The sequence below is a fragment of the Dipodomys merriami genome, unplaced genomic scaffold, assembly GCF_024711535.1.
Source record: "Dipodomys merriami isolate MVZ:Mamm:240054 unplaced genomic scaffold, mDipMer1.0.p SCAF_8, whole genome shotgun sequence".
NCBI lineage: Eukaryota > Metazoa > Chordata > Mammalia > Rodentia > Heteromyidae > Dipodomys > Dipodomys merriami.
In genome coordinates this window covers 40,812,222-41,100,579 of record NW_027206401.1, presented here as the reverse complement: position 1 = coordinate 41,100,579, position 288,358 = coordinate 40,812,222, and the positions used below count along the sequence as shown (strand labels likewise).

Sequence of the window (288,358 nt, the reverse complement as noted above, 5' to 3'; positions counted from 1 at the left end):
GACGGATGATTAAAAACAAGATCTTTTTTTTTTTCCAGTGGCAAAGAGCATAGATTTGGCCTGTGGAAGTGGTTATGAGTCTTGCCAAGCACCAGTTTATACGATGATGAAACTGTGCTTCAAGTCCAAATCTTAGTTTAATTCAGTCTCTTTCCCTTAAGAGAAAGCATCTCACTTTATGTTGAGCTCTAGAGTTGGAAGAGGGGTAATGGGCAACTCTTACCATTCTAACTTTAATATATTTTTTCTTCTTTCAATGCTAAAAGTGTGATTTCTTTGTTTTTTGAAAATAGTTCTGTGTAAAAATAGACTCTTATTTTGGTGTGATGGTTGGAAGACCATATCTAGAGATTTCACCCAGCCTCTGCCTTATCATCCTTTTAAGATTTTGTGTTTTCATTTTTCTTCTCAGAGTTTGGACTGGACATGTCAAAGAATTGCTTCCTTCATATTTATGCTGTTTTTTTTGTCCTTAAATAATTGAGGTTGAGCATTTATGTGCTTCATAATACTTAGGAAGCTTTGGCCATTGATTTTAAAATATTATATATGTTTTATTCTATCTTTGTCTGGGACTCTACATAACCATACTAGATCCTTTGATATTATCTCTCACAGGTCCCTATGTACTTATTCCGTTCTGCTTCCATTTTTTCCCTCTCTCTTCTTCATTTGGATAATTTATATTGTTTTATTTGTACTCTTTCCTTGAACATCTCCATTCTACATGTGAGTTCATTAGGGCTTAAAAATAAATTGTGCACTTTCAAATTCTAAAATTTAAAATTTAAAAAATCAATTTCTTGAACAATGACACCAACTTGGTGAAGATACCAACCTTCACTAACCACTATAAAAACATAAAGAATAGAGATAATAATTCACAAACTGTGCTATCTCAAAGAGAATCAAGAGCTCCTTAAATAGTTTAAAGAACTTGTCGCAACACAGTGGAGCAAACAAATCAACAAACTAGTACATAGAACTTGAAAATATCCACATAGAAAGGATTGCTGTTGAGCATATATACCTAAGATGCCAGGAGAAAACTAGTAGCTATGGCTATCAGCCTCACAGTATCAATCAACTGTGGAGCCTATAAGGTATATGCCATATCTTATCATGTAGATAAGCAACAGCTGTTTCCACCAGGGATCCCCAGAGAGTTATACCTTACATTCCTCTTCTATCCAAAATATGTCTTCTGGTGAGCAGCTTTGGGAAAGGAATTGTTACTCCTTTCCCACAATGCTTAAACTCAGACATTTGGCTGTTCCATGAGTGCCCATAGACAGGACTAAGTTTGTTCATCTATACTGGGCACACCCATTGCTCAGACAATGAAGCTATGGTCCTGACACTAGCATTGACTACATGCTGCCACGCTCTAGGCACTAGCTCGGTTGCCATAGATAGCTGCTCCATGATAGAGCTACTCTGACTTTGCGCAGGCCCAGGCCCCCTCAGTCTTCACTTCATCAGCTGCTCCACAAACAGCGTCACATCACCTGTCACTAACAGAGATCTGCTTGAGTTTTGAACAATGGCTGGACCACCAGTATTACCACCACCAGAGAGCTGGACACCACTATTACCCTAAAGTCACTCTTAGTTTTGTGCATGCTGCGTCCTTAATTTCAGACGGCTTCATAAGCAAGATTATCATATTCTCTTACCAATGTGGCAGTAGCATGCCTGGGGCCTGGGCACCAGTGTCTATACCACCCCAAATCCAGTCCTTCCGGTGTCTCCATGCTTAGTTCTAGTTGCATAGCCACCCTTCACAAGCTGTTGCCACAACTACAGCAAAGCAAGCTCACCAGCCAAATTGCCCGGAGAGTTCCTCAATCCTCATGGCCTTTTGTGTTTTTAATCCATGATTATGAAATCTTTAGTTAGGCAAAAATGTTTTAGATTTTTCCTCCTCTCCTTTCCTTTCCTTTTCTTTCCCTCCCTCCCTCCCTCCCTCCCTCCCTCCCTCCCTCCCTCCTTCCCTCCCTCCCTCCCTCCCTGTCTTCCTTCCTTCCTTCCTTCCTTCCTTCCTTCCTTCCTTCCTTCCTTCCTTCCTTCCTTCCTTCCTTCCTTCCTTCCTTCCCTCTTTCCTTCCCTCTTCCCTTCCCCTTCCCTTCCCCTTCTCCTTCCCTCCCCCTTCCCTTCCCCTTCCCCTTCCCTTCCCTTCCCTTTGTTGTTGTTGTTGGAAACCAGAACACCAATGTGGTATCTGATGCTTTCATTCATTGACTAAGGATCTACCACTTGAGCTATGCTTCCAACTACTTTCCTTCAATTTTATAAAAAATAAAGTTTGTTTCAGTGCTAAATCTAAACCATATATGATAAAAGTAAAATACATATAAAAAAGTAAAATACTTGATTTCAACAAAATTGAAATCTTTGTTCTTCAAGGGTCAAGACAAGAGAAAATACTTTTAAATTATATAAATATAAATGTATATGGCATTTGTATGAAATATATGAAGAGCATTTATAATACTAAGACACAAGATAGGTAAAAGATTTAAGTTATAAACTGACAAATTATAGCTGCACATTTATGGTATACAAGTTAAAATACTTATACCATGTGGTTTTGGAATTTTGTTTCTATCTTCACAAAAGGAAAGAAAACTTGTTTACATGAACACTTGTTTATGAATGTTCATAGCAGTGTTATTCATAAAGATTATAGGGTGGGTTTGGGAGGGTGGCTTAGTGGTAGAGTGCTTGCCTAGCATCTATGAAGCCCGGAGTTTGATTCCTCAGTACCATCTACACAGAAAAATCCTGAAGTGGTGCTGTGGCTCAAGTGGTAGAGTGCTAGCCTTGAGCACAGAGAGGCTCAGGGACAGTGTCCAGGCCTTGAGTTCAAGCCCCAGGACTGGAAAAAAATATATGCTGAAGTAATTCAAATGTCTATCATTTGTTGAATATGTAAATGAAATGTTGTACATTTATATGCTAGAATACAATTGAAGAATGAAAAGGAAGAATGAAAGGAAATCCAACCACAACAAATCTCAGACACATTGTGCTAAAGTAGGCAGACATAAAAGAGAGGTGACTTTTTCATGAAATTCTAGAAATTTAAAATATTAATAAAAGTAGGTAGATCAGAATGGCCTGGGGCTAGTGCTGGGAATGGGAACTGATGGCAAATAGAAAGAAAAAAATTAGTGTGATGAAAATCTTGTTAAGTTTTTAAATCATCGGTGATGATTGCACCGCATATACATTAAAATGATCAGTGTACATTTCAATGCAAATTTCTAGTGTGTAAATGACATCTCAATAAAACAAAATAAGATACCATGCATGCTCGTTACAATTGTGAAATTAAAAAGACTGGCCCAGCAGAGCTTGATGGCACATGACTGTAACCACACCACTTGGTAGGTACAGGCAAGAGAATCACAAGTTTGACTCTACTAAGTGTTGGTGGAGCTCTGTGGGAAAACAGCATAGATGAAGCAGTGTGGAAATAATTTTGAATTTTCTTATAAAACTGAACATATATGACATTCAGAAACTCCACTGGCCTTTATCCAGTGAATTGAATTGCGACAGATCTACATACACATGCTCATAAGAGTTTTATTTGTAATAATCAAAAGCTGTAAACAATTCACGTGTGAATAGACACAAAACAAACTATGCCCTATCCATATAAAGGAATATTTCACAGCAATGAAAAGGAGTGAACTGCTGATCGTGGCAACACTTGAATCAATCTTAATAGCAAATTATTTAATTAAAGAACACACACAAAGGACTACATACTATATGATCCCAGTTACACACATTTCTAGACAGTATTTTACCTCCTATCAGTGTTTGTCATGAACCGATTTTGGGGAATATTTATAGTAGTCATGAGATAGAACTTTGGGATAGATGAAATATTCAAATTAATGATGCTGATGCAGATGTATTATACATTATATTATGATATACATATTATTGATATAATGTATACATATTATATATGATATATGCACACCACATATGACACACATTATAGACCATACATGACATGTATTATACATGTATGCCACTCATGATATACATATGTATGCTGTAGATATGTGTGTATGTATATATGTATGTATATATCATATCTGTATATCTATGTATGTATACATATGTCTATCTATATATATTAAAGACTATCATAGTATCCATTTTTTTCATAGTATCCATTTTTTTCATAGTACCCATTTTACATCAAGGTATTTGCTTGTATATAAATCATAAAAATGAGAAGGTTACAATTATCTTTTCAAAAGTATAATCTATAAGAGCAAATGTTTAATGATTATTAATCATATCTGATTTACAATTTGATGTTCTTTTAGAAGATTTGCAACTTTTATTGTTTGTGATTTATTTGTTTTCCAAAACCTTTAATACTATTGTAGTTTTGACATACACAAACATATACATACAAATATATATATGTAAACATGGATAAGAACATATATGTTTTTAATGTTATACTTACAAACAGAACACAGATATGTGGATATGTGTATTTTTTACATTCTGCTCTTCAATTTCTAATTTAAAAAATAGATGCAAGATCAATTTTGAAAATTCTTAATACTATTGAAAGAAAAAATGTGGACACAAAGAAGGATTAAAATTGAATACTATAAATATTGGCAATAACATTTGATAAGTATATTTTAATAATTGTGATAAGAATAAGTTCTCAAAATAGTGGAAAACTTAAGTAAACTTTTGCACACTTAATTCTATAGTGAAAATGATATAACTAACTAGCACTTGTGACTAATTGATAAGTTGAGAAGATGGAATAGGATGAAAGAAATGTGTTTTGTATGTGTGTGTGTAGTACTGGGGTTTGAACCCAGGGCCTCATGTTTTGCTTGCCAAGTGCTCTAACACCTGACCCATTTCTGCAAGGAATGTGTTCAGGGGATGTGAAGATAATTCCATAGACTGAAACTGGGAGGTTAGACAGCCAGCCATAAAATTATTTGGCCAGTAAGCTTCTCACTTTTTAGTCAGACAGAAGAACAAGCAAGTCAGTCTTTTGGGGTCTTTGAGACTGATGATGGTGGATCTATGACCAGGTCACTTAGCAGCAGTAACATTGTGTGGTGGTCCTTCAGTTACGTAGGTAGGTAAGGAAACAGCAGTGCATTCAGACACTGCATTCCACTCATCTTGTGAAGTCAGAAGTTGACTGGCCTTGTGTGGAGAAATCAATAAAGCACTTATAACCCTTCAAGAAAGAAAAGATTTTTGAAAGGGGAATATGTCGGTTACATGGAGAGATGACCCTGTGTGAAGGTGGGAAGGGTTAGAGTAAGCGGATTAAGCAGTAGTGACTACAGGGAACACATGCCAGTATTTTTGATTTATGTTAGCGTTCATGTAGTGAGCGCTGTCTGGAGAATAGTAGTGCCTTTTCAAACCCTATTGATGAAGCTCTGCACACATAGTAGCTTTGCAAAGTTGCTGGGTTATACTGTGTTGAAAGATTCTGTGTGTGTGAAAGCTGATGGTCCTTTTATTTAAAGGTGCCAGATCTGGTCTGTGGGGACTAAGTGATATTTTGGCTCCGACTTCTTGTTCACACCCAGGTGATTTTTAAAATTCCTGTAAAAGGACGTATACGGTGGTCTAAGTTGCAGAATTGAATGCTTAGGCCTTTTCTCTTCCTCCTCATTATTTTCACTTCTGCACAATTATTTTTGGAGGATTCAATTATCAGGAACATTTTAGGTCATCAGATCTGTGAAATGACTTATTTATTGTAAGCCTGTAATATTTTAACTGGCCTGCATTTGTACTTTGTATTGCACTTTAAGTGCTGAAGTGAAAGCAATTTATAAACAATACAGTAAAAAGGAAGATAGATATACAGATGTTTTATGAAGGTGTACTGTTCTATTAATGGATGATTATATTGTTAGGAATTGAGTATATTATCTCTAGGTATAGATTATCTATAGATAATATACTATTCCTAACAATCTCATTTTTTTCTTCCCAAAGTGAAAACCAGTAGATATGGGACATTGTGAAACTTTATGTATAGGCCTTTAGGCTAAATATGCCTGGATGACCCTCAAAGCTTTATTGTTATATCCTACATGATTTCTATTTCCAAATCTGATTTTTAATTTGTGAATGTGAAATGGGCTGGATCAATGTCTTAAAAGATTCACAGGAATCTAATCCAATTTGATGTCAAGCAAAATATAATTTAAAATAATTCCCAAATTCAAGGAACCACTTTCTTATCTACTTTCTTTTTCAGTTGTCAGGAATCAAAACTACTGGAATGGAACTCTCTATTCCCAAGATAGGGTTCTCTTTTAGGGATATTTTTTGGCAACCTCCACAAACTTATCTTTCGATGTCGTGGTCTGGAAATGTGAAAATGAGGTTATCTGTTAAAGGTGACCCCCTGCAGTGGCTCTGGCTGCTTGGGGGACTTGGGAGTCAGCAACAATGGCAGGAAACCTGCAAGCAAGCACAGTGGTGCTGAAGTGCTTGGGGCGGAGTCGCAAGCACTGATTCCTTCCAGCCAAAGCTCTCCTTCCCCAGGCATCTTCCTCTGATTGTCACCCTATTAATGCACAGCATCACCAGACAGACTCCAAGTCATCACCTTCTGAAACACAGCAGATGGGTTAATGGGCTTGAGGCCACTCCGTGAGTCAGCACAGAGCAGAGGTTAAGTCCCTTGTCTCCTTTCCCCATCCCTAGTATATGACTAAATATATCAGCTGTGGTAACCATCAGCACTTCTAATGTTTTGAGGCCAAGTTCATGAAGGGAGCTGTAAATTGACTAAACCAGGTTTATAATCAGTTTCACTTTCTTTCATTCTGGGAAGAATTCTTTCTTTCTTTCTTTCTTTCTTTCTTTCTTTCTTTCTTTCTTTCTTTCTTTCTTTCTTTCTTTCTTTTTTTCTTTCTTTCTTTCTTTCTTTCTTTCTTCCTATATCTTTCACTGATAATGAACAACATACTCCACAAGTCTAGAAGAAATGCTTCCTGATTTTACTTCTATGTTGCCTCCACGTATAAAATGATAATTTTACCATGTTATATCACATTCTATCATTATAAATGTAAAATCTGGGATTAAAAGATGCAAGCCTTATCCTAATAGTTTGGAGAGAAGAATTATTTTCTTAAGTAATTTTCTTAATTCCACATGTGAGTTGCCTCATTTGAGAAACAGCTATTCTTATTATATGTGGGGAAGGCTGGAAATCACACTGAGTTGATATCTGCAAATGAAAACAACATTGAGATTTTACCTCACCCCAGTTAGAATGGCTATAATCAAGAAATGTAATAACCACAGATGCTGGAGGGGATGTGGACAAAGGGAACCCTGCTTACTGTTGGTGGGAGTGTAAACTTGTTCAACCACTTTGGAAAGCAGTGGAGGTTCCTCGAAAGACTCCACATAGAGCTCCCCTATGACCCAGCAATGCCACTTTTGGGCATTTACCTAAATGACCACAAACAAGGCTATATACTAAAGCTACCAGCACAACTATATTTATTGCAGCATTATTTACCATAGCTAAGATATAGAACTAACCCAGATGCCCCTCAGTAGATGAATGGATCAAGAAAATGTGGTACACACACACACAATGGAATTCTCTGCTTCCATAAGAAAGAATGACACTGCCCCATTTGTTAGGAAATGGAAAGACTTGGAAAAAATCATATTAAGTGAAGTAAGCCAGACTCAAAGAAATATAGGTCCCATGGTTTTCCTTATTTACAAAATTTAGTATACTCCTAGGATAATCTTAGCAGATGAGCAGAAAAGCTCAAAAACGATGTATGATTTGTTTCTTTTGTATGTTCTTCCTCCTATGGTATATTCCTGTTGTCACTATATTTGATTTTGGTACCTTGCATCGTGTGCATACATTTATCTAATTTGGGGAGGAGAAGGGGAATAACAAAATGCTGAAACAAGGACTCAGGATGACCCATTGCAACAATGATACTCACAAGACACTATGTTGGAAATGAACTTTACAACTTCGGGTGGGGGAAGGAGTGGGAGAAGTGGGGAGTTTAGGGATAGTAGGAGAAAAAAAAGGGAGAGGGTAACAATGCTCGACAAGAAATGTACTCATCACCTTACTGATGTAACTGTAACCCCTCTGTACAGTATCTTTATAAGAAAATAAAAAAATGTTGACTACCTTCAACTGATTGAATTTATAACCAAGCTTTAATTTAGAGGCCTTGGAAAGAGCAAAATTGACCACTGTAGTCATTGAATTTAAAGTTTCTTCTTGCCAATTGCTAAAATGAATCAGAGTCATAGGGGCTGAGTTTGGGAGATATTTTGTTAACTAAAAATTGACAAGGAGTCTGTGTTGGTGGCTTAGCCTGTACATTTCAATATTAATATGCAGAGGTTGAGATCTAAAGATTGAGGTTCAAATCTAGCCTGGGCAGACAAATCCAAGAGACCCTTATCCTCAGTTAACCAGCAAGAGGCCAGAAAGTTGATCTTTGGCTGTTGTGGTAGAGAAGAAATTGTTGAGTAAAGAATTCAAGTGAGAGTATGAGGTTCTGAGTTGAAGTCCCAATACTTGATACTCTCCACAAAGTAGGAAAATAATATGACAAGGAAAATAATGATTGTTAATGGCAGTTTATTTCAGCTGAGTGTCTTATAATTTTAAAAATTACTGTCAACATGCATTGGGAGAAAGGTTTAAAAATTATTTATTTATTTATTTATTTTTTTTTTTTTTTTTGGGGTCCGGTTGTGGGGCCTGAACTCTGGGCCTGGGCGCTCTCCCTCAGCTCTTCAGCTCAAGGCTAGCGCTCTACCACTTGAGCCACAGCACCACTTCCGGCTTTTTTCTTTTTGCTTATATGGTGCTGAGGAATCGAACCCAGGGCCTCAGGCTTGCAAGGCAAGCGCTCTACCACTGAGCCACCTTCCCAGCCCCTAAAAATTATTTATTCATTTATTTATTTTTGTGATTTGAGTTAAGGAGCCTCCTTAATTAACAATGTAAGCTCTCTACTATTTTGAGCCATACCTTTACCTTTTTTGGCCTTATTTTCCTTATAGGGCCTTCATTTTTGCCGTTGGCAGTCTCAGACCATGACTGTTTTATTAGCCTCTAGTATAACTGGGATCAAGGTTCATGACCCCTTGCTTGGTGTATTAGTATAGTTGGAATGTCACTATCTTTATTCTTAGAATGATTTCAAACTACAGTCTTCCCAATGTCTGTCTGTGAAGCAGCTAGGATTGCAGGAATGAGCTCCTTACTCCTGTATCAAAAATCTTGATAATTGTATGAATGCTCCATTCATCATATACTATATTGTAGATGATAAGCTTTTTAAAGTACAATTTCAGGTCACTTCTTAACTCCCACAAAGGTCATCTAATGGCTTTTGGTTAAAAAATTATAATTAAGGCACTTAGAATTAAAATGTAGAAAAAGTATATAAAATGAAATATTACTAGACACAGGCACCAAGTGGCCCACGCCTGTAATCCTAGCTATTCAAATGGCTGAAATCTGAGGGTCTTGGTTTAAAGCCAGCTCAGGGAGGATAGTCTGAAATTCTCATCTCCAGTTATCTACCCAAAAAGCTAGAAATGGAGCTGTGGCTTAAGTGGTAAAGCACTGGCCTCCTTGAGCACAAAAGCTCGGGGAGAGTGCCCAGGTTTTGAGTTCAAGCTCCAGCTCCAGACTCTCCGGCCCCCGCCTTCCTGTCCTGAAATATTTCTATGTAATGCAAGCCCCAATCTGAGAAGTTTTCATGAAATGATGTATCCCTGATGCATTTTCTTGAGAAATAGACCATCTAGTCCAAAATCTTGGAACTTTAAAAGCTACATTTGTCTGTGATGACTCTATAAACAGACCTCTCAATTAATGAGTATCATCACAAAATTAAGCAAAATAATTGTGAGAAATTATTTGAAATTCAAATGCAACTCTTGGACACTAGATCAGGAGAAATCAATACTGTTCTAAAAATAAAGCCATGGTTACAAATTTCCATATCCTTCTATTCCTACTATTTAATATAAATATTTAATACTTTCCAGTTAGAAGAAATTTTTCTTTATGTTTGACCTAAATATTTCAGATGTTATTTTTTCTTTTCAGTCATCACTGGGGATGATATGCAGCTGGTCAACAAATTTTGTGTAATAGTGCTAGGAGAGGTACCCTTTTTAATCAACTAAAATATGTAGATAATAGGTTGTTTTGATTGTATATTTAGTCTTGATCAGCTTGTAGAAGATTTTGCTGTGATTTAAACTCCTTGAATTTCAGCTTACGAACCAGAGTTTCTTTGGAACAAGCAAAACATGTTAAAATAGCAATTACTTTCGTAATTGCAAATAGCTGAAAGTTCCTGGATTTTTGATGCTCTTATTCTAGGTTTGATTTTCAATATGTTTTTGATTGCCTCCCTTAAATGTCTTTGCATTTTCTTGTAGTTACATATATATTTTTAAACCATGTTTATAGTTTTAAGCTCATCAGAAAAAAAATAAAAAAAGGAAATCATTATGATGAGTGAGAAAGACACGAGTGAAAACTTCTACAAAATCTTAAGGTGCAATATCCCCTTTTAAAGAGCTTCATTAAAATAAGAACATTTCCGTGATCATTTTGTGTTAGTTTTACATTAATATGTTGATTAAAGTTCCTTTCAGATACTTTGCAGATGCCTCCTGAATCACAATTAAAAGGGCTACAACTTTCTTCCTAAACCACAGCTTTCCTCTCTAAAACTGGTGACAAGAAGATATCCCTATTTCTTTGTGCTATGGTGGTTGTTAAGGTGTTGATTGTCTCGAGTATAATTGAGGATGTCCCACAGTGGCGACCATTTCCTCAGAATCTTGGTAGGTTACTCAGGGTGGTGCATATTCCCTCTCCCATGTTTCCCTTTCAGTCTTCTGTTTCCTAATCAGGACCTTATCTATTGGCTTTGTGAAATAAGATACACTTCCCTTTCCATGATACAGTATTTTCTTTAATTCTAGGAGATCCTTGAATTGACTTTATTCAAGGTAGTAATTAAAAAAATAAATCCTCAGAACTATTTTTGTGCATTTTCTCTCATAAATTATTATAATATTTCCTCCTCAGTTGTTACAGATGATGCAAGATCATTACAGGTTTACAAACTCATGATAAATGCAGCACAACAATATTAGAAATCAATAGTGTGTATTTTTTGGTATACTGTACCTAAAATATACAATAGGAGGACTCACATAAATCATTTATTCCCAGTCATGATTGATGACCTCATAACTCACGAGTGACGGGGCAAAGCAGAGCTCCAAACGAGTTATGAAATGTCATCAATAACAAGTGGAAACAAATGATTTATCCAGTGTCACAGCCCATTGTATGTTCAGTTTATGCAACAGCAGTTAATGATAAAAACACCTCAAATGGTGTAGCTTGTATTTTATCTGTCATATATGCACAATACTCTTCCTACACTATTTTACACTAGGTTAGTGCTTATTGGCCATGAAGAAAATGATCAAAGTTGAAATAGGATTGTGGGTTGATGGAGAAAATATGGTCTTTATATATATATATATCCTTTAGACATCTCCACTTGACTAGTTTTTCCCCTTTTTCTTTTAAAATATCTGCTTTCTAACAACAAAAACAAAATAATGTCTGGGGCTATGGAATATATGCTTTTTTATTTTTAGCTGCCATTCTCAGAGAGAGAGGGTTAGCATGATTGTTAAAATTAAAAGATATGTGATGAGTTTATCATGGTTTTCCCCATATATATTATTTTCTGAGTGTTTGACTATCTAGTCCTTGATATTTTATATTTTCCATGATCAAAGGCAGTAAGTATCCATTAAATTATTTGTATTCTCCAATCTCATGCATGTTATATATTATATATTTTTTGAATTTCCAGGAAGTTTCATACAGAATTCTTATTTAAAACATGAAGGGACATTCCTATTCTCAATGCATATTTAGTCATATACTTTGTTGAGGTTAGGGATATTCATATTTACATTTACTTTTGTGGTCTATTTGTTGAGATTTACATTCCAGATTTAAAATTGATAATTTACTTTTGGGTAAAAGAGGCCATTTCAAGAGAACTCCAGGTTTGTTTATTTTACTTGAGTTAAACGTTTGTCCTTTATAATACTTACTCACAATGAAGCCCAGAAAGTTGTGGGACAGAGATTGATCAAGTGAATTTAAGAGACTGTATTGTATATCATACTGTACTTTACTGTTTGTTATGCAAAGTAAAACATCTTTTGTATACTCCAAAGAAGAATTAGACTAAAGGTAAAGAAGTGATCAGTTGTAAAAAGATCTTTGTGAGTTTTAGCATTTAAACAAAATGCAGATAGTTTATTGGCATTACAGGAAAGCCAAATGTGTCAAGTTCTACTATTCTTTATGAATTCTTAGCTTCACAATGTACTCTCATTAGGTTCCTTTCTTCTACTATGTATTATCATCATTGTAATCCAATATCTTTTTCCCCTTGAGTTATCATCTACTGTGAAAACTTCCAAATTTGCCAACCATTTCCCCCATATCTCTCATCAATGTGAGCAGCATGTGGTAGTCTTGATTGATTTTTGTTTTTGAAAATAGAGAATTCCCTGCTACAGCTCTTTAGTCTATGCAATACATTTCAAAGAAATCTAAAACTCTGGAGCTGGGAAGGTGGCTCAGTGGTAGAATGCTTGCCTTGCATGCATGAGGCCCTGGGTTCGATTCCTCAGCACCACATAAGCAAAAAGAAAAAAAGTCGGAAGTGGCGCTGTGGCTCAAGTGGTAGAGCGCTAGCCTTGAGCTGAAGAGCTGAGGGACAGTGCCCAGGCCCAGAGTCCAGGCCCCATGACCGGACCCCTCCCCCCCAAAAAAAAAGAAAAAGAAAAAGAAAGAAATCTAAAACGCTTTGTGTTTATATTGTATGTTTGTGTATATGCATGCAAGTATTTTTGGCGGTACTGGTGTTTTAACTCAGAGCCTCGTGCTTGGAAGGCAATCACTCTATCACTTAAATCCTTCTTGCATTTGTTTGTTTTTTCAGACAGGGTCTGGCTAGCCTGGAATCGTGATCTTCCTACATTCATCTACCAAGTATTTGGTGATAAAAGCACATGTCACTATGCCTGGCTTGTTTTTGAGAGATCATTTTACTAGCTTGTACTTGGGCTGTCTTAGAATCTTGTACCTTATTCCTCCTATATCCTAGCTGGGATTATAGGCTATACCTACACGTTTGGCTTTAAAAGCCCTTCCTCCTTCACCGCCCTCTATTTCTCTCTCTCTCTCTCTCTCTTTCTCTCTTTCCCCCTCTCCCCCTCCTTCCTTCCCACCTTCCCTCCCTCCCCCCTTCTCTCTCTCTGTGTACTGGGGCTATAAATCAGGACCTGTGCTCTTGGTTAGCTTTTCTACTGAAGGCTGGTACTCTACCACTTGAGCTACACTTGTACTTCTGGCTTTTGTTGGTTAGTTGGAGATAAGAACATCTCAGATTTGTCTGACTGGACTGGCTTTGAACTTGGATCCTCAGATCTCAGCTTCCTGAGTAGCCAGGATTACAGGTGTGAGCCAAGGGTGCTTGACATATCTTGATCTATAATTGACACTTGTATGACCAGATTCCTGCATTTTCCTCCAGTCTCATTGTGGTCCATTTTATCCTTCACTGTAGCTATATATGTGCCTATAGTCATAAGGACACAAAATACTAGAAGGCTTCCATATCTTACTTGAAGATCAATTTTTTCCTAAGTGAGACAATTCTTGCAATAGAATTCAGATTTATCCTAGGCTGAAAGCCTTAAAAGAGCAATACTAATGATTATTTACCAGCAATGCACCATGATATAATTGTCTATGAACTGGAATATGAAGAAATTTAAATGTTTATATACTGAAATGGTTAATGTTAATAATTATGATGTAGAGAGTTTATCAGTAGAAATATAATATTTAAAAACAGGAAGATGATTATTTTAGATTTCTTTCACTTAAGAGTGAAAGGTACTAGAGGCTCACATATGTAATCCTAGCTACAGAAGAGGCTGAGATCCTAGAATTCTGGTAGAAAGTTCTGGAAGGAAACTCCATGAGACTCTTTTGTTTTTTGACTGAATTTAATTTGTAGATCAGTGTGGGGAGAATTGCCGTCTCAATGACATTGAATTTTCTAATTCACTAATATAGTATGATTCTCTATTTTTAAAAATTAATTGTTATTACAAAGGTGATGTACAGAGGAATTACAATTACATGAGTCAGGTAATGAGTATGTTTCCTTTTGTACAGTGTCTTCCATTCCCAGTCCCTCCCTCCTGTCTCTACCCAAAAGTTGTAATTCACTTTCATCAGTTTCCAGTGGGTTCCACTAAAACTGTAATCTGCAATTAACCACCAGAAAACTGGAAGTGGTACTGCGGCTAAGAGTGGTAGTTCACTAACCTTGAGCAAAAGATCTCAGGGACAGCACCCAGGCCCTGAGTTCGAGCCTCAGGACCAACAAAACAACAATACCAGCAACAACAAATGAACAAATAGTTTTGAGTTAGTGCTCCTAAAGAATTACTGGATCAAAATATGTGTTTTTTTTTTTAATAAAACAACTGTTAGATAAACATTTTGGCAAGACTATATCAAAACAGATTCCAGAACAAGTGGGTCAGTCAGAAAGGCTTCATTTCTTCTTCAGGAGGCTAAAATCAGAGGATCACAGTTTAAAGCCAGCCAGCCAGGAAGTTGTGAAATTCTTATCTCCAAGGGGAGCTATGACTCAATTGGCAGATCACCAGTCTTAATAAAAAAAAAAAAAAACAACCAGAGGACCATGGCGAGGCCTTAAAGAATTTGAGCCCCATTGCTGGTTCATATGCATGTGGCGTGCATTCCCACACCCACACACAAATAAATGAGATGCTAATACTAATAAGCAGAACATAACATTACAGTTTAACAGGAAGAGTTGAATGAGTTAGGAATATTTAATCTGGAAAATATAATTGTCTTTGAATTTTTGAAATCTTGGTAGACGCAATGACATGATCTCTAGCATGGACTATACGACATGATCTCTGTCAGTCCGAAGGCAAAACATGGATTGAAAGGCCAGAAATTCTGGTGTGATAATTTGGCATCAGAAGAAAACTATATTATTTTAACTACTATTCTTGAAATGGGTCTCTTTAGTGATTGCTGAGATCTCTTATTACTGGAGGTTGAGTGAAGGCTGGCTGAGTGAGGGAAGGATTTGGGTCAAGCTTTTGCAAAAGGAGAGTGGTAGAGAAGTTATCAGTGTTTTCAGTCATGACAGAAAATATATTTGTAAAAAGAATGTCTTGTTTCTAACATGTACAAAACAGAGACATGCATATTCTACCCTTCTCAATCCAGAACTTTCTAACAGGAACTACTCACTTATCTCAAAGGTTAAGACTGTTGATCAAACAAAGATAACTTGTAGGAAGGTGATATTATCAGCCATTCTGATGGTCAATTTCAGTTGCAATTGCCAAAAGAATCTCAGGTGGAAGTGGTCATTTGTGAAGGCAGTGAATGGCAATGGGTGTATTGTGAATATGCACTCTGTGAAGTACCCACCACAGAGGGATGCTGTGTTTGGGGGTGGTGGTGGTGGTGACTTATATTAGGCATTCACATTGCAACTCAGAAAGTAATACCATATTGGAAATAAGAAAGCACTCAAACCTAAACTCCAAGTCTTCATTATCTTTCTTAGAATCAGCCCTCTTCATCCTTAGTTTGCTTATACTTAGTTATTAAGGAACCCCTTTTATTTCCTATGCCTCTTGCTCAAACCTCTAATTATAGTTTGTCTAATTCACTTGAAGTGGTTCCTAAACTTTATAGTAGGCTTCAATGAAATTAAGCTGTCTATCCTTAAATGGGATGCTTAGATCAGAACCAAATTAACTTTAATTTTTTTTTAACTGAGCCTAGCAACATATTTGCGAGTTTATGATTGGCCATCTATCTCTAGGGCATGGTAGTTTGTAAATACTGGCTCCTTCTTGGTTTCTATATGATGACAGCATTACAAAAAAAAGAGAATTCTTTCTTGCTAAGTACAGAGCTAGTGTATACAGAGTTATTAGAGCAGGGAGCTGCTGTTCTCTGTTTTTACCTCTTTATTGTATACTGAACCTTTTTATGTCTAATATTTGTCCTTTAAAATCATACTTTAGCTTTAATTTTGCTGTGATTTCACTCAAATAAGAGTTTTGAGGCTGGAAGATTGGGAACACACAGTGATATTTCCTGCACCCTCTTAGATATAGCTCTGAGGACTTGCTCTTCTACATTAACATGATTTAGTAGCTACAGGTCATATGAAGGAGACCAGCAGGTTTTCTCATTTATCATAGGTCCTTGAGCCTAGCTTTCAATGTGAAAACAAGTCTGTAATTTTCTACTAGGTTGACCCAAAGCAAGCTTCTCTTCATTGTCTGTAAGAGTTTTTATTCTAGAAAATGTAATATAAATCAAGTTAGGCTGTCCATTTATTTTAGATTTAAGGACCATAGGTAAATTCGTTATTGTCAGGTTCAATTTGGTAATTATTTCAGATGTAATACCTTTTATATATTCTTCTTGCTTCTTGGAGGCAAGCCTCTACCACCTGCAGATCTTACCCCATTGAAGTGAAGGAATCCATTTTCAGTGTGGCATGTATGTTCTCATTCCCTGTCTTTGGAGGAAGCTATGATCATGTCCTGTGTCCTATGATCCTATGTGAATAGGACACAGTAGCTCATTGGACTATTCATTTGTCAATGACTTTGTGAAAGGAATGTGCTTTGGGACTGGGAAAAATAAGATATGGTTTCATGTGATATATTCACTTCAGCCTATTTCCTTAATTCTTATATTCCCCCCTCTGTTTAGTACCCAGATATTTTCAGCATGCCAACAAAATTATTGTGGGACATCAATCAATAAGTTCAGATAATTTTAGATAGTTAACTGATAACAGAAAATAGAGTGCAATATGAGAACTGACATCTCCTTATAAGTTGAAAGCCTTAAGGAAGTCGTTATTCCGTCTTTATATAAGATAGAACTACCCTCATCAGCTAGGGGAAGGTCTCTGCTGATTTGAAAGGATTTGGTGGATATTGTATATTCAATCATATTTGAGTAATATTAGTTGATACCTTAAGTTCTGAAAATTGAACTCTTTCCTAAACAAGTTTCTGACTTTCACATTAGAAATATACTTTGTTTATATGTCAGCAAATGAAAGATGATGATCTTCTTGTGGTTTTTAAGTAGCCAACTCTGACAATAGGGCTAGATATTTCAAGAAGAAAAGCTCCTTGTTCTCTGCTAGTGAGAGCATGCTATTTTCCTTCTTGCAATTTTCTTTTTTAATTTTTTTAATATTCAAGGTGATGTACAGAGAGGTTACAATTACATAAGTAAGGTAATAAGTACATTTCTTGTCAAACTTGTTACCCCTTCCCTCATTTTTTCTCCTACTTTCCATCCGCCTGACCCACCTACCCCCAAGTTGTGCAGGTCATTTCCAACATATTGTTTTGTATATACTGGTGTTGCATTGGTTCCCTCCTTGTCCTTTGTCTCACCATTCTGTTGTTCCCCTTCCCTTTCCTAATTCAAATAAAGGTATGTACAATACCAGGTACCAAAACCAAAAGCCATTCATCTACTGACCACACTTAAATTCGGATGCACATTATACTGTGTTTTGAACACCACCCACTCATTTTACAAAAGAGTTATCTCCGTGGTGACTTCATTCTAGATCACCACAAATAGTAATTGAAATGGCTGTTTCGGTGATGATTTTTACTGATAATTACCTTTTCTGGAAATTAAGCCAATTAGGTTCTCATCTGTGGGGGAAGGGGTTTTTAGAACTTTGTGTCTGCTTAGGATGTAAGCTATGCCTCAGTCTAGCTTCTTACTTCTTTTTTTCTTTAAGGAAAACTCATATTTTATTTATGACTATCCCTGATAACTAATTTTCTAATAGCCAAGGGTTCATTTGCTGATAACAAACTATGTCAGATATTTTACGAAAAAAATACAAGGAATTAAGTTCTTTCAGTGCTTCCATTTTAGGAGGATTAAGAGTTAGATAGCTGTGTAACAATTGTTCATGTCTGTAATCCTAGCTACTCTAGATGTTGAGACCTGAGAATTAGGGTTCAAAGATAGCTCAGGGTGAAAATTCTGCAAGACTCTGTGTCCAAACTAACAAGAATACACCACACTGGAGGTGTGGCTCAAGTGGTAGAGTACCAGCTGTGAGGAAGCTTATGAGGCCCTGAGTTCAAGGCCCAGTACTAGCACCCACACACACACAAACTAGATTTGACCTCCAGGGAGTTTTCAATAATGCTGAAGAACAATTCTGCCAAGGAAATTACAAACACTGTTATAACCAAAAAACTGTTAATTTAAAAAATCTATAAACTGAGATTCATACCACATCTATGAGATCAGATCCAAGAAAATACAAAGCTGTCACAACTTGTCTCTCACTTAATCAAGACTGCATTCAAGAACCATGCAGGTGCGTTTAACTGGCATCACCTAAACTACATCTGGTATTTTAAGATACAAGGAAAATTTGAAAAATGTAATTTTAGCTCTTCTAGTTTTCTATAACAAAAACTTTAAATATGTATCATGGTGATTATAAAATATAGTAAGATGTTTTTGTTGTTTTGTTTACAATGAAAGTCTACTATACCATGTGAGCAGACTTTACTCTTTGGAGACCATTTCTTAGAGTTCACTTAGCATCATCTTATATGGTCATATGTACATAGATATTGAGCTATTCTGCTAAACTGCTAAGATTATCCTAGACATATACTAATTTTTGCAAAAAATGGAAACCATGGGACATATGTTTCTTTGGGTCTGGCATACTTCACTTAAGACTTTTTTCCAAGTCTCCATTTCCTTACAAATGGGTAGTGTCATTTTTTCTGATGGAAGCATAGAATTCCATTGTGTGTGTATAGATATAGCTATAGATATAGATATATGTATATACAAGATGCAGGGCACCAACATCAAATACAGTGAAAACAGGAGTTTTACCATAGGGGAAGAACATACAAAAGAAACAAAAAAAATCACATAGTACATTAAAAACAACAGCAACAAAGATAAAACCTCTTGTATCCCTATCTTGGGGTTCATTTTGCTTAGCATCATCTTATATGGTCATATGTAAATAGCTTTTGGCCTAGCTTGTCCTAGACATATACTAGTTACTTGAAAATAAGGGAAACCATGGGATCTATGTTTCTTTGTGCCTGGCTTACATCACTTACTATAATTTTTTCCAAGTCTTTCCTTTCCTAACAAATGGGGCGATGTCATTCTTTCTGATGGAAGCATAGAATTCCATAGTATATCTTCTTCATCCATTCATCTACTAAGGGGCATCTGGATTGGTTCAATATCTTAGCTATGGTAAGTAACGCTGCGATAAACATAATTGCGTTGGCTGCTTTAGTATGGCCTTGTTTGCGATTGTTTGTGTAAATGCTCAAAAGTAGGATTGCTGGGTCATATGTGTAGTCTTTTGAGGAACCTCCATACTGCTTTCCAAAGTGCAAACCGTCATTCTTACATAGTGACCAAAACAGTAAGAAAATCAACAGATCAAATTACTATACTGAGAAATTTTTCTAGTGTTAAAAAAATGGAGATTTTTGAAAAAACTTATAGAAATTGTGTTGTAGAAGAGTTTACCTGATAGTTGCAGGGTATCAATATTCTATTTTTTAATTTTTTATTACCTATTAATTGGCAAGGAGTAGAGGTAGCACTTGTAATTAATTAATTTAAAAATATTATTTCCCAAAGTTTAGTCTGTTTGATACTTTCTAGATCAGTTAAAAAAAAAAAAAAAACCAAAAAGAAATCTATTGCCTTACATTTGCAGGTGGTGGTACACTGACATTAGATTAGTGTTGAGGCACACCATTTTTTCTCCATCTGCAAATCTTTTTCCTAGCAATACTTCAGGTTTACACCTTAAAACAGATGCATCCAGGGGCTGCAGGCTCATGCCTGTGATCCTAGCTATTTAGAAGGTTGAGACATTTGAAGTCCAATCCAGCAGATAAATCCAAATGACCCTATCTCCAGTTAGCCAGTAAGAAGCTAGAAATGGCAGTGTGGCCCAGTGGTAGAGTGACAGTCTTGAGTTAAAAAACCAATTAAGAGCCTGAGATGCTGAATTTGGATTTGGTACTGGCACAAAAACGAGAACAAAATAACTCACATGTAAGCACTTGGTTCTGATTCTATATTGTTAGTCACTCTTTACATTAACAAATATTCTTTTGATAACTTGAATCACTGGTCTAAAAATATTTTGGTTTAAAGTTCCTAGAGCATTTATTTTTTTTTCTGGATACAAAAATACTTTGTTAAGTTGATTAGGTGAATTGTGTAAATTATTGATACTAGTGTTCTATATGACTATGGATACCCTCCTATTAAAGACATTCATTCAGCTTTGTCTTTGAGGTTTCTTCCAAAATGTTAACATTAACTTATGTAATAAAGATATTAGTATGCTATTTTCCATCTGTAAAAATTACTTTGGGATTCTTGTCAGAAACCTTAATGGAAAGATGGAAAGCACTTTATGTGAATGGATTGGGAGCTCTAGGTAAGGATCTCAGTAGCTCTCTTTTATAACAGATTTGGTCTTTTTAGAGTTTAAAGCAATGAAAGCTAGAGGCATAATTTTACTTGTCTCAGTATACCAGTAGCAAGTATTTATCTACTTATTAAAATAGACTATTGTGGATGTTAAGAGCACTACCTTGTAGGCTCCAATAGTCAGGACAACATATTTGTCTTAAGTGCCAGTCATATGTCTAATGTGAGAGATGCCCCAAGAGCTGCGCAGACAGGCCAGGCCATGGAAGCCTGCTAGTGGAAGTCAAAAACTATTCATTATTTCCTCCATTGGAGGGAAGACTAAATTTTTAGAACCTGACTGCAAGATACACCTCAGACAATTACGAAGGCTCCTATTCTGATTCTCAAAGGCCTCTAGATACTGCTATCAGTGAGAACAAAATCAGGCCTTTATCTCCGTTTCCTTTTTGTTACTACTTAAGAGAAATCTCTTGGGTAGAATGTCACTTTTAATCCTTTCTTTTGTCTGTTATACAGTTAGTGAGTCTTTTACATTACAAATTTGAAAGTGTCAAATAAATAGGTTAAAGACTGCCAATACTAATATATTAATTTTTAAGTGTATCATTATTTCTATCCTGTGAAGAGTTTATCTTTCCTCTTTCTTCCTTGGAAATCAAAAGTGAATGTGTCAATGTTTTAACTTGGTTTATGTTTTCATTTTAACTTGATTCATCACTGTAAATAAGATACAAACTAATTTGATAAGATTCCACTCTATCTGTGGAAAATCAACAGAAATCAGTTGACACTGTTCTTTTCACTTATTTTTAATGTAGATATGTGGTCATCATAGTTAAAGTTCGGAGTTCTAGGTTAAGAAAGTTTCAAAAACTTATCCAAAAAATGCAATTTTCTTTCTCATTACTCACAGTCATAATCACTACCAAAGGCTATTTGAAAAATCATCAATCTGCATTCAGCTTGGTATTGTGAACTAACATTGCTTACTTACTGCCTTTTATATTAATACTATATTTTCTCCTTAGAAGAAAATGGTCTCAAGCCATAGAAACATAAAGAAGTAACAACTCTATCAACCCCTTATGAGGTAGATTATTTCTAATACTTTTAATATCTTTAAGTATTTGTACAGAGGAGTTGCTATTCACAAAAGCAGTTTATGCATATGGTGCATCTAGATCATCACTTCAATCTTCTCACTCACCCTTCCCAACCCACCTTTTCCCTAACTTATTTTAGCTTATATATTACATTTTTCACCATTTAACAAAGAAGTTTATGTGTACAATGCATCTTTTTTTTTCAGGAAAGAAAACATTTTTTATTGTGAAAATACTGTATAGAGGGGTTACAATTACATGGGCAAGATAATGAGTACATTTCTTATCAAGCATTGTTGCCTCCTTTGTTTTCCCTTCCCACCCTTTCCATCTACCTCCCCCGAAAAGTTGTAGTTCTTTTTTTGACATAATGACTTGTACATCTCATTGTTGCAATGGGTTCACCTGTATCCCTAGTTAAACAATTTGTTTTTTTTCCCCTTCCCCTCCACAAATTATACCAACATCAAATATAGTGAAAATGGGTTATACTGTAGGGGAGGGACATACAAAGCAACAAAGAAATCATCTTATAAATCTGTTAGAAACAATCGCATGAAAGAAAAAATATTTGAATACTTATCTTGGGGTTCATTTCTTCTAACATCAACTTATCTGACTTTTTCTGTTTGTCTCAGACATATACTAGTTATTACAACTAAGGGAAACCATGGGACCTATGTTTCTTTGGGCCTGGCTTACTTCACTTAATATAATTTTTTCCAAGTCTTTCCATTTCCTAACAAATGGGGCAATGTCATTCTTTCTGATGGAGGCATAGAATTCCATTGTGTATATATACCACATTTTCTTGATACATTCATCTACTGAGGGGCATCTGGGTTGGTTCCATCTCTTAGCTATGGTAAATAATGCTGCAATAAACATAGTTGTGCTGGTAGCTTTAATATGGTCTTATTTGTGATCATTTGGGTAAATGCCCAAAAGTGGGATTGCTGGGTCATAGGGGAGTTCTATGTGGAGTCTTTTGAGGAACCTCCATACTACTTTCCAAAGTGGTTGAACAAGTTTACACTCCCACCAACAATGCAGTAAGGTTCCCTTCTGTCCACAAGGATGGCCAATAGACACATGAAGAAATTCTCAACCTCTCTAGCCATAAAAAAAAAAATGCAAATCAAAACAACACTGAGATTCCACCTCACCCCAGTTAGGATGGCTATAATCAAGAACTCTAAAAATAACAGATGCTGGAGGGGATATGTACAATGCATCTTGATCTGTATCATCACACTGTATTCTTGCCTGCATTCTCCATCCTTCCCCTCTTGATTCTTCTCCCCTTCGCCCACCCTCTTTTTTTATTTTTTATTTTTTTTGCCAGTCATGGGGCCTGAACTCTGGGTGTGGGCGCTGTCCCTCAGCTCTTCAGCTGGAGTCTAGCACTTTACCACTGGAGCCACAGCGCCACTTCCAGCTTTTTCTGTTTATGTGGTGCTGAGGAATCGAACCCAGGGCCTCATGCATGCAAGGCAAGCACTCTACCGCTGAGCCACCTTCCCAGCCCCAGCCCCACCCTCTTGTAAGTACCTATTTCCTGTTACTTACTTTGTTGGGCTTTTCCTTAGTCTTTTTAAAGAATTATATTGCACCCTCCATAGAGTCTATTACACTTCAGTTAATTCATTTATAACCTCTTTCTTATCACCCAGTGTGTTTACTTACAGATTGATAGGCTTATTCTACCAACCACAAATGAGGGAAGCCAAGAAACCTGTGTTTCTTTGGGTCTGGTTTACTTCACGTAATATTTTTTTCTAAGTCTTTCCAATGGTACAATATCATTCTTTCTAATGGATGAGTATAATTTCATTGTTTATATACCACATTTTCTTGATCTATTCATCCATTGAGGGGTATCTCTACTGATTCCATATCTTGGCTATAGCAAATAATATTACAATGAACATGGTTGTGCTGGTAGCTTTTAGTGTGGTATTATCTATTGGATAAATGTCCAGGGAATTCCTGGGTCATAGGGTAGCTCTATGTTTGTTTCTTTTAGATACTATACTCCTTGAGGTAGGATATTTTAACTGACTCCTTCCTTGTTTATCTTCTCTCTTTCTTGTTTAAAGTATGAAGTTTTCTCTACATAGCTGAACAAATTTCTCCACTAATTGGCTGAAAGTCAGTCCTCAAGTTTAGATTTTTTTACTGTCTTTAAACCTGTTCCACTCACAGAACTACAATTGGAAGCACTCAGATTTACTAAGACCATTGAGTCAGAGGAAATATTTATTTGTTCTTGGAATAGCCAAAAATGAACACACAAACGGAAGACAATTGTAGCACATCAGAGTTTATACTGTCACCTAATTAGTCAGGGCATTATGATGAATAATCTACTTATGGCTAAGGTTTTGCTCTTAAATTGACAACTTGTGCCAGTTAAATGTCACATAAGTTCCTCATGAGTGCAGGGAGTGCTGCTCTTCATGGAAGTGCTCCTGTGTCTGCTAATAACAGTGTCTTCTAAGCCACTATGAAAGGGGTCCAGACATCTTAGTCACTGAGTCTCTAACTCATTCTTTCGAAGGGTATTATTTCTCTCAGGAACTAATTGATAAGGGTGATAAATCTGGTGAATTGGAAAATAGATCTTCGTATGAATTGCCCCCAGAAATAAATTGATAGTGAGACATATTGATGTAGAGGTAGTCTAAGCCACCACACTCACTGACTTCTTGCCTGACTACTCCAATAACCTTGTCACACTACTTCCATTCATCACTCTCTCCTCGCAAATTCACTCTATCTCTTATAGCCAGTATGAGATTCTTAAAAGCACCAAGCAGAGGTGCATTCTCTGCCCAAATCCCTGCAATCACTTTTCATTGCTCTTGGAATGGTTCTACCTGCTCTAGCCTCTGCTGACCCACTAGCTCACTAGGAACCCATTCTACCTTCCATTTTATCTCACAGTCACTCTGTTCCTCTCAAATACTGCCTTTCATAGTACTTGTGCCGGGAAATTTCCCCTCATTTTTCCCCTGGTGACCCCTTTTTTGTTCTCCTAATCTCAAATGAATGTCACATATCTGAAGAAGACATATCTAGCTTTTTCTCCTCTTTTCTCCCCCCCCATTACCTTTTAAGTATATATTCTTTTTTTTCATGTACTAAATGAGATAACAAACATGAATTTTTCACCATTCTTAACATAAAAAGAATGTTCAATGCATATTGTTTAGAATTGTTAGAATAGAGATAATTGTTTCTTCTGTATTGTACTGGCAACACTTTTGAGACTTCAATATACATGCATTTTATGACTGTTTATTTACTTTCCTTCTCATTAATCATGTATATCATGGTATCAGGTATATTGTTTTTCTGTTCCTAGTTTTGTTCCCTTATATACAATTCCTGGCTCACAGAAGACTCTGAAAAGTAAAGTTTCTGACATATATGAAGCACTGCAAATTAGGTCCACTATTCTAAATTTTCTGACTTGTAGCAATGCTCTTTTCACTTTATGTTCCTGTATATTAGTCTATAGGGTAGAAACATGGAAAATTGATTTCTTAAAGATGTATTTTTAAATCAGTTTGTTTGAGCAGGCAGAAAAATGCTCTGTTTTCACTGTATTTGATATTGGTACAATTTGTGGAGGGGAAGGGAAAAAACAAGTTGTTTAAATAGGGATACAGGTGGACCCATTGCAACAATGAGATATACACGATGTTATGTCAAAAAAATGAACTTTACAACTTTGGTGCAGGGCAGGGGGGGCGGGGAGGAGAGAGATGGGAAGGGTTGGGAAGGGGAAACAAAGGAGGAGGCAGGAGGCAAGAATGCTTGATAAGAAATGTACTCATTACCTTGCTCATGTAATTGTAACCCCTCTGTACAGTATTTTCACAATAAGAAAAGAAAAACTGTCAATAAAAAAAGAAAAAAAGATTTATTTTTCTGATGTATGAGTTCATGAAGATAATATGTGATAATACTTAGATATTATGTAGTGTTAACATATTTTGTGTTTTGCTTATAAACTTTACTTCATAAATATTGAAGCAGTTTCTAATTTTTTGTAATTAGAGAAACTGAAGAGAAGAGGTAATTTTTCTTTGAACGATAAACTATTGTTTTACAAGAGTAACTAACACATGTGAAGGCATGTAGATATGGTATAAACTTGTGGTTTTTTTTTTGTTGTTGTTGTTGATGATGTATAGGCTTGAACTCAGGGCTTAAGCATCATCCCTGAGCTTTTTTGCTCAAATTAGTGCTCCATAACTTTGAACCACAGAGCCACTTCCCGTTTTGTGGTGGTTAATTGTAGATAAGTCTCATGGACTTTCTTGCCCAGGCTGGCTTCAAACCATCATTCCAGATCTCAGCCCTCTGAGTAGCTAGAATTACAAGCTTAAGTCCCGGTGCCCAGCTGGTGTGAAATTTAAGCTGGAATTCAAGTTTGTTTTTTCATTTGATCTGGAACCAGATTATATAATAAGGAAAAAACTTTGGTAGATACTTAGTATTTTACAGTATATAAATCATAAAATCTAATATAACATGGTAAAAAAATGAAAATGAAAATCTAATGAGTTAAAAATGTTAGTAGATGGCCAGGGTGTTGTTACATGTGCAATTTGCAAGTTTTACTTGTTTATGTTATGAGTACATAAACTGATTTCATGCTCTCAATTACTTTGGGATTAAGAGGGCAAATTCCTTCAGGCCAGTCAAGTAGTCATTTTCTGTCATGCTGGTCAGTGTGAAAGAATCAGAGTCTAGGTACTCAAGTCATTTGCCAACAGGTTTATTTAAATTTCTCTTCCATATTTAATAGGTTGCTCAAGAAAAGTAATCAGAGAAAATAAGTATTTTTTTTTTCTCCTTACCATTCAAGATGCAAGTAAAAGAGAAGTTCTGTACAAAAGCTTGCTTGTGGAACTTTTCTTACATTGTGGAGTGTTTCTAGCAAATTTGAAATACACAGTCCAAATGTCCTAAGTAAGACTGTAAACAATGTACTAGTAGTAAATTATAAGTCAATAATTAAGAGTAAACATTTTGGGCTAGGAATGTGGCTTAGTGGTAGAGTGCTTGCCTAACATTCATGAAGCCCTGGATTTGATTCCTCAGTACCACATACCCAAAAAGTAAGTGAGGAAATAAAATTAAAAGAGAAAAAATATAAAACAGAGTAAACACTTTATTTTTTTTTACTTTTTTATTATCTCATAATAATTTACAAAGGAGTTTCATTGTGATAATTCCATACATGCATACAATGTACTTTGTGTGTGTGTGTGTGTGTGTGTGTGTGTGTGTGTGTGTGTGTGTGTGTTGGTTCAACAGCTTGAGTTTAGAGTCTAAGTATCGTGCCTGACTTCTTTTGCTCAAGGTTAGTGCTCTACCACTTGAGCTACAACTCTACTTTTAGATTTTAGTGATTAATTGGAGATGAGATTGTCTCATGGGCTTTCCTGCCCAGGCTGACTTTGAGCTGCTATTCTCTCAGATCTCAGCTTCCAGAGTAACTACTATTACAGGAGTGAGCCACAAGGGACCACCTTCCAGTATACTTTGATCAAATTCACTCCTCTAATTTTTTTAAATAGAGAAAGCTTTTTGGGATCTGATTTTACATTTAAACAACAGAAATTTAAAAATATAACTGATACCAGTTCACAAATAAGTCTATTTGTGAGTCTTTAAAAAATGATTAGTGTAATGGACACTGTTACACAGTCCTATTCACTTCAATGCCCTGTTCAGAATATCTTAGCTTTTTTTGTGTGTATTATGTATTTGTCAAGTGTTGATGCATTTGTATAACAGAAATTTTAAGCAGTTCGATGAAGTTAGCATTGTTTAAGATAAATAAGAATATTTAGCTTATATGTTACAATGCCTTGTTATAAAGATAGTACCTTATAGCTACAATTATGTTCAAGAACTGAAAGATATTCTTAAACTTGGATTATATTAGGAGATAGTTTTTTTCTAAATATACTAAAAACTATTTTTGCCAGTACTGGGGTTTGAATTTAGGGTTTTATTGTTGCTTTGCAGATGATATACTACTGAGTCAGATCTCCAGCCCTAAGTATACTTGTATTTTAACAACTACATATAAGACAAGAGACCATAGCATGGAAAAGAACTATTGCTTGAAAGTCATGAAATTCAGGTTTCAGTTGGAGCCAATGAGCTGGGTAATCTATGAGCATTCATTGTACTCTCTGGGGTTTTCCTTTCTCATATGCCAAATGAGAAATTCTGAATGGTTGAACTTTAAGTCTTTATTTAAGTCTTTACTATTTTTATGATTAAAGAAAACATTAAATCTTAAAATTCTTGAAGAACAGATTATAATCATAAAAGTCATATATATTAGATTTTATGTGGCATTTACATATTGTTTCATTAATGAGAAAGCTCGTATCCGTATCCTATTATCCTTTTTATTTACATTTCAATTGGGTTTTAGTAGGATGTGTCTAGCTTCTTATTTTTCTTTCATAGGATATGCTTTGGGTCCTTGTTTGGGCTATATTGATTGGGCTATATTGAAGTAGAAGGTATAAACCCTCCCATTTCTACCTAATTAGGATAACAACTAGATAAATGTCTAGGGGATACTTTTTTGGACATAATGCCAAACTTGACATAGGGTAAATGTACAATTTATTATACAAACTCGCCCACTTCCATTAGTGAAATGAAGGGGTATTAACTGTTATGACATAACAACTGTTAATCAGAATGGGGGAGGGAACTGGGCTGGAAAGGGAATAATTTCCCTGTATTCTATATAGATTTGCATAATGACAGCTTTAATCTTTATTCTTCTTGAAGTAGGGAGAGAAAAGATTCTGGTTAAATAAAGGTAAAAGTCTGATTCAAATCACAAGTTTTCTTTTAAATGGAACACAGAATCAATTATTAAATAGGAAGCCTCAAATCTGGCAAGAAATTCATAGAGGACAGCTATATACAGTCCAACAGTTCCACTGAAATGTGGAGTTCAACACCTCACCTTGCTTACCTCTCCATGAAAGGTCATAGTACCTCCTACTGTGATCTGTCTGGAATCCCTGAAAGATTGATTAAATTTCTATCTAATGTGGAATTGCTGATTCTAGTGAACCATAACATACATAATTTGTATTATACTTTATCAGTCACCTTTTAAAAGTGTTTAAGAATGAAACTTTCCCTTATAGGCCATGGAAATCTGAAAAAAAAACAAAACAAAAAACACTTAGTATAAGTGTTGTCTAACTTAAGTCAAATCTGGCATGGATTTCTTAAAAAAGATTCAAACACTAAAGAAGACCTAAAGGAGAGGCAAGATGGTAGAATAGAAGTTTCCTCCATTGAAAGTAAATATAAGAATGGGGAAACAAAGGAGGAGGCAACAATGCTTGATAAGAAATGTACTTACTATCTTGCCCACGTAATTGTAACCACTCTGTATGGTATTTTCACAATAATAATAATAATAATAGTAATAATAATAATAGAAAATAATTGCAACAAACTGAAAAAAATACTATAACAACCTTTGCTAAATTCACGAATTTTTAGGAGATTCATTCATTCATTCATTCATAGTTATTTTGCTATGCTACTCATGGCCTCATACTCAGTCTCAAAGGATCTTCCTAGCACAGTGTCTTTAGTAGCTTGGGACTACAGGCTATCACCGTGGCCCCTCGCTTTAGATTTACTAATTATTAACATTTTATCATGTTTATTATCATTGATTTATCTGAGCACACATACACACTGAGTGAGAGAGAAAGAGAAATACATTTACTGAAAAAGGTGTGCAGATTTTTCATTCCAAAATGTTTTAGTGTCTATCTATAAATACATAGAAATTTTCCTTCTTAACTATGATACTATTGTCATGCTCAGGAAATTTTATATTGATACAAAAATGTTAGCTAGCACATAGCTTTCAGTTAAATTTTTCAATTGCCTTAGTAATGTCCTTTAGAGATCTTTTATATTAACTTATTAAATATCTGATTTTGAGGAGCATTTAGAAATGAAACTAGGAACATAAGATTTCTAGGATAGCTTAGAAAAAGTACATGGGATGGGTATATGGTTTTGTCAGTTTTCTCAAGAAAATAATTGTTTTCATTTTTCCAGTGAGGGAGAAAATGCAACTATCTCTCAAGGACCTGTCTGAAAGTTTAGATGCATAGAGATGATATTTACTTAATGGCGCTGGAATGAATGCTCACCTGTAAAGTGGGTCTTCATTTACTAGATGCTTACTTTTATATTTAAATTGCATTCATACTTGATCACTTGACCAATGCAACAGGAGACCAGTTTCAAAAATAATCTATTCCTCTTAATTTAAAGGCAGTGATTAAATGAGAGTCATAGCTTTGAAATTGTTGTGAATATTGTACTTAAGAAAATAAACACTAATCGAAAGGGCTAGTCAAAATCCTATCATCTTGAAGGGCACTTGGATGGCTCAGAAATGTCCATCTTAGGTAGACAAGGTGCTCTTATGAAGACCTCCTCATTTTAAGTAGAAGGACCTTAAGTTATGCATTAGATGAATACAAGTCATAACAGACTAACTATCATGACACTATATCTATCATTAAGTTTTTATAACTTTACAGATAGTCTATTAGTAAAAATGACTTAAATATCATGGTTTTTCCTTTAAGAAAATTTTGCTTTTGCTTATCAGTAGTCTATGTGTATTTAGTTGTATCATAAAATGTCTTCAAATATGTGGTGAAATAAACATTTATGAAAACAGTACTCGTCAAAAATGTGTAAAATTTAAGTTCTGTCTTTCTTGTTACAGTTGTACAAGAATTTTACCTGCTTTAATAGAGCTACCTTAAACCATTACCTCAGGATTTAATCAAAATTCAGAGATGAAAAAGCCATTTGAAATAATTTTTTTCTTTTCTTCAGATAATTCTAGATGATCCAGAACATTTCCTAAGGAGTAAGACTTTCTGTAAATATCATGTTCACCAAACCAGACTTTATATGATACCTTTTGGATGTTAAGAAAAAATTCAGGTCATCATAGCCTCCCATTCTGCCCACATTCCTCTCTCCCAAGATACTTCATGGGGAAGAGAGTCTGGGGCATAGGAGTCTGGGTTGCAGACCACCCTAGTCCCAGGGATGGTGAAGTCCTGCCCCTAGGATGCTGAGTTGGGGGAGGGAGTGTTCAGATCCATGTTGATCCCTATGAAGGGTTTAGAGGCCACTAACTCCCCTTGCCCTGATGCGGAGGGATGATCATTATTTGTCTCAGCCTGGGGCTCCCAATTTGGTTTCCTATTTGCAGTTCTTGAATAAAAATATCCCTTTCTGGAATGGAAAGAAAAAGAGGAATGAATTGGTTATTCTAATAACTATTATCTGATTAGAAGACCAGTGAGCTTGGTAGTAAGAGGGTTTATTGAATGTTTCCAACACTTTTTTTTTTTTTTTTTTTTGGTGGGGCTTGAACTCTGGGCCTGGTTGCTGTTCCTGAGCTCTTCAGCTCAAAGTGAGCACTCTACTATTTGAGCCACAGCACCACTTCCAGTTTTCTGGTGGTTAATTGGAGATGAGTCTCATGGACTTTCCTGCCGGGGCTGGCTTTGAGATCCTCAGATCTCAGCCTCCTGAGTAGCTCGGATTACAGGTGTGAACCACCTAGGGGCCGGATCTGACACTTGTTTTTTTAAATTGTTGCAGCCAATAAAATTTTTTTGGTTATTACAAGAGCACATGTTAAAAATAAATAATGTAGGAGAGTTGGTCTTTGTTTATACATCCTGAAGATATGTATCCAAGGGTTTCTCTTTCATATTTTCAGAGAGGTGTGTACATTAGAGTGGTTATATCTTGTAAGATAATTTTACAAGGTATTAGAGCGGTGCATACTTTGTTAGTCTAACAGATACATAATTGTATTAGTAAATTTGTACTACTATATCAAAATACTACTAACTATGAATCTAACAGACAAAGGGGATTTATTTCTCACAGATCTGGAAGCTGGAAAATTCGAGATCAAGGTGTTGATAGATTTGTTATTTAATCAGGACTGATTTCATGGCTCATAGACAGTATACTAGTTATGTCCTCACTTGGTAGAAAATATGAAGGTGTCTTTCTTGAATATCTTAAGAACCTACTTGTGAGGGCTATCTCTGCATGGCATAATTACATGCCAAAGGCCCCCGTTTCTAATCCCTTTTGACCCATGTGCTCTCACATTCCTAGTTGGAGTTGTCTCCAGAATGCTCATTTTTAGAAATTAGAATGGAAACCAGGCTTACTTGAACAGAGTAAATCTATTCTAAAAGTAAAGCTATTCTAAAACTTCTGTGAGAGTATTGTAAAATCGACTTGAGATTATTTTTTTCCTAGTCTATTTTAAATATCTTTTATTGTAACGATACTGTACAAAGGGATTACAGTTACACAAGCAAGGTAATGAGTCCATTTCCTCTAGAGCATTGTTACCTCCTCCTTTGTTTTCTCACCTCCCCAACTCCTCCCTCCCACCTCCAAGTTATAAAGTTCATTTTCAACATAGTGTCTTGTACATCTCATTGTTACAATGGGTCAACCTATATCCTTGTTTCAGCATTGTTATTTCCCTTCCCCTCCCCAAATTAGAAAAAATGTATATATAAGATGCAGGGCGCTGGAATCAAGTACACTGACAACAGGAGTTATAACATGGGGGAAGAACATACAAAAGAAACAAAAAAAATTCACATAGTACATTAAGAACAACAACAACAAAGAAAAACAACAGCAACAAAGAAAAACTTTAAGAGATGATTTTAACTTTTTTTTAAAGAAAACACCTATTTTGTCAACTTGCCACATAATTGAGAGAGAATAAAAGAAGGAAGTATTGGCCATTACAAGAGCAAGTGCAAATTGGAACTGTCTGGTTAAAGCACCATATATATAGCCAACCTGTTATACCAAAGACTAGTTTACAGGATTCTTGAGAAAAGTCAGTGAAAAAATATATGTGTGTTGTTTTTTTTTGGGGGGTCTGGTCATGGGGCCTGAACTCTGGGCCTGGGCGCTGTCCCTCAGCTCTTCAGCGCAAGGCTAGCACTCTACTACTTGAGCCACAGCACCACTTCAGGCTTTTTTCTTTTTGCTTATGTGGTGTTGAGGAATCGAACCTAGGGCCTCATGCATGCAAGGCAAGCGCTCTACCACTGAGCCACCTTCCCAGCCACTGACAAAATATATGTAAAATGTCCTGCTGTCACATGGGAATGTTCTCTGTGTGATAACTGCTTGTGTTGTTCCTTTTCATGCCTCCTACTTTGGCCAACAAACAGTAAAATTGCAGTGAGTTGTTTATTTTCTGAATCATTCAATAGTCTATGCTCGATCTAGTAATGGAAGTTTATAATTATGCTTACTACAATAATTATCTACAATAATTATATAGAAGGAAAAAAATAAAACCAACTAGAGCTGCCTAGCCCAAATCTTTTATGAACCCAGATGTTTTAGCTTGATGATTATTTCCATGGGAAGTAACTTTTACTGAGTATATTTTGTCAAAGCTCTTAGGCTTCTTGTGGAAGGAAAAAAAACTGGAGAGTTACCAATTTATTTGATTAAAAGCAATGTTCAGTTAATGATTCCATATGCTTATTACAATACCTACAACATAGCAAGTACTTAATAAATATTTGTTGAATTAAATAAAAATTCATACTTTTATTAAAAATTGCTAGAAGTTAAAAATTACTATTGAAGTAGCAACTTCTAGTATTAACCTAGAATCAAGTTCTTCTATTTCAGAGGACTTTTCTAACCTCCAACTAGAATTTTTGAGGTTAGAGGACCAAAGGACTCAGATTTTATTGCTCCTGTAAGTGCCTACGTGCCAACTTGCCAAATCTAGAATTATTGGCTATTCAGATTATTTCTCTGTGTTAACTGATTAAAAAATTTCAACAAATATAACTTTCCAATGATTTCCATAGATTTCCTCCTGTATACTCTATCAATTTGAAACATTTGTGTACACTTGTATTGTATTAGATATCCACATTGTCTGTATTGAATGTCTTTGTTTAAACATGTTGATAGTTGTATACAAATATATTTGTTTTATGGATTAAAAAAAGCAAAAAAGCAATTGTATGTATCCCTGCTGCCATACTAAAAAGACCTCATATTAGTTGTTTTAGAACTTGGCTGGCTGATACCTTAGCACTTACTGTTACTTCATATTTGTGCTTGTGAGAATGTGCAGATATCCTTCACTATCATTTCTCTTGTCTCTTGACGTTGACACAAGTTAGTTAAAATGAACTCTGTATATAGGTTTGTGAGACCAGTACTTTAAATATGTATTGTATTACTTGCAAATCATTTTTCCCATTAAGAGATTATATTTAGACTATATTCAGAAGTCAGTTCTATAACTTATAATTTTCTCCCCTTAATCTTAACGTCAGCAGGCTCTATACATGAGGAGAAGAGTCAGTGGAGGGAACCATGCAAAATTATACTATAGGCCTCCCAGAGTCCCTTCTCACCCTTCCAGATTTGGCCTCATGCCAATGGACCAGCTTGTCTGTCATGTAGGAAGGGTATGACCTGCTGCCATTCAAAGGTGGAGGCTGTTAACAGGACTATGCCTGAGGGTGTGGGGGTATAAGGTGGAGCTGGAAGTTCAAATGATATATGAGTGAGGATTTGTGGCACTTGTGTCTTGGCAGGTGTGGCAGTATGGAGTTTTGGTATTCCTTACTAACACTGGTCTACACAAGAGGTTTGTAAGATCTTGGTAATTGCCTCCCTGAATCAAAGACACATAAAGCGTCTTTGTGATTAGTCTTTTCTTTCTATCATTTCCTTACTCTTATGTATAAAAGCACTGTGGCTCAGTGATAGAGTGCTTGCCTTGCATGCCTGAGGCCCTGGGTTCGATTCCTCAGCACCACATAAGCAAAAAGAAAAAAGCGGAAGTGGCGCTGTGGCTCAAGTGGTAGAGTGCTAGCCTTGAGCTGAAGAACTGAGGGACAGCGCCCAGGCCCAGAGTTCAGGCCCCCCCCCCAAAAAAAAAATAAATAAAAGCACTCTCTTTCCAAGACCTTGGAGGGAAGTACTAGAAATCTCCATTAAGTATTTGTAACATAGATGATACAAGTTATTAACACAAAATGTTATTCAGCAACTCAAGTCACAGGGACTTGATAAAATGTTTTAACTAATTTAAAATAATTTTCTTGTACATGCTGTGAAAATGTATTACAAATATGGCATGATATATATTTATGATAAGAATGACATTTATAACCAAAAATCACAGGTGTCTACCCAGAGAATGGGTTACAAGGGAGGTTGAGCATCAATTACACTATAGAGTCAACTAAGCTGATCTTGACTTTAGGTCAGTTAGCAAACCTGTGCATAGTTCAAGCAACCTGCTTCTCAGCAGTTGGATGGGCATTGTAGGAGACTGATCAGGTTTTACATAATCTTTTCCCCATGAGAGAAGGTCTCAGGGCTATCCCATTGGGTTGGCGTGATACACTGTGTTTATTTCACAGTATAAAAACTTTTGCTTAGGCAGAAACAGGAATAGTATTACATATCACAGAATTAATCATCCACAATAGTTTGTATTGTTAAAGATAGTTTATTGCACAAGCCATGAGAACTGCAGAGAAGCAAATACAGTGTACTGAACACTGTTATTAATCCCTCTGTTTGACTTAGGAACCACACAATGAAACAACTTTAAGGGTATGTGTATTCTGGTTTCTTCTTGAGTTGCTCCCTGAATGCTTTGACATGAGGCATGTTACAAATCTCCCCATCTAATTTCTCACATATAATAGCAAAGCAAATGTAAACAATTACATTGAGGCTCTATCATCTTATAGAATTATCTGAGCAGCATTAAAAGCAATGTAAACATTTTATCAATAAAAAAAGATGAGTGCCATTTCATCTTGTTCTGTGCATTCTGACAAAGGGCAACTGCATGCCAAAAACAGGAAAAAAAATGGCATGCATTAGGTATATTCCTAGTGTCAGCCGTGAGATTTCTTAATAAGGATAGATATTAGCCAGCTTTAGGTGGTTTATGAACTTGTAATTTGCTCTTGTAATTAGATGAGACTTTGTCAGATTCAGCCTTGGACAATTTCATAATTGAGAGGCATTTGCTTACAACTGAGCGTTGAGTTACATATACGTGGGCTTAATGGACTAACTATTTTAAAGATTGCCCATGGCTTATGCAAAATATGAACAATCCATAGAAAGTTTGAAAGGCTTCCTGCCATAAATTGCTTTTACAATTTTCATTTCTTTTTTGTAACTACAAAGTTAAGGCATCTTTAGTTATTTTTATTTTAAATTGCTCCTGCTGTTTTTCTTCTCCTAGGAAGTGGCTACTATTCTTTTTTCCTTTCTTCTGGCCATTGTAATCCTTCTTACATGAATAAAAACAAAATGGCTTTTTTTTTAAAGAGTCTTTTAAAATCTTCCCTTGCAGTTGCAAGGAAAATGTCTTACCATTATCAAATTGGAAAAAAAAATAGTATAATGTAGTGCAGTTACAAGTGAGTTTTCCTTGTTTTTCTCACTTCCCAGAAACTCTTTTCCCCTGCTTTTTAAAAAAAATTATTTTAATCTGTGGCTGAAAAGTTAATTCTGGAAACAAAGTGTATGCAAAAAGGCAGGTGATTGATCAAAGCAAAAATTAAAATTGGGTACCAGTGGCACAACTCTTACTTTTTTGACCCATAGGAGCTCTGATACAAATTAATTGTTTCTGTGAGTCTTAGACCTCCATCAATCAGATGTAAATTGCACCATGCATGATTGGCTGCCTTTCTATTCTCAAGTTCCCCATGGAGAGCTGTTGGCCGCCAACTGTTAGAGACACAGCAAAACAGCAGTCTGTCCCTGGCTGCTCTGGGACCACAAAGGGAGAGATGGTTCCGAGTTTCATCACGATAGTGTGCCTGCCTGCATGTGCAGCCAGCGCCCTTTCAGAATGGGCACCAGGGACATTTTTCAAACCAGATACCATGTTAGTTAAATCTTGTCTGACCAAGTCTTGATTTTTAAACATGGTTTTAAACCAATCTAAGGATTCTGACAACAGAGCACCTGGCAGATATCAGGTATGGACTTAAAATTAATCTCAAGATTGATTTGGGAAAAAAGAAAATACATGCTCTGAAAACAGGTTTCCTGAGATAATATATGCTGCCTTCAGAGGCATAGTAATAATAGCTGCAACTATAATTAAAGTAATGTAAAGGACCCCAGGGAGACCTGGTGACTAAATTTGTAGCTGAATACCAAATTTAACCCCAAGAAATATGAGTTCTGCTTTTTACCTCACAACAATTTACCATTTCAAAAAACTTGGATTAAGGAAGTTATTAGATGCTAAGTCTTGCATTACTTGATATGTAAAGGAAGAAAGGTTTCAAAATGCAGAAGGGCACCCTGTCAAAGAAACTTCATAACTAAAAGTTAAATGTACATTGAGAAATTAGGAAACTGAAATGTTAGAGAGGGCTTTTTTTTCTAATCCTTATAAATTTGCCTTTGTGAATGTTTTTTTTTTTTTTTAAACAAACAAACTGGTAATTACTATTTGAAAAACTAGCATTCTTAGAAGAAAACTCTAATGACTTTTACTGTTAGGGCCAAACCTTAGATTGACTGGGTTTAAATTTTGACTAATCTCCTGTGTGACTTTGACAAATTATGTAATCTCTCTATTATTTGATTTCCTTATTTATAAAATAACAAACTGAATCTCTTGACAGTGTGTGGAATGAATGAGGCAATGCATTTCAACAAGACATAGGAAATGTTAAAAATATGTTCATTATTATCACATTATATATTATCTAAGTGAAACATTCATGGCTGCTTAGATAAAAATTCCCAGTATCTATGGTAGGCTTGTGCTTTACCATTGAGCTACAGCTCTACTCTGGCTTTCTTTCTTCTTTTTCTCCTCCTCCTCTTTCCTTCTGCTTCTTCCTCCTCCTGCTCCTTCCTCCTCCAACTCCTCCTTCCCCCTTCTCCTCCTCCTTCTTTTTGGTAGTTAATTTCTGGGCTGGAAGATCCTCAGATCTCAGCCTCTTGAGAAGCTAGGTTACAGGTACAACCACTGATGCCTCATCTTTTTTTTTTTTTTTTTATTAATTACATCATTGAAGCACTCTTAAGTACTACACAAGAATTGATGTTTTTAATTTTTAAATATATTTTTATTGTAAAAATACTGTACAAAGGGGTTACAGTTACATGAATAAGGTAATGAGTATATTTCCTATCCAGTATTACCACCTCTTCCTTTGTTTTTCCCCTACTATCCCTTCCTTCCCCACCTCCCCAATGCCTCCCCTGCCTCAAGTTGTAAAGTTCATTTTCAACATAGTGTCTTGTACATCTCATTGTTACAATGGGTCAACCTGTATCCTTATTTCAACATTTTGGTTTTTTTCCTTCCCTTCCCCAAATTAGAAAAATGTATATACAAGATGAAGGGCACCAACATCAAATACAATAATTTTTTCATTTCTTCACTTTTCTTTTTTCTCCATGGTAATCGACTCTCCTAGCATTATTTGAAAGGCATCTCAATGGTGCTATCTGCTCTAGTTTAAAGACAGTGGAACCTTACAATGTGTCACTGAAGATAACTGGCCTAAAGGAAAATTGTAATTTATATAAAGTGCCTTCTAGGCACTTGAGAAATTTTGCTATTATTGAAAAACTGCGCTTGCCAAAGAACTGTATGTCACCTCCTAAAGAAGAAACTAGCCTTTACTTGACAGCTGGTAAAAGACAAAAGACCTTAGTTCTACACCTGCAGAAAACTGAGTTGTATCAAAAGGTACATGATCAGTGAAGAGAATTTTCCCACAGTCTAGCTTGCAGATGACAACCCAGGAATGCGTGAGACATCTTCTGAGACTACAAAGCAGAACATGAAGTTAAGCCATTTCTAGACTTTAAACCTACCAAAATTATGACTCAGGAAATATACCTCACGTTAAGCAATCCTTTTATGAAAGAACTTTATACAATATTAGATAATTAAAATAGAATCCCCCCCCTTGTTTAATATTAAGGTAGAATCCTTGCTTTCTAGCAAAGGTGTTTTTAAATGCCATACTAATGACTGGTCAGATTATAATGTACTAAGGCAAACATGAGGTCTATTCAACTTCAAAAAGAATGCTTTCTGTTTTGATATCAGTACCTAAAAAAGTAAGTTTGATGTATTGTACTGCCTACTAATTTTGTATTTTTTTCCTACCCCAAGTTATTATAGTTGGAAACAATGCCACCCATTTTATGGTAATTTTAAGGATGGCCTGAAATAGCAAAAGGTAGTTAGCAAAATGCCAGTGGAATAACATGCTCAACACATTATTTTTTTTATTAATGATATCTGAACTACTCTGTATTTTAAGGATTGGCACAATGCTCCTATAGCTAGGGTATCAATAAGTAGAAGTAAAGCCCAGGTATCCATAGCTGACATCTATAAATATTAGCTATTCAGGAAGAAGCTCTGATCAGAGAATCATGGCTCAGATCCAGCTCAGCAAAGTCCGAGAAACTTATCTCCAATTGGCCAACAATAAGCTGGAACTGGAGGTATAGTTCAACTGGTGGAGCACAAGTCATGAATGGAAAAATTGGAATGAGGGCTGGGAAAGTGGCTTAGTGGTAGAGTGCTTGCTTAACATGCACAAAACCCTGGGCCGATTTCTTAGCACCACATAAACAGAAAAAGTTGGACTGGAGCTGTGGCTCAAGTGGTAGAATGAGAGCCTTGAGGAAAAGAAGCTCAGGGACAGTGTCCAGCCCCTGAATTCAAGCTCCAGGACTGGCAAAAAAAATATGTATATATATATATATATATATATATATATATATATATATATATATATATATAATATATATATAGCCCCTGTTTTCACTGTATTTGATGTTGGTATAATTTGTGGAGTGGAAGGGAAAAAACAAATTGTTTAAATAGGGATGCAGGTGGACCCATTGAAGCAATGAGACGTACAAGACACTATGTTGAAAAAAAAAAACTTTATAATTTAGGGGGGTGTGGTGGAATGTAGTTATAGAGATGGGAGGGAAGGGATAGTAGAGGAAAAACAAAGGAGGAGGCAAAAATGCTTAATAAGAAATGTACTCATTACCTTGTTCATGTGATTGTAAACCCTCTGTACAGTATTTTCACAATAAAAATGTCCAGATCTACTGGTTCCTCTGTGTTAGAGAGGAACATTAAGAGGCATCATTTAGTTCTACATTTTCTCTGACTTGGTACTACATTTTTTCTTAATATATATAATTTTATTGTAAAGACACTGTACAGAGGGGTTAGAGTTACATGAGCAAGGTAATGAGTCCATTTCCTATCGAGCATTGTTATACCCTCCTTTGTTTTCCCCCCACAGCACTACCTTTCTGTAGTACCATTTACTTATCTTGGACATGTCAATGCTGAGGATGTTATTAGTGTTGCAATCAACTCACAAACAAGTAATGAGAATAAAAATGAAATAGTTGTTTCAGGCTATTGGGTTCTATCTATCTATCTATCTATCTATCTATCTATCTATCTATCTATCTATCTATCTATCTATCTATCTATCTATCTAGACCTACATAATGTTAGCTAAATTAACTAACAAATATAACAACTAGGTTTTAATGATTTGTATAGGAAAAGAATTAAACTTTTTTTTTTTTTGGTCGGTTGTGGGGCTTGAACTCTGGGCCTGGGCACTATCTCTCAGCTCTTCAGCTCAAAGCTAGCAATCTATCACATGAGCTACAGGGCCACTTCAGGTTTTCTGGTGGTTTATTGGAGATAAAGGTTTCATGGACTGTGAACTGTGGTCCTCAGATCTTAGCCTCCTGAGTAGTTGGGATAACAGGCATTAGCCACTGGCACCCAGCTTAAATTTAGTCTTGTTTTACGTGATCTTTATAATCATTTTAGGGGTAAGTAATGATGTTTTTGTTTCATAACTGAGAAAAATTCAGCTCATTAAATATGCTTAGGTTTTTCTAGCTAACAAGATATATGCAACATGACTAGGAATATGTCTAGCTAATTACCAAGTCTTACCTACAGAAGCTTGATTCATGGTGACTTAGATAAGATACTCTATAGTATTATAATGTTCTTTATATCAGAGAATAAACTTGGTACTCAATTCTTGACACACAAAATTATTATGTAGATAAATCTGAAACTTAAGCCATTAAAAAATAGAACTCAACATATATACGTATGGTCTAGCATTCATGTGTGTGTTCTTGTATCTATCTCTCTATATAAAGTTACACCTTTGCAAATTTGGAATATATAAGGCTATCTTGTATCTTCAATTTGAGTATAAAAATACTGAGAATTAACATTATATCATGTATTTTTACTAATATACGAATCTAGTACCTAGATACTTTTTTTTTTTTTTTTTTTTTTAACTTTTGTTGGTACTAGGGCTAGAACTTGGGGCCTAACACTCTTGCTTGACTATTTCCAGTCAAGGTTCGTATTCTAGTACTTGAGCCATACTTCTACTTCTCAATTCTTGCTGGTTAATTGGAGGTTGGAGTCAGGATTTTCTGAGGATTGACCCACAGTCCTCAGATCCCAGTCTCCTGAGTAGTTAGGATTATAGGTTGAGTGACTAGTGCTCAACCCTAAATAAGAATTTTTTTAAAGTATTTATTATTATTTTACATATTATAGAGAGCCATTTTAGTTATAAAACTTGATTATTATTTTATCATTTTTGAGGTATAAAACGTGAATTTCATTTTCTAAGAAGACTTGAAAAATAATTTTAATTGTATATATTGCCATTAAAAATTAGATATTTTCTTTATTTTCATCCAAGCAAAATTATCATGATACCATGCTTACAGAAATAATTTTTCTATAATAAATGAAATATACATGCATGGTTTTTCTTGTTGCAATCAAAGGTACTCCTTTTATAAAATCATGCATCAGAAAACCTTGTAAATATATAAACGTGCCATAAAACCCATTAATAGGCACTTTGTTTACATATTTTTATCTCAATTATCTATGCCCATAGGACTCATTCAATCAATTTTTCACTAAGTAGTTTTCAAAATATAATTACTCTTATGGGTAGGTCTATGAACAGCAGTGTCATTTACACTATAGTTCACTAATTGCACTTTGAAGCTATTATAATGAATTATACCAGTACATTCTTCAAGAAGATCAGCTAATGCTAATCATTTGTATCACATATATCACTTAGAAGAGATCCATCCATAAAGACTTTCATTTACAGCCTCATTTCTTTTTAATTCTCTTGTAATGCAAGTTATAGCTGTAAATATATACAACATGCACCTCTATTAGCTATTAGCCTGGTGAACTGTTTCTGAATTAAGTATTGCAGCTTAGAGACATATAATATAATAGGAATAACTTTTTATTTAAAATTTTGTTATAATTATTTTAAAAAATTGATATACAAATAGATAAAAGTTAAGAGCTTAAATAAAACATTGTTTCTTATGGAATTTTTTAGCTTTCCACTTAGCATTTCGATGTGTAAGAGAGATGATCATTAATGTGTGTATCAGTTAGAAATAAATGAAAAGAAATGTTTATATATATATTTAAATTAATTTTATTTTATTTTTGTCAATTGTGGGGCTTGAATTGAAGATCTGGACACTGTCCCTGCATTTTGTGTTCAAGGCTTGGACTCTACCACTTTGAGCCACATTGTCACTTTTGGTTTTCTGGTGGTTACTTGAAGATAAGAGTCTCTCAGATTTTCCTGCCCAGGCTGACTTGAACCACAATCTCACCCTCCTACATTTTACAGGTGTGAGCCACTGGTTTCCAGCTAGAAAGGTTATATTTATAAGCCTACCCTGGGAAGATTTTACAGATAAATATAATAACTAGATATGAGAATATTTAAAATAAAATAATGTTGCAATAATTTTGTAGATCTCTGTCATGGCAGTAGATGCTATAAATGTAGTGACAATGATGTAGGCAGACCTCCTTTAGAGTCAGACTGTTTTGGAAAATTTACCTACCAAATATTATTGTTATAATTGATATAGAAATTGAGAAATAGTTCTATGAGATCAATTATGATGATATAATTATACTATAAAACAAGTATAAGTTGAATATTGAAGAAGCTCATTATTATAAGCTATTCATTTTCTTTTGTATATGTGCTGGTTCAAACTCAGAGCCTTATACTATTATTCAGCTTTGTTATAGTTGGTGTTCTACCACCACTTGGGCCATTCCTCTAGACTTGTTTTTTTCTGGCTAATTAGAGATGGAGTTTCAAAGATTTGTTGCACAGGTTGGCTGTGAACCAAGATGTTCCAGGTCAGGCTACTAAGTAGATAGGATTACAGCTATGAGCTACCAGTACCTGACTAAGCTCTTTGTTTTCCACTCAAAATAATACCTTTTAGAAATAATATCATTTATTGTATTTTTTTCATTTCTTTATTTTTTTGGCAGTACTATGATGTAAACTCTGGGCTCTGGGCTTGCTAGGTAAGTGTCTTACTACTTGACCCATATTATAGTCCTTTATGTTGTATTATTTTCAGATATAGCCTCACAATATTTTGCTCAGGACCAGTCTCTAATGAAGATCCTTCCACATCTACTTTCTATAAAACTAGGATAATAGGTGTGTACCACACATCTTGCCCTCATTTATTGTAAGAATACACTCAGGATACCTGTTTTAATTGTGATTTGAATTTCTATTTCACCTCATAAATCAAGACTAGAAGAGAAGGGGGATGTCTTTGGTGAGGAACCATTTTTTTAATCATAAGATAAATGGCATAGACAACATAATTTCAGGAATTTCTAGTACAAGATAGGCTAGTTTCATTGCTTTGAGTCTGATGCTGGACCAGGCAAGGTTGGCACTCCACGTGGCTGGGAAAGGCCTGGGAATGAGAGAGAACTGGGAAAGAGATGAAAGAGAGAGGAAAGAGCTAGAAAAGAGCAGAGAGAGCAGAGAGATAGCTAGAAAAGAGCAGCGAGAGAGCTAGAAAAGAGCTAGAAAAGAGCAGAGAGCGAGAAAAGAGAAGGGAGCTGGGAAAGAGAAGGAAAAAGCTGAGAGCTAGAAAAGGAGAGAGAGCGTCTAGGCCTTATCTAGGGTATGGGTGGAGAGGGGTGTGGCCACATCAAATTCTGATGTGACCTCAGAGGATGCACATGTGACCTCTTCCAGGTGTCCCAGTTGCCTAGGTAATGCAGGTACTGGGTGGAGACTTTGCTGCAAGGAGGGTGGAGTCTGCTAGCCATCCAGGAGCGGACCTTGCAACCACTAAAACAGCAGCAATAAAAATAGAAGTTATATTTCTATGTATCTCATCTCAATCACTATAAAGAAACAAAAGCTTTGTAAATCAACACTTTGTAAAAATAAACACTTTGTCCAATTGATATGTTTAGTCAAAGAGTAACAGAAACATTTTAAAGAATTTTGCATATGGAGGCAAACAAGGTTAAACACCTTTATAAACAAGCAAACCAAAAAACCCTAAGCTCTGGCTGATAGAAGAAAGATATCAGAATGAGAACAGGGAACAACCTAAGTTCTCTCTGACCAGAGTTTTAGAAACTCAGGCACTCCACATTTGGAGAATCACACAAGAAAGCTATAATTATACAGAGATATTCACTAAAAAAATATAAGATTATAAACTGCTTGCAAAAGAATACAGAAACCAGTGAGAAAATGCCCAGTGAGATAGATGGTGCAGTGTGGTAGCTTTGCATGTACTTTCAGAGCAGAATTTAAAGAACCCATATGGGAACAAGTAGGAACAGACTCCTACAGCTGGCCACAATCAGATTTGGAGACAGTTTTCCACAATGTGGATGGTTGGAAGCAACACCAGGAAATGTGAGTACCTTACGAAGAACATCTCCTCCCTGGAGAACAGCATCTGACTGGGAACCCCTTCCCCTACCCAAGAAGAATGCCATTTTTGAAAGTGGCAAAGAGGCTACCCGAGCACCTGGCTAGAAACATTTGCAGGAGAAATGGTGCCATTTTTTTTTTTTTTTAGAAAGGACAGAGGATCTAATACCCTTGAATCAACCTACCCTGAAGGCAAACAAAAGATAGCCCAGTGGGAGGCAGCTTGAGAAAGGACAAGGTCCACATTCTAGCCAAATTCCAGTCTGAACACCCTAGGATTACAGTGAAAAGTCTCCAAAATCTCACTAAAAACAAAACAAAACAACTAGTTAGGCCTTCAAAACTGAGGGTCTTTCTAGGCTGTTTTAAGAGTGGGAACCCAGGTGGTAGTCACCCCTCCATATTAGAAGAAGCTACAGATTCCAAATGTGTTGCAGTGCTGCCCATATCCAAGCACTCTGCAGAATCTAGGCTGCAAGTAGGAGCCATTTCCTACCTGTGAACTAAGAAGTCCCACCACCCACAGCTTCCTAATCTAGCCTGGGAAGAGAGCAGCTGTGATTCCAATTTTGTAAGGCAGAGCACTTTTCTGGTCACTCAAAGAAATTAGAGAAATCATCTTTGATTTATAAACTACAGAAACACCTTAAAATCCTAGCGATTTCCCAATTGTACTGAGAGTGGAAATCTAGGAAGGCTTCAGAATTTAGTTATGTTCCAGCCTCCTATGCTTAAGCACTGTGGAACTCAACCTACAGCCATCAGATAAGCTTCCTACCTGTGAATTAAGGAAATCCACTCCCTTGTGCTGCTCATATCTTGGCTACAAGGACAGCTATAGATCTTGGCAACTAAAGCAGACACTCCACTAAGATACTGCATACTGAAGATTGGGAGACATAAATTCCCCCAACAAATTGGAGAACTAATTTTTTTTGTCTTAGATATATAGTCTATGGTGATTACTGAGCCTGTTTCTTAGTTATGTGCCTGCTTAATTCTGGGTATGTATTTGATTATTATTTACTTTTTTTTCATTTACCTTTTTAAAATGTTTCCTTTTTTCTCCCTTTATTTTTCTTTATTTTAATTTTTTTCTTTATTTCTTTATTTCTGGTCTTTCTTTCCTTTTCTTTATTTTTGTTCCCTTTTTGTTTATTCCTCTTTGTTTCCGTTTTGGTTCTGTATAGTTGGCTCCTCCTATTATGTTTTTGTTTTGTTTTGGTTTATCCTGACCCTTACAACAGATTTGCTCACTGGCTACAAATATGTATAATCTTTTCTGCACCAAAACACCCACCCTGAACAAAAGTCTTCGAAGGTGTATTTAGATATGGGAATACCTACAACTGACAGGCTTTTTACAGTAGGCAATATTAGTGTTTAGGGAGTCTGAAGCATGGACACTCAATGTGATTTTCTTCTGTGGTGTAGACTACAACTTCTCTGTACCTTATTTATTTCTTCCATTGGAGCCATTAATTTTCATGGTTATTTGGCTATATCTTCTATAACATTCAACTTCTCTCATCCATAGTTCTCTCTGAAAAAACTTTTCTCTAAACCTCCCCTGCCTAACAACCTCAATTTCTTTTGTCAACTGATAGACAAGTGTTAAGATCAGAGTCTCAACACAACTAAACTCCAATCCAACACTTAAAGCTCTCAACAAAATCTGACCCCAGATAAACAAATCCCAACAGAATATCAACCCTTCAATTGGCAAATCGACCATTTTGGCTAATCAACCAAAACACAGAGAATAACTTATGCTCCTACTCACGTATTAAAATCAAAGGGTTTTCAAATGGGCAGAATAAACCATAGCTGCACACGAAAAATGGCAAGTGAAGGAACCTTAATTTCCACAGAAAATAACCAGGCAATAGAGCAGAAAATAAAAGACCTATGAGATAGTTCTAAAAATGCTTTAAAAAACATGGCTGATAAATATGTTTAATGACAAGGCCTATACTAGGCAATTCATTAGCATGATGAGACCTACCAAAGATTACTAGAGGAATTCATGGAGTCCACAAACAGAAAGCTAAGTGAATTCCAAGAGAAGGAAAAGGAGTTCAGTGAAAAAATAATCACTCAGCTAAAGGATACGTAAGAAGACACAGATAAATCAAGGAGTAAAGAAGTCTGCTCAAGAAATAAAATTTATATAAAAGATAGAACCCTTCAGCAATGATCAATCAGAAGGCATAGAAATATAAAACAAAGTAGAAAGTCTTGACAGCAGAATTGAGATGTAGAAGAATCAATGATAGATTAGATATTATAGAGAAAGAGAAGACAATTGTCCAGAACAAAATCAGAAAACAAAAAGTGAGCTTGCAGGAACCTCAGGATTCAATCACAAGACATAATTTCTGAATACTAGATATTGAGGAAGGAGAAGAAAAGGCAACTAAGTGATAGGAAACATTTAACAAAACTCTTGCAGAGAACTTCCTGACCATCCAAAATGATAGGCTCATTCTGAAGCATTTAGAACTCCATAAAACCAGATCAGAAAAGAACATTCCATTGACACATTGTAATCAGCACAGGATCAATAGAAACCAAGGAAAGGGACCTTAAAGCTATCAAAAGTAAAAGATTGATCACTTATAAAGGAAAACCAGATAGAATAACTACAGAGTTCTCAACCAAGAAGATGAAAGCAAGGAATGTGTATGCTATGCCTTAAAGGCAAACAACTACTAACTAAAAATACTGTACCCAGCAAAGCTCTCCTTCATATCTGAAGGACAAATGAAAACTTTCCATAAAAAAGAAAAATGGAAATAACTTTTCTCCATGAAACCAGCAACACAGAAGATAAAGGTGTCCTACATATAGGAAACCAACAAGAACATGATATTGGCAGAGAAAAGTCCCCTTACCAGTGAACCACATAAATATAGTAAGAAAAGATGAGGTAGCCCTTAAGAAGGTGGATAACATGGCAGGAATTACCAAGTACTTCTCAGTCCTAACTCTCAATATTAATGAATTTAATTCTCCAATTAAAAGACATAGATTGACTAGTTGGATCAAAAAACAAGACCTATCCATCTGCTGTCTTTTAAGAGACACACTGTGTCAACAAAAACAAAAATATTCTCAAACTGAAAGGCTGGAATAAAATCTTTCCAGCAATGTCCTTCATAAACAGGTCAGAGTAGCAATAATAATATCAGATAAAATAGGCTTCATTAAAATTTGTGAAAAGAGACAAAAAAGAACATTGCATACTAATAAAGGAGCATATAGCATTTCTAAATATCTATATACCAAATGCCAGAGCATCCAATTGTATCAAACAAATACTAATTACCCCCAAAACACACATAGATACAAATACATTGATTGCTAGTGACTTCAACACATCACTGTTGCCTTTTGATAGATCATCTCAGCAAAAACTCAACTGAGAAACCTCAGACCAAAATAACTGCATTGTCCAATTAGACAACATGACTACAGAATATTTCATCTAGTAGCATCAGAATATACATTCTTCTCGGCAGTCAAGGAACATTCTTGAAAATAGATCATATTTTACATCACAATGCAAATCTGTGCAAATGCAAAATAATTAAAACCATTCCCTGCATTCTGTCAGTCTACAACAAATAAATTAAAGTTCAGCACCAAAAAACATTACAGAAAATTCTCTAACTCCTGAGACTGAACAATAAATTTTTGAATGACCAGTGGATCATTGAAGAGATTAGAATGGAAATTCAAACACTTATAGAATTTTATAAAGCAAACACAAAAAATGCCAGATCCTTTGAAACACAGCAAAGGCAGTACTCAGAGAAAAATTTATAGCTCTGAGAATTGGAAAAATTGCAAATCAACACTTTAATGATGTACCATAAGCTTCATGAAAAAGAAGAACAAGACAAACTCCAAACTAGTAGATAGAAACAATAAAAATTAAATCAGAAACAAATAAAGCATAGAATAAACTAAACATAGAATCAACAAAACAAAGAGTTGGTTCTTTGAAAAAAAATAGCAGACCTTTACCAAACCTGACCCCCAAAAGAAGAGAATACATCCAAATAAAATTAGAGATGAAAATGGGAACATCATGACAGAAACAAGGAAGATTCAGAACAATATAAGGGAATATTTTGCAAGCTTTATGCTAACAAATTGGAGAACCTAGAAGAAATAGAAGAATGCCTAGAGAATATTGATATATCCAAACTAAATCAAGAAGAACTAAATCCAAACTAAATCAAATATATCAAACTAAAACTAAATTTAAACTACCTAAATAGCCCCATAACAACTAATGAAGTAGGAATGGCAATTAAAGACCTTCCTCCCAAGAAAAACCAAGGACCTCATGGATTCACAATCAAATTGTATAAGGCCTTCAAAGGAAAACTCACTCGAATACTTCTCAAAGTGTTTACTAAGGGGAAATAGCTCTACCTTACTCATTTTATGAAGGCACATAACTCTTAAAAACCAGATAGAGACTCATCAAAGAAACACAACTATAGACTCATTTCTTTGGTGAATATTGATGCAAAACTTCTCAATAAAATTCTGGCCAACAAAATTCAACAACTAACAAAAAAAAAAAATCATGTACTGCCATCAAACAGGATTCATTCCAGGGATGCAAAGCTGGTTCAATATATACAAGTCAATAAATGTAATTGACAGAAGCAAGGATAAGAACCACAGGATCCTCTCAGTAGATGCAGAAAAAACGTTTAACAAGATCCAATACCCTTTTATGATAAAAGCTCTCAAGAAGCTAGGAATCCATGCACCATTTCTTAATATAATAAAGGCTATGCATGACAAACCTATTATACTTAATTGTTAAAGTTAAAATCATTTCCTTTAAAATCAGAAATGAGAGAAGGAGGTCTACTCTTTCCACCCCTCTTCAATATAAATTGGAATTCCTAGCAAGAGCAATAAGGCAAGAGACAAAGACAAAAGGGATCCAAATAGGGAAAGAACTAAAACTCTCCCTCTTTACAGATGACATGATTTTGTATTTAAAGAACCCTATAGATTCCTCCCCAAGTTACTTGAGCTGATCTTAAAGTTTGGCAAAGTAGAAGGGTATAAAATTAACCCACAAAAACCATTAGCTTTTCTGTATGCCAACAATGAGAAGAGCAACACTGGAATCAGGAAAGCAGCTCCATTCATAATAGCCAACAACAACAACAACAACAACAACAACAACAACAAAAACCAACAACAAAAAAACCTCTAGGAATTAATCTAGCTAAAGATGCAAAGGACCTCTATAATGAAAACTTTAAAAATCTGACAAAAGAAAAGAAAGCAGATTTTAGCAAATTGAAAAACTTCCCACACTCCTGGATTAGATGGATTAACATTGTGAAAATGGCAATACTATCCAAAGCTATCTACAGATTCAGGGCAATACTAATCAAAATCCCAACAAAACATTCTTCAATGATATAGAGGAAGCAAGCCAAAAATTCATATGGAATGATAGAAGACCAAAATAGCAAAAACAGTCCTTAGCTGGAAGAATAGTCCTGGAGAAATATCAATACCAAACTTCAAATTCTATTACAAAGCTGTACTAATATAAACAGTTTGGTAGTGACACAAGAACAGGTCCAAGGACCAATGGAATAGAATAGAAGACTTAGAAATGAACCCACAAACCTATAGGCACCTAACATGGATAAGGGAGCCAAAAACACAGAATGGAAAAAGCCAGCCACTTCAACAAATGGTGGTGGTAGGATCTGTTATTTACAACATGCAGAAAACTGAAACTAGAACCTTACACCCTACATCCGAATCAATTCCAAATGGATCAAAGACCTTAATGTAAGGCCAGACACCATGAAGATACTGCAGGAAGGGATAAGGGAAAATAGTAGGTCTCCTAGGCATGGGTTAAAACTTCCTAAGTAAAGATCTAGAATTACAACAAATCAAAGAAAGACTGGATAAATGGGATTGTATCAAACTGGAGAGTTTCTGCATGGCAAAGGACATAGCTAGCAAGATAAATGGAAAGCCCACAGAATTGGAGAAGATCTTTACTAGCTATGCCTCAGACCAGGACCTTATATCTAAAATATGCTTAGAGCTCAAAACAAATCTTCAAAGAAAGAACAACCTAAATAAATGGGCCAAAGACTTCAAAGAAGAAGTAAGAATGGCCAATAGACATATGAAAATATGTTCAACATGTAAGACTATAAAAAGACTATAAAAGACTATAAAAGAAATGCAAATCAAAACAATAGAGAGTTTCTACCTCACTTCAATCAGAATGGCCACTATCAACAAAATCAACAAATGCTGACAGGGATGTTGCCAAAAGGGAATGCTACTCCACTGTTGGTGGGAATGTAAGTTTGTTCAACCACTCTGGAAGCAGAACATAGACTAAACATAGATATCCCCTATGACCCAGCAATTCCACTCCTGGGTATGTATCCAGTTAAACAGAAACTAGCCCATCAGCACAACCATATTCATTGCAGTATTGTTTATCATGGCCAAGATATGAAATTAACCCAGATGCAAGCAAATGTGGTATATATACACAATGGAATTCTATGCTTCCATCAAAAAGAATGATATTGTCCTATTCATAAGTAAATGGAAAGACTTGGATAAATTATGTTAAATGAAGTAAACCAGACCCAAAGAAACATAGGTTTTATGGTTTCCCTTATTAGAATGTGTCTATAAATCTACAAGTAAACATGCTGGATGGTAAAAGGCAAAAACATTATGCTTGGACATAATAAATTAAACAGGGCTCTAAACATTCTCACAGTGATACCAAAGGAAGATATTCTTAGGAGAATATCACACAGGCTCAATAGCCATTTGCATATGATCATATGAAATGATGTTTGTCAAAATGAACTCCAAAAAATGGAAACTAGTGTTTTGTTGCTGTTATGTTAGCTGACGCCCCCCCCCCCTTTGTCACTATTTTGATTTCTGTACTTTCTCTCTTGTATGTATGTTTATCTGTTTTTTGGGAAGGGTAAGTGGGAGCACTGAAACAGTGGGACAAAGGGTGAAAAAAATGCAGCAGTAACACTCACTAGCCACTATGTTGCGAATGAGCTACACAACTTGTGGGAGAGGGGTGTTTGGAGGGAAAAAACCTGGGAGAAAATGAGGGAAGAGGTGATACTGCTCAAAAAGAAATGTACTTATCACTTATGTACTTATGACTTATGTAATGGTAACTCCTCTGTACATAATCTTTACAATAAAAAAACTAAAAAAAACCCCTCAGGTCTGTCTTCTAACTCAGTGTATTTAATTCCATTTATGTAAATTTTTATTCTATTTTATTCTACTTATATTCTTGTTGCTGCAACCTTACTTAAAATGTTATTAGTGTTCAGCATATATGTTGCTTTTGTTTATTAGGTAGTAATTTTTCCTATGTTTGTTATGTTGAAGACTCCCTTCCATTACTGGCCTCAGCTGGTTAGACACAGCTGTCTTTCAGTATGGTACATATGAATCAGAGCTTTACAAGGTATAATTCTATACTGTGTAAAGAATGCTATATGCATTGTAGCATTTAGGGCACAATGAGCTCATATTGTGTACCCAAGATGCTGAGTTCAATGAAGAAGTAGAAATTTGGAAATGAAGAAAAATCACTTGCAAGAAATATTAGACATTAGAGGGTTTTTTAAAACTAATAGGTAATATCATAAAATTAGTAGAGGATAACAAAATTTTGAAATGTAAGAATTCTTGAAGAGTAAATCAATTCAGTAGTAAGATTGAAAGCAACAAAAGCAAAAATAAGAATACACATAAATAAATGGATGAAGCTAAATCTTTATAACCAGAATCCAAAAAATGAAGGAATGGTTAACTTAGGCAGCTGTTCCTATAGAGATTTTTTTCCTTACTCTTTATATTTCTAACATCTCTGTCTAAAAAGTGCATAACATTATCACTTCCAAATTCTAATCTCTCTTTTCTCCTTAAAATTATCGCTCCTTTATTTCAAAATGTGGCTTAAGTCTTATTCTTTGAGCTACTAATTGGCTTCATTACCTTAAAACTCTCCTTGTCTACGCTGCGTGGTGCCTGATGATTAAAAAAAATCACTGCATTCCCAATATTTCACAGTCCTCTTTCTCCAACTCACTTCTTCCTTTTCTCTGGATAGTTAGAAAAGTAGCACAGGAAAATTCTACCTCTAAGGGAAATTGCATTGTTGAATTTTGTAATGCATTCATTACATATCGAATATAGAAAGTAGTAACTCGGGGACATATAACATACCAGGTAGCCAAGAAGTGATCCTCCAATAATTCTAGGCCTTAATAGTATTTGCAGGTGGTGAAGTAGACAAAGTGAACAACGGGGGCAACCAACCCTGAAGCTTTGACAATTATGGCAGCAGCATGGGGTTTGGGTCTTGGAGTCTAGGCCCAAGATACCATTAGGTATTAGCCTTTGGTGCACACATAGAGTTCAGGGCTGTAAGTGTTAGAAGTCTGGCGGTGGGAGAGGACAGATGATCAAGTATCTTAAGTGACCTGTGGCTCTGTTACCACTCTTTGCTGCCCATAATATTCTCTTTCAGGATCTGTGGCTTCCTTTTACTGTTATATTTTTGCCCAATTCCTTCAGCTTGTTGGCCTTGATGCTGCCTTGATGTCAGAGTCACTCTCTCTACCAAGTCTTCTGCAAGTCTTCTCTTTTTTTCTTGTTACCAGTTCAGCAAAAGTGAGCAAAACTACTGAAGAGAAAAATCTTTATTGGAACCCAATGTTAATACAAAGGAACATCAAGCAATGTATCTCCCAGGTGCTTACAAAGAGAGTTGAACAACCTGCTTATGTAGTCCAAAAAGAGAGGGAACAAGGGTATGTGCACTAATCAAAACAGTCCACTCATATTTGCACCAATCATAGTACAATCTATTATATGAATAGAACTTTTTATTCCCACCAATCACAGTTCTTCTGTTGAAACTAAATGCTGACCCCTCAGTCCTGAGTGGAAGTGGCTCTATCTGGTACATGTTGTTTTCTGGAGCTGTGGTCATTGTTTGGTTACTGGCATGAGGGTAGTCTTTGGTCCAAAGCCTCTGGGGTTGGCCCCAAAATCTAGCAGCTACCCGTAAAGGAGTTAAGTTTCCTCAGCCCCTTCCCCCAAATCACAGGGGATAAAAATTAAACTTTCAAAAGATGCTTACAACAAAGGCTTATCATTATGAATATTTAAACAATATTTAATAGTGCACTAGCAATGCTTCTGTGTCCCCAAACCATTTGTTTCACAACGATACTATGTCAGGGATCTATGAGATTTCAGGGTTTTTTTTTTGTTTGTTTGTTGGTTCTTCGTTTTGGAATTTAGAATTTCTATATAATCTTCTAGCAGCTGAAATAAATTTTCTAGAACTTCTTTGTTCTCCTAGTTACCTTATTATTTTTTTCTGGGAATCAGAATCCCTGATTTTGAGATTCATAAGTACATGTACAGAACTCATGGTGAGAGCAAAAGTCAATATTTATTCTCACTAATTTGTAATGAAATTTAGCCTTTCTTTTTCATTGTGATAGTAGGCAACAAACCACATTGATATCACCAGTACTTGTGACTGTTATTAATATAAATCATTGATATTTTTGCATTGAACAATTGGAACAGAAAACATTTACTATGGTTACTGCTTCAATGTTAATATTATTAGACTTACTACTATATATTGTTATTAAAGTAATGAAGAATCATAGACTAATTTTCAAATTGCATGACAATGAAATGTGTTTTATTCAGTTTTTTATGCAATCTTCTGCATGTTTTTTCATGTACCTAAAAATATTCTCCGAGAAGGGGATCATGGGATGGCAGGTAGGAATTTTGTGCTATGGGATGGTTCTTGTTGGTTTATCTGAATCACAAATGACTGAATTTATTGAAGTCAATTGATTTTTTTTTTTTATCAATGTTGCAGGGTGATTCCACAGAATGCCTCCTGCAAAATAATTTTCTCAATTTTAATTTTATTCCATTTTGATAGAAGATTGAGAGACTAGGGCTGGGAAGGTGGCTCAGTGGTAGAGCGCTTGCCTTGCATGCTTGAGGCCCTGGGTTCGATTCCTCAGCACCACATAAGCAAAAAGAAAAAAGCTGGATGTGGCGCTGTGGCTTAAGTGGTAGAGTACTAGCCTTGAGCTGAAGAGCTGAGGGACAGCGCCCAGGCCCAGAGTTCAGGCCCACGACTGGACCCCCCCCCCCAAAAAAAAAAAAAAAAAGAAGAAGATTAAGAGACTAGCATTCTGTCTATTATGATGTGATTAACATAGAATGAATTCAAGCAACCACAGGAACTTTCCATTGAGAAATACCATACCATAAAGGGCGGAGATCCAAACTGGGTCTGAGTTTGAGCTCAGAGTTTGAAGAGCTCTGAAGAGCCTTTCTTTGATAAGAATTCTTCCACCCTTCTTAGTCTCTTCTACCAGCTGAACATTTATGCACTGACTGACTGGGAATAGAAAGCTGTAGCATAGTCACTGAGTGCCTATATAGGTTATATAGACCGGTTGTTTTTTTCTCTCTGGACATTATTTTTCTTATAATGATAATTACTCTGAAAGTAATAAATATTGAATGAAGTATCACATCAAACACCTAGAATAGAATCCGATATACAAACAGATGTTTATTTAATTTTAGTCATGGTTTCATCCAGAATATTCCCAAACAAATTCCCTCACTGAAGCTTATACCCCATCACTTTGAAAAATCAGAGCCATGCTCTTGGAAATGGAACTAACAGGCCTTAATAGAGTGGAAATGTGTGAGATCCATATACTGTAGTAGCCAGAGTGGTACCTAATTAGTCTGTGCCTAGTCTATCTCTTAGTATTTATTGAACATATTAAAGGCTAGATGTGGCTCTGTTGCAGAGTATGTGCGAGGCCCTGGATTCAGTCCCTGTTTTAAAAATGTAAATAAATAAATAGATAAACACAAAAGGCATTACCTTCTCCTCTTCTTCCCACTTGTCTCTTTTTGGTTATTTTCCTTGCTCTTTTTCCTGTATTAAAATGCTACTACTAGTTTTTTGCATGCATGTGTTAAAAATTTTGAAAATGCTAGCCATTAAAGAATTTTATTACTTACGGTGAATGACCATGGTATGGTTTTACCTACCAACAAATGTTTTTCATTTATAACAATGTTAGATTGTATTTGCCCATGTGTAATACATGCATATGTAAATATAAATGGAATATAGACACATATCCATCTATGTGCCTCTATATTATTCTAACAAAACTTTTTTTCTGCTCCAAATCAATAATAAAAAGTTTATTTTGTCAGAACATATACTGAAAGAATTCATGACAGTCATCTAAAAATGTAAAAAAATGCCCACAGTGGATATGAGTATATTGAATTTCCTAACGTTACTTTTTCTCAAATGATGTACTAACCAGCTGGTATAATCTAATTGTAGCGGCCTATAAACATATAGAATTTTATTTTAATGTTAAAAAGGTCAGTAGCTTTTGAACTTAAAATCCTCCCTGTCTTCTTTGTTTGGCTGGAAGCCCCTCATCAAATGATTATATGATATCCTTAATAAAAAATGGAATTTTATAAACTTAAGTTTGCATACTTATTCATCTTTCATATACAGCTGAGGGCTTTTGGTGGGTACTCTGCAAGCATAAAGCAAAGCAATATATACTTTATTGAACGATAAGTGAAATTTATAGTAATATACTTCATGTGGATATGATTTCTTTTGAGGAAGTTTTTTCAACTTTTACTATTATTGAATATCATATCCTTTTATCAATTCCTACATTATTTCAGTTTTTTTATTGCTGTATTTCAAATAGAAAATGCTTTAGTTAGTTCCTTGAACGGAATTCTACTTGCTTCAGAATGAAGCAGTCATTTTTTTGATTCTCTTGGATTTTTAAAATTTCATTATCAGATGTATTTTTGTTAAAATTTAAACTTACCTATTGTATTCCAGGCTCATTTAAGGGATATGTCTTTTTATAAAAAAAGAGTCCTTCATTCAGCTTTTGAGAATATAAATTTATTCCAGTAATAGAAATGCAATCATTAAAAAATAGCACATCAATGAGATCAAAATAAGAAGTAAAAAGTAAATTAACTTATTCCATTTGAATTTGGAACCAAATGAGAATTTTAGTTAAGGGAAGATACTCACTGGGAGTTACAGAGAATCTTTACTCTTTTTCCTTGTCTTTTTCCTTTGTCTTTTAAAAGTTCCTACCTCCCTTCTTTCCTATTTCCTTCCCTTCTCCTTTTCTTCTTTCTTTTCTCCATCCTTCCTTCCTTTTTAATACCTCCTCATTTTTCACCACCTTCCTCTTTCTTCCCTTCCCCAATATCTCTTTGTATCTTTCCTTTCAACTTTCCTCTCTGTCCCTTCTGTCCTGCCTTTCTTTTCTTCTGGATAAGGAAGTGAGAGAAACAAATGTCACAGGAATGTTAACACACACTCTTGGTCTTTAAGTTGCTAATATTAGAGTGGAGAATACAACTTGAATCTTTCAGCTCCTAGTTCAGTTCAGTGTCAGATTTTTTTAAGGTGCCTTTGTGTGGCTTTGAGCACATGTCTTTCAATGTTGAGTCAACACATATGAGATTACTTGTGATGTGATTGTATGAAAATATTTGGCCAAAACACTTGTAGTTCTGAGAAGGAAAGTACTTTGAAAAAATATTAAATATAAAGAGACATGTTTAGTGTTTCTCTTATAGGAAAGATTCAGCAATAACTATACCTATTATAATGTCATTTCTATAATAATAGCACTTCTGTTATGAAACATCATTATAAAGATGCTCTTGTAAGTAAATCTCTGTTATTTAGAATTGCTTCAGTAATAAAATTGCTAAAAAGTCTTCTTATAGAAAGTTATTGTAAATTTTTTTTGCTTTGCAATGAAATTTTTATTCCAAAGCTTATTTGATTCCCTTCAAAATAGCTCCCATATTTTATTGTGATGATTCTGAGGTCTGGGCCAGATTACTGTTTAGACAAGAAATTGCTCAACAAAGTCAGCTTGTTCGAATAGGTTGACTTGCTAGCTTCTAGCTTCTATAAAGTTATGTGAACTTTTTTATTTGTGCATTCTCACATATTGTATTTTTTGTCTTTAAAATTTATGTACTACTTTATTTAGATCATTCACAATTTTTGTTTTATTCATTAGTCACAGTCTTGCTTTCATGCTATAGTTACTAAGCTAAAAATGCACATAGTTTTATTGTGGTCTTGTTTGTGAACATTTGGGTAAATGCCCAAAAGTAGGATTGCTGGGTCATAGGGGAGCTCTATGTGAAGTCTTTTGAGGAACCTCCGTACTACTTTCCAAAGTGGTTGTACAAGTTTACACTCCACCAACAATGAAGTAAGGTTCCCTTCTGTCCACATCCCCTCCAACATCTGTTGTTATTAGAGTTCTTGATTATAGCCATTCTAACTGCATGAGGTGGTATCTCAATGTTGTTTTGATTTGCATTTCTTTTATGGCTAGAGAGGTTGACCATTTCTTCATGTGTCTATTGGCCATCCTTCTTTCCTCTTCAGAGAAGTTTCTCTTTAAGTCCTTAGCTCACTTATTTATTGGGCAGTTGTTTCTTTGAAGATTTGTTGTTGAGGGGTTTAATTTTTTGAGTTCCAGGTATATTTTAGATATGAGACCCTTGTCTGTTGTATGGCTAGTGAAAATCTTTTCCCAATCCGTGGGCTTTCTATTGATCTTTCTAGCTATGTCCTTTGCCATGCAGAAGCTCTGCAATTTCATGCAATCCCATTTGTCCAACCTTTCTTTGATTTGTTGTGTTTCAGCCTGTGCCAAGGAGACCTAGGGTTTCTCCTATTCTATCCTGTAATGTTTTCAGAGTGTCTGCTTTGACTCCGAGGTCTTTGATTCATTTTGAGTTGATTCTGGTGCAGGGTGATATAAAAGGATCTAGCTTTAGTTTTCTACAAGTAGTTAACCAATTTTGCCAGCACCATTTACTGAAGAGGCTATCTTTCTCCATAGCTAAGATATTGAACCAACCCAGATGCCCCTCAGTAGATGAATGGATCAAGAAAATGTGGTATATATACACAATAGAATTCTATGCCTAAATCAGAAAGAATGACATTGCCCCATTTTTAAGGAAATGGAAAGACTTGGAAAAAATTATAATAAGTGAAGTAAGCCAGGCCCAAAGAAACATAGGTCCCATGGTTTCCCTTAGTTGCAATAACTAGTATATGTCTGAGTCAAGCAGAAAAGGTCAGATAAGTTGATGTTAGGGAAATGAACTCTAAGATATGTATTCAAATGTTTTTCTTTCATGCGATTGTTTCTAACACAATATAAGATTATTTCTTTGTTGCTTTGTATGTCCCTCCCCCATGGTATAACCCCTGCTTTCACTGTATTTGATGATGTTATAATTTGTGGAGGGGAAAGGCAAAAACAAATCGTTTAAATAGGGATACAGGTGGACCCATTACAACAATGAGATGTACAAGTCATTATATCCAAAGCGAACTTTACAACTTTGGTGGTGGGGGGGAAGGTTGGGGGGGCAAGGGGAGGATGGGACAGGAAGGGGAAACAAAGGAGGAGGCTACAATGCTTGATGAGAAATGTACTCATTGTCTTGTAACCCCTCTGAACAGTATTTTCACAATAAAAAATGCACATAGTGAGATTGATTAGAACAAAACTTAATTTATACCCTTTATAGTTTACATATTGAACAGGGTAAAATTTAAAAACCTATATGTTAGAACAATGAAGTATAAACTGTGGAAAAAAAAGTAGAGAGGTGAATTTAAAATATATTTTTTGGGAGCTGGGGGTTTAGCTCAGTGGAAGAGCGCTGCCTGGCGAGCGGAAGGCCCTGAGTTCGGCCCTCAGCTCTGGAAAAGAAATATAAATATAAATATATATTTATATATATAAATACAGAAGTAAACACTATGTTCAAATTGAGAATACTTTTTACTTTTAGAAAATCATTTATATAATAACTATTAAATATAAGCAAGAATTTCTTACAATCAATTTTATATTACACAAAGTCATAGGCTCACATATTTTCAGGGAACAATAAATGCAACAGGTCTGTCTATATATTTAAATATAATGAAATATATTTTAGAAAATTTTTTCCCCAGTATTGGTGTTTCATTCCTATAATCCTAGCTACTCGGGAGGCAGAGGTCTGGAGATACTGGTTTGAAATCAGCCTGGGCAAGAAAGTCTGTGAGACTCTTATCTCCAATTAATTATCAAAAAGCTGGAAGTGGAGCTTTGTCTCAAGTGGTAGAATGCCAGCCTTGAGCAAAAAGCTAAGGGGCAGTGCCCAGACCCTGAGTTCAAGCCCTAGTACCTGCACCCCCCCACCCAAAAAAATTGTGAAGAATCCTCAACTTTTCAACAAATAAAAATGAGATTTAATTTTCCTAAACTATCACAAGTGTTTATGTTTACAATGTTTTATTTTTTTAAATTTTATTTTATTGTAAAGATGCTGTACAGAAGGGTTACAATTACATGAGGAAGGCAATGACTACATTTCTTGTGGAGCATTGTACCCCCTCCTTTGTTTTGCTCCTACTATCCCTTCCTTCCCCCACATCCTCCCCTCCCCTGCTGAAGTTGTAAAGTTCATTTCCAACATAGTGTCTTGTGAGTCTCATTGTTGCAATGGGTCATCTTGTATGTTTGTTTTAAAATGAGTCATTTCAAATGAGTTGAATAGGACCTGCAATTGGAGTAGAACATACAGATTTGTTGGTTGCTATCTTTGCTATCTTCTATCTTACTTTCATGTATAATTTCATTTCGTGTTATGACCTGACTGAATGACTACCATGTCAAAGTATGTTTCAAGGCCTTCAAGATATTCATTTTTTAGTGAACAGATACAGAAGCTTGTTATACCAGATAGAAGTTGGTTATAAGATAGAATTAGTTACTCTAACTTAAAGCAGATCACATTATTTATGCAAAGCATCAAGAGCTCAAAATAAGCACTACAATGTTCTCTCATCCTCTGTTTTCAAGACATGCTTTATTATGTGTTTGTTATCACACCACGGAGCATGTGGCTGTCAGAAAACATGTGCTGTGCTGATGCCCCATGCAGTGTCTCACAATCAGCTGAATATGTGGTACCATGTGCTGGGGAAAACATCTGCCAGAATGGTTCTCAAATAGGACAACCGGTGACTCATGGAAATACTGGTATGTGCATTTGTATCAGTGATGAATGATGACATATTCATATTTAATGCCTTTAAGTGTATTTTAAGATCATCTGCAAATAGTTTTCACTATTAGAATCATATGTATGAGGAAATCCCTAAACCTCCAAGTTCTTTAAAATTTTTTTTTATTGTAAAGGGGTACAGGGGTTACAGTTGCATGAGTAAGGGAATGAGTACATTTCCTATCGAGCATTGTTACCCCCTCCTTTGTTTTCCTCTGCCATCCTTTCCCTCCCACCTCCCTAACACCCTTTTCCCCACCCAAAGTTGTAAAGTTTGTTTTCAACATAATGTCTTGTACATCTCATTGTTACAATGGGTTATCCTGTATCCTTAGTTCAGCATTTTGTTATTTCCCTTCCCCTCCTCAAATTAGGAAAATATATATACAAGATGCAGGACATCAGAAGCAAATACAATGAAAACGGGGGGTTATACCATGGGGGAAGAACATACAAAAGAAACAAGAAAAATCACGTAGTACATTATAAGTAACATTAAAAAACCTCCAAGTTCTGTAGAAAAAAAAACTAAACGATTATGTAAATCTAATGGGCTGTTCAGTATTGGAAACTCTTCTGGTTGGCATCGATCAAGAGGAATTGTTCTCATAAACTGACATGTTGAATTGAAACTCCTTTGCCCAACTACTAAATTTTAAAAAACAAAAAAGAAAATAAGAAGCACTTTTTTCACCATGGTACAGAGTCATCCTCACTTAAATACCTTTAAGGATGAGGAACAACTGCATCTCCGGCAGCTGTTCTGTCCTTTGTCAAACTGGGGAAAAGCCTTTCTTACTGTGAACTAAAATATGTTTTTCTGAATTTTTTTTATTATCTTGCAATTGCAATCTCTGAGATGAATAGTGAAGACATTTTTATTTTGTTCTTATGGTAATTTCAGGTATTAGATAATTTTCATACATTTTCCCCCATCTGAAGATTCAGTATCTTCAGTACCTTCAATTACTCCTCATTGATTTTGGTTTTGTTCCTCTACCCCCCACCCCCGCAAATAAGTCTCATAAACTTATGTATCCCTTAAGGCATGGTACTTGGGCCAAAATGCAGACCTGGATGTGGCTTGCCTTTTCCTCTATTGAAACATTTTAAAATTTCTTTGAACTAGGATTCTATTAAGTATGCTCTTTATTCCTCCCTACACTGTAAAGTCATTCCCCCTCAAATACATGCACGTTGTGGTAAGTCATGCTATTTCAGACCTTTGGATTTTAGTAACTGCAAAGAAGAATTTTTTTTCTCCAAATATTTCTTTATTGAGATTAAGTGACTAAATTTATGTAGTCACAATACTATGGCATAGTTATACTTAGCCAAAGTCACAAACACATTTTAACTTTCCCAATGATAATTGTCATTATCTTAATCTACAAAGCTTATGAACTCTAGAAACTTTAACAATAAAACTGGTTTTTTTTTTTTTTACAAATGTACATTTCTTTCCTTCTGCTTGGTATCAGCTGTTCCCTGGTTTTTAACTTAAAGATAAATTTTAAACTTTAATGTGAATATACATACCTGAGTTTTATCCCAGTCTAGCTTATCATTTCTATATCTGGTTCTTTTTCTTTTTCTGATTCTATTTCTTTTTTTTTTGCCCAGTATTTAGGCTTTATCTCAAGGTCTGAGTGTTGACCCTGAGGGTTTTTTTTCCCCCTAAAGGCTAGTGTTCTACCACTTGAGTCACAGCTCTATTTCTGGCTTTTTGGTGGAGTCCCATGGTCTTTCCTGCCCAAACTGGCTTTGAACCATGATCCTCAGATCTCAGCTTCCTGAGTAGCTAGGATTAGAGGTGTAAGCCAGCATTGCCTAGCAACCTTTATACTTCTATAGATAGATTTGTGAAATGAAAATATGATAAAAATTCTCTGCATTTACTTAAGTAAAGGGATATTGTTAATATCATGACTGAGGTCTCTTTGGTTGTCAATAGTTTTCAGATTTAGGTACATTGTGTCTACCACATTACTAAAGTATTTCAGCTTAGTAACTAAATTTTTATTGTTAAAATGGTATGTATGGAATTTATGTTATTTCTCTATTCACAAACTATTATTTCTTGCATTGTATCTTTTGGTTGGAATAATACAACATTAATTTTAGTTTTTTTCTTATTATTGAAAAAAAAGATGGTAAGTTTTGTCAGTTCTAAAAAGAGGCTTTCTAGTGTCATTGATGACAATTAGGAAGTAGAACTTTGGAAAAAGCTGAGTTCTATCTTTTGGCTTTGTGTGTGTTGTGAATAGATCTGGTTCTTAGGCATTTATGCCCATGAACCAGTCTTATTGAAGATAAATGTACAGACCAAGCTATCATCTTACCAAGAACCTTACCTCTCATAGGAACTGTCATATTCTGTAACATAGGGTGTGAGACTGGGGCTTACGTGAAACTGCCATGTTTAGGGAGATAAAAAAGTCTGGTGTGGCCCTAACACACATGATATGTATGCCTTGAAGGTAGCAGCAAGTGTGATCGTGAAGCAGAGATAAGATATGAAAGGGGTTTTTTGTGTGTATATAGAGATTATTATTTCCTGCCCGTCCTCCTTAATACCTAAAGATTTTATTGGTTGTACAATACAAATATTATTAGTGTGTTCCTTTTCTGGTCTCTTTTTTCCTCCATAGATAATCCCTGTGGTGTCGTTCTCCATCATGTATACACATTCGAAGCACGAAGCTTCAGCTTACTCAGAGAGTCTGATTAAATGATGGGGGTCTGAGTAGGAGTTTTGGCATCCTCAACTGATTGGTACCACAGGCAGTTTCATTTTTCTGTTTAGATGGTTGAGTCTTGTTCTTTTCAGGGTGTTCTTCCTTCATTCTCTCCTTTCATAACTTATGTGAGAGATCTAACAAAATCCTATTATATATAACAAAATTCAGGCCCATAGCAATGTAAATTAGATGAGTACATCACGAATCGCAGGGGATTCTGAAGTGCAAAATTTGAAAGTGAGATAGGGCCAGTTAGATAATTGTTAATATATAAGTTCCTGAGGAAAGAGCATTACTTACGATTCAGCCCCAACAGATATTTGTGATTTGGGGACTACTTTTGAAGATGTCTAAATGGCCATCTATATTCATAAGTCTTTTCATGTTTTTTTTTGGGCTGTATTTCCAGAGGAATTGCTATGTGTAAAGCCTGTGACTGTTTCTAAAAGGGTGTATTGATGCACAACACTACCAAAAATGAAAGAACACCCACTACAACACTAACAAGGGTGAAATCTGCTGAATTCTGACTGAAAGTGATACAGTACACAACAGACAACTTACGCAGGATGGCTGGTTTGAGGGTAGAAATTGGAGAGCAGTAGCTTCTATGGAGAAGGAATTGGTTTGAATTTTATGTCACTTCCTCTCTTACTTTCCAAAGAGGTCAAAAGATTGTATTTTTCTTCCTCAAAGGAAGTTGGAGGAGGCTCAAGATAATTGGCTTTATAGAATGAACCATGTCCCCTTAAATTTAAGGGATACACCATCTGGTATACAACTCATACCTGAAAATACTGAAAGTAACAATTTGGTTGTCTGGGCTCTAGATGGCAAAACAGCTTGGGTTTTCTAATAGGCCAAATAAACTGGGGGAAAGAACTCCAACTGTGATAACTTAAAAGTGATTCTAATTTGGAAGACTCTCTAGGAGAAACAACTCTATTGGAGTTAGGAGAGACCTTCCTAAATGTACACAGTAGTTGTTGCGGCTCAGGACTCTATATGGGTATTTTTTTTCACTCAGTAATGACACTTGAACCTGAGGGCGTATTATACTTTCTTGTCTTTTTTTCTCTCACGGCTGGTACTTTACCACTTGAGTCACACCTTCAATCTAGCTTTTTTTCCCCCATGGTTAATTGGTAATAGAGTCTTGTGGGCTTTCCTGCCCAGGTAGGAACTATGTACAGTTCTTAGATTTCAGCATCCTCAATAGCTAGGATTATAGTCATGATCCACAGTGTTTGGCTAAACTTTAAACATTATTTATTGCTAGTTATAGGTCTTCGATTCTGGGGCTGTGCTGAGGCTCAGCTTTTTTATGGCTGGTGCTCTGCCCTTCACATCACACTTTCAATTTTGAGTGAAAGTGTAAGTGCTTATTGATTTTGGTACCCTATATCTTGTATATATATTTATCTAATTTGGGGAGGGGAAGGGGAATAAGAGAATGCTAAAACAAGGACACAGGAATGACCCATTGCAATGATGATACTCACAAGACACCATGTGGGAAATGAACTTTACAACTTCAGAGGAGAGGAGTCCGGGAGGGAAGGGATAGTAGGAAGAAAAAAACAAAGGAGGGGGTAACAATGTTCGACAAGAAATGTACACATTACCTTACTCATATAACTTACTCATATAACCCCTCTGTACAGCATCTTTACAAAAATAAAATTAAAAAAAAATCCCCTACTTTGTGCAAACCCCAAACTTTCTTGAAATGTTTCAGAAGAAAACAAGGAATCCTTTATGTTAGACACAGTACCCTTGCCTCTGTCTGTCCTTTTCTCATAATGTATCTCCCCAGAACCAATGATAGGGGAACCAAAACTGTGGTGTGAGAATGGTTACAAGGAGGGAGAGCAAAGAGAATGTGAAGATAGGGCTCTTTTCTGTTGGTTTCTAAGTATAAAGCAATATATAACCAGAGGAGGGACCAATCTCATTACTTTATATTCTAGAATTTGCAATAAGATTCAAGTAAATTTCTCCTTTTTTTCAGATCTTGTCAGTGAAGGACAGTGGTAAAGAGAAAACAATATTGATTGTTAACCATGTCTGATCCAGTAAACTTCAACACTGTAGCCATTAAAACCAGTGAATGTTTTTGTTTTTTCACTTATGGGCTTTTTAAGTGACATACCCGGTTTTCATTGATAAGAAGTCCTTGGTGAATGTGTATAACAATGGATTATCATTTCATTTGTCTTTGTTTCACAGCTGAGAAAGTTCTGTCATAGACCTGACAGATATTCTATTCCCTTTTCATTTTTCACAATTTTGTGTGCATTTAATTGTTTAGTATCTTTCTGAAATTCTCTTTGGAATTTAGTGATATTTATACATGCTACATGTATAATGAATTTTCCTAAGTCGTAACTTTTTTGGTGAGTTTTATACTATCTATGTTTTCTCTTTACTCATTAACATTTTTTTGTTTTCTTTTCTTTCACTATTCTTTTTAATGTAATTTTGTTGTCCAGGTAATGTTCAGAGTGGTTACAGTTTCATACATAAGGCAATGAGTACATTTTTTGTTGAACATTGTTACCCCCTCCCTTGTTTTCCTCCCACCTTCTCTCCTTCCCAATCCCTGACCCACCCCTGCCCAAGTTAGGTACAACGTATATACAAATATATGTTTATCTGAATTAGGGAGGGGAAGGGGAATAACAAAATGGTGAGACAAAGGACAAGGGTGAACCAATGCAAAAGCAATACGAGACAATATGTTGAAATGATCTTTCTTTTAAAGAACTCTCTTTAACACTTAGTTTTTAAATTTATTTATTTATTTATTTTATCAGTTGTGAGGCTTGAACTCAGGGCCTAGGTGCTGTCTCTGAGCTTTTTCACTCAAAGCTAGTGTTCTTCCACCTTGAGCCAAGGTACCACTTTGCTTTCTGGTGCTTAATTGGAGAAAAAGAGTCTCATGGATTTTCCTGCCCAGACTGGCATCAAACTGTGATCCTCAGATCCTCAGCCTTCTGAGTATTGAGGATTTCAGTTGGGAACTACACTGCTGGGCTTCATTATCCCTCCCTCCCTCCCTTCCTTCCTTTCTTTGCTTGTGGGGCCTGAACTGTGGGCCTGAGTGCTGTCCCTCAGCTCTTCAGCTGAAGGCTGGCACTCTACCATTTGAGCCATAGCACCACTTCCAGCTTTTTCTGCTTATGTGGTGCTGAGGAATCGAACCCAGGGCCTCATGCATGCAAGTCAAGCACTCTACCACTGAACCACCTTCCCAGCCCCTTGTTGTATTTTCTTACTGTTGTAAAAATATTTTTTATGTTGATCAAGATCGATGTTAGCACTTCTTATAGCACAGACCTGGTTTGTATATATTCTCTCTATTTTTGTTCATCTTTGTGACTTAAATATCTTCCAAGAGCTCTTAATGTTGAATGCTTTGTCCTCCCTGCAGCAGTGTTCAGAGTTGGGGCCTTTGGCAAGTAATTGTACTATGGGGACTCTGTCCTCTTGATTGGATTACTCCATTTATAGATTCATAGCATAGTGGGTTTGGAAGGAGGAACTTGATCGTAAAAGTTGTCTCTCACTTAGATAAAAGTTATCTCTCACTGAGTCAACTCAGTTGACTCAGCTTTCCTTTACCCCATTCTTTCACCATGTTGTACTGACTTGCCACAGGACTATACATAACCGGGCCAAGTGACTATGAACTGAAACCATAAGCCAAGTACCTCAAGTACTTCTTCACTGTACCGGAAATCTGAACAACAGAGCTAGAAATGTCATTACTTCTCCATTTCTAAAGGTTACTATATCACTCTTGGTTGGCAGGGTTTTTCCAGACTAGTACCTTGAAAGTTTCAGTCCTTTTCTTTTGGCCGGTCATATTTCTGCTTAAACATCAAGAGAACTGAGAATTTTATGTTGCTTGTTTTCTCATATTGCCTTGAGAATCTTCTCTTTATCTTTCATCTTTGAGGGCTTGATTAAAGGAAGTCTTGGGTAGACTTCAGCATGGGAGAAAAGTCTTTGCCAACTATCCATCTGACAAGAGACTATTAACCCAAGTATATTTAAAACTTAAATGACAATAATTGGTGACCCAGACAATAGACAAAGGAACTAAATGGATGTTTCTCAGAAGTACAAATGGCCAATAAATACATGAAGAAATGTTCAACATCCCTGGCCATATAAATGGAGGTGCAAATAAAAACAACATTGAAATTTAATCTCACTGTACTCAGAATGACCATCACCAGGATTATGAACAACAAATATTGGTGTTTAGGAATTGGTTGTATAGGAAGATGGCTAAATTGCTTTCAATGCTGATCTGATGTTGAAAATGTCATAGAAGTCTGGTATGATATTTTATTTTTATTTATTTATTTATTTTGGGTCCGTTCGTGGGGCCTGAACTCTAGGCCTGGACGCTGTCCCTCAGCTCTTCAGCTCAAGGCTAGCACTCTACCACTTGAGCCACAGCACCACTTCCAGCTTTTTTTTCCTTATGTGGTGCTGAAGAATCGAACCCAGGGCCTCAAGCATGCAAGGCAAACAAACACTCTACCACTGAGCCACCTTCCCAGTCCTGATATGATAGTTTATAGAAAGAAAGCTACATGAATCTTCCCAAGGGTTAAACTAGCTCCTGAGAAGAGGTTCTTAACTTTTAGCAGCATTTATTAATAAATATTAGAACATTTGATGAATAATTAAGAGATATATCATTTTAAAAACGATAACTTGATTGGGCTTTTGGACATCAAAGACTCACAAATGTTTATTCAATTTGATGATTAAAGGGTGATTTATGTGTTCTGTATCTGCATTCCAGTTGCAAGAAGATATCATCTCCCAGGATAGATTGACCAAAGTAATGCAGCTAGATTTAAAAATATTCAAAAGTAGTAAGGTTCATCCCAGGTTGGAAAGAGAGACAGTAATCTAAGAATCTTTTTCTATTCAATAGTGGAAGTGAAATTAAGATTTTACTGCTTCTTTGATAAAGAAATATTACTATTAAAAAGATTCCTGTATAATAATATTTAAAATTATATTTCCCAAGGATAGCAGGTAACTGAATTTAGTTACTTCCAAGAAGTGAACAAGAAAAAATAATTTAAACTTGACAGCTTCTGAGAAACATTGCCATTCTTTGCTGGAGTGCTGTGATTTAAATTTAGGCCATATTAATACTGGTTATCAAAAACTCCAGAAAATAAAAAGGCTCTTAAGTAGGAACTGATATTTAGTGGGGGAATTGAGATTTGATTTGTAGTCTTCTTCTAAACTATTATAGTATAAACTTTCTGTGTTCTACTTTGGTTCCTGTTACTCTAAATGGCTTTTGTATTGTGAAAAATAGTGTGAAGTAATTGATAAAATTGACCTGTGAGACCAGGACCAACTTTCTTACTCTCTTTATCTCACAATTTCATTTCCTGTACAATGATTAGAGTATGATCCATTCATCTGTTGTAATGATTAGATACACACACACACACACACACACACATGCATGCATGCACGTGCATATACACACACTCAAATCTACAATAAATCAAATCTATAGTATGCTTCAATAGCTCATTTACTTAGTCACATACTAAGATTGTCATCACTGGAACAACTGTTTCACTTAGTTCCTGAACACTTAAAACAGATAAGATGTTGTTAAGCAAAATGAACCTCAAGATAAGGAGACAAGTGTTTTTTTCTTTCTTGCTATTGTTTCTAGCATATTTATAAGGCACTACTTGATTTTTTGTTGCTTTGTATGCCCCCCACCCCCACGGCATTACCCCTGTTTTCACTGTATTTGATGTTGGTATAATTTGGTGAGGGGAAGGGAGAAAACAAATTGTTTAAATAGGGATATAGGTTGACCCATTGCAACAATGAGATGTTCAAGACACTATGTTGAAAAACAAGCTTTACAATTTAGGTGGCGGGGCGGGGGGGGGGGGGAGTAGAGAGGGGGCAGCGTGGCTGTAGTTGTGGAGGTGGGAGGGAAGGGATGGTAGGGGAAAAACAAAGGAGGAGGTAATAATGCTTGATAAGAAATGTACTCATTACCCTTGCTCATGTAGCTGAAACCCCTCTGTACAGTATTTTCACAATAAAAAAACTTATTAAAATATCTATTCTGATTTCAAACATCTCATTTTTAAATTCTTTTATTTTCTCATACCAAGATTTCCCCTTTTGCTAATTCCTTGACCTATTCTCATATCCCAGTTTCAGTGTTTTCTTTGTGTTTATACTTAATGGACTAGAAAGATATTAAGACATCATTATGAAATTATTAATTTATTACCAGATCAGAATGTTAAATCAAAATTATCATGGTTTCAGAGTTAGAATGGAAATTGATTGAAAAATATGAAACAGTTTAAGGCAATACAATTGCCATACAGTAAATTATAAGACTGAGTTGATAGTGGTATGTATCATGCTAGGGGGGATGGTAGGGAATAGAATAGAATATTATGGTCTTAGAACAGTTAAGAAATGGAGCCAGCCTTCAAATTTGGTTTCCATTGAAAATTCAGTCATGACTTTCTAACCTTAATTCTTCTGTATCTTAGTTCTTTATAGACAAACATGATATTGCTTATTAGACAATTAAGTATTTGATTGCTAGGCAATCTAAAGTGACCCAAGTCTAGAGGAAACTCTGTTTCTCATTCATGTTAAAACACGTGCAGAAAGTTTTACATCATAGAGTCATTCAGAGATTCACATGCTTCCCCCGTTGTATGTAACTCTATCTTCTTCAACATTTAGCTATCAGTTCATCTTTGTGACTTACAGGCAGTGAATAGTCAAAGACAAGATGGTGTCTGGTGTAACAGACTTTATGTGTTAGGACTGGGAATGTGTTCGGATTTTTGTCTTAGGGTTTGGCATATATCTCAGTTGGAATTACGTGACCCCCTGTAACCACAGTGTAAGTGACTCATATTTATCTACAGGACTTCTAAGAAATAAGAACAATTCAGATCCTAAATGAGACTTTGGGACAGAGTCAAAAGCAGTGGATCAAAGTTAGTTTACTCTTTGACATCTTCCAACCCCGCTTCATAGCTAGGGAAAATTTGGATGGCATTAATATAGTAAGTGTCTGGGAGCAAAGATCTAGGATACTCAATCAAGACCAAGGATATGATAAATTGTATAACTCAGTAAAATGTTATGAAAATAGAATAATTAATTACTACTATCATTATCTTAGCAACTAAAATTATATACTGGAAATTAGTGTGTCACCAGTAAATCCTCATCATCTTTTCTCCTTATCTTTGTTTTGTGAATTTAGATACCCTTTAAGAGATTCATGTAAAAAGGTTCATTAGGGATACCTGCACTAAAAATTCTTCCTTTTTCCTCTATTTTTTTCAGACATACTCCTGATTCCATATGTGACGAAGTCTAATGAAATAGGTTTTTTTAATGTGAGGTGTCAAATATGCTTGCCCGTGAAGCTATTCATCTATTTCAATCCTCTAGTTTTATTTTCCCTTTTAGCTCCGAGGTCTATTAAAAGATGGCAACTTTTTTTGATGGCAATTTTTTTCTTTTCTTTTTTCCTCCCGAGACTTCCAGTTACAATATATTCTTAGTAAGTGGATATTTACCCAATAATGGTGATTCTTCAGTTGTACATAATATATTGTCAAGAAAGAAATTTTAGATGTGATCAGTCTTTTTAGTGTAGTACTTAGCTGCTGCAGAGTCAAATGTACAATTTATTTTCTTTACACTTGGCTTTATTGCAAGTGTAAAATTTGATTTGCTCTTCTGATGTATTGTATTTTCAGACTATTTACTATTAGCTTTCTTTTAGAAAGTCATTATTGAATGAAATGAAGATATTATTGATAATACTGGTGTATGTGTTATTTGTCTGTGAAGTGATGTTTAATATAGTTCTTTAGAATCTCTTAATCTAAAAGAAAATATTCTTTGGTATACTGTCTATGTTTTCTAAGCAGCATCTTAATTTGTCTTTATGCAGGTGAATGCTTGATAGCAAAAGGTGATTACTATGGTTTTATAGCTCAATAAATTACCTCTAGTGTGTAGTAGATTTACTGTGCCTCAATCAATGAATAATTATTTTCTCTGATCTCAGTACATCTCAAAAAACATGTTACATACATAGTTTTCTTATTTTCGAGGCTGGAAATGAAACTGAAATAATTCAACATAGTATATTAAACAATTTAGTTGCTTTTTGTGTCTATATTGAGAAAAGTATTTAGTACATTTATGTGTTCCCTCAGAGACTAAACACACTTCCATTTTAATGTGAATAGTGTTAAACATATTAGAAGGAGGAATGTCTATTTTTGGAAAATGAGTTCATAGTAAATGTTCCTTGATTAGCAGGTTATCAAAGTTTATTCAGAAGTAATAAGCAATTGATTTATTTCACAGATTCAAATTATGCATAGAAATCTGTACCTTAGCTTTTTACTTAAATATACTACCTGTTTTTAATTTATTTGTCTTATGTTGACTTTTTATAGATTTTTACAGCAGTGTTGACCTTGTTGAAGCATGAAACAAATGTAAGATTTGTGATCATATAGTGTGGCTTCAAATATGGATCTATTACCTTATGTACTTTGTGACATTGGTAGGTTATTTTAAACCTATAAATTCCCATTCCACAAAGCAGATATCATATTATCCCAAGCAGTGTTTTTGAGGAAATGATTAATTCCCGATATCATCTCTTCACATATAGTGAAGCCCCTAGACCAGTTATTCCATGACATAACCCTCCTCCCATGTACACGTGGATAAACTCCTCTCATTTCTGCAGTTCAAAGGCATAGACAAGAATGGGATTCTCTCTTGCAATAATCATCTTGGGACTCCTCCATTAGGGATCCTAGCTGGGTAGCACCACATGATTTGCGAGAAGATTGCTAAAAACAAACTGGTGGTTTCAGTAGAATTGTGATAGTTGATAGTCCTCATTTCACCCCCTTGGAAAGGTAATACTTCATCCTTAGCAAGTCTTACTTTTGTTAAATGCACAATGACAAGGGAGTGGAAACGTGTCAGAGATAGAGATCAGTCAAGTGTAATTTTCCTTCTCATCAAAAATAATGTCATTCAAAGTTCAAATGTGAACTTCATAACAGTCTCTGCAGAAGGTTGGTTGCTGACATAGGTCCAAAAGAGTTTCGCTTTACCTCACACCTGATTGGGTTACACTGGGAGCACTTCATCAAAGGGAAGGTGTGGGCCTTGAGAGGAATCCAAAACCAGAATAACAGTCAAATCAGTCCCAGGATTCTCAATTCATTTAAGACACAAATAGTTTCTTTTATTAAATTCCTAAGGTTGCCAAAATGAATTTACAGAAACTTGTGGCAGAAAACAATGGGAATTTATCCTCCCAGTTCTAGAAGGCAGAAGTCCAAACTCAGGATGTTGCTGGCAAGACCACCTTCTCTCCAAAGGCTATTGGACAAAGTCCTTTCTTTTAACTTTTAACTTTTGGTGATTTCAGGATTTTCTTGGCTTTTTGACACATTATTTTAATTGATGCCTTGATTTGGCATTTGCCATATGCCTTCTAAATTTAATTTAGGGCCCACTGTGATAATCCAGGACAATCTTATTTTAAGACCTTTATTTTTAACCCCAACTTTATTGGAATATAGTTGACTAACAAAATTTATATGTATCTAAGCTCTACAATTTTTAAAAATTTAATTGTCAAGGTGATATATAGCGGGGTTACAGTTAACATATGTAAGGGAGTGAGTACATTTCTTTTAAAAATTAATATATTTTTTATTGTAAAGATTCTGTACAGATGTGTTACAGTTACACGAGTAAGGTAATGAGTATAATTCCTATTGAGCATTGTTACTCTCTCCCCTACCACCATTCTGCCGCTCTCTATCTCCCCAACTCCTCCCTGCCCCCTCCACCCGAAGTTGTAAAGTTCTTACACATCTCATTGTTACAATGAGTCATCCTGTATCCTTGTTTCTGCAGTTTGTTATTTCCCTTCCCCTCCCCAAATAGAAAAATATATATACAAGATGCAGGGCACCGGAATCAAATACAGTGACAACAGGGGTTATACCATGGGGGAAGAACATACAAAAGAACCAAAAATTCTCATAGTAAATTATAAGTATATTGAAAACAAAAGCAACAAAGATAAAATGTCTTGTGTCCCTATCTTGGGGTTCATTTCACTGAGCATCATATTATATACATAGCTTTTGAGCTTTTCTGCTTGTCCTAGATTTATACTAGTTATTTATTGCAAATAAGAGAAACCATGGGACCTATGTTTCTTTGGGCTCAGCTTACTTCACTTAATAGAATTTTTTCCAAGTGTTTCCATTTCCTAACAAATGGGGTGGTGTCATTCTTTCTGGTGGAGGCTTAGAATTCTATTATATCTATATCTATAGATATAGATATATATATATGCCACATTTTCTTTTTTGGTGTATTTTTATTGTAAAAATACTGTCAGAGGGGTTACAGTTACATGAGTGAGGTAATGAGTACATTTTATACCACATTTTCTTGATCCATTCATCTACCTGGGTTGGTTCCATATGCTTAAGCTCTACAATTTGATGATAATTTGCTATATTGTGCAATGTTCACAACAATCAAGCTAATTGAAATATTAATATAAAATTGTTAACATAATGGGAATGTAACTAATTACTGTCTGTTGATCTTTATTTTTCTTAGCTTGAGTAGATATTTTGTAGATTAGTATTTTCTGCATATAAGATTATGCTATCTATGAATAAAAATAATTTTGTTTCCTCCTTTCCTATCTTGCCTAACTATTATGACTAAAAATTCCAGTAAAATGTTGGGTAGATATGGTTAGAATGAGAATCTTTTTTTTTTCTCAGAGACTGGGACATGAACTAGCTATCTGACACTTTTGCTTATTAGTTAAAGCTCTGCAACCTAAATCATACCTCCAACACCAAGAGTGAAAATCTTATTATTGATCTTATAGAGAAAGACCTCATCATTAATTATAGTATATACATGTTCTTTTTTTCTTTTTCTTTTTGTCAGTCATGGGGCTTGAACTCAGTGCTTGGGTGCTGTTCCCTCAGCTCTTCAGCTCAAGGCTAGCGCTCTACCACTTGAGCCACAGCACTACTTCTAGTTTTCTGGTGGTTTATTGGAGATAGGCTTTTCTTGCCCATGCTGGCTTTGAACTACAATCCTCAGACCTCAGCCTCTTGAGTAGTTAGGATTATAGGCATGAGGCCAGCTATACATGTTCTTTATCATGCTGAAGAAAATCTTTTTCCCTCATCAGATGAAATTTAGCTTTCTTTGGACTTGCTAGACAGGTGCTTTATTTCTTGATCAGTACTGCTCTGGTTATTTTTCAGGTAGAGTCTCTGTCTCTGTCTCTTTCTCTCTCTCTTCCTCCCCTGGACCATGATCTACCATTTTAAACTTCTTACCACAATTGTGGTGACAGGTGTGGGTCACCACATCCATATATATATTTTTTTCATTTGAGATGGAAGCCTTGTCATTTTTTTTGTTTTCTCAGGTTGATCTGGAACCATAACCCTATTAGTTTCAGTGTCTTGAGTAGCTGGACAGACATATATCACTGTGCCCAGTGAATGGTTAAGATAGGGTTTTGTGAACTTACTGCATCAGAGGCAAAACTCAACCTGCCTCCCATGTAGCTAGGACTTAGAGGTATAGGCCTCCAACTCCTGATTCCCTTTCTTTTATTAATATTGTATTGGTTGCATTTCATAGGTTGAACTGGGGTATAGCTTAAATAGATTAATTTCAACTTTGGCTATTGCTGTCAGTTGCATAATAACTTTGATTTTATGCAGATGTTAGCTGTGTTTTACCAACACATGTCATCCAACTACCTGTAGGAAAGTGTTTTATACATATTCATGAGAAACTTGGAATAATAAAGGAGGTAGGATTACCATCATGATCCTTGTCCACTGAGCAATGAGAACTTTTCAATCAGTGGTCTATTTTCTTCCCCACAATATCTCATTAAGTTTCATAAAGTTTCTCAGAGATATTGGTAGAGTTGGCAACCAGTTGCTCATAATCACATTGACTTGAAAATATACCTTACCTAATATAATACTTGCTTACTTTTTCATGATTTCATTTCCTTTTTCTTTATTTCCTCCTATCTCTTCATCCTACTTACTAGGGTGGTGCTTTTAAATATGTTTGTCACTCATAGACAGTGCCTTTGCCTCTAATGTTGGGACAAACCTGGACAAGCAGAAACAAGGCATCTGCTATATGTTGGCATAGCATAAGATACAGCTACTAAGGTTTGGCCTTGCCATCCTTACAAGATGTTACAGGGTATTGCAGATCTCTTCCTTCACCCTGTCTACTTTTTGGACCATCACACTGACTTTTGCTGTTAATTTTTGTTTTTATCTAGTCCCTGAGTTCATTGAAAGTTCTTTCCCTTACAATTAAAATTTCCTACCTTCTTATTTTTGACTGCATAGCAATTTTCAACTGTCTTAATTACCACTTGGAATGGGAGTAAATATTGTGGTTATTAGGAGTACCTGTAGGCTTTGAAGGATGAGAGTATTAACTAAAACAACCAATTTCACCTTTCAGAAATTCTGTGCATCAGGCCCTGTGCTAAATTTAGTTTTAGTATTCCCACGAAGCAGATGTCCTTTTCCCTTTACAAGATTCAAATGCATCCCAGTGTATACTGGCCCTAAGGATTGTAATAGATTACCTTAAGGTGTCCTGTCAGATAATCAGTTGAATTTCTTGGTATAAAAGTCATGAAATATTTGAATGAAAGCTCTCTAAGCTGTCAACACCTTGTCTGGGTTTCTGTCTTTTTGGAAATGGAAACTGAGGCTAACACAAAATTCAGAGGGATTAGTTTTTGATGTAGAAAACTTGGCATGGTGTAGTATTCTATTTTTGATAAAAATCGCGAAACAGAACACACCTGCATTTAATGGATTTGAGTCTCCTGGTGATACACTCAGAGTTTATAAATCTCAGAGTTACTTCTCTGTCTGCACAGAATCTGAAGATGTTAATTTTTTGTCATTTGCTTCTAGATGTCCTTGGCGTATGCCCCACTGTGGCATTCGATTCATCTCCAATCTGTCAGGAGACATCAGAGGTGGTTTTGACTCCTTATGTCCTGGGCCTGTGAAAAAAATGTGTGAGTACACTGAAATAATGAGAATGATTTTACTGTTGTCAAGGGTCCTCTAAAATAATTGTATAATGGTGAATGTAATGCAATGAGCTCATTCGGTAGTTCCAGGCTGAGGAGAGAAAACTTTGATTACAATTGGAGAATACCTATCTTGAAAAGTTTTTTTTATGTGTAGAGATTAATTTCTTGTCTCAGAAAAGGCTTTGATGGACCTGACTTTATGTTATGCCCAAGAAAAATGACTCAAGGAAAAAAAAGATTCTACATTAGTATAGCTATTAGTCAGCTTGACTATTACCAAGTGATAGATCATGTATTTAGTCAGAGGCTAAGCTTTCACAATGCAGAATAACATCAAGCACTTTTACCCATTCTTTTAAAGAAGTATGTTACCTTTTTCAAAGGAGATACTACTATTAATGATCTCTCTTTTCTACTTCTGAGGTAAGTTTCTATTCTATCAAAAGAAGCTTGATCTATTCATCTATTGAGGTGGTATATATACACAATGGAATTCTATGCCTCCATCAGAAAGAATGACATTGCTTCATTTGTTATCAAATAGAAAGACTTGGAAAAAATTATATTAAGTGAAGTAAGTCAAGCCCAAAGAAACATAGGTCCCATGGTTTCCCTTAGTTGCAATAACTAGTATATGTCTGAGACAAACAGAAAAGGTCAGGTAAGTTGTTGTTAGGTGAAATGAACCCCAAGATAAGTATTCAAATGTTTTTTTCTTTCTTGTGATTGTTTCTAACATATTGATGAGTTCTTTGTTGCTTTGTATGTCCCTCCCCCACGGTATAACCCCTGCTTTCACTGTATTTGATGTTGGTATAATTTGTGGAGGGGAAGGGAAAAAAACAAATCGTTTAACTAGGGATACAGGTGGACCCATTGCAACAATGAGATGTAGAAGTCATTATGTCAAAAAAAAAAAAACGAACTTTCCAACTTTGGCCGGGTGTTGGTGGGCTGGGTAGAAGTCATTATGTCAAAAAAAAAACAAACGAACTTTCCAACTTTGGCCGGGTGTTGGTGGGCTGGGGGTAGGGTGGGGCTGGGATGGGTGGGAGATGGGAAGGGATGGGAAGGGGAAACAAAGGAGGAGGCAACATGCTTGATAAGAAATGTACTCATTATCTTGCCCATGTAATTGTAACCCTTCTGCACGGTAGTTTCACAATAATAAAAAAAGATAACTAAAAAAAAAAAGATGCTCTGAAGTTTGGAAAGCTTACTAAGTTAGCTAGTGATGACATCTACAATTGTGTAAGAAAAATTAATTTTGGAATTGTCGAGTATATTTGTATCATGCATTTGTAAACAATAATAAGATAGTTAATTATTCTTGTTTTGAGGGTAGGTTAATTTTGGGGAGAAAATGCTTATTCCCATTGTAGAAATAAGATTAAACACACATACATATTTACCATATATAAGTTAGTAGATTTTGATCCAATTTTGAGTTTTCATTGCTCTCTGGTTGACATTTTCTTGGTTTATTAAAAATTGGAAGAGGTATACATGAAAAATTAAATTGGAGAGAATAGTAGAGTTTGACTTAGTCATAATTGTCTTAGTCAAAAGTTGACTAAGATAATTGCATTGACTAATATAAACTTAACAATGCTTTTGCTCGAAAATAAGGTAATGATTGTTTTGTTTTCACACAATATATCTATTTCATCTCTTAGCTAGACATCAAGTCTATTAAGCATCCCAGGCCCATAGTTTCACTTTCTACCTTTATCCACATTTAATGGACTCAAAGTGAAGGCCAGTTTCCTGAACCAGAGAAGCTTCTTGAAGTTTCAGTCCATGGATCTAGCAAGTGTGAAGTGCTTTGCACAGGATGAGGATAAAGAGTTTTGTTTTATAGTTATAGACTTTCATCCTGGAGGAATGAAAATACAATCAGGTATTGTTAAAGAATAGTCATTACTTCTCATCCTATCTTGTTCTATTTCTATAGCTTATGTTTTATTCCACATACCAGCTGAAGACTGTTTCAGAGAATACATAGAGGTTCACATTGAAATTTTATGGAAAGATTTCTAGGGAGTCTCTTGGGACCTAATAGCTTTGGCAAGGATTTTACTTTTTAGCCAGCCTAGAAAGGAGGAGAATTTTAGGAGGCGAATTAAACATGACAGTTACTTCAACTTTATTGCATGGTTTTTAAGGAAGGGGCACATCTATGATATTTATAACAGTAATTAGAATATGGTAAAAGTGACACCTGCAACAAGTAACAATCCTTTCTACATAATCTAGCTGTCAATGAGAAAGCATGTATATGTATTTTAAGAACTTTTCAATGAGATGTTCAAGACACTATGTTGAAAATGAACTTTACAACTCCAGGATGGGAGGAGTTGGGGAGGTGGGGGGAGGGTAGGTATAGTAGGGGAAAAACAAAGGAGAGGGTAGGAAATGTACTGGATAGGAAAGGTACTCATTATCTTACTCATGTAACTGTGACTCCTCTGTACAGTAACTTTACAATAAAAAAATAAAAAAGAACTTCTCAAATAAATAAACTAATGAAACTTGTCAATGAGATTAACTTCACATATTTCTTTTCCAAAGGTTTCTCAAAATTGTTTTATTTAAAAATCATTTGCATATATTAATTGTACAGAGGCTTTATTGTGATATTTACATACATGCACACATTGTGATCAAAATCACCATAACCATACCACATTTCATTATCCCTCTGACTTCCCTCTTTTTAAGATTTATTGTTATTTTCATATATGTATAACTATATAGCTATATAAATATTTAACTAACTATATAAGTATATAACTATACATAATATATATAACTATATATATATATTATTTTTATTTTTTGTCAGTTGTGGGGCTTAAACTTTGGGCTTGGGTGCTGTGGAACTTAAACTTCTGGTTTTCTAGTGGTTTATTGGAGATAAGAGTTTCATGGACTTTCCTGCCTGGGCTGGCTTTGAATTGTGATCCTCAAATCTCAGCCTCCTGAGTAGCTAGATTATAGGCATGAGCCACTTGAACCCAGAATAACTATATATATTTATTTATATCTCTACTTTTACTTTGACAGCACTCAGTCCTGGTAACCCTTTAAATCTTCCAACCTCAAATTTTCCTCCATTTGTACTCCTTCTATAATCTTACAGTATTTTCTTTTATGTTTAGGTTCTACATATATGTGAAAACGTGATATTTGTCTTTCTGTGCTTGTCTTACTTTGCTTAAAATGTTCTCCGGGTCCATGCATTCTCCTGCAAATAACATAATTTTATTCTTTTTAATTGTTGAATAATACTCCATTGTGTGTATGCTTCACATTTTATTTATCCAAAGGCTAATTTTCTGGCTAGGCTATTATGAATAATACTGATATAAATATGGATGTTCAGGAATCTCTATTGTATATTCACTTACATTCCTTTAGACATATGCTCAAGTATATTGTAGCAGAATCATAATTTTCTTTTTTTTCTTTTTTTGGCAGACCTCCTTGCTGATTTCTATAGTAGCTTCCATAATTGACATTTCCATCAACAATAGTTAAGGGTCCTTTTTCCACACAACTTCACTAGCATTTATTTTCTTTCTTTTCTTGAGGCTTGTCATTCTGACTGGGGTGAGATGGAAACACACTGATATTTTAATTTGCCTTTTACTTATGGCCAGGGATTTGGACCGTTTCTGCATTTATTAACTAGTTGAACTTATTTTATTGAGAACTGTCTATTCAATTTCTTCCCCCATTATATTTTAAGCATTAAAAAGTGGAATATTTCTTTTAGATCATTGAAAATACCTGAGTTACTTTTGTCAATTTACGTATCACCCTTGGAAAAATCTAGATTTCTGTTATTCAGTGGTCTGCATAGAAGCTCATTTAGACATTCCTTGTTTTAATAGATGTATCTGTGTTAAGTGAAACAATTTCATATTCTGTATTTTTAGGTTTTTTTTTTTTTTGTGTACATGTCCATCCTAGAAAAATCATCCTAGGGAAATCTCCTCCCCCTTCCCCCCCTCACCGCCTTGGGCTGGTTTCCTCTTTCCTAAATCTTATTCTGTTTTACTGATAACTGTTCAATTGAGTTTGTTTTCTAGAACATTCATAGGAAAAATAGATAGGAGGTAAATTTTTGTCTCCCGTATCTCAGAATAATCTTTTTTTTTTAATTTAGTTTTATTTTATTTGTGAACATACTGTACAGAGGAGTTACAATTACATGGGCAGGATAATGCGTACATTTCTTACCAAGCATTGCAGCCTCCTCCTTTGTTTACCCTTCACATCCCTTCCCAGCCTCCCCCCTCCCCCCCAATCCCAATCCTTCTCCTTCCCCCCCTTCCCCCCCCCCCCCCCCCCCCCCCGCCCCGCACCGACGTTGTAAAGCTCGTTTTGGACATGACAACTTGTACTTCTCATTGTTGCAACAGGTCCACCTGTATCCTTAAACAACTGGTTTTTCCCCATCTCCTCCACAAGTTATACTGACATCAAATATAGTGAAAGCAGGGGTTATACTGTGGGGGAGGGACATACAAAGCAACAAAGAGATAATCTTATAAATGCGTTAGAAACACATGCATGAAAGAAAAAAAATACACATCTAAGGATAATCTTATGCTATAATTTCACTTAATTTATCTTCTGGCTAAATACCAAATAATAGAGATTGAAAATATTTTTTCCTCAAAACTTGGACAGTTTCTTCTAGTAGTTTTATTGTATTTTGGTTTTTATTTTTCATGTTAAAAGATTAATTTACATGTTGAATTGTTCTTGGGTATTTCTATACATTTAAGAGCAAAGGGAAAACAATTAGTAGGAAGGTATTCATAATACAATAGATTAATAGTTGAGATTTATTAAATGTGAGGAAGTAGTAACATGGCTTTTTAATTTGAGATAATTGACATAATTGAGACTTCTCTAGAGAGGCCTCAAATTTTATATGTAGAGGGTAAACGCCTGTTGGTGTGTGTTCTGGGAATTAAAAAAGAAAGCACCCTATAGTTTTCACTATTCAGTATAGGGATTCACATTTCCTCCTACGTCACTCACATCTTACCTTGTCTTTTGCTGTATAAACCTATGTAAAAAGTGTCCTCTGAACTTATATTGAGGGATCAAGGAAGGTAGCTAACGGTTCAAATAAGTTTTGTCTATTCTTGTTTTATATACATACCTGTTTCAGCTATATTAACATTCCATCCTCAGAGAAATCTAGTATTTTCATATACGTAGACTTTTTTTTTGTTTTGGTCAGTCGTGGGGCCTGAACTCTGGGCCTAGGCACTGTCCCTGAGCTCTTCAGCTCAAGGCTAGTGCTCTACCGCTTGAGCCACAGCGCCACTTCCAGTTTTCTAGTGGTTTATTGGAGATAAGAGTCTCATGGATGTTCCTGGCCAGGCTGGCTTTGAACCGCGATCCTCAGATCTCAGCCTCCTGAGTAGCTAGGATTACAGGCATGAGCCACCAGCACCCAGCATATACGTAGACTTTTAAATTATATGTTTTACTATCTTTAAGTCATTGTACAAAGTGATAACTATTCAACTTGTCAATTTAGAAGTACAAGCATCTTTATTGATATTATTCCTTTCTTCATTCTCCCACATCCCTCTGAGTCCTAGCCCTCCCCTCAATTTTCCTAGTTTCATAGGATACTCATTGATTATTAAGACTGTATTCCCCCATTTTCCTCTTCTCATTGTTTATCCTGGTCTCCTTGATCTTCCCCACATACATCCCAAGAACGAGTGTCCTGGTATTCATTTTGTTAGACTCTGAGATACTAGTTCTAAGGAGTTATTCCATTTAAATATTTGTTTTTGTTTGTGTACACTTGCATACAACCCTGTATGTGTTTAATTGTATATTTATAAATTAGATGTAACTTCCACATATGAAAGATGACATGTATCCTTTGAATCTTTGGGCTTAGATTTTTTGATGTAAAACTGTAACTTCCCCATCGATTTTCTTCAAAGCATGTTGAAGTTTTAGCTTTATCTGGTTTGCTAAATAGTTTGTATTCATCCATCCTCATTTTGATATTTTAGAAATGTTTTTGATAGCATTTATGTAGTTGCTTTTCCATTCCTATTCCTTTCATCTTTTGGGGTTTATAAACTTTAAAATTCTTTCTCAGTCAGTTTATGGTGGGTGTTAAAGCTGAAAAATGCAAAAATGCATGAATTCATGGTTAGTAAGAAGTTTATGAAATATTTTGAAGCCATCTATGCAGAAGATAATGATAGTTTCATGGTGTGACATTAATAGAATTTTAAATATTGTCAGTTTGCCACTACAGTATCTGCAAGTACAAGAGAGCTTAACTGCTCTGAAAGCATGGAAGTCTGCCTCTCCTAGCTCTCATGCTGTTTTCTCAGTTGCAGAACAAATTCACCTGGAACCTTTACAGAGCCTCCTGCCTGAGTAACCCGGTTGCACTTCACAGAGCCTTCTGTCCTAATACTTACATTTTCTTCTTGCTATCTATCTATTTATCTTTTTCCCCCACTAAGCTCCAGCTTCTTGAAAGTGAATAATCAGTCTTTTTCACCTAGGCACTTTCTGTACAGTGCGTGGTATATAATCAGTGCTCCATGCATTAATGAACTATTAGCATTCTTTATCTAATATAGTTATTTTCTAGTTTTTTGCCCTCTTCTCTATTCTGTGATTTCTATTTCCAATCACCCCAAATCCCAGAAAGCAAGGTGGACTTTTACTCATCACTTGAACAAAGTGGTACCCATATATTTTAGTGTACTTCTGTCGCCTACTTATTTTTTTAAAGACTTAATAGTGTCTGCTTAATGATTTCAAGTGCTTTCAAAGTATTTTTTTCCAAGAATAAAGCAATATGCTTTTATGTGCTTGCCATTTATTGGTACTTTCAAATGTTTTTGTCTGTTAGGATCAAGATAGGGGGTCGGGCTGAGATTTGAAAATCATTTACTGTTTGTTTGTGTGCTATCTATAGCACATTGGCATTGCTTGGAAATCAAAATAAGTGGGGAAATTCTGGCATTAATGTTCTTACGCTAATAATTACTAAGTTATGAATTACCTAAGTGAGAAAATCTTTAATGGTATCTTCCTAAAAGTTATAAAACTTAATGACCACTATAAAAAGTCAAAATAAGATTGGTTCACACTTATATGGAATCTGTAAATGTGTTTTAGGAGGAAGTTGCATTTGAAATATGTGTTGAAGGATGGAGAAAAGAAGAAAGAAGCCAAAGTAAAGGGTTTAGTAAGTAGAGTCAGGGTGAAAATGTGTTGGTAATAGTAAGTAACTAGTTCATTTAGCTAGAATAAGAGCTATAAGAACATATACAGAAAAAAGATCTCGAGAAGGCAGGTCGAGTCCTGTAGAGGACAGTGAGTGTCAGCAAGGATGGATGGGAAGGGGAGACGGAGGAACAAAAGTTTCTGATGGGTAAAAACAAAAACATGAACAAAAAATTTAAAAAATATATATGTGTTCAGTCCTAGCTACAGTTTAATCCAGTATTCAATATCTGTCTCCCACTACAATGTAATGTTCCTGAGAACAAGTGTCTCATCAATTCTTCAACTTTAGCACCTACTATCTAAGATACTATTTGTTATATTGGGGTTGCTCCAGGAAAGCTTTTTGGAGAAATTAAAGATTCAAAAAGTAAGAAAGAGACAAAGAAAAACCGTATAGTCTCCATGTCAGAAATAAATGATGTCAACTAATTTAAAAAAATGGTACTCTCCCACTAAAAGACAAAAGTAATCAACTGGATATTTAAAAATCTAGTTGTATGCTACCTAAAATTCATGCTTAAAACATAAAGACACCAGAAATGTGAAGGCAAAAATGGGAAATCAGTATTCTGGATAAATACTAAGCACAATAGGGTGGTGTCATTGTGTGATATCCTACAGAGTTTGTTTGAAGCCAGTACAAATGTTGAGTGGAAGCTAGAAGCCAGTGGTTCATACTTGTAATCTTAGCTACTAAGGAGGCTGACATCTGAGCCTCATTGTTTGTAGTGAGCCAGGGCAGGAAATCCTTATATCCAATTAACCAGCAAGAAATAGTAGAAATAGAGCTGTAGCTCAAGTGGTACAGCTCAGGGACAGTACCCAGAACTTGAATTCAAGTCTCAGGATTGACAGCAAAAAGTAAACAAACAAACAAACAGTTGAATCGAAAATATAGATGTGGATGTAGATGTATATTCAAGGAATTAATATGTCCACTCATACAATTAAATTACAAAAGCCTCACAGAAGCAACTATACAAAATACTGACAAATCGAAGCTTGAACATATTTTAACACATTTCACTCAGTAACTGACAGAGGCTACATTTGTTGAGACCCTTCAGAAATACATAGAAATTTATTTTCAAGTACTCATGCAATATTGTAGCTGAGTGGGAAACATTGGACATTACAGAGAAGAGACATATAATGAGCTAAAAAAAGAGAAAAAGAAGAACATGACTGATATACAGAGGGACAGGGAATCAAGGTGTTAGGGCCCAAGTTGAGAAGAGTGTTGGGTATGAGAATGGGGCTTTCATTGTGGGAATCACAGAATCAATCTCTTAGGAAGTTCATCTGGATAAGAATTTGGATACTGCAGGGAGTGCAAGAAACTAAGATAAAGAACACCATTTGGGAGGCCATTTTAGTAGTTGAGACATTTAGTGAGGTCCTAAATTAAGATAATTAAGATAGATTATTTGGTGTGGTCAACATTATGGATATAGAATTGTTAAAACAGAATGATGCATTGAATGGGAATCATGGCTCCCTACTGTCTGAGATAGATGGATGATAAAATGGAGGACAGCTTCAAGGAGATACCTGTGACACTTGAATAATATAATACATTTTGATTAAAAATTACTATAATGGGTCTAGAGGATTTCAAGCTGAGGCCAGCCCCAGAAAAAACAAGTTAAGATCCTATCTGAAAAACAAATTAAAGATGAAAAACTGCCAGCAGAAAGAATGACATTGCCCCATTTGTTAGGAAATGGAAAGACTTGGAAAAAATTATATTAAGTGAAGTAAGCCAGGCCCAAAGAAACATAGGTCCCATGATTTCCCTTATTTGCAATAACTAGTATATGTCTGAGTCAAGCAGAAAAGGTCAGATAAGTTGATGTTAGGGAAATGAACCCCAAGATAAGTATTCAAATGTTTTTTCTTTCTTGTGTTTGTTTCTAACATATTTATAAGATGATTTCTTTGTTGCTTTGTATGTTCCTCCCCCACGGTACAATCCCTGCTTTCACTGTATTTGATGTTGGTATAATTGGTGGAGGGGAAAGGCAAAAACAAATCGTTTAACTAGGGATACAGGTGGACCCATTGCAACAATGAGATGTACACGTCATTATGTCAAAAAATAAACCTTACAACCTTGGGGGGGGGGGAAGAGGGGAAGGGATGGGAAGGGGAAACAAAGGAGGAGGCAACAATGCTTGATAAGTAATGCACTTATTACCTTGCCCATGTAATTGTAACCCCTCTGTATGGTATTTTCACACACACACACACAAAAGATGAAAAACTGCAGAGTGGCCCAAATGACCCAGCACTTGCTTAGCAAGTGTGAGGCCCTGAGTTCAAATCCAGTACCACCACAAAACCCTTAACATTAACATTTAAAATAAATTTGGGTTTTTGTCTCATATAACCATGGTAACTCTGATTATGTGTGTAAATATCAGCTGCAAGGTCCCTTTACCTGGGATTCACAGATCTGAAGTCTTGGATTTAGTGTGTACATTATATGCTAGTTTATATGATGCAATCTTTTTGTTAAACAATGTCTAATATGTAGCAAAATCCTTTCCTCTCTTCCCCTCTTCACTCCCCTCCTCTTTCCTCTCATTCTTTTCCTTCCTCTGTTCTCCTTTTCTTACTTGCCTGCTAGACAGGTGCTCTACTGATTATACTACATTTCCAATCCTATAGTAAATTTCTTTCTCTGCTCCTTAAAGAATATTTTCTATAAACCATCTCATTTTAATTGTATTCTAATATATGTGATTTGAATCAGATCAGCAAGTATGTGTTGTTTGTCCTGGTTGCTTATACTATGTTTAATACAGCTCTAATAATATTTGAGGTGTGTCAAACTTTCCTGTGTTATATTTCATATTCTTTTAATACGAATTAATCTTTATAAAGTAAAACAATTTGACCACATTGTAGATGATTATAGAGATGATGTGGATGATAATAGTAGAGAGCTTTCTTATGGCTTGTTAAGTATTTTAAATGCAATCCTTACAACAATATTCTATTATAGATGTGATTAGCTATGTCTCATTGTGAGGACAATGAATGTCTGATAAGTTAAAAAACTTTTTTTTAGAAATCACCTAGCAAGCAAACGATGAGAATAAAATGCAATTTTTATTCTCAGTATGTAATATTTGCATTTTTGCAAATTGTGCTAAATACTGTGAGAGATCTGATCTGGATTTAATCAAAGGGTATTTATAAAGCATCTTTCACATTTTTCAAAGTATGTTTTTTTCCTTGTATTTTTCAGACGATGTATTATATTCTTAAAAATCAAACCGTAATTGTGTAGCTCATGTTCAGAAAGATATCCTTTCTGCTATAGGAGATAAAATAGGACAAAATTACTCATAATACTGATCTTTCATAAATATAAAACATTGCCTTATAATAAACTTATAAATAAATAGTAATTTTGGCTTTTGTGCATTTTTTTAAAAAGTGGTGATGTTTGGCTTACAACATGGAAATTTCTTGATAGAAAAAAAAAACCTTATGTTTATTATCAGAGCTAAAACAAATAGACACTGGAAATGCTTTCTGTAGTCAGTTTAATATTGTTCTTACACAAATAAGCCATGGTGGTATATTTCCTAGGGTGCTAGAAGAATATAATGATTTATAATTATCATTAAGTCATAAGTTTTCTAATATTGACCTTCCTGAATATCGTAGCTATGTTGGGGTTTATGTCAAACAAAGGTCAACTTCTGAAAATCTATTTACACATTTTTAATGTTATAAAATTAAAAACCATTTGCAAATTGTCCTTAGCTCTTGCCATATTCTGGGAAAGGGTCCAAAGTTCTGTCAGATTATATGGTACATTTTTGCTTAGTATTAGTAATATTAGCCATAATAAGAAGAGTTTATGGTAGCTAACTATGTACCATGAACCTGGAATTTTGGTGAGTGGTATACATGCCTTAACTACTAAATCCCAATGACAGCATTTCATGCTAGATAAAGTGGACTTTAAATTACAAAACAAACAACGAAGAAAGTAACTTGTCCAAGGTCATACCATTGCATGGGGCTGGACTGGGATTTGGTCACATACTTTTCTTAAGTATGTTCAGAGGCCCTGTAAATGGCATTTGAGCAGCGTCAAAAAGCAGTGGAGGCACACAGAGGAACCATTGTTTTCTATGGGCTGCCAACGGGGTCATCATTCAGGACAGCTTGATGGACACCTACCTGATTCCAATCCGTTGAGAACGGCCGCGGTGATAGTCTCCTAGCACTCATATTTGTTGGATGATCCTACTTTGGTCTTATTCAAAAAAACAGAAAAAGGAACATCACAGTTGCTTAAGCTTCCGAGGTTGGCTTTTCGGTCATGATGCATAATTTTGTGAGTTGGGAATTTGGCATGCCTGAGGTGTGAAGATGATGATGTACTTCCTGTAGGCATGAAGGCACTCAAAACTAAAGCAAGGCCTTCAAGCCGTCATTTGTTGTTCTTCCGATTCGGGCTTTTAAAAAAGCAATTAAGGTCAATTAACTGGAAAGCTTAACCTTTCTTAGCATGTCTTCCCCCAACCCCCCCATAGGCTTTTAGCTTATTACATACATCAGTATTCTCTTCTTTCTCTTCTTCCCAACCCCCTATCCGATTTGAACACGTTCTTGGATTTCTCATGCTGGGCCTAAGGAGCAGACTGCTTATATTCAAGAATGATTTGGAGGGGATAAAGTGTGCAAGATTTTGAATTCTTGCCATAAGTCCCTGGCAGACAGCCAGGCAGCCTCAGAGGAATAAGGCTAATGAAGGGAGAGTAAGGAAGATCCGGAGTGAGGCTGGTAATGCAGTATTCATTTAATTGGGAGCAGGTACCGGTGCAAACTTCTCCATTTTAATTGGAAAAAAGGGAAGGGGATTGTTAAGGAAGAAGGGAAAAAGAATGCATAAAGTTTTCAAGCCGAGGAGCCAAAGGCAGCCCTGTCTGTGCCAGAGAAAGAACTCAATTTAGGGCAATTTGCTCTGCAAGCTGGGCTGCAGCCTCCCCTGGGAATAGGGATGAGGAAGAAAATGAAACCAAAAGAGAACTTGATAAAATCACCTAGCACAGACAATCTCAGTAGAATAGGTTTTACTGAGTTAAATCTGCCCCAATCAATATGATTCTTTTCATATAAGTTACAAATAAAAAGCCACAAGATTACAATAAAAATCGAGACTGGAGCTCTGCTGATGTTGCACCTGGGAGTCTTAAGAACTTGTTATGGAATATACTTTTTTTTTTTTTTTTTGCAACGATAATGTTTGTTTTTCTCTTCACCCTGGTCATGACAATCAAAGTCTTTGCCACCTCCCTCCCCCCCAATCCTCTCAATCTCAGATATTGTTTTTAAAAACCCACAGAAGCAACCCTTTGTGCTTAATTTCTCTTGAACTAGCTAGCGATTGGGAATCGGTAGTTTTTGTTTGCCTTGACATGTGTTGGATCTGACATAGGGCTGATTTCGATACTCAGGGTAAACAAAGAGATTTCTTCCTATTGTGTATTTTGTGAATGAGGACTTACAAATTTTAATATTTGAAGCATATTTTAACCATGGCCACATGTAACTAATTTATATAATACAATAATTAATATAACTTAAATATATCTTATATAATATATTAACTAAGACAGTGAAAGAGGTAGAATTTCATGTGAGAAAACTGCTTTTGTGTGCACACAAGAATATATTAAAAATAAAACATTTTGCCTAATAACTGTCACTTTTAATAATATTTAGTTGTGTTGTAGAAATAGCAGTTTTGAGCAGCTAATGATTTTCATGTGATAACTTTTATTCTGACCTTTAATAAGGAAACAGAAGTCCAGACAGAAGTCCTTCCACTACTATTGACTAATTTATTGAGATCTCATAGAAGCAGTCTTATTATTATTTCAGTTCATATAAGCACATTGAATGATAAATATATAGGACTTACTTAGGTTTATGTTTTCTGGTAAACTATTAAATTGAATTTCTTTAAAATGTTGCACAAATTAGAATAAAAAATTATGGGCTCTGATGAGATAGTGCCCATTTTAATTCCGGTTAGTAATATATTTATTATTGATAAACCAGAAAGAAAAGTTGAATATGAACATTTTTGTCTCATTGACACTTATGACACTTATGCTTGTGGGATAGGGATTTTTTCTATTAAATGAAAGTAGATTGTGTCATGAGTCTTAACTTTTTGCCTCAATCATTAGAAATGTAGAAGGTAGAAATATAGAAGTATCAAGAAGCTCCTTTAGACACAGGTAAAAGGACAACATCTCAAAATGTGGTGCCATTGTCACCCCAAGTAGTCCATCTATTTTTTTATTACACATGCTGGAAAGATGAATCAACTGATTTTACAAAAATTATTTATATATAAAGGAACTCCCTATGTTAACCATTGTGGAAGCTATGAAAAGAACACATAATCAAGAACAAAAACAAAACAAAACAAAACAAAAAATACCAAGTTCAGTAAGCCAGACCCAAAGAAACATAGGTCCCATGGTTTCCCTTATCTGCAATAACTAGTATATGTCTAAGACAAGCAGAAAAGGTCAAAAGCTATGAACATATGATCATTTAAGATGATGCTAAGCAAAATGAATCCCAAGATAGGGACACAAGAGATTTTATCTTTCTTGCTGTTCTTTTTTAACGTACTTATAATGTACTATGTGATTTCTTTTTGTTTCTTTGTATGTTCTTCCCCCATGGTTTAACCACTATTTTCACTGTATTTGATTCCAGTGTCCTGCATCTTGTATATCCATTTTTCTAATTTGAGGAGGGGAAGGGAAATAACAAAATGCTGAAATAAGGATACAGGATGACCCATTGTAATAATGAGATGTACAAGACAGTATGTTGAGATCGAACTTTACAAGTTTTCATGGGGTGGGTGGGGGGAGGGGAGAGAGGAGTTGGGGAGGTGGGGAAGAAAGGGATGGTAGGAGAAAAACAAAGTAGGGGATAACAATGCTCAATAGGAAATGTACTCATTACTTTGCTGATGTAACTGTAACCCCTCTGTACAGTATCTTTACAATAAAAATATATATTAAAAATATCAAGTTCAAATACAAAGATGATCCCCAACAATATATAATAATAATTTCAAGCTTTAGCTTTACGGTTTGCAATTCTTATACCTGTATATATGGCAAATCTGTGCCACATATATATATATATATATATATATATATATATACACATGTGTGTGTGTGTTTTGTGTGTGTATGTGTGTATGCAGAAACACTTATTGAGTCTCCCACAAGTCTTCATTTACTTGCTTGTGGGTATTCTTTTTATTTCAATCATATTTATTCTTTTTGTGTGTTTCTTTTTGTTTTATTTTATTTACTTATTTTTATTGTACAGAGGGGTTATAGTTACATAAGTCAGGTTTTGATTATGACCCATATAGTCTTTGAAAGCTTAGCGTCATTTATGGAAGCATTGACATTTCACTTTCCTTATATTAGAAAAGGCAGGAGAGGATATAGAAGTTATACCAAACTCAGGAAATGGTATGCACAAATCAAAATAAGAGACAAGAAGGAGGAGGGGAGGGAAGAAGGAAGGGAGGAATGGCATACTGACTATATCATGAGTTCTTATAGAGAACTAATGGCAATTAGTTTAGGCTATTTTGGTAGGTTGTGGTCAGAATATTTTCTAGTACAAAAATATATAAAGAGTTTTGCGTAAATTAAAAAAAAAGGTCTTTGGAAAAGGAAGGTTGATTTAGTGGCAGCACGTTTATTAAATATGAGAGCTTTGAACTTCTTATTACAATCTCATTTTTTCCCATATGATCAAACACACTTTTTTTTTCTCTCACATCACTTTGCATTGACATCTGCTTCCCAGAGTTCATCATCTGCTTGTGTTGACAGTGGCCTTGCTCTTTTTCCTCCCTCCTCTCCTTCTTACTCTCTCCTCCTCTTCCTTTTCCATCTCTTTCATCTTTGGCTAATATTGTCCACAGATGCCAGTCCTCATCCGGCAGGAGAACATAGTGTGGCAGGACAGTAAGGAAGAACAGCTCTTTCTCCAGTTGTACTTTTGTTGAGTTATCCTAACATGTTCATGGAAACATCCCATCTGCTTTTGTTTCTCTGACTGCTAAAATCACAGTAAATCTGTCACCTCTTCCCCTTTACCTCTGGAAATCTGAATGGACCAAGCTAAAACTGTGGGTGTCTCCTCTATTATGCCTGTCTCCGTGAACTTGTTGGTTTCAGGCCACACCAAAAATGTATCTTCTTCCTCAATTATAAAACAAAATATTGGGGCTGGGAAGATGGCTCAGTGGTAGAGTGCTTGCCTAGCATGCATGAGGCCCTGGGTTTGAATCCTCAGCACCACAAAAGCAGAAAAAGCCAAAAGTGGTGCTGTGGCTCAAGTGGTAGAGTGTTAGCCTTGAGCTGAAGAGCTGAGGGACAGCGTCCAGGCCTAGAGTTCAGGCCCCGCAACTGACAAACAAATCAAAACAAAAAACCCAAGACCCAAATCAAAACAAAAACAAAATATCCACACAAATCAGAGGTGAACATCAGGGCTAGTATATGCTTAGCATATAAATGGGGAAAGAGACCTTCTTTTTGGTTCAGCCGCCCCACTGGCAGCTTGACTTTTAGTTTTATAAACTACTAGCTATGTCATTAGGTTTAGAATTTGGAAAAATGGTTTATTAGTGGGATTTTCTTTTTTACCCTTTCCTTTATGTACATTTACCCTTGAATCTTACTTAAGAGAGATGCAAACAAAATAACCTTGCAGCTGGGAGGAGGCCTCTAAATTGCTGTTCTTTTGTAGCTTATTTGAGTGCTTCCCACTTTCTTTTATCTTTATGTAGTAGAATGGGACTAAGAGTCTTTAAGCCATGGCATTTCTTAATGACAGATTGCCACCTGCTTTGATCATGTGTAAGATGATTCTGTTTGGATAACTTGCCCATTTCTGTAACAAAGGGGTGCTATCCATTTCCAGTAGCTTTGAAGGGATCTAATAATTACTGCATTGAACTGTAGTAGAACTGAACATGCTACTTGGTTAATTAAGAAAAGGTAAAATTATTTTAGATGTATTTATGCATTTGGAATGATGCTATTTTATGTCTTATCCCAATAGTACCAATGTTACCAGTGGCCACCTCTTACAGCAGTGTTCTAATTTAAAAGCTATTTGCATATCCATTGTAAGGAATTTCTTGTTAGTTTACATGTGGCCTCATGTCTTATTAAGAACTGTCATTTTGTACAAATTTTAATTGAAGGGGAATCACTGTTGGGGATAACACACACATGAAATTCCACTTCTTGTTATAGGCAGTGTTGATGATATATTTATATAGAAAAATAAGAAACATCATTGCCTTTAAGTAGACTAGACTAGATCCACATTCAACTAACTTTTATGGTGTTCCGATTCTGGCCAGAGATTGAGCTGTTATATGGGATGTATTACTTAACTTATAGTTCCTCAGAGTGAGGACTGAAATAATTGTTCATATTCACATTTCACAGATGAGAAATGCAAAGTCAGTATGACCATGACTCCAGGTCCTCTAGTGAGTCCTAGAGGTGACACTTGAGGCCAGGGTTTCCTAATTCTAATGTGGAAATTAACTGTAATTTTGCAATAATTGAATTTATGACTCAGCCAGTGCTTCTTTTTTTTTTAAAGCATGTATTTTAATTGTCTTTAAGTAGTTATTCTTAAAGGAGTTATTCTTGAGTAGTTATACTTACAGGGTTACCACTCATCAAATCAGTCAATAAATACAATGCATCATGATCAGTATCACCCCTATAATCATTCTCTCCATCCTCTCAACCCTATCCCTTCCCTTAATTTTCATAGTTTTATAGGAAATGCATCAAATATTATGACTGCATTCTTCCTCATGTCTCTACATCCATAAACCCCACTTCTCTTAATATCTCACCCACACTTTTCAAGTGCTGGTTTCTTAATATTCATTTTGTTGGACTGTAAGTTCATTTTTCTAAGGGATTATAATCTTTGAATTCTCCCCTGCAAATACCATCCTTTATTTCTGGATCCCTAATACTTGTCTGGAGCTTCAAAAGCTAGAGTTCTTGTGATTTTTCTAATTTATACTGAATGAGGGCTAAAAAGAGGAATGCAATGTATTCCTACTTATATTTTCCTGAATATACAAATAACAAAGTGAGAAGCAAATAGCATTTGCTTCTTGTTAAGAATAGACTTCAATAACTTGATTATAATAGGTGATAATGAACTTTGATAACTTGATAATAATTTTATTATGATGCATTATATTGTAGAGTTTTGTGATGGTTAAAATAATTTCTAAAACTTTTCTAAATGAGAACCTGTTAAATTTATTAATGATAAATGATTGTTTCATTTTTCTCCTATTTTTACGTTGACTGAAATCAAACCTATGTATGAACTAAAAAAAGTATCTGGTGGCCACTTATGCATCCTGCATCTCTCAGTTATAACCAACTTACCACATTTTGGCTACCTTATCTCATTTTCTATTTCTTTCATCAACAAACATACTTGTTGAATTATTTGAAAAATAATTACAGACTTAGTAGTATTTCACCCCTAAATAGCATCTGTCTTCTAATGACAAGTTAATTTTTCTTTATGACCTCAACACTATTTCAAATATCAAACAGAAACCATTGATGTAAGAACATTATCTTACATCATCCCATATTAAACTTTTATAATTTTTAATTAAAATTCTTTAATACTGTTTTTTCTTTTATATTCCACATCCAATTTAATTTTTAAATTCAAATTAAGTGTACTTATTTTTATTTGAATTTTTGTTTTTTATTTTTGCCAAGACTGAGGGTCTCATACATGCTTGGCTGGTTTCTGAATGGACTGGTGCTATACCACTTGAGGCATGTTTCCTGCCTGGCTTGTTGCTAGTTATTATGGTTATTTTGCAGTCTGTGATCTCAGTTTCCAAGTCTAGGATTATAGACATGAGCTACCGGTGCCCAGCTAAATTTATTTTTCAAGATACACATCAAAACATAAAAGTTGCACATATCATTGGGCTTCATGAAGTATTTAAATCACAAAAAATGGTGGGACAAACAGTGAACTAATTCAGCACTGGTACTCACTGGATACTATGTTGGGAATGAATGTGGTGGGGGAGGGAGTTAGGAGGGAGAAATTGGGAGGAAATGAGGGAGGGAGTGACACTGATCAAAAAGAAATGTATTCAATACTGTACTGTAACCCCTCTGTATATCACTTTTACAATAAAATTTAAAAATTTAAAAAAGATAATCTGAAGAAAAAATAAATCAGGTTGAGCATGAATTTTCTCAAACATGTATATATCTCTGATTATTTCTATATTATTGGAATTGTTAAAAACTTTCACCAATAACACAAATAGGTGATTTTTTTGTCTTTCTCAGCGTATCACACCAGGAAGTACATTGCTCCTCTATTAGCTTTTTGGGGATGCTTAGCTTAGTAAATTGAGATGATGGTACCTCTTAATCCAATCTTTAGAGAAACTTCTTATTTTGTTATTGCAATTGATTGATTGCCAGTGATACTTTAAGACTATGAAAATTCTATTCTCAACAAAATTATATTCAGTGTTTCTAGCATTTATTATGATTTTACCTTTGAGTCAGTTATTACACTGGTGCTTTACTGAGATACTTTCTTGGAGGAAGAACTTTCTCCTCCTCAATGTAAGAATTTCTTTTTAATATTTGATTCATCATCATAATTTCTGGTTATTTTTATATGATCACAAAGTGTGCCTAGAATCCCTTCAAGGTGGTTTCTGTGTTCTAAGCTATTTCCTTAGCAATATTTGAGTACTTCTTCATTTCCTGGTGAAGTAAGATGGTTCCCACTTTTTCTGCCTGAGATCTGGAATCAAGCCCTTTGTCTTTTTTGTGGGGAATTGCATTTAGAAATCAAGATTTGGATTGATTGTACAAAGCATATGTTTAGGAAAAATGTATGCATTTATATATAAATATATACATGAATATATATAACCATACAATGTAAGGATATATACATTTCTTATATTTTAACTTTCAGAATAATTTTTTTCTGTTAAATTTGATTTAATCTGTGTGTGTGTGTGTGTGTGTGTGTGTGTGTGTGTGTGTGTGTGTGTGTGTGTGTGTGTGTGTGTGTGTGTGTGTGTGTGTGTGTGTGTGCGTGCTGGTACTGGTCCTAGAACTTGAACTCAGGGTCTGGGTATTGTTCCCGAGCTTTCATGTTCAAGGCTAGAACTCTACTACTTTGAGCCACAGCTCCATTTCAAACATTTTTGGTAGTTACTTGTAAATAACAGTCTCATGGACTTTCCTGCCCAGGCCAGCTTTGAACAACCATCCTCAGATCTTAGTCTCCTGAATAGCTAGGATCACAGGCTTGAGCCACTGGTGCTTTGCTTGCATAGATTATTCTGGGATGGGTACTGCTGTTTACCTGTACACTCTCCTGGATGGCAATCTGCCTATTTTACATTTCCTCTGGTAGCTGAGATGAAAAGGATATGTCCAGCCACTGGACATATTCAAGAAGCCTTGAATGTGTGCTGTAGATGACCTGTAACTTACATTGTCTCAATCTCAGCCTCCCAAGTCTTGATGTGAGCCACTGGCATTTAGTGACAACACATATCTTACTTGTAAATTTTGTTCTTCAATATTATAAAAATCTAATTTAATGCTTTCTGCTCTGGATTATGCCCTCTCTGTTAGGACTTTCTGTTGGGAAATTTGCTGATATACTTTTGCCCATATCTGCTTTTAGCATCTTCTGAGCCAACCTGGAAATCTTTTTTAAAAATATGCTAAGAACACTCACACTTATTGATCAGCTGTCATATTATTTTATATCATACAAATGGTAAATAACATATTTTGTTATATATTTATTTAGATTATTTCCATCACTTCAGCATGAAATGGCACATCCTTTGACTTCCTGCAATTTTTTATTTAGGATTAATTAGCTTATTTAATTCCCTTTTCTGTGTCCATTCCCTTATTTATCAGTTACTTGCTTTATATGTCTGACAACACAATATTTGCATTCCTATACATTTGTCTACAGGTTTGTGGATCACCAATTAAATATAATAAATGCTGATCAGTTATTCTGAGTTATTTTTTTCAGATATTTTAAGTTGAATGAAGCTTCTGGACATAATGTCCTCTGATATCTCACACATTTAGAATGGTTTTTCTTCCCTGAAGTTTTTGAATATATTACTTCTTTTTATTGTTTGGTTTTATATTGTGCTGTGAATTTTTTCTTCTAATCATGTCATTTCCTTTGTTTCTCGATATTTTTGTCCAGAGATCTTAAAAAGTTTTTCTTCCTTTGTCTTACGATCTAAGAGTTCTATAAGAATGTGTTGTCCAATCTTGATCAGCCTTTCTAACTACATGTTGAGCTCTTTCAAAGAAGCACAGATCCTGTAGCTTTAAATAATTAGTCTTATCCTTTTTATGTGTTCTTCCTCATGAACTCCAGTTTGATATGTGTAGGATATTCTCCTCCTGATGTATATATTACTCACTTACTTTCCTAACCTATTTATCTCTCCATTTTATTGTCATTTTCTTTGTTGTATTCCTCTCTGAAATCTAACATTACATTTTTTAAATTCAATATCTCCTACTATAGTCATGTTTAGGTTAGCTTTTATTTCTGACTTGACTCTTATTTTCTGGACCCTTAACCCTTGTTCTGTGTATAGATTTTTGGGGTGTTGGGGGTACAATTGGGAACTCACACATGCTAAGTAAATTGTTATACCACTACTTACATCCCCAGATCTTTTGTTCTGTTTTGCACCTTTATTTATTTGTTTATTGCCTTTCTGTGTTTTAAGATTTTCAACTTCAAAGTTATTGTAATTATTATTTTGATACTTGAGAACATTCTGAAGGTTGTTTCTGAGGTCATTTTTAATTTATAGGATTTCTAATGTTTAAGATTGTTTGGGTAGAAATTAGAAAAATATTATTCTCATGTACTATTTTGTTCATTGCAATTGATATTTCTGACATTTACTATTGTGTCTTTGCACAGAATGGGGAATGTGAGTATTTTACTTGATTTATTAACTCATAGGTGCTGTCTTGAAGATATTTTTGCAAAGTACCAGTTACTTAAGGGATTATAGTTATGAGTAGGGGCATTGCATGCCTTTGATTTTGTGAGTTTTGTATGATACTTTTGGCTTTTAGTTTCTGTCCCTTGTCTTTGTATTTACTGTTTTCATTTTCATTCTCCATCACTACCATTCTGTAGTTATGTAAACCTTCAAGTCCTTTTCTTCCAACTTCTCAACAACCAGTTACTAATCTACCTGGCAGTAGGCTTGGTCTCAATATTTACTTATTCTGTGCGTGATTCTTTCTCTGGGTGGTAATTGGCCTAGATGAATCCAGATAGTTCCCTGATTTCCTCTCTTCATTTTACTTCTGGATTTCTATGTTTTCCTTTTGATATATAATTTGAAAATTTCATGTGAATTTTAGCTATACTGTAACTTGGATTTTGAATGGATATTTAATCTCTTATGATCTTTCTCTTACACACACACACACACACACACACACACACATTAATATTTTCTTGTCCATGGTTTCAGATAGAAATTCAGAAATCTCTCTTCCAATATCTTCAATAGTGTTTACATTTAATTTTATTTATTTAATTTTTTAGTGGCATTGGGGTTTGAATTCATGGTCTTGTGTCTGCTAGACAAATACTCTGCCACTTGAGCTATACCTTCAGCCCCTTTTGATTTTACCTTACTTTTTAGATGGGGATTTTTGTGCTTTAACCTGGGGCTAGCTTTAGACCATGATCCTCTCATCTCTACCTCCTTCCATAGCTTGGATTATAGGAATATACTACCACACCTAACCTCAAATTAGCCAACATTTTTATATTACAAAACCCATAACTGTCTGTTTTGAAAATGCTCTAAACGCTGACTAAACATTTCTTCAAAGTCATGTAGATTTTAAAAATGCTCTAATTATTATCAGTTCTTTGCTCCCAGTTGTTTGTTGCTCCCAGCCATGAAAATCAGTATTTTATTATAGTTACAAAACTGTGATCTGCAGGGGATCCACCCGAGGCTTTAACCTGGTTTGACTACTTTCAGGCTACAGGTGTGCAGTTTGGTCAATACGTCTATGATTCTGCATACTCTCTAATAAATTGAGGTAATAGTGATAACCAGGCATATAGCTATTAACAATTATAAAACAGAAAGTTGGCATAGTACTCAGTGTTTTCTCACTTTTATGAAACCAATAGTTTTCGTTAATATGATAAAAGTTATAAGAACTAAATTTGCAAGCAATATGGCTAGAATTCTCCTGAACTAATAAAATATTTTTTGAAAATCTTGGGAGAAATAATAAAAATGGCTGATTTTCATCAGCAGTTTTGCAATTAGCTTTCTTCAGAGTAGATGAACTCTGCCCTAATAAAACGGTGGTGAAAGTTACTGTTCTAGAATTACTAATACAGGATGTAGAGTCTCATTCACAATTCACATCCTTTTTCTCAAAAATCTTATTAAATACTTAGCTTTTATAGTTGATGGGAAAATTGAATACTTATGTTTCTTAATTGTTATGACCAAATTCTTACACATATAAGTAATATTATTTTAATTTTTAAATTGTACTTATTTTAACTGGTAGTTGGGGATATAAAAATTGTACATATAAATGAGGTGATATGTTTCAGTACACATATACATTATATAATGCTTAAATTACTTTAAATATATCTATCTCCTTGAAAACAAATATTCTATTTTTGGTGCCAGTCCTAGGGCTTGAACTTAGGATCTAGGTGGTGTCCTTAAACTTTTGTGCTCAAAGCTAGCACTCTACCACTTTGAACCATAGCTCCTTTTCCAGCTTTTTGGTACTTAATTACAGATAAGAATCTGAAGAACTTTCCTGCCTGAGCAGGCTTTGAACTGTGATCATCAGATCTCAGACACCTGAGTAGCTAGGATTACAAGCACGAGTCACTAGTGCCTGCCTAGTATACCATTTTTATCTAGCGTCACCATAGTCTACAATAGCACTCATAGTCCTATTGAACTATAATTTAAACTAACTGATTAACTTTTCCCCAACTCTCCATCCCCTTGCTTTTTACCAATTTTTGGTAATAACTGTTCTACCATAAAATACTATGACACCACCCTTTTTGGTACCACATGATTCTCATATGGTATGTTGTCTTTCCGGCCTACCTCAATTCATTTAACATAATTATATATAGTTCTACCAATATATAACAAAATAAAAATATTTCATACTTTTCATGACTGAGTGGTATTAATGTTGTGTCTTGGTGTAAACTTCTTTTTCTTTATCAATTGACGAACATTGTTTATTTCCAAACCTTGGCTATTGTATATAATGCAATCAACATGTTAGTACATATGATTTCATTTCTTTTCTATAGACATTTGTTAGTGGGGTTTCTGAATTAACTATTTCTTTGATTTAATATCTTTGAAGATTAGGCCTATTTTTTTCATATACTCATCGCTGAAAATAATTAGAGTGCTGTACATAGTCTTACTGCATTTTGTATGAAGTGAGAGTTTTATAAGTGATTTCCCTGTGATTTTTCTAACAACTTCAACTAGGGTATTATTTCAAATTCAATACTTTATTAAAGGTATAATCATATGAACACACACAGTTATTTGGAATTGGATATTTATCTGACTCTATATAAAAGAAATTGCTGTCCTTTAAAGCCTTGCAGATAACAGTGAATTACTATTGATGGCCCTCACAGTAACACTTGGATCTCGTGAACCACATCTGTGCCCAGTTTGCCTCTGCTCAGGTCAGAAGGCATTGCCAACCCAGACCTAGTGTAATTGAATCTTGCAGCCTGGCAATTTCATAACCAAGAAGGAGTATGAATTTGAACAGCAGACCTGTATGTTAACAGGCTTAACACTACATTTTCAAAGGATATTATTTTTCTATTCTAAAGCTCTGATTCTGTGTATCAGGTATGATTTAGAGCCAGTACTTCTGTTGGATGTAAATTTACCTTGTAATGATTTCAGTTTGCTCTTCATCTTCCCCCATATCTTAAGTATTTTCTCTAATTGTGAACTTACAAAGCTTTGTAGAATGTATTGAGTGTCAGGTCCAGCAAGGGGCTGGTTTTACGAATAGAACTTTGCTGAATATAATTGAAATATAATTCTGACTTACTATAGGCCTTTAATTCTTTGGAGGAACTTTTTAATATTTAAAAAATTATAAATGTTTATATTAGCCACATATAATCTATACTCTTAAAATTCATTTTCAATATCTGAGTTTCTGTTTGGTATAATTTTCATTTCAACCACTGTGCTTCTTTAATTTGTCCTTTACTTATTTTAAATTATTTTATATTTTTATTTTATTTATTGTTAAATTTCTTTTAGTTGTACAAAGTGGTTTCAATGCAATGTGTACAACTCATCATCATCAATGTTACTGCTTCTATTGTTCTCTGTTATCTCTCCCAACCCCATCCTAATTCATTCTTTACAAAAGCTGTTAGTGATGATTTTTCTCCAGTTTTACTTTATTTAATAAATGATGTCTGTATTGTTCCTCTAATTGAAAGGTCTCTTCACTGGCTTTTGATAATTTCATTTTTTTATTGGCATATATTCATTAAATAAAGTAAAGGGCTTTATTTTGCCATTTGAAAACATTCATTCAATGTACTTTCATAATGTTTACTCCTTCTAATTCTACTTTTATTTTCTAATCTTGGTGCTTTGAATGCATGTCTTCAAATATTTGTTGCTGTTTTTCAGTGGTAGATGTTTGAGGTTTTTCTTTTTTTATACTCACAGAATAGTTTTGCTTGCTTGTGCTTATAAAATATTTCAGTGCAATACTGAATTGTTGAAATATCATTTTTATGTAAAAATGCATGTATTACTTCAGTTCTTTTGATCTTTAATGCTACAAAGAACTTGATGATTCAAACAATTTAAAATTTCCATTACTAGTAGTATTATAATTCAAAGTTATTACTAAGTTGTATATATATTATCATGCCTTTAAAACTCTTTTCTAAGAAGTATACATTTCTAATATGTTTGTGATATCATGAGGAATAAATTTCGTTATTGGGAAATTCTTTCTAACTCAAAGATATGTGCATCGGAACTAGAATATGATATCGACTGTGTAGATATATAATTTCTATGTCATAGCTTCAGGAAAGACAGAGAATATGAATTTCAAATTTTTGTTCCTTGATATGATTTGGATTTCATTTTCAGTCTGACTTGGTTTTATTTTGTATCTTACACAGTCACGTGTGTATTTTAATCATACATTTCTTAAAGAGGCTGATTTGGGGTGTGGCAAGTAAGATTTAAAATAATAATATGTTTACATTTTAATCACATGCAATTTGTTATTCAGATGATGCGTAGGTATTCATTTGCTTAAAGCTGTTTTCTACATACATTGTACACAGTAGCTTCAAATATGTTAAGGTCCTGTGTCCTTCCTTGTTACATCTGGCCCTGCTGTTTTGATCACTGACTTTTCTAAATTACTTATTGTGTCATTTTCATGGAAAAAATTTGATGTTTTATCACAACGTCAGAATCCTAATTACATAAAGTATTTTTCATCAAAACATACGGAATACAATCCAAATGACTAAAATGAGCAATCGTCAAGTTTTAACGTTCTGTATTATGTTTCCATTTTTGATGGACTATTTGGTGGAGATTGTTACTTTCCAAATTGTAATTAGTGTCATACAATAAAAGGTGAAATGGTATCGAGGGGAAACTGTTTAAGATGTTATTCTCCCCTTTAAAAATAAAGGTGAGAGCTGGGATGTAGTTCAATGGCAACACACTTGCCTAGCCAAGTGTAGTCCTGGGTTCAATACCCTAATTCCAGAAAAGAAAAAAAGACAACAAATGGAAAGTATGTTTTAATTTTGAATTAAAAAATTAATCAAAATAAAAAAATCAACTCAAGCAATAATTGTTAGTTCCAAGAACTACTAACAAAATATGTTGTTGACTCAAGTAATAGTATGGATTATATGAACCTTTAAGTAGAAATTAACAATTAAAACTGCTAACACTAACTTCAGTGTAGTTCCCTGAAATATCTCAATCTTAGAGTTGTTAAATATCTTTCACGTGTCATTCTAAATAATACAGTAACCTCTCTAGCAAAGATCTAATTCTGGATGTCAGGCACTGATTTCCTAATACGATGCATTCAAGAAAAGCAATCGGGAAGTGAAATGGGTTATTTCCCTAAACTCCACTGCAGTCCATTTGGTTTCCTGTAATTGAGACTAAATTTTCCATCTGCCTTGCTGCTCTGTTAATGAGTTCAGCTAAAACCATCACGTTTCCTCTTTTGTATTTCTGCTACAATAACCCTTGATTAAATGTCAGGTTTTTGTTTTCATTGTTTTACTCCCCCCCACCTTATTTACATTTTTGACAGCCTTCTCTCTCAACTGAATACTGTTATCACTTCTTCATTTTAATCCTCTCCCAAGCTGCCTATATTATCACCCTTGAGTTTCAGAACTCAGATTCTTACCCTTTAATACACTAATTGGCTTTTTACCCCAGCTTGTCTTGCCTATTCTTTGTGCATCTGACCCTTCTTTTTCTTCTAAAACCTGTCCACCAGGCTGGAGGTCCTGCCGAGATCATCCTATCCTGTGTCTGCTTTCTTCACCCAGAGGACTTTATTATTTTTTCCTTCCGCTCTCTCAAAAGTTTCAGTAAATATGGTATCCACTACAATATATTCCTAGAATACATAGCACATTTTTCTATTTTTAAATAAGTTTTTAAAAGAAGATACATACTATGTGAAGCCAGTATGTTTTGGTTAAGTATAGGAATTGGTTTTACTTGCTGGGAAAATGTATAGTATAGAATTAGCAATTTATTTCATCCTATTCATTTCCATTTATATCTTCCCTTTGGTGAGGAAAGAGTAGATGTTTATTACTCATTTAATAAGTATTTTTCTCTTTAATTATAAATGTACTCTAAATAACATTTGAGAAATTAAAATATCTACACTTACTTTTTATTGATCTTGAACAAGTGGGAAAATAAAAAAATATATAAAATGAGCTAAGACAATAATCCTCATAAAGTTTCTGTAGTTACAATGATTGGTAAATTGGTGTTTAAGTTTTACTATTTGAAAAGTCTACTTCACTCTTCTTATAGTCTACTCAATAGGACTGTGTGAGTACAGGACAAATTATAGTGGATTATATTAGTATAAATGCAACTATTATGTTCAGGCACTATCTGAAAAAACTCAAAATGAATTTAAAAAGTTTGAAATGTGTATTATTTTCTGTGGATCTTAAAAAGGACACATTGTTTTCTTTCACCATGATCTTATATTTTTATCACATGCATAGGCTGAAATATAGTTTCCATTATAAACCTACAATTTAGGCTAATTTTAATAACTGAGGACAATTTTCAAATATTTGTTTGGAAAGGAACATATCCAACATTATCTCCACCAGGAAAGAGCGCAGTAGGGATTCAAACTAACAAGGATTTCCAAAAACTATGAACTTTGTCTAGTAAGGTGCTGGCCAATGACAATTAATGTACAGTCTAAAGTAAAGAAAATGTTAGGATGATTCCACAGATGAAGTAGTCAACATATAAATCCTCATAGAAAAAGACAAAATGAGACCATACCAAATACACTTTGTTTCTCTTCTATGAATTAAGCATTAGGGTAGCTATGCCCAAAAGGTATGAAGAAGACAAATTAACACTGATTTATATGGAAAGGAACAAGTAACAGGAAGTCTTACATTATAATCAGTAGATTAAACATGTAATTGATTAGATTTAAGGAGAAATATATGGAACTAGATCAGATTCAGCACAAGGTATTTTCCCACAGGTATTCAGAAGTTCAAGTCTGACTAAAAATTCTAAATTGGGAATGGGTACACAAAGCACACCTATTTTTTCCAATAATTTCTCAATAAAACTTCCCTGAAGTAGGATATGTTGTAACTAGCCTCTAAATACTACCCTAGGAACTTGCTTTTTAAATATATTTCAGATTTTTTGACTCACAGTTGGAACATTTTCTCCCTTGTTTTATCTATATTTTTTGATAGGAAACTATATCAGGACAGGGAAAACTTCTTTGGTTACAGAAGGAGCTAATTAAGAGTTTATCTGCCAGTTTTTTTCTGTATGAAATCTTGTTATACCTACCAATAAATGAAGACAAGTAGGTCTGGAACCTTCTGAGTCTCTGAATTTCTGGCTGTTCTAAATCTGTTCTGTTGTTCCATTAATGGGCACTAGCCCCATACCACTACTGAACACTAAAAGTGGTTTGTCTGAAATAATTTTACCTTGAAGTAATATTTGAGATATAGTGTGTTAAATATATAGCTAAATTAGTTTAACCCTCTTCTTTTTCTTTTTCTTTTTCTGCATGTGGCTAGTGGAGTGTTTTAAAATTACTTATCTGGCTCAAATACTTTCCAACATATGTGTGTATATATATATATATATATATATATATACACACAAAAGGTTCAAGATTTCTTTAGCACGTATGTTTAATATATGTGTTTATTTAACATAATTTTAAACTTTATTGTATTCTCTTCAACCATATTTGACTACATGCTCTGGATCATGTGAATAAAAATCTTGGTTCTATAAAATATTTTCACTGTGCTTAAAAATACATAGTAAGAGATCTAAATGAAAACCATTTAGCATATTGGTGCCAAAGTTTGATATTCCAAAATATGTTCTTGCTATTTCCTTTAAATCATTCACTGTTCACATATCAATTCTTTTTAGAGTTATGAACAATAAGGAGATAGTAATTTATAGGTAGTATCTTCTCTCTCTTTCTTTCTGAGCACAAATCACAAATGTGATATTCAAAAGGAATGACTCAAAGGGAAATTGAGAGGATCACCAAGAGTCTTGAACTGAATTTCCAGATAAGAATTATGAGTGAAGTAAGCCAGACCCAAAGAAACATAGGTCCTATGGATTCCCGTATTTGCAATAACTAGTATATGTCTGAGACAAGCAGAAAAGGCCAGATAAGTTGATATTAGGTGAAATGAACCCAAGATAAGTATTCAAATGATTTTTTCTTTCATGTGATTGTTTCTCACATATTTATAAGATATTTCTTTGCTGCTTTGTATGTCCCTGTATTTGATATTGGTATAATTTGTGGAGGGGAAGGGAAAAAACAAATCGTTTCACTAGGGATACAGGTGGACCCATTGCAACAATGAGATGTACAAGTCGTTAAGTGGAAAAACGAACTTTACAACTTTGGGGGGGCAGAGGGGGATAGATGGGAAGAGATGGTAAGGGGAAACAAAAGAGGAGGCAACAATGCTTGATAAGAAATGTACTCATTACCTTGCCCATGTAATTGTAACCCCTCTATATGGTATTTTCACAATAAATTTTAAAAAAGAATTATGAGACCAAGTGTGACTAAAAATTGTAAATTGGGAATGGATACACAAATGGGTATGAGCAAACTTAGAAAACATTTATTTGAAATAGAGTTGATCTTCCTAAGTTAAAGAAGAGGAATTTATGATCTGGTGTTTCTGTTCTCAGAAACATTCATTGATTTTCTTCTTATTGAAAGCATACTTTGGTTTTCATTTTCATTACAAACTATCCTCCTTGATTTCCCTTGATTTCCTTTTAAATCCAAGAGTTAGTCAGAAATGAGCCTTTAGTTTTTAAGTCTGCAAGATCTTGTTAGTCTGCAGTATGTAAATATGTTTTGCTTTTAAGCCTGATCAAGTATTTTGTTTATAGTAAGAAACTTTACTATTTAGTGGAATGATTAATATGTTTTATTTGTATCTTTCCTACTTGTATGCTTTTCCCTTTTTGATATCCATGTCAATTAATATTGTGCTTTGAACTCATGTTAGTTTCTAAACTCTACCATAATTTAAATTTCTATTTCTACAATAATCCTATATCTTTGCCACTTATTTGAAAAATAATACATTAATTGTTTTTTCACACTAATATGCATTGTATCTTTTGTTGGTATACATTATGGTACATATGTTAAAAGTGGTATTTAGGACATCGTCTGCTAGGTTCTTTATTCTAGTTCTGAGAGAAGTTTTCCAAATATATTTGGTCAAAAGAGGGTTAAGAAACAGTAGTTACTGTAATATATCTATAATTCTTTTGGTCTTTTCAATCTTCACATTTCTTTTACAAGCAGATACTTTCTTCTATGTGATATGCAAATCACACAGCTCCTAAGAGCAACTGGATAGGGATATGAATTTCATCTTAAAACAAAGACTAAAGAAAAATAATAATATGATGAAGTTATTCAAAGGATTTCAGAAACAGGTGTTCTAAGTCTATACTAATTGGATTTCAGTTAATTATCCCTTTTACTTTAGGGAATATAAGTAAGAAATATAAAAAGTACCCAAAAACTTCACTGACATGCTAATTGTTCTAATATTATTTAATCTAGGCCAAAAAAATCTGCCTTCACATGACAGAAATCTTAATTACCTTAATTGTATTCCTTGAGTTTAAGATACAAATTGTAAGCGTTCCCATGCACTAAGCATCTCAGCATATGGCATACACCAGCTTTTCATCTATATGTAATTTCCTATTGATAATTCATGGAAAATATTTTTATGATTTAATCATTAAATTTTTTACTTAACCTCAAGAATATCAGAGTATATCTCTGTCAGGTTTTAGGGTCAAGAAATCTGTGACTATTTGAGTTTCATTTTTTTTTAGTTTCTTTTTCCTTACAGAAGACTAATTTTTATGTATTACTGTGGCCAGTACCATCACTTATAAGTGTGGGCTGAAGGAACGAGAGTCTTGTTTGAAAACTACGATACGAATTCAGTTGTAAGCTTTGTGAAGATTCAAATTCTGTTCTTCATTCATCTTTCTTCTCTTTCTTCTCTTTCTTCTCTTTCTTTCTTCCTTCCTTCCTTCCTTCCTTCCTTCTTTTCTTTCTTTCTTTACTTTCTTTCTTTCTTTCTTTCTTTCTTTCTTTCTTTCTTTCTTTCTTTCTTTCTTTCTTTCTTTCTTTCCTTCCTTCCTTCCTTCCTTCCTTCCTTCCTTCCTTCCTTCCTTCCTTCCTTCCTTCCTTCTTTCTTTCTTTCTTTCTTTCTTTCTTTCTTTCTTTCTTTCTTTCTTTCCTTCCTTCCTTCCTTCCTTCCTTCCTTTCTTTCTTTCTTTCTTTCTTTCTTTCTTTCTTTCTTTCTTTCTTTCTTTCTTTCTTTCTTTCTTTCTTTCTTTCTCTTTCATCTTTCTTTCATTCTTTCTTCCATTCTTTCTTCTCCAATGGATAGAACCCTGTCCAGCATGTAGTTATCCTGCAAGAAAAATTTTCTAAAAAATGTGTAAACAAATGAGACATATTGAAGGATGGCAAAAATGGCTACTATTAGGATACTATTAGGATACAAGGATATCTGAAAATCAGTGGTTGATCGTATTGCTATTAGTAGAAACGGAATGATGAATCTTTTACTGATGGAATTCTTTATTTGCTTTTATTTCTAAAAAAAAGTTACACTCTGACCTCATGCTAATCATCAATTTGATTTATGAAGGTGAAGGATTTGATGGTTAGGTGAAATAATATGTGTTCATAGAACATCGTACATGCTTAGTAGGTCCTTATGAAATAAATGTGTACTTATAGTATTGCATAATCAATCATACTGTTCTACAAAAGTGAGATCAGTGTATCAGGTAACTTTTCATCTGACAAGTTCAGGGTTCTTCCTTAGCCTCACACATTGGCAAAGGTGGCATTTTTACCTCTATTCTCATTTTTATATTTTAATTATCTTGGCATTAGTTTAACTTACTGATTCAATTCTGGTCCTCATTCTAATATTTGCTATATTTCCAAAGCCTTGCATTTTTCTGCTACTACCTGAGTATGTTCTAGTAAGGCATTAGTGATAAGATAAGCACAGAACTCAAGCATGCTCTTATTCTTAAGGAATAGAAAAAAATGATTTCTCCTTTATGCCTCCAGCAAAATGATTATTGTAAATTATTACAAATACATGGAAAAATAATTTAAATGGAATCTGAAAAATACATAATGGACACTTTCCTCAAGTGTCAGATTTCACTTTCAAAGATAATTGTTATTGTTTCCATTTAAAAATATATTTAATTATTACTGTTTACATTTAAAAAATATCTTGAGGTTGCCAATATATTTAAAAAATATAATGATTTACTATTTACGGGTATTTTTATGTAATAATACTAGAAATCTGGAGAATCTGCCATATCAATTCCTTCTGTCCTTTGTGCTTTTAATTACTACTTTTTTATAGATAAAATTTTCACATTGCCAAAGTTTGATGTGTGGCCTGATTAAAAATTCTAAACCTGTCCAGGCATTGGACATTCACGCCTGCAATTATAGCTACTGAGCAGGCTGAGATCTGAGGATCACTGTTCAAAGCCAGCGTGGGTAGAAAAGTCTGTGAACTTTTATCTCCAATTAACCACCAGAAAATCAGAAGTAGTCCTGTGGCTACTAAGTGTTAGAGAGCTAGGTTTGAGCAAAGGAAGCTCAGGGACAGCGTCTAGGCCCTGAATTCAAGCCCTAATTCTGGAAAAGAAAAAAATTCTAAACTTGGTTTAGAAAAAAATCTAAACCTTGGGTTTTTATGTTGGTTTGTTAGGCTTCATTTTTTTCCAAACAGAAAATTGTGTATAATAAATTATTACTTCAAATTATTGTGGCTCCAAAATTATTACTCTGGAAATTACTACAAATTTTTCTGTGTAAAAATCAAATGCTCAGTATAAAATATTATATGTAATGTGTTGCAATTCAGGTCTTTTAAGAAAAAGGACTAGGTCTAATATTTGTTTTCAACTTATCTATTTAAAATTGGCCAGTACATATTTTTGTCAATTCAGAAATAATAGTTTATGGATATATATGAAATTATATAATAATGAATCATGTTTAAAGTATGAAGAAAAACTATGAACAATCTATTTCAGAAGTTTCTAGTTAACTGCAAATAAGATTTAAATGGAACCTGTAAAATTTCAGCTAAAATGGAAAATATAAATTTATAAGAAGTAATAGTACTAGTTTCAATGGTAATTACAAGTGTCTTGTAGGGCTTGGAAGCGTAATTTAATAATTATTAGGCCTAAATGTTAGTTTTTTACATATTTATAGTCAAAGGTAATAATAGGTCCTCCTATATTCTAATGGAACATTTTGGAACAAAATAAAATATCTTTTTTTTTTTTGGGGGGGGGGTCCGGTTGTAGGACCTGAACTGGGCCTGGGCGCTATCCCTCAGCTCTTCAGCTCAAGGCTAGCACTCTACCACTTGAGCCACAGCCCACTTCCGGCTTTTTCTTTTTGCTTATGTGGTGCTGAAGAATCGAACTCAGGGCCTCAGGCATGCAAGGCAAGCACTCTACCACTGAGCCACCTTCTCAGCCCACAAAATAAAATATCTTAAATTCAATTGAAATTTGAAGTTAAACATTGATTTTTTTGAAGACATACTATTATTTTTGCTCTGATTTTTTTCATAGACTGTCATAAATTTATAGTTGTATTTCCACAATAGTTGTCTACTCTTCTTTCTTCCTCTATCCCTCTATCCTCCTCCATAAGTTTTAGTCATATTCTTCCTTGGAGTAGTTTTTAGTCATGTTAAATACAGTGCAATTCAGATGCTGTGGGGAGAATGATGGAGTATAATGTATTTTGATTCATTGTATTTCTAAATTGATTGGTGGAATGCTAACCCCTTTGAACAACTCAGTAAAAATATCATGAACATGTGAATTTCCTTTCTAATCTCTTCCATGATCCACTGGTGATTCAGCAGTGTGTTGTTCAGCCTCCATGTATTACAGGACTTTCTTTGTTGGCTTTTGGTGTTGAGTTCTCATTTTATTCCCTTGTGGTCTGAGAGAATGCAGGGCATAACTTCAATGTTTCTGAATTTGTACAGGTTTGCTTTGTGACCTAAAATGTGGTCTATTTTGGAGAATGTTCCATGTGCTGCTGAAAAAAATGTGTATTCTGATGCTGCTGGGTGAAATATTCGGTAAATGTCTGTTAAATCTAGTTGATCTATGCAGTTGTTTAGATCTGCGGTTTCTCTGTTGAGTTTTTGCCAAGTTTATCTATCTAGTGGGGATAGTGGTGTGTTAAAGTCGCCAACAATTAATGTCTTTGGATCTTTCTGAGATTTGAGGATAAGTAGTGTTTCTTGGATAAATTTGGGTGCTCTGTTTTTTGGTGAATAGATATTTAGAATTGTAATATCTTCCTGAAGGAGAGATCCCTTACTTAGTATGTAGTGACCTTCTTTATCTTTCACTAATTTTAATTTGAAGTCTATTTTATCTGATATTAGGATTGCAACTCCCCTCTGTTTATGGGGGCTGTTACTTGGTAGATTTTATCCCAGCCTTTCACTTTCAAAATATGATTGTTTTTATGGGCAAGGTATGACTCTTGAAGGCAACTGGACAGTCTAAAGAAAGACAGTCTCAGTCTGGGAAGATGGCTCAGTGGTAGAGCACTTGCCTTGCATGCATGAGGCCCCAGGTTCGATTCCTCAGCACCACATAAGCAGAAAAAAGAAAAAGCCGGCGCTGTGGCTCAAGCGGTAGAGCGCTAGCCTTGAGCTGAAGAGCTGAGGGACAGCTCCCAGGCCCAGAGTTCAGGCCCCACAATGGGATCCCCCCCCACAAAAAAAAGAAAGACAGCCTCTTCAGTAAATGTTGCTGGCAAAATTGGTTAATCAGGTGTAGAAAACTAAAGCTAGATCCTTATATATCACCCTGCACCAGAATCAACTCCAAATGGATCAAAGACCTTGGAGTCAAAGCAGACACCCTGAAAACATTACAGGATGGAATAGGAGAAACCCTAGGTCTCTTTGGCAGAGGCTGAAATTTTCTTAATAGAGACCCAGAAACACAACAAATCAAAGAAAGGTTGGATAAATGGGATCTATGTTGCTTAATTGGAGAGTTAAGTCCATTAATTTTGAGAGTTAGGATTGAGAGGTGTTTGGTGTCTGGGACAAGCAAAAAAAGTCAAAAGCTATGTACATATGACCAGATAAATGAAATGAACTCCAAGATAGGGACACAAGTGGTTTTTTCTTTCTTGCTATTGTTTCTAATGTATTTATAAGGTACCATGTGATTTTTTTTTGTTGTTGTTGCTTTGTATATTCCTCCCCATTGTATAACCCCTGTTTTCACTGTATTTTATGTTGGGGAGGGGAAGGGAAAAAACCAAAATATTTAAATAGGGATACGGGTTGAACCATTGTGACAATGAGATGTACAAGACGCTATGTTGAAAAACGAACTTTACAATTTGGTGGGTGGAGAAAGTGTAATTGTGGAAGTGGGAGGGAAAGGATGGGAGGGGAAAAACAAAGGAGGAGGCAACAATGCTTGTTGATAAGAAATGTACTTATTACCTTGCTCATGTAACTGTAAGCCCTCTGTACAGTATTTTCACAATAAACACTTATTTAAAAAAAGATAGTAAAGTAAAAATTAAGAAAAAATGAAGATATTCCCAGTCTCTTAAGAGTAGAGGCTACAAAGGAATAACAATAAACAAGCTATTGTGCTACCTTATAATAGTAAAGAATGAACAGGTTGGCTAAGGATGCTTCAGGAGCATTGTAAAGAGAAATAGTAATGATGAGGTGAGACTAGAGACAAAGAATGTGATGAAGGTGCTAGTTGGATATAGGAGGTATGGTGTGATGAACAGATGAAAACAAAGTGGAATATGCTAGAATACCACACACTTGAGGATTTGCCTAGATGGGTAGTTGGAACTTTGTTGTAACACTCCTACAGATTTGGAGATATATTGTTTAAAGCAGATGATTTAGTGAAAACAATCTGTGTTTGGAAGAAGGTAGATATAATTTAGAACATGGCTTTAATTTGGGTTTGTGTCTTGGACAGTTTAATTTGCTTGATTCTAATTTCCTCATATTACAGAGTTGATATCAAAATGTCTTACAATATTACAGTAATATTGTAAGAATTAAATGAGATAGCCACACAAAAAATTGCCTGCCATGGAATCTGTGTTTAATAAAAGTTGCTTGTATTTCCTTCCCTGGTAGAAAAGAAAAGTGAAATAACGTGAAAAATAAAATTGTTCAGACTATAAGTAGAGTGCCTAGAGATTTGTTATGAAGAGAATTTTACAACTATCCTCTTTCTTTCCCTCATAAGGCATGTTCTTCCCTCCTTTCCTCCCTTCCTCCCTTTCTCCCTCCCTCCCTCCCTTCCTTCCTTCCTTTCTTCCTCCCTCCCTCCCTCCCTCCCTCCCTCCCTCCCTCCCTCCCTCCTTCCTTCCTTCCTTCCTTCCTTCCTTCCTTCCTTCCTTCCTTCCTTCCTTCCTTCCTTCCTTCCTTCCTTCCTTCCTTCCTTCCTTCCCTTACAGTTACAATTTAGGTCTGAGCAGTTTCTTCATTCCCAATTTTATCTAAAATATACAGAAGGGTACTTTCAGGTTGTGCTGCTATAGATCCCAAAGGTCAATATACATACCATAATTCTTTCTTTTAATAATCAAAACAGGAGTATGTTTAGGCAGTGCATGTAGTTGCAAACTCAGTGATCTAGTGAAGTACACTTCATGTGGGTTTGGAACATGTGTTTGTTGGGATACTGCAAGTAATATCCTCCAAGGTCCTCTGCAAAGCAGCCATGTCCCTGTAGGGGACACTGCCTCAGGACGTGGAAGCCATGGTTGTTTAGATTGTTAAAAGACACAGGGATTTTCTCTGGCACAGCATTTTACTAGAAGTAAGTAGTATTTGCTGCAGCTGTATGTTCTGCATGCATCTAGCTACTCATTGCTACTCAGCATCTAACCCACCTTCTTTTCGATTTTGTCTTTATGGATCGTTATACATAACCTACAAATGACATATGGAAAAATTTATTATCTGATTTTTAACAAGTGAGAATTTTAATGTCAGCTTTATTAAAGTTTTGAGTTTCTTTTTTTTCTCCAGTAGTGGGCTTTGGAATTAGACTTCCTACGTGCTAGGGAGGCTGTCACTTGAGCTCTTTTTGTTTTGCGTTGTTTCATTTTAGCTATGTTTTTGGATAGTGTCTGACCATATTCTTTGGGGTCAGATTAAGTCTTTGATCTTCCTAAACTATTGACTTAGATGATGGCAGTAGGGGAAGATCCTTGTGTTTTTTCCTGGTCTGGCTTTAAACTATGATTTTCCCAATCTCCACCTCTGGCGTATTTGGGACTATAAACATGTGTTACTATGCCTAGCCTTTTTGTTGATTTTTTTTTGCAGGCTTTTCAGGTTTTTATTTGCACTTTTATGTACTCTTTTTTACAATTCATCTTGCTTTACATCTCTTAGATATTTTTAACTATGAATCTTTTATGTTATAACATTTAACAAGGCATACTTTTTAATTTAAGGACAAATCTACAAGCTATGAATTGGGATTCATTATTTCTGGATTATTTCTTGATTTCTATGGCTAAGAAAATAGTGATAGTGACTAATGAAAGATATCTCTTGATGTCTGCGATACTAGATAACACTTCATTTTGTTGAGAAAGTAAGTTAAGATAGTTTTAGTGGTCCATGACAATATGAGATATATAATTTCTTGGATGTATTTCCAGGATTATTTTAACCCTTTTTTCAAAAAGTCATATTTATTATTTCCATAAAAGAAAATGATCACAGAAGTATGAGAGCTCTTGCTTAAAAATTTGTATATTTCATGCATTATACTTGTGAAATATAGTAGGAGAAATATTTATGAGCACCATGAGATAGGGAACTGAAACTGCAATCATTTCTAAATGAAAATTATGTGACAGTTCATCAGTATTTAATGTTAACAATGGTTAATGTGAGCATGAAGAATTTAGCAGCTATTTATCATAAAACCATGTATGGTTCATTTTCTAATATCTTTGCTTAGAGTAGAATAATATTATAATGATAACGTGAGTCACAGCTTCAGTTTGAGATATTAAAACAATGGAAATGCCAAAGGAGAGTTTGCTTTGTTACTTAGAGAGGGAGGAGAGAGAGAAAGAGAGAGAGAGAGAGAGAGAGAGAGAGAGAGAGAGAGAGAGAGAGAGAGAGAGAGAGAGAGAGAGAGAGAGAGACTCTGTATGTGTGTGTGTGTGTGTGTGTGTGTGTGTGTGTGTGTGCATGAGTGTGTGTTATGCACATTCTTGTTAAAAGTAGCCTCCCACACCTTGCATGGTTTGGTTGTTAATCCATACTCCCATAAGCTATGTCTGAGCTCCTGTACCAGATGCAGGTGTCCCCTTGTGCTGTCAGCCAGGAATGATTAATGAGGATTTGCCCCTCCTGAAAGCAGTCTTTGGAGCATTGTTCGGGGCATCTGTGGAACTGTCGGGGGAGACAAGGACACAAGTGAACAACCAATTATTTGGCCATCACTGAGGCAGCATAAAAAAGACATCAAAATGGAAATAAGAAATACCCACTGCTTTTGTAATGGTCTTAAATATTATTTTTGTAGGTGCTAATGGCAATATAAGTCATTTACATTGTTTTAAAAGAATTTTGGTTAGGCCTGGACATTTTTTTATCAGCACTAGTTTTTTTTCTTTTAAGTTAAATTAATTCTTTGAAAGTAATAAAAGAGGAATAAAACATCACAAAACTGATTCCTAAGCGACAGACTATTTGTGTAGAGACATATTGTCTTACTCTGTTATCATTATTAAACAAGGACTAACACTGCAGCAGGAAAGAGGATCCTTCTTACAGAGTACCAGCTTTCTGGTCGGAGTCCAGAGGGATGATGGGATTTATAAGTGATCAGAGTCACACACATTGCTCTGGAATGCTGAAGTGGGAAATGGGAAAAAGAAAGGAGGAAGAGAAGAAGGGAGGAAGGGAGGGAAGAAAGAAGGAAACATTTCAATAAGCTTTTTGTTTTTTTGGTTTTTGTTTTGTCAGTTGTGAGGCCTGAACTCTGGGCCTGGGCACTGTCCTTCAGCTCTTCAGCTCAAGGTTAGTGCTCTACCACTTGAGCCACAGCACCACTTCGGGCTTTTTCTGCTTATGTGAGGAATCGAACCCAGGGCCTCATGCATGAAAGGCAAGCATTCTTCCACTGAGCCACCTTTTCAGCCCTCAATAAGCTTATTTCATCACTTGTTTATTTCCTTGTTTCTGTTATGTATTTGTAAGTATTTGTAAGTAGAAGGTGATGGTTCAGATTGCTTCATGAAGTCTGATTTAAGCCAAAATTTTAGGCTAAAAGGGCAATATATTTTAAGCACAATTCAAATACAGAGTAAGACGTCTTTTCTACCAGGATAGTACTTTCTTTTATGATCTCTGAGGCCTATTGTCTTTAGGACATTAAGAAATAAAAGAAAAACCCTGAAGTTACTAAATCTTCCATGACCAGGTAATACTATTTTCATCTGTAAAAAATAATGATCAGTAAAGACTTTATCAAAGGTACCCTCTCTAACAAAAGCCAAAAGTAAAACAAATATTTTTTTGGTAAGTTAATTCTCGTGTCTTTTAAAAATAAATTAATGAAAATGAATTGTCACAAAGTATTATAACTTGCCTTTAGATTAAAATAGGGTCAAAAGAATATATGTAACAACTATCTGAAAATAAACTGGTTTTACAAGGGATTTTTAGGAGAATGCTTCCATTTTTTTTTGAAGTAATTTTCACTTGTACTTGCAGTGACCTAGTTGATTAGTGTTTTCTGTTTGCTTGTCAGTTCTAGAATTACATAATTTTCTGCACTTCTCAAGCCAGTCTGAATTTCTCTTAACTGTTCAACTATAAGACTAAAAATTCAAGCCATTGCTCATATTCAAAAACTGGCCCACATGGATAAATTCTTTTCTATATGAAACAGGCAAATGGACTCTATCCAAATCATGAGACCCATTTAAGGTTACTTTGAGTAGTAGCTTTGACATAAAATAGACTGAAGAGATAAATCCCAACTTAAGTACACACTCCTAAGTAGACACAGCAGTTTCTATTTTCCATTTATTGTTCACATAGAAGGGTTTAAAATGATAGAACATGTCAATGATTTTTATTAGACACCTTATTTTAAAAAATATGTTCACAGATTCCCTGAACTTTAATTGCTCGAAAACATTGAATTTGGGCTTGATCTGTTGGCATGTTAGTTTACTCATATGGAATCCCATTATGTAATTATTCTTATGCAAATCCTACTCTGGATTTTGAACCTTTTAAATTATGTTTTTCTTTTTCTTTTTCTTTTTTTGCTAGCAACAACTGTTTTTCAATATGTAGAGTCTTTAAAAGTTTGACTTGCTCTTTTTTTTTTTTTTTTTTTTTTTTTTTTAAAGTACTCTCTTCTTGATTCCGTTATGGTCATTTTAAGTGGCGTTGAGTCAAGATACTCTCAGGGAAGCTTGCATTGATTTGTACTGAGGATGATGATGGTCATGATGATCTTGCAGTTTGTTGCCACAAGCACTTGGTCATCAGAATGATATATTTTCCACTTGGAAAAAATTATATTAAGTGAAGTAAGCCAGGCCCAAAGAAACATAGGTCCATGGTTTCCCTTATTTGCCATATCTAGTATATGCATGAGTCAAGCGGAAAAGGTCAGATAATGTGATGTCAGGAAAATGAACCCTTAGATATGTATTTTAATGTTTTTTTTCTTTCATGCATGTGTTTCTAACGCATTTATAAGATTATCTCTTTGTTGCTTTGTATGTCCCTCCCCCACAGTATAACCCCTGCTTTCACTATATTTGATGTCAGTATAACTTTTGGAGGAGATGGGGAAAAACCAGTTGTTTAAGGATACAGGTGGACCTGTTTCAACAATGAGAAGTACAAGTTGTCATGTCCAAAACGAGCTTTACAACGTCGGTGCGGGGCGGGGGGGGGGGGGGGATGCGGGGGAAGGAGAAGGATTGGGATTGGGGGGAGGGGGGAGGCTGGGAAGGGACGTGAAGGGTAAACAAAAGGAGGAGGCTGCAATGCTTGGTAAGAAATGTACGCATTATCCTGCCCATGTAATTGTAACCCCTCTGTACAGTATGTTCACACACACAAAAAAAGAATGATATATTTTCCTAGAATGTTTAAACTAAGCACAGTAAGCAAAGCAAGTGCCAAAAATTGTATCATATCTCTTGCTTCTTTTCATTTACAATATCTACAATAAGTTTAAATGAGTGTGCCATTTTTTTCATTTCATACTCAATGTTTCTAATAGCCTTAAATTTTCTGAGATTGACAATTTTTTTTTTCTTAGCTTGACACAGTAGCTCATGCCTTAAGATATCTAGGAAGTAGAGACTTCCTTTTCAAAACCAGGACAAATGCAAAGTAAGCAAGTTTTAGTTTCAACAGATAAGTGGGGTAAGTGTGGTATATGTAAGCCTATCACTGTGAGAGTCTGTAGATAAGAGGATCACAGTGTGAGACCAGCCTTGAGCAAAAGTGCAAGACAATATCTAAAGATTAAAAAAACTCAGAACAGGGGCTGGGAAGGTGGCTCAGTGGTAGAGCACTTGCCTTGCATTCATGAGGCCCTGGGTTCGATTCCTCAGCACCACATAAGCAAAAAGAAAAAAGCCGGAAGTGGTGCTGTGGCTCAAGTGGTAGAGCGCTAGCCTTGAGCTGAAGAGCTGAGGGACAGCGCCCAGGCTCAGAGTTCGGGCCCCACGACCAGACCCCAAAAACAAACAAACAAAAAAACTCAGAACATTCCAGGAGAGCTAACTGGTGCTAAATGTAACTTGAGAGTAGGGATGTGAGGGGAGAAAATGGAGAATGATGGAAGGGGTGACATTGATCAAGAAGAACTGTACTTATTACCTGCTTCATGGACTTGACATGTCTTAATTGCTACTTAATAATAAAGTAAAATAAAATAACTCAGATGAAGAACTTTTGTTTTAAATATATTTCTAATTTTCACTCTCAATAGAAGTAGAATTATTCAAGGAAACAATTTTATCTATATTTCTTATTAAAGGAGGGATAGATCTCAAGTTTCCACAAAAGATACCTAGAAGTTAAATTTGGATTTCTAATAAAGAAGGACTTCATTATTAGCATACATTATTGTTCCATGCAATGTCGGAATACACTAAAAATTGATTCATTCATCTTGATCATTGTCATAAGTTGAACTCAGGGCCTAGGTGCTGTCTCTGAGCTTTTTTGCTCAAGACTAGTGATCTACCACTTTGAGCCACAACTCCACTTCTGGTTTAGGAGTAATTAATTGGATATAGGAATCTCACTGGCACTTTTCTGCCTGGGCTGACCTTGAACCAGGACCCTCAAATCTCAGCCTCCTGAGTAACTGGGATTACAGTTGTAAGCCACTGGTGTTCCACTTCTTGAAGTTTTATTTATTTATTTTTCTGCATATGGCAGACATAAAAGAATATCTTGAAATAACTTTTAGCTCCTCTCTCTCCCTCTTTCTCTCTCTGTCTCTCTGTCTCTCTGTCTCTCTCTGTCTCTCTGTCTCTCTCTGTCTCTCTCTGTCTCTCTCTGTCTCTGTCTCTGTCTCTGTCTCTGTCTCTGTCTGTCTGTCTCTCTCTCTCTCTCTCTTTCTCTCTCTCTCTCACACACACACACACACACACACACTGGCTGGAAGAAAGAGAAAATTGAAGTGTATATCACAGGGAAGCTTTAGTTGGCAAAACTGTGATCGTAGCATGGTTTGACCTTCACGGCTACATGGCATACTGTTCAGGGCCCATCATACTTAGAAAGTCTTGCTTCACACACAGGACCTCTGTGTTTCTTAGTTTCTCATGACCATACTGTCTAGTTGCTTGTCGGTAGCAGCTTTCTGCTTTGGGTTTGCCCTCTGGTCTTTTCCAATACCTTTCTATGTCTCAGGTTTTCAGACCATGACCATTTGCTATCTGAGATGACAACCCTTTCCAGGAATTGCATTTGGGGTAAATCTTTAAAAAGGAGGCTTATGATAATTAGTTTAAGCTTTTTGGTACCTTTTATTGTTTATATTATTTAGGATAAAGTTAATTGCTGGAAATCACTGGCAAAGTGTCCAGAATGCTCTAATCAGCCTTCCTTGAAGCTTTCATGTGACATGAAGGCAGATGAGCTTGATATATAACTATTGATGTGTAAATACCTGAGAAAAATAGAGATAAAATTAAGAATTACATTATGTATTTGAAAAAAATTAGAGTTGGAAAATAACAGTGAAAAGTACTTTTTAATCTATTTTTGTTGTTTATCAAGTACTTTCATACACTTTATCTCTGATAATATTCAAAATAATTTTACAAGGTAAATCAGGCATTCAGTGTTGCAAAGGTATTTTAAAACTCATCTGTATCAGCTCATCTAACAGAACACATGAGATTCACCTTGTCAGATTGGAGGCAAAAGGAAATTAATTCTAACAGGAACCTAAATTTTAATAATTTGATTTTTATAAATTTTGTAATTTGATTTTTTAAAATCTGCATAAATGTCTAAAATACAGAAACAATTTGTGTTCAGGAATCCCAAAGAAACATATGATTAAAGGAAACAATACTCAAGTTTATGATAATACTTATGTTTAAAGGAGTGATACTGGCTCTGTCTTGTCTAGTTACGAGTCAAGGTTAATGAGGGATATGAACACAGAAGTAATGCTCCAAGTCAGACTTTAAAAAGATGCTTTGTCTTCTTGTGGACAGATGTTATTATTTGAGGCACCTTATTTTACTAATATATAAGGTATGTCTTTCTGTTTTGAAATAGACCTTAGCACCTCATAACAGATTAGGCATTGTTTTAAAAAGTAATTACAGCTGAACTTTTTGTTTTCATTGTTTCTTTCTGAGAATATTTCTCAGGGATGCCTCCATCAATACCAAAAATTAGCAATCATTCTCAACCCGGAAGCTATTTATATAAATTGTAAGGTCAAATTACACTAGAACAATTCATCAGGCTTAAAGATTTAGGTATTCAATAGAAAATGTAAATCAGAACTCTCTGTAATGAAGTTAAACGTCAATATTTCTTTTAAATTATTGGTTATAAGTTGGAAATAATTGTTTATTGCTTCTATTTTGCTTTTGTTTTGTAAAAAAAGGTGAAAGTAGTAATGAAGTAATTAATGAATGCCATGAGTATCTTCAGAAAGTATATTCTTGATTTGCATTATGATAAAATCCTAAAGGTTTCTATAGCATAATCACAACCCCAATTGCATTTTTGCTGTAAATAGTGATTCCAAGTTTAGTATTTTAAAATTCTGGATGTTGTGAAAAGTGCTCTGACTGTTTTCTCAACTTTCATATTTCAATATAAATGCTAAAAAAATTCTTTGGGAGTTGGTTGAGATTTTCCAGAGTACAAGATGACAACCATACAATTCTGAAAATCTTTGAATTTTTTTGCATAATTACTAACATTCATATACCTCTCCATAAGTTCTTTGATCTAGAAGAATACAATTTATGGAGAGGAAAGAATAAATTAAAGACAAATTTAAATGAGGGTTGTGTTATTTTCATAGGGCTATATTTATACTAACTTTTCCCTTAGATCTTTTACCTTTGTGCTAATCATTTATTGAGAGAATCTTCTGGGTACTCTCAAAAGTTTGACTAGGTAATATTGTCTATAGCCACAAAAAATCAGAGCTTAATTCCAAGATGGCTAATAGTATCTCAGAGTCAGAGGCCCAGACTGAAAGGTGACGGCTTTGAAATAGAGGCCAGGCATTTTCTTCTTCCCCTTGCTGCCTCTTAACCTTGCATCCTCCAGGAGGAGTTCTGAGACTGTCGATAATCATCATAGCTCATGGGTCCAGGCCTTCCTCTTCTCATTATTTCAAGGGCTTTTTAATCAGCAAACAGTAGAAGACAATTAGTGTATAGATCGGTTTAATTCATTTATTTGATGTCCAATGCATGTAAATTTGCAGCTAAGTTGTTTCTGCTAGCTAAAGAATCATAAATTAATGGCTATGTTCATGGGGTCTTATATTATGAAGAGGGACACCCATGTCTTGACAGATTTGGCCATCACCAACCATAATTCCTTTCCACCATCATTTATAACTGAGTTTCTAGGTTCCACTAATGTAACTGAGAATACACACACACACACACACACACACACACACACACACACACACACACACACACACACATAGTGCCTGTAAACTTATATATTTAATTTGTTGAGTAAAAATTATTTATTCTCCATGCAATTTCTACTACTTTTAGGATTATCTATAACAAATTGTGTGTGAAATTACGTATATAATAATTTCTGTACATTGGGGGACTGTAAATTAAAAATGATGCTTCCTTATTTTGTAGTAGTCATACTTAGTGACTTTAAATTATGTTTCTAACTTATTAACCCACTTTACTTTTCTCATTATGGCCCATTTTTATATTCACTCTCCAGATCATGAAGTAAAGAAAACTCATATTTTCTGTTTCAGAAAAATGCTGTTCTTGCACAAATGCAAATTAGTTTGAGAGAAACTGAACAAAAAAGAATTAGAAAGAAAAAAGAGAGCATCATTAAAGCCTTTAGAAGCTTGAACATTGGTCAATGAGTAGAAATGGTCACATTATGATTTTTAGAAATTGTGACAAGGGCTATAATTCTTTTGTCCTGGCCAGTGGCACATTAGTGAGGTAAGTGGTTGGGCTGTGTCTAGGAGCAGATTTGTGTGTGTGTGTGTGTGTGTGTGTGTGTGTGTGTGTGTGTGTGTGTGTGTGTGTGTGTGTGTGTGAAGTTTATGGGCACATATGAGGAATGAACAAGCTTCTTCACCATTACAAGTTTTTCCTTCCTTGGCTATGAATTTGAAAAATAGCCATTGAGACTGAAATCAGAGATCTTCTTGACTTTCCTCATTTATATAATACATTCCTTTCTTTTGTATAATTCATTGCCATTAATAGAAGATACTAGGCATGTAGAAGGTGACATTATACAATTAGTCTTTTGATACTATTTAAATTATTTCTCTTTGCACTTCCCCACATCAAATCCAATGTCTTCCCAATTCTGACCCTTACTGGCTTGATTGATGTTGGCCAATGTGGTGTGAGACTGAATAGAACAGAAACAAAATGAATTTATTTCTATAGCTTCTGAAACTGAGATTAAAGCCATACTCGTTTATGTTAAACTCACCTGAAAATCCTGCATCTACATGATCTGCTGCCTTCCTGACCCTGTTTCCATGGAACAGAATGAGCTTATACTGAATTGTGTAGTCTTAAAAATCCAGAACAATTAACAATCATATGTAACCAATTGACAACCTTTCCAGAACAATTAATAATCATATGGAACCATTTGATAAACGATCTTTCCACAGTTAAATTCTTCCAAGTTTTTTAGTTCAAATTTGAACAATGCATATTTTTTTTAATGACAATATAACAGTGAAGTCCCTGCCTGGAGCCTGTGACTCACACTTGCAATCCTTGCTAGTGAGAAAGGTAAGACTTGAGGACTGAGGTTCCAAGCCAGCCCAAGCAAGAAAGTGTTGGACATTTCTCTCCAAGTAACCAGCAAATATCTGGAAGTGGGGCTGTTGTTCAATTGGTAGAGCACTAGCCTTGACCAAAAAAGCTCTGGGATAGTAGCCCAGGCTCAGAATTCAAGCTCCAGTCCCAGAAAACAAACAAAAAATGAAGTCCTTTATTCAGAAAATGTTAATGCAAAGAAATGCCCAAAAATAAACTAAAAAAATATTAATACTCAGCAGGGAACTTTGGCTCAATGCCTATAACCCTAGCTACTCAGGAGACTGAGATCTGAGGATGGTGGTTTGAAGTCAGCCTGAGCAAGAAAGTCTGTGAGCCCGTTTTTCTTCAATTAATCACAGAACAAGTTGGAAGTAACCTTAAGCAAGAGGACCTCAGGGACAGCACCCAGGTCCACAGTTCAAGCTACAGGACCAGGTGGGAAAAATACTCAAACACAAAAGTACTGTTTCCAAGGTGTAGTCTAATTTAAGGAAATCAAAGTAGACTTTATGATGACATCTGTGCACAATATAATGCCTTTCCTGGATTAACTTTTACTTCTTTGGCTGTGGAAGTGATATTTACACCTTAGTATAAAATGAAAATGAAATAAAACCTGATATTACTATTTGAAACAGATGAATGAAGTAAAAGTCACCTTATACTGGAAACAAACTATGTCCTAAATTTATTGTGATAGCACATCTTTGTTTTGTTTGAGTGGGTTTACAAATTATCTGAGTTGCCAATATCAGTAGACCTGCTACCTACTAATGCGTTTAAAAAATTTTCAAATCATTTTTCTGTGAAACTGTGTAACAGTAATTAGAAATACATAACAAATTGTTAGGGAATTATAATACATACATTTTCCCATAAGCTTCATGCTTTATCTATTTTGCCCATAACAGTGTTGCAAGGTAGATATTTTTTCCTGCTCAAGAATTAAGGCTAAGTTTAGAATAACTAATGTTAAAGTTAAGTTTCTTAAGGCCATACAGATAGAAATTATAAGACCCTGTATTTTATTCTTAAGATTCCTTTACCTATCTGCTCTGTCAAGACTTGACTTTGTGGCTTCTTAATATTAAAAATTTATTTTTAAAAATTATCATAATATTGTGGACTTGTTAAGACTATATTAGACAACTCCACAAGCAGAACTTTTGCTTATAAATTTATTTAAATACACAGTGAGAGAGTTGAGTTTTATTATCCGCATACATTTTTTAGATAATTGTTAAGCAAGGGAGGATTTTATCCTAGCAGGGGTATCTCTGAGAAGAGCTTTATAGTATTGGTGTAATCTGAAAGGGGGTTCAGATAGCACAAGAATGAAATCAGGCTGACATCATCCAAAAGGAAATGTACTCTTTGCCTGACTTATGTAACTGTAACCCTTCAGTTTAGTGAAGATTTTTTTTTTTAATAACAAACCAAAAAGATCTCATGTTGACAGACAATGACAGGACTGAGAAAGGGTAGCAATTCTATCTAAAAGCCAAAGAACCAGAAAACTTTTTGCTTCAATACCTTAGTAATATGTCAATGCAATACATTTATTTTCTCATTATTTCCATTAAAGCAACAACAACAAAATAAGATCTAGCCTCCCTTTGTGGACTTTCAGGATGCAGGGCTTCCTGATGCTGAGTTCATAGCTGGGAAATTGGCTCTCTGCAGCATGGTGTGGATTGGGGAATCCATTGCAGGTTTGGTTACACACTATCTAAACTAAATCTGCCTGTCCTGGGGAGGACAAAGTAGGTTATCACTAGTAATTCATTATTACACCATTCAAGGGAAATTCCTAGAATGCCTTGGAATTATTATTGTTAAAATAAATAACAAAAAATAATATCACTAGGTAACAAAGGAGAAAGCTCTGTGCCTCTCCTCTGTATAGTTGGTCCTTTATGGTTATAGGAATGTATTGAGAGAATCTATTGGCATGCTGAAAGAACACCACTTTAATGATAATCCATGCATAAAAAGAACCAAGAGAGAAGAACCTAGAGACAACTAATGAATTCTGGGTAGTCTCCATACTTACTTTTTCTATGGGGGCGGGTGAGGGGGGGGAAGAATGCAATGGCAAATATTCAATTAATAACGTTTACAGGTAAAAACTAAAAGCTGTAATATTTAAAAGGTACTGGAATCTTGTAAATGTTAACTTTTTAATTTAAATGTGTTTTTGTATTATTCCTATTCCAAGCGGGTGCCTGATTGTAAATACAGGGAGGTTGTAATATTCTAAGCACATATTTTAGGGACTTCCTCCCTTTTCCAAATCTCACTCATGTGGAACATACACTCATTTCTGTAACAAAAATTCTTTCTACTCTATTGGCAAAATGAATAGCATCAACTCAAAATATTTAAAAATTTAGTCACATCCACATCCTGCAGCCTATAAGGAGCTTTCACGCTTTTGGGCTCGCTTTAGATCTTTAATACCCTTTTCTTTTGTGTCAAGGAGCTCACGAGGCGTAAAGAAGCACTGATAAACCCACTTAGATCCCTTCCTGGGCCGTCACCTCTCGCTGCCAAGCGGCTTTAGGTGGTAACTGATCTGTGACAGGCTGCCAGTCAAACAGAGCATTTCTGAAAGCTGACACAAAAGAATGGAGAGGGGGAAAAAAATAAGAAAAGGACCTAAACTGTATCAGTGCCCCCCACTCCATCTCGGTCTGTTCCTCTTCACTACAACCCCCACCCTCTGGCCCACCCCTTACACTCCCTATCCTTTTTGGGGGTGGGTTTTCCCCTCTTTTCTTTTTCTTCCTTCTTTGCCCTCCCAGTGCCCGCCTCCTTCCTCCCCCAGCGCCCTTCCTTAAGAGCAGTGTACCCCCCCCCTCCTCCTGCTGTCTGTTGGTCAGGTTCGTGGCAGGGGCAGGGTAGAGCGGAGAGATAGAGATCAGCTGCCCTTCCAAGCAGGGACTGCCCCAGTGCACTGCTGATAATAGAGGCAGAAGTGAGAGTGACAGTCAGATGGAAACTGACACAGGCCTTCTGTCAATGCCACAGCTGCCCATGGGATGGAGGGGGAAGAGACAGGAGACGGAGAGGGAGGGAGCAGAGCTGAAATGTCAGGCCCATAACTGCACCAGATTCCTTCCTCCCTCCCTCCCTCCCTCCCTCCCTCCCTCCCTCCCTCCCTTCCTTCCTTCCTTCCTTCCTTCCTTCCTTCCTTCCTTCCTTCCTTTCTTTCTTTCTTTCTTTCTTTCTTTCTTTCTTTCTTTCTTTCTTTCTTTCTTTCTTTCTTTCTTTCTTTCCTTTCTTTCTTTCTCTCTCTCTCTCTTTCTCTCTTTTTCTTTCTTTCCCTCTTTCCCTCTTCCTTCCTTCCTTTCTTTCTTCCTTCCTTCCTTCCTTCCATCCTTCCTTCCTTCCTACTTTCCTTCCTTCCTTCCTTCCTTCCTTCCTTCCTTCCTTCCTTCCTTCCTTCCTTCCTTCCTTCCTTCCTTCCTTCCTTTCTTTCCTTCTTTCCTTCTTTCCCCCCCTCTTTTGCAGAGTTGTCACACTATTCTAACACTGAGGCCAGGTTTTTTGTTTGCCTGTTATGTTCAACGGCAAAGCACTTTCTGTTTCCTCTACTGGCTGGAGTGAATGGAAGAGCAAAGAGAGTTCTTCAGTGACACCCTCACTTAATTTCTTCTGGTGCCGTGGAGCCCTGCTGCTGTGATTGTGTTTGACAGTTTTTGTTCTCACAGTCTTGTGAGCATTTTAAAGATTGATAAATCTTGTCATACGAGAAACCTGAGTGATGTGTGCACATTTCACATTCTTATAGCTGTAACTCACTTCTGTATTTTCCTACATTAAAATAAGGCTAGAAGATATTAGCTGAGGAATATAGGTGGTGACTCATTTTTCTGTTGAGCAGTAGGATGCACTGGAAGCATCTCTCACAAGCGAATGCTGCTGATGACTTTGTGGGTTTTCTGGAGAAGAAGTCAATGTTAAACTCTTTGGGGATAATTGTTAGGCTAGTCAGACAATATCGTCATTTATCAATAGGTCCTGCATTGGTCTTTCAGAAGGTAAACTGTTCAGATAATTTGACCAAAATGCTTGGTATTCTCTCTTCTGTTTCTCCCTGTGTATCTGTTTCTCTCTTTCCCTGTATTTCTCTCTCTTTTCTCTTTCCTTCTTACATATACACTCTTCTCTTTTTGTGTGTGTCTCTCTCTTTTCCTGGGCTTCTCTCTCTTTCTTCTCTCGATCTCTGTCTGACACACACACTCTCCCTTCTTGTCTCTCATGATATTTCTGTCTTAGTCTATCTCTGTCTCTCTCTTACACACATATACACACATACAACACAGGCAATAAAATAGTAGTGACTAATGGTCACTACTGTCTCATTCATATAACCAAGTACTAAGTAACGCATGAAGACACCTCATTCCTGATGAATCTCTACCTAGGTGCTCAGAATCTCCTGAAGACTTTAGTGTTTAAAGTTTGGAAGTTCTCTGTATGCTACAAGGACGTAGCACCTAATGTTTCCCTTGGAGCTCATTTCACTATAAATCATTTCTGCTTTTCCTTCTGAGAAAGTCATCAGCTAGGATAATCTCTTGGTTATAATAAATTAAAAATCTATACTAAAAGAGATGGCAAGAAAGAACTAATTTCTCTCACCGTATGTATGTAAATTAAAAAAATGATAGTGAATAAGTCGTTGGTATAAAATTATCAATCTGACAATCACATTTTTCTAAGACATTGTATTACATTATTAATTCATAGATATGCATGTACACCACATACAAACATACACACAGACACACAGACACACACAGACACACACAGACACACACAGACACACACAGACACACACACACACACACACACACACACACACACACACACACACACACACACAAACCAAGGAAGAGGAAAGAAGCAAGAGAGAAAAATATCCCATCGGAGAATGCTGTTTGTTTGAATGGCCTGATTTAGTATCTCAGTTTAGTTTTTATGTCTCCCCCAACCCTTTAACTAGATCTTTTAGGTATATGTATTGAGGTATATGTATTGAGTAGCTTGAGAAAGAGTGGAACTTTCTGAATTTAGAAAAATCTTAACAAAATTAGGGTTAGAAGAACTATATAATTTGGACTTAGTAGTGGCTTATTTGTAATCAAATGTCAGAACCATTTTTCCAGTCTCTGTATTTACGTGATACTCTAAGACTAGTAAGCAAATACAGAGATAAGAAATGCAAGGCCTGGGGGCTGGGAAGGTGGCTCAGTGGTAGAGCGCTTGCCTTGCATGCCTGAGGCCCTGGGTTCGATTCCTCAGCACCACATAAGCAAAAAGAAAAAAAGCCGGAAGTGGCGCTGTGGCTCAGGTGGTAGAGCGCTAGACTTGAGCTGAAGAGCTGAGGGATAGTGCCCAGGCCCAGAGTTCAGGCCCCACGACCAGACCCCCCCCCAAAAAAAAAAAAAAAAAGAAATGCAAGGCCTGGCTACTGAACTTTCTTTCCTGAAACATACAGGGTTAATGAAGTGTTATATATGACACTAGACAATGGGCACATGTAGAAAATAAGCAAGGATATGCATGAAAATAGATGTTGTATAGCTTCCCATTGGTTCAGTGAAGAAAGCAGATAGAATCATGATGTAAGTGGCTTGCTTAGAAAACCACCTATGGGGTGGGTTTAGGGACAGAAAAAATATTTCAGGAGTTGCCTAAAAGAAGCAAGAAGCAATCATGAACCAGTTCTTCCTATTCTCAATAGATTCACCAAAATTACAAGGATTATTTTTTTCATCTTTGATACCTTGACATCATACTCACCTTGCCCAAATAGAGAGGATACCCATTAGAGATATCAGATGGAATTTTAGCTATAAAATGACATTTATTGATGTATCCTACATACGAAGTATTGCTATAGATGTCATTAAAGTCATAATATTTCCAGTAACCAAACAAGCTAAGTGTTGTTATCCTTATTTCACTGGACAGGAAGGGAAGATTCAAGGCTGTGAAATATTTTGTTGGAGAATATGTAGAGAATAAAGCAGCACTGTCTTTCTACTCAGGCTATCAATTTCTCTCTTGCTACATGTTAGCCATGACACACTCATAGTCACCTACCTTCCGTGGGCTTCCTGCAAGGTTCAATAAGATTCGTGAGTGTTTTCTCAATAAACCACAAAGGATTCAGACTTTTAATGATTCCTTGGTCCAAGGCTCTTTAAGTTTCCAACAAGACTGCTGCATTTTTTTTACATTATTCTTTTCTAAATTTAAACAATGAACAAGAAGTCTTACTTAAGTTTTGTCCAAAGTTTCTGATTTGGTAGGCATGTGCTAGAAAATTTACAAGTTTTAAGATGATGCTGATGCTACTAATAGAGGGAAAGAAAAATTGAAAAATAAATAGAGAAGACAAATGTCATTCCAGGTTTTCAAATTGAGGATCATTAGAAGAATGGAATCTTTACATATCATTAGAGGGGTGAGTAATTTTAGTTTCAGAGAATAAATTTGAGATATTGATATAGCTTTGGAAGAAAACTAGACAGGCATTTAGATGCATATGAACAAAGTAGAAACACAAACTTGAGTGTTATTAGAATACAGGTACTCTTGAAGGCATTTATAATGAATAGGATCACTAACTATGTAAGTGTAATGAGAGCAGAAAAAGATTGAAATAACTGAGCTCTGGGCCACTCTAACTTTAAGTATTTGGGAGAAGGCAAGTATGAGAGCCTTACCTGTAATCCCAGCTATATGAAAGATACAGGTAGCAGTATTGGAAGATCACAGTCAGCCTGGGTAAAAATGCGAAATTTGTTTGTTTTTTAATAAGCCAGAAACTGTCCTTTGAGCATGTCTCAAGTGGTAGAATGTCTGCCTTGAAAGGACATGACTTTAAATTCCTGAAAACTTTTGGGAGAAAAAGCAGGATAAGAAAGGAATTTTGAAAAAGAACAACTATCAAATTGGGAGACACTGAAAATCATTATCTCAGAAGCCATGTGATGGGATTTCCAGTTTAGAAGAATCATTTTGAAAACTGTGTTGAGGGCCATGTTAGAGGCAGCAAGATCAGTTAGGTGAATACTCCAGGAATCTAGATAGCATCAAGTGTAACACTTGTTATTAAATGGAATAACACATTACTGTGCTAATAGGGATGAATTAGCTGGAAGAACAACCCCATCCATGGTTCTTGAATTGTTCTTGAAAAGGTGAGAGGGAAGGAATCTAATTCACAATGGAAGGTGTTAGGCTTCAGCAGTCCCACCTTAGTAGAGGAGGGAAGGAAGTGGTTGCATTAGGAGCAAGGTGTTGTGGTGTGAACCTTTGGAAGGTTTATTTCCTTTTCTTAGAGAAATAACATGCTTCCTCAGAGTTAAAGACAAGGTATGTGGTAAAGGTAAACCAATGGAAGCCAAAAACTTCTTCTGTAAAAATTTACTGTCTCCTTATATAAAATGGATTAGTTAAGCTAATAACATTTAAGGCAAAATTAAGAAGAAAGAAGTGCACTGTTTGCCATCTCCACTGTAATCAATATCCATATGACCCACTCCACTCTTTCTCTAAGGACCAAGTTATCTGAAAGTGGAGAGGGTAAAGAATGGCAATAGAAATCACCTTGTTCCAACCACTACTCTTTTTTATAAAAAAATGTGTTATTGAGATTAAGTGATCACATAAATTTCACAGTATTGTGTGATAATGATACTTAAAGTCACAAACACATTTTAATCTTCACAAGGCAAATTGTCATCGCCATGATTTATAAAGTTGGCGAATTGTATAAGCTTTGACAACACAACTATTTCTTCCACATCGGGTAATATGTACATTTCTTTCCTTTTGCTTAGGGTAAGCTGTTCCCTCTTTTCCTCTCATTCCTTTCCTCCCATTGCTGCCCTTGAGTTGCTTAGTTCCTTTTCGTCAATGTCCAGTGCAGCTGATGAGCCCCTCTGTTGTATATCTTCCCCTGTTTCCCTCTGATTCTGTGCCCTCTTTTTTAGAAACATATTTTATTTTATTGTAAAGGTAATGTACAGAGGGGTTACAATCATGTAAGTAAGGTCATGTGTACATTTCTTGTGGAATGGTGTTACCCCTCCTTCATTTTTTCCCACTTTCACTCCTTTCTACTCCCCCCACCTCAAGTTGTAAAGTTCATTTCCAATATACTGTCTTGTGAGTATCACTGTTGCATTGGTTCACCCTTTGTCTTTTGTCTCACTATTTTGTTCCCCAAATCAGAAAAAATTTTACATAGAAGACACAGGGTACCAAAATAAAAAAAAAACAGTGATAACAGGGGATAAATCAAAGGGAAAAAAATGAAAGAAGAAAGAATAGCAAGTGAATCCTAAAGATGTCCTTAACTGGCCTTTTGCTCTCTCCCTCTCCTCTGGCTTTCTCTGGACAATGGCAGGAGGTTCCATGAAGTTGAGCTATACCCAATGAGTGGCTATTTATATGAATTATAATTCAATTAATGATAAGATATTATTACCCCTTTGTAATTTAAGGGGCTAAATATTGTTGAGTATATTCTGCTATAGGGACAAGTATACAAAATTAAGTGGATCACAGTTCTTATAATTTTTATTTTGGAATTTATAAACTGCAATTAAACAGGGATCCTTTTCTTTTTTTAGTACTTGATGAATGACAGGACTAATAGAATCAACTCACATGAGTGATCATATGAGAATTGGTATAGATTGTCTATAAATTAATCATGGTAAGCAAATTGCTGCTCTTCAGGAAATAAAATGTTTTAACCCTGTGAGGAATCAAGGAAATATATAATAAAAATCATGATTCATAGAGACCTGGAATGACTGAATAATTGAGAGAGGCCAAAAACTGTTGGTTTATATTGTTTTTGAAAGATCAGAGCACCTGTAAACTTTCTTGTGACATGTCAGAAGTCTTGCTATGATAAAATACCTGAGACTGGGAAATCTTTTCTGAAGAAGAGGAGTTTATTTGGCTCACGTTGCTGGAGGCTCAGAAGTTGAAGAGCACAGGACAGGCTCAGCATCTAATGAAGGCCTTCTAGCTTTACTGTGGCAGAGGGCATCATGTGGCAAAATAGCAAGAGAACATGTGTGGGAGGGAACTAACTCTTATAAGAAACTGGCCCCAAGATATTGGCTTAATTCATTATGAATGTGAAATCTTCATGATCTAACCAATGCTCATTACGTTTCACCTCCTGATACTGCCCCAGTAGAACTTAAGATTCTAATACATAAGTTTGAGAGAGGGAGGTGATATATTAAATCATTCACGTAATGAAGGGAATGTTGTCTACTCAATAACCATATTCAATAACTCTTTGAGATACAAGTCTCATTGTGATTTTAGACTTAATGGATTTATTGTATACTCATGATGCCAGGGGCTTAGTTAATGGTATCAATGGATATAGTTGAATTATTGATTTGGTTAAGGTTCTCTTAGGTTTCAGTTATGGAATAGTGATTCACTCATAAAAGTTGTTAAATAAACATAAACAGTTATATGATGACTTAAATTATCTTTACTTCTTGTTTATTAAGTGTTTTCTAAGCTGTTCAACTTTTCTTTTTGATTAGCTTTTTACATCAAATTGTTTCCTTTCTTTCTACTTTCCTTTCTCCCTCTCACCTTCATTCATTTCTTCCCTTGCTGCCTTTTTTGCTCCCATCCTTCTTTGAAATAATCTAAAGTTGATTCCAAAAATTATTATAGAAGAAAATATGATATTCTTATATTTCATGCTGACAGCATTTATTTACAGCATGTATTTGTATCATATCATTATTTTAGAAATATGCATAGTTTTGATTTCTGTGGCTATGTATGTGTATATTGAAGAAAAATATATAAAATCTTAAAGACAATCATTAAAAATATTTGATTTTTTTTATTCTGGGATTTTGGAAGAAACTGTGCTCTATCATGTAGCTATTCCACATTCCAAAAAAAAATCACAGGTATTCTTTCCTGTATCTTGGTACTCAGTATTTAAGACATGTCTGTTTTTTTTCCATCAGAAACATACTCATGCCTTCTCCAGTGAGCATAAAAATGATTTGAAAGAACTGAAATAGTAATAAATGAATATGAGAGTATAACATTTTTATACTTATTCAAAATGATGTTGAATCCTGCTGTTAAGCAGTTGAGACTATTACAAATTTTAGAGGTTTGGGATCTTGCATGAAGTAATGATCTTTCTGTAATATAACTTTGTATATAATAATTATACAAAATAGAAATATACACTCTTAATTTGATAATTCAATAAAAGCTGAGAGAAAATTTTGATGTGGGATTATGGTTTTTGTCTCTGGAGTAGGCCTGGAGTCTAGTTATATAAAGGCAGACTCTCTGGGTTATAGGATCACTCTAGTACTGGACAAGCTTTCAATCTATATCCTTAAAGGTCAGCACAGACAGGGAATGAACTGAGGTATCTCTTGACCTTGCTTTAATGTCATAGGCTTAATTCTTGTGGAATAAAGCATGGGTTCCTGAGCATCAGCTTGGAGTCCAGGACCAGGCCCTGGCTTCCAAATCTTGGCCTGGAGTTATGGTCAGTTGAGCCCAACTTGTTGGTGGAGTAGTGATGAAGGCTAAGATTGGATGGATGGATATTAACCCCGAGTGTGGGATTATAGCAGCTAGGCTAATGTTAGTTTCATCTAGAGCCTACAGTCTGAGGGATCTTCCTGTTATATCAGAAACCATCCGTGAGGAATCACATTATTTTTTCAAATTTTACTTCTTGCCATAAATACTGAAATTTGAATTTTATCACTGACTACTAAAAAATTCAATTTTTAAATTCAGTTAATTTAGTCTAACAGCTTTATTTTTAAAACTCAAGTAAATTTACTTTCATGAGAAAAACTATGCTGTTAAATTTTTAAGCCTCTGTATTAAGCAGTATTCTTGGGGAAGATGATATTTTCAATTCTTGTTTAGAATAAGAATAAAATAATTCACAAATTAACATATCCAGACCCTTTCAAAAAATAGGGAAAAGGAGCTTTCTTATGATATATTGAAGCATACCAGCAGTTTAACATAATTTTGGCCCTGACCAAATAAATAACTGGGATTCACATCAGCTAAATCAATCAAGAACACTGTTTATTCACTGAAGTTGTCTAACTTTATCCATGATTGCATTCACTGGAAGTGGTTTCTAGCATGGCAATGTATGCCAAGATACATTTTAAATTTCATAAAAGGAATCAAAGAATGCACAGAAAAGTTAGACTAAGTCATTGTTACCTATGTCATCAAGTGAACCGGTAACATTATGTTGGACGAGCTTCATTGTGAGACCCCTTCATATCCTATCTCTATTTTTAGTGGTTTGTCCTGATAATCATGGTTAGGTTGCTACCTGTAAATAGAATCCATTGTAGTCCTGACTCCAGAATTTCTAACTTTATCTCTACATTACTGTTGGTTTGCTGCCCAGTGAACTTAGAGAAGCTATATGATTTACTCCTTTATCTGTAAGTCACTTTTACATCCTTTTGCTTTTAGTTTGCTTTCCAAATGGGATCTTGTACTCATTTTTTCCCTGGGTTGCCTTGAACCACAATCCTATCTCTACCTACTAAGTATCAGGAACTACAGGGGTATGTCAATGCATTCAGTTTGATTTTGATTACAGTCTCACTGACTTTTGACAGGGATAGACTTGGTCTGTACTCTGTTATTTCTGCCTCCCAAGTAGCTGAATTTCCTGTTTTGTTTTGTTTTTTTTTTTTTTAAATAAAACAGTCTGCAAACTGCTACACTTCTTTTCAACTTTATCTCTTTTCTGATTAGCTCAGCAGCTGTCCATGTAAGTCTTACTGGTCTTTATTTCTTTTTTTAATATGAATTTTTTATTGTAAAGATACTGTGCAGAGGGGTTACAGTTACATGAGCCAAGGTAATGAGTCCATTTTCTATCAAGCATTTTTACCCCCTCCTTTGTTTTTCCCCTACCATCCCTTTCTTCCCCACCTCCCCAACGCCTCCCTCCCCCCCCCAAAGTTGTAAAGTTCATTTTCAACATAGTGTCGTGTACATCTCGTTGTTACAATGGGTCATCCTGTATCTTTATATGACCATATAAGCTGATGCTAAGCGAAATGAACCCCAAGATAGGGACACAAGCGATTTTATCTTCCTTGCTGTTCTTTTTAAATGTACTTATAATGTACTATGAGACATTTTTTTGTTTCTTTTGTATGTTCTTCCCCCATGGTGTTGTCACTGTATTTGATTCCTGTGTCCTGCATCTTGTATATATATTTTTCTCATTTGGGGAGGAAGGGAAATAACAATATGGTCTTATTTCTTATCCCTCATTACCCTATAAATTGTTCTTTAGCATTCTGGAATTGCTTATAATTTTTCCTATTTTGTGTGATGTATGATGTTTCTCTGTCTGTGACTTTATTCCTGACACTTTGGTGTGGAAAGTATTTCCCATTCTCTTTACATGTTTATTCCCTCTTAACCTTTAAGTCTGTCTTGACCTGCTAAAGGATTCTCTCCAAATGCGTCTTATACCCCTGACCCTGGCTCCTGTCTTCGGTGATTTCCTAACACCTGTTTCTTGAAGGCACATCACAGACTGTCTCTTGCCTCTGGGCTTTCTTAAGCCATTCTCTTAAGAAAAAATAATGCAGCAGGAACAAATGAACGACTTATTAATTCTTGCTTATTTGCATGTCAAACCCTACTGTATAGGAAATTGGATTAGAAAATATGACTTCGATCAAGAGGTTTAGATTAAATTTCTGGATTCTATGTCCTTGTGTGAACTCTTTTACCTTTGTTGAATGTGTGAGCCAGAAATGACCACCTTTTTCTCTTTCAGTTTAATCTACTTGTCCATATGGCTGCTAGAAATAATTAGACTGCTTACATTTAGCAAAAAAGAGAATTAGGATTGAAAAGCCTGGCCTATAAATCTTGACCCAAGTCTTGTTCTTGAGTCCAGCTGACTCAAGACACTCCATAGCTGTCTTACTTGCTGACTTGGAATGCCAGCACTCATCGAGGGCATCCATTCAACAAATGTGTCTGAACATTATTTATATCATTGTGTGTTATTCTTCTGGATACAGGAGATTCAACAGTGGTAAACTTAGAAACTAAGGTCCTTTTTTCTAATTTGCTTTGGTTTGGAGATTTTAAAGGATCTGTAATTCTTATTATCTCTCATTTTCTGTGTTCTCCATCTGCATCCTATGTAACTTCCGAATCTGTCTGGATGTTGGCTTCTGTGTTTAATACCATACAATTTTCTCTCCATGACCTGTCAGTAGATACAACACAGCCAAATATGCTTGGCAATACAGTGCATAGGATTTGTTTTGCTTTGTTAAAGTAATGTGTAATGAATATAGAAGATGACAGATTATATCATTATAAGAAAGAAAAATATTGAAAGAAAAAATCCATAATCCAGATGTCCTAATGTATGAATAATCTGTTGAAGATAATAGCTTGTGTTATATTTACAAATGTAATCAAATGGTTTTAATGTACCACCAAACGTAAAGTTGAAAATGCTTGTTATAATAATAATAATGGTTTCATGAAATAACAAGTGTTTTGTATAATTCAATGTATATCTGGCTGTTCTGTCAGCTGCCTACTCATCTAAATTTCATACCACATTGTTATAGTATACTATCTCGATTAAATATGTGTAGAGACAGATTCAATGGAAACACACACACACACACACACACACACACACACATCCATACACACATACACACAGAGGTTTGTTTGCAAATGTAACTTTTAAGAAGCTGTAGTTTGTATGTTTATAAGGAAGTACACATAATTCATCTAAATACAGAATAGCTTTATAAAGGTCACAGGGTATGTGGGAAGGAATCCTGAGATAATTTTAGAGGAATTTAAAATAAATAAGTAATCTTCTTTGATAGCGGGAGCAATTCCTCATGTCAGAAATCCTAGGTTGGGAGAAATAATAGTTTGAATGATTTGACATAGGAATTGGAAGGAATAGATTGTTGTTCCATTGTGGGCAGGCTTTTTATATTTAAAAAGTTGTAATGTTTTTATTTGCAGAGGATGAATTGGATTTCTGGTCAAATGTATGGCATATGCTGCAATTTTAAATTATTGGGGATTTCTTCTTATTTTAAATGTTTGTCAGCTTGGAAAAAAATAGGTCTTTCCTTCTAGTGCCAGACAAATTACCCCATGGGCTGTGCCAGTTCATCACCTCTGAATGGAAATACTTACGGAAGTGCTGAAATGCTTTGCAATTTTTCAGCCTCTCTGGATGTATTCCTGAGTCCCACTTTCAAATGGAAACATACTTATAATTGTGAAGTTTCTTGAGTTCATGAAAGATCTTCAATATTTAATAAGCTTTTTATATAAGCTTAAAAGAAAATAACATATGCAAACTTTCTTATCGTGATATGTGGTTAGAATATTATCATTTGTACAAATCAAATCAAATTAATTATAGAGTAAAAGGCATGGAGTAATTATTTGTGGTAAATATCCCCAAAATACAAAATAAAGGTCAAAAGATCATTGTGATTTTTGTGAATTAAAACAGGCAGAATAAGAAATTAACAGATAATTTTACAAATGATTCCTATAAAATATTATAACTGAGTGCTACATATAACAATATGACAAAAGAGAGACACAGCTCTTTTAACATGAGTCCAAAGTTATTGAAAGGGACAAAATCAAGTATAGCTACAATTCCTGCAGCTGCTCTTTTTGCTACAGAATTATTCAGAAAAACAATGTGAGCTCATTTATATCCAGTGACCTTACTGTATGTCCTAGAGATATCATAGTTATCTTGTGCTATTAAGCTTTCTTTAGAAAATGTAAGAATAATATTAGTTTAATTGAAAGATTGAATGGAAACACTGACATCCATTCAACCAAATCATTAAATTCACCACTCCATATGGACACAAAGAACATCTAATTTATCCAATTAAAATAATTTCTGTGCCCTTCAAAGGTGTATTGCCATAACAAGGGATGGACTACTTTTTAATAATACTACAGCGTGTCTTCTTATGATGACTTTAACAGAAAAGGCATGTTTTATTTGATGGACTAGGTAACTTGCAACTTAAGCCTAAACATCATATAACAAAAAAAGAAAGAAAATAGATTTCCCTTTAATAATGTTTCTGCAAAAAATTTGGCAAATAAATGTATTTGCTTTGTTTTTTTGTCCCACATGAATTATTTTATTGGCAGGTTTATTTATTAATTATCCAGAGCAATGGTTTTGAGAATCTCAAGCAACCCTGCTGAATAATAGATAATGTAGTCTTCCCTGTGAATCCACCAGGAATATTCAAATTATTCCTAATAATAATACAAACCATTCTGAAACAGAGCAACTTAGGAAAAAAATCTCTGAAACTTGAATTCAAGACTGTACTAATAGAAAATTATTTTTATCATTTTTCTAAGTGAATTGTAGAAATCTACAAGAAAGCAAAACAATAAATAGAATATGTGCTTCTAGAAAACTGTAATATAAAAATACCACAGAAGAGAGACTATGGCTCATTCCTCTTATTTTGGAAATAAACTGACAGATAGTTTAGTTGTACAAAAGTAAATCCTAAGGAACTAAACATATTTTTTCTGAGCAAATATTCTAAATACATTTATGCTTAACTTGGATGAGTTAAATTCCCATTTTTACAATTTATAGGTGATATTATTGTAAATAGCAGAAATGATGGAAGACTTAGTTTCCTTCCTTCCTTCCTTCCTTCCTTCCTTCCTTCCTTCCTTCCTTCCTTCCTTCTTTCCTTCCTTTCCTCCCTCCCTCCCTCCCTCCCTTCCTCCCTCCCTCTCTCCCTTTCCTTCCCTTCTTTCTTTCTTTCTCTTTCTTTCTTTCTTTCTTTCTTTCTTTCTTTCTTTCTTTCTTTCTTTCTTTCTTTCTTTCTTTCTTTCCTTTCTTTCTTTCTTTCTTTCTTTCTTTCTTTCTTTCTTTCTTTCTTTCTTTCTTTCTTTCTTTCTTTCTTTCTTTCTTTCTTTCTTTCTTTCTTTCTTTCTTTCTTTCTTTTCTTTCTTTCTTTTCTATCATGGGGTCTGAACTCAGGGCCTAGGATCTGTCCCTGAACTCTTTTGCTCAAGGCTAGCATTCTATCTATCACTTAGACTTTTCTACCAGGGCTGGCTTTGAACTGTGCTCCTCAGATCTCAGCCTCCTAAGTAGCTAAGATTACAGGCACTAGCCACTGGCACCCAGCTAAGGTTTTTTTTGTTTTTGTTTTTGTTTTTGTTTTTGTTTTTGTTTTTGTTTTTGTTTTTTTTAAATGAGAAAGACAACTCTACCAACGATAGAGAATAACCCACATCTTCACATAAAGACATTCTATTCTATATTATTTAACTATGAATAGGTAAAAAATAAAGTGCTAACTACTACAAATGAGGTGGGCTCAAGGTACAGTATATAGTATTATTATTATTACTTTTGTATTTTCATGTAGACATGAAATATAGTAGTGTTAATGTAAGTAAATACTAAGATATAGTTTATGGATAGCTCTGGTAAGCAGTTAAGTAACTTATTGTCTGATTACACCCTAAACATTATTCCTAATAGATAGATTTCTATAACTTGAGATCTCCTTGGTGAGCTCTGGGCTCCATCCTTGGCCATCTCTTGGTCTTCATTAATGATTTAGATGAAGACAATGAATAGCATACACACTTCCAGAGGTAATGCAAAGATAGAATATAAAGTAGGGTCTATGAAAAATTAATCATTGCTTAACACAGTAAAAATAAACCCAGAATGGTGTGTATTTGTTGTGCATTTGCTAAATGAGTGATTGATTTTTATGATGACATCGTAGCTTAAGCAAGTGGTTAAACCTCCAGTAAAACAAATAACCCAACAAATTATCAATTTAAAAGTGAAAGGTCATAGAAAAAGAGAATGAACTTACAAGAGACTTAAGATTTGACCTCTTTTTATAGATCATTTTTAATTTTAAATTATTTTCTTTTTTAACTTTTAAATGTCTCCATTTTTTAATACTTTAATTTTTTTGAGTAGTTGTACAAAAGAGTTGCCATTCAACAGAGCATTTATGAATACAGTGCTTCTTGGTCAATATCACCCCTTTTAACGTTCTCATTCACCCTTCCCAACCCAACCCTTTCCTCCGTTTTCTTTATTTTTAGGTACACATTAACATTTTTGCCATTTGACAAAACAATTTATGTATATATTGCATCTTCATCTGTGTTATCCCTTCAACATCTTCACCCTCCTTCCACCATTTCCTTCCCTTATTTTTCTCAATTCTGTGGTATGGACAATACATTCTTGCCTTCATTCTACTCATTTTCCCCATTCATTCTTTTACCTCTTTCCTCATGCCCTCCAACACCCCCACCCCCATTGCAAGTGCTCACTTCATGGTACTTATTTTACTGGGCATTGACTTAGTCATTCTTAGTCTGATGAAGTCTTTCTTAGTTGTTGTTTTTAATGTACTATGTGATTTTTTTGTTTCCTTTGTATGTTCTTCCTCCTATGGTAAATCCCCTGTTGTCATTGTACTTTCTTTTGGTACCGTGCATCTTGTATATACATTTTGTCTATTCTGGGGAGTGGAAGGGGAATAACAAAATGCTGAAACAAGGATGCAACAATGATACCCACAAGATAGTGTATGGAAATGAACTTTACAACTTTGGGGGTGGGAGAAGAGTGAGGGAGGCGGGGAGGGAAGGAATAGTGGGAGAACAACAAGGGAAGGGGTAACAATGCTCGACAAGAAATGTACTCATTGTCTTATTTATGAAACTGTAATCCCTCTGTACAGCATCTACACAATAAAATAAAAAAATCATCTCTTCTTGAGACAAACTCAAAAAAGAAAAAGAATTATACTATCTATACTCTCCATAGAGTCTATTGTACTTCAGTTATTTCTTCTATGTCCACTTGGATAACCCTGTGTGTTTACTTATAGATTTATAGAAAGATTTAGCTCCCACAAACGAGGGAAGTGATGGGTCTGGCTTAATTGACAATATATTTTTCCAAATATTTCCATTTCCTTGTGGAAGATACAATATTATTCTTTCTGATGGAGGAGTAGAGTTCCATTGTGCATTTATATACCAGATTTTCTTGATCCATTTGTCCACTGAGTATCATCTGGGCTGATTCCAAACCTTGGAATGAATGCTACAATGAAAATGGTTGTGATGGTGGCTTTAGTGAGGACTTGTTTGTGCTCTATTGGGTAACTGTCCAGTTTTTCAAATATATTGCCTTGGTTTCTTTTTTTAAAAATTTTTTATTGTGAAAATACTGTACAGAGAGGTTACAATTACATGGGCAAGATAATGAATACATTTGTTATCAAACATTGTAGCCTCCTCCTTTGTTTCCCCTTCCCATCCCTTCCCATATACCTCCCCCCGCTCCGCCAAAGTTGTAAAGTTCGTTTTTTGACATAACGACTTGTACATCTCATTGTTGCAATGGGTCCACCTGTATCCCTTTTTAAACAATTTGTTTTTTTTTCCTTCCCCTCCACAAATTATACCAACATCAAATACAGTGAAAACAGGGGTTATACTGTGGGGGAGGGACATATAAAGCAACAAAGAAATCATCTTATAAATATGTTAGAAACAATCGCATGAAGGAAAAAATATTTGAATACTTATCTTGGTGTTCATTTCTCCTAACATCAACTTATCTGACCTTTTCTGTTTGTCTCAGACATATACTAGTTATTGCAAATAAGGGAAACCATGGGACCTATGTTTCTTTGGGCCTGGCTTACTTCACTTAATATAATTTTCCCAAGTCTTTCCATTTCCTAACAAATGGGGCAATGTCATTCTTTCTGATGGAAGCATAAAATTCCATTGTGTATATAGACCACATTTTCTTGATCCATTCATCTACTGAGGGGCATCTGGATTGGTTCTATCTCTTAGCTATGGTAAATAATGCTGCAATAAACATAGTTGTGCTGGTAGCTTTAGTATGGTCTTGTTTGTGATCATTTGAGTAAATCCCCAAAAATGGGATTGCTGAGTCATAGGTGAGCGCTATGTGGAGTCTTTTGAGGAACCTCCATATTACTTTCCAAAGTAGCCACACACTCCCACCAACAATGCAGTAGCTTCCCTTCTCCTGGCCATGATTTCTTATCATTCCTTAAAAGGCAGTTTTCTCATTCTCCCTTTGTTACTGACATTTCTTAATCCTTGGGGCTACTTCCTCATTGTGTCATATTTTCTGTTTTTTTAGAATCATCTTTAATTGCTATCTATGTACAGAAAACTCTAGTTTGTCAGTTATAGATTTATCTCCTGAATTACAAGCCCACTTATCCAGTAATAAGCTAAATGAATGACTGAACATATCTGTGAGGGCATCACCAGGACCAAACATTTCCCCACTGTATGTTTTTTACTGCAGTACCATTGGTCAAAGCCACCATAGTTAATCACTTGAGACTCAGAAAGTGAATCTTAGCTGAATCTTCCTATAAACTGTCTTGCTTTTAGAAAGTATTTACAAGCCAATTTATATGGGAAAAAAGCAACCAAAAGTTAGCCTCTTAAAGCAGAAATCCTAATAGGCCATACTTAATACATTTCAATGGATTTCTGCTGTTCACAAGGAGAAAAAAATCACATTATTAAGCTTTGTCCATAAGAATATAGGACCTACTTTTGGCTTTCCTATTTATTTCAGCATTCCTTCTACCTATACCAAAGCCCTAGTTCTTCTACTTTTTTATTGGACCATACTTTTGCTCATAATGGCTATTCCTCTTGTCTAATTGTCTTCAGTGTTGGCCTAAAATTGCTTCCTCCAGAGACCTTCTGAGTTTTTTAGAATGCTATGCTTTCCTTTGCTATTCAAAGATACTCTGTATATTTTTGTAATACCTTATTTAACCTTAAGTCCTTTTCACTAGCTTGGCCTTTTTGTAAGGTAGGGTCAGGGCAATTATATTATGGTTAGAGTCCTGCTTCTGAGAACTTAGTATTTCATAGATAGTGCAATATTTAGATTTCTACTACTGTAGTGTGCGCATAGGTTGCCCTTCTAGTTTCTATTAGGTTGTAGTATTCATCTAGATTTGATATAATTTAATGCATGACAAAGAAAATCAAACATCACTTAAATCATTCTGTACAGTACAGTAATATGTTTGCTGACCAGAGATTTAATAAAAGTGAATGACTTTTGTAAAGAAATTTAACAATTGGATTTACAGAACTGCAGTCTATAGTTTAAATCTGGTGTTTGTTATGTAGTGTGGCAAACACTATGTCTAAAAAGAGTTAGAGACAATATTTAAATAGCATTAACCTTGTGTCAAAACAGTTTGAGAATCAATTAAATGTGAATGTTAAAAGAAAACAACAAGAACAAAAAATCAGTATGACATGAGTAAAATATTCCCAATTTAGTATCTATCACGAAAATTTTAGTTTATATGTTTTTAAACCTCAATATATTATTTAATTACTTAGGAGCCTAATGAGATTTGTGATTAATTAAACAAATGAAATTTATGAAATCCTTAGATTACTAAATAAGCTATTAAGTGTCAGGGTTGTACCTCAAAAAAGTCTTCTAAACTCCTCACCCCATATTTTATGCATAAGTCTAAATAGAGCATCTTGTAACTCTCTTTACATCATTTTCTGGTCCATTTACTCACTTGCTTCAGTAAATGTGCTCCTCCATTAGTTCTCTTACTACTATATTTTGCCTTCTTTGTATCTCCATTTTAGCCCAGAGCAAATAGTTCATTTGAAAACACATGTGAAGTGGAGAAGGAGATCTTGTAAAGACCCAACAACCATCTTTCTGCAGAAATGGTAGGCAAAGACTTATGTGGGAAAGTTAGTTCTTTTCAAATATATGAAAAATTAAGAACTACATTAAAAAATAAATCAATATATACCATATACTTGTCAAATTCTAAATATTCTACATGCATTATTTTATGTAATCCTCAAGATAATCCTGTGATGTGAGTAACATTACTACCCTTGTTTTACAAACGAAGAAACGGAGACACAGGTAAGTTCAGTAACTTGCCCCTAAGTGTTGAACAGATAAAAGTCTAACCAAAGCCCTGAAGATCTAGAGTCTATTTTTAATCACAAAACATTTCTTTTTCTTTTCTTTTTTTCTTTTTTTTTTTTTGTCTGTCGTGGGCTCTGAACTCTGGGCCTGGGCACTGTCCCTCAGCTCTTCAGCTCAAGGTTAACATTCTACCACTTGAGCCACAGCACCCCTTGTTTATTATAATTAATTTATTATAAAAGAATAAAGTACATTTATAAAGCCATTGCACACATTTGGTCAACTCTTGTAATAATGAGCTCATTTTGGAGAGCCTCTTTTTCTTTAAATTGTGTTCGGCTTTGGGTAGTACACCAAGTCTTTTAACATGAAGTTTCTTTTTACTTTTAACTCTTCAGCCATCTGGATTTGTTTTAGTTTACGTTGTAAAGTGAGAAGATTATGTTCTAAGCCTACTTTTTGTGTAACTCACACTAGTGTTTGATGGATCTCTTTTTAAAATTGGCATCTTATATCATTTTCTAGATTCTTAAATGCCCCGGGCCCTTTTCTGACATTATTTATTTCATTCATTGATTGGCTATTACCTATAGGCAATTTTAATCACTGACTTTTTTATAAAGCATTTTAATATCTGATAATCTAAGTGCTCTGGATTATTCAGAATCTTCAACCCCTGAAATTGATTGTCTTTCAAACCTGTATACTTTTTTTTAATTATGAAAATATGGTACAGAGGGGTTACAATTACATGGGCAAGATAACAAGTACTTTTCTTATCAAGCATTGTTGCCTCCTTCCCATCCCTTCCCATTACCACCCCACCTGATCCAACCCCCCACATACAAAGTTGTAAAGTTCGTTTTTTGACATAATGACTTGTACACTTGTTTAGATACAATATAAGTTTTTTGGCAATACGAAATTTAGTATCTGAAATTCAGTATTTTAATTATGAAGTTTCTTTTCAACTTCCAAGTATTAGAAAGAGTTGCAGTACTGGTGACATTAAGTTCTCCATAATCCAAAATTTATGTATAATTATCATAGAGGTTTTATTTATTTGTAAAGAGAATTTAAATTTCCTTAGTGTTTTATCCTAGGGAACCGATGTGTTTATCACTTTGAAGAGATTTTACCTTTCTTTGTTTTTTAACCCATAAAGATGCAGTAGAAGAATGTAACAGGATTTTATTTGTGTTACTATTCTATTCAATAACAAAATTATCTGTTCATACTACAGTTTGTTTACTTTATCATACATTTAATTTGACATGAACAATAGTTTGTTCTAACCCCTTCCCCAACACACACTCGATAGCACTGCATGATTACGTTAAATAATATCCATGTCAACATGAATAAAATGATGACTGGTGTGACGGATTTTTAGTACAAATCTTACTTGTGAGGGATTCACTTTGGTGAGAAATTAAGATCAGTAAATACTGATTCTTATTGCCTAAAGTTGTATTTGGTTGTTCTATTTACTAGTAGATAGTAGAGCAATGTTGAGTGCATAGATTACCTTTATATTACCTTTATAAGGTTACTTCATCTGTAAAATAGATTAACAATAACACCTACCATTTAATAACTATAAAGGTAATAAATGCTATATGATAATGCTTGTAGAACAAGAACTTTTGCATTTGTACATTAGTTATTATTAAATAATGTTACTTTTGCGCTTGTACATTAGTTATTATTAAATAATGTCACCATTGTAACCATGGAAGACATTTTCTATGCAAAGCAGAGTTAATAAATCCATTTGATTATGCTAGCAATACAAGCAACTCCTCAGCCCAGATGTTGTGAAAGCACAAAGGAATGTGCTTAGCTGTGTTCCAATAAACTTTACCTATCAAAGAAGACTACAAATCAGATTTGGTCCCTGGCTATACTTTGCTGATTTTCACTTTGAATGATCAAATCTGTCCCATTGTTGCAGTTTTTGATCTTATGTTCATAGTTCATTTGTAGAGTATTTACTCTGTTTGGAAAATATTATTTTTGTTAATACATATTAAGTATCCAAAGTAAAGCTTTTCATTGTGATATTTCCTTTTTTCCCTCTCCATTTATTTCTGCAGAGGGAAGCCTGGCCTTTTTTATTGTCAAGATGATGTATAGAGGGGTTACAGTTATATAAACAAGTGCCAAACTTGTTACCACTTCCCTCATTTTTCTCCTACTTTTCCTCCCCCACCCCCCAAATTGTGATTTTTCTATACATGCATATAATGACTATATTAACCTTCTGTATAATTTTTTGATACATTCTCACTCTAACTCCCTTTAATTTTCTTGCTATTTTTAAACTTTCTTGCAAAAATGGGTTTGATTATGCCCTTTTCAAACATATAGTACATTTCAATTATATGATGGCTTGTTTATTTTTCCTCTCTTCCTCCCACTAGTCCTCCCATCCAAAAAATAGAGTCCCTGTTTGGCATCCATATTCTTTTTAAAAAATGTTTTAAAATTTATTGTAAAGGCAATGTACAAAAGGGATTACAGTTATATAAGCCAGGTAATGAGTACATTTCTTTTTGAACAGTGTCACCCATTTCCGCCAAGTATTTTCCCTCTGAATCTCCCTCCCCAACAAGTTGTGTACTTAGTGTCACTGCTGAATTAGTTCACCCTTTGTCCTACAGTTTCTGTGTTTCCCCTTTCCCTCCTCAAATCAGATAAACTTATAGACAAGACTAAAAGAATGGATATCACAAACAGTGCCAAAAGGGAAAAACAAAACAAAAGCAAATCACCCACAAAAGTAAACCCCACAAAAGTAAAATAAAAAACCATTTATTTCCATTTCTTGGAGCTCGTTTTGGTAAGCATCACTTTATATGATCATATGCACATAGCTATTGTGCCTTTGCGAACCTGTCCTAAGAATATCCTCCTCTGGTTTCACTCTGTAAATGTTTAGAGTCCTGTTTAATTTATCATGTCCCAGTATATATTTTTTGGTCTTTGACTGTTCATGATGTTTACCTGTAGATTTATAGATAGACTCTAATTACTACAAATGAGGGAAACCATGCAACCTATATTTCTTTTGGTCTGGCAGACTTTGCTTAATAAAAGTTTTTCCAAGCCCTTCTAGTTCCTTACAAATGAGGCAATATCATTCTTTCTGATGGAAGTAATAGAATTCCATTGTGTACATATGTCATATTTGCTTGATCCACTCTCCACTGAGGGGTATCTGGGTTGATTCCATATCTTCGCTATGGTAAACAATGTTGCTATGAACATATTTGTGCTGATGGCTTTAGTGTGGCCTGGTTTGTGGTCATTTGGGTAAATGCCAAGGAGAAAGATTACTGGGTCATAGAGAGCTCTATGTTTCATCTTTTCAGGAACCTCCATACTGCTTTCTAGTTTGCTCTTTTGGCACATCCCATCCAGCATCTGTTATTGTTAGTTTTCTTGATGATGGCCATTCTAACTGGAGTGAGGTGGAATCTCACTGTTCTTTTGATTTGCCTTTCTTTTGTGGGCATTTTTGCTGCTGCTTCTGAGAAGTCTCTCTTTAAGTTGTTAGCCCGTTTATTAATTGGGTTGTTGTTTCTTTGAGGATTTATTTTGAGGGGGTTTAATTTTTTGAGCTCTAAGTATATTTTAGATATGAGGCCCTGATACATAGCTAGTAAAGATTTTCTCCCATTCTATGAGCTTTCTATATATCTTACTAGCTATGTCCCTTGCTATGCCGAAACTCTTCAGTTTGATGCAATCCCATCTTTCTTTGATTTGTTATGGTTCTTTACTTAGGAAATCTCAATCTGTGCCTAGAAGCCCTCGTGTTTCCCCTACTCCTTCTTGCAATATTTTCATGGTATTGGACTTTATACTGAAGTCTTTTATCCATTTGGAATTGATTCTGTTGTTGGGTGATATAAAACAATCTAGCTTCAGTTTTCTGCATGTCACTTTTTAAAAATCTAGATTACACAGAGGAGAATCATATAGTGTTTTTTTTCTGTCTGACTTATTTTCCTTAACATGATAATCTCTTGTTCCATCCATTTTTGCACATGATATACTTTCATTTTTCTTTATGGGAGAATAATAGCCTCTAGTGTTTATACCTTATTTCCTTATCAATCTATCTAAATACCTTTTCTTGTGCCTATTTTGGAGCTTGAACTTGGCCTAGGTGCTGTCCCTTCACTTTTGCTGAAGGCTTGTGATCTACCACTTGAACCACAGCTCCACTTCTGGCTTTTATTTTTGGTAGTTTGCTGGGGAAATGTCTCATGGAGTTTCCTTCCAGGACCGGCTTAGAACCTCCATCTTCAAATCTCAATCTCCTGAGTAGTGACAATAATAGACATGAGACATGAATGCCCAGCTTTACTTGGATTTTAACTTTTTTTTTTTTTTTTTTTGGTCCGGTTGTGGGGCCTGAACTCTGGGCCTGAGCACTGTCCCTCAGCTCTTCAGCTCAAGGCTAGTGCCCTACCACTTGAGCCACAGCGCCACTTCCGGCTTTTTTCTTTTTGCTTATCTGGTGTTGAGGAAGCAAACCCAGGGCCTCAGGCATACAAGGCAAGCGCTCTACCAATGAGCCAACTTCCCAGCCTCTGGATTTTAACTTTTTATATACTACAAGTATATTTTTCTTCTTTAATAACACAAGCATGAATAAATTATCTATTGACTAATCATTCCAATTAAGAACATTAGATAGTTCTTGCATTTTTGGTATGAAATCATTAAAATCATGGTGTTTAATCTTTGTAATGTGCTGTTGGGTTCATTTTGCAAATATTTTATTGAGAAATTTACATCTGTGTTCATCTTTCTCTTTTTATTGTTGATGCATCTTTACCTGATTTTAGTATTATACTAATGCTGTCTTCATAGAATGACATTTGTAGTGTTCTTTCCATTTATATTTTTAGGAATAGTTTAAAGAGCATTGGCATCAATGAAGGATGTGTTATAATTCAGTTGTAAATCCATCCAATGTGGGCTTTTCTTTCTTGAGAGAGTATAACTTTCAGCCTTACTATTCATGATAGATCTGTTTAAATTGTTTATGGCTTCTTGGTTTAAGTTTGGTACATCATATATTTTAAAAATTCACATATTTCTTCTTGATTTTTTAGTTTGCTGGGTGCAAAGTCAGAGAGATGCGAGGATAAGTGAACACAGGCAAATCAACCTGTGCAAATCAATAAATAAATGCAACACAATCAGAATCAAGAAAGAAAAACGACTTGATCATTTCAGTGCAGAAGAAAAAGATTCTGACAGAATTCCACATCCTTTCATAGTAAAACTTCAAAAGAACTAGAAATAGATAGATCATATCTCAACTTTATAGACTATGTATTGCAAAATTGTAGCCAATATCAGACATATCAGAGAAATTCAAACTCATGTTTATTAAAGTCAGGAATGAACCACTTCACTATTATTTAATATGGTACTAGAATTCTAGCCTTCAGAATAAGAGAAAGTAATAAGTATTCAAAAAAGGGAAGGAAGCAGTCAAATCATTCCTATTTACAGGTGATGTGCTCTTATATCTTAAAACCCTAAAAACACTACTCCCAAACCATCTTAGATCTCATAAACACTTTCAGCAAAGTAGCAGACTTCAAAATAAATATGGAAAAATCAGTAGCTTTTACATTCACCAATAATTAATAAATCATGTTTATAATTGTAAGGCTGTTTGAGGGGGTTAAGGAGAAGGAAGATCAAAAGAGAATGATAGGGATTAATTAACTGTATGAAAATATGAAGGTGGCATAACAAAATCCACTGCAGGCTGTTGAATACTAAATGTAGGGGTTTGAGAGAGTAATCGAGATGAATAATATCATTAAAATACAATAGGTTTTTGTGAAATATCATGGTCGAAGACACTGAACAATTTATGTACACTTAATAGTGAAATATAGGAATGTAAAATAGTTCTCTTCTGGGATGATTATATAACTTAGATGTATTAAAAATGATTGTCTGTTCTTTTACTTTTTATACATTATTTTGCTCCTTAGCTTTCTATTTATGTTTCAAATTATTGTATACTTCTAAAATTCATTTTATCTTTTTTCCTTTTCCTTCCTTCCTTCAATCCTTCCTTCTCTTTTTTGTGCTATTATTAGGGCTTGAACTCAGGGCCTTATCATGGCTGGCTTCTGAATCTTAATCCTCAGATCTTAACCTCCTTAATAGATTACAGGCATGAGCATGTAATCAGCACTTGGCTTTATTGATATACATTAATTTGTACTTTCTTTTTTTTTTTACAAAATTTATATGGTCTATTAAATTTTAGATGAAATTTTATTGAAGTTATCTCCCTGCATTTTCAGAATATATTCTTGGAGTATTTTGATGTTTACATGTCTTAGCTATCTATATACTATCTAAGTAATCCCTTAAATTAGATTTTATTTTGCTGAGACAGTAGGAGAAGCTAGAGAAAGTAAACAATTGAAGGAGATGAGTTCAATAAAACTATATAGACAAATAGATGTTTCAGATATCACATAAAATTATGCTTATCAATATAACTCCAAGAAATGGTAGCAAGAAGTTTTTTTTTATTTAAAAAAATTTTTTTTGGGTCTGCTCATGGGGCCTGAACTCTGGGCCTGGGCGCTTTCCCTAAGCTCTTCAGCTCAAGGCTAGTGCTCTACCACTTGAGCCACAGTGCCACTTCCAGCTTTTTTCTTTTTGCTTATGTGGTGCTGAGGAATCGAACCCAGGGCCTCAGGCATGCAAAGCAAGCGCTCTACCACTGAGGAGCCACCTTTCCAGCCCCTATTTAATTTTTTAAATAAGTTTTTTATTGTGAAACTGTACAGAGGGGTTACAATCACACCAGCAAGGTAATGATTACATTTCTTATCAAGCATTGTTGCCTCCTCCTTTGCTTTTCCTCTACCATCCCTCCCCTCCCATCTCCACAACTACATTCCTCCCCCCACCTCCCATCCCACCCCACCCCACCCCGGCCTAAATTGTAAAGTTCGTTTTCCACATAGCATCTTGTACATCTCATTGTTGCAATGGGTAAACCTGTCTCCCTGTTTAAACAATTTGTTTTTTTGCTTCTGCTCCCCAAATTATATCAACATGACATAAAGTGAAAACAGGGGTTATACCGTGGGAGAGGTACATACAAATCACATTGAACCTTATAAATGTGTTAGAAACAATAGCAAGCAAGAAAAAAATCACTTGTGTCCTTATCTTGGGGTTCATTTTGCTTAACATCATCTTATCTGACCTTTTCTGCTTGTTTCAGATATGTACTAGTTATTGCAAATAAGGGAAACCATGGGACCTATGTTTCTTTGGGCCTGGCTTACTTCACTTAATAGAATTTTTTCCAAGTCTTTCCATTTCCTAACAAATGGGGCAATGTCATTCTTTCTGATGGAGGCATAGAATTCCATTGTGTATATATACCACATTTTCTTGATCCATTCATCTACTGAGGGGCATCTGGGTTGGTTCCATCTCTTAGCTATGGTGACTAATGCTGCAATAAACATAGTTGTGCTGGTAGCTTTAGTGTGGTCTTGTTTGTGATAATTTGGGTAAATGCCCAAAAGTGGGATTGCTGGGTCATAGGGCAGCTCTATGTGGAGTCTTTTGAGGAACCTCCATACTGCTTTCCAAAGTGGTTGAACAAGTTTACACTCTCATCAACAATGCAGTAGGGTTCCTTTCTGTCCACATCCCCTCCAGTATCTGTTGTTATTAGAGTTCTTGATTATAGCCATTCTAACTGGGGTGAGGTGATATCTCAATGTTGTTTTGATTTGCATTTCTTTTATGGCTAGAGAGGTTGAGTATTTCTTCATGTGTCTATTGGCCATTAGGAAGAAGTTTTTATTGTACTGTTTGCAGGTTTTTTTCTTCTGTCTTTCCTTTTTTCTTTGGTTTATTCCCTTTTGTTTATTCCCTTGTGTCTGTTTTTGATTCCTGTATCCTTTGTCTTATATATAAGTATATTTGATTTGGGGAGGGGAAGAAAAGGACAGAAAGGGTGGGAGAAAGGGTGCACCAATTCAGCAGTGAAATCCACTAGACGCTATGTTGGAAATGAACTATACAACATGGGAGAGAATGAGGAAGGATTGACACCATTCAAAAAGAAATGTATTCATTGCCTGGCTTATGTAACTGTAACCCTTCTGTACATTACTAATCCTAGACTGGGGATGCTTGAGGAAGGAAGATTTGGAGTTTGGTATCAACCTGGGATATATAGAAATATGCTAGTTCAAACAAAACCAAAATAAGGATTGGGGATATAATGCTGCTCAATGGTACATTACTTTCCTAGAATGTTAAAGGTCTTATTTGAGGTTTGAGCCCTCACATCACAAAGCAGAGAGGGAGAGAGACAGAGAGACAGGGGGAGGAGAGGGAGAGATAACTTGGTACTGTGCAAAATGATAAATTTTAACACACAATTTTTATGTGAAATAAATGTTTTGTATATATACATTTACACACATTATAAAAGCAATATATATAGCTGTATACATATGGCCTACTAATTCATCCCCTGTTTATATGCACAAGAACAGGAAAATTGGCAAACTGTGACAGCTGATGGATTATTTATCCTTTATGAATCTTCTATTTTCACATTTATACTTGTATTGGTTGAGTTTTTATAATATATGAATAATTTTATCAAAAAATTAATGGTTCTAAATTTTTCCTATAAGCAGTGATTATGGCCAGATTGCCAATGATTAAACCTCAGGAAACATGCTAACACAATATTAACTTAGTTTTTTAAACTATGTTTGAAATTATCATGTGATAACACAGTATTTTGAATATTACTCAGTAAATTGTAATTTCTATTTATATACATACATAGAAATTTGAAACCAATTTTAAATGTTACATTAAACTATGAATGGAAAAGTTTATCCTAATTTATTGTTCGTATTTTAGAAATATTTCCAAACTTAAAGATTCCCAAGTGATACAAAAATCATGCTTTTAACAAGTCACATCTTCAAATACAATTAAGTAACTTCTCCACATTAAAATAATAAAGCTTTGCCATTTGTTCATACTGAACACATTTACTTTGTAGTTCCTAAAACAAAAGGCATGGAGTTCCCTGCAGAAGCTGGGTATTAAATGTTTAGGCTCAGTTTACCAGAATCTTCATTACACTACAAGACACTTCTGTAATGAAGAGCTACTTGTAACACCAAAGCACAAGAGATATTATCTCTTCCTCCACATAGACTATGACCTAAAAGCCTTTCTTTTTATCTTTATATGAAAGGAAAATATATTTTTCCATGCCATGGAGACTCCTGAAATATATTTTATCAGACTTAAGAGAAAGATTTGGGAATGCATACTTTGCATAGATATTTCTTAAAATGAGTATTGAAAACAGATTTTACACTTGTAATGGACCTAGAGTCGCCTGAAGGGGATGGAATGCCAGTGTGCCATCCTCTGTCTCAAGCTCTATCAGATACGGAATTTGGGACACTACAAACAAAGATCAGTAGTTTTCAGAACTGGAACACAAGTTAATAGAACGTTTTACTGACACTACCACAAAGTTTGTCTTCCATCTGATCTTAATTGTACCTCATAATAGTATACAAGTAGGCCTGTGTTAAATCAATAACATCTATTTTCATGGAGACACACATGGGTAAGTAGTTTATCAATTTTTTAATAAAAATTTCAAAGTTGCAAGAAAATGTATTACATGGACTTTATATAAATACATTTGACCTCTTATATAAAATATTTATACTCCATTACTTATTCTGCTACTATAGAATCACTATTAAAATGAAGGGGAAAATGAAGCAAAGAAATTTTTTTGGTGGAAATTAAATAAATTTGATTCTTGGAGTTATTAAGTAAATACTGAGCATCCGTTAGAAGGATAATTAGTTTGATTTGGACAGTTGCACAGTAGTCCAGAGTTGTTCTGGCATGAGATCATCACCAGAACCTGGTGTTGTTGAATGACCTACCACTCAATGGACTTTAAAATGTATTTGACCACATGGGAAAGAATAAGCCTGGAGAAGTTTGAGAACTGAAGTTATTTGTGTGATCCCAAGTGTATTAAGGAAGTCTTTGATGAAGGACTGTGGAGGAACATTGAGTGTCTTCAATTGTTGTTGGTGAGTTGGTCACCAAAGATTACAGATCACTTTATATAGACAACATAGAACCTTAAAAAAAGTATATTGCATATATGAACAGGATGATAAATAGACAAAATACAAACACAAGGACTAGGGTATGGCTCAAATTGTAGAGAGCTTACCTAGTATGTGCAAAGATGTGAGTTCAATCCTTAGTGCTAAGAGAAAACAAAAAAGTCAACTATTTAATGAAGAATGTTTGCCTCACAAAAGATACATTTGTCCTGGTATAAGTTACAAAGGACTAAACTATTTTGTGTGTCTGCAATAACAACGATGTATTTCTTTCTGTACAGATTTTTTTTTTTTAGTATGTCAGATCTCTGTGACCAAAAATTTTGGGAAAATACTGCCTTGGATAAATTGTAATTTATGTTGAAAAGTTTTACATGTGTGTTATTTTGCATCAAAATCAGAAATGTGAGTAAATCATGTATGCTGACTACTTGCTGGTTAAAACTTCTTGCAAAAGAATAATATTTTTATTTGCAGCTTGCTAATATGCCAGCCTTTAGTCTTGTTTGCCACGAGTAAAATAGATGGAAGATAAGACAGCTCATTATAGAGACAAGAAAACTCCTTTCCCAAAGTTAAATGACAGAACGAGTTATGGTGCATATTGTAATTTTAGTGCTCCTCTACATCTTCAAGCTGTCTGGGGTAAAACGCTTACTAAGCATTACAATGAGCTGTCAGAATGCTATGTGGGATGGTAATTAAATAAAGGCGGTGCTACAGTGTTGAGGAGACAAGCCACTCTCTGAAGCATTCTAGAAATCAAGAGAGCTTTCACTTTGGACCTTAAGTTGGGAAAAAGTGTCTTTCACACTTATTGATGAATTTTTCATTAAAAACACACTTTCTTTTAGTAGCACTGTGGTTTGACTGTTGAGTATTGCACTTGCTAGGCAGATACTCTACCACTTGAACTGTTCTCTTAGCATCCTTACCTCCTGATTTAATTTAGCTTTAATTTTCTTTTTCCATTTTAGACTAGGGCCTTCTTTGTGCTCTGACTGGTATGGACCATAGTTTTTCTGCTTTTACTTTTTGCATAGCTAGGGTGACAGGTACATATCACTGTGCTCAATTTTTTTCTTGGTTGAGATATGAGGTATCTTGTAATTTGTCGTAATCACTGCCTCCCAAGTGACTGGTATTATAAGTATATGCCTCTGAGCCCAGCTTCAAAAGCACATTTTCTAAGTGTGCTGAATTTATCTGTTTCCGATTTGCTGTGACCCATGTCTGGTTCACCACTCTTCACAAGGTGAATTTTCTCTCTCAAGTCAAATGGCCAGTTACTACTTCTAAAATACTTAACAAAAATATTTTATGGTAAATGAAAATGTTAGAAAGAACTATAATTATTTAACTAAGATATATTTTTAACTTTTTTTCTAAGAATTTAGTCTATTTTAAGAGTTAATGTGGGCTGGGAATGTGGCTTAGTGGTACAGTGCTTGCCTAACATGCATGAAGCTCTGGGTTTGATTCCTCAGTACTAAATAAACAGAAAAGGCCACAAGTGGTGCTGTAGCTAAAGTTGTAGAGTGCTAGCCTTGAACACAAAGAAGCCCAAGGACAGTGCTGAGACCCTGAGTTCAAGCCCCAGGACTGGCCAAAAAAAAAAAAAGAGTTAAATGCACATGTGCTTTAGTAGACAATGAAAATTCTTATACTTAAATATAGATGTTGTTTCTGATAGTTGTGAGTTATATCATTGATAGTTTTAAGTGTATCTAGGGTTGAGAGATTAAAGTCTAAAAGTCAAAGGCACTGGTGGTTTAGGCCTGGAATCTAGCTGCTCAGGAAACTGAGATCTGAGGGTGGTGGTTTGAAGCCAGCCCTGGCAGAAACGTCCATGAGATTCTTATCTTCAATTAACCACTCGAGAACTGGACGTATCTTTGTTGCTGTTCTTTTTAATGTAATTACAATGTACTGTGTGATTTTTTTTGTATGTCCTTTCCCCATGGTACAACCCCTGTTGTCACTATATTTGATTCCGATATCCTGAATTTTGTATATACATTTTTCTAATTTGGGGAGGGGAAGGGAAATAACAAAATGCTGAAATAAGGATACAGGATGACCTATTGTAACACGAGATGTACAAGACAGCATGTTGAAAATGAACTTTACAACTTTGGATGGGGAGGGGAAAGACGAGGGAAGAGTTGGGGAAGTGGGGAGGAAAAGGATGGTAAGGGAAAAATAAAAGAGAGTGTAACAATGCTCCATAGGAAATGGGCTCATTACTTAGCTCATGTAACTGTAACCCCTCTGTACAGCATCTTTACAATAAAAATATATATCAAGAAAAAAAACTGGAAGTGAAGCTGTGGCTCAGAGTAGTGGAGCACTGACCTTGAGCAGAAAGGGTCAGGGACAACACCAGTCCCTGAATTCAAGCCCTATGACCATCACCACCAAGTCAAAAACCAAGTCCTGTCTGCACCAGTTTTTGTTAAAAAAAAAGTTTTACTGGTATATAGCTCATTTGTTTATATATTGTGTGTTGCTTCTTTTCTGCTACAGTACCAAAGTGGTCAAAATTATTTACTATTTGGCCCCTTACAGAAAAGAAATGCGTGTTTATTACCAGAATGATACACAGATTTGCAAATTTATGAAGGAGCACATCTGCTATTGCTTGTTTGTGCCTTGTTATATGAAAGATTGGATAGATATTTTTGTCACAAAGGATATTTGTATTGTTTCTTTAAATTTTTGAAAAGTCTTCACAATATCCTATAACAGGAACTTGGGCTTGGGATGCAAATAGGTAGACATGTAGGTTCATAGCCAGTTGCGTCTCTTCAAGGTAAACTGTTTTCTAATGAATGAATGAGATTGGCATAGGAGGGAAATTGAGAACAGGGCTCAGGTGAGTCAGGAAGTAGCTTCGAGTTATACAGTTATTCCATGCCTTAAAGCTGCCTGCCTATCCAGCCAGACTTTCAGAGAAAGTCAGAGGACTGTATTATAGCTGTGGGTTCATTCTCTATCGCAGAGTATTCCTCATAGTGGCCTCAAAGATAGTCCCTGGGCCAACACACACACACACACACACACACACACACACACACACATTTTATCTTTCACATTTACTTTCCTTTAAAAAAAAAAGTAAGAGAATCTTGCTAGGAAATAAAAAGTGTATGTGTGCCGTTATTTATCAGCTCTTTTCAGTTCCTTCATTTACTTGTAAAATTGCTCTCCTATCACCTTCTTTGTGGTGTGTGTGTGTGTGTGTGTGTGTGTGTGTGTGTGTGTGTGTGTGTGTGTGTGTGTACATGCATGATTGGAGAAAGCTGGTGGGATCCTGAAAAAATGTCCTAATTTCCAAAATACAGCTTTTCGGTGTGACATCTAGCAGAAGGCTAATGGACAATGATACCATGGTTAACATTAGTACTTTAAAAAATTGAAAAGAAATAATCTCTCATAGCTAGTTTGGAATTCTCCTACAAGACATCCTATTTAGGGCTTTGCAGCTCAGCTCTGCAGTTCTGCGAATTTGAATCCAACAGAGAAGATGTAGCTTTCATACAATTTTCTCCCCTTATAAGAACCATAATCATTTCAATGAGATGCTGCAAGCCTGGGTCACTTAACTCATTTCTGAAGACAGCAGGTGCACTTCGGGGACAGATGAGATGCACAGGGCAAGTGTTATTCGTAGCCTCTTAGCATTACCATGGAGGCAGCGTGGGCCGGAGTCTCCGGGAATTGGTCATGTAGAGGGATGTGAAAATGGTGCAATTAGCAAATGAGCTAAAACATAAGGAAGAAAAAAAGTGGGAAGACCAAGTATGTATCTGATCATTAAAGCATTTAGGTTTTCTAAATAATGGAAAAATGAAGATATAAGATATTGAAATCCAATGGGAAAAAATCATTCCCTTTCTTGTAAGTTAAACAAAGCTGGGGACGTTTTAGGTTCTGGACATTTTAATTTTCACATACATAAAATCATGAGAGGAATTAATCCACCTTATTATTTACTGACTCAGAAGATTCCCACACTATGAGTTCTAAGAGGAACATGAGGAAGGAATTTGAGGCTACACAGTATGGGCCAAAATGTGTGACACTGAGACAAATAGAGCTGGTTGACTATTCTACTGAATGTAATTAGCTTTGTTGTTTAAACAAAGTGGTAGTTCTATTAAAAAAAAAACCAGATTCCCAAATTACATTGAAAAAGCGAGGGGGGAGCTCAGTAATTCTTTCAGCTTTTGAACAGTTGTCCATGCTGTTGGCAAAAAATAATTGAATATTACAGAGGGCCATTAGGAAATATTCCTGGTTCCCATCCTGCTTTTTGATTTGCTTTAATATTCTCCTATAAATGTTTATACTTAGATGAACAGACAAGTGCAACCAAGACTGCAATCATAGCAAGCACATTGCCTATGCAGGTAACTTTTTCATTCCTTACATTAATAATAACTTTTATTAATTATCAATACTTCTGTGTTTATGGTTTTCCACTTTTATTCCTACTTCTTTATTATTTTAAAATCAAATTCTTACCTTTGAACAAAGTTTATTTTTTCTCTTCTACTTAAACTCTTCTTATGTCCATTTCAAACACTATTCCTCTGTTACTGGCAAGAACTATGGTGATGCAGTGGTGTAGGTGAGGCCTTCACCATGGAAGGAGAGAAGCAGAATGCCCTGGGCCATCCAGCAGAACTCATGATACAATCTTCCTAGACAATGTGCCAGTCCTTTATGTGATCATCTAAAAGTATCATTCTGGTAGATTTCTAGAAACTTACACCTGAAAAAGTTTCAGATCTGATAAAAATGATCTTTTTCTTGACAAAAACTTGAGATATTTCATTTGAGTAACTTCATTGCAATCCTTCTGACCACTTCAAAACCTAAAGTACATAGGCAAATCTAGAATTCAGGTTTTCTGAAACTTGGATTTTCCTATTTTTTTCATTTATTTATATATAAACATATATAAATATTTTAATATATTTATTTATATATGTTTATATAAATATAAGTGTATATATATATATATATATATATATATATATATATATATATTTGTTTTTTTCCAGTCTCTGGGCCTGGGCACTGTCCCTCGCCTCTTTAGTCAAGGCGTACACTCTACCACTTGAGCTACAGCACCACTTCCTCACTGGTATATTGAGATTGGGAGTTCTGGGGAGCATGAGATAGCAATAGCATGTAAGATTTCCTGGGTGGCTTGCATGTGGAGGAAAATCCCTCCTATTAGGACACTCTCTAAGGGAAATGTGCTGTGGGTTCACAACCCATAAGAGGAGGAGAAAGAGGACATTTGAAGAAGAAAAGGATCAGAAAAAAGAGGCTTGTGTGGATAGATGAACAGAGTGAGAATCTCCCAGTCAGAAAGCTTAGGAAGACCATAGCAGTGTGGGTTTTTTCATAACCCTAGCATTTATCTCATCTATGATTAGGAGATTACAGATACAGATTTTCAGGGTATGTAAGTCAGGTGGGCCTTGGAGACTACACGTCCACTTATCTGAACTGCACTGAAAACAATTGGATGTGTGGAAATAGGGCTTTGTTACAGTAGGCTTTGGAGCTAGTGTTTCCAGCCACTAGCTGTGAAGAAATAAACAATATGGGAACAACCCATGCATGGCTTATTTAGAAAATTAGCCCAAATTGATTTTGCTCATGTGTGTTTTGTCATTATAACATACTGCAAGTACACATACAATGCATATACATTGGCACATAGTTGAACTTACCTGAACCCTTCTGTAAAATGGTTCCCTTTTCAAGTATGTTTCCATAAAACACTAAATAGATATCAGTAAAACAATTTATGAAATTGTTTGGGACAATCTAAAACTTTCTGTAAGTGACATTGTAATGTACTTAGACTATAAATGCAGCTACTTGTTTATGGCTCTTAGATATTCTGGAATTAAAGTGGCATATAAATTCCCTAACTCCCATGTGCAGAGGTCAGGGTTATACTGAAATTAGATATAATTCCTACTCTTCATATAGTTATCATTTTAGTTTATAACTTTTCTTTGTGCCTGTAACTGGGCTTGAACTCAGGGTCTGGCCACTAACCCTATGTTTTTTTCCTTCAAGGTTGCAGATTTACCTCTTGAGCTGTACCTCACTTTGGATTTTTGGAAATAAGTGTGTCATGGACTTTCTTGCCTGGGCTAAAATTCAAATAGCAATCTTCAAATCACAATCTCCTAAGCAGCTAGCATTAAGATATGAGCCCATTGGTACCTGGCAGTTTGTAAATTTTGTGTAGCCTTATAGATAAAAATTACATTAATAAATTTGATAGCATTAATCTCATTTGTTGTATTATTAAGTTTATGTCTATTTCTAAAAATAATGACTTTAATGTCATTGCTTGTTTATTTCCCCCAAATGTACAGGCAGTTGAGAATGTTTGAGTTATAACGTTGTCTTTAGGAAAGCACTGTGTTTAATAGCCATCTGGAATTCCTAGTATTGTCTATTGCTCAGTTAATGACTTATTAAATACATCAGGACAATTATAAAAAGTGTGATTTTAAAATAAAAGGTTTTCCAGTTTAGGTAATTTAAGTCATTCTCCTGAGAGATGTCTGTGGGAATGTCCTCAGTCACCGGCACACAGAATATTAAGGAGGATGATTAGTGTGAGCTGAACCTTTCTAATGGTGCCACACACACAGTGTGGCATTTCATTCCAAATTCAAGTCAACTGCTTTTCCAACATGTCTATTGTATCCAACACACAGAAGAAGTTTAGCTAAAACAGGTACTTTGAAAATATTTCAATGTTTTTATCTAAATGAATGTCAGATTTTTTTGAAAATGAAAAATGCTAAGTATAATAAAAGTGTGTATTTATGCTCTCGGCAGCCAAATGTGCTTTTTAATGGAATTTAAATAAATGGAATTTTTATGACAAAAAAGCAACAGTAAAAGCAGTGATTATGTTTTTCATAGTTCATTTGCCTCCTTTGCCCTGAAGACCTTGTGTGGAGGGAAATGAGATCTTGAGTGAAGTCTACAATGTCATTGACTCTGAAGAAGGACTCAGAGACCCATTGGTGTTTAATGACCCTTACTGGCCTATGCAATGGGAACTGGTATGATCTACAGAAATAGATGGTTTTTTGGCAATGTTAAGAAATAATATTTTTGTCATGTTTTAATGCAGTAGACACTTTTATGCACTGCATGTTTTTAATCTATTGGTATTGCAGAGAGAGAGAGAGCAAGAGATAGACTTGGCAAACTTGTGATAAAATATGACTTTCAGCTTATTAATGAGTTCTAATCCTTTTAATTTGATTATATCCTAAGGGTTTGGTTTATAAAAGACATCAGTTAAAAAAAAAAGACTAAACACTCTTTACATAGAAATGTTCTGCCATTCAGGCTTGAAGTTTGGGTTCTTGAGTAACTCAGACTATAGTTTATATAAGTTCTGTCTGTCTTTATGGGTTGTGTGGACTGTATTGCGTGCATACCTTTCATATCCTGTAATGTGTCATGTATTTTAGAGCTATAAGACTATGACAATGAAACAAAAAGGTCTCTGGAAAGTACACATGGAAATCTATGTGTGAGTGTGTATGTGTGCACACACAAGTGTGTGCCATGTGCTAGTAGGGGGACTTGAACTTCCTCAAGGATGGCATTTTTACCATGTGAGCCACACCTCCCCTTCTGGCTTTTTGCTAGTTAACTGGAGAAAAGAATCTCCCAGATTTGTCTGTCCCAGCAGCCTTTGACCCAATCCTTAACATCTCAGCCTTCTAATTAGCTAGTATTACAGGCATGAGCCACCAGCACCTGTCTGCCCACATAGTTTTTGAGTGCAAATGTCTGAAAAAAGTTGATATAAATGACAGTGAGGGTTTTAAAAGGAAAATGTGTACATGACTTGGAAACCTTGTTACATTCATATTTAGCTTTTCATAGGTCTGTAAGGGATCCCATGCTGTGGATGGTCCATTGTTGTAAAATGAGCAAAAGGTTAAGTGAGTTTCATCATTTTAATGGGCATAATAAGGTAAAAAGTAGGACACTGGTGGCAGTTCTTTCTTTATAGTGGTCTTGGGCATTTACAAAACCTCCTTTCTAAATGAGCTAAACTCCTGTGTGGAAAGATCTCAAGTCTAATTTTCTGTCTTTCAACGTATTTTTTAAAACTTAAACATGATTTAGAAAACTTGAAGAGATGGATATAACTAAATTTGACACTTCAAACAATCTCATGTAGAAAAAGAAAAAAGGATGCTTCAATTACTGAGATGCGATATAATCAGTAACAAGTGAGTGGACAAGTGAGTTAATTGGGATCATGAAAGTTAAAAGAGAAAAAAATGAAAAGGAAAGGAAAGAGTGATGGAATGTAGCTAAATAGAGAAGAAAGGCCTGAAAAATTGTTTTGTGAGTTTTCTGAGCTGAAGAAACAGTCAAAATAGATATGAGCCGGCGCTGGCAGCTCATACCTGTAGTTACTCAGGAAGCTGAGATCTGAGGATTGTAGTTCAAAGCCAGCCTGGGCAGGAAAGGCCATGAGACTCTTATCTCCAATTAACCAACAGAAAACCGTGTTGTGGCTCAAGTAGTAGAGCACTAGCCTTGAGCTGAAAAGCTGAGGGACAGCTCCTAGGCCCAGAGTTCAAGCCCCACAACTGACAAAATAAATAAATAAATAAATAAATATAGATAAAGATATGAACTTCAAGATTTTCATGTAAGGTAGATCATACTTAGTCACCTCACTAGGAATAATTTTTTATATTTACAATAAAATGTTAAGAGTTAAGAATCACAGGAGATAAAAGGGAGCAATATTGAAGGCAATGATACAGAAAAGACAAGAAGAATTGAGGAGGAGGCAGTCAATAAAGTGACAGGGATTAAACATGGAAATAAGTCTTAAAGACTATTAAGCAATAGATTCTCTCAAAATTGGAGGACAGAAAAGCAATTCTGAAAGGAAAATGTAGAGAGAAGTAATAGGATCACTGAATACCAGGGCAGGACATAATAATCTTTCTGTAAAACAACAATAATCAAAATAGCACATAGTATTTCAGAAGTTCTGGAATGACAAAAATGTGACATGTTCCTTTTGCTTGCTTCAGTTCTTTAAAAATGTAAAAACTAGGACCAAACCAAAACAGGTTGCAGGACAATTTTACTTGCTGGTCATAGTTTTTTTGACAGCAGTAGGGGTCAGAGGTAAGAAGAGCAAAAAGGAAGGAACCAATCATATTTCACCATTTTTAATGCATTTGGGTGTTGTGTTGAGAAACATTCCCATCTGACTAAGACCAATCAGATATGAAAAGTCACACCAGACTGCATTAATGTTACTCTTCGCCTGTATCATTACTGTTCTTGACCCCATGCTAGACATGCCTACCAGTATAAAAGAGGTTCCTTTCTGTATCAAGGCAAACCATAAGACAAAACTGTAAAGAAAGATTTGTAAAAAGACATTCTTTCAAAGACATATTTATAATGCGTACCTAAGCTGTGTTGAAGTGTATCTTGTGGTTTTAATACCATATTTACTGCAGTAAAAAACTGAGTAAAGTCTGTGGGCTTTGTTAGCCTAAACTGGAAATATGAGAAGTTATACCAACTGCCACTTTCCATTGGTTTATCTCTGCTTTGTTCACAATTAGGTTTCCTGACGTTATAATCTATTTTCATCTTCATTCTGTGTACACTCTACTCGTCAACCAACAAACAGAAGTGGTAAGATTTTTGCAGTGCTCTCCCACCTATCTACCTCTCCTCCAGTCTGTCACTCTGTTGATGCAATAGAGACTTTTCACTGGTTTTGTTACTTGATTCATCAGTTATAGGCTTCTAAGTGTACAGATACAACCTTCAGTGTTTAAATCAGAAACACTAACAGAGTATATTGATAGCGTATTCTTCTTCCCTTGACTGTAGTTGTTTCTATTCTACTTGTTTTTGGTTCTAGACACAGTTTATAGTTCAAACAGAACCCTACAGGAATGTAAATAGCCTTGATTCCTTCCTTGAATGTTCTTTGCTTATACCTCCCAGTCAGTCTTTGCTGATTAATTCTTTCTCATGGTCCAAAATTTCCTTAGGTACTATATATAAAACAATACATTTTTCACTAGACTTATTCTATGTTTTAATAACATAGTGTATCTGTTCTGCCTTTGGATGGCTTAAGCAGGGAACAATTTAACAAGTTAAAGCTTGACAATTTGCTTATTCTTTTTTTAACATTTTATTTTATTATTATCTTTAAGTAATTGTACAAAGAAGTTCCCCTTCTACAAATCAGTATATGTTTACAAGGTGTCTGACAACATTGTCACCCATCATTCCAAACCCATCCCTTCTCTCACTTTTCTATTTTTTTAAAATTGAGATTAGGTGATTACATAAATTTCACATATTTCACAGTATTGTGGAATAGTGATACTTAAGTTAAAGTCATTTTCTTTCAACTGGAGAAAAATATAGTTAATAGTTAAGGCTAGAACTGTGCCTTGCTCATCGGGGATGCAAATCATGATAATTTTTATATATCTGGCAGTTTTTATTCCAAAGTAAGTATTGATTTTTATGAGGAGTGTGTGTGTGTGTGTGTGTGTGTGTGTGTGTGTGTGTGTGTGTGTGTGTGTGTGTGTGTTTTCTGGCTCTGGGGCTTGAACTCAGGGCCTTATGCATTTGCTTGGCTTTATTGATTTAGGCTGGTACTTGACCACTTGAGCCACACCATGATTTCGAGCTTGTTGTTAATTAATTGTTTAATTCATAGACTTTTCTGCTGGGGTTGGATCTGAGCCATAATCCTCAGATTTCAGCTGCCTGAATAGTTAGGATTACAGGTGTGAACCACCAGTACTCAAAATTTCAGACTAGGAAAATTTTCCTAGTCTAAAGTCAAAATATATGTTTACCAATCAATAGCTACAAACATGTCTTCTTATAATTTCTTTCACTTAAAAATGTTTTTTCTCTCTTTCTCCCTCTCCTTTTTCCTCTCTCTCCTCTACTCCCCCCTTCTGCCCCAAACAGGATCTTATGTAACTTACCTTGAACTCTTTATATAACCTAGGCTGGTTAAAACTTGTCGTATTCCAGTTTCTGTTCCCTTCATTCTGGCTCTTGAGGTATGTCTACCACCACATCTGGCTTCTTTATCAACACTTTGAAAGACAAATAGAGTACGGTAGTATTATAAGAAGAAACTTCCAGCACAGCAGCTTGAATAAGATAACTTTTCTTCTTTCACCTGAGAAGAGTTTCTCTAGGGCAGCATGAAGTTTCACAATGTTAATAAATGACCCCAGGCTTCTTACACTTGCCACCTCTTCCAAGGGGCTCACTCACTACCTCCCTTCTGCTCGCCACCTTGTGGGAGGAAAAAGAAAAGTGTATTGTGATGGGCTTGCTCCGTTCTTTATAGACACTACTACAACACAGAACACATGCTTGCTTTCATTTGGAGGATCTCTTCCTAGAAGAAGAAGGAAAAATAAATATGAGAAGATAACAAAGAACTAATTAAGAAAAGCAAAACACTCAAACAGCAAAACACTTTAAGCAAAATGTAAATAACTAAAGTCTCTGAATTTTCTAAGATGTATTGCAGATATGGCATCAACAACAACAACAACAACAAACACCAGTATAAAATATGGGGAATTATGAAGCTGCCAATGTTTATTGAAATTTCTGAGAATTTTTTATGAAGAAAATTAAAACGGTTGTTCAATAGACTTAAAACTCACTTTGTTTGCCATAATTTACTACATCTTTTACAGCAAATAGCGGAGAATCAAAAGTTCTTAAGTATGAGCATAATATTGTTTATGTGTGCTAATGTCACTGTTTCAATAATGTAGCTGAAATTATAAGTTAGTTTTTATTTTCTGATTCTAGGGTTTGAACCCGAGGCTTGTCACTTGTTTGCTTGGCTCGCATGCTACCACTCAAGCCATACCTCCAGCCTTGCTTTTTCTGGTTATCTTGGAGATGGAGTCTGACAGATTTTCTGCATGGGTTGTCTTTGAGCATGGATCCTCTGATTAGCTAGGATTTTAGGCAGAAACCAATGGCACTCAATTTTAAAATCAAATTTTAATATCTGATTATATTATTTTTGTGATTCCTAGTTGGCTAGGGGATCACTTTCTTACCATAAAATGGCCTGTGAAACCATGGGATTCTTTTGAATCCCAGTCCTGGCTCTGTTAGTACAGATTGTGCCATCTTTAATGTCTGAATGATGAGAAGCTTCCTGAAAAATCTCAGAAAACAATATATGAGAGCCTGTGAAGAAGGTATAATGATGACTATCTCCCTTAGGTCTTTTAAGGATTAAGTATGACAACAGAGAAAAATCATCTGTCACCATGCTGGATATATACAGGACAGTCATGGAATATTTCCACAGCCTGGACAGGTATTGTTACTGCCTCGAGTGGTCTTAATTACCTTTACATGGGAAGTAAACCATACTGAATGCTTATTTCTCAACAACACTAGATTACTAAAGCAGTACCAGCACAGGCTATGAATAATTCTTTTGATATAACAAGAACAATATATGGTAGATGATTTCCACAGAAGGACTGACCACACAGAAGTTACTAAAGATCCATTGACAGGCAAGAAAAAAAAATTAAGCTCCATTTATGTTTATTTTTTTCTGTTAGAATTTACAATTTTTTCTGAATCTTTTATAATTTAAATAACCTATGTTAGTATACATGATCATTTATGAGTAATTATAGATACATATACTGTGTGTATTTGCATAAAGTGTTCTATGACGCTCATGAATAAAATGTGTGGGGCAAATGATACACTGAACAAATAATTTTATAAAGTAGATCTACCAATGTTTGGTAGAATCTATGCTATAGGAACAGGAGTAGATATTAAATACTTTTTAAAATGTTTGTATTTTGTCATTATAGAGTTGATATAAATATGGGTTACAGTTACATTAATCAGATAATGAGTACAGTTCTTTTTGAATCAAGTCGTCCCCTCCCTTGCTCTCTCCCAACTTTTCCCTCCCGTCCCACCCACAGGATATACAATTCATTTTCCATATATTATTTACTATGTACAACTGTTGTATTTGTTTACCTTTGTTCTACCTTTTTTGTGGCCCCCTGACCCCCCTCCCAAATACAATCAAACTAACAAAACAGAAGGAAAAGAAGGGCTGGGAAGATGGCTCAGTGGTAGAATGCTGGCCTTGCATGCCTGAGGCCCTGGGTTCGATTCCTCAGCACCACATAAGCAAAAAGAAAAAAAAAGCCGAAAGTGGTGTTGTGGCTCAAGTGGTAGTGTGCTAGCCTTGAGCTGAAGAGCTGAGGGACAGCGCCCAGGCCCAGAGTTCAGGCCCCACGACCGGACCTTCCCCCCCCGCCCAAAAAAAAAAAAGGAAAAGAAAACAAGAACAGCAAAAATGGCAACTGAAAAATATCTCTCATTTCCTTTTCTTGGAGTTCATTTCATAAAATATTATTTTATATGATCATATGGAAACCTTTAAAAATGAATCACATATAGATTTTTATTTAAAAGATCTTAAAGTGTAAAGGAGGTAATTGGAGTATGCTAACAAATAACTGTATTAAAGGACAATAAGCCAATCTATTAAAAAGGCAGAATTAGCTGGCTCCCCCGTAACCCCTAGCTACTCAGGAAGAGTAGCTAGCTCTTTCAAGAGAAAGAGTGGCTTACAGAAACCAGAAATAACATTACTTCCTAGTCTTTGAATCATTAACAAATGTCTTAATGAACAAATTGTTCTTAATGAGAACAATTCTAAAAATGTAGGGATAAAAGTCACACTGAAGTAGAGAAATGATTGAGTATTGAAGAAAAAGACTAGAGATTGATGATTGGTAATAATTTATTATTCACTTATTGAGACTATTAGGTAGAATCAAGATTTTAGGATACTTACAAATTTGAACACTGGTGATGTGTAAACAATATAAAACAGAAGGTGATGGAATTATAGCCTCAAGATTCTGAAAGCAATATACTAACAGCCTATAATTTTATTATAGAAGGTGAAAATGAATTTATTTTCAATTGAGGAAAAATTGAAAGCCTTCATCATTAGCAGATTCATGGTCTAGTAAAATCGAAAGAAGTTATCCCAGATGAAAAGCTTGGAAGTTCTCTGAAGCAAAGGACAGAACTCTCTTTCTGTGGAGATTATTTAGTTTTGCTTCTGTCAGACAGCCAGAAAAATTAGAGATCTGGGATCACCTTAGCCCAGATTCAATGATCAAGATGATTCAAAGCTGGGCATCAGTCCCTGAGAGTGAGAACTACTTGTAATTCACCCTGACTCCTATCAAAAGAGCTACTCATCTCCTTAGACTGGGTGCCAACTTTTCAGGAACTACAGATGTCCCTAGGGAAAAAGTAAGCTCCCTTGCCAGGATTACTTGTCTAGGTTTCAGTTTCTTTCAGATCTTGGCCTTCAGAGCTCTCCAATGCATGCAAGCGTTTGAATATTTATCTTGTTTCTCTAGTGTCTTTAGCAGGAGTGTTGGTAGGAATTATTTAATCTACCATTACCAGAAATAGAAGTTTGAAGTTTTATGCTATGTAAATAAGTGAGTAACCAAACTTCAAAAATGTAAATTGCTTTAAGACAGTCACATAAAGCAAGTAGGACTATCACACTGAAGTTGTCCTGGTTTTCACTTCTGCCAATATATATACCAACATATAGTCCACATAGGGAACCATTTTTTTTAAGGGTGAAGCAATATTCTGCCTCACCTAATGGCCATTGTGTCTATCAACTGGATTATCAAATGCTATGTAAAGTACTGTCCTAAGCTGACAGAAAAAGAACACATTGAAGAGAGAGTCCACATGCATGGCCAGGGAACAGCAACGATTTTTATCATTTCCATATGGTAAGCTGCCACCAGAAATGGAAACATTTATATTGATTTTTTGGATTAAAGAAGTAAATATTTAAACTGAGAGTGGGTATCTCAAGCTTGTCATCCTAGCTACTCAGGAGGCTGAGATCTGAGAATTGCAGTTCAAAGCCAGCATGGGCAGTAAATTACTGTCTGTGAGACCCCAGGGATAAAAAAAGTCTGAAGCTTGAGCTGTGGCTCAAGTGGTAGAGCCCTAAGCTTGAATAGAAAAGATCAGGGAGAGTAACCAGGCCTGGAGTTTAAGCCCTAGGAATGCTTCCTCCCATCCCCTGCCCACCATGTAAATATTTATACAATAGAAAATATGAAGGACAAAAACACTGCCTATAACCTCACTACTTATATATGACCATTGTATTATATATATTTTTAGATGCTATTCAATCCTGAGTTATATGTTTGTGGGGATTATTATATTATATATACATTATACTTACTTAACTACATTTAAAGTTTCCCCATAAAAAATGTAACCTTTTAGTAAATAATTTTACCCTTTATACATTTTCTTCCTCTAGTATGTCTTGATTTTTCCATTTTAGATAATTTGGATTAATTCATCTCATTTGAACAATTACTTATTGATCGTTATGTAGTCTTTATTTTATTATGTTGTAGTCCAAGTGAACTCTTGCCTGGTGGAATAAGGGAATTCTGAGGGAGAGTTTATAAAGGTAAATGTCTTGATTTATCAATAGCCAGCTCAAGAATCCCTTGATGAAGTTTTTACTTCCGAATCTCAGGAAAAGATGGCCCATGTAAAAGCTGAGGGGTAAGACTGGAACTTCTTGACATAGGAGGCCTGGCAGGATTCCCAGTAATCTGTGAGTTGATCCTCTCAGAAAAACCCTCAGTACCTTCTTTTCCCCATCCTTACTGGTGGGAACTTCCTGACACCTGAAACAGTTCAAAGGTTCAGTTGCTCATAGGAAGGGAGAAGATGATTATTAATGTGTGAAAGGAATTCATAGTTTTACCTGCTGTTATAGACATAGTCTATAACTAGATAAGGCTTAAAAGCCCCTCCCTTTTTTTTTTTACTCACCTAAAATCCCTGTTGAAGAACACTATGAGAAAAATACAAACTTTACAGAGTACAGCCTGTGTGCCAGATGAAGTCAGATAAACAAAATTCAGCCCTTCTGGGAGACAGACTTGTGCAGGAGCAGTCTTGCTGTGTGGACCTTAGGGAATTTCCACAGTTCTTTGGGGAAAACTTAACCATTCAGCTGAGTTCTCTTTTCCCAGTACTCCATTAATAGGCTAATAGGCACCAATGAACATTTCCTTTGATTCTAATCTCCTTCAGAGCTTCCTGGGGTTGGGGGGGAGGGGATGCTTTTGACCATTGATGGCTTCCAAGATTTAGGATGCTAAGTTGTTTTGATTTTTTCCAAATTTTCAACCCTTTTCCCCCCATTTTATGTATTTGGATTAGATAGGCACACATTATTACTGAAATAGAGTATCAGCCCTTTAGGGTTTAATGGAGAAGAAGGATTAAGTACCTCTCTTTGGTAGGGATGGGCTGGCCTGTTGGAAAGCTGTTGCCAAAGGTAAGACTTTTTGATGGGGCCTAAGGAATAGTAGAGGCTTGTGTTGTGTCAGGAATCGAATACCACACAAAGAGAATAAAATGGCATATTTAGGCATATTTAATTAAAAATTTTTTTTTGAATAGAACAGACTCAGTAATGAATTAGTCTGTGCAGAATATTATGATGTTATGTAATAAGGTCTTTTATGGTTTTAGATACTAGAGGTTTAGTGTTGGCTTTCAGAGAATATTGTTTTTAAATATCTTCCACAATGAAACAAATATTATAATTTATTTAAGACTTTAACTATCTGACTTGTTTACCTTGTGAGTTCTCACCTACCTGTATTTTGACTGAGTTTGACTAGCCAGCCATGAAGGGAGGCAGAGGAGTACAATGCTGGAAACAAAATGAATGGTTTTGGCATGTCCTCTCCAGTTTCTGATCCCCAGTTGATATCATTCTGTGAATTTGTTTTGATTTGTTCATGTGATCTTATGCACATTTCAAGGGATATTGATCATTGTATGCATAATATTTTTCCTGTATGTCCAAATAAATTAAAAAACATACATGATATTATAAAATGTTCTCCTGATGCCAAGGTCAATAAACTAATCTAGTTTAGTAGAAACTGCCAAGTAGGAAGGAGTCTGGCCTCAGTCCCTGCTTCTTAGACATTATACTCATTTCTCATCTGCTAGCAATGTTATCTGAACAAATACCATCCGCCTTCTAGTTCCCCAGCACCCTAACAACTGACCTTGACTATGTAGGAGGGGGGTTGACTTTCAGCAATTCCATATAGACAATGTTTTGGAGATGAATCAAAACAGAAGTCTAGCTTCCTTGACTTAAGACTGGACAACACTCTTGAGTTTTATATTTCAGATTCCCCGAGATTCAAATGCATCCAGTCAAGGCTAGAGATTACATTCTTCATAAATTTATTTTCCATTCTATCCTTCTTTATTCTTATCCTTACAGCTATTCATAAAGGATCTTAATCAGTAGAGCATTAAAAAACCCTGTATCGAGCTCTGTTTCTAGTGAAACTGACCTAAAAGGGCATTAAAAGTAATCTTAGGAAGTTTTCATAGTTGCTGGCATGTAGCCACAGTGTGAATACTAAGGTTGTGACTGAGGTACTCAAATGCAACGTGGGCAAAAGGAGATGTAGGATATTGTTCTTTGTCTCTTGCATTTCAGAGGCATTACAGAAATGTAATTTACATGGTTTGTGAGATTGAGAGATGTTTTCTCCATGAAATTAATAATCCAAAGACACAAAATAACTGGCTCAGGGCAATCACCAATTTAAAGCCAAGAGGGTTTTTCCTTCAGTAACCTATGGTAGTTGAGGCAGATAAACCAGGCAGAGGTCTTAATTATAAAAATCACAGTCTCAAGAGAGAGCCCAGTCCTCAAGCTTGACAAGCCACAGTTAAGTCAAAACTGTGAAAGGTAAAGAAAGAGACACTGGAACACATTATAAGGGAATATGTACGTTATATGGGTATGCATAGATTATATGTCTGGGTATGTGTACCTTGGATTTCCAGATTTCCCTGAAACTTCTAGATGGTATAGTACAAGAATCTTTGTTGAAAGATACTGACTCTTTATATCTTTCTTGAAGAGGAGAGCAGAACCCTGAATGACACAGACAGGTGTGTTGTAAAACAACACTAAAGCCATTAAACTCTGTCTCCCTCTTCCTGGTGGCTGCATAAACACCAACTAGAATTGTCTCTAAGCATAGTGCAGTTGGAAAAATGTTGTATCTACCAAAAGAGGGAAGGGTGACTACAGAGTGACATGAAGAGACAGTAAGTATGGGAGTGACTAGGAAACACATCCCTGGCAAGTGGAGTGAAACATAAAGCTATTGCCTGCAAACAGGAAGATGGGTGAGTACACTATTGTTATAATTGTATAGCTGTACTCTGCATGTATATGTATGTGTGTGTATCTATCTATGTATGTATATATACATACACAGAAATCCCAATTCCACATATTGAGTATTCTTTGTACTATGTATATGCATGTTAGAAACTTGGCAAGGAATTATAATCTACTACCAACACCAAGAGACAGCCAGAGCTCCAAAAGAGTAACTGAGTCAATATGGGAAATCTCCTTATGATACAGAACTAGCACATTAGAAATGGTTCTGGTAAACTGTTGGAAGCTTATTGGAGGCTCTTGAATGGATGCCCTTAAATACCATTGCATTTTAAAGTCATATTGAATGCAGTAGAGATGCTGGACTGCAGTTGTAGACTGGTAAAGCGATCAAAAAGGATCAAAACATGAGCATTTTAGCAAGAATTTACGATGTAAATCCTGAAAATTCACTTTCTGACTTTGCTTCTTAGAAGAGTCTAGAGACAAACCATTTATGAAGAGAGCATCAGCATTTAGAAGCTCAGTGATTATATTCTTGTCTCAGACCAGGTGTAAGAAGAAAATTGACTCCTTTGTTAGCAATAGGAATAGAAATCATACTGTTATGGTATTTAACTGCTAGAAATTTGTTAGAAATATTTACTATAATGAGCAACTGGGTGGAAATAGCAATTGGGAGAGTGGACCCATGGGAGATTCCTAGACATGGCTAGGTCAGTATCCTGTTACCAGCAGTTAAGGAGGTGGGTGGGTGAACTATTGTTCTATTATATAGCTATAATCTCTTTCTGTGTATATGTTTGTGTGCATATATATATACATAGATAGCTCTATTCCACCTATTGAGTATTCTTTATATTATGTATATACATGTTAGAATCTTGGCAAGGAATTATAATCCACCACCATCTAGGGAAAACCAAAGCTCTAAAAGAGTAACCAAGTAATAGAATTAAAATAGCTTGATCGTCATGCTTCTAGGAGGGGCATTTTTGTAGCTCAGTCTATGCTTTAGATTTCACCCACATTGAAGATAAGGCAAAGGTAAGATTTTACTTAAGAGCTTGTCTCTGTGTAAAGTTGTTTTCTATCCTGATTTATTCCCATTTCACAGGTCCCAATATCTATGTGTCCAACTTGTTTCTTCAGACTGCTTCTGTAGAACTGAATCTAAGACAATAATTGGTGGAAAAAAAATCAAGAGAATGTATCCATAAGCATAGGCTGATCCAGCAGCATTTCTGAGCTCTGCTCTCCACCCTCATTGAATAGGTATATATTGACAGAGAAAAGCCTTTGCTACCATCAAACTCACCATGTAGGTCAAAAGGAAACACAGAGGTGTATGTACAACTTAAACTCATGTCTCAGTGCTAGATGGTACCAAATTGATCATAAGTAACATTGTAGATGGGGGAAAATAAAGTGCTTTCTTTATAAATATCCATACTTAAATCTATCAAAATACTGATTATTTAAAGGCATGTTCACTACTATAATTTGAGAATTTGTAAAAGCTGGTAATATATACTAAAATGAGGAAATTGGTAGGTGATATATTGGTAACTTAAGAAATGAAAGGCAGTATGTACATTTCCCAAACTGAGAATTTGAACTGATGATGTCATGTTGAATAATGTTGATTCAGAACTGAGCTGAGACGGAAAAGCATAATACCCAGGAGCCATTGCACACCCAAAAGAAGCATGCTGCTGCTTCTTTTCACTGGGAACTGTCAGAGAGCAACCGTAGGGGGCAACGCAAGCTCAGCAGTAGGCTCTCAGCTCTGCCAGCACCAGCTGAAGCAGTCCTTTTAAAGTATTGCTGTTTCCTTATTCTTCTTTAAAATAGTCTGAATCTTTACAGTTTTGCAATGTTTGAAAGTGCATAATTATTTTATTTTAGGTTTGAGGGCAATCCATATGTAGAAATGTAAAAGAGCTGGATTTAAAGGAAAATATTTTATAAATATACAATGAGTAAATGAGGATGCCGCGTAATTGAGTTTGCAATGAACAAAAAAGTAGAACCAAAGTTTGTGGTTATTTCACTAGCTATCCAATCAGGTCCTCTAACTTTTGCTTGTCAAATTCCCATTGCAAGAAATAAGAAAGTCAATGGAAAGACAAACTGATTTTTATGTAAATTTGACTGTTTCTTAATGAATTTGGTATTTGAATGAAGAGACAATTCAGTTGTTGAGCAAATATTATCCTTCTTATGTTATGGGACATAAACATTTCACATATTTATGTTCTCTTAAAGACCCAGAGTCAGTGTCCAAACATAGGCATATGGAAACATATTGATGAGTACAATTTTCCTGACCATCAATATAACACAAATACCTTTCCTAGTTGAACTATTAATGAAAGGCTGAGAAAAATCTGAGGTGAACATTTAATAGTCTACTTTTATTTTTATTACATCAAAAGAATCTATTTACAATTACTATTTACTTGCAATAACCTGCAGCAAAAAATGATTTAATGTTCAATCTGTGCATTAAAATGCACTTGCTTTTTTATATGTAAAAGCTGATGGAAATTTCATTTAAACACAATTCCTGTATCACAGATTTTAAGAAAAATGAAAGGAAGTTAGGGTACCACTTAACATAGCTATAAAAATAATTTCTTTCAGTGGCTGGAGGGAAGGAAGGATTGGTCAAAGTAATTTTTATCTTCGATGGCATTCTCCACTAGCCTGCTTTCTTATTTGGCTTTATACAGACCCCAATAATCATTCTATTACTTGCTAGCATTTTTCTAGCTCACAGTATTAAGAATAATTGCATAGTGTTCATATTCTAAACTGCCTTTTCTCACTAAGCTCTGAAATCTTTTCTGAGTATTAATTCTCATGAGATTCCTGGGTAGCACACAAGAGTGTATGTATTAATATATTGTTATTTCCACTCTAATGAGGACTATGAGACACAAATGCAATCAATGATACACAAGACAGAATCAGAGTTCCAGAATTAGTTAGGATCCTGACTTCCATGCCAAAGCTACGCTGTGCTTTCTAGAAACCATTAAGGTTCTTGGTGGTTGAAACCTAGCAGTTAGTAGTTGTCTTTCGAGTTCTACATCTTACCCTTAAAACATTAGAAAGAAGAATCAACTTGGAGTAAGTTATTTGTGTTTCATTATGAGTAACACAGGGCAAGTTACACATACATACACACCCACCCACATCCCTCCCCCCACATATATAAACATGTGGATCATTCTTTTAAAGGAATTTTACCTGTTATTTTTATCTTATTTTTAAGTTGCAATAATTCTATGATAATAATTTGAGGGGGGATATGGGAAATGGAATTGCTCATGCTTTGATCATTGTTGAAGTTATTGAATGGCTATATAGTTGAATATTTTTCTTTACATTTTTGCTTATTTACATTTTTATAACATATTGTCAATTTCACAAAAGTCACATCAATATGATCTTGTTAGGAGGTTCTTACAAAAAATATATCTCACCTTTCTAGAAACTTAGGTAATTGGGAACCTCCTTTGTCAAGTACTTAGTTAAGAAATAAAATGCACTCTATATAAAGTAGAAGGGCTCTTGGGGGTCAGTATGAACATTATAAGGGAATATACCTTCATTTACTATTTTGAACCCTACTAATAAAAGCTACTATTTAATGATACTTAAGAGAATTAATAGCGTAAACATTCACAGACAGTGTCAAATCTTATGCTAGCATTTACTAATTTGGAAATGTATACCAGTTCTCTAAATCTTCATCTCATCGGATGTAAAGTAGATAAGGTAATATTTAACTAAAAGGGTTTTAATGAATTTTACATGTAATTAAAAGTGAGAGTTAATTGTTATAAGTAGAAGTTAATATTTTTAAGCTTAAGGAATTGTTGCTTGTATTTGAAAAATCAGAAACTTTTTTTTTTTTGGTCAGTCATGGGGCTTGAATTCTGTGCCTGGGCGCTGTCTCTTAGCCTTCAGTTCAAGGTGAGCACTCTACCACTCGAGCCACAGCTCCACTTCTAGTTTTCTGGTGGTTTATTGGAGATAAGAGTCTCAGGGACTTTTCTGCCCAGGTTGTCTTTGAACCGCAATCATCAAGATCTCAGCCTCCTGAGTAGCGAGGATTACAGGCTTGATCAGGAGGTATTTATTTGTTTGTTTGTTTATTTATTTATTTATTTATTTATTTATTTATTTATTTATTTATTTGCCAATCCTGGAGCTTGAACTTAGGGCCTGGGCACTGTCCCTTGAGCTTCTCTGTGCTCAAGGCTAGCACTCTACCACTTAAGCCACAGCACCACTTCCAGCTCTTTCTGTTTATGTGGCACTGAGGAATTGAACCCAGGGCTTTATGCATGCTAGACAAGCACTCTACCACTACAACACATTCCTAGCCCAATGATCAGCAATTTTTATGAAAATAATAAAACTATCCAGGCACTGATGGCTCATACCTGTAATTCTAGCTACTAGGAAAGCTGAAATATTAGGTTCAAACCATTCCAAGGAAGAAAGTTTATAGAGACTCTCAGCTTCAGTTAACCACCAAAAAAGCCACAAGTGAAGCTGTGGCTCATGTGGTAAAGTGCTACTCCAAGCTGAGTTCAAGCCCCAGGACTGGCACAAAAAAATAAAAATATAATAAAATATAATAAAACCAATTGGTACAGTCTGAAATGTTGAAAACACGATATAAGATTTGTCTGCTTGGGCTGGCTTTCACACCACAGTCCTTGGATCTCAACCTCCTGAGTAGCTCAGTTAGAAGCATGAGCCACCAGCATCTATGTCAAATTTGTATTCTTATAACTTAACTTTACACAGACTTTTTTTTGGGGGGGTCCGGTCATGGGGCCTGAACTCTGGGCCTGAGCACTGTCCCTCAGCTCTTCAGTTCAAGGCTAGCGCTCTACCACCTGAGCCACAGAACCACTTCCAGCTTTTTTTTTCTGCTTATGTAGTGCTGAGGAATCGAACCCAGGGCCTCATGCATGCAAGGCAAGCGCTCTACCACTGAGCCACCTTCCCAGCCTTTTACACAGATTTTTTAAAGGATAAAACTGATGCATAGCATATCAGCCAAAATCATTGAAAATAAGTGTTTTTTTTCCTGGTCCCAGGAGAATTTAGAAACTGATGAATGAACATTTATACCCAACTAGAGATGTTAGAGGTCTGGATAAAAATAGAGTGATTTTTAGAGTCAATTTTAGTTTCAATAATATTTTAATAGAAATTTTAAAATGACATTTGTCAGAGTCCAAAAGTACCAGAGAAAATTGCTTCCAAAAGATTCTTACCTATCTTAAGACAAAAAAGGAAAACACTGGATTTACTAATGCGCATTGTGTTGGATATGACACATATGTTATGTCTTGGGAATACAAGCAGAAATCATCCAAAAATTTAAATTTATGAAATAAAGTTTATTAGGGACTTTGCTATATCCAAGTTGAAATTATTACATGGCTTTAATGGTGATTGGCTTCTTTAACATAAACAACAAGCACAAGTGAAAGTCTCTTTTAAATTATTTTTCCAACCTAAAACTCGTCTTTGTGTAATGTTTGGCTGGGCATGGAAATACATGCATGTGATGCTAGTTACTTGTGAGGCAGAAATAGAAGGGTCTTGGTCTAAGGCCCACATGCACAAAGAGAACAAGATTGTATCTGAAGAACAAACTAAAGAAACAAAAGACTGGGTCATGGCACAAGTGATAGAGTGCTTACCTACTAAAGATGAAGCCCTAAATTCAATCCCAAATATTACCAAATAAATAGACAAATAAATGATAGATAAGGTACATGTCCTTTATCTTGTTTTAAAGGTTGACTTTAGGAAAGAATTCAGACACAATTTCTAGTGTTCACCCAACATATACACAGATATACCCACTTTAAACATATGTCAGTACTATGTGCAAGGGTTATATTCTTCATGTTGGTATATCCTAGGATCTAAGATTTGTTTAAAATTTTATTGAAAGCACCAGTATCTTAAAGGTGTTGGTAGCCAGCTGATGCATGCAACCTGAAATTTCCAGCATAGGTAGAGTTAAGTGTAAACCCTTCTACTTTGCCTTATGAATAGAATTTAGTTATAGTAAGGTAATAGTGCAACTTTACAGTATCCATAAAACTGCTGCTATTGTATTGCTTTTCTTAATGCATTTGGAAGAGAAGACCACTTGGCAGACACCACATATCTACAAACGAACAAAATGCACTCAAATCAAAATCACATTACTCTTTGGTCAATAATTTGTGTTATAATTTTTATGGCAAATATTAATGGAAAGAATCCCTTAAACAAAAATGAGCCTGATGTTTTTCTTTTGTTGTTGCAGTCCTGATTGTATTTACATCCAGTCATTTATTGCCCATTAAAGGAGTAATGCTATGTTAATGTAAGGGAGAAAAATCAATGCTACTGAGATCAGGAGCTGTGGGGAAACAGTGCCGCAGCTGGTTTGCAAACAGTGAGCCCAGATAGATCAATGAAATTACAAACTAAATCTGCTGATGCTCACAAACTGCTCCAGCGGTGTGCTGCCTAACCTTTTTCAAGTTCAAGAGCTGTAGAAATCCAGTGATAAACTAAATGGAAGCAGGCCAAAGGCAGCCAGGAGACAGGGCCATTGCACCTGCAGCATTTCACTGTGATAGGCAATACTGTACTTTTACAGCTTCAAGGGTGACTACCATGTTTAACCTACAGAAAAACCCTATACTCTGTCAGTAAGCCATATGAAGAGCCTTCATACCCTAAAAAAATCCTGCTTTAAGAGATTTAAACCTCTGCATTGGGTGGAACATCAGAAGATCATATGATACTTCACAAATTGCCTTGTTAAGACAGATTTTAGAAATTACTAATCAGTGAGCCAAAAGTAGGACCCTAGAATATTCTAGAATATAAGGTATGGTGGGTTTGGCAAGTTATTGTTGACTAAAATTATATATCATATATCTCAAGGTATATATAATATATCGACATTGAACCTCTGTCAATAATAAATTATTGATCAGATATTTGCATTTCCTATTTAAAAAATACACAAGCTTTTCATTCCTATAAAGTGATGCTAGCATCAATTTAAATGCTATCAGTAAGTGTTTTCCTCTATAAGTATTGACTACAAAATCTTTCTTTCAGATAAATCTTCTTGGGTACTCAGTTTTGCTTTAACCACATTTTTCTGAGCCACACAAAAAACTGTGATAGGGACTGTCAGAGAAAAGTTGGCATTTGCAGAAGAGAATCCTCACAACTTGTTGATGAATTTAAAACAAAATAGAACTGTAGAGAACTAGAAGGGATCTGTGACACTGGTCCATGTTACATCATCTTTCCATTACCTGAAAAGGACAAATGACTTTCCTAAAATCAAGCACATATTAAATGGCACCCTTGAAACTCAGATGTCCATAGGCCGATGGCAATATCAACCTCATTGCAGGATACTGCCACCAAAATTGCAAAAGAAGATAGTATAAGGCCAAAAAAAACCCATAGTATAATAGTTTAAGTGTGGTATTTTATTTAAAAAATTAAACTTTATTGTAAAGGTTATGTACAGAGGGGTTACAGGTACATAAGTAAGGTAATGAGTATATCTTTTGTCAAACAGTATTACCTCCTCCCTAATTTTCTCCCTCTTTCCCTCTGCTGACTTTCCTCCCCGACAAGTTGTAAAGTTCATTTCCAACGTAGTGTCTTGTGATTATTGCTGTTGCATTGGTTCACCCTTTGCTCTTTGTCTCACCATTTTGTTATTCCCCTTCTCTTCCCCAAATCATATAAACATATGTACAAGATACAGGGTACAAAATCAACTACATGACAACAGGGGATAAAATAAAGGAAAATAACATGAAAGAAAAAGAAATAATTTCACACAGTACATTACAACAATAAAAACAACAACACCCTCTTCTTTCCATATCTTTGAGTTCATTTTGATTAGCATCATTTTATATGGTCATATGTACATAACTATTGAGGCATTGCGATCATCTGTTAGACATAGTCTATTTAGACATGGTCTAATGATTACAAATGAGGAAAGCCATGGAGCCTATGTGTCTTTGACTTACTTCACTTAATATATTTTTTTTCAAGTTTTTCCATTTCTTTGTGCATGGGACAAGGTCATTCTTTCTGATGGAAGTATAGAATTCCATTGTGTACATTACACAACATTTTCTTGATCCATTCATCTGCTGAGGGGCATCTGTGTTGGATCCATATCTTAGCTATGGTAACTAATGATTCAATGAACATAGTTGTGCTGATAGCTTTAGTGTGGCCTTGTTTGTGATCATTTGGGTAAATACCCAAGAGTGGGATTGCTGTATCATAGAGGAGCTCTGTTTAGTCTTTTGAGGAACCTCTATACTTTCCAGAGTGGTTGAACCAGTTTACACTCCACCAACAGTGTAGTAGTATTCCATTTTGTCACATTCCTGCCAGCATCTGTTGTTAGTTTTCTTGATAATTGCCATACCAATAGGAGTGAGTTTGAATCTCAATGTGCTTTTAATTGGCATTTCTTTTATGGCTAGAGATATTGACCAGTTCTTCATGTGTTTATTCTTCATGTGCTATTCTTACTTCCTCTTGAGCGACGTTTCTTTTTAATTTTTTTTTCCAGTTGTGGGTCTTGAACTCTGGGCCTGGGCTCTGTTCCTCAGCTCTTCAGCCCAAGGCTAGGGCTCTACCACGTGAGCCACAGTTCTACTTCTGGTTTTCTGGTGGTTAGTTGGAGATAAGAGTCTCATGGACTTTGTTGCTCGGGCTGGCTTTGAATCACTGCCCTCAGATCTCAGCCTCCTGAGTAGCTAGGATTACAGGTGTGAATCACTGGAGCCTAGCTACTTTTTAATTCTTTAGACCACTTATTAATGGGGTTGTTGTTTCTTTGAGGATTTGTTATTGGGGCTTTAGTTTTGAGCTCTAGGTGTATTTTGAAAATGAAGCCCTTTTGTCTGTTGTATAGCTAGTGAAGATCTTCTCCCAATCTGTGGGCTTTCTATTTATCTTGCTAGCTATGTCCTTTGCCATGCAGAAACTCTGCAGTTTAATGCAATCTCATTTATCCAGCCTTTCTTTGATTTGTTGTGTTTCTGGATCTTTAGTTAGGAAGTTTCGATCTGTGCCAAGGAGTAAGTGGGCTGTTTTTAATTCAAAGTTTCACAGTAACAATAAGAAAGCTAGTCATATGTGGAATAAAATTGATCACATAGTATTATTACCACTAAATTTATCTTAAGCTGTTCATAAGAACGAAAGTGTCCTTTCCCTTGCCTTTTCTTTAAATCAATCAAAGAAAATACAAATAAAACAGAGTTGCTATAGGGTCATTCAAAGTCTAGCCAGAATGCAAGGCTGACCACAATTGTCTGCTTCTCATAAATGCTCAGAGAGGCACCAGGCATAATTACTCAATCCTCCTTCAGTAATTATATTGATTTAAATCTTTCCCTCTGTCACAATCCTGTAAGATGATGATGAAAATGGCCTCATCTTTTATGCACCGGCTAGGACAAAATGTTAGTGTGACCCCCGCTATCCAACAAATAAGAGCCATTAATGTCTGTGACCCAAGCTATGCAGGACAAAGAGGTAGGAGCATTGTGGTTCACTTTGGGCAAAAAGTGTGAGTCCCTATCTAAAAATATAACTGAAACAAAAATAAAGAGATGGACTATGACTTTAGGTAGTAAAGCCCTCATCTAGCAAAGAGGAAATCCTGTTTTTAAACCCTAGTACTACAAACTAAAGCAAACTAAAATAGACAATATGATTTTTTTATAGCACTGGCTCATTACATGACAGAAACATTAGAAAAATAGCATCAACTGTAACTCTCGTAATTCAAACTCTGTTTTAAAATCTATCTTGAGGTTTTTATATCTTATACTATGATTTTTGATAGTTAACTAAGAATTTGTATTTAGAAGGCAAGCTAAGTGTTTATTATTTTCATCTTCATGTAAAGAATAGCCACACTTGGGACAAATGGTTATGTATTATTGAGTGAAGCCAACAATAATTAGAAGTAAGCTGCTCTGTCTTAAGTAATTGTAGAATAATCTAAATCTAAGCATATTCATATTTTATCTACTATGTTTTAAATAGGATGAACCTGTTAAGTGTTTATAGTTAGTGTTTACCAGGTGTTTGTAGTTTTTAATTTTATTTTGTAATACATACTTTAAATTTTTTGAAATATATTGACTTCCACATTAATTATTTTGGATGTTATTACCTCCTGTTCATGTCTTGTCTGTTAACCAATCAGAGATGAGACGTTAGCTCCTTTTGTCAAACTAGTATTTCACCATTGCTTCTCTTTGTTTTGAACTAGAATACATGCAATAATTTTTTTTCAACTGAAGAATAAAAAGACATATCGTACTAGGCTTTGCTCCTCATATTGCAAGAGTATACTAACAGCTTTAACTTCAATAAAGAAAAATCCATGGTCTTTAAACTTGAGTAAGGAAGTAAATTTGTATTTTGAAAATAATTTTCTAGGACTTTTAAAGGAGCAATGACAGACATTATGATGATGTTAACACTGACAAAGCTTTAGCTATACAGGTTGTTTGATATGGCAGCACAGAGTTATGAAGATAATCGGCGCCTGTACCATGGGAGATGCATTTACAGGTAATTCAGGACATGGAGATTGTTCTTTTTGAGCAGAAAGAGGGATAATCTCTATTCCTCTCATCTCCTGCACCAAAAGCACAAAGCAGTGATGTCCAAGGCAGGTATATAAAGGGCAAAGAGAAAGCAGTTATATCTCGCAGTGAGCAGTACATTATCAGTTAGCATGGAAAGAGATTTCTGTAATTTTCAACAGAGTAGCAATTTCTGATGCCTGCCTTTTCCTTGTCCTTAATATACCTTATCACACTGTAAAGAAGATGACAGGTCCAGTTTTACATACTAATCTAGGACTGTGCGCAAAAGAAACACTGCCCAATCTCCCACATTCCAGCCAATGGCTCCTTTATGCCAATGGGTTTTCATGTTGTTATGACCCAATTGAGCTTTTTTTTTCTGGCTTTTGGACAACCTTCTTCACTCCACTCTTGATTTCTTGAGAATACCCCTGACTATGGACACATGCACAGTTTTCAGGAGCAGTTCTTCCCTTTAAGTCTGCTAAATTCAGATTTATGGAAACTGATAAAACTGAACTGGCTCTCCTGGTCTGTCTACTAAAGTGGCAAACTGAGTAGATTCATGAGGGAGTAAAAACACAACAACAGCAGGGAATGGAACTTTAGCCAATTAGATGCTCGGTTTTTTTTTTTTTTTTACTGCTGTACAATTTATGCAAATACGGCTAGATGAAGTCATTCATTTAGGATACTCCTAGTAGGAGTAGGGGAAATAGTCTCCCGAGTCTTGTAGTATATTTCTCTTCAGCTTTGAAGGCCATAGCATGAGAAGTTGGGTCTTTGTATGCAAAAGAAACCTGAATAATTGTTCTTTGAAGGGTAGATGTAGATTGTGTTCTCCCATTTCTCACTCAATATACAGACCCCACTGTTAGAATATATCCTCCTCCTTTCACTGTGGGCTTCTTATCCAGCTGACTAGCACTCAAAGATTTTCTGCCCTCCCTATGTTTGTCTTGGGTAAAAATAATGTTTTTGTGTCCTTGAGATTCCCTTTGGTGAGTTGTTCATCTACTGGGCAAGACAATACAAAAGATGAAAGGGGCACTAACTTTTTTAAAAAATGAATTAACCATTAAAGTTATAGCCAATCTAGTTGGGTACCAGTGGCTCTCAGCTGTAATCCTAGCTATTTAGGAGATTGAGACCTGAGGATCGAGGTTCAAAGCCAAAGTCCATGAGACTCTTATCTCCAATAAACCACCAGAAAACTGGAAGTGGTTGGGAAGGGATGGGAAGGGGAAACAAAGGAGGAGGCTACAATGTTTGATAAGAAATGTACTCATTATCTTGCCCATGTAATTGTAACCCTTCTGTACAGTATTTTCACAATAAAAACAAACAAACTGGAAGTGGCTCTGTGGCTCAAGTGTTAGCCTTGAGCTGAAGAGCTGAGGGACAGTGTCTAGGCCCAGAGTCCAAGCCCCAAAGCAATATATATATATATATATATATATATATATATATATCGATAGATAGATAGATAGATAGATAGATAGATAGATAGATAAATAGGTAGATAGATAGATATAGATATAGATAGATAGCAAATCTTTATTTTCATGGTAATTGGTTCATCTTAGAGGTATGTAGTATATGTCATAATTTTGCCTAAGTGTGGGTAGCAAATTATGCTACCCACAGAGACATTTTTACTGAAGATCAACTAATCCATTTTCCACATTATTTTGTTTTGAATTAGTATAATCTGTTAAGGATAGCTAATTTCTTCCTTTTTTTTTTTTTTTTTTTAAAGATAGAGGTCTGATGTCTGACCTGGGTATAGAATGGTACATAGTTGTCATCACACTTCTGATGGTGGGCAGGAAATGAACAGATAAGCTGCCCTCTCTCAGCATGCTACTTCAATAAGGTCTCATCCTTTCTGGTTGTATCATTCTTCACAGTTGCAGGTTATAAATAGCGAAGATATTATTTTTCTTTTAATATGTTCCACCAAATAAATCTAATTTCTTGAGTGAGCATATTCAGCTATGACATGGAAATGTAGCTCCTACTGGTGTATTGTGCAAATAAACATTTGGATGAAAATTTACATAGATGTCACATTTACAGACTATCTTCTTTATTTTTGTGTTGTGCTGGGATTGAACTGAGGACATTGTGTATGCTAGACAAGAAAACTATCAATGAGCTATGTCTGAATCCCATTGCTATTAACTTCTTGTTTTCACATGTGTCCATATCACATGCACTATACTATATCCAATGTAATCCATTTGATAGTGATTCATGAAATCACCTCCACAGACAAGTAGAGAACATTACCATCATATTGAAGAGAATTTTTGCATCTCATTGCTCAAATGATGCCTATTCTTTCTACTACCACTACAAGCAGGATTCAATGTTTTAATACTATAAAGTAGCATTTTAAACCACTGTGTGTGAGTGGGTTTATGGAATATACTCTTTTGATTCTTTCTAACAAATACATGACTTGTGTTGATTAATACTGTTGTGTTTATCAGTAGTTCTTTTCTTATTTCTCAATAATATTCTTTAGTATGAAAGTATATTCTTCACAATCTGTCAGTTATTGATTGCATTTGTGTTATCACAGATTTTGAATTTCATGAGAAAAGATGGTGTTAGTATTTGCACACAAGACTTTGCACCTATGTATTGATTTCTTGGTTGCAAGTCCTCAGTGTAATAGTTCATTGAGTATGCATCTAACTCTAAAATATGGTTGAGTGTTGAAATCTCATGAGCAGTGTGTATGTATCTCAGTTGCTGCAGAACCTTACCAAGACTTGGTATTGTAAGTCTTTTTGAATATGGCCATTGCAATGGGTGATTTTTTGTGGTAAGGAGAATATTTTCTTGCCCTTATTAGTCACATATACTATGTATAGTATAACTGCTTTCTATACAATATCAATATAAAATTATATAATAACATAAACATTATAATATCAGTTTATATTTATATAGTATCAGTGTATATATGTATATAGTCAGTACTGAGGCTTGAACTCTGGTTCTCATGAGTACTCAGCTTGCCTATGCATGCCTCTAATCCCTTTGTACCAGTTATTCTGGAAATGGATGCTCATAGACTTTGTTTCCTGGAATGACTTCAAAGTGTTTCCTCTTCATCTCAGTGTTCTGGGTAGCTAGGATTTTAGGCATGAGCCACCAGCATCAGCTAATACATTTCTATTTGTTAAGTGCTAATTATTATTGGTGGTAAAGTTAATACTGAGTTGCAAATGTTGGTCAAATATATATTTGACAAAATTTTCTCCCATTCAGAGAGTTGCCTTTTAATTTTTGTAAAAGTAGTTTTCAAAGAGCAAAATAACAATAATTTTGATAGTCTATCATTTACTCTCTTTGAAGATGTCTGTTTTATATGTCCCAAGAAATCTTCACTTTTTTGTGCTATCACCTATTTTTAAAATTTTTATTTTATTGTAAAGATGCTGTACAGAGGGGTTACATAAGGCAATGAGTACATTACTTGTCGATCATTGTTTCCTTTCCCCTTGTTATTCTCCCACTATTCCTCCCCTCCTCAACATCCCACACTCCTCCCTACCCCACTCCAATCCCCCCTCCGGAAGTTGTACATTTCTGTCCTGTGGGTATCGCTGTTGCAATGGGTCATCCTGTGTCCTTGTTTCAGTGTTTTTTTATTCCCCTTCCCCTCCCCAGATTAGACAAATGTATAAACAAGATGCAGGGTACCAAAATCAAGTACAGTGACAACAGGGGGAAGAACATACAAAGGAAACAAAAAAAATCGCATAGTAGATTTAAAACAATAACAACAAAGACAGACCTCTTGTGTCCATATCTTGGGGTTCATTTCACTTAGCACAATCTTACATGGACATATGTACATAGCTTTTGAGCTTTTCAGGTCATCTGATACGATTATCCTAAATGTACACTAATTATTTCAAATAAGGGAAACCATGAGATCTAAATTTCTTTGAGATCGGCTTACTTCACTTAATATGATTTTTTCCAAGTCTTTCCATTTCCTAACAAATAGGGTGGTGTTCTGGATGGAAGCATAGAATTCCAGTATATATCTATATCTATATCTATATCTATATCTATATCTATATATATATGCAATTTATTTATTTATTTTCTTGATCTACTCATCTTCTGAGGAACATCTGGGTTGGTTCCATCTTAGCTATGGTGAATGTGCTTCAATAAACATAGTTGTGCTGGTAGCTTTAGAATGGCCTTGCTTTCATTGGGGTAAATGTCCAAAAGTGGGATTACTAGGTCATAGGGGAGCTCTGTGTGTAGTCTTTTGAGGAACCTCCAGATTGCTTTCCAAAGTGGTTGAACAAGTTTACAGGCCCACCAACAATGCAGTAGGGTTCCCTTTTGACCACACCCCTCCAGCATCCATTATTATTAGATTTCTTGATTAAAGCCATTCTAACTGGAATGAGGTGGTATTTCAATGTTGTTTTGATTTGCATTTCTTTTATTTCAGAGAAGTTGAGCATTTCTTCATGTGTCTATTGGCCATTTTTATTTCCTTTTCAGAGAAGTCTTTAGCCCACTTGTTGATGGGGCGATTGTTTATTTGAGGATTTAATTTTTTAAATTCTATTTTAGATAGGGGGCCCTTGTCCATTGTATGGCTAGTGAAGATCTTCTCCCAATCCATGGGTTTTCTATTGATCTTGCTAGCTATGTCCTTTGCCATGCAGAAGCTGTGCAGTTTTATGAAATCCCATTTGTCCAAACTTTTGTTGATTTGTTGTGTTTCTGGATCTTTATTAAGAAAATTTTTAGCCTGTGCCAAGAAGCCCTAGAGATTCTCCTATTCCTTTATATAATGTTTTCAGGGTGTCTGCTTTTACTTCAAGATCTTTGGTCTATTTGGAGTTGATTCTGGTGCAGGGTGATATATATATGGATCTAACTTTAGTTTTCTACAGGTGTTTAACCAATTTTGTCAGCACCATTTACTGAAGAGGCTGTCTTTCTTCCATTCTATATTTTTGCTCCCTTATCGAAGATTAGGTGGCCATATGTCTGTAGGTTCATGTCTGGGTCTTCGATTCTATTCCATTGGTCTTCAGGTCTGTTCTTGTGCCAGTACTAAGCTGTTTTGATTTCTATGGCTGGTAGTAGACTTTGAAGTCTGGTATTGTTATTCCTCCAGCACTGTTCTTTCTGCTAAGGATTATTTTGGCTATTTGGAATCTTTTATTGTTCCATATGAATTTTTTGATTGCTGCTTTTATTTCATTGAAGAATGAAGCTGGAATATTGATGGGTATTGCATTGAATTTGTAGATTGCCTTTGGCAGTATTGCCATTTTCACGATGTTAATCCTCCCAATCCAGGAGTATGGGAGGTTTTTCCACTTCCTTAGTTTAATTTCCTTTTTCAGATTTTTAAATGTTTTCATCATTGAGGTCCTTCACTTCTTTAGTTAATTCCTAGTTATTTTATTTTTTGTGGCACTATTATGAAAGGAGTTGTTTTCCTGATTTTAGCTTCACTCTTCTCATTATTAGCATACAGGAAAGCCATTGATTTTTGAGGGTTCATTCTATACCCTGCTACTTTACCAAAGTTTTGAATCAGTAAATTGGGAATGGAGTCCATGGGTTTTTTTTAAATACAAGATCGTGTCATCTGCAAAGAGAGAGAGTTTTACATCATCTTTCCCTATTTGGATCCCCTTTATGTTTGCATCATGTCTTCTCTTGAGGAGAAGTGGACAGTTTGGAAATCCTTGTTGCTTAGTTTAGAGGAAATGGCTTTAGCTTTTTGCCATTAAATATAATGCTGGCTGGTGGTTTGTCATACATGGCCTTTATTGTATTAAGAAATGTTTCCTGGATTCCTAGCTTCTCCAGAACTTTCATCATAAAGGGTTATTGGATCTATTGGATGCTTTTTCTGCATCTATTTAGATAGTCATGTGGTTCTTATCCTTGCTCTTGTTGATGTGATGTATTAATTGATATGCATATATCGAACCAGCTATGCATATATTCAACCAGCTTTGCATCCCTGGAATGAATCCTGTTTGATCATGGTATATTACGTGTTGAAGTCAATTGGCCAGAATTTTGTTGAGAAATTTTGCATCAATGTTCATCAAAGAAATGGGTCTATAGTTCTCTTTCTTTGATGAGTTCTTGTCTGGTCCTTCATAGAAGGAGTTTGTTAGTGAACTTTCATTTTTAATTTCATTGAAGAGTTGCAGGAGTATTGGTGTGAGTTCTGCTTTGAAGTCTTTGTAGAATTCATCAGTGAACCCATCTAGTCCTGGATTTTCTTGGATAGGAGGTCTCTTATGCGGTTCCTATTTAGATGCTTGATATGAGTTTGTTATGTTGATTTAATCATTTTGGTTTAGTTTGGACATATCAATATTTGCTAGAAATTCTTCCATTTCATTTAGATTTTCAAACTCATTGGCATAAAGGATTGAGAAGTATTCCTTATAATGTTCTGAATTTTGGTTGTTTCTGTGGTGATGTTTCCATTCTGGTAAGATTTGCTAAGGGTCTGTCAATTTTGTTTATTTTTTCGAAGAACCAACTCATTGTTTTGTTGATTCTTTCTATGGCTTTTTTTGGACTTTAATTCATTTAATTTGGATTTAATTTTAATTATTTGTTTCCTTCTACTGGATTGGGGTTTGGCTTGTTGCTCCTTTTCAAGGAGCTTCAGGTGCATCATTAAATTGTTGGTTTGAGATCTCTCCAATTTGTTCATGTAAGAACTCAGAGCTATGAATTTTCCTCTGAGTACGGCCTTTGCTGTGTCCCAAAGGACTGGTAATTTGTATGTTCATTTTTGTTAAGTATCATGAACATTTGAATTTTCTTTCTCATCTCTTCCATGACCCACTTGTGTTTCATAGTGTGTTTTTCAGCCTTAATGTGTTACAGGATTTTCTTTTGTGGCATTTGGTGTTTAATTGTAATTTTATTCCCTTGTGGTCTGAGAGAATGCAAGGCTTAATTTCAATGTTTCTGTATTTGGACAGATTTGCTTTGTGACCTAAAATGTGATCTATTTTGGAGAATCTTCCATGTACTGCTGAGAAGAATATGTATTCTGTTGCTGATGGGTAAAATATTCTATAGAGATTTGTTAAGTCTAGTTGGTCTTTGCAGTTGTTCAAATTTGCTGTTTCTCTGTTGAGTTTTTGCCAGGTTGATCTATCCATCAGGTAAACTCATGTGTTAAAGTCACCGACAGTCAATGTCTTTGGATCTATGTGTGATTTTAGGGAAAGTAGTGTTTCTTGGATGAATTTGCTCCAGTATTTGTTGAATAGATATTTAGAATTGTTATATCCTCCTGTAGGAGAGATCCCTATAATATATATTTTTAAATACTTGCTTTTTGTTGAGTTGGAGTTGATGCTCTTTATATTCAAGTCTTAAGATTTACTTAAATTCATTATTATACTTTATATGGGAAGAGATGAGATAAGAGTTTTCATATTTTTCCATTCATCTATTCAATGTTCTTTGGTTTCTTGAACAATTTGTTACTACAAAGACTTTCTTTTTTTTGTTACTGAATATTCTTAGCAACTTTGTTTAAAATCTTCCAGATATTTTAATCAGTGATTTTTAACATTTTTGTCTAGAGGTCTATATACTTTAAAATTACTAAGGGCTCTAAGCACTCTTTTTTAGTTGTTTATATAAATTACTATTTACTGTATTAAGACTAACAATGAGACTGATGTGGTGCGCTAGACTATAATTCTAGCGACTTGGGAGGTAGAGATTGGGAAATTAATAGTTCAAGGCTAGCTTAAAAATAAAAGGCCCAAAGATTCCATCTCACTCGATGGCTGGGCATGATAGCACAGCTATATGGGAAGCATTATGTCTGGGGCAAATATTACCAATGCAAAAAAGGGGAGACTTAAGTGGAAGAAACCCATTTAGCTAGTAAGAGACCCTGAGTGAATTCTTAGTACTGTCACAAAAAGAAAGCTTAAAGAAAAACACTAACATGTAGAAATTCTATACTTATCAGTGTACACACAAAATCAACTCAATACATGTTAACATAAACAGTGCATCTTTATGAACATGTTTATATGCTTAAAAATTATTGAGGAATTGTATTTTCATATTTATAAGCCTGAACTTACTCTGAGAGATATTATTATCATCATTATTATTTATATCATATATAAAAACTATAAAGTTAATTGGCATCTTATAGTTAAAGTAATTTTGATTCAATTCTATACTATATTTTGAGAACTTCTGTTACTTTTGATAGAATTTGTATTTATTCTTTTGTGAATCCCACATTGCAGAATAGAGAGGCTTATAATCAGCTGGTGTAAGTTGCCCAATTCTTTTCAGTTTTGTATATTTAAAAACTGATAGAGGGCTGGGAAGGTGGCTTAGTGGTAGAATGCTAGCCTCACATGCATGAGGCCTTGGGTTCAATTCCTCAGCACCACATAAACAGAAAAAGCTGGAAGTGGTGCTATGTCTCAAGTGATAGAGCGCTAGCCTTGAGCTGAAGAGCTGAAGGACAGTGTCGAGGTCCAGAGTACAAGCTCAACATCTGACAACATAAACCCCCCAAACTGGCAGAAAAATAATTGTATATATTTTATCAGTTACAGTTATGTTGTTCTTCATTCCTATAGATTCATTCATTCCTCTGGCATCATTTCCTTTCAGCCTTATAGATGAATGGATCAAGAAAATGTGGCACATATATACATATATATATATATATATATATATATATATGAATCTATCTATCTATCTATCTATCTATCTATCTATCTATCTATCTATAATGTTGTTTCCTTTGCATGTTCTTTCCCCTATGGCGTCTTGTATATACATATATCTAATCTGGGGAGGGGAAGGGGAATAACAAAATCCTGAAACAAGGACACAAGATGACCCAATGCAACAGCAATACTCACAGGACAGTATATTGGAAATGAATTTTACATCCTCGGGTGGTGAGGGATGGGGTGGGGTGGGGAGGAGTGTAGGATGTGGGGGAGGGAAGGGATAGTGGGAGAACAACAAGAGAAGGGGTAACCATGATCAACAAGTAATGTACTCATTGCCTTACTCATGTAACTGTAACCCCTCTGTACAGCATCTTTACAATAAAATAAAATTAATAAAAATTCTTTAAAGGCAAGTCTCAGAGGCTCATTCCTGAAATCCAGGAGGACATAGGTAGGAGGATCATGGTTTCAGGTGACCCTGAGCAAAAATAAGGTTTGAAAAATGATAGAGCCCTGGCCTGCCCAGCAAATATGAGATCCCAGTAAAAATTGAGAGAGAAATAGAGAATGCAATTCCTTCAACCTTTCTCACTGTAGTTCTGGGATCAACATGCTCTCTTGAATTTTCTTATCTAATAATGTCTTCATTTAGCTTTTATACTTATGAAATGTTTTTACTAGATGAAGAATTATCCACTGAGAAATCCTTTTTCAAATCCTTTTATAAACATTTTTTGTAGTTCTCTCTTCAGGTTTTTATGGATACTAATGAGAACTCAGTAGTCATTGAATTAGTGTTCCTTTATGCCTTGTGTCATTTTCATTTTGCTGCTTTCAAGGTATTTCCTTTATCTTCAAGAATTTAACATTATTTGCCTAGATACAGTTTAATCCTTTGCAGGCTTTCCGAGTTTCTTAAGTCTGGAAATGATGCTTGGAAATCTGTCATCTTTTTCCTAGACCTCTGACTATCAAATAATTATATATAATGTTCTGAATACTGGACGTGTTATGATTCTGTTGTATTCTTCAGTGAGTGCTATTGTTTTGTTCTGAAAAGCAATTAACTTCAAACCTTGTTCTTCTCGTGGTGGGTAGAGGTTTGGTTCCTCCCTCACTCTGGGATGCTGAAGGTTGGTTGCCCCACATTCCTTCCTCTGCTTTCTCTACTCCGGAAGATGGCCTTTTCTCTGGGAGTTTGGCCCTTCCCTTCCAGAAGTGTGGCTGTAAATGCCCTCAGGGCAAAGCCACTAAACACAAGGCACTCCATACCAGTCTCATCCTCCATATTTCAACTTCTCTTTACAACTCAACTGCTTTGTTCACTCTGGGATCACAGAGTATTATTGTTTGATCATTTTTCTCCATTCTGTTTGTTGTAACTCCTCCTCTCAATTTTATTTATTATTTGAAGAAGTTTAGCAGAAAAAGGCAAGCAGACCCTTCAGATGATTTTAATCCTACTAGAATAAAATAGAGAGAGAGAAATAACTTGAAGAGACAAGTTGTAAAACTGTAGTCTGATTTGTCATATGATTATATTTAATTTACATGTTAGATGATTATGTTTTTGATTGTATTTGTATGTTGAATATTTTTAGCTCATTGGGGATGGGGGAGCACTAGTAGGCATTTTAATCTTGGAAAGTCATTTTATAAAACAAAGCTCCAGGGAGAGAAAACAAGATGAAGCAGGGAGAGAATGAGTAGCTTTTGTTTGGCAGCATCTAGTTTGAATAATCCTTCATGGCTGATGAAATGAGAGATGGTAAAGCCGAGTCACTCTGACATCTATATGGCATTCCAAATCTGATGTGTAGTTCCATTTTATTTCCTCTCTCATATGAACAACCATTTGAACTTTAAGATGCATTTATTTGTGACCACAGTGGAGGAAGCAGTACTTGCAGTGGATAAAAGTAGATTGTTTAAGCTTAATCACTTCCTATATTTTGGACTCTGGGTGAGCCTATTTTCTATATATCATTTTTCTCATCTTCTTTTCTGAGGTGCTGAGGGTTGGATACAGGGTCTTACGAATGCTATGTAAGCAATTTATCACTGAGTTACATTCTCAGTATTTTCTTATCTTTAAAATGGGAATAGGAGAGCTATCTATATGGGAGCTACTATATATTCACATTTTAGAAAACACCTGGCACCAAAAATGTCATTATTTGCTATATTTTGATCTTTAGAAACATTAGGATAAAATATACACCTTAACAGTTTGTAATAGTAAAAGGTTCATAGACAAATATACACATAGAATGTTTCTTTCCTATCTTAATATGCTTATAATAAATAAATGTTACTCATTAAGATCTTGATATGTAAATTAAGTTCATTATTTAAGTTCAGCTCAGAGTTTCTTTCTACTTCTTTTATATTTTTACAAACATTTCCTTTTATTTTGCTGCTTCCTCTGGTTAGTATTGCTTTCACTCTCTTCTTCATTTGGAAAACATTTTGAGGCATATCTTTAAAAAATTGCCCAGTTACCCCCTAGTTCAAATGGTCCCCTGGAAGGTAGCATAAAATAAAGATTGATGTAAACACTGGGGAATTAGGTACATTTTGAGTGTCTTCTGTCACTCACAAGATAGGAAAGGTCACTTGTGTTGTGATACTTATCCTCATCTAAAGATAGGGAGGATTGTCCACATAAAAATGTGGTGAAGATTAAGTGAAATTACATTTGTGAAGTGTTCACTGTGGCCTCAAACATATTTACTACCTGATAATTGTTCATTCCTGTCTCTTTTCCCATATTAGACTACTATGAAGTCTGCTAGAATGCTTTCAGGAAGGTATTACCTGTCTTTCCAGACTGTCATTCAAAATCGTTACTATATTCCATTAAAATGACTTTCTTTTCCTTCTTTGATGTACATAATTTTCACTTACTAATTAAAATAACCTGAGAGTCCTTCGAAGGCTAGTTATGAACATATTGTAAAGAAAAACAAATATAACTTTTCTCTTATTCTGCCATTTTTTAAAGTAAGGAGAATATCCCCATGACCAGAAATCCTCAGGAATAATTCCTCTTGACTGGAGTAAGTACCTACTTTGGAAGCACAGAAAGCTGATGAGCTGCAGGCTTCCCTGCTGCTAAATTCATCTAACAAAGCACTCCTGATGTGTTCTGATTTTAAGGCCAATAGGAACTCTATAGATTTGTCTGTTGTTCTTTTTTTTTTTTTCTTGATAAAGGCAGGACTTTGAAATGTGCATGCTTATGTTGGTAAATACGTTCTGATGTGAAATGGGAATCCAAGAATCAAGCCCAAGGCATGAAAATCAGTAATAAAATGCATTTGTGGCCAGATTATCTTTGGTACTTCTAGGACAAGATCTGCATAGATAAATTATGGCTGAAAAGTCAGTGGTCATCTGTACCTGAAATGACCTTCCTTGTGTTTGTAACAAGATAGGTGAGAAAGAGTAGGTTTTTAGAATGGACTAAAGGCCCAAATAGAGAAGTCTGACAAATACTAATTACTACTAAAATGGTCTTTTTATTTATTTGAAGTAACCTCAAGAAAATAAAAAGGAAAAAAGGTTAGGCTTTCTCCTGAGGAAGCTGGACAAATGTTACCAGCTGAGAGAAAACAGCAGGTTAAATCCGTTGCTGTTTTCTCCATCCAGGAAGGAGGTATGCAAATGGTATGGACAGAACTGACAGGGAGGAGGAAATGAAACTTAATAGTGGTACAAAGATGCAAGAGCACACACAGAATGTATGAATTCATACTCTTAAATGACAGCCACATTTCAAACTGGTATGAAAATATGTAACAGATCACAGGCATCATTATTAACAATAGGTTAGCTATTAGGGATTATGAAAAAATCAGCATGGGATAGGAGAAAGAGAGAAAAGAGAGGAAAAATGAGAGGGCAGGGGAGGGTGGAGTGAGGGTGAGAGTAAGAGAGAATGAGAGAGGATGGAAAGATGGAGGAAAAGGCAGGGAAAGAAAACAGGTAAAGCAGCAATGGAAGAGTATTAGGAAGAAGATAAGGTTAACTGTAAACTGTGGCTTGCAAACACTGATGATGCTATCTGGAAAAATATGTTGCTTTATTATTAATAAGATGGTTAATAACAAAGAAGAAAGAAGAAAGAAGGAGTTATTTTATGAAGAGAGAAGAAAGTACTCACTTTATGATGGCCTGAGAATGAGGCTTTCAGTACCAAATTTTGAATGGTTATCTTTTCCCAGGCTAGTAATACTATTTTCTTACAGTGCTTTGAAACAGAAATGAGAGCAAATAGTTACTAGTTGCTAAACTGTGATATTCGCTAGGTTATTTATATATATATATATATATATATATATATATAATGGATTTTTAATTTGAAACGTCTTCAGCATATAGTAATTTTTTTGGACCACCTTATAAATTGCAAAGCACCTATATATTAAACCATTTTAGTGGTGGGTTAAATAGAGAATAAGGTGTTTTTTTCCAGCAGGATTGTCTATATGCAATAAATAATTCATCTTAATGAATCTATCTTGAATGATCATGTTTGATACAAGAACAATGTATCTGGAGTCAATATCACACATGTTCTAGCACTTATAAATAATATATTTGTTAAGAGCAAATGATTTAGAATAAATCAGACTTGGGGTTTGAACAGTCTGATACTTAATACCTGTGGGACATGGGTAATAATTGCTTCCACCTCCTAGTATTGTTTAGAAAATTAAATATGATATATGCACAAATTGTTCAGCGTAACTGCTGACAAGAAAACATATACATTAGCTTTTAGGAGTGAATTGGTAGAAATACTCAAAAAGTACTTTGAAGGCACATAGTAGAGCAACTTGTGAGAGGCCAGTGTCAGCGTTGGCCAGAGAGGCAGTGTGGGCACAGGCACTGAGAGCGCATGTGCTGCAGGGCCGCAGGGACATCCGGAATAGATGAATCTCAGAAAATGCAAAAGAATCACAGAGCTCACAGAGAATCACAATAGCTCACTAGCTATGTAAATAGCTATTTAAAATGAATAGCTATGTAAAAGGATGGTAATCAAAATGAATTCTAAGGAAACAAAAGTTTTTGTTTTTGTTTTTAATGTACTCTGTGAAGTTATTTCTTTTTCTTTAGTTTTTCTTTTTTCTTTAGTTTATCCCCTGTTATTGTTTTTTATTTTGGGTCTCTGTGTCTCGTATATATGTTTATCTGATATGGGGAACAAAATGGTGAGACAAAGGACAACGGTTGAACCAATGAATGCAACAGCGATACTCACAAGACACTATGTTGGGGAACAACTTGGGGGAGAGGGGAGTAAGGGGAAAGGAGAGGTGGGAGAAAACGAGGGAGGGAGTAACACTGACAGGAAATGTACTCATTACCTTACTTGGGTAACTGTAACCCCTTTGTACATCACCTTTACAAGGAAAGAAAATGGAACTAAAAAAAAAAAAAGAAAGAAAATGCAAAAGGAATTACTGCTTCAGCATAGGGAAAAGAGAAAATGAGGGCAGTACAGATTCATGCTTGGTCAGATTGTTACTAAATTCTTAGGAATAAAGAAAACATTAATTAGGAAGCTTGATGAGTAAGGTTCCAAAATACAACTGATTGACCTTTCAGGGGATCTGTTCAAACTTACTTTAACTTAGTAGGGGTGGGAATAAAATGACCTTTCTTTGTCATATTGAGGGGCTTAGAAGTGATACTAAGCTGACATCCTGAGACTAGGTCCTCAGTACAACCTGAGTGGATAGAAACAGAAAAATGCTTTAGAGAATATAAAATTAAATTTGAAGTAGCCAGGAGATGAACATAGGTTCTCACCAAAGCACATCTCAGCAATGTGCCCAGCACATTAGAAGAGAGTTAGCTTTAAAAAAAGTCCTACTTTTGGTATTATCATCAGTTTCATTGTTTTATTTATGATGTGTTTTTTCATCCAAATGTGTATGATGGCATTTGGCATTTCAAGATTTGTACACGACAGGATTCTGAACCTTATTCAGCACACAGTTATGTGCTAGAAGGAAAAGAGAATTAGACATTAGTGACTTTTAAGAAAGATCACTAATGCAAGACAAAAACCAATCTTCTTACTTCAAAGGGAGGCTTTAAATCCCACCACCTTCTTTGAATTCCTTTACGAGGGCATCATAATTTAAAGCCATTGGTTTCCATCTTGCCAGTGACTCTGAGTTCTTTAAACTTTGGGAATAAAAGCAAAAAAAAAAGTGATATTAATCTCATTTTCAAGGTTTTGTGTATGATATTTTCTTTGTAAGATCTGAGTGAATACATTATCAGAAGAAATTGTTGATAGTATTGAAAATGTTACAAATGGACTATGGCTGAAATAAAAGAATGAGGGCAAGTTAACTTATCTGTATGCATGTACTAAGCCTCTGTTCTTTCTCTTTTCTGACTTGCATAACCTAGCTCCCAAAAATATAAAATAATGTACTGTTTTGGAAGGAGTGACTATTCCTAAATTTCTTTTCTCAATTCCAAGTTATTGTACATTGAATTAATATAATTGAATCTTCATTAATTCTTCAGCCAAGATAAAAGTTGCAATTGTTTACCTTATATTTATCAGAATACTTATTTTTCTCTTTTTTTAACTGCAATTTATATTTTGGGAATTCGTCTTTGAGAGTTTTAAAATTGGACATTCAAATTTGAGAGTTTTAAAATGAAACTTACATAAATTAAATACTAAGTTTTGGAGCCACAAGATACTGATTTGAGTAACAGTGTCTCTTTTTACTTCCCAAGGGTAAGTGTACAGATTTTCAGAGTTTCATAAAGTGTGTGATAGTATAGTGTATGTACCAGAGAAATCTCCAAAGCACAAGAAGCTAAATAAATATTGATAAAAGTTGATAAAAATTGGACAATATTCTTTTTTTGCCCAGAATATGGTATACTGGTAATAATTGGCATGAATTAGAAAGTATAGCCAGGTTCCAGTGACTCACACCTTTAATTCTAGCTAGTTGGGAAGTTGAGAATGGCTGGATCACAGTTTGAGGCCAGCCTATGCAGAAGAGTTCAAAAGATTTCTTCTCAAACCAGTGAGAAGGAATGATGCATATCTACCATTCCTCTATATGAGACTAAGATTGGGAGGATTGTGGTACCAGGCCAAATGTAACTGTGCAGAAAATTCCTCAAGACTCCATTTCAACAGAAGAATCTGAGTATGGTGCTATGCACCAGTCATTCCAACTACAACAGAAACTTCCCAAAATAGACTGAGTGGAAATTGAACCCCTGGTCAAAAATAATCAGTGAAAAAAGAACTGAAGATATGGCTCAGTTGTAGAGTGCTTGCCTAGCATGTTAAATATATGAGTTCAAACCCAAGTATTGTCCATCTGTTAAAATTAATACAAGCCCAGTATCTGATATCCTGTATATTTAGACAAAAAGGTAAGATTTAGTTTCCCTTTCTCTAAAAGGAGTATAAGAGTATACAATTGGTGTTGATGGGAATATTATTATTTAGGATATAAATTAATTTTGTAATTAAAGTAAATTTAAAAGAAAATGTGATTACTTGTTATGTTGAAGAATTATACATTGAATTATATGACAAATCCTCATTCTTGGCATGTTTTCCTTTTAACTGAAAGCTGTCACCTGAATGTATCTCAGTGATATTGTCCAGTGATTTTTAAGAACTTTCTTATCTAAATGATCCTGGATTAGGATGCTGTCTGTTTTAAATTTAAATAAAAATAGATTTTTATAAACATATAGATAATAAACATAGATAATATAAACAAATAGATAATAAAACAGTGTACTAGTGTAATAGTGAAGCTGAGAACATATCAAGATAAGAGGTGCTAAAATTAATTCACTTAACAAAGCATATCTGGTACTATACAAATGTGGTAACTTCAGTCCTCATATTGTTCTTTAGACTTCTGAGTTTTTCATGCTGCAAAGCTACAGTTATTATTGTTTCAACCTTTTGAACTACATTTCCCCATCTCCTTTCACTCTTTCACTAAGCATGGTAACTACTGTTTTTCTCTCTTTGAGTCTCTATATCTATGTCTTTCTTACTTTCTCCATCTCTCTCCCTCTCATCTATTTAATCTATCTATTGCACATATAAATTAGAGGATGCAGTATTTTTCTTTTGGTGTCTAATTTACTTAGTATAATGTTCTCCAGGTGTATGTTCTGTGAAATACCAGGCTGCCCTTCTTATTAAAGGTTGAATAAAATCTATACACCCTTTCAAGACAGATAGATGGATTGTATGTATGTATATGTGTATGCATATATATGTATATTTACTTTATCAATTCATATATCGATGGATATTTTGTATTGTTTCCATAGTCTTGATTGTTGTTAATAAGGCTGTAATGAGCATCACATCAGATATGTTCTAGAGAGGGATTATATAGTAATCCTTCTTATAGTAGCTTTCATTTCCTGAAGGACTTTCTGGAGTCATTTTTATAGTTGCTTTGTTGCTCTATATTCCCACCAATGTTATACTAGGATTCCCTTTTTTATATACTCACCAATATTTTTCTCTCTTGTCTTTTGGACAGTAGCAAACTTAGGATTTTGACGTACTTTATAGTGATTGTAATTTGAATTTCCTTGATAGTTTAAAACATTGAGATCCTTCTCTCAAAGCTTGTCCAATGCTTTTCTCTCATTCCTTCTATTTTTTCTCTTTATCCCTTTGTATTTCATCTGCAAACTTCCTATTCAAAGAGGATGTGATCATCCAGGGTAATCACTATTTGATGTAGGTCATCAATTTTCTGTGGCATTTGGATTAGACATAGATTTGCTGTCTAATAGAATTCCCCAGGGAATGGGTTGCTTTGAAGCCACAACTTTGGTTTGTTAGTCACAAAGGCCAGTCCTAAGCTACTTTTTCAAAGAATTGCTGTCTTTTTGTAAAAACCAGTTCCAAACAAGAGATGGTATAACTGCGGAGGGGGAATCTGTGCCTCTGGCATCTAATGTGCAGAGTTCAGGGATGAGATGAAACATCCTACAATGCACAGTATAGTTTCTGGAATTAAAAATCAACAACACAGCTGGGTGCTGCTAGCTCACACCTGTAATCTTAGTTACTCAGGAGGCTGAGATTTGAGGATCATAGTTTGAAGCCAGCCTGGGCAGGCAAGTCCATGAGATTCTTATCTTCAATGAGCTACAAAAAAGAGGCTGTGGCTCAAGTGGTAGAGTGCTATCCTCAAGTTCAAAAGACCAGTGCCCAGGCTCTGAATTCAGCCCCAAGACTAGCAATAAAATAAATAAACAAACAGACAAATAAATAAATAAATAGAAAAGCAAGTCAATAACATAAGGTGTTAACAGTGCCATGGTTGAGAAACCATGCTAGTGACTGTTTCACATATTGTCATTGTGTTGGGTAAATAAGATGTATATCTGCCATCTCACACAAGCTGGAAATCCACAGGTCATAAACAATACTTAGGAGGAATACTTTGAAGGCAAATGTCCTCTATTAGAATACTACAACTGCCAATTACAAAGCACACGGCTTTTAATAAATTGCTTATGACATCTTCAGGACTAAAGAGGGATACTTGTAATTCATCCTCCATAAAATTGTAGTTGGGTAGAATAATTAAGTTAGATGTTCAGAATGGTGCTTAGCTTTGAATAAGTGCTCCATAAATATTCTTTATTATTTATATTCATTAATATACATTGACATCCTAACCAACCTCTTCTTCATTATTTAGTCTCCTTCACTCTTGATACTTTGTTTTAGACAACTATATTTCCTAAATAATATCACACTTTCCTAATAGTTTGAGCCTTGCTCTGCTTAATTTCTTCCTCCATATACTGACCATCTAGTGCTATTTTTCCAAGGATAGTTTATACCATGGCACTCCCAATTTAAAGTCACTCAAAATATTTTGCTGTTTATAAGACAGTCTGAATTCCTTGATATAGCAGAAAAATCCAGATAAAACAATTTGTTTACAGAAGTTATTTATATTATTCAAACTTGGTAGCTAGAATACTTGTTTTTAACCTGAAATCATTAAGTTTTAACATAGAATTATCAGAAAACCAGCACAAATGATGAGGATGAAATAAGGTCATTTGCTTTGGGAATCTGCAGATATTTTTCAATTGCATACAACTAAATATTTTATATGTGCGTTTCAATTATTCACATCTTATAAAAACTATTAAAACATAAAGTTGACCAATAATATTGGAGTTAAATACAAAGTAAATTCTTATGGTAATAAACGTAAGTGAAAAGATCTCTGCTTTCAATGTCCTTTATTATTCATTGTATTCATTAATTATTATTTAACTACTATTAATTTGGGAAATCATTCTATTTCCCCCTCTCAGGCTTATTTTGCAGAAGTTTTAGTTTCTGTCTTAAAGGTTTACTGTTTGAGGTTGATGACACTGGAGATTTACATCATTATCATCATCATCACCACCATATCATCATCATCATCATCATCATTATTATTATTTGCAACCATGGATCTTGAACTCAGGACCTGGGTACTGTCCTTGAATTTTTTTTGCCCAAGACTAGTGCTCTACCACTTTGAGCCACAGCTCCACTTCTGGTTTGCTGTTGTTCAATTGGAAATAAGAGTCTCATGAACTCTTTTGTCCAGTCTGGTTTTGAATTGTGATCCTCAGATCTCAGCCTCTTTATTTGCCAAGCTTCCAGGCATGAACCAGCCTTATTTGTTTATTTTTCACAATCACTTATGTTTTTCTTTATTAGTTAAAACTATTTTTTCTTTTTTTTATTGTCAAGGTGATGCAAAGAGGGGTTTCAATTACATAAGTAGGGAATGAGTAGATTTCTTGTCAACTTTTTTACCCCTTCCCTCAATTTTCTCCTACTTTCCTTCCCCACAATCCCCCAAGTTATACAAATTATTACCAACATATTGCCTTCTGTAATTCACTGTTGCATTGGTTTCCCCCGTAATATTTTACAATTAAAACATTTCAGGTAACTGTGTTAAAATGTCTTTCTGATTTTGCAACATAAACTATTAAAAGCAAAATCAAACTAAAACTAAAGGTGTTACAAAAAATGATCATCTATTCTTAAACCAACTACAGGGATCATAAGCAATACATAAATCCAGGGAGTTTTGATATTTATCTATGATATTTCAGAGTCTGAGTGCTTTAAGATCAAGTTAATTTAACTTAAAAAATCCCTCTTATGTCCTACATTTTGATCCACGGTCAAGCTTTACTTGTGCTTCAGTTAGTACTTTACATTAACAAAGTATCCTAAATACTGAATGTTCTGTATACTTTATTTTCTACATCAGTCTACATTATAAATGAAAGCAACCTCATTATTAGATGAGATCTGATGCATAATTAAACATGTGCCAATAAATTAATTGTATTGATACCATTGACCTCATTTAGTTTTTCTTTCCTTTTTCATTAATTTGAAACAATCTTTTTTTTTTGTACCTGAGAACACTTCAAGAACGGTTAAACTTTTCTTTAGCCAACCTTCAAAGGTCAAAGCTAGCTGTGACACCTAGAATTCAAATGCAATTAGTTTGAGGCTTATGCCAATCTTCTGATAGCTTAGAAGTGACGTGGTATATAACCTTTAGTGGCCCCATGAGACATCAGAAAGATGTGAAGATACATACACAAAGATTCATAAGTTGGTGGTCTGCCTTTCATATTTGTTTCTCTGTCTTAGAGTTTTACAGGTTGCATTTGTTTTTCACTTTCCCTTGGTTTAAAACAATGTATTCTCTTATAGCCTCCTAGCCACATTGGTATTCTTATTTAAAGCTTAGCCCATGTGATGTGTACTTGGATCATTAAACTGAAGGACTTGTACAGTCATGATTTTTAATGAAGCATGTTTGAATAATTATGTTAATTTACAAAGCACTAGAATCAAATCAAGTGATCAAAGTTTTCATGATTGCTATCATGTGTTCCTAACCCCCCCTGTGCCACCCTGACAATTGGCTGCTTCTAGAAGCCTTTCTTAGGCGTGTGATTAGAAATGGTTATTCATCAGTGCTGATCATTGGAAAAAAAGTATGAGCCACACAATGAAATTTATGTTGTGCCTTTATTATGGACTATAGGTGACCATGAAGATAGTACTGCCTTGTTACACTCCTACCTAAATACTGCCTACAATCAATACTGCATTCTGCTTGACAGAAAGCTGAATTTTTATCTGTTAAATGTGTAAGCTTAGAGCCGGGATGTGTCTGAAGTGGTTTAAATCTAAAATGGGATGGACTGCAAAGAGAGGTGATTGACATCTTTGTTTATTGAAAAGTATTACATGAACAACAAAACACAGGCCGAGGTAGTTCTCCATTGCAAAATGCAGCTGTGTTATTTTTCCATCCTATGTGCTCTGTACCTTTGAAGCTTGTCTGATGTAATAAAGCCAGAGGATATAAAACAAACAAGAATCTTCTTGATTCAACACTCAAAAAATTTATACAAAGATGAGGTTTGATTTATTTATTTTGGGGGCTTGGGGTAAAACGAAAAATAATTTTTCTTATATATGCTCTCTGCTTTGGTATTGTAAAAGTATATTTATTTCTGGAAAGCTGTTACATTTTCAAAGTGTCCTCTTACATTAGTGAACTTGAATATAAATTCAGAATTATTTAATAAGCAAATTGGAGAGGGTTAAATATTTTTATGTATCTTATATAAATGAGAAAAAGGACATTAATGACACTAATAATCATAAAGCACTAAACATGCAGGATAAGAAATTAAGTTCCCTTTAAATTTTATGTTAGAATAATTATCCCCCTCAATGCAATTTGCCCATGTTTTATTAAAGCTTTATTATGTCAAGGTAAATAGAGGTTAATGCTGCTGTTACTTCTTTCAATGAAGTATTATCTTTAATCTTGCTTTAATAAAATAGTGGTAAATTGCACAGTAGGGGTAATCACTATAGGCTAATTTAGAGAGTTGTAAAATCCTTTACCAAGTATATACTGTAGTTAAAAATAGAAGTAGCCTTAAGAAAACATAAATTGCAATGTAACTTTCAGGAAGTTAGGAATGTTGCTATTTATAATTTTAATTGCTGACTTAATTAAGTAGATGTTTGTGAACACCTACTATGTGTAACTCCTTTTTTGGTTGTGTCAACAATTTGAAAGCATATAAATATGGATTTTCTCCCTAAGGAGCTCGTGATTAATTACTTGAGAAAATACTTTTATAAATAGTAATTATTGACTATGAAAGTACTTTTTTTTCGGTCGTGGGACTTGAACTGTGGGCTTGGGCACTGTCCCTCAGCTCTTCAGCTCAAGGCTAGTGCTCTACCGCTTGAGCCACAGCACCACTTCTGGTTTTCTAGTGGTTTATTGGAGATAAGAGTCTCACGGACTTTCCTTGCCTGGGCTGGCTTTGAACTGTGATCCTCAGATCTCAGCCTCCTCAGTGGCTAGGATTACAGGCACGAGCCACCAGCTCCCGGCTTTAAACAATAATTATTGATTATGAAGCTTGTCTATAAGAGAGGAAACTTTACTTCAAGATGTATATTAAACATGGGTCATCTGAACAGAGTCACAGAGATGGTATAAAATGAGACAGGTGTCCATGTAATAAGGGGCTATTCCATGTAGGAAATGGCAAGAGGAAAAGGCTTTTGCATCACACTCCCAGCTGTCCAATTAATACAGCCTTAACTGATGCACTTAGAGTTGCAAGACAATCAGAGACTACTATAAAAATCTGTGTGAGAATGAAACAGGGCTTACTCTATGGTCAGTGGACCATAGGCTGTTGGCTAATCATCTTTAAGAAGAAATTTGTCTCTGTATACAGTACATACATACATGAATATATGCATATATATACATGCGTAAATATGCATGAATATGTCACATACTATTGAATATAATATGCACATATATAAATGTATGCAAAAGTAGAAATAACTGATTATTTTGAAAAAATGAAAATCCTGATGTGTTTATTAGTTCATTAGATGTTCTTGTGCTCTTTGAAGACACTGCCAAAGTGATAGTTGTGAGAATATAAAATTGGAATATAAAAGTACATGAAGAAATAATTTTAAATTAAAAAACACTAAGATTTGCTTGAATGAGTGAAATTACAGAAATTCAAATAACTTGAACATGAGAGACTAAAGTATTATTAATAGGAAGACATTAAGCAAAGGAGAATTAGAAATAGAAATGTTAAATTATGCTCAGAATGTATTGAGCTAGACTTTCTGGTATAAATATAAAAAATGGCCAACTATTTGAAATTAACATTTAGTGTTAATATAGTTAATATGGTTAATATGATATGGTTGCTGCTTTGACTCTTTAAAAATAGCAAATTAGAATTCCATTGTGTATATATACCACATTTTCTATGCCTCCATCAGAAAGAATGACATCACCCCATTTGTTAGGAAATGGAAAGACTTGGAAAAAATTATATTAAGTTAAGTAAGAGGTCCAAAGAAACATAGGTCCCATGGTTTCCCTTATTTGTAATAACTAGTATATGTCTGAGACAAGGAGAAACGGTCAGATAAGTTGATGTTAAGTGAAATGAACCCCCAAATAAGGACTCAAATGGATTTTCTTTCTTGCAATTGTTTCTAACATATTTATAAGATATTTCTTTGTTGCTTTGTATGTCCCTCCCCCACGGTATAACCCCCTGTTTTCACTGTATTGATGCTGGTATAGTTTGTGGAGGGGAAGGGAAAAAACAAATTGTTTAAATATGGATACAGTTGGTCCCATTGCAACAATAAGATGTGCATGACGTTATGTCAAAAAACGAACTTGGGAAAAAAAATTAAGTGAAGTAAGCCAGGCCCAAAGAAACATAGGTCCCATGGTTTCCCTTATTTGCAAAAACTAGTATATGTCTAGGACAAGCAGAAATGGTCAAAAGCTGTGTGCATATGATCATATAAGATGATGCTAAACGAAATGAACCCCAAGATACGGACACAAGTGGTTTTATCTTTCTTGCTGTTGTTTTTTAATGTATTTATAATGCACTATGTGATTTATTTGTTTGTTTGTTCTTCCCCCATGTTATAACCCCTGTTGTCACAGTATTTGATTCTGGTGCCCTGCATCTTGTATATACATTTTTCTAATTTGGGGAGGGGAATGGAAATAACAAAATGCTGAAATAAGGAAATAGGACGACCCATTGTAACAACGAGATGTACAAGACACTATGTTGAGAACTAACTTTATAACTGGGGAGGGGGATGAGTTGTAAGGAGGTGGGAAGGATGGTTTGGTAGGGGAAAAACAAAGGAGGGGGTAACAATGCTCCATAGGAAATGGACTCATTACCTTACTCATGTAACTGTAACTCCTCTGTACAGTATCTTTACAATAAAAAATATATACACAAAAACAAAAACAACTAGCAAATTAGCTGGGCACCAGAACACCTGTAATCCTAGATTATAAAGGGCTGAGATCTGAGGATTACGACTGTTCAAAAGCCAGCCCAGGCAGGAAAGTTCGTGAGACTCTTTTCTCCAAGAAACCACTAGAAAACTGGAAGAGTTGCTGTGGCTCAAGTGGGACAGTGCCCAACCTCAGAGTTCAAGCCCCACGACCAACAAAAATAAAAATAAAAAGAGCAAATACACTAAATGAATACTTTTAAAAATAGTATTTAAAGATAATTTATTGTAAAATGAATAGTTCCTCAAAGTTATTCTCAGCTTACCAAAGAAAAAAACAAATTGTGCACTTTTGGAATAATTGTGTATGTGTGATGGAGAATTCAAGACTTCAATTAGGTCAATGACATCAACTATGATATTCACTTAGTAAGAGTTCAGAACCATTCTTGTTCTTGGAAGTCAAATCGAGCTAATAGTTGAATTTATGTAATTTTGCTTGCTTGCTTGTTTTCATTTATAATTTATTTTGTAATTTTATTTTTAACATTTTGTTGATATACATTAATTTGCACTAAATAAGTGATTTTAAGAGAGTAATCATTTAGTGGAAAGAACAAAAAGAGTTTGCCAACTTCTTTGGATATGTGATTAAACTGAACACTCTATCACTGTGTCAAATGTGACCTTCTCTTCGAAATGATTCCATCTGGTTCCAATTTTGTTTGAAATTTTCTTCATAAAAATCCTTCAGTAGTTGGGCACCAGTGGTTCACACCTGTAATCCCTGCTACTCAGGAGGCTAAGACCTGAGGGTAATGATTTGATGCCTCATAGGTAAGAAAGTCCATGACTCTCCAATTAACCACTAAAACATTGGATTTATTGGAATGATTTATGAAATTTCATAAATGTAAAATGCTTTACATTTCCTTCCAGACAAAACTGAAGAACCATTGCCACTGTTATAAAACTTGCTTCCACCCTGCTGCTTTAGTGGACTGCTATTCCTTACTTTTGAGTGTTTGTGCCACTGAATAGAATGCCTGATTCAGGACTTGTGCTATGCACGTCAAAAGGATACTTGGCTCTGATTGGCCTTTGTGGAGCCCAAGAGCAAGATCACAGATCTTTCTGCGTGGAGCTCTGGTACATCACTCTCAGAAAGCAAGCGAAAGCTTTCAGCAGTTCTTACAAGGACTCAGATGATTTTTGCAGTGCTGTTCTGGGTGAGTACAAAGCATAGAAAAAAAATCAAATGTAAATTAGGTTCCCCTTTACTTTTCCTGCGGGTTGATTTCTGAAGCCAACATCTGTATATGGGGGTGACCCATGGATGATGAGAGCCCTTCTGTCTTTCAAAGGCTCTGTGACAATAAGGGGCATATAAAGTTTTGAGTGAAGATCTACGACTGTTATTAAAATGGAAATATTCAAGCAAGCGAGTCTGTGAGAGTCTGTTCTCGAAACACATTAATGTATTTGGAAGGATATTAAAGCTTAACGGAAAGGAGATTCAGTTTTAATGGTAAAATGTAAAGCTGCTTAACAGAATTATATCCAGAACTCCAGGTATTATGTTTAAAACACTTCTGATGTTACTCACAGTATAGCTCTATGTTGATCTACAGTTTTACACTTTTTAAAAAAAAATTGCGGTATTAATATTATTAAGTACAATTATTTGAGTATGTGTGCCAGTACTGGAGCTTGAACTCAGGGTTTGTGTGGTATCACTTGGCTTTTACATCCAAGGCTAATACTCTACCACTTGATCTATACCTCCACTTCCTGTGTTTTGGTAGTTAATTGGAGATAAGAATCTCAAGAAGTGTTCCAACCAGACTGGCTTTGAACTGCAATCCTTAGATCTCAGTCTCCTGAGTAGCTAGCTAGGATTACAGGCATGAGCCATCTTTGTCCATCAGTGACAATTTTTTCTGTTTTCTGCTTATGTAAAGTAAATAGATAGCATTTCTGGCTCTGTGCTTGGGTTTATTTTGCTGTTTGAATCAGTGTAAAACTTCTCTTACGCAGAGTTGAAGGGGGTGGGGTGGGGTGTTATCAAACCACATGGTAGTGTTGGTAGTGTTAATGTCACATCCTGGATAAGGAAAGGCATAGTGAAAATTACAACAGCACCAAGATGGAGCTCATGTTTTGTTTTCATGGAAGAACCTGACCTCATTCATATGTGAAAGCAGTGGACACTTTCCATAAAACTGTTTTTTTTTCTAAGCAGCTACGCAAGTTAACCAGGCCAAACTAATTATGTGCCAGTCTTTTTGTAGCCTACCCGAGTCATTGTTGGGTTAGTCATGCTTGTTTCTAAATATCCCTATGTAACTGATTACAGTGTGGGTTATTTTCATTCTTCAGGATACTATCAGAATGAAATAAAATATTCCAGAGCAAACTATTAAGATAAAAATGGTAGAAAAACATAGAAACTTTAGTTTTTATCTTAAGATTCTAAGTGTAAAAATAGAATAAAAATGAACAAACCTGTCCTTGAGGAACTTACAATTAATCTGGTCATGAAATTCATGATGCAATAAAGATTTAAAACACCATATACAAAGAAACATGAAATGGCCTACCGATGAAAACCAAAACTTCCAAATACAGAGTATAATAAGATAGAAAATTTATAATACTTGAGCAATTAATTATCTAAGATCAATTTTGCATTTTTGGGTGCAATATTTCTATTTGAACACCGTCAGGCTCTCTAATTACTAGGATCTCTTCTAACCCCTTTGCTTCAGTTACTTTTCAGGTAAGGGTCTCATGGTTTTGGCCAGGGTGGTTCTCCAACTACAGTACCCAATGGCTTCCTGTGTAGCTGGAATCATAGGTGCATAGTACCAAGCCTGTCTCTGTGTTAAAATAGGATCTTAATAACATTTTACCTGGGGCTGTCCTCAAACTGTAATCTTCTAAACCTCTTTTTACCCCTGTAGTAACTGATATTATAAGTGTGAGCCACAGTAGCTGGCCCTTTCCTTGTAATTATGTAGATTCTATGACTCTGGAATATGTTAAACTTGCAAAGTACACAATTACCATTTCATATTAGTTCAATGTCTGGTTGTCATACTATAATTATTCCAAAGTAAATCTCTGGGTTTATTTCTAGAGTGAACATCAGTTATACAGATAATTTTTATAAAATTACAGTGCTCATTGAAAAAATACTATGAGACACAAGTGGATATGCTATGCTTATCTAAAAGGAAAGTGAAGGGAAAATTATCTGGATTCACAGATTAAAATATATTACAAATAATAGCCCCAAATAATGGGTAAAATATTTACATTATGTATAACCAACTTTTTCAGCTTTTTCATTTATTTCTTGAGTTTTTGAATAAAATTTGCTTTTCATGGTTTGTCAAATTTTTTAAAAAATATTTTTCATTTTGCAATTGAGTGAAAACAATTGGCAATTGTCATTACAATGTTGGTTTGAATTTGTGTCCTCCTGGCACATTTGTCTATTGTTGGTCCTATTTAGACCCTTCTAAGTGCATGATGCTTCTGTTGACTTCATTTTATAAAGGTTATATGGCTCAATAACGAGGTTCTTTGGCTTTATATCATATAGACTTGATCTAAGTCTATATTTTTTTTTTATTGAATTTGTAACTCTAGCTTCCGTATTAGTTGTAAAGTAGGGGCAACAGTAACTATATTTCAGGGTGGGTTGTTGTAAATAATAATGTGATTATATACATATGTATGTACATATATTATGCTCATTGTACTGTTATTAATATTTTATAAAATACACCTTTATACTCATAGTATTTCTGTTTCATTAAAAGGAAAAGTTATCAAAATAACCAGAAAGGTTACAGAAGAAACAGAGAAGTAGAGCAAATAAAAATATACAATAAATGTTAAGGTACTAAAATTTCCAACTCATGTTTCAAATTTTATGTTGTTAAATCCAGCTCTGTGCACTGCATACATCTTCCATGCTTGCAAGAGACACATTGAAGATTTATAGACATCAAACTATGTAATTAAATAAAGGATAAAATTGTAGCAGATAAAATCTAATTACAAGAAAAATAATGTAATATATTAATTTTGGACAAAATAGACAGAAAAGATACAAAATGTATTAAAACAGGATTGCTCCATAATGTTTCCAACTACAAGCAAACAATAATCCAAATAACTGTTATGCAGTTAATAATGAAATAGCTTTGAAAATCTTAAAGGAAAAATTGGTAGAACTACATGTTAAATTCAAAAGTCTTCCTATTATCAAGTAACTGACAAAATGGAATAACAAAATAGACAACATATCAATAGGATAATGGAGATACTTGAAGTATTTCACTCAGAAATTGTGACATATTCTTTTCTTTTTAAATATTGAGAACATTTATAAAAATTTAGTGAACCATAAAAATCCAGCTTTGACAAATTTGGAGAGTCATACTCTGATTATAGCACCATTGAATTAGTGATTTAAAATTAAAAAAACACAACAAAAACAAGGGCTACCAAACTCCTAAACATTTTGAATATTGAATTTGGCATAATTCAGCATTTGGGAGGCTTAAGTGGGAGCTATATTTAAGTTAAAACTGGTTTACATGGTGAAACACTATCTCAAAAAAAATGAAAAGTAAAAAGTAAGTAAAGTTGCAAAATAATTTTTAATGGGTGTTACAAATTACTTTGGCCTGAAATACTTGGAAATGTTACGTATCAAAACTTTGAGAATGAAGTTAAAACTATTTTAAAAGTAGAAATCAATGTTGTATAAAATAAATGTTTATGAGAAAATGTCAATAAAGTATCTAGGGAATTAATAACATAGATAAAAATCTAGCAAAATTTCATAAAAAAGAACAGACAGGACAGGTATCAACAATATTAAGAATAAAAAGGTGATATATAGCTACAGATGTGAAATGCATAGTAACGTAAGCCTTTTCTCAACACATTTACAAATCTAATAAAATGGTCAAATAATTAAAAGATTATTAAGAAATACCGACAATATCAAACTTAAGAGGAAATCAGTCAATGAAAGAGAGGAAAAATGTAAACAGATTCCTCCTAAAAATAGATGCCAAACTCCTAAGTAATCTGGTATTGTGGTGCATAAGTGTGATATCAGCACCCTGGAGGCTGGGGCAAGAGGATTTATTGAGCTTAAGGCCAACCTGAATGACACAGCAAGACCAGGGGCTCAAGGCAAACAATGCAAATGAAAACCTAGTTAAACCAAGTCCCCTAATGAATAAAAATTATAGATTAAGGAAACATTCTGGATTTATCTTCCCCAAATGTAAATAAATAAATATATACACATATCTATATGTCATTTAGAAAATAAGTTAGTATAGTGATAACTTTAACAGAGAAAAGGACATAAAATATGAAATCCTAGTTTGCTGTTCAAAGATTCTTTTACACATTCACTCATTCACAGCAAAGCAGGTTTTCTTTGAGTGTGTTAAAATATGGAGGCAAAGTAAGAACTACTGTGTGAGTAGATTAACTGTTGCCTTTCACATCTAATACAACTATCTTTCTAGGGCAGGGTAATAAATATGATATTCATTATGCTGGCTATGTTCTGTAGAATTTTACCTAATTAATTTAGAATTTATTATCTTCACTTTTCAGAACTATTTTTGCCAGGACTGGAGATTGTGCTTCTTATGCAGGCATTCTTACTGATTTTTATGGGTTGAGATCATCTCACTTTTTTTCCAAGTATGTATCTGGGCATAATCCATCTATGTTAGGTTTCCCATCCTAGCAAGGATAGCAGGTCTACACCATTGCTCTTCCTTGAGAATGGCTTTTGCGAACTTTTATGCCCAGGCTTCCTCAAACCATGATCCTCCTATTGTCAGCCTTACAAGTAGCTAGGATTACAGGTATAAGCTACCCATTTGACACTTTCCAGAAATGTTTTGTATACTAGCCATATGCTAAGAAATGAGAAATTACTTCCTAGCAATCATACCAGTTTGATTTTCTCTTATTTAGTGTATTTTTCTAGATAATTTTATTTTCTTTAATAAAGTAATGTTTACAGGTACATTTTCATCCTATACATGAAAAGTGGAAGGCAAACAGAATATTTTTCACTGAATAAGAGATCAATCATTTTTCTAGGAAATGGTTGAATTATATCATGCCCACGTGCAAAAAAAGGTTTCCAGATGAATTTATTTACAAAGTGTTACTATAAATACCACACAAGGACATCGATTGAGTTTGCTTTTCTGTATATATTAATATGGCTCTAATTTCCTTTTCTGGAAAGAATAATAAAAAGAATTTCTTCTGTCAGGTGAAAGCTTTATATGTTTCTCTTTCTTCCAATCATATACTTTCTTCCTTCATTTATCTTCCATTTAATCTTTTCTTAACATATGAAATCACTTGTGTGAAATCACTGGATCTAGGCTCCCTGTTTTATGGAACTCATAGCTTCCTATATCCTGTTCTAAAGTTTATTCTCTTGAAACTCTTCCTATAATCCTTGTTTGCTTGTAAACCAGAGGCTTCCTTTTCATTTTAAACATACCTTATTTCTTCGAATTCTGTCCATGTCCTTCTCTAAATTGAGCAGAAAGTCTTATATTACTATAATAAATAGTCCTCATAAATCTACATGCATCACATACACTTTTCCCACCAGAAGTCCTGCATGACAATGGTACATCTGGCAGAATGGAGAAACCTGCTTTGATACCTTATTATCAACTTCAGTCCCAATTTAGAGTGGGATTGATTCTGGCTATTTTACTTTTAAGATTCTGAGAAAGGTATGATGCATGCGTATTAGTCAGTTTGTTTCTTCTGTGACAAGTACCTGAGAAAACAATTTAAAGAAAGGAAAGATTCATTTTGGCTCACACTTTTTTAAGTTTCAGTCCAAAAATGGCTAGACCTGAGTCAAAAGACAGAACAGCATGATAGTGGGATGATGTGAAGAAGCTGTGCATATCATGTTGACCAGGATACAGAAGAGACAGGAAAGGACAAACTATGTTTTCAAAGGCATTCTCTAAACCTAATTCTTCCAAGTAGACCCTTACTCATTCACCTACTGAAGGGCATCTTGACTTTTCTCAAGTTTGCAGTTACTTTTCTCTTAGGGTGTTAGATTTCAAGTGATGGGAAAGCATTCCATCTCTGTTAGTGGCCATGTTTGTAATTATAAACCTACAATGATCTTCCAACCTCTAGTCTTTCCAGTAGATTATTTTTTGTTTCTTCAATAATATGTAATATGCATACATCATTTTGAGAAAAGATAATTAGAAAGCAACTCTACACTAAATACTTCTCAAAATGATATACTTACTTCCATTACTAATGAAGTACACTGAAATCAATATGAACATATAATTGTCATTCATGTTTCCCTTTCCACTGTGGATAGCTTTTGAGTTAGATAATAATACAGGAGATACTACTGAAGGCCAAAGAATAGAAAACCCAAATAATGTTGGATTTACAGGGAAGAAACTTGAAAATAAGCAATGGCCAGAGTGCTGGGAGTCTGAGGAAAGCTGTCAACTATGCTTTTCAGAAGTAACTTTTGAGACTACCATTACAGCCCAGAGACTAATTACAGATGGTAAATGGGAAAACCATCTGGGGGCTCCAACTCATTGAAAATATCAAGATACCTAAAAACTTCTTTGAGAACAGGATTCCTTTGATCTTCTACTCCTCTCAGACCCAACCAATTCTTTAATCTTTTTCTCTGAACTTCATGGCTTCAGTATTGTGACTGTGTTCAAATGAATGACTCAATATTGCAATGTCTTCGTTGAAAACTAGGGATCATAATAGTTCCTGGTACACGTGTAAGATAATGTGAGGAATGTGCTTAGTAATAAGTTCCATTGTAATAATCATTCAGCAGAACCAGTAATTACCTGTTCAAGGTCCCATTACTCTATGCTATGCACCGGGATGGAAACGATATGGATAAAAGTGTGCCAGAGAACTGGAGCCATAATTAAACCTTTGACTTTGACTGTACATAAAGGATGCTTTTCAGGTTAGTAAGTGATACTGATATTTTAAAAATAATCAGTTTTTGTATTAATACACCTCAGGTTCTGCACTAATCCCTTTCCTATTCTGACTCCACACTCCATTTCCTAATCATAGTATTTCTACTTCTTGAATTGCTATTTGGATGTTAGGGAAGATCACGTGCACAACCTTACTCCAGATCTCTTTTTCTTAGCTCCAGATCTGAATATCCATTTTTTCAATGAGCATTTCTGCATTCCTCTGAGTCTCTTTGAACTTTATATATCAAAATCTTACCTCACCATGTTTCCTTTAAGTTTTCTGCCATCTATCTCATTTCCTATTAAGCTTACCTATGGGTCCCCCCCACCCCCGGCTTTAACTTCTGTTTCTAATTTCTATTGATTTAACTCTCTAAATAAATCATAAAGTTATCATTTAGAATATCACTATTATTTCTTCTGATGACCTTCTTTTTCCCAATCTTGCCAACTTTTTGATTACTCTGAAAGTATATTTGATACTGCCTTTGAACTTAAAATTTTTCAAAGGTTTCAGTTATTTTGAGAATAAAATCCAACATGACTATCATGGTCTAGAGGGTGAGACTGATCCCTAAGCCTATCTACTTTTCAGCCCTTTATCCTTGGTCTTCCATATCCTCTGCAATCTTGGCTGTGCTACTTCCTTATTTCTTTGAACAGGCCAGGCATTCTCTGACCGCCTGGCTTTTCAACATGCTTCATCATATTTTGTGCTTCATTAATGCCTCATTTTGGTGTCACATTGTGAGGTTGTCTCACGATGAGTTGCTCTCCCTTTAGGTATATCATTACCTTGGAATTTTATTTAATTTTATGTATCTCTTTAATTAAAACCCAAGGAAGGTAGGGAACTTTGCCTATGTTATGGCCTTCCCAGACAATAACCTAGTGACTGAGATAAAACAGATGAAGTTTTCAAATGAATAGCCCTACTACTATCCCTCGCATAAAACCTGGGATTATAGACACCCCCATCTGTCATAGCTGGATTACATTTTGGAGGTAGGATCTTGTTAACAATTTTTTTTTTGCCTGAACTACCTTGAAAATCCTTCTGTATCCACATCTTCTAAGTAGCTTGGATTGCGGGCGTGAGTCACTGTGATTGGCCCAAACTATTTTTTCCCAAATGTTGGAAATCAAACGGTTTCCTGAAAAGGCCTTTAATATTGTAGGCTTTAATCACAAATTGTAGCATTACAGTGTTGGTAGGTGTGTATGCACATTTAAACAGATTCTGAAGTGAGTTTCTGGGAGGATTTCAAGAACGGAAGCTAATTAATACACAAAATACAAGTAATCTCAAAACCATCCTATTTAGATTGTGATTTGATGTTGGTATAATTGATGTTGGAATAATTTGTGGAGGGGAAGGGAAAAAACAAATTGTTTAAATATGGATACAGGTGGACCCATTGCAACAATGAGATTTACAAGACATGTCAAATAACGAAAAACGAACTTTACAACTTTGGCTGGGGTAGGCAGGGGGGGGTAAGGAGAGGGGGATGGGAGGACAGGGATGGTAAGGGGAAACAAAGGGGGGGGGAGTTTGGGAGGGCCAGGGATGGGAAGGGGAAACAAAGGAGGAGGCAACAATGCTTGATAAGAAATGTACTCATTACCTTGCTCATGTAATTGTAACCCAGCTGTATGGTATTTTCACAAAAAAAACCCCCGCAAAACCTTAGTAATAAAAAAAAAGATTGTGATACTTAAAGTAGTCAAAAAATCAAATTAAAGTTCGTTTCGACATAACGACTTGTACATCTCATTGCTGCAATAGGTCCACCTGTATTGCTATTTTTTGGTGTGGGGGGGGTGGGAGGGAGTGGGCAGGATTGGGTTGGGGGGCGGGGGGCGGGGGGGGGGGAGGATGGGAAGGGATGGGAAGGGGAAACAAAGGAAGAGGCTACAATGCTTGATAAGAAATGTACTCATTATCTTGCCCATGTAATTGTATCCCCTCTGTACAGTATTTTTACAGTAAAAAAGAAAAAAGAAAAAAGAAAAAAAATCAAATTAAAAAGTCACTATATTTGGAAAATTGAGTGGCAATATTTTTTAAATTTCATAGTTTTATTCTTTGTCTCTTCAGTTACTGTTCTGATGAGATCTTCTACAAACATTCAGCCAAATAAAGTAAATTTCAAGAACATTAATTACGGTAACTCCTGTTTGAATATTTGTGCTGCAAATAATCACAAAAAATGTCATGGGAAGCCTGTAACACAGAAGGACTTTAAATTTTGCTTGTGTTTTTCTCTAATCTAACTGAAAGATGCATATAATTATATTATTATGTTTATTAATGTTCTATAGTTTACTTTGGAAAGTGCTTTCTACTATTTCTATACTATAGCTTTGGAAATGTAAAGTTTATAATTCTTAGAAATGATAAGTAGTAACATATTGAAGCAATATTTCTCAAAGTGTGTAGGAAGTCTTTTGTTTACCCAAGACAGTTTGAGAGAATCCATGAGGTGAATTTAAAAATACACAGATTTTCATTTGTACATTATCAGATTGATGTGCAGAAGCATTTCCCAGAACTATAATGGCATTTAGTATGGTCAGCACTTTGACAGAAAAAATAGAATTTGTCTTGATTTCTAACACAAATAAAATTGATATATATACATTTGTATATATATATATATATATATATAATGGACATAAAAGATTTTTAGACTGGTCTATATTGAAGAGTTGTAAGGGGTTCTGAAACTGAAAGCTTTTCATGGTTACTTCTTAATATTTTAATATCCTAGATGGTGTATGCAGGGCATTATATTAATCAATGATTTTAACATATTTAAATGATCATCTATATTTCAGCATTTTTGATATGACCATAAATTCTTTTACTGAAGAATAAAAAAAATAGAGTAAAGGAACAAATACATTTCAGCTATCTCTTAAAATTTTCATTAATTTATTTTTAGTATTTTATGTCAAGCACTGATCTGGGGGAAATTTATATTACTGGACAGTTTATAGTCTCTGTTTTAGTAATAAAGCATTTGTAACTTCAGATAAGAGAATCAAAACTGAGACTGGTTAGGGTATAAAAGTGAAACCACCACCTTAGAAATAATCAATGTGAAAAAACAGATAGTGATATGGCTCAAGAAATAACGTGTGCCTTCCTTAACAAGCTTAAGGTCCTGAGTTCGAGCCACAGTACATCAACCAAAATGCTGTACTTGCTATGCTTGTAAGATAATGATGTACTTTTGCTCTTGAAATAAAGGTTTGATGGTATTACTAAAATAGAAAATAAATAAATAAAGCATCCGTGGTTTTAATTTCAGGTACAAAAATACTCCTGACACTCCTGTAATCCTAGCCACTCAGGAGGCTGAGATTTGAAGATCATGGTTCAAAGTCAGCCTGTGCAGCAAAGTCCCTTTCTCCAATAAACTTCTAATAAAAACTGAAGGTTCTCCAGTAAACTTTCTTTCAATAAACTTCTTTCTCCAATAAACTTCTAATAAAAACTGGAAGTTATGCTGTGGCTCAATAAGACTAGCCTTGAGCATAAAGAGGCTCAAGGACAGTGCCCAAGCTCTGAGTTCAGAAAGAACAAAATAAAAACCAAACAAAACTCATTTAAAAGATTATATACAGAGCCTGGTGCCAGTGGCTTATACCTGTAATCCTAGCTACTCAGAAGGTTGAGATCTGAGTGTCGTAGTTCAAAGCCACACTGGGTAGGAAAGTATCTGAAACTCATTTCCAATAAACCACCTGAAAACCCAAAGTGGTGCTGTGACTCAGGTGGTAGAGGGCTCTACCACTCAGCCGAAGAGCTGAGGCACAGCACCCAGGCCCTACAACTGACAAAAATAAATGAATAAATAAAAAACATTTATAAATAAATATATATGTGCATGTATATACATACATATATATGAGAACTGTACTTTTTTTACTTTAGTCATAGTGCAGATAACCTAGGCTAGATTAGTCTGGGTTTTATGGATATTATGTCATTCTTTAATCAGCAGGCATGAACATGAAACAATGAACTACCTGATGAGCATCTAAGACTCATTTTGCATTTAATCTCAATCAAGAGCTTCATTATACAATTGCACACACACATACACACACCACACACATATACCAAAAACCACAAAAATACAACAAATGACCACGAAGAAGACCATACTAAAGCTACCAGCACAACTATGTTTATTGCAGCATTATTTACTGTAGCTAAGATATGGAACCAACCCGGATGCCCCTCAGTAGATGAATGGATCAAGAAACTGTGGTTTATGTACACAATGGAATTCTATGCCTCCATCAGAAAGAATGACATTGCCGCATTTGTTAGGAAATGGAAAGACTTGGAAAATATTTTATTAAGTGAAGTAAGCCAGGCCTAAAGAAACATAGGTCCTATGGTTTCCCTTATTTGCAATAACTAGTGTATGTCTGGGACAAGCAGAAAAGGTCAAAAGCTATGTAACAGATAAGATGATGTTAAGCGAAATGAACTCCAAGATAAGGGCACAAGTGGTTTTTCTTTGTTGCTGTTGTTTCTAACGTATTTATAATGTACCATGTGATTTTTTTATTTCCTTGTATGTTCCCCCACCCACTCTCCATAACCCCTGTTTTCACTGTGTTTGATGTCTTGTATATACACTTCTCTAATTTGGGGAAGGGAAGGGAAAAAAACAAAATGCTTAAATAGGGATACAGGTAGACCCATTGTAACAATGAGATGTACAAGATTCTACATTGAAAAATGAACTTTACAATTTAGGCATGGGGATGGTGTTGGGAGGGAGTATAGTTGTTGAGGTGGGAGGGAATGGATGGTAGGGGAAAAACAAAGGAGGAGGTGACAATGATTGATAGGAAATGTACTCATTACCTTGCTCATGTAACTGTAACCCCTCTGTACAGTATCTTTACAATTAAAAATGAATAAAAAAGAAAAAAAAGAATTAGGGATGATAATTATTAATCATAATTATGATAATAATATGCAGAAATTAAACAAGAATGGCTTTTTTGATTAAACGTTGATTATATAACCATGCTATATTTAAAAATCAAATAAAATAATATAGAGTAAATGTTTTATTAAATGTTTAATTGTAATATATTTTTAAATAGGGGAATCATTATGCATATAATTATTTTGTGGCAAACATGAATCTCTCTATATTTTATCACCCAAACCAAATTCCAGTCTACTTATGATTTTTTAAAATCAGATAAATTAAATTTATCATCAGACATGATCAGATAAAATAAGTAAAGCTATATCAAATAAAACATACTTGATGGCAATTTAGATTGTTTGCCTCCTTAAGAGAACTTTTGGGGCTGGGATGGTGGCTCAGTGGTAGAGTGCTTGCCTTGCATGCATGAGACCCTGGGTTCCATTCCTCAGCACCACATATGCAGAAAAAGCTGGAAGTGGCCCTGTGGCTCAAGTGGTAGAGCGCTAGCTTTGAGCTGAAGAGCTGGGATAGTGCCCAGGGCCAAAGTTCAGGCCCCACGACCGACAAGAAAAAAAAAAAAAATAGAGAACTTTTTTGTCTCCAAATCTTAGGGAAAAAAAAAAAGATTGTAAGCCAGACATTGCAGTCTGTAATTCCAACTAATCAAGAGGTAGGAATAAGAGGATTGTAATCAAGGCTAATCCAGGAAAACAAAACAAGAGTAAGATTTTATCTCAAATAACAAAACAGACAAGATGGCTCATATCTATAATCCCATATTATACGAGAGGCATAGGTCGGAGAATTAAAATTTCAAGTCTTTCCCAGCAAAACGTTTGAGACAATATTAAGGTTTACAAGTGTGGCTCAAATCAAAGGGACAGAGTACTTGCCTAGCAATTGTAAAGTCCTGAGTTCAAACTTTAGTACCACTTTCCTCAAAAGACTTCACATAGAACTCCCCTATGACCCAGCAATCCCACTTTTGGGCATTTACCCAAATGTTTACAAACAAGACCACACTAAAGCTACCAGCACAACTATGTTTATTGCAGCATTATTTACCATAGCTAAGATATGGAACCAACCCAGATGCCCCTCAGTAAATGAATGGATCAAGAAAATGTGGTATATATACACAATGGCATTCTATGCCTCCATCAGAAAGAATGACATTGCCCCATTTGTTAGGAAATGGAAAGACTTGGAAAAAATTATATTAAGTGAAGTAAGCCAGGCCCAAAGAAACATAGGTCCCATGGTTTCCCTTATTTGCAATATCTAGTATATGTATGAGTCAAGTGGAAAAGTTCAGATAATGTGATGTTAGGAAAATGAACCCTTAGATATGTATTTTAATGTTTTTTCCTTTCATGCATGTGTTTCTAACGCATTTATAAGATTATTTTTTTGTTGCTTTGTATGTCCCTCCCCCACAGTATAACCCTTGCTTTCACTATATTTGATGTCAGTATAACTTGTGGAGGAGATGGGGAAAAACAAGTTGTTTAAGGATTCAGGTGGACCTGTTGTAACAATGAGAAGTACAAATTGTCATGTCAAAAACGAGCTTTACAATGTCGGTGGGGGGGAGGGGGGGAAGGATTGGGTGGGGGGGAGGGGGGAGGCTGGGAAGGGATGTGAAGGGTAAACAAAGGAGGAGGCTGCAATGCTTGGTAAGAAATGTACGCATTATCCTGCCCATGTAATTGTAACCCTTCTGTACAGTATGTTCACAAATAAAATAAAATATAAAAAAAAAACTCTAGTACCACTAAAAAGGGGGAGGGGCAAATTATTTTAATTAAGGTGAAAATAATATAATAAAAAATTTTAAAATAGAAGAATTTTTGCACACTATTGTTCACATAGATTCTACCATAAGCACATATTCCAATCAAATAGGTTTAAATGATTTGAGGTCACATGAGGCAAAACAAGTTTATTGGGACCTCTTAGATCTATTTACTTGATACAGTTGCAATATCAATTGCTAAGAATATGATGGATGTATACAATGCTGAAATGTAAGTGAGCAAATGAAAGTTAATACTGCAGGGTGTATTTTGAAAGCAGTTATTCTAGAATTTACTGAATAGCCTATGTAGTAAAACACAAAATTATGTGTTTTGTTGTTTGTTTTTATTTGTTGCATTTTTAGAAGTAAATTTTTCATTGTTGGTGTATAGATAAAAAGATGTTTGGAATAATATGCTTGAACTCAGTAATATTTGAACATATTACAAAGAAGTAGAGGGAAATCTAACTTTTCAAAGTACTGTAACATGGTTTAATTACAATTATTCCATTTTTACTTGACGTTCTAACAAATTGAAGAGAAACCGTATGTCCATCATTGGAAACCCAGTATTTATCATTGTGTTTTTGTGTATACGCTGACTTCAAATTGCAAAGAGAGGCTGGTTTTCTCAAAGTTCCTATAAACAGACCAGAATCTCAGTGCCTTCCGTCTAAAACTATACGAGGGTGCTTCATATTCAATACACAGCCTTATAAAGAAAAGAAAAATGAGCCTTGTCCAAAACTCTTACCTCAGCACCCAGTGGCAAAAATAAAATGTAAGCTAGGGACCAAGTCTCTTTGAAGCTGATTTTTTTTCTTTTTTTATAAAATACCTCTCTTAACAGGCCTCTGGTGGTTACAGATATTGATCGTCAGAAAGTAATCTGTTCAGGTTTGGGGCCATGCCAGTACAAATTGTGGAATGCATTCCTTCCTCTCTAAGGACATGTTGAGCTTTTGTAGATTGCCCATACTGGTTCTCTTGTCAGCTGTCTACCCTGTTTGACATGAATTATTTTCTACCTTTTACAGATTGTTAAGTAAATATATTTTTAAAATAAGAAATTGTATTAATATAGAATATTAGTTTGTGTCAAAACATACTCTTCATCTTTTTTTAACCCTCATTTTTTCTTCTGTAATCATTATTTGATTCCTTCTGGCTCACTGCTACTTATTTGTAGTAGTACTATTCATCCATTGAGAACTTTCCATCTGTCACATGCTTTGCTTTTCTTTAACCAGGAGCTTTATTCTCTTTGTGCCATATTTACTTGTCCCCTTTTTACTTCTCTGGCCTGCACCACATTGTATTTTGCACTGGTTTTCTCAGCATAATTTTAAATTACTACTCGTTGATTTATACCAGAATAACAGTGTTGAATTAGATAGAAGTGTTACTCAAAAGACTTATATTTGCTAAATCTCTAAAGATGGACGTAACCTAAAAAATTTGTCTTTGAGGAACTGTGTATGTTAAGATGGAAATGATGTTGACCCAGCACATTTCAACATGTTGAGTAAAGAGGTAGTAGTCGCTTCAAGCATATTTGTATAAAGAGGAAGTATGATGCTGTTCCTCTCCACATGTCTACTCCCTTGTTTGTTAAGTGTTGTTAATTAATGGATTATTTGATATGATTATTCAAGGCTTAGTTTTTAAGCATGCAACCTTCACATCAGATATTACCATCAAGTTCTACTAAAGGTAGATATATTGTGACTAGAGAATAGATTCCAAGAATAGACTAATAAATGTGAACCTTAATAAAATATCACTATTTTACATTATATTATCAAAAATTCCTTGAAGAGACAGATCTTTTTTTATTGATGAGCTTATTGAGAATGGTCACCTAGGATAGGACTGAATTCTTTTCCAGAATAAATCCAAGGTGATAACAATAAGAAAGTTCAGATTAATAAGTGTATTTGCACCTTTGCATTCAAGAAAAATATTATTTTTTCTATTTTATTCATGACCCAATATTTTCAGTTTAAATCTTGAATGATGTGCAATATATCTTTTCAGAATACTTTGAAATATTCCTGGTGAATTTTTCTGTGGCAAGATATTCACCTTTTTATCCTGGTTGGAAGTTATTGATTTAATTTAGAAGTCATTTTTCTGATGATAAGAGTTGAGAACTCAGAGGTGATTAGGGCTTCTACTATTTAGAATTTTCTTTGTGAGGTTTGTAAATAGACAAGTCTAAATATATCACTCCTCCATTATACCTGGTGCTGGACTCAGTTCAGTAGAGACATAACATATGCTAAGCATGAAGTATAGCTTCTCTTGGCAAGGGGCTGCCAGTGTATCTGGGCAAGAGGAAATGATAGTTCTTAGCCCAAAATATCCAGTGTAGCATAGAATATTAATAACATTTGCTGAGGAGTGATGACTACTTTGCTCATACTTGCTTAGGCTCAAGAAAGAGAAAACTACATCTTGAGAAGATCATGAACATAATAGGACTAACAAAAGAGTGGTACTAGTAATGAAGATAGTAATAAACAGAGATATATTCAGGAATTTGAAAGTATGGAATACTTTTTTAGAGAAATGGTAGGAAGGAGAAGTATAATTGAAAATTTTATTGACAGTTGGCTGAATGTTAGTCTCCTATAAGAAATTTATACTAGATATTGCAAATAAGGGAAACCATGGGACCTAAATTGTAGCCCCTCTGTACAGTATGTTCTCAAATAAAATAAAATAATATTAAAAAAAAAGAAAAAAAAAGAAATGTATAATCTGGTATTATGTGTATACATATATATGGCTTAAAAGTCTATAAAAGTTATACTAATTTTTTTGTGATTAAGGATCCTATTGTCAGAACAAGCTTTGTATGGAGAATGAGCTGGATGAATTAAAAAAAGAACTTCTTTGGGTCTGGCTTACTTAAGTAAAGACTTAAGACTTAAAGATTTTTTTCCAAGTCTTTTTTGTTTCACCCAATGGTGATATATATGAATCAATGAAGACCTATGTAACTAACTTTTCACTCATATATCTGAGGCTTAATTGCCTATGGCTTCAAAAGTCTAAAATTAAAGGTATTTTAGTAAAGTCTGTGTAAGTATATTATGTATTTAGAAATCAAATATATATTGTAAACCAAGTACATTGAATATCTACCCAAAAATAATCAATAAAATTTCACTTAGGATGAAAACAAAGGAATTTCTTGACTGTTGCAGATAAATGGAAGGAGGTAGGTTTTGAAGGATGAAGGCCATAGGAAAAAAGAAATCTATTAAATTGAAATTTACCCCCAGTAACCTTTCTACTTGAGAGATTCTCAGATTCTTACTTTCCTTGAAACTGAAGATCTCAAGTCAAGGGACATAAGCAGAGTTATTTTGTTCTTTCTCTTTTTCCATTCCAAAATATTGCTGGAAAGGTAGTGGGAGGGAAAGGAGGTAGGAGACTATGAAATGTCAATGAGGAGGGACCCTGAACAAACTTAAGATTTGTTTAAAAAGATTCTTGATGTTCTAAGAGTAAAGGAAAATCAGAAATAGACCAGTTCCCCCCCCCCCATAAAAAATGAAGCCAAATTTCAAATTATCTCAATTCCTAATAAGAAAAAGGTGATCTGCTCTACTCAGACTTTTGCTTGGAGAATATATTAGGACATCATTCATTGCCTTTAAGTCTTCATGATTTCAACTTAAAAATAATCTGCTGTGTATGTTAAAGGACTAAATGAACAAAATCCTCAAAGGGAAAAAAACTAACCAAAAGAACAAGGCCCACAGATGGTATTATGTTAAAATTAATACAATTTGCAGCTGGAGATAGGGCTTTCTGGATGTTAGTCTCCTAACAAGTCCCTGTGTTCAATTTCAAGCAGTCTCCCTCCTCCATCTTAAAAGAGTCATGCAATTTTAAGATATCTTTGAATAATACTTTTCAAAACATATGAAATCTCAAGAATAGTTGTACAAATTAGAGCCAATAAGTTGGCATGAACAATAGCAAATTATTATAATACATATAGACACAGCTGTAAAGAGACATAACAAACTGGAAGATAGATGAGTGAAAATATCTAGACTAATACATTCTGTTTTCACCTTTATTTGTTAAATAATTAGGTAAAAAGAAAAGACATATTTAAGAACTGTTTTCATACATTAGAAAAACAGATATAGAACAATGGCTGCTAACTGTATGAAAATCACTGATCTTGGCATTGAGATTATCCTAAATTTGGACATGAAGGTAGTCTAACTACACTAGAAATGGAAACAAAACAAAGCTTAATGTTATCTGAATGAAAGGTTTTATTTAGTGGATTGGGAGGTTGAGGTTGCTAAAATTGACAGGGAAGAAGATGAAACAATTTAGGAGATTCATGAAAGAAATTCAGAAACCAGAACAATCTAACAGACACTATCATAAAATAAAAACAGAAACCTTACTAAACAAACCAAAATCTAAGGTAAAATTTTTACTGGGAAACTTTTGTCCCATGAAAATTCAGATCTTCTACAAGGCTTTGAATTATTGTTGAGACACCAAACAACATAGAGTAACATTATTGAAATCGTGGTGTGTTTAGAGTAAGTAGATCTTCCACATGATAAAGCTGGGTCACAAGTAAGACAAGTGCATTTCAGAGCAAAATCCAAAATATGTAAAGGAAATTAAAAAATCCATCATGAAACAGAATATAACTCTTGATGATGACATATAATACTATAATATAAATATGGGCAGAATTCAAAAAATAAAATGGCAAGACTAGAAAAGGAAAAAAAAATAATTCAGAGTTAAGCTTTCAAGGGATGGAATCAGACTAACAGACTGTACATTGGAGAAAATAAACAATGGATTTGATAGCATAGGAACAGAATAGCAGCCAAAATAACACACACACACACACACACACACACACACACACACACACACACACACACACACACACACACACCACACACACACACAAAACAAACTTTACAATTTAGGGGGCACGGGTAGCTGAGGAAGTGGGAGGAAAGGGATGGTAGGGGAAAAACAAAGGAGGAGGCAATAATGCTGGATAAGAAATGTACTCATTACCTTGTTCATGTAACTATAACCCCTCTGTACAGTAATTTCACAATAAAAAACTTATTAAAAATAATTGAAGCCTTGGTGACTTGAGAGACGTTTCTCTACCAAATGTGTTAACGAATTTCTAGAAAGAATGATATAACTACTTAAAATAATAATCACAATGTAAATCTTAAATTTGATTTAGAAAGGTTTAAATTCATACATTACAAAATACAACAGATCCCATTCAGGACAAGCTTTATGAAAACCACCAGGAGGAATATCATCATAAAGATGCTAAAAACCTATGATATAGGCTCTGGAGAAAATGACAAGTAAAACAAGACAAATCATAATCTTGTGTCAGAAATTAAAGAAACTAAAAGTAGGATTATATGTTTAAAACCCTACAAGAAAGCCACCTGTCAACTTGTAGTTTGACCCTAGTAAAAGCATATTTCAAAAGTAAAAGGAGGGCCTGGGAACGTGGCTCAGTGGTAGAGCGCTTGCCTTGCATGCATGAGGCCCTGGATTCACTTCCTCAGCACCACATAAGCAGAAAATGATGGAAGTGGTACTATGGCTCAAGTGGTAGAGGCTAGCCTTGAGCCGAAGAGCTGAGAGACAATGTCCACAGTTCATGCCCCATGACTGCCAAAAAAAGAAAAGTAAAAGGAATCATTGAGAAAGAGAAAACATACAACAGAGGAGCTCATCAGCTGCACTGGACATAGATGAAAATGAATTAAGCAATCCAGTAATAGAGATGGGAAGGGAGGAATGAGAGGGAAAGAGGGAACAGCTACACTAAGCAAAAGGAAAGAAATGTAAACATCACCTGATGTGGAAGAAATAATTGTATTGTCAAAGGCCATAGAATTCACAAACTTTATAGACCATGATAATGACAATGTGCCTTGTGATGGTTAAAATGTGTTTGACTTTAACTAAGTATCACTATTCCACAATGCTTTGAAATATGTGAAATTTATTAATTCACCTAATCTCAATTAAAAAAAAAGAAAACAGAGAAGGGATGGGTTAGGAGCAATGGGTGACGATGTTATCAGACACTTTGTATTCATATACACTTTTGTAGAATGGGAACTTCTTTTACAACTACTTAAAGATAACAAAAATTTAAAAATGATAAAAAACAAAAAAGTAAAAGAAACTTAATTTTTCTTTCAGGAAAATGAGACTTCAGAAAATCTATCCCAACAGACCTGTGTTCCAAGATATGGAAGTTCTTCTGTAGATCCTAAATGACAAACATATGGAATCTACACGAAGTGATGGGAGCAGCCAATGCACAGGTAGTGAAAACAAGTCATTTTCCTTTAGAATGCTTAAAAATATAGTTGAGTTTTCAAAGGAAAAAAAGTAATGACATCTAACTCTATAGTTTAAAATATGGAAAACACAAATGGCAATAACAAAAAAAAAAACAGAAGAAATGGAAGGATAGATTTGTGAGATTTTCACACTATTCAAGAAGATGTATAATAATACTGAAAAAAATCATTCTGAAGGATTCAAAATTTGAACCCAAGGGCAACAATTATATATTAAAATAGTTATATATAAACTGACAGATTTTATCTTGGCTGAAGAAGTTGGGCATGGTGGCATATGCCTGTCATGCCAGATCCTAAACTGATAGATCACAAACAGGTGCACACCTTGGTAAGAAGGCTTTTCTCAAAAAGTAAACAGCACAAAGCAGGGTTAGAGCCTGGCAATAGAATGCCTGTCTAGTAAGCAGAAGGCCTTGAATCCAAACCTCTGTACCTCAAAAAATTGTAAAAAGTAACTCAATAAAACCATGCTTATAAATGAAAAGCAAATTCAGAAAAGGATGCTAAACCTACATGAGCAAAATGACATCACAACATGTGAGTTAGATCTATAAAAAGAGACTATATATTGGAAAGAAGAATATTTGAAAATACCCGGACATGTGTTTTCTAAAAGTGTTAGAAAGCCAAGGATGTAAAACCTTGAAAAAATAACAAATAGCAGGATAAGTAAAAAGAAAGTGATAGCTACTTTCATCACAATATTATTGTAAGGACGTGTTGGACATTATGGGCAAAGTAAAAATGAAAACATTTTCAGATAAACTGTGTGTAGAGAAATTTGTTACAAGATCTACATTAATAAATACTAAAGTAGATTCCATATGCAGGAAGTAAATGGTTCTAGAGGAAAGCAAAAAATGCATAAAGGTTTAAAAGTTAAGAAAAATTGTAAAATGATATTATTTTAAAATGCTGATCATATTAAAAAATAGATTATGTTTTTAGCACACAAAGATAAGTGGTCACCAGACATAACCTATTGTAAGAACCTTTCCAATGTGTAGAGAGCAGCGAGCCATAAATTTATACTATATGTGGGGATTATATATATTATACTATATATAGTTTATCTGTTAGCTGCTTAAGGAATTGTTAAAAAATGACAGAGGAAGTCACATTGATTAAGATACACTTTAGTCATAAAGTCCTTTTGTACAATTACTTAAAGATAATAAAATTAAATCAAAAATATAACTAAGAAGCTATATACAGAGAAGGAAAACAGTTCAGTAAAAGAAAAAAATAGAAGAAAACAAAATAATTAATTGGAAAGGTTAATAACTCAAGTGTATGTCATGTCATCAAACATAAAGAACTAAAGCATACATGTCAGATAGGATTAAACTTAAGTATAGATGGAATTAAACTTAAGTAATTACATTTTTGAGAGAAACACCATACCTTAGAAAACACAAATTCAAAGGCACATATTAAAAATCTATAGGGACTATTCAAAAAAAATGTAGAATTAAGGAAAGAAAATATTACCTGAAAGGAGCTTCTATAATGATTAAAAATAGACTAAAGGTGAAAAACTATAAATTTAGCATACATAATAATATACCATCAGTACTGGAAAAGCAAATTTCAAAGTACTGTAAGGCAAAACAGATATTTCCAGATATGTATTTGGAGATTAAATAGACACAAGAAATTTCTATAACAAAGTATAATATAGAAAGTATTAGTAATTTTTCTATAATTCATCTATTCAGGATATCAAACTCCAAATTGAAAAAAATATGAGTAATTTCTACAAACATAATATCAAAGAAAAGAAGACAGTAAAAAAGAGAATCTAATACTATTTACAAAGAATTCAAAAATAAAGAATTATCGTTGGTGATGGAAGTCAGTATAATAGTTATATTTATGGAGAGTGAAGGTGAAGAATTGGCAGGATTCCTGGTGGTTTTTATTTCTTGATCTATGTAGTGGATGCACTGGTCTATTTATTTTGAAATAGTAAATCAAGTTTCACTAGCATAAAAATTTTTTTTTGCATTTCTCTTTATATATGCTTAACTTGTATGAATATTTTCCTCAGAAAGGAGGAGGTTTACGTCAATGAAGTTCAGTAGTGGTAGGGACAGGTATTAGCAGGAAGCAGAGGTGCCACCATAGAAGATATAAAGGTTTGGCTAGATCTTGAAGAAAGAGTACAAGAACCCAGTGGAAAACGATTGGGCTGGAGGCACATTAGAAAAACCGTGTCAGGAATGCCAGCTTGAAAATTTGGATTTTATGTACATGAGAACACAAATGACTGCTTGTTACGCTTGGGTAGGAGTGGTACAGGAAAGAAGAATGGCATGCAACTGGAGACAGGGAAACCTCACAGAGCCATGATGGATATGGAGTTTTCATAAGTATAATCAAGTAATACTTGGTAATAAATCCATATATTTTCAGAAAATTCCGTAAGCTGATTTACAGCATGGATTAGTTGTAGGAACTGCAAGGATCTGATCATCTCAAGCAGGATCTGGTAGACTTTCAGTTCTGCCTCTTATGAAACCATAAATGGTCCAAACAGGTTAATATAGACAACTTACCAGGGAACTAAGTTCCCCCTAGTGCAGTAGACTCACTTTTCTGTCTGGATAGGAAAATGGATGTCACAGAGAGATCATCTAATAAAAAATTGTTAAAGAATTAATACCTTTTAGAAAGATGAGTTTTGTGCACTTAAAAAGTGTACACACACAAAAAAACAAAAGCGCTGAGAAAAGAGATGGTGTTTATCATTTCCTTCTTCTCAGTATATGGGCTCAGTGGTATCAATGGCTTCCATTTTAAATATAGACTCAATTGAGAATCATTGGCTCCCAATTTCAGATGATTTGCTTCTGACTGGTGACAGATGTCTTAAGACATCAGGAAGAGTATGTTTTGTAGTACACTCACAGATCTGATTAATAACATAACATTTGAAAAGATAATGCTAATAAAAATTTTAAACCTGAATGCTACAAATTTTAATGTATATGCCATTTATGGACTAGTGGAATCACAGAAACATGCATGAACTACATGTATGATGAGCTAGTAAAAACTTTGATCTTTGTCAAGAAAATATCCAGTAATTCTAAGGAATAAACAAGAGAGGATCAATTCAAGGGACAGAATCATAAATATTTACACAAACATATACATATATATAGTAATGTTTATATACATAGTACACAACTAACACCAAGTACACATATAAGGCATATAAACACAATATACATGCATAATCATATCTATATTGATACATACATGCATGTCTATGCTCATATATAAGCATGCCTAAATATATAGAAGAATGTATACACCAATGACACATCTATATGCATACAAGTGCAATACATGCTTTTACATGTTCACACATGTGAATCACACACCTATATACATGTATAAGCATATCGCTCATGGGCATGTACATAAATATGTGTATATACACATATGTACATGCAACATACATATATTTGAGCACAATATGCATATAATACAATCATCTGTTTGTATAAGTCATACATCTGCAAGTATATATATATATATCCATGCATATTTTTACAAATCTTAGTTGTTAAAAAAATTCATAAAACTATTGATTAAGTGGAAGTGAAGCAGCTTTTGCTTTTGACAGTCTTTTCAACAAAGAAGATGCACTTTCAGTTTTCTTACTATCAGTAATAAGACTGATCTAACAATAGAGTCAGTGATGAAAACAACACTATGTTTTATATATCAGTAATCTAAAAAGCGTTTGCCATGTTACCACTCTCATAATCTCTCATAAAAGTGTGGCAGCAGGGTGATAAATTCTACTATTTTGTGCAAGAGCTTGTGCATATAGTAAAAATGATGTCAACTTCGTGAGAGAATATTTTTATCTTACAGTTTTAAATATTGACATATGTACACAGGCAAATATGATCACCTTACACTTTTTGTCAGTAGAGTCAAAAGTTCAGAGAAATGTTAGTAGTATTCCATGTTCAGAAACACTAAGAATACACTTGAAAAATGGAGGATTAAAAAAGTGTTGAGTTATCATTTAAAAGCTGTAGTGAGAAAAGCAAGAGACATGGGAATCTATCAATGTGTAACTCCATGTCTCATCCACACATAGGGAGTTCATAAGCAAAAGTGAATTTGTGCGAATAACACATTTGTGAAAGCAATGCTAAAGCCAACATCCTAAAGCATAATGCTCTCTCTCTCTCTTGCTTTCTCTCTCTCCCTTACTCACATGCACACACAAAGGGATCTGGTGAACAAAATTTAGGGCAGGAAGAAGAATGAGACCACTAACTTTGGTAAACTATTTTATGACAAAGTGAAAAAAATTCTCCAACTTCTGCTTCTTTGCTATGCTTTTTTGTTTTAAAGAAAAAGTCCTTTCTACAAAAGAAAGTATAGTTTATATAGGCATATAAGTAAATAAAAAAACTAAAAAGGGTGATTCTTAAGAGTAGATTGCTAACTCAGTGTTAAGAAATCAGGAGGAATGATTGAACTGAGGATACTTAAGTTGGAAAATGTAAAATCTGAGGATAGCATTAGAGCTGTTTAAAAAGAAACTTGAGTATCAGGCATGTAAAAAATGTAATGTATTTATCATAAACTACCCAATAGACTGCCAAGTAAGCATTCTGCAGTTTTTAATAAAAGGCGATGATTTATTGTTAATTTTGGAGGGGCGTCTCAGCTGAAGAAGCAAGGTCGCCTTTAGCTGAAGTCTTTTGGTTTGAATGTTCAAATGTCAGAAGGGGATTCCTTCCATGGAAAGAAGACAAGATCTCTCCCTGCTAGGCTCCTTCATTTCACCTATTTGAGAATGTTGTGAGGGCAGAGGACAAGCCAATCTGGGAAACAAACAGAAAGATAATGGATTAAGTGGACTCAGAAGTCAAACAGGAAACTGGAAAGAGGTCTAGATAACTAATCCTAAACTATAATGTTCAGAACCAACTAACAGAATGATGGACAGAGAGAATAGCCCTGGGCAAAATTCCAAATTACTTCAAGATCTCTTACTCAATAGGGAGGTTCAAGAGGGGATGCTTGCATTCCACGTAGAATAAAAGCAGCATTCATGCTAATAGTATTTGGGGCGGAAGTATGAAATGGATGAAAATATTACACTTGATCTAGGAAATCAGACAGGATTTGGAGATTGACATGCTCACATTCTCCAAGACGAATTTAAATAAAAAAAATCAAATAAGTCAGCACAGACCTTTCAGAAACCTTGTTTGCTACACTCAACACTCAATGAACCTAGTTTTATCACATGTACTCCAACAGTAGAATTATTAAACATTTGTACATTTTGTGTATATTTAGCTAGCTACATGCATTATTATTTTATAATAACTTCATAAATTAGAAAGGATTATCATAATATTATAAGACATTAAGAAGTTAATTTGACTGAGCGCAAACCCCAATGTAGTCCAATCAGAATTTATCAACCAAGATTTATACTCCAATTGGTCTGATACCGGAACCCTGATCCTCAGCCCAGAAGTGATCATAATGCATATTACTGATGTTGCTGTTGCTGGCAATCAACCTATTCTGAATTGCAGCTTTGGGAAACAAAGAAATGGAAACCCACTCAGGACGGCCCGGTGTGCCTTTTGGGAGGTTGGCAGTCAAACGTGGCACCAAACTCTGGAACCAATCAAATGTTTGGTACTGTCCAACCTTCCATATGGTTGGGAGGTCTGGATCTGTCACAGATGTCGCAGGCAGCTTCCCACATCACCTGCAAGACATATGTGACATAAATGGGAAGGCAGAATGACTAAAAGTGTGCCCAGCTGGGCCTGTAACTGTGAAGCAAAGATCAGCACAGCAGCAAGCATGAGAACTGGGCAAATTTGGAGGGGGATGGTTTGCTGTAAGGGCCTGAGTCAGCTGCTCCACAGGGAGCTGAAGGAGGCATTGTGAGTAGGAGTAGGCAGGGTTGGCAAGAGAAAGGCTCCAAGGACACACTGAATCACAACTTCTAACAATGTGGCATGGCTGTGCAAACAACATTAGACAGGCCAAACTTACATGCAAAAAAATCAAAGACTGAGTGACTCTTTTTGGGCAAATGTGCCTGGCAGCCTACAAGCAGGAAAGGCAGGGCTTGCAAGTACAATATGCTCTACAGACAGAGGAGAGACTCCCAGCCCAGAGACAGCTTCCATGTGTACGAAGTGTGGAAAATCTGAGACATTCACGAGGCTCTTCAGCCACATTCTCACCCTTGGAAAGCAATCAGCCAGCAGAGAAATCTCCAATTTAAATGACAGCAAAATGTATGCTTGGAGTTTATCTGACCAAATTAGCAACTGAGATATTCTAGGGACTTAATTTGCACATTGAGTTTTAATAGTATTATATTTGTAGAGCAGATTATATAACCAAAAATGTTAATGGGAAAATGATTTTATTTGACTGGGAAATTGGCACCCCGACTAATTGTCTGAAAAGGAGCCAATTTTAAAATTCAGATGCTATTTGAATGAACTGGTATTGGCTGAATTAGGATTTATTGTGTAAAATATGCAGTTTTTAAAAATAGCCTAAGGAAAGAACACAGAACTCAATGAACTAAGTTTGTGCAGAGCACTCTGTTCTGGGTTGGGTTTTTACAATGGCACAAATAAGAACATGACAAAGAATATTGAGGTGGGGACAGGGATGAAGAATAAACAACTGGCATGAAATGAACATGCAATATGAATGTTTATGGGGTCAGAGTAAATAGGATGATGATTTGTCATCACTCTGATATTTAGCTAGATAGGAACTCTTTACTGAAATATTTGATTTTTTTATAAGAGATTTGGCCTGTTTCATATATATTAGTATTTAGTACCACACACATTTGGGAATGGCAATGCTTTGGGCATTCTCTTTAGAGTACTTGACATGTTACAAAAACTTAATGCTTTAAGTTAATGGTAGCAGTAGTTCTTATTAAATCGTTCACCTGTAAGTGGTTAAAGACTAAATTAGTAATAGTGTTGGGTAGCAAGTATCTTCATAAAGCTTCAAAAATAAACTTTTTTTATTATATTTTGAAAGCATCCTTTTTGCTCACTAATTGTACTGATGTTAATATTCAGGCTAACTCTCCCTTCCCAATCAGTCATCTTCTTGCAGAAGCTGAGCTAGAGCTTGCAAACATTATTTGAAATTGCCATCTTCACTTATTACTTGTCTTTGGAATATGGAAAGTATAAGACTTCTTTAGAAAACCAGGATTTTTCCTCTCCACCCCACCCCCTACTAGCCCTACTCTTAGAGACAACATCTTCAAGTTGCCATAGGCCAACTGTGAGTGTTAAATGAATATCTTTGACAGGAGCTAAGTCTTTCGGGGATTGAAATAAGGTTTGCCTCCTCTTTTGGCATGTGAAGATTGAGAGTGTGGTTTGACACCAGTAGCAGAGAATGTGAGCAAAGCAACTTTTAGAACATCAAGAGTGTCAGGGGAAGGAAAAATCGGCGCAAGTAGAAAAAGCACGAAGGTAATTTCCCCACCTATAATAGTCCATGAAGTCAGTCAGTTCGTTTGACTCTTGGCTGATGGAACCTTGTTGTGTATTGTCAAACTCCACATCAACTATCTGTCAGCCCCTAGGGCTGCTCAGTTCTCTTGCACAGTAAAGAACACAAAGGTAGAAACAAGTTGCTGTATATCAAGCTAAAGTCAGGATTTCATACTTTACTCACAGATGTGTGTATGTGTGTGTGTGTGTGTGTGTGTGTGTGTGTGTGAAATTGTACTGAATATCATGTAGCCAGAATACCTACATTTTCTTAAATAATTGAAACAATCTATTTCTATATGAAGAAAAATTTCATACTATTCATTTGATATTTTATTTAGATTTAGGACTGGAAAGTAGGATTCTATTTCTGCATTGTGAACATTAATGATGAAATACCTTAAACTTTCCATTAACATATAATACAAAACAGAAATATAACTATAGCAAATTGATGAGTGTTTTTACACTGCCCACATCCATGTTTCTCTTACCAATATTTTTTTAAAAAAGAAGAAACCATTCATGCTAAGTTTTTCAACAGTTGTGTTTTCTAAATGCTCTCATTTTGGTGGATATTCAAATATTGAAAGAAAAAAAAAGTCACTTCTAAGTGGTAGGACCTGAATTATAACATCTTATTGTTCCAATATTTTTCCCTAATAGCACCAACAGATAGTTTTCACTAATACTTCTTTCATTGCACAGAACAACCTGAGTATCTATAGAAAGGACACAAATTAGCATTGCAGAGTATGAACATTTGCTACATGGTGAAATTGCTTCTTTTGGCAACCATTTTGCATTTTTTAAAACCACAAGCACCCTGCTCAACAGAACTTCAAGCAGAGGAGCAGCAAAATGATATGAAGGGGCTGTGACTAAATGAAGGAGGGCTGAGGGGGGTTCAAATCATTGCTGGATGATTTCACCATGCCACCCCAAATGTATCATCTGGGTAAATGAAAGAGGAGAGCCCCATGGGGGGACACAAACTTGCTGGGAATGGATAAGAAACCTTCTGCTCTGCTGGAGTTTGTAAGTAGTTTCTAACAGCCGATTTCTGCACAAGTGCAATTGATTGGATTGTTTTATTTTTCTCCTGGCAAGCCATGTTTTTCATCTCTGCATATCCCTTTCCTGGTTCTCTTTGGTTGGCTTGATGACAAGACCCAGGCACAAGCCATCTCTTGTGTGAGGCCTTTCTGAATACATGCTTTTGGCCTCTGCCCCTTCTTGGACTGGGTGGTATTGTGCTCTTTAATAACTTGTACAATACCTCAAGATTGTTTTTTATTTATTTTTATCATGAACATTTCTATCACTTACTTATAAACAATATGGTGAGGTTATAGAGGACACAGGCTGTATCTTTTCAACGTTGTACTTTGCAGTCCCTTGTTGCTTTTTATACCTACAAAGTTCCAGGTACTAAATGCCATGACAGATTTGGTACAGCTGATGTGAGGCTATTGTAAATTATAATCATCTAGATTTCCCTACCAACAAACTGACTTTTTAGCCAGTCTGTTGTTTAACCAGCAAGATGGAGAGGAGCAACCACTTACCTAGACTGTCTTTTGACTATCTTAGACATCATGATGACAAAGAAGAAAAAGCTTTCGGTATTAAACTTCCTCCTACAGAAAAAGCCTGTATTTTAGAAAAAAAGATTATATTTTCAAAATACTATAGAAGATAGCCTATGCCCCATGATTGCTGTTAATTAACTCTGTCTTACTTTTTAAAAATAAGAATTAGGCCACAAGAATAACACAAATTATAACCTCTTCAAACTTAGTTAATATTGTCAAAATAAACAGAAAAGGAAGGAAATAGATGGAAATCCATTGTTCTTCTGTGGAGTCTGAAGAGGCCTCCATATTTTTCTACCCTTTATTAAAGCAAACAAGAAATGCATTTGACTTTTCTTTCTATTATTACATATTGAAATTTTATGTTCCAAGAAGATGGACAGATATATGTTGTAATTATGCTGGTTTCTCTGAAAGGTATATTATAATTGTAAATCACACACATATACATATACATATGATAAATGATGCATTCATATGTTACTGTCTGAATATCCTGTATGAAGTCCAATGGAAATTTTAGTGTATCCAAATAAATCTAGATATAATGAGGCATTGAACGTATTGAATGATCAATATTAGATGTGTTATATACAGACAGCAAAATGCATTTGCTTTTGGGCAAGTCACTTAGACTTTCTTCTATAATTGGGGTAATGAAATATTCCTAGTTTGTTGTGAAAATTAAATATATGTGGCTCTATAATAGTCTATGAGACATGGTAAACGTTCAAGTATATTAGTCATTATGTTATAATAAATATTACTGTGTTATGCATAATATGCTAGTACCAATAATAGATGAATGAATAGAACAAAAGATAGCAGTATGAAACATCTGAGTATTTTGGTAATACCTATTTCACATCCTTGAATAATAATAAACAAAAAATATTTACTTGAAGAATAAACATGATGACTCAGTGAGATCATAATTCCTGTATTTATCTTTTTAATTCTCCTTTCATATTTTCAGGTATATTTAATAGCTACTTAGATATTTTATTTATTTATTCATTTTATTTATTTTTAACTACTATAAGAATACTCAGATATTAAATGCATTTCAAGTAACTACTATATAAGTGTACCATTTAAAAAGAGTGTAAGTTAATCGAATGTTAATTAACAAAATATTTGCATATTTATCACTATCAAAACTTCGAGCCATGGGTAAATTTTACAATTAGGCTTTGTAACAGTGCTCACATGCTAACATAATCAAGATTCTGCCTCAAAAACAAACAACAAAGAACTCGAAATCACCTTCATTGTGCTCAGAATATTCTTTGATCTTAAAGTGATTTTGGCAGCATCAGAGATGTGGTGTTTCTGACTACCCATATTTTCACCATTTTGTCGCCTGAAATGCCTTTCTTCAGTTTTCACCAGAGAAAGAGACATAAAGCCTTCATCAGAAGTCTCTGGTATGATTCTTCTATCAGAGTATGAGTTACTGCTTGCAAGACGCAGATGTGTCTTTCGTTCTTTATCTTTTATGAAATAGAGACATACCAAAACACTTAAAGAAGCCTACAGATAAACCTGGCACAAGGAAGAATAAGTTAGTGTAGGATAAACACTGTGTAGCACATATCAAAGAAAAAGCACTTCCTGATTCAGAAACAATAATATTAATCAGACCTAGTCATTCTGTTTTTATGAGATTCAAACTAGACATGCTGCAATTAAGATTATTTTAAATAAAAAACAAACACAAATATTTTCCTAAAATGTTGACTTCGGGTTTTAGTGCATAGAACATGAGTTTTCACCATCTTACAAATCTTATGCATTAAGAATATTTGGCAGCAAATAAAGAGTTATAAAGTAATAATAACTGATGTCAATTTTTTTTATCATAGTCAGAACCTGGAAATAATAATCTATGTTTAAATCTTTCTAGACACTTAAGTAACTGAGGAGAATCATCTTAATTAAGATGCTCTCATTGTGTAGTTTCTTACAGCATTTCTTTTGCAAAGAGAAAGGGAGCTGATGGGTGAGATACAAGCAAGCAGATGAAAGCAACAGAGTAACATATTTCCATAATTAATAGTCTTTAATAGATATAATTGTTCCTGATAGGCACCCATATCTATGCCTGAGAAGGTAAAATCAATTGGGCTGTTTTAAGTCAGGAAATGGGACCAGATCATCATAGTTGATGAGAAGTTACTGCTATTTTGATTAAGAATGTAATTATGCGATATATTACTTAAATTGTGGAGCCTCCTATTTAACTTATACATCAGTCTCAAACTTAGGAGTAATTATGCTTGCTTTTGGTCACTGCTAAAACTCTTGCTATTTCTCTGGGAACCACATTCTCTGTGCTTTTTAGCCCTCCCTCTTTCTACCTCCCCCTTTCTTGAAGTGTTTCTTTTGTTTGTCTCCATTACACCAGTGAGCAGGGACACAGTGTTTCTGCACAGTGGGAGTTGGCAATCTTCGAAGAGGCTTTCCAGCATTGCTTTTTAGACTGAAATCATTACAATCTTCAATAGCTACTTGGATTAAAAAAAAAGGGAAGAAAGAAACTAGCACATTATTATTCTCAAAACCATCTCAATGTAAAAAGAGGCTATTTGCTTGGTTCTTCCCAGCTCCCCCTTTTCTCCCGCCTCCTACCACCCCTGCTCATCTTGCTTCTTTTCTTTCTGGATGTGTTTCCTTCACACCTAAGTTTAGTTTGCATGGTCCTGACTCACTAATTCTATTCAAACTGAGTATACAAATGCTTTTTATATTTTCTGTGGCTTCTGAATAATTTTACATTGCTTATGCAAAGACTGTAGTCAGATATATCTTTGCACTCACTGATGTTTGAATTATTCCCTTTGAAGATGTGAAGTAGATCAGCACTGACCCAAGATATTGTCTTCATGCCCATGAGTTACGAATGTGTTTAATTGATGGCAAAGTTGTTGTAATTATAACCTTGTAACTAATTTTTAAGGAGGTGAGAATTCTTGTTTATAGTTATTCCTGAATGACACACTCCTACCCTGTGTTTTACTCCAGGTTCCTGAGTGCCTGCTTTTCATCAGCAGTACATTTGTTTATGCACATGCTCACAAGTGACCCAAAGTGTATGCACAGTCAAAACTTAGGGCAGGAGGAGCTGTTTGCAGTGTCTTCACCCTGTGAAGTGGATTAGTGTATGTGAACACATAATATTTCCAACAGGGGTTTCCAGTGTTGGCATGCTATTTATTTGTTCTCTTCAGTAAGCATAACTATAAATAATGAAAAAGAATGGCATGAAGAAAGGGGAGAGTAATTTACGCACGTTATCAGAGCTGCACAACCAATTTATATCCTATACTGCAACCAGAAATATGTATATTCTAATAAAATTGAAATAATCTAATGTTTTTCATTGTTAAATAAATGGAAAATGCAGTAAAAAAAAGAGGAAATGCAACAGATATGTAGTAACTTGTTATTGATGTTTCTCATTTTGGTGTCTTTCAAAATAAGTACTCAATGAAATGGAATATGATATCTGTTATTATCTGAAGCCACAGCAATTCCTGGACATGTCATAGAGTTTTCCCAGAAGATGTCAGTAAAGCTATTCCATCTTTCTATCTCTCGTCATCCGGTCTCGAGTCATTACTCAAATAAGAATAACCAGTAGGGAATTAGTGGATTTCATTTGTTTTGCTTTTTAAAATATTGTTGCTCATACTCATTTCTAATTATTATAATACTTTATTCTTTATACCACATAATAACTAATTAGTGACATTTAGGTTTTCTAAGATAGTGGAATCCCATTCCTTTTGTTAGAATTTAATTTTGCCTTATAGTTTCTTTTAAAATTTTTATTGTTAAGATGACGTACAGTGGGATTACAGTTATGTAAATCGGTATTGAATATATTTCTTTTTGAATAGTGTCACCTCTTCCCTCATTTTCTCTCAGTATTTCCCTCCTGACTCCCTCCATCTCAAGTTCTATAGCTCATTTTCAATATAGTGTCTAGTGAGTATCACTGCTGAGTTAGTTCACCCTTTGTCCCGCCATTTCTTTTCTTCTCCTTCCCAGCGCCAAATCGGATAAACTTACATACAAGACAAAAGGTACAGAAGTCAAAAATAGCAACAAAAGGAAAAAAACAGAAAAAAACCCACAAAAAGTAAAATAAAAAATCTTTATAGTTTTTATTAAACAGGAACAAATACATAATTACCTAAAAGCAAAGTCTTAGACTACATCTCATCAGTATTTTCCTTAGAAAAATCTATCCATAATCCAAAGTCTAGATTGAATATTTTCCCCATAAAGGTCTTTTTAAAAAAATGTCTTGTGTATCTTTTCACCTTTTTTGAAATTGTATGACCCAGCATTGTGCATTTATCTTGATGTACATTAAGCTCATTCTTTCAGCATATGCATTTGTATATTATCTCATTTCTCCTATCAGTTCTAAATTCCTGTAGGATTACCCTGTTTGTCCATTTCATTTCAAGCTCCTTCCTTGGCACTTCATATGCTGGTACTTGTTGAATATATGACTAAAATCAGAAATGACTGTGATTTGGTATCTTCTTTGTGTGTCACCACTTCCCATTTCTGTATATATATTAGAAAACTCAGAAATCATGGTATTTATAATAAATGACTTACATGGGGATAAATCAGTACTTGTTATTGTTTTCAGTTCCCGAAAGATGTATATCTATATGAATATGGAAATATTACAGGCGAAATTCTATTATTAAGAGAAAATGACTCAAGAAAAAAAATGTAGTCATAGATTGCCTTTCCCATGCTCTGTCAATACGACTATAATGTGAAGTAGAGTGAATAGCTCAACTTTAGTATCATATCTACAAATTACAGCTCTTCAAAATGCACCAGTTGCTCAAAAGGTTATGAATGATGTCATTTGCACTCACATAGGGAAAGTCTCTTGCCTGACTTTTCAGATCTATTTACAGAGATCCAAAATGTTCTGCCTATTTGTTTATATAAAATATGTTTCTTCGTGAATGTCAGAAAGGAATTGCTAGTGTAATCCTAGGTATCAATTTGCTTCCTGTAGGATATTGCCTTATGATCCCTGCTCGGTCTCCTTTTATTTTTTTATAATCCCAAACCCTAGAGGCATCATTTCAGCCTAAGTCAGTGATTTAGAGGCTCTCGTGCTTTTATTTATAAATGTGTATGCCATAAAATGTTACATAGCCCAGAATATAATGAAAACTGGTCACAAAATTTTGCTTTGAAAATCACAAACACGTACTAGTAAATACAGCTTCTGCCCAGCCGTATATTTTCTTAATACTAGAGAAGCTGCCTGTTTGCACGTTTGCTCCAGGTTCAGAACCATGTTGAGATTTGGAAATCTGATTCTAAGGGTCATACAATGCATTTTGCATATTAGCAAGTGGGTTGTCAATCGTCTCTGCCAAATCCCCAGCCAAACATAAGACCTAAGCTGCATGCCTGTGGGTGTGCATCTCGTATCATGTGCCATGATGCTGCCCTCCTTGATTCATTCTGGAGGACCATAGTGATACTTGTGAAGAACAATGCAGCGAATTAACATTGATTCATGATTCAGAACTTTACTAGGTGCTTTACATATATGACTTCTTTCCAGTATCTGTGCAATTCTATGAAGCAGCTAATAAGTTGAGTTAAAATCTGAATGCCTGACTTTTTGAGGGGCCTAATTGGGATAATAATCCTCAAGTCCCTTTCAGTCAGTGGTATTAGGAAATGTAGAAAGGACTGGGACTATTTAAGGTCAGAGTCTACTCTACAGGTAGAGACTACTCAGCTAAAAAAGAAAGGTTTAATGGAGAGAGGGAAAAGGGAGGGAGAAGCAAAAGAGAAAGAAGAAAGGGGAAGAGAAGGAAACAGAAAGGTAAAATAACTCAATAAATGCTTTGAAAATATAATTTTTGGTTAAAGATAGGTTAAATAAGACCTACTGTTTTTGATTTAAATATATTAATTTCAATTGAAGCACTCATGCTGACATAATAGAAGTGTTTTAAGGTAATGAATCGTTATTTTAAAGGTCACCAATTAAATTCCCTCACCTGAATAATTTTCCACCTGCCATTCTGCAGGTGGACAGCTTCACACAAGCAACTTCACCAGGTTGGGCGGTAGAGCAACGATGGTGGCAGCTTTTAGGTAGAGACAAGCACACTTTCAAGCCCCAGATCTGTGGCTAAACATTGCCACTCATATGTTTAGATGGATCTGGTATTAGAAGTTTCTTTTTTCTCGGTTTCCATCTGATTCCAGGATATGTCTTAGGGAAATTGGTAGCAGATGATGAAAATGAACTGTTTGCTATCTTATATTGTGGGTCTGAGTTCTATACTTTCTACACATACTGGCTTTCAGGGAAATTGTTTTTACATATCATTTATTGTAGCTTTCTTGTGCTGCTTCTTTTACACTGAGAAACAGGACCCAGAGGTAAACGTGTGGAGCACTGATTCCTGAATCTGTTTAGATGCTAGGCCAAAGCCAGAACATGCCTGAGGTCTCGGTGAGTGGAACCCAGCATGTAGAGATGGGGGGAGGAATTCTATCTATGAGGAGAGAATCAACTAAAAACTGAACATAGCTCTAAAGTTTAGTGAATTTGTGTGTGCGTGTGTGTGTGTGTGCGTGTGTGCCTGTGTGACTCTGTGTGTGTATGGCTCTATGTGGGTTTGAACTCAGGGCCTGACTACTATCCCTTAGCCTTTTTATTCAGTGCTGATTGCTGGTACTATTATGTGAGCCACAGCCTCACTTCCAGCTTTTTGGTGGTTTATTGGAAATAAGAGCCTCCTATACTTTACTGTCTGGGATAGATTTGAAATGTGATGTTCAGATTTCAGCCTCCTGAGTAGATAGGATTATATACATGAGCCACTGATACATAGCTTAGTGATATGGGTTTTATAGAGAGGGAATCTTGTAAAAATATAAAATAGGGAAATCCTCTTAATTTAATTTCTTCAACACAAATAGAACATTTCTTTCTCTCAGAGTCATGGAAGGGCCTCAAAAAATGATAGACCCTAGAGCACAAAGTTCTTGACACAGCTCCAGAGTCTCTAAATATTAGACAGAGGACGGATCTGGAGAAAAGTTAAAAGACTGGCAACCAGCAGTCGGAAGAGAAAGGTTCAAATGGGAGATTGTAAAGGGCTGGTTGAAAGAGAAAATGTGCTCAATTAGAGAAGATAATAGCAATACGTGTTAGTATAGAGTTTAGACAGCAGTTTAATATGTCACTGTAAGAATGTATTTACACTATGTTTATTTAAAGATTTTTTTTCCAAGACTAACCAACCCAGGAAAATCATACTTTGAATTAGTATTTCGTGACTGTTCTTCATTACTTAAATCTAATACAGAGTCTGAGGTTTGGATAAAAACAAAGTTTTCCTTATTATCCCATAGGAGCTTGAAATATGCAGCAACATTGAAGGGAAAAAATGTACTGGTAGTTTTCTAACAGCTTGTACCTTACCTAATATTAACCCGCTGGGCATATCGGAGCTGTAAGAAACCTGGATGTAATAGTAAGCTCTGGTTGAAAAAAATCGCACCAATCAATAGCTTGTATTACTGTAAAAATCCTTCTGGGCTTAAAATTTTATTTTCTTGTATTATAGTAGAAACCCTGAAGAGCAAGAATGAGGGCTAATCAAAGAAATAGTAGAAAACAGCATATGTGTCTCAGTACATGATGGTCTCTATCAAGGGCATTACAGTTCCACACAGAAACCTATATGGAAGCAGCTTTTTCTTTTCTTTTCTTTCCTTCTTTCTTTCTCTATCTTTCTTTCTTTCTTTTCTTTCTTTCTTTTCTTTCTTTCTTTCTTTCTTTCTTTCTTTCTTTCTTTCTTTCTTTCTTTCGTCCTTCCTTCCTTCCTTCCTTCCTTCCTTCCTTCCTTTTTCTTTCTTTCTTTCTTTCTTTCTTTCTTTCTTTCTTTCTTTCTTTCTTTCTTTCTTTCTTTCTTTCTTTCTTTTTCTTCCTTCCTCTTTCTTTTCTTCTTTCTTTTTTTTCCTCTTAAGTTTTCTAGGTGCTATTTCTGGATGCTTTTTATAAAGTGCTTTCTAAAAACTAAGTAAGTTCAGCAACATGTCCAAACATACAAAGATAATTATTTTCATAATTTTTAGTTATTTTCATAATGTGTATATTTACAAATGTGTACATGTTTGTCCGGTCTTATTCATTAATTCTTTTAATGTTTCATTTGAAACATTTGAGAAATGATCATATATATTTTTATGTAAGTTGCTGGCATTTTATATGTATCTACTAAAATTGTTTTTAATCTGAAAATGTAGATGACATTGGATAAAAATAAAATATAAGAAAACTAATTATGTATACAGACACACATGGCTGTTTCTTTGTACAGTAGTCTGATATGCGAAATACATAAACGTATCATTAGTAAGATACATTGCATGGACCCATTTCCTTGAAGGATACAGCTGAACTGATTTTGTGTATTCTTTCTCCTTCCTAGGAATAGCAAGTTGAGAGGAGTTAATAGGAATCTTGAAAAAACAGAAGTGTTAAGGAAGTAGAGGCACACCATAAGGAAAGAGAAAGATTCATGAAGTTTAACTTATGGAAGGGAGAAAAAAGAAGTAGAAAGTGTTCCTCACAATCAGGCATGAATAAGGAACTAATAGATTTAATGCTCTCTGCATATGGGAGGCAGATGTCAATGGGAGAAGAGAAAGATGAGTCATGGAATGTTCTCTTCTTCCTAATATTGACCAAGAGATCTTGTCTTTTTCCAGCAGAAGCAATGACTAAAGACATTTTAAATGATGAACCTAAAACCAAATCCTTTTAAGTAATCCCTTCATTTCTTCCTTTACATCTTTTGATTTATGATACATTTTCAACTTAGATGAACGTGACCTGATCCTTGATTACACTCTTCAGAGCCATGTTCTCTAGAACACCTCAACTTTACTTGGAGCACAGCACAGTACAGTACAGTTCTTTGACATCCTGCAGTTCCGTCCTGGAGCTGCTTTTCTCTTCCTCCTCCCTCCCTCCCCTCTCTCTGTCTGTCTTTATCTCTCTCTTTCTTCTTGGTGTTACTGTGGGTTGATTTCAGGAGCTCCTACTTTCTAATCAGACTCTCTGTCACTTGGGCCATACCCCAGCCTTTTATGCTTTAGTCATCTTTGGGATACTCAATTTGGTCCAGACTGTTCTGTATCTATTCACAGTTCCCATGTAACTGTGATGACAGGTATATACTGCCATGCAAAACCACTGGTGGAACTGGACTCCTGCTTATTTTTTGCTTGTGCTGCAGTCCTCTCAATCTCCATCTTGGAAGGATCTAAGATTGCAGGTATGAACCACTGAAGATGCTTCTACCAAGATGCTTCCTTCAGTGTTTCCTGGTTACATAAAACTCACCTTGTTGGATTCAAGTAGAATATTATCTAACCTAGGAAAATATTTCCTGAAACTTCAGTCTGAACACCACATCCAAAATACTATATCCTTATAATACGTGAAAGGATGGAAAGATTGGATTGCCCTTGTACTTGTATATTGCCAATGACTCCACCATTAGCCCATGGATTAAAACTTCTCTATAAGATTCTGACCACTTCTTTTGTTTCATGTTTTAATAGTTTTAACTGAGAAGAAGAGTAAGTAAACTACACAATAAACAGAATGTCATACAAGGATTTTGAAGCAATGGTACAGGAATATCACAACTATCTTAAATGATGACTTTTCTAAAATATACTTCTACTTTCATTCAGAAAGATTCTTTCTTAAAAATTAGCCATGGTACAATGTACTTGCCATTTAACAAAACAGTTTATGAATATATCTTGATCAATGTCATTCTATTTAACATTCTCACTCATCCCTTCCCTGTCTACCCCTTCCCTCACTCTTCTTAATTTTGTAGGATATACATTGGATTCTTGTTTGCATTGCCCCCCCTTTTCAAACTCTTTATTCATCTATTCCTTTTTCCTTGGCCCTACCCCATTCCTTTGGAGTACCCTTTTTAAGGACTTACACTATTTGGGTCCTCCATTGAGTCTACATTTGTATTCACTTACATACCACTCAATGTATTTACTTAGTTGATAAACTGAATCTAGCTTCTACATATAATGGAAAAATTGTATCCCTTGTCTCTCTGCACCTGACTTACTTCACTTTACAGAATTTTTCCATAAATTTCTATTTCTTTACAGATGGTACAATACCATTCTTTCTAATGGGCAAGTAAAATTCCATTGTGTGACACATACCACATTTTTATTGATCCATCTGGGCTAATACCTTATCTTGGCTATGGTGAATAGTGCTGCAACAAACATGATTGTGCTGGTTGCTTTACTTTATCTTGGTTTGTAGTCCTTTGGATAAATTCCCAGGAATCCTCACCCCAATTAGAATGGCCATCATCAAGAAAACAAATGATATTATATGCTTGTGAGGATATGGACTAAAGGGAACAATAATACACTGTTGTTGGGGATTTAAACTTATTCAACCACTCTGGAAAGCAGTGTTGAAGTTCCACAAAAATTAATCATGGAAAGTTTCTTGTAATTATTTGTTTGGTCATAGACTAATGAAAGTGTTATCTTATGATATGAAATATTTTAATTATTTCTTAATTACCTCACCTAAAAGTTAAAACAAAATTCATTAACAATTGAGACAATAACTTAGGGGCAAATGGATGTATTTAAAGAATAGCTTAAATCTGAACATGAGTCATGAAAACTAATAATTTGGGAAATTGGGTAAACCAATTGGATTATGGTATACAAAGTGATTTTTTTACAAAGTGAGTACTAAGAAAACAGGCCACTCACATGTAAATGGTATTGATTTTTAAGAGTGGGTATGTCAACAGAAAGTAAAATATTCTTAGAATTGAATAATTTATTTGATCTTTATAGGAAATTGGAAATTAATATTAACTCTGAATTATGGACGATTTGGGGATAGGAATATTTTGATATTTCCTATCTATAAGAAGGCATTTTATAGGGTACTAAACATCATTAAATTGCCTTATTAGTTGATGCTTTACTAGGGTTTTTATTTTAGGTTTTAGTTTTCATAAAATAATTTCACATTTTTAAGAACTTGCAATATAGCTTAGTTGTGGAGCTTGTGCAAGGCCCTCAGTTTAATACCCGTTATCACAGATGTCCATATACAGGTTAAATATTTATAATTTTCTTTTCTTAAAATGATAGTAAGTAAGAGAATTCTGGTGTTACCTATTAATCTTCAGGTAAAAACGACAGTAGATTCAAGCAAAAAGTTGGGTTGTACTTCCTTAGATGTTTACCTTCATTAAATCCATAATATTGTATTTGTTTTGTTTTGATATTTTTACTTCTTCTTAGGCCATGAATATGGCTTAAGATACCATTTCATGGAGAGCTGTACTTAGTTGCATTGTGATTGATTACTTAATTATTAAATTAATTTTTGGTTGAGTAAGTAAGAAAGAAGCTTTGTTCAGACCAACCTGGTTTTACATATAACCTCAGCAATTTATGAATTCAATAGATCCCAAATCTTCTCTAAATCTTAGTATTATATTCATTTTAATCTATAAAATGAAGATATTCTTAATGCCTATCTTATATGGATGTTTCATGACAAAAAAAATAACCACTCACATCATGAAGAAAAACATTTCAGCTTGCTCAACTATTTTATAACACTGCCATATTCACTATAGAGCCTTATTATTTTCTTAAATATAAGTATTTAGAAAGCTATTTTCAAGTTTCTTTCAGTGGGAGAACCTACTTTTTAATTTATTTTAGATAATTCATTAATCACATAAAACTCTTTCTCGCTGTACATTCCAGAATGCCCAATAATCCCACTCTTAGCTTCCATTTCAGTAAGAGGAGACTATATGTTCATATTGTATCGACTAAGAGAGAAAGAATCTGGTCATATTTCCTTCCTGACATAGGCATGGCTAGTTCTATTCTCTCCCCTTGTCTTCTCTCTTTGAATATAGTATTATTATTTGGAATAGTGAAAGCTGTCATAACAAACCAAGGGTCAAATCTACAGGAATTAACATAATACCAGACAATAGGACTGTGAGTGATGAAGCAACCCTGGTGCCTGCTGAGGTGCCTGATGAGTAGCTTCACCAGCCAGGGACCATTTTCCTCTAAACTGCTTCTGTGTCTCTGCTAATCAAGACTAGGTAAGTCACGAATTTGTTTCAGATAGTTTGAGGACTATTGCAATATGAAGTCAGTACTTTTAATCATCCTTTTATTTGTGCCACACTGTTTTCAAAATTTTTGAAATATTATGATGATGATGTGATGATGATGATGATGATGATGATGATGATGATGATGATGATGATGATGATGATGATGATGATGTCAGTCGTGGGGCTTGAACTCAGAGCCTGGGCCTGAGCCTCACTCCCTGAGTTCTCTGTACTAAAGGCTAGTGCTCTACCATCTGAGCCACAGTGCCACTTCGTTTCCTGGTGGTTGATTGGAAATAAGAATCTCATGGACATTCATGACCAAGCTGGCTTCAAACTGTGATTCTCAGATCTCAATTTCCTGAGTAGCTAAGATTATAGGTGTGAGCCACTGGAACCTGGCTTAAAATGATGTTATTATAAGAAAATCTGAGTATGATAAAGTCAGTTATTTCAAATCTAGTATCAACAAAGATAATCTCTAATAGTATTTTAGAGTGGACATAGAATATTTTTGAATAGTGATTTCTAAATAACATTTCCTATATGGATCTTTGTGTAAGGAATATCAAGTGACAGAGGTGGTCTTGTCTTCTGCAACCAACTCACAGCAACTACAGTTTTATTTCTAGAAATGTTATAGAGCAGCCCACTGTATACATCTTTCTATAAGTTACAAATGAGGCCAATAGATCTCACATATATTTTTTTTCCAGTATGGAATCCTGATTCGATGTGGATTTTATTTTATTAGTGAAGGAACAATCTTCAGATTTTGTGCCCGAACTTTATGATTTTGATGAACATTCAAAACTTAAGGCGCATGGAAAAAGAATTCTGTATTTCTGACTGAGGGCAGATCCAGATATCTAGAAACCAATAAAACAGATCCATGTTCAACTGTGTAAACAGCATTTGAGTATACAATGATGACTCATCTTGGAATAAGAAAGCATTTTACTTTGTTTAAAGGTGGCCTCCTGGTCATATATTTTCTAATGATATAGTATTGGTTCCCTGTTATACACATGAACTGATGACAAATTGATCTTCCAAGTTTCTGTTCTATAGAAAACAATCAAGGTTATTTTGGCACAGAATTGCTCAAAGCTTCTATTACTAATGACTCATAAGTATAGAACAAGATAAAAACAAATCTCTCCTTTTGCCTTTGTCTCTAACTGTGCCTCTGCATCTGTCTCTATCTTTCTCTCTTTGATACCAATAAACCAATCAGCTATTTTATATGTTCACATTTTATGTAGTTTGCAGCAATGTGGCCTCCATCTGAATTCACTAAGATGATTTTCTGCAGAATGAACTATTCCAAAATTTAGATATTCCTTGTTAAATATAATAATTTTAACATTAGATTACCTAATATGAAGCTACATGATTTGAACATGGTCAACTGGATAATTGTGACAATTAAATTTTATAGTCCATGTGTGCAAGTATTATTTTCATGTTTTCTTGAGGAATTGAGGCAAAGTAGGCTCATTATGAGGCACAGAATAAAGAGCCCCTTTAAATGCTCTTCTGAATATGTACATAGATTGAGAGGAATCAATTTATATTTGTAGATACTTCCTTAGGCTAAGAGTAGGCAGATAAGGAAAGGCAGACTTTTTATAGGTTATGCCGGGGTTTTATTCATGATGAGAAGTTATTGCTCTTGAGCTTGAAAATAATAAAAAAATCTGAAAAATTAATATGACATACATTTATAGAGAAATTGAGAAAGAAGATCAAAGAAATGAGATTTACCTCCCATCTCCATTTCTTTTCTTACCTACCTTAATTGTTGGGTAAAGAAGTTTCTGTTACTATAAACATCACCCCAGGTTATTTCATCTTTTCTACTGCATTCTGATAGAACTAAGTTAAAATATTAGCAGTTTATGTAACTGTAACCCCTCTGTTCAGCACCTTCACAATAAAAAAATATATTAGCAGTGCTATTTGTTATTCTTCAGTGACTGCATATTTCTCTCCAAACAGCAAAATCCTCCTTTTCTCTCATGGTTCTGGGTTATTTCCCAGGGCATCACCATTAGTGTCTATATTTATCGTCTTTATCAAAACTTAGTCTATGAAGTCATTTTCAATAATTTCCCCTTTAGCTTAGCCTCACAAAATCTATTATTCTAAAACTGGGATAGCATGCCACATTCCACCGCATCCGGTGCTGTGTAAGCACTTCAAATGATGACAGATCCGAAGAGATGGGCCTGAATACATAATCACTGTGACATGTAGTTAACGTTGGCTGATAAAATAGGCACATACAATTAAGAAAACATGCTTGATAAAGCCAGGCAGTTTATTAAGGACTTGGTTAAGAACAACTGTGAAGAGCTTTAAGGATCCATAAACTTCCTTTTGCCTCCTCACATGTCACTGTCTCTCTCTGATGGTTGCTCAGTCCCTGCATGTTTGTCTCATGCATAATAATTTCCTCTTCTCCCCCCCCCCCCTCCACCCTATTCTAGAACAGTTTTGCCTTTTCAAGTAGTTACTGTTACCACCATTTAATAAGAAGGTTTGGCTGGGCTTTCTAATCGAAAACTTGCTTTTATCTTTCTTCATGAAAGAATTGAAATGGCTTCTTTCAGGTTGCTGTAGCCTCTGGGGAGATAAGGACCCTGCGGTTAACAGGATGAGAGATTTTTGTTTAGAAATTTTTATTTAGACAATGAAAAATGACCTCTGTAAACTCAAAGCTATCTTATTTTGGGGCTTTAGGCTTCTGGCAGATAAATCAATTGGGCCCTTGGGAGAGCAAAGGAAAAACCTTTGCAGTAACTGTGTCAGGGGACGCAGTAGATTTGTTGGGAGTATGCAGTTGTGTTGAATGTAGAATGCACTTAAAAATAAATATCATTTTATTTTCTATTAAATATTCAGGATCTGGATTCTACTCTTTTCAGCTGTTGCAAAGAAATAATTCTTTGGGGGGAGGCAAACTGAAGAAAACACATTTTTTTAAACATATAAACTATGTGGCTATTGTTGGTTTTTTTATTTTGACTTTTTAATTATTTACTTTTGGGTTCTCTAATAGAGACTTCTCAGATTTAAATGCTCAAACTTATATCCTCATATTAAAATATCAGTATTATAAACTACTCTTTGGTAGGAAAACAATTTCACTGTTACCTAAATAATACAATAGTAGTTTGTCTAAAAGATGCTTTTTTAGACTGCAACACCATTCTTCACACCTGTTCATGGGTTCAAGGAGCTGTGCAGATCCTCACGGCATGAATTTGCACTGCATGTTCTTTGTAAGAAACAATGCTGCACTTGGCTATGTGCTTTTTTACCTATGTCATGTAGAGTGCAGACTCAGGGTGAAAAGTTATGCAGAATAATTTGTAAATTTGACAAGGAAACAAGCCAGGAGACAGATGCTTAACGAACATGCGTGGATATTCAGTCCTTGGTGATGAGACTGTTCATCAGTGTAGTGAAGAGGAAGTTCTGAAAGGGTTAATTGTTTCCCCCTGTATTGTTTAGGAAAGCATTACATTTATCCTACAGTGTCACCAAGGATATGATGCAAAACACTAGAATGCATAAGGTAAGACACTAAAATATACTGGAAAATAAGAGTGTAGAATATTTAGTAAATATTGCATGAAGAGTCACAACAAAAACTGTCAGAAAAACAGAATGAGATTAAAATGGTCACCAAGCCCATAAATTGACGGGGTGGTGGTTCATACATATAATCCTAGCCACTTGGGGAAACTGAGATCAGAAAGTACTTGGTTAGAGGCCAAACTAAGCAAAAAGTTCATGAGACATTCACTCCCCACCTCAAACAATAAAACTCTGGGCATAGTAGTACGGGCATGTCATCTGGCTAGCTACATGGAGACGCATAATGGAAGAATTGTAGTCCAAGCATGCTTGGACCATAAGCATAACCCTATTCAAAGAGCCAGTAACTAAAAAAGAGTTAGAGGAACTCAAGTGATCAAGAACTTGCTCAACAAGAGGGAAGCACTGTTAAAAACAAACCCAAAAGCTATTTTTTTAGTAGCAATATCACCCCCTCAAAACAAAAACCAAACTAAACAAGCAAACAAACAACCAAAAAGCTATTCTTTATCTTGTATTCTTCAACTTTAATTAATAATGACAACCTGGGAATAGAAACAAGCTTTTTTTTGTTGTTGTTTTTTGTTTGTTTGTTTTTGTCGGTGGTAGTCATGGGGCTTGAACTCAGGGCCTGGGTGCTGTCTCTAAGCTCTTTTGCTCAAGGCTAGTTCTTCACCACCTTGAGCCACAGAAACAATCTTGCTTTACCAATGTTTACCTTAAAAAATCTCCTTTTAATTTTCCTGTTTTCCCCAAAGTTGAGCAATGTTAGGATATAGTCAGAATTAATGGTAAACACATTTTAAACCATTTTTTTTTGGTCAGTCATGAGGCTTGATCTCTGGGCCTGGGCACTGTACCTCAGCTCTTCAGCTCAAGGCGAGAGTACTCTACCGCTTGAGCCACAGCACCACTTCCGGTAAACACATTTTAAAAGGTAAATTTAGATAGAAAATAGATAGATAGATAGATAGATAGATAGATAGATAGATAGATAGATAGATAGATAAATAGGCAGCCAGATCAATAGATTGGTAAGATTTGCTTGCAGACTTTCATATCATTTCATTTGTAATTTGTAAAAATGGGCATGCTATCAATCTTATAGTATTTTTATAAGAAAGTAATGTGTTTTTTTTTCCCCTAAAAACTAGATTTAGCAAGCTAATAGTTTTGGGGAACTTACTTGTATCATTACTAATTATATATTAATTTTCACAATAAGATGCAGTATATAATACTACAAATATAAGGATCAGTAAAATGTGGTTCATGTAAAAAAATCCTTTGAACTTACATTTATTGCACACTTGGGAATTGAAATAACCTATGCATACTATAAATGACATGCCGCCAATTTATAGATTATTTTCGAATTTCATGTTTGCATATGAAGTTCCACTCACCTCATTACCTGATTTTTTTTGTTTTGTTTTGTTTTTGTCGGTCATGGGGCTTGAACTCTAGGCCTGGGCGTTGTCCCTTAGCTCTTCAGCTCAAGGCGAGCGCTCTACCACTTGAGCTACAGCGCCGCTTCCGGTTTTCTGGTGGTTTTATTGGAGATAGGAGTCTCACGGTCTCTCCTGCCCGGGCTGGCTTTGAACCGCGATCCTCAGATCTCAGCCTCCTGAGTAGCTAGGATTACAGGCGTGAGCCACCAGCGCCCGGCTACCTGATTTTTTTTGTTTATTAACCTTCTGAAAACTATCTGGACATCCAGAGATAGGATGCCCAAACCACCAAACATTTTGTTAAAAGCTACCCTTAGGTGACATCCAGAGTCCCACTCTGGATTTACTGTCACTTTACATACTATCACTTACATTACACTTACTTATCTGTAAGCCAATGACAGATTCAGCTGAGGTTGGAGGGGGCAACAAAAACAACAGGGGACTGTTAGAAACACACACACATCACTACCTAATCTTTTACATTACTGGTAGTGTTTAGCTCAGAGTTCTCTATAAGTTAGTGTTCTCCAAATGTGTCCGGTCAAGTGACAATGGGAAACAAATCAAATTTCACAAGTTAAAGAAATAGTAATGCTATTAGTGTTTAGTGTAGGTTCTAAAGCACTTTCAGACATTACAATATCCCATGCTTATAATTAGCTTACACTGTCAATGTTTATTTATATTTTCAGCATTATATTTAAGGTATCAGAGTAATACATAAAATTATTTGAAAATATTCTTGTCAAAAAATTAATCTTTTTTTTCTTGGTGTCAGTGGCTCTTGACTATAATCGTAGCTACTTAGGCTATGAGATAAGGATAGTTTCAAAGTCAGCTTGGGCAAGACTCTTAGCTCTTATGAAACTCATATCTCTAATTAACCACTAAAACATAAGAAGTGGATCTGTGACTCAAGTTGTAGAGGGCCAGCTTTGAGCTAAACTACTAAGGGATAGCTTTTAGGTCCTTAGTTCAAAGCTCAGTACTGGAAAAAAAAAGGGAAAAAAAGGTAAAGAAATTACTACTTTAAAAGTTACACACATACATAACTAATTATGAAACCTTTTTTGCTTTGGTGGTTTATTTTGCTTTTCTGCTTACAAAAAATTCATATAAAAATTTTAAAAATGGAGAAGGCATTTTTTTTAATAAATTAAAACTTAAAACTGAACACCAAAAAAATTAACAAGTAGTGCCATGAAGATGTTGGTGGTTCCAGCACTTAGAATGAATAAGAGCTGTGGTGGGTAAAGTGAAAATTGTTATTTACAAATGGATCATTCACAATAAAGGTGTAGATAAGGTTGGTAAGTAGAACAAAGGATTAATAATATTAATAATAAAGAAATGGAGATATTACTCTCTTAAAGCCCTGCAATACAAAAGTAAGAAGACATGGAGTCTCCAGAAGAGAATGTCTTGGGAAGTCTTCAAAGTTGGGGTTGAGAAACACATTCAGCTGAGGAAACCTAGCAAGGGAGGAGAGAATAAATAAATAGCTCTGTCCATTCAACCAGGTTGTGGATGGTGCTCCAACAGCTGAGCCCAACTGGAAGTTGTAAGATGAGAATGATTATTGTTGATGGAGTTCATGTAGGTCAGTCTTTCATAGCAGAGAGTGGAGTAGAAAATTTCTCACCTTGACAATAAAATTAAATTAAAAAATTATAAGAATAAGATAAAAGGCCTCTTCCTGTGTTTCCAGATCTATCTGAACCAGAATAATAAAGATTTAATATAAATGAGGCTAAAAAAGAGACCAAAGTAAGATCCCTGCTTTACAAATTAGTATATCAAAGTTCAATCACTGAATAACTGAGGCCATTAAAACTACGAATGGGCTGGAGACATAACTTAGTAGTGGAGTACCCCTCTAGCAAGCATGAGGCACTAGTTTCAACCCCAGTACCTCCAAAATTCAACATTAAAACAAAGTCCCTGATGAAATTAAAGGAGCCATAATGAAACTGAACATTTGAAAACTGATTAGAACTTTGGGAAACCAATAATCTAACAAATGCCCAAAAGGGACATAGAATTTGCTAAGCAAAGTGGAGATACATTGTTGAATGTATACATTTGTGCACACACATATATACTCATGTGGCAAATGTATAGAACGACAGTGAGAGAAAAGTCTATGAGCTAGAGAGTATTGATTTGGAAGTAAAATTCACCTTAAAGTTTTACTTGAGAGTAGGTACTGTCTTGTATTCTACTTTGTAATCCTTATTGGATTCTATAGCCTTGATTACAGTGAAGCCATTTGGATGCAAAAGTTAAGGAGCACCAAAATACTAAAAAAATGCAAATGATATTTCAATGCAGTGCAATACTTAAAAATTAAGGCAAATGCAAAAATAAAACAGAGTGAATAAAAAGAGACATTGCTGTTGGATTTAACATGCCATGTTATTATGCTAGGGCAAGTCATTTTCATCTGTTTTCTGGTTCTTATTCTATGAGTACTACAATTTACACCAGTCAGATTTGTGAAGGTTAAATATGGTTTGAAACAGATTGGGCCATGTGGGGTTTTCTTATGTAATTATGATTTTTAATGGTAGAACTTTTATTAACTTTCCCTGCAACGTCCAAAATATGGAAAGATAATTTACTGTTTATAGAGAAGCACATATTTTTTCATTTTGTCTCAAGTTCCAGTTAAACTTGTAACTGACTGTTGAACATCATTCTTACAATACAGATTGCAGACTCTTTTTTTCTAATTTGCCATATACTCTTTTAAAATTGTTCCTTGCCTCTTTTCCTCCGCCACCTCCCCTTCCTCCTCCTTCTTTTGATGATACTTGTACTGGGATTTGAACTCAGGACCTCACACTTTATTGGGCAAATGTTCTACTCTCTGAACTATATCTGCAGTCTTTTTTATTTGAGTTCTTCTTCAGATAGGTGCTCCTGTTTATATTTTTCTCCTCTGTCTGATCATGGACTGTAATCTTTCTATAGGCCTCTTATAAACTGGGATTATATGGGTATCTCACCACCACACAGCTTGTTTGTTGAGACGGGTCTCATTAACTTTTGCCTAGTTGGCTTCAAATTATTACCCTCCCAATCTCTACCACCTGAGTATCTGAGATTATAAACATGAACAACTAGACTTGGACCCCTAGTATTCTTATGTTTATTTTAAAATTTATTTTGTACACCCTTTGGTTTGTAAATATGTATCTTAATCCTATACACATCTTGGAACTCCCTGCAATACATACCAGGTCAGTGTGAAATGAATATTTATTAATGAAAATCCTAATGGTTATGATATAGCAATTTAACTTTACCATTGCTTTGATCATATTAGCTTTCCTTAAAGCCCCCTTGAATCATATTGATTTTTACAACAAACATAATTTCTTATTCTTGAAAGCCCTTTCCTCTGTTTCCATTTTAATGTCTCCCATGATTGTTTTGTTAGATGTACATGATGTGATGAGAGACTGTTGCATTATTTATTTTTCCTATAACTAGTATCTGAATAAAGCAAAGGTGAAATTTGACACAGAAGACTCCTAAGAGCCAGATCATATAAATGTACATGATCAGGATGCATTTGTCAATGATTTTTGAAATTTTATGAGTTTATTTTTATTTTTGGAAATACCATGTGGATTTTTTTCAGTAAATAAGGAACAGTACCCCTCATATGTCTCATATGTTATTTATGATTTTTTTAAACAGTTTTCCATAAGAATATTTTTCCTTGAATCTTCACTCTGCATTTGCTGGGACCAGTTCACTTACTGGTCCATATCCACATAACTCATGCTTTACAGTCACAGACTGGTGTGACACAGTGTAATAGAAAATGATACATTGCCTGAATTTAAAGGAACATGGACTATTTCTGGATCTGCCGTGCAGTATGAGATCTGTATCACATTTGAAACAAAGCTAACCAAGCAGACAGCAGAAAGATATCTATAACCTCCATTAATCAGGGGAGAGTATATATTTTCTTCAGCATTTTGCTCTCCTTGCTTCGTATATTTTAAGACTGAAACACAGAACAAAAATAGCCTTAGTGACCACTCATATTGATTCATTCATGAACATACTTAAGAGAATCATCCCCTAAAAAGCCAAAAGAAATCCAATTTGGTTGAAAATTGATAAATAGTTAGTCTTCTGTGTAGTCCTTCATTTCATCTTTCCCCACTGAGTTGCCATTATATATTCTGCAATGTCTGCGTTTTGTTCTATATATAAATATATGACTAAACCTCCCATTTAAAAGCCAATTAAATTCAAAAATAAGTTAAAGCATGTTATTTATAAGCAATACTAGTTTCAGATTCAGATATGAACTAGTGAGAAGACAATAGAATGAACTAAAGGAGATGTACTTACTTTTCTGGAGGATCTTCAGTTTGGGCTAAGGCTAAAAATTCTTTGAGGCAGAATTGCTACCCATATGTTAAAGAAGGGAATTGTTATCTTTATTCTATAAGATATGTTAGCCAATCCCAAGTTATCACCCATATTCATCCTGTCTTCCCAAGGACTTTACACATTTTTAAAGTCCTTGAAGTTGAACCAATGTTTCTTTTTTCAAGAATATCCCTTGTGTGATTCATACAAGGGAAATTAAACAAGAACTATTTTACTATTAGACTGTGTTGATATCAGCTGCTTCCCACCTCTACAACGGAGCTTGGGAGTAAAATATTTTTAACCTTGGTGGAATTAGGCATCTATGACCCAAGTTTTGCTTTCATCCAAGTGTCAGTGATGATTTGCTCAGTATGTTCACCTCCCCTCTTCCTTTTACATGAGCCAGTGCCTTATGTCTTTCATCACCTCATAGCTACACCTGTATTCCTTACTCTGAGGCCTCTGATTATTGGAAAAAAATTACTTATCAATGTTTATTTCTGTTACTAACTGCATGTAGCCATCTAACATATATTTATTCACAGTCTTAGTCTAGTCATAGCATTGCAGCTACATTGAGATCACCTGTCTTCAGAAATCATCTAAATGTATTATGTCTTACATACACTCTCCCTTCCCCCACTGCCCCCCCCCCACTCCACGCTTCTCACGCATTAGTCAGTGCACTTCATCACCACTCTCACAGCTGGCCAGGGTGTAGAACACAAGGCAGGAAGGATGAAGGAATAGTATCTCGGGAATTATTTGATCTGCCCTTTCTTTTTAACTTTATAAAGGCTTCTGATTTTATTGCTGGCTGCCATTGACTTCTTAGGTTTCCTTGTATATAACTGGGAAGTCATGAAAAGTGCAGTGTACAGTTTCCTTGTAACCTTAGTGCTTGATTCTTTTTCTTTTTTCTTTTTAATTGTGGAAATACCATACAAAGGGGTTACAATTACATGAGCCAGGTACTGAGTACATTTATCAAGCATTGTTGCCTCCTCCTTTGTTTCCCCTTCCCATCCCTTCCCATCTCCCACCAAAGTTGTAAAGTTCATTTTTCCGACATAACGTCTTGTACATCTCATTGTTGCAATGGGTCCTTTCAATGTGATTCTTCATAGTTAGTGAGAAAATAACACTGAACAATTTTTACTATGCCATTGCTCCACTTAGCTTTCCATTTTCAGTCACACAATTGCACTGTTTCCTTCCCTTTATTTCAACCTAGCCCCTTCTTTCATTCCATCATCTATTTTGGATATGAAGGTAGAAACAATCTTTCACCCATCAACCATGTTTTCTTTCTCTTACTGTATTAGAACTGACATTTCCATTCTTTTCTATTTTACATTTTTCATCTCTTCTTTTTCTTACTATGCTTTTTATGTAATATTTGTTAATGACAAAGCAATTGTCTGTCTTCAGGAATTTAACTTGGAAAAGAGAAAAAAGGGAAGGAGAAAGGCTCTTCCTTCTTCCTGTTCATCTCTCTTTCCCTTCCTGTCCATTGCCCTTCATTCCTAACTCCCTCCGCCTTCCATTGGGATTATCTTCCTCTCCGCCTCTCCTGTCCTGGTCCTTTTCTTTCCTTTTCCTCCATGTCTTCTTTATGTATCTTTACTTTCACTCATTAATTGAATTCCTTTTGAAACCTTATTGAACAACTACTATCTTTAAGCACTTTAGAACTAGGGGATTAGCAGGGCTGCAGTAGCCAATTACTGAAATTAACACTGAAAATATGCCTCAGACTTAGTGGTTGTAGATCATTGTTGACCTTAACAAGATTCAAGCCTATTTTCAGTTCCAGAAGTAGGTGGGAATTAAGTTGGGCAACCGAATCTAGAAGTGCAAGAGATACTTCTTTGTGATACTGGAGTTTGAACACAGGCCTTCTACTCACTCATTTTGGTTGTTCAGTGGGAACTCTACCACTTGAACCAGAGCTCATGCACAGCTTTTTTGCTAGTTATTTTGGAAATGGAGCCTCACAGGATTCTGCCTGGGCTGGCTTTGAAACTGGATTTTCTGAATCTCAGTTGTTATTGAGTCTTCGCATCTGAGTAGCTAGGATTACAGGCATGAGTCACTGACACCAGGCTTGAAATATTTTTGACCACACTCCTTGCATCTTTTATAGCTGGAGCTAGATGCAGCTCAAGTGGTAGAGTGAGACCCTGAGTCCAGTTCCTGGTATTGTCAACAAAAAGAAAGATTTCAGAAAAATTCATAGTTGTTTTCCTTTCTTGAACAACTTCTTGAAAAATAAAAGAATTTCATGCTTAAAATGATTTGAGAAAGTAGAGTGGAAGACATAATATCGGTCATATGTTTATTTAATACTCTCATTTTTCAACAACATTAGAATTTTAACTCAGGCCACAGTGAACACACCCTGGCCAAAGTGATAATGCTGTCTTCTCCAATCTCATGAGTAGCTGGGCTTATAAGTGTTCACTAATATGGCCTGATTTTTTCACTACTATTGTTTTTATTTTAACAACAGTGTAAAGTCATTGAAAGAATAGAACCACAAATCTATTTAGTTTATAGCTATTTGGTCTCAACTCAATTTATTATAGGCACACATGAATTGGTCAATTAATTAGTCATCAACTACTATATATAAGCACACCTATTATTAATGAATCAATTATTCTACCTTAGATGGAAGTTCTCTATCAGAATTATTTAGTTTTCTGTTTACATTCAAATGATAACCTTCAAATAGTAACCAACTGTGCTTTAGATGATCTGATTAAATATTAAGTTTTACCATGGCCCAAATTTGCATTTGACATTTGCATTTAATTCTTTTTTCATATCAGGTCATAGTTTTCTCTGTGAAAAAAATTCTATGTTGAACCAAATGGAAGAATTTAGGTAAAACTGAATTTACATACAATACTGGAAAACAAACCACTGGACCACAAAAGGTTGTTCTTTCTATAGAATCTCATCAAAAGTAAGTGATAACAACAATCAAGTGTATCTTTATATACACTAAGTATTAAACATAGGAAATTAAGGAATGAATACACAATGAAAAGCAATTGTCAATTCTAATATCCAGCCAAACCTAGATTGGATACTAATTTAATCAAGCTTAGTAACCCCACTGTGACCATTTTATTAAAAATAGCAAGAAGAAAATACTAGCAAGAGGATGATAAAACTTAATAGTTGATTATCTTACACTAGTGAAGTCACTAACAAATCCCTGCAATGTATTATGCAAGCAAGAATTCTCTGCTTTAAGTATTAAACTCAAAATATGAACCATATGAATGATCATGCTTATAGCTTTACAAAAAATTAGTCTAAATTTGAATCATTATAATATTATTTATTCCCATATTTATATATTTATGGCAGTACTGGAACTTGAATTCCTTCCACTTGCTCATGACTGGTGTTTTGTCACTTGAGCCATGCCTCTCCCATGACTTTTTGCTGGTAAATTGGAGATGGAGTCTCATGAATAATCCATTCTGGGCTGGCTTTGAACGTCTGCATTTCTGAGTAGCTAGGATTACAGGTGTGAACCACCAGCACTAGGCTGTTTTGAACTCATAATTTTTATCACATATATGTGTAAATAATATTATAATAACATAGTGTATTATAATCCTAGATAAATACAATATTAACTTTCCTTTAAAAGTTCTTCAAATATCTCATTCAAACTAAAAAATGGTAACTTAAAACGCTTAAAACAACAAGATTTGGTGTACTGTTCCCATTTTCTCAACAGGACAGTTTAAATTCTAACTGATATGATGAGTTCCATCTAGACCATGTGGTAGACAAGAACTCCTACTACTGTATTTTGGAGTAAAACAGGTCAAGTGGGCTCTAACATCCTGAATGATTATAAGGAGGTAGCATTTGGCTTTAGTCTTGAAACTATGATTGACTTTGGCTTGGTGAGTGGAGCTATGCTCAGAATAATAAGAGATATAGTTTACATGGAGACTTCCCAAAATAACCAGAGAAAGTTTTACTTTCTCTGCCAGTAAAACCATTGGATGGTTTTGAGTTTTATTTCTTAAATTTGTTGGAATTTCATAATAGTTTTGCATGAGGCTCCTCTGAATAACTTATAGAAGATTTCTAAGGTTCATAAAGGGTATTTTCAAATTAGATAATTTCTCATAAACAACATAGAGGAAATCACAAAAATATGGAAAAAATAAACAAAATTGAATTTGAATAACCCGTTGTTTTACATGACTATTTTCAATAAAGCCAGATTTGTCATGAAGTATTTTTCCCCTTCAGTAACCACCTCTCATTTTTGTTACCTTTTCCTGCTTCTATTTCACATACTATAGGCGAGATTGATTATTTCTTCCTTTCCCTTTCTCACTTCATTATTTGCTTAAAAATAACAACATGAATATGCTCAGAACACTTCAATTTATTTCAGCTTCCCTTAGTTTATTTATGTATATTCTTCAGGTGACGGGTATTTGCCCCATTTGTGTAGGCTGTTGTCATCAAAATGGTATAAAGAAAAAAATATATTAAGTGAAATAAATAAGCAAGGTTCAAAGAAACATGGTAGGGGAAAAACAAAGGAGGAGGCAACAATGCTTGATAAGAAATGTACTCATTACCTTGCTCATGTAACTGTAACCCCTCTGTACAGTATTTTCAAAATAAAAAAACTTATATAAAAAAAGAAAGACAATTGATAAGGACCAGTTTTTTTTCTTCATTCCCAGACCAACATAAGACCTAATGTTTATTTTTCCTCATACAAATGTCTTTTATTTTTCTAAGCTGTCAATTTATAAAAGGGGACCATAAAGGCAAACCCGTAATTTTAATTAACATTCTTTTGTTTAACATTGTGACATCTTTAAATAAATACATCCATTGGCTGTGAACTTCTTGTCACCTGTTTGACAAATACTAGTTTTATTCTGATATTCATAGAATTCTACAAGAAAATGATAATATAATAATACACCCTCTCTTTCATGTTCTCCCAGTGAAGTCCTTGAAAACAACAACCTGCTAAAATTTTAAAGAGAGGATCCTTCTAGCAATAAGAATTTCTTCAGAAGTGGAACCTTCTCCAAACACATTAATATTTTCAAAAAACATGATAACCCTGCCAGGGATTAGACTGTCTCTAGGGTTAAATTCGTAATCTGGTAAATAACTTCAACAGAGTTCCCCTTTCTCCCTGAATAGGAAACTCTCTCATCAGGGAATCCCACAGATACTCTTTTCTTCAAAGCAAGGACCATTAAAACATGTCAGAATCTTCAAAGGGGGAAACATGCCACCCCTCAGCAAAAGTGGAGTCCTTTAAAGTACCAGCCCAACAGCACTATGCACATTCTGAAAGAAAACTCCCAGAGCTCTACAAAATACTGCTTCCAGTATCCAATGCCCAGATTTAAATTTTAAAGCATTACACAAGTGGTACATAATCTAATTTTTCTTTCGCTTTCTCTTTCTCTCTTTCTCTCTCTCTCTCTCTCTCTCTCTCTCTCTCTCTCTCTCTCTCTCTCTCTCTCTCTCTCTTTCTTTCTCCCTTCCTTCCTTCCTTCCTTCCTTCCTTCCTTCCTTCCTTCCTTCCTTCCTTCCTTTCTTTCTTTCTTTCTTTCTTTCTTTCTTTCTTTCTTTCTTTCTTTCTTTCTTTCTTTCTTTCTTTCTCTTTCTCTCTTTCTTTCCTTCCTTCTTTCTTTCTCTCTTTCTCTCTTTCTCTTCTCTCTTTCTTTGGTACCCAATCTACTTTCTCTCCCTTCCCTCATTCCTTCCTCCCTTCCCTTCCCTTTCCTTCCTTTCTTTTGATTGTACTTTTTAGAGTGGCTTTAGGCTCATAGCGCAAGATTCATAGGAAGCAAAGAGGTTTCTTACTAGGCTCTTGCTCTCCAAATGCACCGTGTCCCTCATAGTCAACATCTCCATCAAAGTGGTACATTTGTTACAATTCATGATCCTTCATTATCCCAAGTCCATAATTTTCATTAAGGTTGATTCTTGGTATCATCCATTCTATGGGTATAGAAAAATATCTTATGACTTGTGTGTGTCTACCACTATAGTAGCATATAAAAGTGTTTCTCTATTTTAAAATTCTGGGAGCTCTACCTCTCTCTCTCTTCATTCATCTAGTTTCTGGCAACCAAAATTCTTTTTACTGTTTCTCCATACTTTTTCATTTTCCATAAAGCTAGAGAGTTGGAATTTCACAGTATACAGTATTTTCAAATTGGTTTCTTTTGCTTAGTAATATACATCTAGGATTTCTCCATGTACGATCATAGTTTGATGGCTCATTTGTTTTCAGCATGGGAAAATACGTCGTCTAGATGTACCATAGAATATTTATCTGTTTATCTATTTAACCAAGGATATCTTGGTTATTTCAAAGTTTGGATAGTTACGAGTAATACAGTTATAAATATGCTTTTACACTTATGTAAGTTTTTAAAAAAACTTCTTTGGGTAACTATCAAACAAAGTATTTAGTGCAATATATGATAAATGGTATTTTTCATTTTGTAAGAAACTTTTAAATTGTGTCCCAAATCCATTTTGGATTCCAAATAGCAGTGAATGCTGTTCCTTGCCAACTTTTGGTGTTGTCTGCATTTTGTCGATTATAATAGATGTGTAATGGTACTTATTTTCATTTTCCTGAGATTCTACAATATATGCTTATATGCTTATTTGCCATCTGGATATCTTCTTTGGTAAGGTGTCTGTTAGTCATTACATCATTTTAATATCCAGATGCTTATTTTATTTTATTTATTGTTAGAGTTAAATATACTTTGTGTGTCTTGTACAATAGTTCTTCAAGCTTTTAGAAACTATTGTCTCTAAGTCTCTGTCTTGCTTTTCACTATAATGATAGAGTCTTTTTCCAAATTTGGTTTCTAAGCAGGATCTTCTTATCTTTGCCTCTCAAGTAGCTGGGATTAAAAACATGAGCCACAATATCTATCTCCAGTGTTTGCACTCTTGTTTACTATAGCTTCATAGTAAGTCTTGAAACTGGACAGCATAAGGGTAGTGCTCATTTCTTTTTAGATGTTGTGTTGGCTATTCTGATTTTTCTAAAATCCCCATAATAACAATACAAACAGTTTGTTGATATGTACAAAATAACTTCCTAGGATTTTTATAAGGACTATATCTAGTGTATGGGTTGAATTGGAAGGACTGCTACATTGACATATGATTCACATTTCACTTATACAGTTTTAACTGACAGCAAAATGCCAGAAGGTCAGCTTTATTATCAAAAGCTTAGTATCTCTATTTCCTTACCCTAACACAAAGATCTGGGGGAAATCATACATGAATGGTGAGTTGAACCCTTGTGAGATGCACTGAAGTATGTAATTTAACCTGTGATGGAGGGAAGAGACACAGTAGAACTCAGGAGACAAGTTCTCTAAGAATGACTGAGCAATCTTGATCACTGTAGTTTTTGTTAGAGGATATGCTTATCTACTTTATTTACTTGGTAGGGACAGTGAGAAAGTAAGATAATGTATGGAATCACTGAAAAGTGACAAGTGCTCTGTCATTACCACCCATTGTCACTATCACAATCACATTTGATTGCACCATTTTCCACACCCACTGTCATTATGTCACAATCACATGTGACTGCCACCATTTTCCATATTACCTGAGACTATAGTTGTGTTTAAATCCAAAATTTGAATAGGCTTGGAAGCTGGATGGAGGCTAATGTTTTGATAACAAATAAATCAAATGTCTAAGAAATGCCACTGAAGTGCAATGATATTTAAGACAAAGTAGAGAAAACATTTGTGTTTGTAATTTGTCTTCGTTTTTACTTTTTATTATTAATAGTTTAGATCTTGATTATAGTAAAATATAAAAGAAAATCCTAACTTTGATAATCTGTTTGAAAAAAAAAGATTTGAAAAGCTGTTTCAGATTTTAATTTTGAGATTATCAGGTTCAGGAGAAGGAAGTGGGTCATGTAATTTTCTTTTCTTTCTTTCCAGAATTAAATTTCCCAAGTTAGTAATGTTAATTTTCATTCTCGTAAAAGAGAACTGAGATTTTTTTTGTGTGTGTAAGACTGGACTGTAGCAGAACTCAATATTATACATAATATATTTATATTCTAAAATTTTGATAGTAGAATATCTCATGCCAAAAAATATAATATATTCAATCTTATAATGGAAATTGTGGTTACGAAGCTTGGGATTTAACTACATTTGTTTTTTCTACCAGTTATGTTGTGGCTCTTTTTTTTTTTTTCATCTGAAGCCACTTTGCAAATGAATTTTTTTTTTCCCTGTGTGGGGCTTGAACTCAAGGACTGAGCACTATGAGCTATTGTGCTCAAGGCTAGTGGTCTGCCACCTTGAGCCACAGCTCCACTTCTGGTTTTCTGATGGTTAACTGGAGATAAGAATTTAATGGACTTTCCTGCCCAGGCTGGGTTTGAACCATGATCCTCAAATCTCAGCTTTCTGAGATTTGAGCTATAGCTTTGGCATTGGGAGCTGGGGTTAGATGTCAATCATCGTTACAGTACAATCTGAAAGATGTGTTCCCATGACCACCACCACAGAAAAGAGCTACTTTATTATTAGTTATTTATGAGAATATACATTAAAAATACATATCCAAGCACTTGTTATGTTATAGGTTTTTGAGTATTTTTATACCTGATATTTCTTTCAAATCTCACAGCAAACCTAAGGATTAAATCTGGTTATTCTTTTATCAAGTATATAAACATTGAGGTGTAGATGATGAGCATCATATTAAGTTTGAGAGGATACTTGAACAGTAAATGCTAATATTATAACTAGAGTGTTACTTGTTGAAAATGGCATATGAATCAGGAACTATCAGCCAATCCTTATTTATTCTCTTTAGAAAACATTGTAGGAAGCATTCTGAATTTTAAAATTTTAGAGATAATAATAATTGCAGCATTGAAATAATTAACTACAGACAATTATTCTGCAGGCTTAGTCTACCTGTTCTACAGGCTTCCATTGTGAGGGCTTAATTCCAATGTCCAAAAGCCACATACTTCTGAACTTCACTTTTCTCATTTTCAATGAAAAAGACCCAAGTTCCTTTTGTGATCATAGGTCACAAAATTTATACAACAAATTTCTTTTGCTATTGAGTATTTTTGGCTTAATGGACGATTTGAGATAAGCTCATAAGAGATGCTACAAGCCCCATGGAGATAAAATAACCAGTCTAAAGAGCCCTGGCTTTCTGCTTTAAAGTAAATTACTCACCATTAAAATGAGATCTCTTCCAGTATCAAGCATAATGGCCAGATATTGAGCATGCAGGGTCATATACTAGAATGATTCTGTGGTTCTAAAATTTTGATGTCATGACTTTCATTTTGGAATTAAATGTTTTGTTTTATAAATTCATTTTTATTTGCTTCAGTAAAATAAAGATAATATAAGCTTTGTTTATAAGATGAAATGTGATAAAACACTACAATGCTTCAGAGAAGGACCACATATAGTAGCAATATTGCATCATTTAAAAATGCATTAAGGATCCTTAGTCATCTCAGTTACAAAGTCTGTTGCCTATTACAGTGCTTTGATCCAATGATCAGAGTTATCACAGGAAAAATAAAACTTAGGTTTGGATGACAATTCTAGCATGTCTTCACATACTGTAACTAACTGTCCTGTGTCAATATCCTACCATGTGATTTTCATCTTCACTTCATGTCCTGCTCTATTTTACCTCTTGAAGCTGTAAGTATCACTCATCCATAGAAGACTAGAAGTAGGGAGAAAAATGAAGAGTTGATTTTTTTTCTAGAAGTTTCTCCATGTGGACTCAGTTCTCAGTTTCTTTTAATGGGTTTCTCTGAAGGCTTATTCTTCTATTTAATACACTGTCTGTATGGTGGTCACAAAGAACCAAGGTGATAAAGCTGATCTACTTAGTTAAAAGTCAACTTCTTATTGTATATGGGAAAGAGGGAAATTGTTCCTGTTGGAAAAGTAAAATGGGTACTATGCAGCGCACAAAGTGGATATGGTCTATATGCAAAGTGTGACGGATACAGATGCTTTCTGCTCCTGTGTGGAGATAACAACTCTTTGACCTGGTGCTGAACTCAGCACCTTGCCATAGGCCTTTATCCTCACAGAACAGCAGGCATTCTGCATCAGGCTGTATCTGGTGCTCCTCTATTCTCTCCAGTATCAAGCAGTTGAAATTTATATGTACCATGTGTCGGATATGATTCAGTGACACTGATGACTAACCATTTTAGGCTGAACGGAGAGCACTACAGCCTCTCCAAGTTTCCTGCATCTTATCCCAATTATATTCCATTTAATAACACTCAGTGAAATATCTGGTGACGGGGGAAATGAAACTACATGCTTTTATGGGATCATTCATCAAGAACTAATTGAAGCTTTCATACAGTTTAGTGCTGATAAAACAGTGTAACAATAAACAATAACAAAATTCACTGGAGAAGGATTTGTTTTGCCACGAGGAAAATGGTTCTGTTTCATCCTGGGATCCCTGGTTAAAAGAGTCTCCAATTTACAAAAGGATAAGCGCAGGCTCCTCTGCATAAAGACGGGGTGGAAGCTGTGTCAAATGTATTAGCTTTGCTTCACTGGAGCCATTCTCATCCTAAGTATTTGCTATTGTGCAGGAGTCTGGCAGGGGACTGCAGGACCAATAGGATTTTGTAAAGTTTCTTTTCTTGGTATGTATTGTTACTGTGCTTGAAACAGTTCCTGCATCGTTTTGTTTGGGAAATACAGAACGATCTTAAAGTGGACACTCATGAAGTTCAGACTTTTAAAATTACATGTTCACAATGTCCATTTTTAAATACTTCCACCTAAGCAGTCAGCTGGCTTTCCTGCCATTGGAATCCTTCCTCTCTCATATGTGGTATCTGGGATGGAAATGGAGGAAACAGAGGATGAACTCCTGCTTATAGACTTTCTTGAGAAGGATTTGGAGAAAACAGCCACAAAATGAAATGTATGTGAAATGTACTGCTGATGGTTGAAAAATCTGTTTACTTGTGCTGTCTTCTTAAAATGTATTGTATATTTATTACTAACAAAACAGTAAGCACCATATACTACAGGTCCAGAATTTACTCATTAATTAGTATAGCCTACATGTAATAAGCACAGATTTTATTGGTAAAATAACACCTACACAGCTTGTCTGGGTAAATCAAGTATGGATGCAAATGTTAGCAAAATGGTCATCTTATAATAAGATTCATAAAATACTACTAATATCCATTAATGTGTCATGAGAGTTTACCTGTAAATGCAGAATAAATGGTCAGAATGCAGCATTTGTTTGAAATTTACATTATTAAAAGTAATTTTTCTTGCATAGTTTTTAAACAGTGGCTTTCTAAACATTGCCTTTAACAAGCCATTGACAAGCCTAGAATCATTTCCTATCATAACAAGGATTCAGAAAACCACAATGACTCATGGCTAAGAAATTAGAGGAAGTCTTCGACTTAGATGCTGGTCACTTCAGTTAGTTTGTGGCACCATTAGTGAGTAAAGTGTCAAGTTCATATCATATCCAAGAAGTACCAAGGAATGGACCTTTCATGATAAAAATAATGGTGGAAGATTTTATACCTTTCTTGTGATAGAGTATATTTGACTTTCTCTAGAGATTTCCTAGCAGTAGAATTTTATAGTAAAGGTTCTAAACACAGAAACAACAACAGATCTGTGGCACCATGTTCTTCTGCTGTGGCCCTCATGCACACCAGACAGCTGAAGTTCCAGAGCCTTCCTTCTGCATGACACTTTCTCAGTATGCTCACAATCATTGATCCCTCATCTGTTGATTAGATGCTTCATCCTCAATGAAGTTCCCTGCCATATTTTGTACTGCAACTAATCTCACCACCTTACCTATCTTAATTGCTGCTACTCTAGTTTTCCCACAGGAACATGCATGGTCATCTGAAACCTCCTGTAGTTTCTGTTTGCAGTCTTGCTCTACTTTTTAAAATGTTGGCTCCACGAAGGCAAGTGTTTACCCTGTCTGTTTTGTTCCTGGGCAGATCGTAGCACCTAACCCAAGCCTGAAGGCATTAATGACATACAGTGAGTTAATGTGTTGGAGTTATAAGCCTTCCATGTCATGAAAACTAACAACTTAGGAAAGTCATTTAGCCTTTTTATTTCTGCTCCTCTAGAACACATACATGAAATCTAATGGTTCCTGTTTCATTCTCTTTATGAAAAGAAGCAATATAAATGGAAGCCTTTCTAAAGGAAAATGAAAGCAAGTGGCTTTCTGACTATTCTAAGAAGATAATTGATTTTTATTTTTTATTTTTTGTCAGGTCTGGGGCTGGAATTATAGATGTGAACCATCATGCCCAGCTATGAAAGAACAGATTTTTTACTTCTTTGGATGATCTGAGTATAAGGAGACTTAAACATGGGTTAAGATATTTGTCTTGGTGTATAGTTCCTACTACTGATACCTTTTCAAAAGAACATTGATTAATGCAACATTCAGTTAATCTTGTGACCCAAAGCAAGCAGTGACTTATAGAGACTGATTGTAAGGTGACTTTGTAAGATAACATTTTGAGATTTGGAAATTTAGGCAAAACGAGGATAGTAAGATGAAAAAACTAGTCCACATAAAAAGTGTACCACTGAGTGTGATCTCAGCTACTCAGGAAGCAGAGATTGGAACGATGCAGTTTGAAGCAGTTCAGGCAACAAGTTAACAATTCCTCCTCTCAATCAACCAGCCAAGTATAACCGTATGTGCTGGTCTACACAGGAGACTGTAGGTAGCTCAAAGTTCGAACCCAGCAGCAGACAAAAATGAGAGAACCCATACTTGAAAAGCAATTAAAGTACAAAAGGTTCACAGACTGTATTCCTGTTTTGTTCTGGGTTTTGAAATGCCTCCCATGCAGGCCTCATGCACACAGGGTCCTGCTTGCGCCATGTCCCCAGCCCTCTTTCCTTTAGTGATTCTTTTTCAGGCCCAAGATATGTATTTAAATGTTTTTTTTTTTCTTTCATGCAATTGTTTCTAGCATATTTATAAGATGATTTCTTTGTTGCTTTGTATGTCCCTCCCCCATGGTATAACCCCTGCATTCACTGTATTTGATGTTGGTATACTTTGTGGAGGGGAAGGGAAAAAACAAATTGTTTAACTAGGGATACAGGTGGACCTATTGCAACAATGAGATGTACAAGTCGTTATGTTGAAAAACGAACTTTACAACTTTGGTGGGAGGGGGGAGGATTGAGGGTTGGGGGGAAGGGAAGGGATGGGAAGGGGAAACAAAGGAGGAGGCAACAATGCTTGATAAGAAATGTACTCGTTATCTTGCCCATGTAATTGTAACCCCTCTGTACGGTATTTTCACAATAAAAAGAAAAAAAAAGAAAGTAAAAAAGGGTTGGGTCAATGGCACAAGTGGTAGAGTGCCTTTCCAGCCAGCACAAGACCCCAAGTTCAAACCTATATACCACAATAAAAAATTGCATTTCCTTACTAAAACTTTACAGAGAGAAAATAATGTGAGTATAGCACAAGCAAGTTTTTGTTTGGAGTGTGTGTGTGTGTTTGTGTGTGTGTGTGTGTGTGTGTGTAAGCACGCGTGTGAGCTAGTAGTGGGACTTGAACTCAAGACCTTCGTACCATCTCTTCCAGCTTTTTGCTGATTAACTGGAAACAAGAGTCTCTTGGAATTTTTCCCCTGGACTGGCTTTGAACTGCAGTCTTCAGATCTCAACCTCCCAAGTAGGTAGGATCATAATCATAAATCACTAGCACTGGCAACAACCAAGTTTCGAAGTACTCTCACCTTGACTAAGGCTTTTATTTAGAAGGAAAAGATGGCTACATTACCAAATGAGAAGGCACAAGTTCATGCCGTCAAGTATATTAGAGAGGCCGTGTGCAGGGCACCTATAAGCCAATGACTTTCAGAAAGTCCTTCTCTCAGTTGCTGTTAGTTGTCTTGTTTCAGTAGGCCCAAAAGCAGCAGAAAGGCCCAGATGTTACTGCATCAGGGCAAAGACAGCTGTGGAATGCTGCTAAGAAAACAAAGCGCTTCAGTGAGTAAAGAGACAACAGCGCCACCATCAGTGCTGCAAAATATTCATCATCTTCTATGTTCCGACGATAGTTTTATTATCAGTAATGTTTACTAATGAAGATTTATCCTTCTTGGGAATCTCGCTTAATTTGAAATACAATGTAATTCTATTATCATGAAAATATCTTCTGCAAACATTACAAGGGCGAAAGGGTGGAAGTGCTTCTTACATACAGGATGGAACAGTAATTTCATTATTATATTTCTTGAGAACTTAATAAGGCATATCAAATATCACTTTGAGGACACTTTTGGTACCATATTATAAAAGAGGTATACTTGTGAAACATTAATAAGCTAAATCTATACATCTGCTTTTTATAGCAGTTAATAATAATAATAATAATTTTATAGCAGAATACAGTTAATAAATTTAGTTTTTAAGAGAGCAGAGTGCATGAAGCCAGATGTACTTAAAAACGTGTCAGGGCAAAGGCTCTGGCCAGCATCATCCCAACAGGATGTGCCCGGGGCTGGGTCAGGAAGGCAGGTAAGTCTGGATGTGGTTAAGAAGGTGTAGGAAGACGCACAAAGTCAGTCAGGAAATGTTCTGCCAGAGTTTTTGGGCTTAGAGACCAAGGTCAAGAAGCAATGTGGATCGGAAATGAGCTCAGAGCATGCTCATTAAGACAAGGTCAAGGCTGCAGAGGACAAGGAAGGCCAGGAAGCCAGCAAACTGGGCTTCATGCTGTAGCAAAGAAGGGAGGCATGAGGGAGATACAGAGCCAAAGGTCGCCCGGTGTCTTTCCTTTTCAAATTATAGTAACTTTACTCGCTTTTAGTGATACATATTGCAACAGTTAAAAGTGTGAAAGCCAAAATAAGACCTTCCATTCCGTGTATTCGGCAAACATGCTTCCAAATACTTTTTGTCTTTTGCCATCTTCTATTCAGTACATACCACTTTGCTTTTTAAAGTGGATCGTACTGCTCTGTAACTTTTAAAGAGAATTTCATATAGTTCCTGAAACTACAAATTCGTATCATTTTGAAGATGTGCATAGTAAATTGGTAAAAAAAAAAAAAAAAAGTAGTTTGGGCAGTATGGAAGTTCCTCAAAAGACTTCACATAGAGCTCCCCTATGACCCAGCAATCCCACTTTTGGGCATTTACCCAAATGTTTACAAACAAGACCACACTAAAGCTACCAGCACAACTATGTTTATTGCAGCATTATTTACCATAGCTAAGATATGGAACCAACCCAGATGCCCCTCAGTAGATGAATGGATCAAGAAAATGTGGTATATATACACAATGGAATTCTATGCCTCCATCAGAAAGAATGACATTGCCCCATTTGTTAGGAAATGGAAAAAATTATATTAAGTGAAGTAAGCCAGGCCCAAAGAAACATAGGTCCCATGGTTTCCCTTATTTGTAATATCTAGTATATGTATGAGTCAAGCGGAAAAGGTCAGATAATGTGATGTCAGGAAAATGAACCCTTAGATGTGTATTTTAATGTTTTTTTCTTTCATGCATGTGTTTCTAACGCATTTATAAGATTATCTCTGTTGCTTTGTGTGTCCCTCCCCCACAGTATAACCCCTGCTTTCACTATATTTGATGTCAGTATAACTTGTGGAGGAGATGGGGAAAAACCAGTTGTTTAAGGATACAGGTGGACCTGTTGCAACAATGAGAAGTACAAGTTGTCATGTCCAAAATGAGCTTTACAATGTCGGTGCAGGGGGGGGAGGGGGGGGGAAGGAGAAGGATTGGGATTGGGGGGGAGGGGGGAGGCTGGGAAGGGATGTGAAGGGTAAACAAAAGAGGAGGCTGCAATGCTTGGTAAGAAATGTACGCATTATCCTGCCCATGTAATTGTAACTCCTCTGTACAGTATGTTCACAAATAAAATAAAATAAAATTTAAAAAAAAAGTAGTTTGGTAAATATTTCAAATGAATTTTACTCATCTTTTCTAAATGTACATTTAGGATTTTTTCTGTCGTAGGTAAATACTGTTGTAATCACCAAACTTCGAAACTATCCTTCCCATCTCCCCATGACTCCCCCTGTCCCAGGGGGCATTTCAGTAATGAAATAATAGTTTTTCTTACAAAAATAATATAACCATGTTATAAAAGCCTGGAAAACAATAAATAAAAGGTAACCGATAAAGAAAGAGCAAAAGTTTTTATGTTTCTATCATTATATGATCAGGCTGGGTTCCTTTATGAGTCTTTTTCCTACTATTTATCACTTTTAACTATCACTTTGTATGATACTGAATTTAAAATTGTAGGATGTTAGCTCAAAGATCTTCTTAAGCCTTGACTGTGTAGCTTGTATTTTTAATGTTCAATATGCCAATATGCATTAAGGCAGAGTGTAGGGTAAAGTGAACGAAGGACAGGACAGTCAATGGCTTCCCTGAGCAAGGAGAGATGGGCAACCTCTCCAGGTATGAAACTAAGGTGTCATGGAGGTTAACTTTCCCACCAGTGAGCTTGGTTGCGTTATCACCACAGCGCCAGCCTGACCCTTCTCCTGGAGAGCTAGAATAGAAGTTGGTTGAAAGTGATGAAAACCAGTATTTATTTGAAAGATGTTGTGCTTATCGTGTTGTGTAACACTTTGAAGTAAATAAAACACTTGTCTAATAAATAACTTGTCTAAGGTTAGATTATATGGCAGAATTGGATTCAAATGGATAAATGAGGGATACTGAAATAAGTAAACGTTGGTATAGCATACTGATGATGCCCTGGAGCATATGGAGGGGATGGTATATAGAAGTTACTCAACCTGGTTACATCCTTCCTGTCAAAGACTCATGTTACAATTTTTTTGAATTACAAATGTAGCAATATAGGAGACACACAATCATCTCACTTGAATGATAGGTTTAAGTAATGCTATACATTTAGTTATATAGTGATGATACCAAGGAACATGGAAAGGCAGGTATTGAACTCTGAGCTGAAGTCTTAATTCAATGAGAACTTACTCAGAATACTATAAGGCTACATGGATGAAAATGATAGTGCCACTTGTCATAATTATTTGTCCTGTATTCATTCCTGGGATGAAGAAGAAATAGCAAGTACATAGACATAGTTCAGCACTACTGAATTGATAAAAAGAATAAGGAAAATAGTCATGAACAATATTTTTTATTAAAAAAAACCCTCTGATTTCTCACTGGGTGACATTGGCTCAGATCTTTAATCCTAGATTAAATTAAATTAAATTAAATCCAATTCTTCATCATATTATACTTACAGTGCCAAGAATATAATATGAAGAGGGAATACTAAAAATTGTGAGAAGGATTTGCCAAGTTATTTACAAAGTCAAATCTATCAGGACTGGAGGAAACATATCAACAGACACCGTAAGGCCAGGAGAGCATGGAATGGTCTATTTCAAGCCCCCAAACAGAACAACTGTGAAGAAATACTTCTATATCCAAGGAGGTTATTCTTTAAGATGAAAGGAGACATAAAATCCTTCAGTGATAAACTTAAACTAAAGCCAACATTGAGAAGATATTTCAGGGAATATTACACACAGAAAAGAAAGAAAAGTAAAAAGCACAAGTTCTCAGAAAAGAACAAATCTCACTAGGAGATTAGATGAACAAATAAGAAATATTTAGAAGTTAAATATTATGAACTCAGAAAAAAAGAAAATGAAGAAAAAACTTAGTACATGCATTTCACTAATAACAAATGTATTGATATACCCAATTTTATAAAACAAGCCACATTTTGACATAAAGTGACAGATAAGTACATATACAAATACAGTGTATGATTCTCATAACCAATTCTCATTAATAGATTATCCATAACCACTCCCCCCCAAAATCAACAAATTTTGGAATTAAAATGTTCCATACATCAAATGGACTTAATAGACATCTACAATATATTCCATCTAATAACTGTGCAATAGACCTTCTCAGCAATTCATGGAATTGTCTCCAAAATGGATCACATTTTAGAACACAATACTAAGTAATTTATTGTATGTCATTTTGTCACATGTAATAAAATTATAAAATTATAAATCAGAGAATCAACATTGAAACATATGAAAACTGAAAACTATACTTTTGGATGAAAAGTTTGTCGCTATAGAGATCAGAGAGGCAGTTAAAATTTTCTTGAATCAGTCAAAAATTAAAATGTAACTTACTAGAGCATTGGTATGAAGCAAAGTATTCCAAAGAAATAACATGTATGCATACCTACATTCTCAAATAAATAACCTATTGATTTACCTAAAGGTCTTTAAAAAAAGAAAAAAATACATTTAAGATGGAAAGAAATAACAAAGTTCAAAGTGGAAATTAATGAACCAGATCTTGAAGAAATAGCAAAAAGGACTAATGAAACAAAGAGTAAATGCTTTAAAAAGAGAGATAGAATTTACAAGTCCATAGTCAAACTAACCAAAAGAAATAGACAAAAGACTCAAATTAATGTAAATGTTAAAAGGAACATTACAACAAGTTTCAATGAATTACAGAAGACTCATTAGGGAATATCTGGAAAACCAATGTTCTAAGAAATTAATAAATTCATACAGAATGTGTGTCTAGATACACATGGAATATCTGGAAAACCAATGTTCTAAGAAATTAGTAAATTCATACAAAATGTGTGTCTAGATACACATGGCCTACCACACTTACATATAAACAACCTAAACAGATGTATAACAAATAATGAGACTGAAGTAGTAAAGAAGTTACCTCCCAACAATGAAAAGTTCAGGGACATGATAGATTCAGTGCTGATTCTGTCAGACTTGAAAGAATTAAACTAGTGATTCATAAACTACTCCAAAAAATAGAAAAGGGAAAGAATTCTTCCAAATAAATTCTATGAAGGCATTATTACTCTGATATAAGTACCAGGTAAGGATACACAAAAAGAAAAACAATCACAAAATAATTTTCTTGATGTATATAGATACAAAAATTTTCAGTTACAAATGTTCAAACAAATGTTTCAAAACAGCTACACGTTGAAAGGAGCTTACATCATGTTTAAGATAGTTTCATTTCAGTGATAGAAGAATTATTGAACCAAGACAGAACAATAAATATAATACAGCAAGTAAATAGTATCTGAAGAAAAACTCTAAAGCCATTTCAATAAAAATGTTTTGACAAAATTAAACATCCCTTCATAACTAAAGTACTGAAAAACCTAAAAGGAGTCCAACTTAACATAATAAAGATGTTATGCAACAAAACCGAGGCCAGAATTATTTGGAATGGGGAAAAAAGAAAGCCTTTCCTAAAATAAGACAAGAACATAAGACAAGGAATAAGATAAGGGTGCCTACTATCTCCACTCTTACTCAATGTAGTACTTGAACTAAATATAGTACTTGAAGACTCCCCGCCCCCATCAAAAACCCCAACTCCACTAGAAAATTGTTGTATATGGTAACACTGTTAAATAAAATAGCAGGTTAAAAATCAGCAGATAAAACTTGAGTTTTCTAATGAGTAGGCAGAGCAATAATTGGGATGTCAATCCTATGCCAAATAATGAACCCCTCAATAAAACACAAAAAAAAATCAAAAAGCTTGAAGTAAACATTAAAGACCTTAAGAAGTAAAGAAAGAAGTAAAACTTAAAGTCTGTTAAAAACATAAACATTAAAACTGTTACCTCTGAACAAAGAAACTGGAGAAGACACTCGGAAAATGGAAAGACCACCCCTGTTTCATGGATTCCCAGATTTAATATTGTGACAATGGCTACATTGTAAGTGTTTTACAGAATTCAGTAAATCCTCATCGTGGTTGTCCTGGTCCAGAACCAAAGTCTTCCCATTCTCCACCTTTTGAATATTGGGCTTCTAAATATCCCATAAACGTAGAAGTCCATTTTTTTTCTGTATCTGGGGAAAATTTTCCTAGCTTTAGGTTAGAATTTCATAGAACACATTTTCTATGCTTTTTTGAGTGTGTGTGCACCAGTTGTAGGGCTAAAAATCAGGGCTTGGGCATTATACCTGAGTTTCTTTGGTTCAAAACTAGCATTCTACCACATGAAGCCATAGCACTTCTGGCTTTTGCTGAGTAGGTAATTGGAATTAAGAGTCTCATGGACTTTCCTGCCTGGCCTGGCTTTGATCCTTAGATCTCAGCCTTGAGTAACTAGCAGTGCAGGCATAAGACACCAGAACCTAACTTATGCTTTGAATTTATATATTGGTCCTGTGTGGATTTACAGTCATGTCTAGAGAATGGATATTTTTAAATTATGGTTTCTTATTTTCTTTTTTATTATGAAAATAATAATTTTTTAACCTTGTCTTCAATCTTTGATATCCTTTCTAGTGTATTGGTGATGTTGCACATTGAAGTTTAATTTATGGAGCACTTCATTCCAGAGATGCCACTTGTTTATGTCTACTTGTTTTTAGAGTCTCCATCACTTTGATGAATTTCTTATCCAACAAGTTATTGGCTTTCTCATTCTCCTCTTGGATTGCTTTTCGCTACTTTCTCAAGCTATTTATTTGAATGCTTTGGAAGGCCATCCATTTTTTTCTTCTGTTTTTTATTTGCTTTTGCTTTTTTGGGGAGTGTGTGTGTGTGTTGGTACACATGTGCGTGCATGCATATGTGCACATGTCCATTTTAGTAATAGGGATTGTACTTTGAACCTTGTTTGTGCTTATGCAAGACATTTTCTGCTCAAGGCTGGCTCTCTACCACTATTTCTTATTTCTTGCTAGTTATTTAGAATAAGAGTATTGAGGGATTGTTTGTTGAAGCTGGCTCTGAGCTGAGGTTTTTAGATCTTAGCCACTTAAATAGCTATAACTATAGACATGAACCACTAAAGCGATTTTTTTTCTCTTCTGTATCCTACTAACTCCATATATAATCTTCTCTAAATCTTTAGTTTTAAATATACTGTGTACATGGTTGATTCCTAATTTATGTTTCTAGTGCTGACATTGACTGTGATGTCTAGTTTAGTATATCCAAACTATATTTATCAATGACACTTGATGTATCTTCATTGGTTATTGACCATCTCAAACTTTTATTTTATTTTTATTGTGAAAATACTGTACAGAGGGGTTATAATTAGATGGGCAAGATAATGAGTACATTTCTTATCAAGCATTGTAGCCTCCTCCTTTGTTTACCCTTCACATCCCTTCCCAGCCTCCCCTCCCCCCCTCCCCCACCCAATCCTCCCCCCCCCCCAAAGTTGTAAAGTTCGTTTTCGACATGACAACTTGTACTTCTCATTGTTGTAACCGGTCTACAGTTATCCTTAAACGCCTTGTTTTTCCCCTTCTCCTCCACAAATTATACCGACATCAAATATCGTGAAAGCAAGGGTTATACTGTGGGGGAGGGACATACAAAGCAACATAGAAATAATCTTATAATTATGTTAGAAACAAATACATGAAAGAAAAAAATTTAAATACATATCTAAGGGTTCATTTTCCTAACATCACATTATCTGACATTTTCTGCTTGACTCATACATATACTAGATATTGCAAATAAGGGAAACCATGGGACCTATGTTTCTTTGGGCATGGCTTACTTCACTTAATATAATTTTTTCCAAGCCTTTCCATTTCCTAACAAATGGGGAAATGTCATTCTTTCTGATGGAGGCATAGAATTCCATTGTGTATATATACCACATTTTCTTGATCCATTCATCTACTGAGGGGCATCTGAGTTGGTTCTATATCTTAGCTATGGTAAATAATGCTGCAATAAACATAGTTGTGCTGGTAGCTTTAGTGTGGTCTTGTTTGTAAACATTTGGGTAAATGCCCAAAAGTGGGATTGCTGGGTCATAGGGGAGCTCTATGTGAAGTCTTTTGAGGAACCTCCATACTACTTTCCAAAGTGGTTGAACAAGTTTACACTCCCACCAACAATGCAGTGAGGTTCCCTTCTGTCCACATCCCCTCCAGCATCTGTTGTTATTAGAGTTCTTGATTATAGCCATTCTAACTGGGGTGAGGTGGTATCTCAATGTTGTTTTGATTTGCATTTCTTTTATGGCTAGGGAGGTTGAGCATTTCTTTATGTGTCTATTGGCCATCATTCTTTCTTCTTCAGCGAAGTTTCTCTTTAAGTCTTTAGCCCACTTATTTATTGGGCAGTTGTTTCTTTGAGAATTTGTTGTTGGGGGATTTAATTTTTTGAGTTCCAAGTATATTTTAGATATGAGACCCTTGTCCATTGTATGGCTAGTGAAGATCTTCTCCCAATCCGTGGGCTTTCTATTGATCTTGCTAGCTATGTCCTTTGCCATGCATAAACTCTGCAACTTCATGCAATATCATTTGTCCCACCTTTCTTTGATTTGTTGTGTTTCTGGGTCTCTATTAAGAAAATTTCAGCCTGTGCCAAGAGACCTATGGTTTCTCCTATTCCATCCTGTAATGTTTTCAGAGTGTCTGCTTTGACTCCGAGGTCTTTGATCCATTTGGAGTTGATTCTGTTGCAGGGTGATATATAAGGTGCTGGAAAAATTGGTTAACTATTTGTAGAAAACTAAAACTAGATCTCTTAAAAAATTCTTTATTGTTATTGTAAAGGTGATTTACAGAGGGGATACAGTTACATAAATCAGATAAAGAGTACATTTATTTTTGAACAGTGTCAATATCTCTTTGGAGATAGGTTGCCTTTTAGATACTCCTAAGTCATTTGATAAAGGCTTACTAATGAATTAAGAAATTAATATAGTGATAATTTACATTGCTTACCTATCAGAATATGTTATGTCTAAATATTTGGAGAAACAAAAATTGTTTAACCCCTTTCAATTCAGCTTATAAAATTGGGTAGATATCTTAGTAGCTATGATTTTGGTTTATGCAAAGAAAAAACTTTTATGATAAACTGAAAGTAATATAACTTCGCCATCAATGAAGGGAGATGTCAAAAATACAATGATTCATATGAGTATAAAAATTATGGTGCTGAAAATGCTGCTGCTGCTTTTATTGTGTCAACAATTATCTTTTGGAGGAAACTTAAAGGAGATAAGTAAAGAAGGGGACAATCCATCATAGAAGGAGGGGATCTGAGGCTGCAAAGAATGGGATTTCCAATAATTTTGTACAGTATGCTGATTATTTCTTTAAAAGAAATTTTTACCTTTATATAAAATCTATAGAATTGGAGGATAGTCCTGCTGCATACCTCCCATTTAGTCAATAACTTAATAATAATTAACTAAGATACAGGATTTTCAGATAACATATTACCGACTTTCTAAAGAAATCAATGGATGATTTTAAGTTTCTAGATTGGTTTTATCATTAACAGTGCCCCTCACAGCTTACCACCTGTCTTAAATCTTTGTCAGGAACCTCACCTTTTCTTTTTGCCTTTCTTACAATGTCCAGGTTCCTAAACCAGCTAATGATCTAAGGAGATATTGCCATTTCAGATTTGTTACCAAATCAAATATTTTGACAAACTAATTGATGTATTACTTACTGATAGTCTACTCTAGAGGATGCCTTCAGTGGGAGTAATAATTCTAAGAAAGAAGTAAAGATTTTTGAGCATGAAGGGAATGTAACATATCATTTGTCCGCTTGTTTTAATGACTTGTATTTGTTTGATTATGATTATCAATTCATTGTGTCATAATCATGTAGCTTACAATTCACCTTTGATACAGAAATAAACTAAACTTACTTCAGTCTCATGGAGATTTCCAGTGATCTTTTGACATCATTACACTGAAGAAGGAAAGTGTAGCATAAGAACAATAGAGTCAATATATGTCACTTACACATGAAAGAGAAGGAAAAAGTGGTAATATTTTACTATTTATTTTGCTCTAATTCTGTTAATGGCTGATTAAGGACAAATATTATTCATCAGATCTCATATTGCTAACTTTCCTGGAAGGCTTATGCAGACTTCAGAATGTAAACTAAAGTAGAGGTGGTTGCTTTTTACAGTGCTGATGCAGGTGTGCTTTGCCTTATTAAGACTAATACCTTACTGCTCATATTCACATCGAAGGTACAAATAAACACAGGAATGGTTATTTGCATAACAAAATAATATGTGATTTTAACAAGGTTCTTTTATATGATAAGCCTTCCCCCAAGTTCACAAAAAAGGAAAACCAATTCATAAAATGTTAATTATTCAACCTTTAATAACACAGCCATTATGTTTTCTATGAAGTAAACTTGCCTTTGTAAATGAATATTTTCAATGCTTGACATTTTTCCTAAAGAAAAATACTAATTAGTAAGAACAGATCACTTGACTATAGTTCAGAAACCAATCATGTTTGTAGGGAATAAAAGCTTAAATACAATCTACTGCTCTTTTAGAGACAAATAGATTTTGTTGTTGCTGAAGTAATGTGATCAGATATTTAATTTTTGATGCCTTTACATATTAACCAACTCTGTACTTCTTGCTGTAAGCAGCTAAGAAAAGAGGTGGCAGGCCACAAAATAACGAGCAATGATAATCCTGGCTAGAAATAATGGAAGCACATTGAGGATTTTCCTATCCCGTGGAGATTGTGAGATCCATCCTAGAAAGTCCCCTAGGATGAAAATAAGATGGTTTTGCAATGTGTTTAATATGTATATTGAAAACAAAGCCCAGAATTGAAAAGTCAGTTCAGTGTTATGAACTCTGTGACCTTGTACTAGATGTTGGAGGGAAAAACTAAAATGAAAAGTATATATATATAAAATTAATGTTGAAGAGACCCTATGAGTAATAGTTTAGTCTTATCTACATTTAGCTTGAAAAAGTTGGATAACATCCAAGCCTGAATGTCACAGAGATTTTTTTGTGTTGTGCAGAAAGGCATCATAAGACCTCTGGGGACTTGAAACAGACCGAAGTGTCATCTGTGTTTACTTGACACAGAAATATATTGGTTCTAAAGCCAATATTCATAGTAAACAAGTAAATACAGGCATGAAACTCTATACCTAAATGTTATTTATAAATAAGCACAGAACACTTCTTTGAATTATTGTTCTCTTGTAGTTACCATCATGTTCATGAAGGTATATGAAGTTCCTTTTAATATAAAAACCATGTTGCTATCATGTAAAGGACAGAGTGCTGCCCTCAAAAAGCTTGTATTTCACAACAGATGATCATTTTGATTATTTGTTATGATTTATTAGTCCCAGTTTTTCACTTTTGTTATTTACAAAAGATACTATTTGCCTGTTTTTACATTCATGGTCCTTTTTGAGATCCATAGACATGGTTTAGAAAAAGTGGCATTTATAGAATAATAAAGGCTTCAATACTTGGCATTTTAGAATTTTATAGACCAAAATATTCTGGCATTTAAAAGAACAACTTGTTTCAGACATTTTCTAATTTGGGGAGGGGAAGGGAAATAACAAAAAGCTGAAATAAAGATTCAGGTTGACCCATTGTAACAATGAGATGTACAATACACTATGTTGAAAACGAACTTTACATCTTTGTGGGGGAAGGAGTTGGGGAGGGATGGAGGAGGGAATGGTAGAGGATAAACAAAGGAAGAGGTAACAATGCTCAATAGGAAATGTACTCTTTACCTTACTCATGTAACTGTAACCCCTCTGTATATTATCTTTACAATAAAAATATAAATAATAAAATAAATATAAAGTAAAAATAAAAGAAAGGAAAAAAAGAAAAAAGAAAAAAAACCTAGAGTATACTAAAGTGTTCAATAGTAAAGTTTTATTTTCTGTAGCATTAGAAAGAAGCTAAATTCAATAAGAATTTTGTGTTACAACTCTAACTTGTAATGATAGTTTTGTCTTGTTTTGTTTTTTAGCAATGTCTAATGTTAAAGGATAAGGGTTGTACCCACAGGAAAGAAGCAATTGCAGGAATGTAAGTAGGATAAGTCTTCTGGCAAGCTGACTACTGCCTAATTGGCTTGTATAGTAAGGCAGTAATCGCAATCATTTCTAAACTGTCAAGCAATACCCCCATCACCATCTTTTATTTACTAAAGGTATTTGCAGATATTAATGAACTCTGTTTATCCAGGCTAAGCTATATTCAAAACAAGAAGTATTTCCTGATCTACCCTTCTCTCAATTCAAGGTTTTCAAGCTATATCAAATGGTAAAGATAAAAGTAGTTCTGTAGTAGTGTGTGTGTTTGTGCTTGTGCTGAATCCTGGGCCTGCGCTCTGTCCCTGAATATTTTTTTTTCCTGGATTCTTTAATGTTTTTGGGATTTATCCCATTTTTAAAACATATAGATGTTTCCATGATCTATTAAAATAAGCCCTAGCTTTGCTCCCTAAATTTGAATTCATGTTTACTTTTTTAATTTTGGTTTTATTTTATTTTTTTTTATTGAAAAAGTGATGTGCAGGGGGTTATAGTTACATAAGTAAGTAATTAGTGCATTTGCTTTTAATCATTGTTACCTCATCCCTCATTATCTCCCGCTTATCCCTCCCCTCGCCCCTGCAAATTGTAAGGTTCTTATCCCACATAGTGTTAAGTGAGTATCAATATTACATTGGTTCATATTTTGTCCTGCTGTTTCTGTGATTCCCTTACCCTTCCACATATGGAACAATCTTAAATACAAAACACATGGTACTGAAAACTAAGAGAGTTGTGAAAGAAAAGAAAAAAAAAACTATATACAGGATATTGTAATAACTTCTTATTTCCATATATTGCAGTTCATTTTGATATGCTTCATTATATATGGTGCTATGCACAAAGCATTTGCATTATTGGGATCCCCTGTTAAGAATATTGTAGACATATTCTAGTCTTACACATTAAGGAAATCATGCAACGTAATTTTCTTTGGGTCTGGCTTGCCTCACTTAATATTTTTTTCCAAGTATTTCCATTTCCTTACAAATGGGGCAATGTTATTCTTTCTGATGGAAGCATAGAACTCCATTGTGTAAATATACCACATTTTCTTGATCCATTCATCTATTGAGGAACATCTGTGTTGATTCCATATCTTAGCTATGGTAAATAATACTGCAATGAATATGGTTGTGATGGTAGCTTTAGTATGGCCTTGTTTGTGGGTTGTTTGTGTCCCTGAACATTTTTACTCATGGCTAATACTCTACTAGTTGAGCCACAGATTCACTTCTGTCTCTTTGTGTGTGTGTGTGTGTGTGTGTGTGTGTGTGTGTGTGTGTGTGTGTGTGTGCCTGTGTGTGTATAGTTAATTAAAAATAAGAATCTCATGGACTTTACTATCTGGACTGGCTTCAAACTGACAATCTCAGATTTTAGCCTCTTGAATAGGTATGATTATAGGGATGAATCACTGGCCCTGACCACATATATAATTTTGACAGAGGCAATGACTTGCAATTTTGTTCCCCAGAAACTGGGCTTGAACTCATAGGCCTAGCATTCCCTTAGCTTGC

At 35.0% G+C, this 288,358-nt stretch overlaps 2 long non-coding RNA genes across 2 annotated transcripts; both read left to right on the top strand.

Moving 5' to 3' along the window:
- Positions 1-76,980: 76,980 nt before the first annotated feature.
- Positions 76,981-274,611, top strand: LOC138819469 (uncharacterized). The gene is made up of 3 exons (XR_011369446.1): positions 76,981-77,075; positions 229,816-229,940; positions 274,529-274,611. It is a non-coding gene; the product is annotated as an uncharacterized lncRNA (long non-coding RNA).
- LOC138819468 (uncharacterized) lies at positions 88,620-161,747 on the top strand. The gene is made up of 4 exons (XR_011369445.1): positions 88,620-88,746; positions 144,938-145,024; positions 159,800-159,855; positions 161,549-161,747. It is a non-coding gene; the product is annotated as an uncharacterized lncRNA (long non-coding RNA).
- Positions 274,612-288,358: the final 13,747 nt, after the last annotated feature.